Source organism: Dermochelys coriacea, chromosome 13 (genome assembly GCF_009764565.3).
Source record: "Dermochelys coriacea isolate rDerCor1 chromosome 13, rDerCor1.pri.v4, whole genome shotgun sequence".
Taxonomy (NCBI): Eukaryota; Metazoa; Chordata; order Testudines; family Dermochelyidae; genus Dermochelys; species Dermochelys coriacea.
In genome coordinates this window covers 32,172,222-32,417,585 of record NC_050080.1, presented here as the reverse complement: position 1 = coordinate 32,417,585, position 245,364 = coordinate 32,172,222, and the positions used below count along the sequence as shown (strand labels likewise).

The window sequence follows — 245,364 nt, the reverse complement described above, 5'->3', positions numbered from 1 at the left end:
TTTGAATATATGGAGTCCACAGGACCCTTACCTTAGCCCTTCCCACCATAGGAATGGAGAGTCTTCAGAGACCATGGTGCCTCTCAGGCCACAGGTATGGGAGTGCCACAGATTCATTTGGGAGCATATATGTGTGTACCTTCCAAGGATATGGGAACTGGAAGATCGGCGGCCATGACAGCTTCCCTGGTTCCAGAAATGCCCCCATATGTTCTGCCACTGCAGAGTGAGCCAGCAGTGAGGATGTATAGGTGAGGAAAGGTGTAGATGGAGCAGATTAGATTAGGCAGATAGGACAGATACATACTCATATAAATTACGAGCACTATCAGAACTAAGGAGAATGCACAAGGGCTGGAACTGGGCAGGGGAGGAACTTGTCTTTCCAGCCCTGAATTCTCTGCGGATAAAGGATGTGGAGTGGCTTTTCCTTTGAGCATAGGAGATCCCTTAACCTCCCTTACTCTCAGATGTATAAGCTCCACTAGGACACACACACACCATATTTGCAATATATCTTTGCATCCAGGCTCACCAGAAAGAGCGTTGTTATGATGGAAGATGCCACCTCCATTATGAGCATAGATTGACAAGTGCATGGAACAGTTCCTCAAAAAAAATAAAACCTCTGTCTCTTCTATTAAAGGACTTGGCTCTCATAGGTCTGACAAGCATGCAGAGCAAAAAAGCTCCATGCACTCATGAGCTTGCTGTGACCTTCTACTTAGTTCCCCAAAGGTTCTGCTGCTTCAGCCTGGGCCAGGACCATTTTCAGGGTGTAGTTTTCCCTTTTGGGTTCTCATCAGCACCCAGAGTTTTCCCTGAGCTCATGCTCAGGGTGATCACAACCTTCAGGAAGGAAGGAGTCTGAAGACCTGCACAGCAAGGCCCCTTATTCTTGTTCACTTAAGCTGTAACTGTCCTCAAAGTGCATAGTTTCATTCCAAGTGGAAGAGTAAGCTCTCTTGTTCTTTCCTGGGACCTAATCCACTTGAGACCATAATTCTGAACCAGCCAGAGGCTAGTTGTCCTTCCTGCAGACATACTGCCTTGTTGTGAGGAGCCCTTGAGAATCCTCATATTTCCACTGGTTGGCTCTGCATCTGGTGAACATTGTGGCCGTGATGAGCAGCAGCCAGTGAACTGTCCTGCCACTGAGATTGCTCCAGCTCCTCCAGAGTCCAGGTATGTTAGCACTGCAAAGCGCATCTTTTCTCCCCGTTCTCCAAGGCTGTTGGGGAGGGGCAGGCTAGGATGTCTATATTTATGGGCAATCCTTCCTTTATGTTCTCATTTTAAATTTGAGACAGGCACCTAGAGCACTGAATGGGTGCCTGTTGTTGTGTATTAACTTTTGAGTAACTAACTCGGCTGCTTTTTCGAATGCATGCTCATGTCGATTCCATTGTAGGTGTGTGCACGCCCACGTGCGCAGTTGTCAGAGATTTTTGCCTTCGTGGTTTCTGGAGGGCTGGCTGTGGTGCCCCCTGGAGTGCTGCACTCATGATGCGGTATATCAGGCGCTGCCCGCCCTATGCCCTCTCGGTGTCTTCTTACCGCCCGTGGCGGCCAGCGGTTCCTATTTCTGTCTCAGCCTTGTGCTTCCAGTCGTAAATAGTTCTATTGTTTTGTTAGGTAGTAGTTAAGTAACTGTAAAATGTTCAGTTAGTTAGGGTCCCAGCGGGGACTTTGCCCGGGCAGGGCATGCCCCGTTTTTCGGGTTTTAAGCCCTGCTCCATGTGTAACAGGCCCGCTCACTACAGCCCACATGTGTCTGTGACTGTTGAGCCACATGGCCGTGTGCATGTACGAGGTCAGCCATGCCCAACTTTATCTGAGGCCTCTGCAAACATGGCTGGCCTCTGTTTACATTTCCAGCAGGTACCCCCTAGACTGAGCGGTCACAGTGCCGAGCCATGTCGTACTGTCACTGGACTGGTGTCAGGATCCCAAGTCAGTGCTCCGGGGAGTTCCCTTTGTATCCCTGTCTCCATCGCTCACCCTGGTCTCAGTCGCTTCAGATCAGGGCTGAGGAGCCCACCTGGTGTAGGATCTGGGCAGGTGTAGCCCACGCTGGCTACACCTTGACTCGGCCCGCCACATCAATGTCAGGGAGATCAGGGCGGTTCTCCTGGCCTGCCAGGCTTTTTTACCCCACTTGCAGGGCAAGGTGGTGCAGGTCTTGATGGACAATACCACCGCAATATATTACATCAACAGATGGGGGGGGGAAGGGGAGGTCTTCGTCCCTTTGTCGAGAAGCACTCGGCCTCTGGGACTTTTGCGTGAGGAACGCCATTCACCTGGAGGCTGCCCACCTGCCAGGGACCAAGAACGTCTTGGCGGATCACCTCAGCAGGACCCTTCTCGTCTCGCCACGAATGGTTGCTCCATCCAGAGGTAGTCAGCCTGGTCTTCTGCAAGTGGGGGAATCCCCAGGTGGACCTGTTCACGTCCAGGCAGAACAGGAAATGCCATGTGTTCTGCTCTCTGCAGGGCAGGAACCAGGGCTCCCTGTTGGACGCCTTCCTGATTTCATGGTCGGGAGTGCTGATTTACGCCTTCCTGCTTGTGCCCTTGATCCACAGGGTCCTCCTGAAGGTGAAGGAAGACAAGGCCATGGTCATCCTTGTGGCCCCAGCGTGACCTTGTCAACACTGGTTCTGCATCCTGCTGAGTCAGTTGGCAGCCTCCTCCCTGCAGCTGCCTCTTCGGCTGGATCTGGTGTCTCAGAACCACGGCAATCTGCTGCACCCGAACCTGGCACCGCTGCACTTGACAGCCTGGGTGCTGTGTGGAGAGGAACAACGGTGTTCCGACAGTGTCCGGCAAGTCCTGCTGGGCAGCTGGAAGCCTTCTACCCAAGCTACCTATGTGGCAAAGTGGAAGCGATTTACATGTTGGGCCTCGGATCATCACATTCAGGCAGAAGAGGCCCCACTGCAAGACATTCTGGACTATTTGCTGCACCTTAAGCTCCAGGGCCTGTCGCTGTCCTCAGTCAAGGTGCATCTGGCAGCCATTTTGGCGTTCCATCCTCCATTTCAAGGCAGGTCGGTCTTTGCCCACTCTATTACGGCATGGTTTCTGAAAGGCCTGGAGCACCTTTACCCATATGTCCAGGATCTGGTATCCCCTTGGGACCTGAATCTTATGTTGTCAGAGCTCATGAGTCCCCCCTTCAAACCCCTAGCTTCCTGCTCCCTCCTGCTTTTCTCCTGGAAGGTCTCCCTCCTAGTCGCCATACCTTCGGCCTGTGGAGTGTCCGAAATCAGAGTGCTAGCATCTGAACCACCTTACATGGCCTTCTATAAGGACAAGGTTCAGCTGCATCCGCACCTGGCCTTTCAGTCCAAGGTCATCTCCCAGTTCCATACTGGTCAAGACGTATACTTGCCGGTCCTTTGTCCTAAGCCCCACATGACAGATGAGGAATGCAGGTTGCATGTCCTGGACATCAGATTGGCCCTGGCCTTCTACATAGACAGAACAAACCATTCTATACATTGACACAGTTGTTCACTGCGGGTCGCAGACAGGATGATAGGTTGCCCTGTCTCTGCCCAAAGAATATTATTGTGGATCACAGCCTGTATCCGCTACTGTTACGAGCTAGCAAAGGTGCCCCCGCTGCCAATAGTGAGGGCTCACTCAACTAGGGCGCAGGTGTCCTCAGCAGCCTTCCTTAAATATAGTTCAGAGATATTTATTGAACACTTCTGCCTTTTCTGCTTTATTATTGATAATTATACCATTTCCATCTAGTAGTGGACCAATACCATTGTCAGGATTTTTTTTTTCCTAATGTATTAAAAAAATTCCTCCTTACTGTCCCTACCTCTGCTGGCCGCAGATTTCTTTTTGTGTCCCTTTGATTCTCTTATCAATTTTCTATAATTTTTAACTTCTCATTTATATTAATTACTATCAACTGACCCTTTCTTCCCAGCATCCTGTGATAGAAGGGTTGCCCGAAGCGGAAGAGTGTGCGATGTGCATATTGTCATCTGCAACAAGTATGAGTACCAAGTATGTCTGGGCCAAGTGGGGGTTACCAAGATGACTTTGCCCTTGTCAGTTCTTATTTTGTGTATAAACCTTGATAACAGGGGGATCAGAGGAAACACATTTAGCAGAGGTGCATCCCATTTGAGAAGGAAGGCATCTCTCAGGGACTGGAGCTCCAGCCCTGCTCTCAAACAGAATTGCCAGCATTTGCCGTTCTGGGATGTTGTGAAGAGGTCAATGGATGGGTGATTCCAGTGTTTGAATACGTTCTGTAGGACTGTGTTGTTTAGTTCCCACTCGTGATTCTGAGAAAATTCTCTGCTCAGCATATTGTAGTGTTTTGACAACCTGGGAGGTACGAGGCTGATATGCTGACACTGTGCCGGATACACCAGTTCCATAGTTTCATGGGTTTGGTGCATAGGGAGTATGACCTGGCCCCTCCCGGCCAGTTTATATAAAACATGCAGGCAATGTTGTCCGTCCTTACCCATAGAGTTTCGTCCCTGATCAAGGGCAGGAAGAGCAAGAACTGGTTGTGAACTGCGCACAGTTCCAGGAGATTTATGTGTAACAGTGTCTTGGAGGGAGACCACCTGCCGTGAATTGAGTGGTGCTGTACATGGGCTCCGCAGCCTATCAAGGAGGCATCAGTTGTAAGAATCATTGAAGGTAGAGTCTGTGTGAAAGGGACTCCCATACACACACATTGTTGGGTTGTATCCATCGGTGTAGGGAATCTTTGACTGTGTGGCATTGCAAAGTGTCTGTTTAGGCTGTGTTTGTGTGGTATGTAGGTCATATGGCCTAATAGTTGGAGGTAGGTGTCACCTGGCGTGCCTGGGGCAGCCCTCCCTGAAAACGCCATGGTCAGGGCAGGCTGCCAAAAGGAGAGCAGATACTCCCAGGACTGGTGGGTAACACTGAAGTTAAACTTCCCAACCAGTCACAAAGGCAGCGATGATGACGGGAGAGTCACCACTGGGAACAGGCACACCGGCTGGCAGAGCTAATCCCTGGGACAACCAGCAGGAGGTGCCACCTGTAGTGAGGGAACCTCATGAGAGCCAGATACTGGGAGACTTGTGTCACCACAGCCTTTTCCATGGTCTGAGCCTGCACTGGAAGGCTAGAACACTGCTGGCATCAAGCCAGAGCTTTCTGAGCAATGGCCATGCAACATCTTTGTCATAAATATAAAGGGAAGGGTAAACAGCTTTAAAATCCCTCCAGGCCAGAGGAAAAACCCTTTCACCTGTAAAGGGTTAAGAAGCTAGGATAACCTCGCTGGCACCTGACCAAAATGACCAATGAGGAGACAAGATGCTTTCAAAAGCTGGGGAGAGGGAGAAACAAAGCCTCTCTCTTGGTCTGTGTGATGCTTTTGCCGGGGACAGAACAGGAATGGAGTCTTAGAACTTAGTAAGTAATCTAGCTAGAGATGTGTTAGATTCTGTTTTGTTTAAATGGCTGAGAAAATAGGCTGTGCTGAATAGAATGTAGATTCCTGTTTTTGTGTCTTTTTGTAAATTAAGGTTTTTGCCTAGAGGGATTCTCTGTGTTTTGAATCTAATTACCCTGTAAGGTATTTACCATCCTGATTTTACAGAGGTGATTCTTTTACTTTTTTCTTCAATTAAAATTCTTCTTTTAAGAACCTGATTGCTTTTTCATTGTTCTTAAGATCCAAGGGTTTGCGTCTGTGTTCACCTATGCAAATTGGTGAGGATTTTTATCAAGCCTTCTCCAGGAAAGAGGGTGTAGGGTTTGGGGAGGATTTTTGGGGGGGAAAGACGTTCCCAAGAGGGCTCTTTCCCGGTTATATATCTGTTAGTCGCTTGGTGGTGGCAGCAATACAATCCAAGGGAAAAAGGAAAATAGTTTGTACCTTGGGGAAGTTTTAACCTAAACTGGTAAAAATAAGCTTAGGGGGTTTTCATGCAGGTCCCCACATCTGTACCCTAGAGTTCAGAGTGGGGAAGGAACCTTGACAATCTTCATTAACAGCAACCATGCACAACCCCACCCTGAAAGCAAATCCCTTGGAAGTAAAATAATTTTCTATGATAATGACTGGGAGGAGAATCATAGTTCTCAGCACTCCAGAACCTGTGCACCTGCCACCCATCAGTGAGTACAATCCAGCCTCATGACTCATCTTAAAAGTGTATTTATATTAAAACTTGCCTAAAATGACATGGCCTGATTCTCAGGAGTGCTGACCCCGTCAGTCCCTAGTGACCGTGATGGCCATTGAGTTTGGAAATGTTGGCCTTTGCCACCCTCGGTCTCAGGTTCCTTTTCTGGGAAATGGGACAATAATACTGCTGTCACCCTTGACATCTATGGATGAAAAATGTTACACACGGTCTGTGCTACCAGCTGCTGTTATGATGATGATGACCCAATGTGCATGTGCAAACACTCAGCTGTTTGCATTCAGTTCTGGTAGAGCAGATGCAAAGCAATTGTGCAATCGAACATGCACCTACTTGCTGAAAATCAGCTCCCCTGTGTAGAGCTTTTCTTCCTGAACATCAGGCAGACCAGTAACACATACCATTCAGCACCGGAGAAGGGGTGCAAAGTACAAAGTGACAGCTCCTGATGAGTTGCCCCTGTATTAAAGGCTCCCTAATAGCACAGGCAGACTGGGCTCAACACAGCACTGAAAATACCCATAACATGCATAGTGTTGCTGTTCTAGCACTGCATGAGAAATGGACATTCTCAGACATCTTGGCTTCTGTGCCCCCAAGATGTGTATTTGGGGAGATACAAAAAAACACATCTGTTGTGAATTATTGCTTCTACGGGGCTGATGGCAGAAAAGGCTGTTCTGAGACTGTGGTGCTTCAGACAGGCAACGTGATCGTGAGCAAGTGGCTGTCTCCTCTGTGTTTGCTGCCTGGCTGGCTATCATTAATTGCTTGTGATATTTGCATTTGTTTTATAATTACCACTGAGAAACATGTTTGGTTTGGAACAAGATTCAATATCTGCATTCCACTCTGAGCACAAGACCTGACCCGGCAGGTTGCACCCTGGCTGGCAGACAAGCTCAGGTGAGAGCAGAAACCCGCCTGGGTGTCAGTACGTGAGGAAGTATATCTGCAATCGGTTACTGGCAGGGAGAAGGAAGGGCCTATTAATTCTTGAATCTGTCTGAAAGGGACAAGCCAGACACTGAGAATCACGACTGCAGCCAACAAAACTGAGAGCAAGAATTGCTAAAAACTACCTCTTTTTCCCCGGAGTGGAGGGATGTTCAGCAGTAACTGACAACTAACGCAGACTCAAGTAGGGTTGCCAACACTATATTTCAAAAATAAGAGGCTGTTCTCTTAGCACCCCTCCCGATATTATAATTAATAAGCAGGACTCACCTACATTCGCCTGGGGTATTTCTTGCTGCTTTTTTCAGCACTCAGCAACTCCCAATCTTGTTGTGCAGAGATGAAGAAATAAGGGACGTCCCTTCTCCTATGGAACTGTTGGCAGCCCTAGAGAGGAAGCGACAAGGTGCACTGAGCTCTCAAGTCCCACAGCCCCAGGTGAACCCATTGTGAAGGAGCTGAGGAAAATCAGAGAGCGACAGAGTGTTGCGACAGAGGGCCAGAGACAGCTGCTGAAGAACACAACAGATAGAACCTCTGGAGGGTTAGCAGCAGCAGCTCTCATCATGTTCAGCCACCATGTTCAGGCCAGGTCCTGGCTCCAGAGGGGCTCTGGAGACAGTCCTGGGGAGTCTGGACCGCTACGGAGTCGGTTGGAGGAGCTGAAGAAGCTGTGGTGGAAGAAGCCCATCCCCCTGGTGCTGCAGCGCAGTGAGACAGCCAGGCTGGCTATGGATGCCTTTCTGGAGGAGGGGAAGCCTGGCTATCTGCAAGCCATTGCTGAGGAACAGGAGCTGCCATTTCTCTCCCCCCTAGACATGGACTACATGAGCCAGCATAGAAGCCAGAGTATCCCGGAGCCTAATGCAAGGAAGGGGCATGAGACCGAGCGCAAAGTGGGAGACACTGAGGACAGGGCCTCCCTTCTTTCTGAACTAAGCTCTGGTACCTACTTCCCACTCATGTCTGACATGCAGCCTCCAGAGCTGGAACTGGGCTGGCCAGTGATGCCACTTGGCAGATGGTGTGGCCAAACTCAAGCCAGTGTGTATTTCCAGAGAAACAAGGCCAACAGCATCAAGGATTTACTCCGGTGCCTGATCAGCAGGGCAAAAACGGTATGTACAGAACTCACCCCATTTAGATAGAGCGTCTTGCACAATGGGATGAATGCAGGCACACAGGATGGGGCACAGCTGTAGGGGACTCTGAGTCCTGGCTGCTGTCATCACAAGCCTGGCAATGTCTGGGCAGCTGGAGTGCCGTGACTGCTGGATATGCTACCCAACTCTATAGCCACCTGTGCCTCTCACCTAGCCCAGTTTAGATTCCTTCCTGCTTTCTCCAGCCATATTCTTAGACTCTGAGTCTTTTAGGGTAGAAACTGTCTATGTATTGTGTGTGTGCATAGTGCCTAGCACCATGGGGTCCGATCCATGGGTGCAGGGTCAGGGCTTGTCCATCCGGTGGGGGTGGGGGTTGGGCCAGGGCTTGTCCATCCCATGGGCAGGAGGGCACAAGAATGAGGGCCTATACCTGGGCTAGGATCATCTAGGTAACCATGGCTGAAATCCCTAATCAGCCAGATTGCCCAGTTGGCTGAGAGGCATTTCCAGAACTACTAGTAAGCCCAGCAGTAGCACTTGGCCAGTGGCTGCTCAACGCTTATACCCACAGCTGTGATTGTTCCTGTGTCTCTTTGTTCCCAGCCTTGCTCCAGCCCTGTTTCTGCCCAGCTCCAGCCCACTCCAGCTCTGTTCCCCTGCTCAGTTTCTGACTCCTGGGTCCTTACCCTGGCCCTGACTCTCAGCTCTGGCTCCTGTAGCTTGACTCTGGCTCCAACCACTAGGCCTGACTGTCCCATGTCCCAGTCTGTGACACTGAGCAGCCCAACCAAAAAGAGGATAAAGAAGGGAAGTGGGAGTGGGTCAGTTACTGGAGTGGATCCCACTAAGGCCAGCATCTCTCTATCAGAGAAAGTGGGTGTCATACAAAACCTACAGCGGCAGGTAGACACCTTGCAGGCGCAGAATGCTACACTGCAGGCACATTGCATCGGCTGTAACTGCCCCCTTACGAACCTAAAATTCCCCTGACAGACAAGTTTGATGGTTAGCTCAGCCAGTTCCATAGTTTTATGGACCAGTGCCGGCTCCTATTCCTGCTGCACCTGCCATCCTGCCTCACCTTCTCCACTGACCAGTCTCAGGTGGGACGTATCACTAGCCTGCTTACTGCAGAGGTGTTGGCTTGGGCCTCCTCTCTCCTGGAAAAATTTAGCCCTTTACTGAACCAATCTGAGGACTTTGTTCAAGCCCCGGCAGTAATTTTTGCTGACCTGAGCCATAGGCATGCGGCCACACTCCAAACCCTGTGGCAGGGACACCAGTCAATTGCTACTTATGCCCTGGAGTTATGGTGTCTGATAGCTGGAGCCGGTTCGCACTGATTTGCTAGAACCGGTTGTTAAATTTAGAAGCCCTTTTAGAACCGGTTGTCCCTTGCGGGACAACCGGTTCTAAAAGGGCTTCTAAATTTAACAACTGGCCAAAAGTGGCGCCTTAGACACCGACTCCATGGGTGCTCCAGGGCTGGAGCACCCACGGAGAAAATTTGGTCGGTGCAGAGCACCCACCAGCATCTCCCTGCCCCACGCCTGGCCCCAGCTCACCTCCGCTCTGCCTCTGCCTCCTCCCCTGAACGCACCGCCCCGCTCTGCTTCTCTGCCCCCCGGGTTTCCCATGAATCAGCTATTCACGCAGGAAGCCTGGGAGGGCAGAGAAGCAGGCGGCGGCTTCGTGCTCAGGCCCAGAGAGGCAGAGCGGAGGTAAGCTGGGGCGGGGGGGGGCATGAGGAGGGCCACCCACACCACAGCAGGTAACCCGAGAGGTGCAGGGGAACCGCTCTCCACCCCAGCTCACCTTCCCCTCTGCCTCCCTGGGCCTGAGGGCGAAGGTGCCACTTGCTTTTCAGCCCTCCCAGGCTTCCCATGCGAACAGCTGATTCACGGGAAGAGAGGGGCAGAGAAGGGCGGCGCGTTCAGGGGAGGAGGCGGAGCGGAGGTGAGGTGAGCTGGGGCCAGGCGAGGAGCTGCTGGTGGGTGCTCTGCACCCACCAAATTTTCCCTGTGGGTGCTCCAGCCCTGGAGCACCCATGGAGTTGGTGCCTAAGGCGCCACTTTTGATGTGATCAGTGCGGGGAGTGACCGCTCCCTCCCAGCTACGCTACCCCACCCCTACGAGCCAGAGGGACCTGCCGGATGCTTCCTGGGAGCTGCTCCAGGGAAGCACCGCCGGGACTCTCCACTTCGCCCCCCGGCAGGTCCCTCTGGCTCTTAGGGGCAGGGTGGGCACCCAGTATGCAAGTATGCACAAGACCCTCCTGCCCAGTTCTGGGGGCAGTCAGGGGACAGTAGAGGGGATGGATGGGGCAGCGGTCTCAGGGGGAGGGGCGTCAACGAACACAGGGGGTTGGATAAGGCAGGAGTCCTGGGGGGCAGGGGTGGGCCATGACCCCCTTGTGGGGTGAGGAGGGAACCGGTTGTTAAGATTTTGGCAGCTCATCACTGGGGCTGGCCAGAAAGCAAGAATTCTGGTCTGTGAAAAGTGTGAAGATGTCCGCCACAATGTGGAATGAAACCAAGGCCTTTAGAAATGTTCATGAAAAATCAGCCTATGAGCCCAGAGTAGACAATAGCATGGCAGTCAGGGCACTCGTGTAATATGTAAGAGATCCAGGTTCAAGTCCTGCTCCAAATCAGGCAGAGCAGGGGTTTGAACATTGGTTCCCCATCTCCCACATGAGTGTTACCTGACTATTCTGTGCTTTGTCAGACAGTTATGCACCAACATGTCCATGGGGGAAGCTGACCCTGTCAGTCAGTGGTTGGGTTTGTTTTGCTCTGAAGCCAGAGGGTTTATATACTTTTATCCTATATAATGTACCTGCATAAATCTTTATTACCTAGATCAGCAGTTAAACTTTAGCAACCCGAGGACACCCATTTTGATTTAAAAATTTTCAGGGACCCCTCAAGGCCCCCAGCTCAGCCCCTGCCCCGCCCTCTTCCCTGAGGTCATGCCCCCACTCACTCAATCTCCCCTCCTTCTGTCGTTCGCTCTCCCCGACCCTCACTCACTTTCACCAGGCTGGGGCAGAGGTTTGGGGTGCAGGAGGGGGTGAGTGGGTTGGGCTCTGGGCTAGGAGTTTGGGTGTGGGAGGAGCTGTGGGCTCTGGGAGGGACTTTGGGTGCTGGATGGAATTCAGGGCTGGGGCAGGGGGTTGGGGGGCAGGAGAGGATGAGGGGGGCGGTGCTTACCTTGGGCAGCTCCCAAAATCGACCAGCAAATCCTTCTGGGCAGTGGCTCCTAGGAGTGGGGGGCCAGAGGGTCTCCTCACGCTGCTCCTGCCCGCAGGCACTGCCCCCACAACTCCCATTGGCCGCAGTTCCCAGCCAATGGAAGCTGCAGAGTCGGCACTTGGGCTGGGAGCAACACGCAGAGACCCCCTGCTTCCCGGCTGCAGGGACATGCTGGCCGCATCTGGGAGCGGTGCGGAGCCAAGATCCCTGCTCCGCCCCCTCCTTCGTGCCGGGCAACAGCTGTTCCCTAGTGTGAAGGAGGCACTGGGAGGGAGGAAGGGAGGGGGAAGGAGTTGATCAGTGGGGTCCGTGGACCCCCCTGGAGTACCCGCGGGGACTCCAGGTCAGTTTGAGAAACGCTGACTAGACAAATGTCCAGTCCTTTTCTGAATCTTGCTAAGCTCTTGGCCTTGTGATATCTTGTGGCAATGAGTTTCACAGGCTAGTTCTGCATTGTGTAAAAAGTATTTCCTTTTATCAGTATTAAATGTTGTGCTTTTCAATTTCATTGAGTATCCCCTTTCTCTGTGTTACAAGACAGGGTAAATAGCAGTGCCCAATTCACCTTCTCCAAGTGTTCATTATTTTATAACTCTCTAACATTCCCTCTTATTTGTCTGCTTCCTAATCTAAACATTCCCAGTCTTTTCAATCTTTCTCTCTTTCCCAAACCTTGAATCATTCTTTGCTCACCTCTGAACCGCTCTTGCCTGCTACATAGTTTCTGAGATGGGGTAACCAGAACTACACACACTAACACAGGGATGGGTATGCCATTCATTTATAGAATGGCATGATATTTCCCATATTATTTTTTATCCAATTCCTTATGCACCCTAATATTTTCTTTCTTTTTTGGCTGCCAAGGCATATTGAGTTGAGCTCTTCATGGAATGGTGCCCCGGTCTTTTTCTGGTGGGTTACAGTTAATTTAGAACCCTACAATATGTCGGAGCAATACAAATTGTTCTTTCTATTGTCATTACTGTATACTTATCCACAGTATTTTCATCTGCTGCCATGCTATCCATTCCCCTACCTTGGTTATGTCCCTCTGAATTTTCTCAGTTTTTCTAGCCAAACTATGCTGCAGTCCTAAGTATACTGTGGGGATGAGCATGGTAATGCTGCCACCTTGCTGCTCCCTCTCCCTGATACCAAGTCCAGGTTCCTTATTATGAATTGAAAGATGGTCAAGGCTTGGCAACAGCCTGAAGCCCTGTGTGAGGCCCTCAACATCCTGCCTCCAGGTGGATAGAGAGAGGTGCTAGGACCTGTCCCCTGGCACTCCACTATTAGTGCTCCAAAGATACCTCTATCCTAGAAACATTAGCATGGCACAGCTGCACTGCTGTAGTGTAGATGCTTACTACAGCAATGGAAGGAGTTCTTCCATCATTGTAATAAATCCATCTCTCCAAGAGGTGGTAGCTAGATCTATGGAAGAATTCTTCTGTCAACCTAGTGCTGTTTACACTAGGACTTACATGGTTTAATTACCTGAGTGATGTAGCTAGGTCAAAGTAACTTTCCAGTGTACATCAGCCCTGAGTCCTTACACTTTATGGCATTTGGGTCTCTGAGGTGTTGCTTCCTCCCCTTTTCGGCTGAGAAGCTACCTACCACAACCGTGTCCATCAAAGAAAGCTCCTTCAGTTGGGCCTTCTTGTTTGTTTTCTGGCTAGGTGATAGCAGTCGTCATGGATCTCTTCACAGACATGGAGATACTCTGTGACCTGATGGAAGCTTCAAGCAGGCGACGTGTCTCTGTTTACCTGATCCTTGATGAGAAGTACTTAAAGTATTTTATAGAGATGTGCAGTAAAATGGCTCTTAACAAGGACCATTTCCCAGTAAGTTTGCAGCATTTCTTTTGGTGGTGTACAAAGTTAATGCAATTGATATGTATGACAAAATATACCCCTGTGTTCACACAGCCTATTGTAATAATGTTTGTACAAGGTATGCCTTGTGAGGTGTCATTTAAAAACTCATAATATGTTGATCAATAATATCAAGGCAAAATGCACATAGCAACATTATACGTGGAGTTATAATCATAAGCTGACTAAAAATATGTTTTCCAGATAAGTCTGGGGAGTGGATAAACCAGTTCCTCAGAGACAGAGGGCAAGCTGATACCTCAGGCAGGTGTAAACAAGACGGATGGACCATTATCTGCTAAGAGCTTGTCTTCACATACAGTGCTGCAGCAGCACCACTTTAGTAAAGATGCTACTACACCGAAAAGGTTCAGAGAAGGGCAACTAAAATGATTAGGGGTTTGGAACAGGTCCAATATGAGGAGAGGTTAAAGAGGCTGGGACTTTTCAGCTTGGAAAAGAGGAGACGAAGGAGGGATATGATAGAGGTCTATAAAATCATGAGTGGTGTGGAGAAAGTGAATAAGGAAAAGTTATTTACTTGTTCCATTAATGTAAGAACTAGGGGCCACCAAATGAATTAATGGGCAGCAGGTTTAAAACAAATAAAAGGAAGTTCTTCTTCACACAGTGCACAGTCAAACTGTGGAACTCCTTGCCTGAGGAGGTTGTGAAGGCTAGGACTATAACTGGGTTTAAAAGAGAACTGGATAAATTCATGGAGGTTAAGTCCATTAATGGCTATTAGCCAGGATGGGCAAGGAAGGGTGTCCCTAGCCTCTGTTTGTTAGAGGCTGGTGAAGGATGGCAGGAGAGAGATCACTTGATCATTGCCTGTTAGGTTCACTCCCTCTGGGGCACCTGGCATTGGCCAGTCAGTAGACAGGATACGGGGCTGGATGGACCTTTGGTCTGACCCAGTATGGCCATTCTTATGTTCTTATGACTGGAGAGCTTCTCCTGTCGGTGTAGTTAATCCACCTCCGCAAGAGGCAGTAGCTATGTCAACGGGAGAAGCCCTCCCCCACAGTGCAGTCTACACAAGGGGTGAGGTTGAGGGGGGGTGGATTTTTCACACCACGGAGCGACATAGTTCTATACATCTGTGGTGTAGACCTGGCCTCAGTGGTCATTTTTTGGCAGGGGCAAAAATCTACATCTTAGCAAAGAAACAGCATGGAGTTTCTTTCCACACAGACTGCCTGTTGACTTGCTCCCAGATGGAAATGCTTCTCAAAGCGGGGACAGGACTATAAAAAGAAGTGGCAGAGATCCCAAGGCACCACGCTCTCTCTCCCTGCACATCATGTTAACGGCACCTGAGGAGACAAAGAAAGCAGCCCTTTATCTCTGGGGGAGGGGCCTTCACCTAAAAAGTTTGGTCGGTAGGACTGCTTGAAAACATGTAGTGAGAAAACTTTGCTTTGAATCTAATATAGTTTGTTAAATTAGGCACTAGTAAGTATTTTATCTTTATTTTCTTAGAACAATTTCTGATTTATGCCTCATTACCTGTATTCACTTAAAATCAATCTCTTTGTAGTTAATAAACTTGTTTTATTGTTTTATCTAATCCAGTATGTTTCAGCTGAAGTGTCTGGACAACTATTTAAAATAACAAATTGGCATATTATTCCCCTAAAGGAATAACTGACTTAATCATAGAACCACAGGGCTAGAAGGGACTGCAGGGGTCATCTAGTCTAACCCCTGCCAAGATGCAGGATTTGTTGAATCTAAACCATCCAAGATAGATGCTCTACAGCCTTCTTTGGAAAACCTCCTGTGAAGGAGATTCCAGGACCGCCCAAGGCTTCTCTTCCATTGTCCTCCCGTTCTTACAGTTAGGAGGTTTTTACCCGAGATTTAATCTAAATCTGCTCTGCTGTAGTTTGAAACTGTTGCCTCTTGGCCTGCCCTCTGTGGCAAGAGAGAACAACTTTTCTTCATCTTTTTTATGGCAGCTTTTCTAGTATTTGAAGACCGCTATCGTATCCCCCCCTTAATCTCCTTGTTTCCAAACTAAACATGCCCAGTTCCTTCAGCCTTTGCTCATATGGCTGTATTCCATCCCTTTGATCATCTCTGTCACTCGCTTCTGGATTCTTTCCAGTTTCTCGTCCTCCTTTTTATACATTAGTGACAAAACTGGACATGATGCTCCAGCTGAGGCCTAATCAGCACTGAGTAAAGCGGAACTATCACCTCCCATGATTTGCATGCTATGCCTCTGTTAATGGAGCCCAAAACTGCATTTGCACACTGAGGTTGTGAGCCACCATAACTTCCCGACCCTTCTCAGCAGTGCTGCTGCCAAGCCCGTTTCCCCTCATTCTGTATTTGTGCATTTGGTTTTTCTTCCCTAAGTGTAGCACCTTACATTTATCTTTTTTGAATTTCATTTTGTTGTCTATAGCCCAGTTCTCCAATTTATCAAGAACCCTCTGAATTTTAGATGTTAAATAACACCAGACCCAGAACAGATCCCTCTGGAACCCCACTTGAGGCCTTCCTCCTATCTGACATAATTCCATTAACAGTTACTTTATGTTTGTGGTTATTTAAACCAATTATGTATCCATGCATTATGTATGTAGTTCCGCTGAGCCTGCATTTCTCCAGCTTACTTATGAGACTGTCATATGGGACTGTGTCAAAAGCCTTGCTGAAGTCCACGTATATTATGACCACCACAATCCTCCTGTCCACCAAGCCAGTTACCCTGTCAAAAAGGGAAATCAAGCTGGTCTGGCATGGTTTGTTCTTAGTAAAACTGGCTTTGGGTTTTAGATAGCTGGAAAGCTCCTTGTGCAGCCACACTGGCCTCCTGCAGATCTTATCATCTTTCCTCTGCGTTGGAACCACATGATGTTCAGCCACCAGTATTACATCTTTTAAGAACTACCAGCCCCCTTTGACTCCTTTTCTTCCTAACTGATCTTTCCATGGGGCCTTGCCAACCATTTCTGAGTTGGTTGAAATCTGCCTTTCTGAAGTCCAGTGTCCTTGTTTTGCTGTTCTCATGCCCTCCTTTCCACAGGATCTTGAATTCTATCAGATGATGATCAGTTCCTTCCAAGTTTCTGACCACCTTCACATTCACAACTAATTCATCCCGGTTGGTCAAAACCAGATCCAAAATGAATGACCCCTTGGTTGTTTCCCCAACTTTGATTCAGAAAGTTATCTTCTTACACATGCTAAGAATGTGCAGGACATATTATGTTTTGCTGTAATAATCTTCCAACAGATATCAGGGAAGTTAAAATCCTCCATTATTACTAGCTCACAATATATTTGTACTGTCCAGGAGAAGGCAGGGTCATACAGGACATACATTTCTGGGGGAAGATCTGGGTGTGTGCTGGGGTCACTCTATAGCATAACCAAGGCTGGTAAGAGGGTAACAAGCCTTGTGGATAGGGGGGAAGCGGTAGATGTGGTATATCTTGACTTTAGTAAGGCTTTTGATACTGTCTAGCATGACCGTCTCATAAACAAACAAGGGAAATGCAACCTAGATCAAGCTACTATAAGGTGGGTACATAACTGGTTGGAAAACCATTCCCAGAGAGTAGTTGCCAGTGGTTCACAGTCATGCTGGAAGGGCATAACAAGTGGGTTCCCGCAGGGATCAGTTCTGTTCAATATCTTCATCAGTGTTTTAGATAATGGCATAGAGAGTACACTTATAAAGTTTGCAGATGATACCAAGCTGGGAGGGGTTGCAAGTGCTTTGGAGAATAGGATTAAAATTCAAAATGATCTGGAGAAATGGTCTGAAGTAAATAGGATGAAATTCAATAAGGACAAATGCAAAGTACTCCACTTAGAAAGGAACAATCAATAGAATGTATACAAAATGGGAAATGACTGCCTAAGAAGGAGTACTGCAGAAAGGGATGTGGGGGTTATAATAGATCACAAGCTAAATATGAGTCTCCAGTGTAACATTGGAGCAAAACAAGAGAACATCATTCTGGGATGTATTAGCAGGAGTCTTATAAGCAAGACCCAACAAGTAATTCTTCTGCTCTACTCCGCACTGATAAGGCCTCAACTGGAGTATTGTGTCCAGTTCTGGATGCCACATTTCAGGAAAGATGTAACAAATTGGAGAAAGTCCAGAGAAGAGCAACAAAAATTAAAATTCTAGAAAACATGATCTGTGAGGGAAGATTGAAAAAATTGGGTTTGTTTAGTTTGGAGAAGAGAAGCCTGAGAGGGGACATAACAGTTTTCAGGTACATAAAAGTTTGTTTACAAGGAAGAGGGTGAAAAATTGTTGTGTTTAACCTCTGAGGACAGGACAAGAAGCAATGCGCTTAAATTGCAGCAAGGGCGGTTTAGGTTGGACATTTGGAAAAACTTCCTAATTGTCAGGGTGGTTAAGCACTGGAATAAATTGCCCAGGGAGGTTGTGGAATCTCTGTCATTGAAGGTTTTTAAGAGCAGGTTAGACAAACACCTGTCAGGGATGGTCCAGTTATTACTTAGTCCCGCCTTGAATGCAGGGGAATGGACTATTTGACCTCTCTAAGTCCTTCCAGTCCTACACTTCTTTGATTTTATGAAGGATCACCAAAGTACCCTGTGCAAGCTAGAAATGTGGCTAGGCTCAGGTCAGTTTCACTCTGGTGAGGCAGCTAATAACCCTAATAATGTTGTCTGACAAGATTACAAGTCATGCTGATAAAGGTAAATGTGAAATAATACAGTTAGAATTATTTAAGGCATTTGTACTGCATGACTAACAAAACCCTAACACTACCCAGAATCTGTATGGTATATATTAAATGGATTAAAAAGCTGACTAACGGAGAGATCTCAAAATGTAGCTGTGAATGAGGAATCATCAACTAATGGTGCCTTTCTGGTAGGTTCTGCAGGGGTGGATTCTTAGGCCAGTGCTATTCGATAATTGTATAAATGATGTGGTAGAAACTGTATCAATTTATAAATTCTATAAATGATCTAGAAGGACAAGTTCTTCATGCCAAGATCTTGTATAACCTGTGGTGTAAGGTGCTAACAACAACACATTAATTTTTGGTATTTTTATTTCATTAAATGATCCCCAAGCAGCAGGCAGTTTGACAGAAAACTCTGTTACTATGGGGAACGCAGTAGCCAGAAAACACTCGATGCCTTGCTGCTTACCTCCTTTCAGGACTGGGGGTCACTGTCAGACAGCCCATTGCTCAGGTTATCATTCGTAAAGAAATCTGTTAAGAAAGAAAAGATGTAGCTTGCTCTATTCAATCTGGCTCAATCCATATTTCATCCTCTGATTTCAGAACATGCAAGTGCGGTGTCTGAGTGGAGACACATATTACAGTAAAACAGGCAAGAAATTTGCAGGTCAAGTTCTGGAGAAGTTTGTACTGATAGATCATGACCACGTTCTTGCTGGTACATACAGGTGAGACATCACAGTTTGTGCCTCTAAAACCCAGAGACATTGGGCCAAACATTCATTGTCACAGAGAAATCAACTTCATAATCTCACCCATATCCCTCACACCCTCTTCCTGACTCATTTCAACACATGGCTCTCCCTCTTCATCATATTGTCAATTACTTCAATTTTCATGCTGATCGCTCACCCAACCTCTAGCCTCTGCCCTTACCTTTCTGTTTGACCTGCAGACTGCATTAACTCTCCCACTGCACACACACTCCACCAGTGCCACTCCCTGGACTTGGTTGCCTTCACACGGCAGTGATCTTTTCCACTTTTGATCACCACCTTATTTCCTTGAATAGTGCCCACTCCCACCCTGCTTTCTGCCTCCCAGCTGGCCCTTTCTTGACCTTCAATCGAGCAACATCTAATTTTGTTGCTGCTCATAACTGCACCCTTGCCCATGGCTCCCTGCTTCCTCAGCTCTGACTGGACTTGACACCCTCTGTTCCACACTCTCCTCCAAGCCACTCTTTTGCTCTTCCTCCCCACTGACCCTCTGCCTTGGTTTACATCCAGCATTTGTTTTCCACATTCTTGCTCCTGAGCTGCTGAGCAGCCCCGAAGAGTCTCCACGGGTCACTGGGGCTTCCTTCACCACAAACTCATCTTCTCCGCCTTAAGGGATAGCTCCATGGTATGAGCATTGGCCTGCTAAACCCAGGGTTGTGAGTTCAATCCTTGAGGGGGCCATTTACGGATCTGGGGCAAAAATTGGGGATTGGTCCTGCTTTGAGTAGGGGGTTGGACTAGATGACCTCCTGAGGTCCCTTCCAATTCTGATATTCTATGATTCTGCTGACTTCCTCACAAAGAAGCCCTACTTCCCCCTTATTGAGTCCCAGGTTACACCCCCATTGCCTCATAACCACTATCAACTCCCTCCTGAAGCCCTCTCCACTTCCTGCACCCTCGTCCTTCTGCCCAGGATCTTGCTGACTTGGCTGAATTTCAATCAGTATTCCATCCTGCTCAGACTTTCTGCTGCTTCTGAGGCTATCACTCCCTCCTCCTTGGAATGCTGTCCTCCAGCCTCCAGGAATGCTCCTTCAGTGTCTCCTGCTGCTGCCCCTTTCCCTGCTCTGTCAGGATCCTTCAGACTCTGTCCTTGGCCCTTTCTGCCCTTTAGCAGTTTAGCCTACATGGCCGTACTTGCTCACGTTAACTTAACTGTCTTCTCCAAGCTGACAAGTCACAAACCTGCTTCCCTGTGTGCAGCCCTGCGTCCCAAGCTCTCTCTCCTGAATGGTTACCAACAGCTCCAGCTTAATATGGCTTAAAGCCAACTCTTCCTCTCCTAACACCTCTCCTTCCAGACTAGTGTTATTGCTGACATCCCAGTCCAGAGTTCATGTCTGACTCCTCCCCTTCACATCTAAGCCATTCCCAAATCTTCCGAGTTTCTTTACAACATACCAAAATATGAGATCCTTTTTTTCTGTGCCAATGGCTAACTGCTTGTCCCCACCCTGGACACATCCCACCTGGATCTGTGCACCGTCCTCACTCCCCTGCCAGTCTGACCATGTCACCTCAAGCTGTCTACTGGCAACAAGTTTACACTTCTAGTTCCCTCCTCCAAGGCCTTGCCCAGGCCTACATCTTAGATCTCCCCTCTTGCCATGCTCCTCAGTCTGCCAACAAACCCAGCCACGTCCTCCCCCCATGGTCAGACTGGGAGCTCTCCAAGAAGGCACGCTATTTCCCTAGTGCCCATAATGACACAATGGATGTAATCAAACTGAACTTATTGTTTTGAATTATTCTTTCCTCTGGATTCCCAGCAGGTCCTGTGTTCTCCGGCCATAGTTTAGAATGAACCCAGTAAGGGTAGAAGGGAAACAACCGAATATCCAGTCAGTTAGGCTTAAAAGGCAAAGGCAGGAAGCCTAAATCTCATCTTGCCAAGCAATGCAAACCAGGAGCAACTCGACCAGTCACTGGGTTGGCACCAGAATAAAACCGGTGTGAGCCCAGCGTTACAGCAAGGGGCCACATGAGAGCTCAATGCATTCATCTTGCCCCGAAGGTTGTGAGGATTAACAAGTGCTTTCACAGGCATATCCAGGGAGGCCGCACATTACAGAGGCTGAGAAGACAAGCATCTGCACTATGAGCAGTGAGGGTGAGAAGCTGGACCAATCAGAGAGATCCAGTGACAATAACCACAGGTCAAAGAACACCTGGGAAATGGCAGCAGCTTCTAGCCAGCTGGTGCCACTAAGAGGCAATGTGGACAAACCAGCCCGCGTGCTGCAGCATTGGCAGGTGCCAGGGACAGCTAGGCTCAGTCCTTTCCCCTCCCTCCGCATTGCCACCACTGTCTTGCAGGGAAAGTCCTGTCCAGCTCCTGGGCACCTCCACAGGCTCCCTGCAGAGCTCAGGGTGTCTCCCCTGATTCTCAGAGCAACGGCCAAAGGACTCCTCCTTCCCCCCGGCTCCCTGTGTTCATCAGTGCTACCCCACCAAGCTTCCTGCCCGACTGCCCCATGCACCCACCTGTGTCCCCCTACCCTGCTCACCTGTGTCCCCACCCTCCACTGCCCACACTCCCCCTGCCCTTCCCACCTGTGCCCCAACTCTCTGCTGTCCATGCTCCCCCTGCCCCCCCATGGTGCCTCCCCCAGCCCTTGCCTCCTGCATTACTGAAGCGCTGAGCAGAGAGTTGCTGGCAAAGAGCAATGTAGTGTTTGTGAAGCACTCCTGCTTGGTGCTGCATGCTCTGCCCCCATAGCACCCTCCTCCCAGCACCACATACTGTGCCACCCGCTAATGCTGTACCACCACTGGCAATGTAACGCACCCTGCACCTTCATGCAATTAATATTACCTGTTGTACTATGTAGATGAAATATGTGGACCCAAAGAATCATAGGTGCTAATGTGACCTGGTCACTGTCCAAAATTAAACAGTTTAACCCAGGTTTGGGGGTTGGTATCCTGAGACTTCAGCGGGCTCAGTACCTGGCAAACACAGCATTAAAAATCCCTTTTACCTTGTACTAAAGATTCAGAAAATACAGCGAGCTGATCCCAGAGGCTCTGGTAGCCTCTGCCTTGCCTCCCCCTGTGCCCTGTATCCACCAGAACACCCACCCCCCAGAGCCTGGGATCCCCCCACTCCAGGGGGATACTCTCTCTACAGCCTGGGATCCCACTGCCCCAGAGAATACATCCTCTACAGACTGGGATCTCCTGGACACATCCAGTCCCCAATCCCGGATCCCCCCCTGCCCCTTGGGGACACACCCAGAGCCCCCCATTCGCCTGGCCCTCCTCCCTGTTGCGGTTTAAATTGCCTACAAGAAGCCAAGTATGTCTGCACCCCTCCCCATGCACATCCAGAGCCCAGGGCATGACATCCTTCTCCCTCCGGTGAAACAGACACCTTCCCCTCAGACCGTGGAGGGCAGGCTCCAATATATTACAATGCATGTCAGTGTGAGGATATAAATGATGTAATATCTATGGTAAATCATTCAAAGGTTAGAATTACCCGCTAATTATCTCTTTCCAGTTTTACTTGGCTGTGCAGTCAAGTTCACACCTGCTTGGTGACACACTTCAGAGGCAAAATCATTGAAGACTTTGACAGAGAATTCCGAAGCTTGTACTTAGAATCCAAACCTGTGCCTGGTTTCTGTATCCTTGAGGCTGGAACAAGCCCTACTTCACCTCACAGCTCAGCATGGAACTTCCAGTCTCTTTTAAAATCTGCCCAAACGAATGAAGCTGAAACCGCAAGCCAGGCAAGTAGTCTCTCAAATTCAAGCATTGAGAGCATAAAGATGTCTCCTTTTCTGAAGAACTCCACCTACAATGTACTCCATGAGAAGCAAGACTTGGGTCCTGGTTTCACCAGTGAAAAGAGAAAGGAAGCAATCAGCTCCATGAAGCCAAGTGACTCCAAGCAGCACTGGGAAATGTCAAACTCTAGCCACAACATTTCAGCTAAATTCAAGTCTGCCTTATATGACCAGCCTAATCATAAGTCACACCAGGCATCCTTGCAGCCGATGTCTTTCCCCATACTAAGCTGCAGTGAACCTAATCATCTAGAAAATAAGGCACTGGCTAAAACTAAGAATGACCAATTGCTCCATCACTCTGCCATAAGACAAGGACCAAACTTACGATCCCCCTCTGAGAACACTAGTACAAATGGGGCAAATACCAAGCAGAGAGCGCCCAGGGATGTTTCAAGTGGAAAATCAATAGAAAGCAGCAGCAAAATATGTAGGAATGAGAGAACGCTGACTCTTGGACATAGTAAACTGGACCTGATTATCCAATACAACCAGTTAAAAAGTGAGTGGACAGCTGCAGTCCCAAGCTCTGCTAGACTCAGTGTCAGTGTTAGTGAAGTGCCAAAGAAAAATAGCTGCAATATACACAGGGATGAGAAAACACTGACTCTTGGACACAGTAAACTGGATCTGATCACAAGTTATAACAAATCAAAATCTAAGCAAATATCTAGTCGATTTGGGCCCTAACCTGTTCTCTCTTGTCCTATGGTGTGTCTACACTAGCCCAGCTGTGCCGCTGTTGCACTTAGTGAAGACGCTACCTACTCAGATGGGAGAGCGTCTCCTGGCGGCACAGGTACTCCACCTCTATGAGAGGTGACAGTGTGTCAACAGGAGAAGCCCTCCCATTGACATAGTGTTATCTACACTGGGGGTTGGGTCAGTGTAACTACATCACTCAGGGGTATGGATTTTCCACACCCCTGAGCGACTTAGTTACACTGATGTAAGTTTGTAGTGTAGACCAGGGCCTAGTTACATTCTCCAATCTCATTCCCAGAGTTACCATAATTTTTTTGCAAAAAGAAAAGGAGTACTTGTGGCACCTTAGAGACTAACAAATTTATTTGAGCATAAGCTTTCGTGAGCTACAGCTCACTTCATCGGATGCATTCAGTGGAAAATACAGAGAGAACATGAAACAATGGGTGTTACCATACACACTGTAATGAGAGTGATCACTTAAAATGAGCTATTGCCAGGGTGGGGGGGGACCTTTTGTAGTGATAATCAAGGTGGGCCATTTCCAGCAATTGACAAGAACCTCTGAGGAACAGTGAGGGGTGGGAGGGGAAAATAAACATGGGGAAATAGTTTTTATGATAGTTTTATCTTGTGTCAGTTTGAAAACAAACACAAAATACAGAGTAACATGATGAAATAGTCCAGGCTTCTACCTTTAGCCTGTATTAAAAAAGACCATTTTACTACAAGCTTTATTTTAAAAATAATCATTTGACATAGAATCATAGAATATCAGGGTTGGAAGGGACCTCAGGAGGTCATCTAGTCCAACCCCTGCTCAAAGCAGGGCCAATCACCAATTTTTGCCCCAGATCCCTAAATGGCCCCCTCAAGGATTGAACTCACAACCCTGGGTCAATGCTCAAACCACTGAGCTACGATTTTATCACAGAAGTCACCGAATCCATGACTTCCAGAGACCTCTGTGACTTCAGTCCTGCAGGCGGTATGGGACCCCCCACAGCTGAACTCCCCGTTTTGTCACGGATATATTTAGTAAAAGTCACGGACAGGTCACGGCTTCTGTGAATTTTTCTTTATTGCCCATGACCTCTCTGTGCCTTTTACTAAAAATACCTATTCCAAAATCTTAGCCTTACTTACGACCTACGATCCTATCTCATGTCTCCTGGGTGATTTTATGCTTGCTAGAGGTAAAGTGATGTAATAGGAGTATAAAATTGTATGTATGTGGGTGTATGGCTTGTTAGCATGGAACATGCATGGGGGCAAATAGGTGAACGTAAGTATATGGCTTATTAAGTTTGCTAAAATTTAAGGCCCTATCATATTAGGTTAAGACTTTGTGAAAGTAATTATATTAGAGACTGAAGCGTAGCTGAAATGAGAGAGACCTAAGAAGATAATCCCGGATCAAATATTTTTTACTTTCATTCTGAAACAAAATCAAATAACCCCAAACAGGTCCAGTACTCCACAGAACTCCACAGGAGGGGAGTTTGGGGGACTTTAGCACTTAGGTTGCTATGCAGTATCTAAGCAGTTAGACTGCTTGTACATATAGGAATTATAAAGAAATAAATAATGTAAGAGAGGAATATCAATGCTTGATGCTTAATTAAGGACACCCCAAAGGCCACGTATGATTAGGGACAGCTATTGACCTTATTATAATCAGGATAGAGCATGAAATGGTATATATCTGTACTATCACCATAAGAAAGGGTATAAAATACCACACCCAGTTCCCATTTCTTGGGGTGCATCAGGTCCCCAAAACTGTGTAAACTGAATCAGGATCCCCTTTCTGATGAGCTCCACTTATGTTCCCTTCCATCTTTGTTTCCAATGGTCTCCATATGTTGTAAATGAGCACAATGTAAGACTGTAAGTAGGAGCGATGCAGGAAACCACTTTACTGTACTTCCCTTATTCTAATCTTAGTGTATATTGATCCTTTCCTATAATTTCAATTATAGTTGTCTGTACTAAATAAAGTTTGTGTGTTTCACCAAATTCCATCTTCTTAATTAACTTTAATTAGCTGCCTAGGAAAATAACCTGTTACCTATGACAAGTGCATGTTGCACCCCAATACATAATCTTATAAGTGCGATAACTGTTCAGGGTACAACTTGCTGACAACAATGGTAAGAGAGATGGTGCAAACTACATTAAAAAAGTAAAGAAAACTTACAACTAAAAATATCAGTGTCCAGTCATGTGATTGTGCATGCATGTGTGTGTTGGGGTGAGGATGTAGAAGAATAAATGTGAGAGCATGCATGTTGCTGAGCAAGGCATTGCCATTCCTGGAACAAAGACTGTAGTCAACAACTATGTCCTCTGGCTCATTGGAACTCTCAACAATAAGCATAAAGCTTGTCTGTGAGAGAGCCAGAACTTTCTCTGGGGATGGTCCAAGACTATGGAATGAGCTCCTAAGGACCATCACAAACCTCACTACCTTCCACCCCATATGCAAAGTGCATTTCTTTGACTTTGCTTCTCTTCTATAAACATATAGCTACAGGTATATATATATAAAAAATACAAAAAGAAAATAAAAAAAACCCCACCAAAACAAGCCTCCACTGCACACGCTTCTCCCTCTGGGGAGAGGATAAGGGAACAAACTACATCACAGGTATCCTAGAGCAGGGGTGGGCAAACTACGGCCTGCGGGCCAGATCCAGCCCATCAGGGCTTTGGATCTGGCCCAAGGATGCCATAGGCCCCGCGCTGCTCTCAGAAGCAGCCAGCACCACGTCCCTGCAGCCCTGGGGGGGCAGGGGCATGGCAGAGGGCTCCATGCATTGCTCTTGCCTCCAGGCCCCAACCCCTGCAGCTCCCATTGGCTGGGAACGGGGAACCACAGCCAATGGGAGCTTTGGGGGAGGTACCTAGAGGTGTGGCATGAGCAGTGTGCGGAGCCCTGTGCAACCCCTGCCCTGGGGCCGCGCAGGGTCGTGCTTCTGGCCGCTTCCCGGAGCGGTGTGGCATGAGGCCAGGGCAAGCAGCAGGCAGGAAGCCTGCCCTGGCCCTGGTGCGTGCCACTGCCACTCCGGAGCCGCTCTAGGTAAGTGGCGTCGGACCGGAGCCTGCACTCTGAACCCCTCCTGCACCGTCCCCCAACTCCCTGCCCTAAGCCCCCTGCCTGCACATCGCACCCCTCCTCCACTCCAACTCCCTTCCCTGCTGCACCTTGCACCCCAACCCCCTGCTCTGAGTTCCCTCCTGCACCCCAAATCCCTTCCCTGAGCCCCCTCATACACCCCGCACCCCTCCTCTGCCCTAATCCCTTGCCCTGAGCCCATTCCTGCATACCACACCCCCTCCCACACCCCAATTCCTTACCCCAGCCCTACATACAATTTCCCCACTCAGATATGGCCCTTGGCCCCAAAAGTTTGCCCACCTCTGTCCTAGAGTCATAGAATTTAAGGCCAGAAGGGACCACCATACCATCTAGTTTGACTTCCTATACCACAAGCCTCCATCGTCACCCAGTACCTGCATATTAAACCTAAAAACCAAAATGAGACCAAAGAAAATGAGAACCACAGAAGACTAGACTGTGTGCCGAAGGCAGAGGATAGGAGGGACCAAGATGCACCAGTACTCGAGGGCCCTGCAATGATAGAACTGGAAGATACTGAGATACTACAGCAGGGGCAGGCAAACTTTTTTGGCCTGAGGCCCACATCGGGTTTCTGAAATTGTATGGAGGACTGGTTGGGGAGGATGTGCCTCCCCAAACAGCCAGGCATGGCCTGGCCACACCCCCTATCCAACCCACCCTGCTCCCTACCCTCTTACCACGCTGCCTGGAGCACAGGTGGCTGGCGGCACTACAGCTGCATCGCCCAGAGCACCAGGACAGGCAGATGTGCGCCTGGCTGGAGCCAGCCATGCTACCGCACAGCACAGAGCACTGGGTCAGGCTGTGGCTCTGCAGCTGTGCTGCCCGGCAGGAGCTCGCAGCCCCGCCACTCAGAGCATTGCGCTGGCGGCACAGTGAGCTGAGCTATGGAGGAGGGGAGACAGCGGGGGAGGGGCAGGAGGCTAGCCTCCCAGGCCAGGAGCTCCGGGGCCAGACAGGAGTGTCCCACGGGCTGTAGTTTGCCCACCTCTGTACTACAGAGATAAGAATGGCATAAAAACCTATAGAGATAGAATACCAGAGCAGACAGGTTGTCTCTGTTCTGCTAGCTTGCTTCCTGCCTTTACTTTTGTGACAGTCTGTAGTTATGTTAACCCTTTTTACAAAACTATGATACATTTTGTACAAAGTATGCCTTGTGAGGTATCATTCGAAAACTCATAATCTGCTGATCATTGTTACCCTGGTAAAATGTGTGTACCAACATTATATGTAAAGTTATAAGATGCTACTGTATGACATTGCTGAGACATGCTCCAAATTTAGAAAAGCAGGCACAGACTAGTTCCTCAGAGACAAAAGGCAAACTGATACCTCAGCCAGGTGTCAATAAAATCAAATGGACTATCATCTGGTTAAATGGCCATTCTTTGGCAGGAAGAAGGGTGTGAGCTAGAAATTTACATCTTGGCAATATAACAGCTGGGGGGTTCCCATGTGAACAGACTGGCTGTCGCCCAAACCCCAGCTGGAGATGATTCTGAAAAAGGAAGAAAAGATATAAAAATGAGGAACAAAGCCCGAAATCACCTCTCTTCCCTCATCTCTCCTTATGGCATCAACAGTATTTGAAAGACAAAGGAAGCATCACTGAACTGGGGGAGGGATCGTGGCTGAAGTAATCCAGCCAGACAGCTGCAAGCAAGTGGTAAGAAAAAAGCTTGTATTGTTTTAAATTCTCTTAGCTTGTTAAGTTAGGTATTAGTTTGTTTTACCTTGTATTTCTTTATAACCACTTCTGACTTTCATGCCTCATTACTTGTAATCACTTAAAATCTATCTTTCTGTAGTTAATAAACTTGTTTTATCTAAGCCAGTGTGTTTGGATTTAAGTGTTTGGGAACCGCCACTTGAGATAACAAGGTTAGTGTATATCATTTCCTATGAACAAAGTGACAGACTTTCTATTTGTTTTTGTCTAGGAGGGTCTTATTGGGCTCCGGGAAGTGGGCGGGCAAAGCCCGTCCACTGCTAAAGGATCCTCCTCAGCCTAAAAGGGGGATCCACAGGACCTAGATGCCCAAAAAATTCCGGGGGACAACTAATGAAATAACAGGGACAGGAGTGCGGTCAAAGGGTCAAACGAAGGGAACCGGACGGGGACACCGAGCAGAGAACCCCAGACAGTGCCCACTGCTCCTCAAAGGCGTCAAGGGAGTCAGAGGACGCCGCCCAGAGGAACTCTGCCCGGATACGTGAACGGACCGAGGATCGGAAATAGGCCCCACACTCACAGGAGACTCCATCGGCCAACCTCCTCACTCTGGTTTTATAGATGGCCATTTTAGCTAGGGCCAACAGGAGGTTGACCAAGAGATCCCATGACTTTGTGGGGCCACGGATAGGGAGCGCATAAATGAGAAGGTGAGGGGAGAAGTGTAACCAAAAACGTAATAAAATATTGGTGAGGAGCCAGAATAGGGGCTGCAGCCTGGCACACTCCAAGTATATATGTGCCAGGGTATCCCTCATGCCGCAAAAGGGGCAGGTGTCTGGGATTGAGGTGAACCGCGCCAAGTACACGCCCGTGCTCACGGCTCCATGAAGGAGCCGCCAACTGACATCCCTGGCAGGCCTCGGGACTAAGGTGGAATACAGGCTGGCCCACCGGGGCTCCTCACCCTCCAAAGGTGGCAGGAGATCCCGCCATTTTGTATTGGGGCGGGACACGAGGGTGTGGGCGTGAAGGGTGTGGAGCACGAGCGTGTAGAGATGTTTTCTTGGCACGGTTTGAAAGCAGACTGGCTGCATCTCATGCAGCTGGCTTCCAGTGAAGGGGTCGGTTGGGTCCACGGGGCAGGGGTCCAATTAAAAGGTCTGGCGGGCCTGGGGTAAGGGGTGGGCGGGGCGTGCCCTCGTGCAGGATGGCCGAGCAGCGGGCGGCAAAGCGGCCTTCACCTCCTGAAGTATGCACCGGGGAGTACAAGGTCTGGAAAGCCTCATGTGCTGAGCGAGCGTCAGGGGATCCAGCCAGTCTCCCCGGTCATAGTCCAGGAGGTCTCCGACTCTTGTGACCTCTGCCAGGACCTCTAGGAGGGTGCTGGGCAGTATAAGATGCACATTTCTGGGGACAAATCTGAGACTGAGAATTCTGGAATGGCTGGCTAGAAGCACTCATATAATTCAACTGGGAGTGATTTTGCATGCTAGAGGCTGTGTGTGAGCAAGCTAGGTGTGGTTGCTCTCACAGAGAAGCAGTGTAAAAGGCACCTCACGTAGGGAAGTGGAGGGAACTGTCCAGATTGTACCCTGGGTAACGTCACAACATGCCTCCAGCTCTTGAGAGGGAATCTCTCAGCAACGCTGTGCAAGAAAGAAGCCCTGTTGGTTACAGCACACACGCTCCAGGCACACGTACTGTTTCATACTGGTGTATTAGCAGAGGTCCAGCAACCTGCTGCACACTCCGTTACTCCAAAGCAGGGATGTCCAACCTGTGGCACAGAGGCTATGTCACGAAGCAACCCAGCAAGCTCAGCTGGACCCAATAAGCCCCCTCCAAATGCTTTTGTTTCCTGATTGGGCAGGGGAGCCAGCGGTTTGCTCCTGGAGCCTTGCAGCAGCATAGTGCTGCTCAATGTGTACCATGGCCATAGCTTGGTTCTGGTTCCTGACTCCAGTTTGCCCTTCAGCTTAGGCTTTGGCTTCTGACATAAAGTGAGCTGTAGCTCACGAAAGCTTATGCTCAAATAAATGTGTTAGTCTCTAAGGTGCCACAAGTCCTCCTTTTCTTATCTCTGGCTATGACTCCAATTTACCCTTTGGTTTAGGCTTTGGCTTCTGACTCTGGTTCTGACCTTCAGCTTGGCTCCTGGACCGACTCCAGCTTCACCCTCGGACCAGTGCCAGATTCCTGGCTCTAGGCTTGTCATTACCCTACTGCTACCGCCACCAGGCAAAGTCCTGCTCCATTCACCGGAAGGCAGCCCATGCCCCAGCAGCTTACAGGCCCCTGATAGCCCTCCGGGCTCTAAATGGTGACCTTTGCACAGCCAAGACTTCCTCACGCTGTAAGCAAGTCGTAGGGATTCATCCAACACCCCCCAGGTAACCCCCCAAAGCATCACTCTGAATCCCCGCCGCTTTTGTCTTCCCCTCACCCATCTCCAGACACTGAGGCCCGGTGGATCTCTGGGACCCGGGGGGGCAACAGACAGGCCGTGCTGCATTTGTGCCAGGGTGGGCCCCGGTACTTCTAGGCTTGGCAGCTCTGGGCTTGGCTGCATCATTTATGAATGTAAAAAAACGGCCTGAGCCCCAGCACCTCTCGCCTTCCACTCCAGGCAGGGTCAGGTCCCCGGTGCCAGTCTAGGGCCGGGGACTGGGGGCGCTTCCCCTCTCCTCGCCGCCTTCGCGAGAGCTCAGCGCCCGCGGCGCGTGGCCGGCCGAAGCGCAGCACGCGCCAGGGGTCGCCGTTACTGCAGGACGCACCGGACCCACGGGACGAGCCAGGCCGCGCGGCGGGGGGGGGGAGGGGAACCGCTCGCCGGGAGCCGCAGGCTCCCAGACCCCACCCAGGCCGGGGCGAGGACAGGGACATCTGCGACCGTCACCGGGCCGGGGCAGCCCAGGGAACGGCGGCCCCGGGGTGAAGGGCGGTCGCTGGCCAGGAACAGAGCCGGGCTGGGAGCCGCCCGCGCCGGGGGCACTCTCGGGCCGGGCCCCGGCCCCGACTCTCAGGGACCGGGCTGAGCCGGGCCGGGGCGGAACTGGGGACCCAGCGAGCGGCTCTCGGGCGACGGGGGCCGAGCTCCCGCGGCCTCGCCGGCAGCCGCAGCCGCAGCCGCCGCCGCCGGGCCCCGCCCCGGGCTGCCTCGGGACCACAGAGACGAGGGGCGGGGCCGCGGCCGCTCCGCCCGCGCGCTTCCGGGGGCTGCCCGTGACGGGGCGGGCTGAGCGCGCGTGTCGGCGGCGCTCGAGCCATGGCGGTCCGCGCCAGCTTCGAGAAGAATCACGAGATCGGCTGCTTCGCCAAGCTCACCAACTGCTACTGCCTGGTGGCCGTCGGCGGCTCGGAGAACTTCTACAGGTCAGAGCGCCCGGCCCCGGGGCCTCCCCGCCTCCGGGGCCTCGCCTCCCGCCCGCCCGCCCGCCTCGCCGGCCCTGGGGCCTCGCCTCCCGCCCGCCCGCCTCCCCGCCTCCGGGGCCTCGCCTCCCGCCCGCCCGCCCGCCTCGCCGGCCCTGGGGCCTCGCCGCCCGCCCGCCCGCCTCCCCGCCTCCGGGGCCTCGCCTCCCCGGCCCTGGGGCCTCGCCGCCCGCCCGCCCGCCCGCCTCCCCGGCCCTGGGGCCTCGCCGCCCGCCCGCCCGCCCGCCTCCCCGGCCCTGGGGCCTCGCCGCCCGCCCGCCCGCCCGCCTCGCCGGCCCTGGGGCCTCGCCGCCCGCCCGCCCGCCTCGCCGGCCCTGGGGCCTCGCCTCCCGCCCGCCCGCCTCCCGGCCCTGGGGCCTCGCCGCCCGCCCGCCCGCCTCCCCGCCTCCGGGGCCTCGCCTCCCGCCCGCCCGCCCGCCTCGCCGGCCCTGGGGCCTCGCCGCCCGCCCGCCTCCCCGCCTCCGGGGCCCTGGGGCCTCGCCTCCCGCCCGCCCGCCCGCCCGCCTCGCCGGCCCTGGGGCCTCGCCGCCCGCCCGCCTCCCCGCCTCCGGGGCCTCGCCTCCCGCCCGCCCGCCTCCCCGCCTCCGGGGCCTCGCCTCCCGCCCGCCCGCCTCCCCGGCCCTGGGGCCTCCCGCCCGCCCGCCTCCCCGGCCCTGGGGCCTCGCCGCCCGCCCGCCTCCCCGGCCCTGGGGCCTCGCCGCCCGCCTCCCCTCCCCAGGGCTCGGCCTCCCACCTTCCCAGGGCCCAACACCCCGCCCCCCTGCGGAAGAAGAGGCTGGTGTTTTCTAATCCGCGGAGGGCTGGGATACAGACCGTCCCTTACCCAGCTCCGGCCTCCCATGGGCCGGCTGCATCTCCGTAGAAAGGGGACTAGAAATGAAGGCGGCAGGCCAGGCCAGGGCGCACCATTAACTCATAGCCCTGCCTCTCGACCCTCCCAGGCTACTGGGCCCCTCTCAGGGGGCGGATTTGTCTTGCGCACCCCAACTTTCACCTCCCCTAAAAACGACCTGCTTAGGGACATAGAAACCGGGAAGTGTCCCAGCGCGCTGGTACCGGGAAACGGCTGCCTTTCTCCTTTTTACCGTATAGTTATAAAAGAAATCAAGTGGAATATAAATAGTGTACGTACATTTCTGCATATAGCGCAGTATGAACAAGTCATTGTCTGCAGGACGTTTTAGTTTGTACTGACTTTGCAAGTGCTTTTTATGTAGCCGGTTGTAAAACTAGGCAGCTATCTAGAGGAGTTGATGTACCCCCTGGAAGACCCATGTGTACCCCTGGTTGAGAACCACTGGCTTATGTAACAGCATTGTATTTCCAGTATTAGTGAGCTGTAGCTCACGAAAGCTTATGCTCTAATAAATTGGTTAGTCTCTAAGGTGCCACAAGTCCTCCTTTTCTTTTTGCGAATACAGACTAACACGGCTGCTACTCTGAAATCCATTCCTTCTGTTTCCTACCCTCTTCTTTGCTTTTTTGACCACTGGTGGCCGTGAGCAGAGGTTTCAGTTGAGCTGCCCACCTGGATACCCAGGGCTTTTTGCATTTAACTTACCAGTAAGATGTATGAGTAGTTCAGACCGGTCCCTCCAGCCTGTGTTACCTTGCATTTGTCAATACTGAATTTCATTTGCCATCATGTTACCCATTCACCCAGCTTGATTATGTCCCTCTGAAGGTCCTCACTGTCCCCTTCAGTCTTGATTAACTTAGGGCATGTCTACATGTACAGCACTGCAGCAGTACAGCTGCGCCCCTGCGGCGCATCTGGTGAAGACGCTCTATGCGGATGGGAGAGAGCTCTCCTGTCAGCATAATAAAACCACCTCCAGGAGCGGCAGAAGCTCTCCCACATACACAGTGCTGTGCACACATGTGCTTATGGCAGTGTAACTTACATTGCTGACAAAACTGTGTAGTGTAGACAAGGCCATAACCTCAAATAATGGTGTCACAGTTTTAGCTACCTCACAGTTCTCCCCTTTATCCAGATCATTGATAAATAAATTAAACAGCAGGTGTCCTAGTACAGGCCCTAGAGGTGTCATTCTTTGTTTTCTAAGCCTTGACTGTACTTCACCTTTCATTCCACGAGTACTTTAGTTTCCTTATTAGCTTCCTATGAGGGTCTTTGTCAAAGGCTGTTTGAATTTATTTGGACTTCAACCAGCCTGTTCTTTATTCACTGTGTAGCTGGCATATTCAAAGAATTCTAGTTCTCATTTTAACAGGAAATTAATTCATTTTAGTTGGGAAGACCGTGTGGGTCTAGTGGACAGGGCACACTGCATTGGGGTTCAGGAAGCCTGAGTTTTATTCTTGACTCTGCCATTAACCTGCTGTGAAGATTTGGGCAAGTCAGTGAACTTCTCTGCCCCTCAGTCTCCCCATCTGTAAAGTGGAGATACTCATCTTTATAAAACAGGTCAGGAACATCAGATCTCCTTCTTAGGTGTATTGACTTGATTTACCTTGGGGTCTGAGTCCCTCTGGATTGAATGGGATTCTCTGTATATGTCACTCTTTGCTTTGCAGCATCATTTCACTGTCTTTCTTATTGCAGTATCTTTGAGGGGGAGCTTTCTGAGACCATCCCTGTTGTTCACGCTTCCATAGCTGGATGCCGGATCATTGGGAGAATGTGTGTTGGTAAGTCACATCCTTCAAGCTGATACCTTTGTGGTGTGCTCTTAATGGGGATTGGGCCAGAACATGTCATTTCACAAGATTCTAGACTCTCATTCTGCAGTATAAGGAAGACTCTGGGTCAAGACATTCTGGATCTGGATCTGCCTAGGAGCCACCCATTCCCATATTGAACAGGGATTAGAGTTTGAGGTTCCAGATGTGACAAATAGGGGATAGTAGGAGGGTTGCAGATATAGCCCCATGGACCCGAAGGGACTTCTTTTCTGACCTCTGGCCAGCAGAGGTTGTTGAGCGGAGCCAGGCCTGAGGGTGGGACAAAGGGGTGGAACTGGGAAGACTTCTTTCCAAAATCAAAAATGTATCAATTTGAGAGTAAAGAAAAGCCCATGTGTGGAGGGAGGGACGGGGGGTAGAGCCTATGCCACATAGGGTTTGGCTTCTGTTGGGGGGGGGTGGGAGAGAAATCACATAACCATTCCTCTGCAGCATTGGGGGAAGTGTTTCACATGCTTCTACTTGTGGGGATGGGGAGTTGCATGTCATGTGTAAGTTTCTCTTACTGATAAATCTGCAGGGAATACCTTGTTTTGATGGGCATTAATGGTTCAGCATCTAGCCATTACAAATACATGTCGCAAAAGCAATATTCCTCCTTTCGCTTGCATGTTGCCAGGGACACAGCAGGACGCAGCTCTTGTTTTTACAATCCATTCCGGTGAGAGGAAAGAGAATGTTTGTCCTTTATCAGTTTCTCTGGAGAACCTTTTGACAGATCTTGATTATTACTGCATGGCACATTAGAGTAATGAAATGAGCATATTTGGGAACACCAGTTAGATTATTAACAGTCTAGCATCTGCAGAAGGGATTTAATGTCTGATTAAAGGGGAAAAAATTGAGGTTTCTGCCCTTTTCAGTTTGTTTGGTAGGGTTTTTGTAAGGAATCTATGCCTTCTCCCCCCTCCCCCCCCCCCCCGTTTATGTTTTATGTTAGAAATTCGGATCCCATTTGCTCTCTGAGACTGCAGTCACTGGGGGACTTGTGAAATCCTGAATTAACAGGCCAAGAAGGGAAAATGAATTTTAATCAACTGTTTTAAAACTGTTTTTAATAACACCTAGTTAACATTTTGAGGAAAGGACACTTTTGTTAAAGGTTCTATCTACACGCTCTGCATAATTAACGAGGCCTGAGACCCAGAAGGCCCTCAGGTAAAACCAGGATAGACCATCTAGACATTCCTGATGGCTAAGGCTGTTTTTAAAATTTTTTTTTAAAGGCAAAAGACTATCTTAAGAAAACAAAGCAACACCTCAAATCATTCCTCTCAGGGACTTTCTCCTTCATAAAGAAGCAACAACAACCAAGGGTACATCTGCACAATGATGATAAACCCACAGCTGGCCTGGGTCAGCTCGTTCGGATTCAGGGTCTGGTGGTCGCAAGGTCCTTCCTAGTGGCCGACTTGGACTTGGCACATTTGGCCACTCGCACGATGGCTACCGCCATAGCCATGCGACGCAGCTCCTGGATTCAGGTCTCGGGGCTCCCGCCTGAGGTCCAGAATACTATCCGTTGACTGTTCTGGATTCTCTTCAGAGCAGACAGACTTTAGATTCCATAGTCTAAAAGACTCACGGGCAACCCTTAAATCCCTGGGGATTCCCATTCCGGCCCCCCCCAAAGGAAGCTGTTCAAAGTTCAGCCCACCCCATGCTTCTACTCTGCTCCTCCCAGGACTATAATAGGAAACAGGGCAGGAGTAACAGGAGGCGCCCATCTCCGTCCTCCTCAGGCCTCAAAACCGAACTTTTGAAATTGCACCTGAGGGTGGTGCACCAATTCAAATTCCGGATGCTTCCCCTCGTTTTGAGAACTGTCTGTCCCATTTCTACTCTGCCTGGTCTCAAATAACCTCAGACTGATGGGTCTTGAGCACTGTACAATTGGGATTTCTCTCCAATTCTGTTCCCTCCTGCCTTCCCACCCACCGTCCCTGTCCCTCTTCAGGGACCCTTCTCACGAGCAACTTCTAGTGCAGAAGGTGCAAATGCTCTTACAACTTGGGGCAGTAGAGGAGGTCCCTCTGGAGTTCAGGGGCAGGGGGTTCTACTCCCAATATTTCCTAATCCCCAAGACCAAGAGTGGGCTCAGGCCTATTTTAGGCCTGCAAAACCTCAACAGATTCATGAAGAAGTTGAAGTTCTGCATTGTTTCCCTGGCTTCCATCATTCCCTCTGGGGGACTGGTACCCTGCCCTCAACTTGAAGGATGCGTACTTTCACGTGTCCATAATCCCATCCCACAGATGGTTCCTATGATTCATGGTCAACAACATTCACGGTCAGCTCACGGTTCTTCCCTTCAGCCTCTCGGTGACCCCTTGGGTGTTCACCAAGTGCATGGCGGGTGTGGGAGCCTTCCTCCAGAATTGGCAAGTGCAAGTATTCCCGTGCCTAGCCTACTGACTAATCTAGGGCCGCTCCCAGACCCAAGTGGAGGACCATGTGAGCCTGGAGCGGACAACGTTCCTCCGGCTCTGCCTCATCCTGAATGTGGCAAAGTCGACCATAACTCCCACTCAAAGAATAGAGTTCATCCGTGCCCTCTTGGACTCCATTCAGGCTACAATCTCATTTCCTTGCCATGAGTGTCGTCATAGAGGATCTCAAAAGGTTCCCCACCACGACGGCTAGAAATTGCCTAAAACTGCTTGGGCACATGGCGTCTTGCACGTACATAGTACAGCATGCCAGGTTTCAGCTCTGTCCCCTTCAGGCATGGCTATCCTGAGTGTATAGGCCAAACTGAGATCACTTAGACAGACTGGTCATGATCGCTCCTCAAGTCCCTTCAGTGGTGGCTCAATCCACAGACAGTCTGCACGGGCATACCGTTCTTCAGCCCGCACTGTCACTAGTCACACGTGCGTCAGCGATGGGATGGGGAGTGCACCTAGGAAGACTCAGGACTCAAGGTCTATGATGTACAGCGAAAGTTCTGCCTGGGACCAATGTCAGGGAGCTGCGTGCTGTGCGCCTCGCTTGCCAGACGTTTCAAACCCATCTATAGGGCAGAGGTGTATCAGTATTGACAGACGATACCACAGCAATGTTCTATATAAACAGACAGGGTGGTGCTCGCTCCTCTCCCCTGTGTCAGGAAGCCCTCAGGCTGTGGGACTTTTGCATTGCCCATTCGATAGACTTGGAGGCCTCAAACCTTTCGGGCTCACCGATCACCTCAGCAGGTTTTTTTGCGGCCACGAGTGGTCTCTCCGCCAGGATGTCACAATCAGCATTTTCCAAAGGTGGGGCTCTCCCCAGATCAACCTGTTTACAACACAAAGCAACAGGAAGTGTCAGCAATTCTGCTCCTTCCTGAATCACAGCCTGGGCTTGCTCGCGGATCCGTTTCTCCTCTCGTGGAAAGGGGACCTACTGTACGCTTTTCCGCCAATCCCGCTCATCCTCAAGGTCCAACAGGAGAAAGCATCCTTGATCCTCATAGCACTGGCATGGCCCTATCAGAACTGGTTCACCACACTGCTAGACCTGTTGGTGGACATGCCTATAGCCCTGCCCATGCTTTTGGACTTGATCACGCAGGGCCACGGCCAACTCCAGCACCTCAACCTGGAGTTGCTCCACCTCACGGCATGGAAACTCCATGGTTAAACCCGTTAGAGCTTGTGTGCTCCGACTCGATTAGGGAGGTCCTCCGTGGCAATAGGAAGCCCTCTACTCATGCCACTTACCTGACTGAGTGGAAGAAATTTTCTATATGGTCTCTACAGAAGAGCACTCCTCCGTTGGAGTCATTGAGTCCCTTCATCCTGGACTATTTACTTCGCCACACCCTGCTGTTTTAGGTGGTGTCATCAATCAAGGTGTACTTGGCTGTGATTTCAGCTTTCTATCCTGGTTCAGCTGGATGATCATTATTTGCTAACCCCATGGTTGGCCACTTCTTCAGGGGTTGGACAGGCTGTACCCTCAGTACCCTCAATGGCAGTTGATTACCCTATGAGATCTTAATCTGGTGCTCTCAAGGGTGATGGGCCCTCCCTTGGAACCCATAGCAATGTGCTCTCTACTTTACCTTTCTTGGAAGGTGGCGTTCTTGGTGGCTATAACGTCAGCCAGGAGGGTGTCTGAGCTCAAGGCCCTGACGTCTGAGCCCTCTTATACCGTGCTTTATAAGGACAAGGCGCAAATGTGACTGCACCCAGCGTTCCTCCTGAAGGTTAGAGACAATGCCGCGTTTGGTAGAGCCATGCCACAGTCTGTAACTCGGTGACCTTTGACTCCTCCTCCGGGGGACTTCTTGGGAGTCACCTACTTGGAATTGACATGAACAAACACTCGTAGAAAAAATGGTTACCTACATTTCGTAACTGTTGTTCTTTGAGATGTTTTGCTCACATTCATTCCAAGACCCACCCACCTCCCCTCTGTCGGAGTAGCCAGCAAGAAGGGACTGACGAGGCAGCAGGTTGGCAGGGACCTATATTCATTGCCATGAAGGCACCACTCCAGGGGGCTCCATGGCCGACCCGACAGATACCGCTCTAAAGGAAAAACCTTCCAATGACTGTGCACACGGCACGCACACACCTACTTGGAATGGACGTGAGCAACACATCTCGAAGAACAACAATTACAAAAGGTAGGTAACAATTTTTTCTGACTCTGATCCCTAGGTGCTGTCTTGTTTTTTTTTTAATGGGAACTTTGTCTCAGTCATGCTGAAGACTGTATGTTGGGGGAGGTGCTGGGTGAGCCTGAGGAACCCCAAGGCCAGCTTGTTTGAAGGCTAAGAAGTGGACAAGCCAGGCAGGTGAACACCTTTGACTTGGTCTGAAGCAGAACTCTTTTTTTTTTTTTTTTTTTTTTTCTTTTAGGGAACCGGCATGGTCTGTTGGTCCCAAGCAGTACAACAGACCAGGAGCTTCAGCACATCCGCAACAGCCTGCCAGACTCGGTCCGAATCCAAAGGGTGGAGGAGCGGCTCTCAGCTTTGGGCAATGTCACCACATGCAATGATTACGTAGCACTTGTCCATCCAGACCTTGACAGGGTAAATGGCTTTTATTCTTTTACAAGTTCAGTGGAGACCTTTAAAGTGAACCCTGCCCTAGAGCTAGACCTCATAGTTATTGGGGTTCACTAGGAACATTTCCAGTTCATGCCAAGTAACACAAGGCTGCATGCTAATAGCGCTTGACAGCATGGGAGCCTGCTTTACTTAGCTTTTCATTCTTCTCAGCAGAGGAATGGCAGAGTTGGCTTGTGCTCTAAAAGGTTGCCCCAAGATTCAGCTTTGACTGCCCCTCATTCTCCCTTTCACTAATCCTTATTTATAGGGCAGATAAAAACACAAGCTCTGCCCTGAAGAGTTTACAATCTAGTGTTCAACATACAGACAGTCCTCGGACTTACGACACAATTGGTTCCTGAAAATTGTGTCGTAAGTCATAACTCAGAACCGCAGTCCACCCCCTTGCAGGACTGAGCATCGTGAAGTCAAAACCAATTGTCATAAATCAAATCAGGGTGTCAGTTCAAAGCGTCGTAAGTCAAATGTCATAAAGTCAAGGACTGCCAGTACTGGGACTAACGGCGAGGTAATATAATGAAGGAGAGCAATGATGACCGTATCAGGTGGTTCTTGAGGCACATGTGCATCTGGATGGCTAAACTGCAACTGATTGCCCACAGTGCTTCCAGTGAAAAAATGTGGATGAGTTGGATTTTAGGGGGCTTTGAGTGAGGGAAGGGGTGATGTGCTTGTATCCTGATGTAGAGCTTGGAAGAAAGCAGAGAAATGGAAGTCAGGGACCAAGAAGCACAAAGGCGGTTGAGGGGGCAGAGTAAGAGATTAAGTTACAGGCATAGGCAGGAACAGAGCTGTACACAGCTTTGAAACGAATAGGAGAATGTGATGCAGTTGAGAACAGGCAGTCAAAAGAGAGATGCAAGGAATGGGTAATAAGGTGAGATTTGGCAGGGCAGATCATTGGAGGCAGTGTTTTGATTGGATTGGGGGCACAGTGTGGGTGCCAGGGAGTTCAGGCAGAGGAAGGTTGTGAAATGTAGAAATGGGAGAAATTACAGAGTTTTAGCAGTTGGGCTTGAGGAAAAGCTGCTAAAACCTGAATTCTTTGTTTCCTTGCTAGCAGAGTGCAGCCAGTGTTGTGTTGGTTTGTTCCTGCCAAGTGAATTTCCACCCTGCCTGGGAGCCCACCGTCTGCAGGTTTAGCCTTTCCAGCACTTCTGTTCTCATTAAACAAGTTCATTACTGCAAATTGATTTGGTTCTTGATCTATCAAATTCCTCTCCTGGGGCCATTTGTCTCCTTCACTGCCTCACTTAGGCCGTTTCTCTCCTTAGGCAAGATTCATATTTTTCCTCCCCAGGTCATGTAGAGGTCCACCAGGGTCTCCAGTGGGACCTGTGTCCCTAGGTGAAGGTGTCTAGGAGAAGTGAAGTGCAGGGCCATAGGAGCCCCTTGAAGGAATTGCTCCTTGTTTCGTGTGCTGCTGGGCATCTTCCACTCTGCCCACAAAAAGCTGGTTAGCAAACTGCCCACGAAAGCGTGTTCTCTGTCATACTCGGTCTGGGATGATCTTGTGGCTGAAGCCCAGTTCTGCAAGTCAGGAGACTTGATTCTGTTCTTAGCTCTGCCTAAGACTCCCTGTGTGATGTTGGGCTAGTCATTGAGCTTTCTGTATTCCAGTTTCTTCTTTGGGAGATAATACGCCACAGGTGTCTTAATCATTCAACAGATCAGTCAGGATCAGGGCTACATTGTGCTTGGGGCTGTACAAACGCAAATGAGGACATGGCTCCCTGCCCCAGAAAACTTACAGTAGATGAAGAATCTAATGCTCTAACTTGAAAAATGCTTTGAGATCCTTGGATAACAGATGATGTACAAGTTCAGAGTATTGGTGGAGGCAGTATTTGTTGCTGTGTTCTGGTGTCCGAGTGTCTTTCCTTGCTAGGCTGTTGCACAACCGATGTTCCCCTCCCTCCGCTTACACAAGGTTATGAATTGGACAAGTAATCAGAATAATCAAAAAATAATCAGATTTGTCAGTGAGACCTGTCAGACTAGTGCTCACTATTGGATTTGGTATCCATGCTTGAAACAAGAGACAATGTAATTCTTCCACCTGTTCCCATTGAGCAAGTACATGTTCCATTCAGCACCTGAACTAGGGGGAAAGGTTCTCTGTCCATGCTGGTGATCTCACCTCTAGAACTGTTGTTATTGCTTGTTTTACAGTAGCACCTCAGAGACCCCATTGCGCTAGGTGCTGTATAAACATAGAACAGAGACAGTCCCTGCCCCAAAGAGCTTCCAATCTGAGTATAAGGCAAAAGACAGTTGTATACAACAAACAGGTTGGGGGTAGAAGGAAACAATGAGCCAGTATTGGTCAGCATGATGGGCAGTTGTCTTAGGCCACCCGCTGCCTAACTTCAGGTTTTGGAGACATCACAGCAGAAGGGAGTATGAAAGAGGACAGGGAGGAAGATGGCTTTGTGGTAGTTTAAAATTTCTCCCGTATGTAGGGCAGCATGGGTGATAGTAGGAGATGCTTGTTTGAAAGTTTAACAAGTGGGTGGTAGAGGCTGGCATTATTGGCAGAATGGAGTTGAGTCAACATCTCGGGAGCATGTCAGAGATGCTAGCTTGGGTGGGAATAGGCTGTGATGGGCCTTGAAAGTGAATGCAAATAGTTTGTGTTTGCTGTGATGGAGCAGGGGGAGCAAGTGAAGGGATGCAAAGAGGGGTAACAGTCAAAAGGAGGTGCCAAGAAAGCTTACCTTTGCAGCCATGTTTTGAACGGATGTAAGTGAGGTGAGGAGGGATTTGTCAAGGCTGGAGCAGAGCAGGTTGTAGTAATTGAGATGGTGAGAGGCTAGACAAGGGCTTTAGCTGTGTGGCTGGAGAAGAAGGGTGGTCTTAAGTCTTTTGCAGGAGAAAGCGGCAACATGCAGACACATGGGTGTGTCAGTCTAGAGGGAGGGCCATGTTGAAGATGATACCCAGGTGACAGGGAAGATGGTGGTGGTACTCACAAGGAGAGGGAGCATTTTTGATGAGAGATTAAGAGCTCTGTTTTGGTCATATTGAGTTTAAGCTGACAGCTGGTCACTCACCAGGAAATCTGAGACACCGGCTGAAGTTTTAGATGGAATAGAAGATGACAGGTCTGGAATGGAGAGGTGGGTCTGTGAGGAATCATAACATAAAGATGATAGTTGAAGATTCATAGATTCCAAGGGCTGAAGGAGCCACTGTGATCATCTAGACTGACCTAGAGACCTTGCACAAAATAATTCCTAGAGCAGGTCTTTTAGAAAAAACATCCAGTCTTGATTTAAACATTGTTAGTGATGAAGAATCACCACACCTTGGGTAAATTGTTCCAAGGATTAATTACTCTAATTAAAAATTTACACCATATTTCCAGTCTAACTTCAACTTCCAAAATGACCAAGTCATGGACGGGCGGGTAAGATTGAAGAGGAGGAGCATGGTTGAATGTGTTGAAGTCGACCGTCGGGTCAAGGAGGAGAATGATGGAGTGCTAATTGTTTTTTTTTTTTTTTTTTTTTTTTTTTTTTTGTTGTCGGACCTAACAGCAGGTGTAGTTAATATACCTACAAAATGAAAGTCTGAGCTCTTGAAATCAGAATAGGTTCTTCCAAAACACCCTGAGCAAGTTTTCTCCCAAGCATAGCTCTGCTCCCAGCTCAGCTCGCATGGGGTTTCTACATAATATTCTGAGATAACATTTGTGCCAAGGACACACACTTCTCATTTTATGTATTTACAGGAGACTGAAGAGATTTTGGCAGATGTGCTCAAAGTAGAAGTTTTCAGACAGACGGTTGCAGGCCAGGTTCTGGTAGGAAGTTACTGTGCTTTTAGTAACCAGGGAGGACTTGTGCACCCAAAGACTTCAACTGAAGACCAGGATGAGCTCTCCTCACTGCTGCAAGTCCCACTTGTGGTAAGGCATTTGTAGACTTGTGCCTTCTCTCGCCCTTCGCACCCCAGAGTCTTCTGACTGTTGGAGAGATTTGGATCTTCACAGCTGTACCCCTTTCCAGCCTCCATATTGTGTCCTGCCCCCAGGTGCATTGTCTGCCTCGTCTAGCTTTTATCAAGCAGCTGTAGCATGTGGACTTGTTAGTTTCACCGCTGCCCACCTGAAAAGAAGCTGTGCCCTCTCCCTGCTGCTAAAAGGCTCTCAGTAGTGTGTCTTTCCTCCTCCCACAAATAGCTTCTCAAGTCTTCCGGGTACCAAATGTCCCAACTGCCAAAATCTCCCACTCCGCTTCTAAAATGCAGCTGTATGTTTCAGTGCCAAAGTCTCTGGCAAACAAAGTTGGGGTAATAAAATAAATGTAATTATTATCAATGTGAACACTGCTGTGACCCTGTGCTGATGGCACTGAAGGGAGGAGATGGCCTGCAAGGCAGTACCACAAAGTTCTGGGTTCGCTGCCTGAGTGAAGTTGAATGGGCTGCATAGGACACATTGCCTGTTCACAAGGTGTTGCACTCTGATGGCAAACAAGAGAGATCTGCCCTATAGCATGTTGTCATCCTATTGGAGCGTGGGGAAGGAGTGATGTGATTTGGCCTTTACTGGCCTTTTAAAAATTCCAGTGATAGAATTGTGTTCCCTTTGAACCACGCAGTGGCAAGCTATTCCCCAGTCTGATTTGTGACTTTCAGCATAGCTGTAGAGTTTAGTTTCCCATCTGTTGTGTTCTGCTTGATTTCTGTGCAGTTAATTTCTCCTCTGAGTTTAAATACTTCTTTGCATTTGCTCTTGTTCTGCTTTTCTTTCTTTAAAGAGGTCAGCTGTCCTATTAACACCTTACACTTTAGAAAAACTAAATTGATTTTCCTCCAGCAAGAGAGAGCGAATAAGTTTGTCGCAGCGCTGCCTTCAAAAGCTGTCTGGTTTTATTTGTAGCTTAGCATTGCTAGTTCTCTAGTTCAGTAGTTGCTTTAATTGCTTTGGAATCAGAGGTCTCTGTAGTGTAAATCTGGGCTGAGAGGGGAAGTGACAGCTCCTGCTCTGGGACTACATAGGGAACCCACTGCTTCCCAGCCCAGTCACCAGGCCCTAGGAGCACTGGGCAGTGTTTAAGCCAAAGGTTAGAAACCTGAATCAGGAGCTGATCTAAAGTTTAGGAATTGAGCAGGGGGGACAAGAGGTTGGACCTGGGGAATAATGGCTGTACGTTGTTTCCTGTTCTTCAGGACCTTGGTCCACCTTTCATCAGAAGTCTTTAACCTAGAAGAAAAGCTGCTCCCAGTCACCACTGTCTCCTAAACAGAATTTTAAATAACCAAATATTACATTGTCCAATTATATAGATGCAAATAGTTGAACTAGCATTACCCATATAGGTCTGCTTATGGATGGAACCCACATGAAAAAAACTACCGTTCTTCAGCCCAAAAATGTGTCCTGTCAGAGGAGGTAACATTTTCAAACGAGATGGTCTCTCTCATCTTAAATCGTGGTAGCCATTGTGGTGACAGGAGTCTGTGGGATAGTTTGGGCTGGTGCCCTTCCCTGGTGACTAGCAATGCGATAAAGTATAATTGATTAACGGTTTCTGTTGCTGTCACTGTGGTCTTGTGCTGACCCCTTTCTCTCCCTGTTTGTTTTTGCCAGGCTGGAACAGTAAATCGTGGCAGTGAGGTTATTGCTGCAGGGATGGTTGTGAACGATTGGTGTGCCTTCTGTGGGTTGGACACAACCAGCACAGAGCTATCGGTTATCGAGAGCATCTTCAAACTGAATGAAGCTCAGCCAAGTACGCTTGCTACCAGCATGAGAGATTCCTTGATTGACAGGTAGGTGGGATCGCATTCTGTGCATGTGCATCTTCAAAACCTGCAAAAATGTTAGCAAAGACAAGCTGGCCAGGATTCATTTCTTGCCATCGGCTTTTCTTTAGATTCTACGTTTTGCCAAAAATTAAAAAGATACAAGCTCTCTTTTCTTTAATTCTTCCTTGTACCTTTTTCTGTTAGTCACTTTCATAAGCATGCGTAGGGCTCTTATTACCTCTATGATGATATAATGGGAACCTACTAATTCTCACTATAATTAGTTTCCAAGCCCTGTCCTCAATTTTCACATGCTCATCTTCTAGAAAATGTAGTGTATGGGCTGAAATTTTCCAAGCTAGTTTCCCCCTGAAGATTAATTTTATTTTTGAGCAAAAGCCCTTCAGCTGTTTTTGAGTACAGTGAGTGAAAAGTACAGTCATTACAAGCATTTTGACCATACTGTTTTAGACATAGTAAAACAAAAATGACTGAAGCTTGAACTTTGGCCTGGATATAGTCTTTAAGGACTAGCACCTTTGCTTGGTTTGCAAGGGGAAAAATTGGTTATGATTAACCAGAAGTTCTAAGCATTTGAAAACAATGTGCTGAAGATATGTGCTAGATTTTTTTTCCCATTAAACCTGTATGTATGCATGTGGATGCGTAGCTAAATAGTGCTGTTCTCTGTGCATTGTGACATACAACATTCATAGCTTTTAAAATGACTGAATTGGTTTCCTTCAAACTGGGCTGGAATTCTGGAGCTGTGAGATCTGCAAAACTGTCAAAGTTTGACCAATCCAAGACTCTAACAGGGTTCAAAAAAGAACTAGATAAATTCAAGGAGGATAGGCCCATCAATGGCTATTGGCCAGGATGGGCAGGGATGGTGTCCATAGCCTCTGTTTGCCAAAAGCTATCAATGGGTGACAGGGGATGAATCACTTGATGATACCTGTTCTGTTCATTCTCTCTGAAGCACCTGGCATTGGCCACTGTCAGAAGATAGGATACTGGGCTAGATGCACCTTTGGTCTGACCTAGTATGGCCATTCTTGTATTCTTCTTGCGTTCTTATGAATAAAATTTGATAGTTTAAAAATTCTTCATGTTTAAATTTAGCACATTCATCTTTCCCAAGGCCATCCTGGCTGGTACCCTCCAGCCCCTTTATTTCCCCAGTTTGTGTGTTTTTCAAGGCTTTTATCCAAGTTAAACTAATCTAAGACCTTAACCATTTACACAGCTGTGACTCTCCCACCAGTTCTAGTGATGACTGTCGTTGTCACCACTTGTTACTGTTGATGGATGAGCACCCACTGTGGGACATTGGTGGGAGGTTTTTGCAATGCAGATGCAGCTGTATAGCTTGGGCCCGACTTTCACCAACTGGGCCTGTCACTATTTGAGGACTGATGGGGACTTCACCGACGTGCTAGTAGAGACTGCTGAAGATCTTGGATTTCTCAAAAGTTCCCAATTAAAAAAACGCTTTTGGGCCCAGCAATGGGTCAGATGTATTTCTGCTGCCTTAAACAATGTACTTCCTAGGTGTAAGTGTGCTGTCCCTTGTCCTGACCTGAGTGGTGTGGGGCATCATGTTCCTCCCCAGTGGTGGCTATATAGGGGTCCTTGTATATGAAGTTTATAAGGGGTTTTGGAATCCTTTGAGATGAAAGACCCTATGAAAATAAATTTTCTGAATGAGCTGGAAATTTACAAAGGCTAGGAACCAAGTCTCTTTACCTGCCCTTATAGTTATGATTGTACCCCCTTTATAACATGACTAATGTAATGCCCCTCTGCCATGTACATTGGCCAAACTGGACAGTCTCTACGTAAAAGAATGAATGGACACAAATCAGACGTCAAGAATTATAACATTCAAAAACCAGTTGGAGAACACTTCAATCTCTCTGGTCACTCGATCACAGACCTAAGAGTGGCTATACTTCAACAAAAAAGCTTCAAAAACAGACTCCAACGAGAGACTGCTGAATTGGAATTAATTTGCAAACTGGATACAATTAACTTAGGCTTGAATAGAGACTGGGAATGGATGAGTCATTACACAAAGTAAAACTATTTCCCCATGGTATTTCTCCCTCCCACCCCACCCCCCACTGTTCCTCTGATATTCTTGTTAACTGCTGGAATTAGCCTACCTGCTTGTCACCATGAAAGGTTTTCCTCCTTCCCCCCCCTGCTGTTGGTGATGGCTTATCTTAAGTGATCACTCTCCTTACAGTGTGTATGATAAACCCATTGTTTCATGTTCTCTGTGTGTGTGTATATAAATCTCTCCTCTGTTTTTTCCACCAAATGCATCCGATGAAGTGAGCTGTAGCTCACGAAAGCTTATGCTCTAATAAATTTGTTAGTCTCTAAGGTGCCACAAGTACTCCTTTTCTTTTTATGACTAATGTGGTACCAGAGGTGTGTGGACAAGCTACATAGACACGTCCCTGCCTGAGTGCTCACAGTTTAATGGCTGGGTCCTCTGGTTCCATTGTGGTTTGTCTGTCACTCCAGTTGAAAGGTCCCCTTTTATGCCAGCCCACAGGAATGGTCCTTAGGGATATCCAGTGAAACAGTTCTATGCTGCCACCCCACAGCCCCTGGTTTAATGGGTGGCTGTAACTGAGCATAAGTTAGAGCAATCCTGAGGGTGCTTGAGCTTTCTCTGGGAGCTATGCAGGTCCCCAGGCACGGCTGCGAATGCTGGAGATGTTCTTGCTGGCCTGGTGAATCTGGCTGCGAGCTGTCGTTCAGTCCAGTGCACTGGTTCAGTATTACTCTTGATTTATGTGCCTTCACGTTCTAAGACTGCTAACCCTCAGGAACTATAGGGCAGAAAGCTGGTAAGTGAAGAGATGGATGTGCCTGCAGCTGGAGATGCTGACTGCCCTTACCTGCTCTCCGTTTGTTAAACCTGATTTCTGTTTTCTTTCTAGTTTGACATGAGAAGTGCTGCTCTGACTAAGGAGCAGAGTGCCAGGCTCCTGTTTCATCTGCTTTCTGGATTACAGACACCAGACCCCTCTACTGTCATTTCTGTGGGCCCTGCTGGGAGGATGCCACATAACCAACATTTTTAATGTTCTGTTTACTACATCCTACTATTAAAAACTGGCAAACAGCATGAATGAGTTATAAATATGAAGTGTTCTGTGACCCCGGCTGCCAATTTCCAGTCTTTGCAGTGGTCTCAGCACTGCAGGAATCTGTAACATTAGAGCTTCCCTATTGGTGAAGCTGACTTGGGCTCTTACAGCAGCTAAAGATGCTTCTGTTCACACTGCAATTCTGGTTTGCCTCTCTTTGCATTGGGCTGTTTACTGACCACCCCACCCCGAGGGATTTTTCTCATAGAAAACCATTTCTGTTTATATCACACAACTATATATTTTAAAACACACATAAAATGGCTTAATGAAAGAGCATAATGCTTCCTCTCTCCTGTTGCTAGACAGTTCTTTCCAGACCTGTTGGCCATAGGCTGCTTTGCCCTGGCGCTAGCTTTACAGAAAAGGTCTGAGGTTGCAGGCACCAAAGATTGTGGCTGTGTCTGGTGTCTTTCTGAATTCAGTTGTTCTCTGTCCCTGGCTGACATCCTGAAGCTGTCCCTATGGTGTGGGGAAACAAGCGTATCAAAGGGCAAGTAGGTGTCAGTTCTGCTTACAAACTCAAACCTGACTCATAAGGGACAATCCAGGAGTGATAAGGAACCAGTTGGGTAGCCAGGGCTCTGAAAGCAAAGGGTGCCTCTGGGATTCATGTTGGAGAGAAAAGACCAAGTGTCATCCCCGTCCCCCCCCAGCTGTTCAGTTCATGTAGCCTTCTAACATGGGAGCAAATTGGCCCCTTGCCCACATAGACAGCGCAATAAAGCCTTGGGAGAGCTGCTCCTTCTTAGCTGTCAGATATATGTGCTCCCAACACCCTCCCAGGCTGCTTCTCATTGTCTCCTATGTCACATTGCAGAGGAACTTCTGTTACAAACCTGCTAAAGACATGTCTGTGATCCCCATCAGGGCAGCTCCTGCGAAAGGAACTGCAGTTAGAGCAAATGGCTGAGAGTCTTTGCCTCTGGAACTGGGCTCTGCCCTTCTTCCAAGGTGCTTAGAGGGCTCTCTCCCTGGTCTCCTTGCACCTTCGACATGCTGCTTTGGTGGGAGGAGGAGGTTGGTCCATGGTCTCCTCACAGCGTGTTTGTGTGATTTCTTGGGAGTCTCCAACTATCTGGCACGTAAGTGGGGGGTTGCCCTATAGTTAGAATTTCCTTTCCAAGCTGTCCTGGTGCTCCTGCAAGAAAGGCACGGAGGCAGGTTGGCAACACTGCTGAATAAGTTCATTGGGGAAGAAAATCAGGAAGTTGCACCCTGCTGAGCAGGAGCAGGCTTCAGAAGAACCCAGGCCTGTCCCTCAAAACCCACAAGGCGATTGGTGCAAAAGGAGGTAATGGGGTGGATAGGGGCACTGCGTGTGGGACACAGCCAGCATCCGCTCTCACTGCAACATGGTCCTGGCTCCATGCTGCTCTGACACCAGCCCAGCTGTTCTCTGCTCCTGGCAGCCCCAGTTCACAGGGAGGATGGGCCACCGGGCTTGTGACTGCCTCATTGGCCTGCATGCCCTGTCAATCTAGCTGACTTGGAACACTGGCTTCTCCTCACTGGCCCTGGGGATTGTCAGTATCACGATCCTGATGCCTCTTTGGCCCGCCCTTTTTCTCCTGGTACTGGGAGAGGGCCAAACAATCCCTCCTCCCCCTGCTAAGTTTCAGTATGGAGCCAACAGCCCCTTTACACAGAGATGAAGGGGTATAGGGGGAGGCTGTGACATGGGGATGGGAAGGTGATAAGGGCAGTGTACAGATGCCTCTGCAATGCGGAGATGGAGCTGTGACCCAGGTGGAAAAGTGAAAGGGAAAGCAGGGAGGAGGGGGCTGTGACCCAGTGCTGGGAGTGGGAAGGGGGGCAGGGCTGTGAATGGGGAAGGAAGGAAGTAGAGTGGAGGCTTGTGTTTGTTGGGAGTTACAGAACGGACTTATTGGGGGCAGAATTTATTTCCTGGGGGAGAGGTACAAGTGCAACATCCATTCAGGGGCGGGGGGGGGGGTTGGGAGATTGCAGTGGTGTTCCTCCCAGCAGGGGACACTGTTGTGGGGATGTTTTCAGCAGGGGGCACTACTGCAGGAAAGCCCAGGAAGTTTGGAGGGGTGCCCTATTGAGGGGTGGTGGGGAGAAGGTGGCTCTGTGGGGGAGGGTCCAGGACCCTGTTGGGAGGGGCACTGCACAGAGGGGACTCTGGGGACAGGTGGAGTTGAAGAGCAATGGCTGTAGGGGGAAGGGGAAGGCCAGAGAGGCCAATGTGATTTCTCGACAGAAAATGCCTTTTCCACAAAGGAATTTGCTGAGACTTTTCAACTGACCCCAAATATTTCATTTGGAGTCAGGTTGACATGAATAGAACTATTTCAGTTTGGGTCAGTTCAACATAAATCCAAAGTGCTGGGTGCCTGTCTCTACAGGCAGGATTCCCCGGTTGGACCACATCTCCCACTATGCACTGGGGCCTTCCCGCTGGTTGAGCTGCTGTGGTGCATCATGGGAGAGGTGATCTTGCAGCAGTGCACAGCCCACAGAGAGGACCTGGGGGGGTGGGTCCCATGAGGCTCTGGGCCAGCTCAGACAGAGGCAAGTCAAGATTGAACTGACCTTCCTGTTCTGTGAAAAATGGTGCTATTTTGGCTTTGTCTCAGTTTGCAGCAAAGCACATAGTGAAATGTCAAAATTGCCCAGGGCCGGAAAGCCTGAGTTTTGATCAGCTCTACGTGTGAGAATGTTTGCTGAAAGCCAGCAAGGGGGGGCTGCAGGCTGGGAAACAAGCCCCTGATCCTGCATTGCAGCCACCCAGTAACTGCTGCCACAAGCTAAGTTGGGGCCATGCAGAGGAGTGTAACCAAATGTCTCATTAGCACCATGAGTATGTGCTTACATTTGGGTTTCCACTGACACCAATTCTAGAGTCCTGTATGGATACAAAAATGTGGAACCACAGCCAATCTGCAAAGACGGTAAACAAGACAACCGCATGTGTGGCTGCAGATATCCACGGATAGAAAGTAGGTGGCTGCGGCTTTGCAGGGCTCGACTCCTACCCTGTCTGTCTCAGCTTGTGCTCTCGCGAGTAAGGGAGCACAGATGCAAGACTAACAGTGACTGCAGAGCGATGCAAGCGTTTACATGCATGAGATTGGGATGGTCGCTTACGCAGATCATCCCAAGCAAATGCCATTAAACCCTCCATCCAGATACTACACCACACAATCATGTGTTTTTAGATATCAGATAGTTTACAGAAACTCTAGTTTACATATGCCTTAAAAACTCTGGGAAACATTTACTGGCACTATATTTCATATCGATAGCCAGCTGGCCATAGCAACATGAATGCAATTGTATGGATCAGAGGGGAGAGGGAAATAGTTGATGTATTTTAAAAACAATAGCTTTTCCATTCATATTAAGGTCAGAGATCTTGTGATCTACCAGGGCTAGAACAAAATGTTGCATTTCAGCCTGACCGTTTCCAAGCTCCCATTTTAGCAAATGCAGATGTGTAAATGTAAAACGTTGCACACAGTTTTGCGAGCACTTGTAGTCCCAAAATATAGGTGTCAACTGTGTGAGTCCCAAAGTGTACCCACAAATGAGGGACAGTGGCAGAAGTGACCTAAACTGTGCCTGAAAAAAACTTAAAAGCAGAAATTGTGGCTATTATTCTTTATACCAGTATAAAATCATAGGACTGGAAGGGCCCTCAAGAGGTCATCAAGTCCAGTCCCCTGCACTCATGGCAGGACTAAGTATTATGTAGACCAGGGGTCTCAAACATGCAGCCCGCAGAGTTATTTCCTGCAGTTCCGCTATAGGTGCCAGCTCCACGGGCAGCCAAGCTCCCCTCCCTCAAGTGCACCACGTCCCCACTCCTCCACCTACCTCCCAGCGCTTCCCGCTGCCAAACAGCTGTTTGGCGGCGCTTAGGACTTTCCAGGAGGGATGGGGGAAGAGGGGGGGATGTGGCATGCTCATGGGAGGAGGCGGGGTTGGGATTTGGGGAAGGGAGTTGGAATAGGGGCAGGGAGTGGGCGGAGTTGGGGGGACTTTGGGGAAGGAATGGGGGCGGGGACGTGGTGGGAAGAGGCGGGGCATGGGGCAGGGCCTCATGGATGGGGTGGAGAGGGGGTGGCGCTTTAACCAAAATAATTCTAAAAGTAAAGGCATGTTTTGTCGTTTGAGTGAGGTGCATTACTGCGTGGTTATATTTTGTTAAAACCCCTCTTCATATTACAGTTTTTAAAAAGTTAATACATTGACTTTTAATAGCATACTATATTACGCTTCATTTTTTACCATATTTTTATATGAAAAGGTTTCAGTGATACGGCCCTCGGGCCAATGTTCTAGTCCTCATGTGCCCCTCGTGGTGATTTGTGTTTGAGATCCCTGATCTAGACCATCCCTGACAGGTGTTTGTCTAACCTGTTCTTAAACATCTCCAATGATGGAGATTCCACAACCTCCCTTGGCAATTTATTCCAGTGCTTAACCACCCTGATAGTTAGGAAGGTTTTCCTAATGTCCAACCCAAACCTCCCTTGCTGCAATTTAAGCCCATTGCTTCTTGTCCTGGCCTCAGAGGTTAACGAGAACAATTTTTCTCCCTCTAACAACATTTTATGGACTTGAAAACTGTTATCATATTCCCCTCTGTCTTCTTCAAACTAAACAAACCCAATTTTTTCAAAAAAAAAAGGAGGACTTTTGGCACCTTAGAGACTAACAAATTTATTTGAGCATAAGCTTTCGTGAACTACAGCTCACTTCATTGGATGCATTCAGTACACTTGTTATTCCCTTCCAGAATGACTGTGACCCACTAATAATTACAGTCGGTGGACTGAATGCAGCCGATGAAGTGAGCTGTAGCTCACAAAAGCTTATGCTCAAATAAATTTGTTAGTCTCTAAGGTGCCACAAGTCCTCCTGTTCTTCTTGTGGATACAGACTAACACGGCTGCTACTCTGAAACTAATTTTTTCAATCTTCCCTCACAGGTCATGTTTTCTAGACCTTAAATTATTTTTGTTGCTCTTATCTGGACTTTCTCCAATTTTTCCCAATCCTTCCTGAAATGTGGCAACCAGACCTGGACTCAATACTCCAGTTTAGGCCTAATCAATGCGCAGTAGAGCGGACGAATTACTTCTTGTGTCTTGCTTACAAGACTCCTGCTAATACATCCCAGAATGAGGTTTGCTTTTTTTGCCACAGTGCTACACTGTTGACTCATATTTAGTTTGTGGTCTGCTATGACCCTCAGATCCCTTTCCACAGTACTTCTTCCTAGGCAGTCGTTCCCCATTTCGTATGTGGGCAACTGATTGTTCCTTCCTAAATGGAGTACTTTGCATTTGTCCCTATTGAAATTCATCCTATTTACTTCAGACCATTTTTTCAGTTTGTCCAGACCATTTTGAATTTTAATCCTATCCTCCAAAGCACTTGCAACCCCTCCCAGCTTGATATCGTCTGCAAACTTTATAAGTGTACTCTCTATGCCATTATCTAAATTATTGATGAAGATATTTAACAGAACCAGACCCAAACTGATCCCTGCATGACCCCACTCATTATGCCCTGCCTGCATGACTGTGAACCACTGATAACTACAGTCAGGTAACGGTTTTCCAACCAGTTATGCACCACCTTATAGTAGCTCCATCTAGGTTGCATGCCCCTAGTTCGTGAGAAGGTCATGTGAGACAGTATCAAAAGCTTTACTAAAGTCAAAATATACCACATCTACCACTTCCCCCTACCCCCATCCACAAGGCTTGTTAGCTTTCTTTGACAGGGTATCAGGTTGGTTTGACATGATTTATTCTTGACAAATCCATGCTGACAGTTGCTTATCACCTTATTATCTTCTAGATGTTTGCAAATTGCTTATTTGCTCCATTATCTTTCCAGGTACAGAAGTTAAGCTGACTGGTCTGTAATTCCCCAGGTTATTCTTATTGCCCTTTTCACAGATGGGCACTATATTTGCCCTTTTACAGTCTTCTGGAGTCTCTCCTGTCTTCCAAGATAATTGCTAATGGCTCAGGTATCTCCTCAGTCAGCTCCTTTAGTATTCTAGGATGCATTTCATCAGGCCCTGGTGACTTGAAGACATCTAATTTGTCTAAGTAATTTTTAATTTGTTCTTCTCCTATTTTATCCTCGGATCCTACCTCATTTTCACTGGCATTCACTATGTTAGACGTCCAATCACCACCAACCTTCTTGGTGAAAACCAAAACAAAGAAGTCATTAAGCATCTCTGCCATTTCCACATTTTCTGTTATTGTTTTTCCCCCCTCATTGAGTTATGGGCCTACCATGTCCTTGGTCTTCCTCTTGCTTCTAATGTATTTGTAGAATGTTTTCTTGTTACCCTTTATGTCTCTAGCTAGTTTGATCTCGTTTTGCATCTTGGCCTTTCTAATTTTGTTCCTACATACATGTGCTATTTGTTTATATTCATCCTTTGTAATTTGACCTAGTGTCCACTTTTTGTAGGACTCTTTTTTGATTTTTAGATCACTGAAGATCTCCTGGTTAAGCCAGGGTGGTCTCTTGCCATACTTCCTATCTTTCCTATGCAGTGGGATAGTTTGCTCTTGTGTCCTCAATAATGTCTCTTTGAAAAACTATCAACTGTCTCCAACTGTTTTTTCCCCTTAGCCTTGCTTCCGATGGGATCTTACCTACCAATTCCCTGAGTTTGCTGAAGTCTGCCTTCTTGAAATCCATTGTCTTTATTTTGCTGTTCTCCCTCCTACCATTCCTTAGAACCATGAACTCTACCATTTCATGACCACTTTCACTCCAGCTGCCTTCCACTTTCAGATTCTCAACCAGTTCCTCCCTATGTGTCAAAATCAAATCAAGAACAGCCTCTCCCCCAGTAGCTTTCTCCACCTTCTGAAATGAAAAATGGTCTCCAATACATTCCAAGAACTTGTTGGATAATCTGTGCCCTGCTGTGTTATTTTCCCAACAGATGTCTGGGTAGTTGAAGTCCCCCATCACCACCAAGTCCTGTGCTGTGGATGATTTTGTTAGTTGTTTAAAAGAAAGCTCATCCACCTCTTCTTCCTAGTTGGGTGGTCTGTAGTAGACCCCTACCCTGACATCACCCTTATTTTTTACCCCTTTTATCCTTACCCAGTGATTTTTGACAAGTCTGTCTTTTATTTCATTAAAAAGAAAAGGAGTACTTGTGGCACCTTAGAGACTAACAAATTTATTAGAGCATAAGCTTTCGTGAGCTACAGCTCACTTCATCGGATGCATCCGATGAAGTGAGCTGTAGCTCACGAAAGCTTATGCTCTAATAAATTTGTTAGTCTCTAAGGTGCCACAAGTACTCCTTTTCTTTTTGCGAATACAGACTAACACGGCTGCTACTCTGAAACCTTTTATTTCATTCTCAATCTAAGTCCAAATGTATACATTTTTAATATATAAGGCAACACCACTTCTCTTTTTTCCCCGGCCTGTCCTTCCTGAGCAAGCTGTACCCTTCTATTCCAATATTCCAGCATAAATGAAGGCCAGTCTAAAAATATGTCCCAGAAGCCTTACTTCCTTGGCAAGGGGGATTTCTGGCTTTCTAATGAGATAAAGCAACCATTTCCAGCTCTGCTGGCTCAGGAGATAGCCAGCCTTATACCTGTTGTTGGCCCAAGACAGCTGCAATATTCCCTAGAGGCCAATGTAATTTGTGGGGAGAACTCCAGTTTTGGGCAGAAGGAAAATGAGAGAAATATTTTCCACTGGTGTCTGTTTGGAGCTGCTCCGAGGAAGAGTAAAGTGCATGGTAAATGCAATGTGGCACATGGTGCTGGAACTTACAATGTGCATGTCACCACCACATATGTACATACTGAGTTGGGGAGAGGTGTTTAATGATTAAGTCTGGCCTTATTTGGTTTTTTGTTTGCAGTCCTTCAGCCATCTGGAGATTCCATCACATCTTTCACTAAAATTCAAATGTGTTACATCTACTGCATTCTCTTCTTCCACTGATTTTATAATTCTGTTGAAGACACACTCAACGTTTCTTTGTTACTGAAGTGCATTATAAAGTGTAAAATATAAAATAGTCTGAGACCACACAATGTGCAATTCAAATCAGTCACTGAAAGTTATACCGTCCCCTTCACGGTAGTATCCAAGTCCGAGCCAGGCATGTAAAAGTCCACAAACACTAGCAATCTCTCTCTTTTTCCTGCCCTGCTCCTGTCATCATCTATATTTATAACCGGAATCATGTGCTAAAAGGAACAAGTGAAACAAACTTTGAGGTCCTCATTGATTTTTGACTCATGTTGTACATTGTTGGATGTTAATCAGCTGTTCAATGCTTCTTGCTTTATCAGCTACACTGTGGCGAAATTCAGCCCAAGGCAGAAGGCCCACTCTAGGACCAGGGCCCCACTCACATCCCAGTTAAGCTCTCAAAACAGGACACAAGTGATGTGTAAACATTGCCTAGGGCTGGTATGGGCTTCTCTGCACAGGGCTGAATGTCATCTGGAATGTTAACAGAAGTGCTGCATTCATTTTCTTTCATAGTCATTTAACATTGTTTGGATACCAGCATGGAAAACCAGATTAAGGAAGTCTTGAGCTAGGACATGACACCCCCAAGCATTCACATTTACAAGAAGGAAGAACAGACAACTGCTGTCTGAGAAAGTGATTTGTCAAAGATAAGTACCCAAAATTCAGATATTTATCCAGCTCTTATCTGAGTCTCACACATCTTCAGAACTGTGCTAGTCATCCTGTGAAAACAAGCTTTCTCACGGTACTTTGGCATTCCACCTTTTGGCCAAATACTTGAGTGTGAAGAGGTGAATGAAAATGAAAAATAATTTTCAAAGTTATATAATGTTTTCAAGTTTTAGGCACAGACATAGTTCTTACTTTATCCAGACCATTTTGCCTAACTATAATGAAAATCTCCCTCCAAACAAGCATTTTCATTCTCTTGAAACCTGAGATGCAAATTTCAGAATCTGATTATACATACCACTATGACAACATTTCATCTTTTCCCAGAATTTTCAGATAAAATACAGCAGAGTTCTTATATAAATTGTTCGTTGTTTTGGTAACAATTTAATGTTTGTGACTGATGGGAATTTCAAATAGTGGTAATATGACATTTAAATATTCATTACATGAGAGGTTCCTAAAACAAAAGCATTTAGTGTTAACAGTAGGGAGTGTTTTGGTCTTTGTCTTGTGGACTAACTCAGCTGAGGAGTTGCTGTTACTATATCTGGTTAAGAGTTCCTTGAACTCCTGGCCTACACAGAATTACCTCCTCCTTGTGCACTGTGCTAAGTGACAGCATCAATTATTATGAATGTACAAAACATCTGACCAGCAGGTATTGGAAAACTGCATCCAGGTAATTCCCTGGTTCTTGTAATAAACTAAGAAGATCTTTTAGAATGATTCAGTATCATCATGTCTTCTCCTTAAGATACTGAATTGCTCCCGTTTCATAGATTTAATTATCTTAATTCATATATGAGACAACTGTAAAAAACCTGGTCCATTTAGAGGTGGTTAGCTACACTGGAGAATGCTGGGTTTAACAGAGACCACTGGGGCAGGGCACTGAAGAAGGTTTCCCAAGTCAGCTGAAAAACATTTCAAGAAAATTCCTCTTGCAGTCTCTGACACGCACAAGGGGCCTGTGGAGAATGGCACAGCAAGACAGACACATGACTGAGGCAGTAAGAAGGAAAGAGGCTCCACGCTGCAAGGCCACCTCTGTAATTCCTGCTTCTTTCAGTCCCAGAACTCCCATGATTCATAAGTCACTTGAACAGTTTTGTTTGGTGGATTTCGGAACTCATTTGAGCAGCTCTGAGCTGAAATGTGCAGGTGAACGTGTCATACCCATTCCTGGACAGGTCGTTTGTAATAGGTAACGTTTTGCTGCACTTCTTTGTTTTTAAACTGGAAGATGGTATATACCAAGACAAGGATACACAGAGATAAGATGCAAGGGATCACTACTGCAATTGCATTTACAGTGCTAGGCACATCATTGATTGTCACCATAATATCCACATCATCGTGGGGGAAGCGTCTCTCTTTGCTTTGTTCAACTTCCTTTTGGTTGCAGCCCATCCAGTCTTTGAGGATTGACCTTGGGTAGCCTGGCTCCACACTCAGCCTCTGGTTATCGAACTTCCAGTACTCCTTCCCTTTATAGAAGTAGGTATAAACTAGGGGACAAAAGAGAGATCACTTCATATCATAACATTCAAAGACTTGAAACCGAATGGGCGCAAAGAGGTACTGAAAGGAGTTTCGCTTACAGTCATTATTTTTCTGCCTAATGGTAGGAGGCTGTGGGGGCAAGAAAAACATACATAAGGAACCTCCCATGGCAAATTTGAAGGCAACTTCTTGATTTTAGAGGCATGTAGAGCAAATGTTTAGAGGAAAAACCAAGCAGCTGATTTGCTGTTTATTTGAAATTCTAATCTAAGCGTTCAGGGGCAAATTATGGTCAACTAAAGCACCAACAAGCATGCCGTGATGCACTCGGGGACCTCCTCAACCTTACCAAAACATTCCAATATTTTGCGGGGACCAACATCTGCACTGATTTGGATATTGCTTTGTTGATATTTTTAGAATATTTTTGTTTCATATATATGGCTCTGAGGGGGAAGTGAGGGAGAGGACCCTGGATAGGAGCAGCTCTTTGAAGCACATCTGTTTGAAGATTTGGCCTTGATTATTAACCAGTTGGACAGTGGCTTTAAAAGCTCCCCTTCTGTTGCTGAAAGGCTGGTGCCTTCAGCTGCTCCTTGGCTGAAGTAATCTTCACTCTCCAGATGCTTCCCACATCCTCTTTTCTTAGACTTTCTCTCCCCACCCTGTGGGGAAAGGGTAGGGAAGATTCCAGCTCCCCGTCTTCTGGGCTCCTGCCTAGTTGGCTCCCACTCCACTTCTCTGTAGGGGCTCGGGGATCTCTCCTGAGAACTCAAGAGAAATCCACTGCAACAAGGGTGCCTGTATCCTCTGCAGAGGACAGACTCCATTCCAGCCAGCTGCTTCTCTTTCCCAGTTGGCTGGAGAAGAGTTGGAGGATGAAGGAGAAAATGAATGGAGAGAGAAAAACAGTCTGATAGATGCAGACAGGGATGGAGAAGTAAATATTGCTCATAGTCCCATGGGGCTGGGCACTGGGCAAACACAGAGGGAGATAGAGTCCCTGCTCCAAAGAGCTTGCAATACAATAATGTGACTTAGTCATGGAAAAGAGGGTGTGTATTTGTTTGAATGGGGCAGGGAAGTGGGTCACAGGTTACTGGGGCTAGATTCACAAGAGGACTTAGGTGCCTATCTGCCATGTGAGGTGCCTAAATCCCAGAATCAGGCCCCATTCGGAGTCACAAAACCCTTGCTCAGCTGTAGCCAAACCTGTAGGTGCCTAAACTCACTCAGCACCTACATTTTTGCAGTAAAAGTTCCTTAGGCGCTTATGTTTCTCTCTCTGAGTATAAACACTGCAGTTATCAGGTCGCCTACATCCCAGAGCGCTCCACCAAGTGGGGGAAGAAAGGAGTTCCTCAGCCTAACTTGTCTGTGGGGCCCAATCTAATATGCAGGTTCAAAGCTCACCTACCAAATCTGGTCCCTCCAGGCAAACTTACACAAGACCCCCATAGGAGAGGGGTCCCTTGTAACTGGGACTCAATCAGCTGGTAACTCAGCTGGGATGTGAAGATCTCCATTCCACCCTGCAGGGGAGAAGGGATTTGAGCAGAGATCTGCCCCCACTCAGGCCAGTGGCCTAGCCACTGGACTTTGGGCTAGTCTGAGGGGGGCTCCCTCCATCTCGCCTGTTGAAGCTGTTCCACTGTGAATACATAATTTAAAAACGTCATTAGAGCAGGGTGCGGGATCCTGGCTATTCCCCCTCCCCCGTGAGTGCTCTCCCCACCAGACTACAGTCCTTCTCATGCCTGGGCTCTCTTTCTGGCCCAACCATTCTTTCATTAGTGGAAGAGCTTCAACAAGAGAGACTGAGGGCGTCCCCACATCGGAATATCCCAGAGCCCAGCCCCCACCTGAGGGGTAGCAGATTTCTGTTCCAATCCCCTCTCCCCCACAGGCAGAGGGGGCACTTGCACCATGGGTCTCCCGCACCCTACGTGAATACCCTAACTTGTGGAGCACTGCCTCCTTCTGCCCCGCTTGCTATAACAGCATGGGCACCACGCCCCAAAAGAGGGTTTACAGCTGAGACCCCCAAGCAGAGGAAGGCCCCTCCCTGGAGCCTGGACTTAGACATCTATCTCTGAGGGGGTGGAGCTTAGCACCTGTTTGGACTTGGCACCTCCCAGTGGCTACTTTAGGCGAGTAGCTGCCTCATAAGCTGGCCGTTATGAATCCCATTCTGAGGTGCCCGTCTCTCCCCACTCAGTGCACAGGGGCTCAGGCGCCTTGTTGAATCCAGCAGTTTTCTAGGCGCCTAGACGTTAGGTGTGGTGTGTGTAGGTATGGCCCAGCCTACGTTTCTTTGTGAACCCAGCCCTTAGTGACCTCTGTGGCCACTGATGTCAGAGCAGCATTGTGAGGGCTGGGGCCTGATTCCAGCTCAGTAAAACCATCTGAAACAAACCAACCCCAAGCTAGGGAACCTGGTATTAGTCTGACAAATACTTGCAATAATGGGGTCTACGTACAGCCTTCTTTGCTGATAAAAGCTCCTTGTGGGGCCTGTGGGATTCCCCTCCACACAGTGATGGGCTTTGGGTATCCTGGGTCAGTCGCTCTCTTGTCCTCGTTATAGCGCCAGTACTTGTCTCCTTTGAAGAAATAGGTTTTGCCTACTGGCTCCCATCGCAAAGCTGTGTCGATGCCTTCCCGGGGGAGACAGCTTCCCAGCTCCACCAGGCCGTGTGGGTATCCTGGCTCTGCTGTCACTTCCTTAAAAACCCAGTATTTATCTCCTAGGGATGGGGGGGAAAAACAAACAATAAATTTACTGAGATCCAGCCAACCATTTGAATCTGAAATGTTCTCACGGCCTGTAACTGAACTTCAGGTTAGGCACACAACAGGGGAGTGCTTACGAAAAATCACTTGCCAGGCTGATTACAGCAGCGTCCCCAAACTGTGGTCTGTGGTGGCCCAAGAACATTTGTTGGTGGGCTGCAGAGAGCTGGCTGGTCACTTGGTGTCCTCTCTCTCCTCCTTGTTTCCAGCTGAGAGAAACCGAGGGGAGGAGAAAGAGGGCTGGATGAAGAGCAAAAGGAGACAAAAGTGATTCACTCTGAATAAATGACCAGGAGGACGCTGAAAGGCAGACCTCACAAGAGAGCCTACAAACACAGCAGCATATTCCTGAGACGCGTTATGTACCAAGAGTCACCAGCGGGGTGTTGGAGGGGCGTGACTGGAGGAGAAGGTATCTATGGGCTCACTTCTCCACTAAGATGTGATCCACTATTTGGGATCACTACATGCAACGTATTCTCAGCAGTGGTCAGCAAATACATGCTAAATACCATACTCAGTACCATGACAAATGATTCATTTAATCAATTACTTTCTGAAAACTGGTAACACTCAACTAAAGTTGCAGGTGCTGAATAGTATTCAACTCTGCCTGCTTCCTGGGAAGGGGTTTTGTGTGTATCCATGTTTGTCTTAGTCATTACTACGTTCACTCCCAGACAGCTATCTGGCCCCTGCTGTGTTACCCTAAGTACAGTACACCCTTCCTCTAACAAACCCCTCGGGATCCAAGCCAGAGGCCAGAGGAGCTCTGAGCACTCGCCGTTGCCCCGGGCCGGAGGGAGCTCTGAGCCCCCACCACAGACCCAGGGCCGGAGGATATGTCAGCCCTTGCTGCAGCCCCAGGGCTGGAGGTGGGATCCAGGGACCAGGTTCATTATATTATCGTTTTTATGAAGGGCATTATAGCGAGAGTGTCCTGTAGTTTCCAACTCTCCCTACTGGTAGCACATTGGTGCACACACCATGGAAAACAGGTAATCATAGTGCCAGCATAAGGAAGAAGGTGGCTGCATCCTAAAAGACATGTTGGGTCACATGCAGAAGTCAGGGGCCATTCCTAAAGTGAAACCCCAAGACTAGCATCATCCACCTCACAAGAAAGTACTGTGACAAGTGGCAAACTGCTGTGATGAGAACAATATGTGAATTCCATTCCCCCTCCTGCTTTAGCTTTCCTTGCTTTCTAGTCACCTGAGACTCTTCCCCCTTACATGATATTGAAAAAAAGAGGGATAAATGAATGATATAACACGATATGGTCAGGCTTCCAGGAGCCACTAGGGGGCTGGGGCTGCATAGCTCTGCAGCTCCCTTCCCTACCTCCTAACTTTCACAACCAGTAGCTACTGAATTGCTTTTTTTCCATCGAATTTGGATGAGATATTATTCTACCCCACTTTGCTTTTAATGTAATGCCGTTAGGGATGCTGCGCCGTCGCCAGACTTTCTACACTATCCTAAAAAGCAGAACCCGTTGCACAGCCATCTTGTAGCCAGGACAGCTGACCAGGGAGATGTGCCCCTCTGAGACTAGGTGAGATTATGGACTGGCTAAAACAAGTCTCCAGTGGACAGATTATCTGAAGCTATAACCTGAGATCATAAATCTTACTAGTACACTTCAAGCTGACTTGCAAGGCTTGGCAGCAAGACTAGAGAAAGCTGAGAACAGACTCTCCTCACTAGATGACACAGTGAGGACTATGAACATGACTGCACAGCCACAGAAAGACCTATTAAAGCACTGCGGGAGACAGGTATTGATCGCGAGAGGGAAGCGCCAGGAGAAACAGTCTGAAAATTGTGGGGATCTCAGAGGGGCTGGAAAAAGGGAGGTCTGGGGTATTTTTATCCACCATGCTGCCAGGGCCTTTGTCTCTCCCCTGATCAGAACTCAAGATATTAAGAGAGCCGACCACCCCCTTGTACCAAAACTGCCTCCAAATGCAAAACCCTGGGCCATAATTGTAAGGGTTCTAAAGTACAACAGAAAAGAATGCATTCTCAAAAACAGCCTGGGACCTTAAAAATCTAACATGGCAAGTACACAGGCTGGTGATTTTCCAGGATTACACCAAGGACGTGGAGAAAAGAGGGCGAAATTCAAGATCCAAAGCTCTAGCCCAAGGGCTGGAGAACTTCATTTCCCGCCCTGCTACTCCGCGTTAAAAGGAAGGCCAGGTGCTTAGTTTTACAGCAGCAGAAGAGGATGAAAGGATCTGATCTCACTACAGCACAAGACACCACGGCAGATACAGTCAGGATGCGTTAGAACAACTTTGTCAGCTCAGTCACTGCTGCGTTGAGCTTCAGCTCCCAGCTCAGCGCCAAACTGTGCAAGGCAAATGCACCACCAGCTTTTCCCTTCCCCATCCCTCTGCTTGATTTCTTTGTCCTCCCCTGGTTTCACCAGCCCAGAGAGCTGGGGGTGGGGGTCAGGGATCGGGAGAAGACTCATCTCTGATTGAACTTTGACCCTTCTGCCCTCCCTTCCCCCCAGACTCCAGAGGCAGTTCTGTGCTCAAGCTGCTGCAGGCAGGAGTGTTACAATGTGGAAACCCTTGCTTGGTCTGCATCTACCTGCCCCCCATGATTCCAGTGCACTGGGAGAAACAGTCCACCCTCCCCCATGATTCCAGTGCATTGGGAGTGACACCCCCGCCCCCCATGATTCCAGTCCACCAGGAGCAACAGCTCCACCCCCCAATTCCAGTGTACTGGGAGCAACCTTCCCCCCCCATGACTCCAGCGCACTGAGAGCATCTGCCCCTCTCACAATTCCAGTGCACTGGGAGCATCTGCCTCTTCCACAATTCCAGTGCACCGGGAGCACATCCCCCTTCGAGATCCTGACTCCAAGCAAAGTGCTGCACTGGGCCTGGGGATGCCTTACACCTGTGGATCAGCAGCAGGGCTCAACAGAGCAGTGTGAGTTTGTTTTCTGTCTGAGGCCGCTCTCTCCTGCTACCTTTTCCAACCCCCTCCTCTTCCCCCCAGTGATTTTACTTTCCTTCATCCCCAGCTAATCTCCTAGATTCTGGGTTTATAGTAAATCTGAAACTATTCAACCCATTTGCCTTAAATGTACGTGTGTGAGAGCTACCAGAGCTAAGCAACGTTTGGGCTGTATAAGTAGGAGCATTGCCAGCAGATCGAGGGATGTGATCATTCTCCTCTATTCGGCATTGGTGAGGCCTCATCTGGTGTACTGTGTCCAGTTTTGGGCCCCACACTACAAGAAGGACGTGGAAAAATTGGAAAGAGTCCAGCGGAGGGCAACAAAAATGATTAGGGGGCTGGAGCATGTGATTTACAAGGAGAGGCTGAGGGAACTGGGATTATTTAGTCTGCAAAAGAGAAGAATGAGGGGGGATTTGATAGCTGCTTTCAACTACCTAAAAGGGGGTTCCAAAGAGGATGGATCTAGACTGTTTTCAGTGGTAGCAGATGACAGAACAAGAAGTAATGGTCTCAAGTTGCAGTATGGGGAATTGGATATTAGAAAAAACTTTTTCACTAGGAGGGTGGTGAAGCACTGGAATGGGTTACCTTGGGAGGTGGTTGAATCTCCTTCCTTAGAGGTTTTTAAGATCAGGCTTGGCAAAGCCCTGGCTGGGATGATTTAGTTGGGGATTGGTCCTGCTTTGAGCAGGGAGTTAGACTAGATGAACTCCTGAGATCCCTTCCAATCCTGATATTCTATGATTCTAATGAAGCTTTTGGTTTCATGACAAATCGTTTCCATTCCCAACTGTAAAGAAATCTGAGCTCCTAAAATCATATCCAGGAATAATGATGCTTGTTGGTTCTGATTCAGCAGATTGCTGAGAACATGTTATTGTGAGACTGGCAATAACATTAATGCAGGGGCTTGTCTTTCATTTTTATTTTTGTTAAATGAGTTGTAAGAAATGCTGTGTTGATTTCTATTGCTGATAGAACTTTTGAGCAATGGCATTCGCACTGTAATCCAGCATGGACAAGGCTCTAGGGGGCAAAGTGTTGGCAGAACAGGTCTGCTAATGAACTCTTATCTGCAAATGATCCAGTTACGTTAGCATAAGGTTATTTAAACAATTTGCATTACTTTCTTAAATATCCACTATAGACTTGTTCCCCCTTTTGTTGTTGTGAACAGTGCAGAAACCATGTCTTCTTCTGATATCAGACTATTTCTCCTTTATAAAGCTAAAAGGATTCCAGTTATACTCCAACTGGGTGTTTTGAGGGTGGTGGGAGGAGTGAGTAATGAGGTCACCCCCTTGTAAAACTCATGGATTTAGGTCCTATTTTTGTTTGGATAAGAATTACATATTTTTCAAGTGATCTTTGGTCACTTTTGATCACTTCATTTCTTTTTTTCTGTTTCTCACTGTAACAGGGTATAGCAGGGTCCCCTTTGCTCCTGCCTCTGCTGCGTTCACAAACCACTCAGAGTCCCTGGGGTTCAGCATGCGTGCCCACCACCATCTCACCATATACAGATTGGGGTTTCAGCCTTCGGGACTTCTCAGGTTCTGCACCAAGGAGAGAAGAGCTTCCACTCTCTGGCTCTCCCCTGGCTTCCTTCCTCTAGGCCTGTTTGTAGCTCCTGGCTAATTAGTCTGGCAGCTGTTTCCCATTTGCCAATCTGGTGCAGGTTTCTCTAGCCAGCTCCAATTTACCTCCCTTAGTTGGAGCTGGCATGACAGAGGGTTGCCTCAGGAGTTCCTGCCTAGCGCCCTGTCACACCCACATTATCTTTTACCTTTCCTGATCTGCCTAACTCTCTCCGTTTCCCCCTCCCTGTTCACATCTCCGGGGTGGTGAGGGGGAACCCAGATATACCTTTCCTAGATCTGAAACTAACTGTGGCTCAAGCAGTGACGCTACTCAGGCACCCAATAAAGAAATATTTGATGTAAGCACTCCTTATGCTTAATATTATAAATTGTATTTCCAGGAACATCAAAGGGGTGAATCACCAGATAAAAAGAAAAAGAATAATCACTCCTCTAGAACCGTTGAAAGCAGATATTATCTTCCTACAGGAAACCCACCTTCATGACTTGGAGGCAGAGAAATTTAGAAGGGGCTGGATGGGGGAAGGGGTGTTTAGCAGACAAAGGTGTAGGGATGTTGTTTTGCAAAAGACTGAATTTACAAGTTCTAGATGTAAATAAAGATGAGGAAGGTAGATTTTTGCTGGTGAAGCCTAAGATCTCTGACTCTCTATATCCCTTAATTTATATATATGGACCTAATAAAGATGAGCCAAGTTTTGTTTTTTTAAGTTTTTTTTCCAAATTAATTACTATCCCACTGGAATCAATCATCACAGTAGGAGATTTTAGGATCCTTTTTTAGACAAGTCAGACCAGCCCCAGTGTACACAGTAACATGCTAGAACCATTAGAAAGAGTACATGGAAGACTTGGGGTTAAAAGATGTGTGGCAGTTGCAGAGCCCTACAATGAAGGGTTTTACGTTTTTTTCCTCCACACTTTCCACATGTTCACAAATAGATTTCTTCCTGATTTCTATGGACTCCATACTAATAACAAAATAAAGACTATCAAGATCTCTGATCATGCACCAGTGATACTACAATTTCCCCTCCTGAGACAAACTGGATTTGTAAGAGATGGAGACTGAACGCCTCTCTTTTTAAAGATAACAGTTTTCAGAACTAGATCACAGCAGAAATTTGTTTTTCTTTGAAACGAATGATACGCCAGAGATACCCCATTCGACCCTAACTAACAGGAGGCACTAACAGCTTTTATTAGGGGCAGGATCATTTTCTGCTCAGGAAAGAGGGGTTAGCCAAGCTCAGCTCCTGAAATTAACCAAACAATGTAAAGTGAAGAGAAGCCCTAGTTACTGTACTACTTAAACTGGGTAACGATGTGCCAAAGTGTAACAGCCATAGACCCATCTCTTTAATCAATGCTGATATAAAAATACTTTCAAAAATATTGGCGAAGACGCTTGAAAAAGTAGAATGGGATAGTTCACTCCAAGCAGGTGGGATTTATTTAAAAAAGGCGTGGTTTTGATGACACATGTCAATTGATTAAAGTTGTGGCATTCCATCAACCTTCTAGAAATTCCCATAAAATCATTTCACTCCATTAAAAGAATGGACACTCTGCCTTTGACAGAGTGAACTGGTGATATTTGTTTCGTATCCTGAGTAAATTTGGGTTGGGGAAATCCTTTATTTCATGGATGAAGTTGTTATATTCCAATCCCAACTCCCACATCCTAACAAATAGCACAATGTCCCCCCACTTTGATCTGCTTCAGGGAACTAGAGAGGCATGCTCATCCTGTTCATCCTGTTCAATCTAACATTAGAACTGCTTGCAATACTAATTAGGGAATATCATTCAAGGGATCAAATCAGGCACTCAGAAGACAAAAATCCTTCTATATGCAGACCACATCCTCCTATTTATAAATTAAAAATCCAGATCAATCGATTCCAAATATCCTACAAGCAATAGATAATTTGGATAAATTCTCTGGTGATAAGATAAATTGGGAAAAGTCGGAAGCAATGAACATTTCGTTGGATCTAGCTGGAACTGACTCTCCTGTAGGTACATTTAGATGGCAACAGACAAACCTCAGATATAAAACATAGTAACCTGCCGCATTACTGATGCAGTTAGTAGCAATTTCAATAGATAGCAGGCACTGCCTCTCAGCTCTCAGCCTTTGGGGAAAAACACACACAGTTACAACGAATGCCCTTCCCAGGATCCTTTTCATCCTGAATTCCAGGGTTGGCTTTAGGCCAAGGGCAAACAGGGCGAAAGCCTGGGGCACTGGTATAAATGGGGCACCTATGGAGCAGGCATGCGGCTCCCCCTGCTACTCTGCTGCCATCTGCAGCTGTGTTGCACCTGCCCCCTGCCTTGGAGCTGCACCTGGCTAGCTGCTCCCGGGAGCCTCCTGTTTTCTGTGCAGAACCGGGGGACGGGAGGAGAGGAAGGGGACGCTCATGTCAGGGTGTCCCCCTCCCCCGTCTCACCTCCGCCCATGTACCCTATCTCCACTGAGCTGGGTTGGGGGGCCAGGGGTCAGGACAGAGACTGAGGAGCTGCTGGCGGCTGCTGTTGTCAACGAGCCTTCAGACTGCTGAGTGTCGCTCCTCCAGCACACACACTCTGTCTGTCTGTCCGTCTCTCTCTCTCTCACACACACACACACACTCTGTCTGTCTGTCTCTCTCTCTCACACACACACACATTCTGTCTGTCTGTCTCTCACACACACACTCTGTCTCTCTCTCTCAGACGTGCACACACACACTGTCTCTCACACACACTGTCTCTGTCTCTCTCTCATACACACACACACACACTGTCTCTGTCTCTCTCTCTTTCTCATATGCACACACACATACACTGTGTCTCACACACACTGTCTCTGTCTCTCTCTCTCTCATACACACACTGTCTCTGTCTGTCTGTCTCTCTCTCTCACACACACTGTCTCTGTCTCTCTCTCTCTCACACACACACACACTGTCTCTCTCTCTCACACACAAACTCTGTCTCTTTCACACTCACCTCCCAACACATACTTGCATTATTGTTGTTGTTACTTCTTGGTACATCCTGTAATGCACATATATTCTCTGTAATTTTATTCTTTCAAAGTGCTGTTATTTTAGTTTTTTGACTGGTCTGTGCATTTCATAATTTTATTTCTCTCTTATGCTTAAATTTAATTCTTTGACAAGTGAGTTCTAAAATGCCTAATCCTGTCCTGACCGGAGTAATTAGCATTATTACTTTTATTACCATATTGTGCTTTGTCATTAATTATTTAAAGTGATACAATCAAAAAATTGTATCCTTCTAGAATGTAACTTTAGCTTGTACTAACCTTAGCAGTGCCAGTTTAAAAAACATTAACTACACACATAATTTTAGACACTGTGGAGATGAAGGTCGCTTATTTTCAAATTGTATTTTTAGTTATATCTGTAAAATATCTTAAAATGTGCATGAAAATAAATGCAGTTCCAACTATGATGCCAATAGAAACGATGCATTCAAATGTTAGTGACTCACGTACATGATTGTGATTGGTAAACACAAATGCCAAAATAATTAGAAAAATAAAGGAGAAAAAAAACCTTAATCACATATGTTAAAATTAAGTATGTTTTTAGTGGAGTGAAAAACAATTGACTAAAATAGAGTAGATAATGGTAGTAACACGGAGTGTGTCTGCTAGAGAAAGTCAGCAGATTTTATTTTCATTTATCTCTATTACAGATAGTGTACAAAGTATCAAACGTGTGTTTCTCATATCTTTGTTAAACAGGAGTGAAAGTAACTTAAGGGTCCTGAGCGGGGGGGAAGGGGTGAGGCCTCAGGCGGAAGGGGCAGGGGACTTTAAATCCCCAAGCCCTTTAAATTACTTCAGCTACCCTGGGGCTCCAGCAGCGGGGCTTTGGCAGCAATTTAAAGGGCCCAGGGCTCTGGCTGCTGCCAGGAGCCCAGGGCCTTTTTAAATTGCCCACCTGGAAAAGCTCCTTCCTGCTGGTACGGTCAGCTGTGTACCGGCTCTTGCTGGACCATACTGGCTTACTTTCACCTCTGGTGTTAAAGCTCCAGAATTGATACCTCAAGGTTTAAGATTGGGAATATCTTTCTGTATTATCTCCTGATTGTTCTAAATTTACATATAAACTTTAAATGTAGCTTTAAGTGGAGTTCGTATATATTTTTTCTTTCTTTATATAACAGTTAGATACAGTGCTCTGTCAGCTAATTCCTAAGTTATTATCTGCAAAAACCCTAGCGTTTTCGTGCCTGAGTAGTCCTTGGAATCATGGTTAAAGTTTCCTCCCACCCCCCAAAATCTGAAATGGTGCCCCAATAAGCCAGGAGTGGCCAGAGGGCTGCATGAGGGCCGTGGGCTCTGGTAAAATGCAGCCCTCATGTGACAGCATGAAGCCCATCTTGAGCTACATGCTGAGCACCAGGCACTACAAGCCACAGCTGCAGTGCGGAAGTGAGGGCGGCAATACACCATATACCATGCTACCCCTACTTCTACGCTGCTGCTGGCGGTGGCGTTGCCTTCAGAGCCTCTAGGGCGTCTGGTCAGCACCAGCCGGTATCAGGCCACTCTGTCAATGCTTAATTTGTGCCAGGGCTGAGCTCTGGAATCTCTTTCAATACAAATTAAACACTGGGGGAGGCAGCAGGGCCCAGAGGAGATGGGGGGAAGCCCAGGGAGCCCATGGGGGCCAGGAGTGATGGGGGGCCACCAAAATACGAGTTTGCCCTGGGTGCCATGTTCCCTAAGGCCGGCCCTCCCTCTCTAGCCATATTCCTCCCTTTTATTTTTACCAAATCAATAACACGTTCAAGTCCTTGTGGGATCCTGGTAACGAGCCCAGAATCTCCTTACGCAGATTACAGTTCCCCATCAAAACAGGGGGTTTAGCAGCGCAGTGGCTCATCCCTCGTGCTGTACAGCCCCGGATTGGTTCCAGCTGGAAGCAGAATTGGTTGTTCCTTTGCTCCTTTTGAATGCACTGCACTTGGATTACTCCCGATTCCCTACAAAACTATTACCAACTGTGGGGGCAGCCAGGAATCCTTGGTGTATGATGTCTATTAAATTTAGAAATCGCCGCCTTCTATATACCAAGGTCTCTAGCTGGGGTAACTTGAAACTCTGAATAGCAGGCAACTTCATCAGCTGGCCAGAATGAATTAGGAAAGGGATTCTGACCATCAGTCAGTTTATTGGCTTCCCCCCTTTTACAATACTAAATGAAAGGTTCAAGGTGGAGACTCAGGAGGAGTGGTAATACATTCAATTTAAACATGCCATCTCCTGTCTGCTTGGCCCTGATGCCTGTGCTACCCCAGCCCACCGGCACTGCTTCCATCTTTCCAAATATGACCCAGATTGCCAAGACTGATGGCAATACTATGTGCACACCTGGCCAGCAAATCTGAACTAAACACTGATCCCCTAAAAAACGAATGGGAGGAGGAATTAGGCCAGTTGTTCTCTGCTAACCAATGCAAACAAATTTTAGCCAGGTTTGTTTCTTACAATTCCATTTAAGATTACACTAGCAGAAAATGACATGGAGGGTGTATTAGATCCCTAGAATGCATCCGATGAAGTGAGCTGTAGCTCACGAAAGCTTATGCTCAAATAAATTTGTTAGTCTCTAAGGTGCCACAAGTACTCCTTTTCTTTTTTGCGAATACAGACTAACAGGACGGCTACTCTGAAACCTGTTAGATCCCTCTCTGACTGTTCAAAACAGCTGCTGCTGAGTCAGACAAATGTTGGCTGTGTGATTCAGCAAGTGCTAACGTTAACTCATATGCTCTGAGAATGCTCCTGTGCCTGTAGGATTTGGACAGAACTGAAGTGCAGTGTTAACTTTTCCTATCAAATAAAATTGTTACAAGCTAACCATGCAATTTTAAACCTAGTGAATATTAGCTGGATGCAGAGTAAATCTGAAAAACTTTGGCTCAGTAGAGCATGAATAATTGTTAAAAGACTACTCCTACAGAAATGGAAATCCTAAAACCGAGCAGCAATTGAAGACTGGCACAGACATCATAAGCTTGATCATTGTGGAAACATTTATATCCCATAACAGAAATACCTGAGAAAAAGTCACAGCAATACAGGATGCTCTCCTGAAAGTATTTGAGTGATACTATTAAATGCATGGTGCTCCTTCCCTCCCCCCTGCCTTCTCCACCTGCATCCTTCCCTTTCAGTCCCTATCCCCCTCCTCTGAATTTGACTTCTAGTCTTTATCTTATTTTAATAATTTTTCTTTAACTGGTTGGAGTTTTATGAGCACAATTTGATTGTTTGTAAATTGCGCAATACAAATAATTGATTCATATGTTAACAATTCATATTACATATAATTAAATGTTTCAAGAATAGCTAAGGTTATATAGCAAGTGGTTAATATATTATGAATTTATGTATTATCAGAGGTTTATGTATAGTTTGTGATGTTATATATATATTTTTTTAAAATTAAGAAAAATTTATTAGAAAAAAATATGGTCAATAGACAATATGTTGCTTAATATTGTTAATTCTGTAAAAAGATATGTACCTACACATGTCAAGGCAATGTAAGTGTCATGTCTTATTGTAAATGACCAATAAATAATATAATCAATAAATAATTTAAAAAAAAATCCCTGCTGCAAAGACCCAGCCACACTCACTTTGGACCAGTGGTTCTCAATCTGCGACACAAGGGCCACTTGCGGCCCAATCAGTACACAGCTGCAGCCCATGTGACACCCTCCGGGCCATACCGGTAGTATTGGATTCACATCACACATTGTAATGGTAAAAAGGTTGAGAACCACCGCTTTGGACAAAGTGGCTGGGAGTGAGAGGAGGCAGGGCTTGGGGCCACATTTCAGTACAGAGCATGTTATACAGGCTTGTCCAGGCAGAGGAGGTAAATGAGCAGGATTTAAACTCATGTTACTCAGGGCTGGTCTACACTACATAACGCAGCTTATATTGATCTAATTATGTCAGTGTCTACACTACAGCCCTGTGCCACTGATGTAAGTGCCCTAGTACACTGACAGCTGCTTGACTCCCTGCAGGGAACAGGCCGGGGGAGCGAGAAGCCCTGGGCAGCTTCCCCCCACTCCTGGTGGGAAACGGGGAGCAGACAGAGAGGGCAGCCCACTGAGAACCTGGGAGCCTGTGGGGCAGCCAGGCTCCCAGCAAGGAGCTGCCAGTGGAGTTAAGAGACTAGGATCTCAGCTGCCCCTCTTAGGTCGGTCAGGGGGAGTGCTCCTGGTGGTGAAACGCACAACTGACCCAAGGAGGGTAGTGTGGACATGCACCACTGCAGTAATTACTGCGGTGGCTGTAAGTCAACCTACTATAGGTCAGCTTAGGTTTGTAGTGTAGACATGCCCTCACTATCTGCACAGGTGGCACTTCCGGGGAGGAATATTCACCAGGACCCACCTCTCAAAGTGAGAGGGAAGGAGGAGGATGAAGCTAACACATGCCAAGGAATCCCATGCAGCAGGAGGAATAAGGTGGTTTCCTTGTGCAGTAGGGTCCCCTAGTGCAGATGGTCTGAGCGGGTGGGTAGAGGCAGTTCTCCATGGTAGGCTGCTGGCATACTTCAACAATGCTGCCAAAGAAGGTGCATCGTCCACAGGGGGCCTGACTGCAGAAGTTCTGCGCGTTCCCAGCAGCTGCAGTTAATGGGAGCTATGAAGGCTCAGCCCCTCTGTCGGCAAGGGATGAGCTCAGGGCTGGAAGTCTGGAGGCCCTGAATTTGAACTGTAGCGTTGCCAGATTCCATGGCCTTGGGAATGTCACTTGGTTCTGTGTTAGTCCTAACAAGCATGAATTAATTTATATTCAAAACACCCCTGTGAGATAGGGTGGGGAAATGGCATAAAAATGTCCTGCCTTACCTCCCAGCATGTGCAGTGGGGTCAGTTAGCTAGGGCTAGATTCAGAAAGGGACTTTGGCACCTAACTGCCACGTTAGACCCCTACAATCCCAAATTTAGGTTCCAGTGGTAGTCACAAAATCCACACTCAGCTGCTGCTGCCGAACTCAGCAAGTACCTACAATCACTCAGCCCCTATATTTCTATTGGTCTCCTAGGCACCTATGTTCCTGGCTCTGGGTATGCACACCCTGGCTCCCTCTAGGCACCCTGATGCCTAAGCTCCAGTGTGATGCACAAAGTGGGGGAAGATAAGTGTTCCTCCACCTAACTCACCTGTGGGGCCAATCCACTCTGCAGGCTCAAGTTTCCCCTCTGTCTGAGGGATAGAAGAGATTTGAAGAGGGAATTGCTACCTCTGAGATGCAGGCTTTAACCACTGAGCTGTGAGATATTCTGATGTGCAGTATCCTCAGTCTCTCTTCTTGAAGCTGTTCCACTTTGGATTAAATAAAGATACCTTAGAGCAGGGGGGCTAGACCTGAGTCTCCCACTTCTTGGGGAGTGCTCTAACCATCAGGCTGTAGAATCATTCTCCTGCTTGCTCACTCATTATATAACTTGAGCATCTAAAATTACTGGAGACTTGAAAATTTTGGCCATAATCTCCCAATGCCTCAGTTCCTGGTCTGTGAAGCCCTCCCTATATAATAGGGTTGCTGCAAAGATAACTCTTTAATATTTGTCAGGCTCAGATATGACAGCAATGAGTGCTATAGAAAAGGCCGCAAGATTTCTTTCTTGTTCCCCCAGTTAGGAAGGAAGCCAATTATTTTTACATCTGGGGTCCACATAAGGAGCCAAATATAATGCTCTTGATTGTGCAGAATGGGACAGGAAAAATTAAATGTCCTAGAATTCCTTAGGTCTGTTTATCTCCTGCTCCCTCTCCTTCCTGACCTGTTGAGAACCAAAGATTCCTTTATAAACTCTAGTTTATAAAGCCTCAGTCATCCAGTTAGGAAACAGAAACAATACCATGTGACTTGGGTGACCAATCATATGTAATATATAGGGATAACAAATAAGTGTAAAAAGAAAAGGAGTACTTGTGGCACTTTAGAGACTAACAAATTTATTAGAGCATAAGCTTTCGTGAGCTACAGCTCACTTCATCGGATGCATTTGGTGGAAAAAACAGAGGAGAGATTTATATACACACACAGAGAACATGAAACAATGGGTTTATCATACACACTGTAAGGAGAGTGATCACTTAAGATAAGCCATCACCAGCAGCAGGGGGGGGAAAGGAGGAAAACCTTTCATGGTGACAAGCAAGGTAGGCTAATTCCAGCAGTTAACAAGAATATCAGAGGAACAGTGAGGGGTGGGGTGGGGGGGAGAAATACCATGGGGAAATAGTTTTACTTTGTGTAATGACTCATCCATTCCCAGTCTCTATTCAAGCCTAAGTTAATTGTATCCAGTTTGCAAATTAATTCCAATTCAGCAGTCTCTCGTTGTAGTCTGTTTTTGAAGCTTTTTTGTTGAAGGATAGCCACTCTTAGGTCTGTGATCGAGTGACCAGAGAGATTGAAGTGTTCTCCAACTGGTTTTTGAATGTTATAATTCTTGACGTCTGATTTGTGTCCATTCATTCTTTTACGTAGAGACTGTCCAGTTTGGCCAATGTACATGGCAGAGGGGCATTGCTGGCACATGATGGCATATATCACATTGGTAGATGCGCAGGTGAACGAGCCTCTGATAGCGTGGCTGATGTGATTAGGCCCTATGATGGTATCCCCTGAATAGATATGTGGACAGAGTTGGCAACGGGCTTTGTTGCAAGGATAGGTTCCTGGGTTAGTGGTTCTGTTGTGTGGTGTGTGGTTGCTGGAGAGTATTTGCTTCAGATTGGGGGGCTGTCTGTAAGCAAGGACTGGCCTGTCTCCCAAGATCTGTGAGAGTGATGGGTCGTCCTTCAGGATAGGTTGTAGATCCTTGATGATGCGCTGGAGAGGTTTTAGTTGGGGGCTGAAGGTGATGGCTAGTGGCGTTCTGTTATTTTCTTTGTTGGGCCTGTCCTGTAGTAGGTGGGTACTCTTCTGGGTACTCTTCTGGCTCTGTCAATCTGTTTCTTCACTTCAGCAGGTGGGTATTGTAGTTGTAGGAATGCATGATAGAGATCTTGTAGGTGTTTGTCTCTGTCTGAGGGGTTGGAGCAAATGCGGTTATATCGTAGCGCTTGGCTGTAGACAATGGATTGAGTGGTATGATCTGGATGAAAGCTAGAGGCATGTAGGTAGGAATAGGGGTCAGTAGGTTTCCGATATAGGGTGGTGTTTATGTGACCATCACTTATTAGCACTGTAGTGTCCAGGAAGTGGATCTCTTGTGTGGACTGGTCCAGGCTGAGGTTGATGGTGGGATGGAAATTGTTGAAATCATGGTGGAATTCCTCAAGAGCTTCTTTTCCATGGGTCCAGATGATGAAGATGTCATCAATGTAGCGCAAGTAGAGTAGGGGCATTAGGGGACGAGAGCTGAGGAAGCGTTGTTCTAAGTCAGCCATAAAAATGTTGGCATACTGTGGGGCCATGCGGGTACCCATCGCAGTGCTGCTGATTTGAAGGTATACATTGTCACCAAATGTGAAATACTTATGGGTGAGGACAAAGTCACAAAGTTCAGCCACCAGGTTAGCCGTGACAGTATCGGGGATACTGTTCCTGACGGCTTGTAGTCCATCTTTGTGTGGAATGTTGGTGTAGAGGGCTTCTACATCCATAGTGGCCAGGATGGTGTTTTTAGGAAGATCACCAATGGACTGTAGTTTCCTCAGGAAGTCAGTGGTGTCTCGAAGATAGCTGGGAGTGCTGGTAACAAAGGGCCTGAGGAGGGAGTCTACATAGCCAGACAATCCTGCTGTCAGGGTGCCAATGCCTGAGATGATGGGGCGTCCAGGATTTCCAGGTTTATGGATCTTGGGTAGCAGATAGAATACCCCAGGTCGGGGCTCCAGGGGTGTGTCTGTACGGAATTGTTCTTGTGCTTTTTCAGGGAGTTTCTTGAGCAAATGCTGTAGTTTCTTTTGGTAACTCTCAGTGGGATCAGAGGGTAATGGCTTGTAGAAAGTGGTGCTGGAGAGCTGCCTAGTAGCCTCTTGTTCATACTCCGACCTATTCATGATGACGACAGCACCTCCTTTGTCAGCCTTTTTGATTATGATGTCAGAGTTGTTTCTGAGGCTGTGGATGGCATTGTGTTCTGCATGGCTGAGGTTATGGGGTAAGTGATGCTGCTGTCCTATCTCGGGGCCTCTCTTTTTGCCCCTCCACCCCCACAAACATGATACAGTTCTGTGGTGACCTAGAATCCTATTTTCGACGTCTCAGACTCAAGGAATATTTCCAACACACCTCTGATCAACATATTAATCCACAGAGACCTTCCTGCCAACACTACAAAAAGAAGGATTCTGGGTGGACTCCTCCTGAAGGTCGAAATAGCAGTCTGGATTTCTACATAGAGTGCTTCCGCCGACGTGCACGAGCTGAAATTGTGGAAAAGCAGCATCGCTTACCCCATAACCTCAGCCATGCAGAACACAGTGCCATCCACAGCCTCAGAAACAACTCTGACATCATAATCAAAAAGGCTGACAAAGGAGGTGCTGTCATCATCATGAATAGGTCGGAGTATGAACAAGAGGCTACTAGGCAGCTCTCCAACACCACTTTCTACAAGCCATTACCCTCTGATCCCACTGAGAGTTACCAAAAGAAACTACAGCATTTGCTCAAGAAACTCCCTGAAAAAGCATAAGAACAAATCCGCACAGACACACCCCTAGAAACCCGACCTGGGGTATTCTATCTGCTACCCAAGATCCATAAACCTGGAAATCCTGGACGCCCCATCATCTCAGGCATTGGCATCCTGACAGCAGGATTGTCTGGCTATGTAGACTCCCTCCTCAGGCCCTTCGTTACCAGCACTCTCAGCTATCTTCGAGACACCACTGACTTCCTGAGGAAACTACAGTCCATTGGTGATCTTCCTAAAAACACCATCCTGGCCACTATGGATGTAGAAGCCTCTACACCAACATTCCACACAAAGATGGACTACAAGCCATCAGGAACAGTATCCCCGATACTGTCACGGCTAACCTGGTGGCTGAACTTTGTGACTTTGTCCTCACCCATAACTATTTCACATTTGGTGACAATGTATACCTTCAAATCAGCAGCACTGCGATGGGTACCCGCATGGCCCCACAGTATGCCAACATTTTTATGGCTGACTTAGAACAACGCTTCCTCAGCTCTCGTCCCCAATGCCCCTACTCTACTTGCGCTACATTGATGACATCTTCATCATCTGGACCCATGGAAAAGAAGCTCTTGAGGAATTCCACCATAATTTCAACAATTTCCATCCCACCATCAACCTCAGCCTGGACCAGTCCACACAAGAGATCCACTTCCTGGACACTACGGTGCTAATAAGCGATGGTCACATAAACACCACCCTATATCGGAAACCTACTAACCGCTATTCCTATCTACATGCCTCTAGCTTTCATCCAGATCATACCACTCGATCCATTGTCTACAGCCAAGCGCTACGATATAACCGCATTTGCTCCAACCCCTCAGACAGAGACAAACACCTACAAGATCTCTATCATGCATTCCTACAACTACAATACCCACCTGCTGAAGTGAAGAAACAGATTGACAGAGCCAGAAGAGTACCCAGAAGTCACCTACTACAGGACAGGCCCAACAAAGAAAATAACAGAACGCCACTAGCCATAACCTTCAGCCCCCAACTAAAACCTCTCCAACGCATCATCAAGGATCTACAACCTATCCTGAAGGACGACCCATCACTCTCACAGATCTTGGGAGACAGGCCAGTCCTTGCTTACAGACAGCCCCCCAATCTGAAGCAAATACTCTCCAGCAACCACACACCACACAACAGAACCACTAACCCACAACAGAACCACGAACCTATCCTTGCAACAAAGCCCGTTGCCAACTCTGTCCACATATCTATTCAGGGGATACCATCATAGGGCCTAATCACATCAGCCACACTATCAGAGGCTCGTTCACCTGCGCATCTACCAATGTGATATATGCCATCATGTGCCAGCAATGCCCCTCTGCCATGTACATTGGCCAAACTGGACAGTCTCTACGAAAAAGAATGAATTGTCACAAATCAGACGTCAAGAATTATAACATTCAAAAACCAGTTGGAGAACACTTCAATCTCTTTGGTCACTCGATCACAGACCTAAGAGTGGCTATCCTTCAACAAAAAACTTCAAAAACAGACTCCAACGAGAGACTGCTGAATTGGAATTAATTTGCAAACTGGATACAATTAACTTAGGCTTGAATAGAGACTGGGAATGGATGAGTCATTACACAAAGTAAAACTATTTCCCCATGAAGAAAAGGAGTACTTGTGGCACCTTAGAGACTAACAAATTTATTAGAGCATAAGCTTTCGTGAGCTACAGCTCACTTCATCGGATGCATTTGGTGGAAAAAACAGAGGAGAGATTTATATACACACACACAGACAACATGAAACAATGGGTTTATCATACACACTGTAAGGAGAGTGATCACTTAAGATAAGCCATCACCAACAGCAGGGTGGGGGAAGGAGGAAAACCTTTCATGGTGACAAGCAGGTAGGCTAATTCCAGCAGTTAACAAGAACACCATACAAAGCAAAGCTGCAGCGATTAGCAAAAGATCTTCTAAAGCAGTTCCAAGTAAAGAATATCAGAGGAACAGTGGGGGGTGGGGTGGGAGGGAGAAATACCATGGGGAAATAGTTTTACTTTGTGTAATGACTCATCCATTCCCAGTCTCTATTCAACGAAAGCTTACGCTCTAATAAATTTGTTAGTCTCTAAGGTGCCACAAGTACTCCTTTTCTTTTTGCGAATACAGACTAACACGGCTGCTACTCTGAAACCTGTGATTATGCAAGGCACTGAATTTAGCCGTATAGAGTGGAAATCTGTCAACTTCATGAAAAAACTCGCACAGATACAGACAGACATCATCTTCCTCTCCAAATGCAAACAGATGGACATCATACCGAAAGGACTGAAGGTAAAAAATCCATTACAATCTACATACCACACAGACTATGCTGACAGCTTGTGCCACACACTCTCAAGGAAACTGCGGAACCACCTGATCAACAACCTCTACAGCAAACAGGGAAAGATTAAGAATGAGCTCTCAAAACTGGATACTCTCATAAAGAACCAACCTTCCACACAAACTTCCTCGTGGCTGGACTTTACAAAAACTAGACAAGCCATTTACAAAACACACTTTGATTCTCTACAAAAGAAAAAGGACACTAAGCTATCTAAACTACTATATGCCACAAGGGGCCACAACAAGGGTTCCCGTAACCCACCCAGCAATATTGTTAATCTATCCAACTATACTCTTAGCCCAGCGGAAGAATCTGTCCTATCTCGTGGCCTCTCCTTTTGCCCCTCCACCCCCACGAACATGATACAGTTCTGTGGTGACCTAGAATCCTATTTTCGACATCTCAGACTCAAGGAATATTTCCAACACACCTCTGACCAACATATTAACCCAGAGAGACCTTCCTGCCAACACTACAAAAAGAAGGATTCTGGGTGGACTCCTCCTGAAGGTCGAAACAGCAGCCTGGATTTCTACATAGACTGCTTCCGCCGACGTGCACGAGCTGAAATTGTGGAAAAGCAGCATCGCTTACCCCATAACCTCAGCCATGGAGAACACAGTGCCATCCACAGCCTCAGAAACAACTCTGACATCATAATCAAAAAGGCTGACAAAGGAGGTGCTGTCGTCATCATGAATAGGTCGGAGTATGAACAAGAGGCTACTAGGCAGCTCTCCAACACCACTTTCTACAAGCCATTACCCTCTGATCCCACTGAGAGTTACCAAAAGAAACTACAGCATTTGCTCAAGAAACTCCCTGAAAAAGCACAAGAACAAATCCGCACAGACACACCCCTGGAGCCACGACCTGGGATATTCTATCTGCTACCCAAGATCCATAAACCTGGAAATCCTGGATGCCCCATCATCTCAGGCATTGGCATCCTGACAGCAGGATTGTCTGGCTATGTAGACTCCCTCCTCAGGCCCTTCGTTACCAGCACTCCCAGCTATCTTCGAGACACCACCGATTTCCTGAGGAAACTACAGTCCATTGGTGATCTTCCTAAAAACACCATCCTAGCCACTATGGATGTAGAAGCCCTCTACACCAACATTCCACACAAAGATGGACTACAAGCCGTCAGGAACAGTATCCCCGATACTGTCACGGCTAACCTGGTGGCAGAACTTTGTGACTTTGTCCTGACCCATAACTATTTCACATTTGGTGACAATGTATACCTTCAAATCAGCGGCACTGCGATGGGTACCCGCATGGCCCCACAGTATGCCAACATTTTTATGGCTGACTTAGAACAACGCTTCCTCAGCTCTCGTCCCCTAATGCCCCTACTCTACTTGCGCTACATTGATGACATCTTCATCATCTGGACCCATGGAAAAGAAGCTCTTGAGGAATTCCACCATGATTTCAACAATTTCCATCCCACCATCAACCTCAGCCTGGACCGGTCCACACAAGAGATCCACTTCCTGGACACTACGGTGCTAATAAGCGATGGTCACATAAACACCACCCTATATCGGAAACCTACTGACCGCTATTCCTACCTACATGCCTCTAGCTTTCATCCAGATCATACCACTCGATCCATTGTCTACAGCCAAGCGCTACGATATAACCGCATTTGCTCCAACCCCTCAGACAGAGACAAACACCTACAAGATCTCTATCATGCATTCCTACAACTACAGTACCCACCTGCTGAAGTGAAGAAACAGATTGACAGAGCCAGAAGAGTACCCAGAAGTCACCTACTACAGGACAGGCCCAACAAAGAAAACAACAGAACGCCACTAGCCATCACCTTCAGCCCCCAACTAAAACCCCTCCAACGCATCATCAAGGATCTACAACCTATCCTGAAGGACGAGCCATCGCTCTCTCAGATCTTGGGAGACAGACCAGTCCTTGCTTACAGACAGCCCCCCAATCTGAAGCAAATACTCACCAGCAACCACACACCACACAACAGAACCACTAACCCAGGAACCTATCCTTGCAACAAAGCCCGTTGCCAACTCTGTCCACATATCTATTCAGGGGATACCATCATAGGGCCTAATCACATCAGCCACGCTATCAGAGGCTCGTTCACCTGCGCATCTACCAATGTGATATATGCCATCATGTGCCAGCAATGCCCCTCTGCCATGTACATTGGCCAAACTGGACAGTCTCTACGTAAAAGAATGAATGGACACAAATCAGACGTCAAGAATTATAACATTCAAAAACCAGTTGGAGAACACTTCAATCTCTCTGGTCACTCGATCACAGACCTAAGAGTGGCTATCCTTCAACAAAAAAGCTTCAAAAACAGACTCCAACGAGAGACTGCTGAATTGGAATTAATTTGCAAACTGGATACAATTAACTTAGGCTTGAATAGAGACTGGGAATGGATGAGTCATTACACAAAGTAAAACTATTTCCCCATGGTATTTCTCCCTCCCACCCCACCCCCCACTGTTCCTCTGATATTCTTTACTTGGAACTGCTTTAGAAGATCTTTTGCTAATCGCTGCAGCTTTGCTTTGTATGGTGTTCTTGTTAACTGCTGGAATTAGCCTACCTGCTTGTCACCATGAAAGGTTTTCCTCCTTCCCCCCCCCTGCTGTTGGTGATGGCTTATCTTAAGTGATCACTCTCCTTACAGTGTGTATGATAAACCCATTGTTTCATGTTCTCTGTGTGTGTGTATATAAATCTCTCCTCTGTTTTTTCCACCAAATGCATCCGATGAAGTGAGCTGTAGCTCACGAAAGCTTATGCTCTAATAAATTTGTTAGTCTCTAAAGTGCCACAAGTACTCCTTTTCTTTTTGCGAATACAGACTAACACGGCTGCTACTCTGAAACCTGGCAAATAAGTGTAGTGGCTCAATTTATGGACAGTCCATAAACTGTGATTAATACACACACATGATTTGACACACATTTACAAATAAAGAGTCCTAAAAATTCTGTTTTGTTCACAGAACATTTGTGGGAATAAATGGGTTGGATAAATAATTCACTATGAACAGTTTGACCAACTGTATTGACAAACAATTCTAATCATTGGTTTACATTGTGGAGACTCTTCATGACAAAAACCGCTGGTGATTTTTTTTTTTTTTTTTACATGAAGACTTCGATTAGGTAGAATTTGAAGTAGATTTAAGGTTTCTTAGAGTCATTGTAATCTCTGCTGGGCACCTGCTGGCCCTCCCAACAGTAAAGAATATGACTCTGAGTAACTTTAAAAGCTTTAAGCCATTATTCACAAGAGGGGTCTCTCTGTTAAAATTCCCACTAAGACCCAGTTGGTAAAACTTGAGTTTTATAGAAAAAATATGTTTTTGACTTTTGAATGAAAAAGGGATTGTGGGACCAATTTTTGTCAAGTGAGAAATACTAGTCTTTTTCTAAATCCAATAATTTATAAATGCATCATCAGGTTTCCATCAAGAATTCAAAGACATTCTCCCCTATCTTCAGGCTAAAAAGAGCTTGTAACAACGTGTCAAAAATTACATTTGTAATGGAATACTGCAGTGAACAAGATGTGATTGAATGGACTTGTCAATCTCATGTTCCTCGGACTCTGTACAATCATCAATTATGTTGTTCCCACCTGTTCCTGCATACTGTCCAGAATAACTTTCTTCGCCATTTATGACAAGATCCACTCCAGACTACACAAGCATAAAGCATGGTGAAGCATGTCTACTGTACTGGTGACACTGCTGTATATTTGGTTTTACAATGAATTCCATTCAGCAAACATTCTTCATCTAGACATGGTCACCTGTGGGCCAAATCCTCCCCTCATTTCCCTGAGATCAGGAGTGAAGTGGGTGAGGCCAGATTTTTAAAGGGAGGTAGTTACCTAAACATACAGAAAGGTGCCTAGTTGGATTTTAAAAAGCACTTAATTGCCCAGTTCCATTGATTTCATGATTTCAGTGGGAGTCAGCACCAAGGAGTTAGATCCACAAAGAGGACTAAGCCCAGACCGCAGGCATTGTATGGGGAAGTTAGGGGCCTAAGAAAGGGATTCGGAGAAGCCAGCACGCTGAGCGGTGGGACATGCTGTGGAGGGGCGAGGCCTAAGCTCTGCCCATCTGTGACCAATGTGGGAATTTTGATAGTATTTTTATGATTCCTGCGTGTACCTCAGTTTTCCTCTAGGCTTTGCACTTCAGTGTACTGTGTGTAAAGAGAAGGAACAGTGTGTTTGACTTGTAGCCACCTCAGTCATTAACAAACTGAATAGAATCTACGCATGTGAATGGTGGATCCCGCCAAGACAATGAACACCCTAATGGCCGGGGCATTCACACCTAGTGACCAACAGCCAAGAGGAGGAGATTTTCCCCCCCACCTCTCTGCCAGGAAGCAGAGCAAAGGCCCCCTAGCTGGAGAACAAAGAGGAAAGGGTCAGGCACTGTGAGCTCATGCAGACACAGGGGCTCGCTCCTGGGACTGACAGACAAAGGGATGGACAGAGTCTACACTGCAACATGTCCTTCAGGGGTGAGAAAAATCCACACCCCTGAGCAGCACAGTTAAGCCCGCCTAAGTCCCTGTGTAGACAGTGCTAAGGTCAACGGAAGAATTCCTAACTATTGGCTCTTGGGGAGGTGGATTGCCTGCACTGATGTGAGACCTCCCTCCCTTTGATGTAAGTAGTGTCAACAATGAAGTGCTGCAGTGGTGCAGCTATGCTGCTGTGGTGTTTTAAGTGTAGAAAAGCCCAGAGAGGAAGGAAAATTGGTTCTATGGTTGCACAGCCCAAGGGCCCTGGTGTTGGCCAGTCTGAACTCTGTCTTAACCTTTGGTTCTCTGTAGTAACATAATGACTTTCAGATTCTGTAGGCCAGGACACTAACAAATTATTATCTTGTTTGAAAAGGCTGCCTGGCATTGAAAAGGGTAAGAACCAGCCTCTCACAGTGTCTGGCTTGGCTGGACTCACTGCAGGAGGCCACAGAGATTTCTGGCACCTGAAGGCCCAGTTTTGGAGGCCACGGGCCTGGCCTGTGGAACTGCGTGGGCCAGCACACTAAAGGGGTCACTCCTAAGGGACTGGCTATGGGCTGAGGCATAGACCAGACCCTGTGAAGCCATGATACCCTCAAAGGTAGTTAGGCACCTCTCTCTGGTCAGGATTCTCAGCCATCAGGCACTTAAGCCAGGTCAGCCATTTAGGTAGCCTGTGTCCTAGCAGCTGTGAGAGAGAGACAACTCCACCCCCTTATAGCAAATAACTAGAGCACACTCTCAGAATGAGGGAGTCCCAGGTCCAAACTGCTGCTCTGCCTGATTTGAACCTCGGGCTCCCACATTTAAGGCAAGGTGCTATAACCCTTAGCCTAGAGTGTCTTGTGTGGGGATCTCTCAAGCAGTCCTGTTGAAGCTGCTCCACTTTGTATAACTTATGAAATATTCACTGGGCAAGTGTGACTGAATCCATAGCCTTGAGCACAGAGCACTCACCTACATTTGGAAGGGTCACATGACAGTGGGTTCAAGTCCCTGTGCCAATAAGTCTTTATACAAAGTGCAACGGCTTCAACAAGAGATTGAGAGAAGTCCCCCAATGGACCCAATAGCCTGGTGCTTAGGACATTCATGTAAGAGCCGTGGGTTCAAATCCCTGTTCCAATTCAGGGAGAGTGGGGATACAAACCCAGGTCTCCCACCTCCCATGGGGAAGCTGTAGCCACTGAGCTTTTGGGGACACTGAACACCTCTCCTCTCCACTAACTCAAACATCTGCCTACTAGATCAGGCTCTGTACAAAAGGCAGCTAGGAGAATGCCTATTTTGAGAATCCCACCAGGGCTTAGGCATGAGTTAGCGCACCAAGCAACTCAGGAGCATCAGGACTTAGGCAATTTTGCATATTCCCACTAGCAGAGACTTAGGCACCTCTGAGGATTTAGACACCGACAGGGTTAGGCAGCAGCTGAGCAGGGTTTTGAGGATCTGATGCCTACAGCAGCAGTTAGGCACCCAAGTGCCTTTATGGATCTAGCCCACAATGCTTGTGAAAATCCTACTAGATACCTAGCTGCATCTTTAAGTGTCCAAATACCTTTAAACATCTGGCTCTGAGCAATTAGAAGTGAGAGTTTCTGAGGAGTTCAGTTACCTTTCTTTGTGGATTTGCACAAATGGTTCCAACATGAGATACAGTTCCAACCAATACAACGCTAGAACAGACAAGCAAAAATCCCATTTGTCAAAGCTTGCAGCAGGAAGAGTGATTAGAACAGTGATGCAAAATTGTATTGTAAACATACTCTACCTTTAAAGAAAACGAATTTCCCATCAGATCTCTCATAGGCAGCATCAATCTTTGCAGGGAGGCCTTTCCAGAACTGTTCAATCTGCATGGGATACCCCTCCTGAACTCGGTTGTTGCGCAGACGCCAAAACCAGCGATCCTAGGAAGAGAAAAAGGGTGTCTGAACTTTTATAACCTGCATTCAACCACTAATTAGAGCACGAAATGCCCCCAGATGCCATAATGAAAAACATGAGCTCTGTGTAGTTGCACTGATCTTGAGCAATGAGTGCACTCCAACCAGTTTTGGCTAAGTTTATAGGAGGATGCTTTCTCTTAGCACTATAACAGGTTAGGAACTGGTACTAATCATTACTATCCTTTAATGAGTGTTCTTGTGTTCGTGCGTGTGTGTGTGTGTGGGTGGGTCCACTTGGCAGAAGATAAGATACCAGTACATGCAGGGCCTCTTTTGCATATTTTTCCAGAATTTACAATTAACAATCATACAGTTTATCAAGATCATCAGTGCTGAAGGGGGTCATTTAGTCCACTGTCCTGCACCATGGCTGGGGTTACTTTATGACGTGTTACTACAGGTCGTTACAAATTTCTTGTAGGGAATGTGTTCTCTTAATTTGGGGGGTTCATTTACAAAGCTTCTGTATGAAGAAAGGTTAAAAGAATATTAATATATTTAAGTAGTTAGTTTAAAAATTAAATCAGTGCTGAAATTCTGTATCCAGATCTGATGTCTTTACAATGGATGCTGAGAAACTGCAGAGAGTTTAGCAGAGAGCCACAAAAAAGAGTTGAGCAGTGGGCAACCCACCTTACAGTGAGAACTCAATTGATTTAATTTGTTAAAGAAAAGGTTAAGAGATGATTTGATCAGAGTTTAAAAGGAGAAGATTTCTGTTAATATAGGGCTCATTAATCTATCAGATTAGATTTATTATTAATTATCCTCATAATGATCACATCTGGCCTTAACAATGTATGAATCTGAACCTATGAAGATCATTGCCAATGTGTAGGTCACTGAGTAAAGTAGAAAGTGTTTCATCCATCACTGAAATGTCTGGACTTTACCAGCAGGAATCACTTACTGTTGAAAAGTTCATTGAATTACCAGACTGTAATGCTTCAAAAACAAAAGATGGTTTTGTACACAGCTGGCTGTCCTTGTTAAAGAGGTGGGTATTGTAGTGCTTTTAGGTTGGGTTCTAGTTTATTCAAAGAAGGGATTCAATCTGTTATTTAGTTTATGAGTGGAATTTAATCAACAATGAGAACTCTATGGATAATTCCCACCCTGCCCCATCTCACCTTTGCTTGAATCTGTTTTGCTAAAAAATGTCTGGTTAATCATTCGCCCTGTACATATAAATGAAACTCTTTGCCAGATAGTGATGAATGTAAGTTTGACAAAATGAGATTACAATTAAATGAAGTTATTAACCATAGGACAAAACTATCTTTCCTATTGTACCTTCAATTTCCCCTTGTTCAAAAGGCCACCATGTCCCATAACTGACAATGGGAATGAACCTACACTATGGGCCTGCAGCTACACCTGTCTTCAGTAGAGATGACCACTATGTCAGGGAGGAGATGTGTGTATGTGAGGTATCCCCAGGGAAGCAGACTGCTTTCTCCAATTGTTTCCAATAGGACTGAAGCAACAGATGGCCCTGAGGGAATATGGTCAGCGGGGTGGGATCAATGAAGGGACTTAGGAGTTGCAACACTGAGCATTACAGTGCCAAATTTTAGGAACCTAGAAAATCACAGGAACAACACTGTGATCCACAAAAGTGAGTTTGGCACCTAGGCTCCGTGGGTGAGATAGGCACCTTGAGCTGTGATCCACAAAAGCCAGCATGCTAGGCAGAGCAGTGGCTTAAACTAACCAATGGAAGATGCTGACCACAGGGATGTGTGCTAAGCTCCTCCCCTCTCTTGGAGATAGGTGCTTCAGTCCAGGCTGCAGGGAGACACCTAGCTCTGCTATTGATTCACAGCCAGGAAGTCTCTCCTGGCTCAGGCTACATAGGCACCTAAGCTGCTTTGTGTGGGAATGCTTGGCACCTGCCTTGTGCCAGAGGAGGCGCCAGTGCTGTTGGTGCCCCCTTAAAAGTGGTTAGTGCTCCGACCTAGGACGTGGGAGATCCAGGTTCAATTCCCCCCTCCCTCTGCCTTATGGTGGGAAAGGATTTGAAACCACCACTTAGGCGAGTGCTCTCATCACCGAGTTATGGGATGTGCTGATGGTGGGGCTCCCTCAGTCTCTCCTGTTGAAGCTGTTCCACTGGATAAAAAATGAAGGTGTGATTAGGACAGGGGGCCTGGACTCAGAGTATCCTACCTGCCAGGTGGGTGCCCTAATCACTGGACTACAGGGTCTCTCTCTCTCCTCTCTCCCCCCAAAGGCTGCTCCCTGTGGATAAATACTTAGTTATTGGGCCAGAGGGAGAGACCATGAGTCATGGATTCCACCCACCTCACTCAAACCTTGTCATTTCAAAGTGGGACTGCCCCTAGTTAAGATGGCTGCCATTCCCCATTCTTTCTGTTGGAACTCAGGGAAGATGGCTGCCTTTTCACTGAACCCATTGTACCTCTCAAAGCTGCCAACACGTGGTACTACTGGCACAAGGAATCAGAAGGTGGGACAAGTGTCCTGTGGCAGGCTGCAACTCCTACCAGCCACACATGCCTACTGAGCCCCTTTTAAAACAAACAACACAGCATCACGCTAGAGTGGGTCTTCTCCTTCGAAGAGTCCAGCCTCTTCCCAGGGGTCTGGCAGCAAAGCCCAAACTAACAACAAGTCTTGTAGTAAAGTTCCAATGAACAACGTGTCCTCTCCCCAGGTACTTCCTCCCCAGCTGTCCATGCTGGGCTCCTGACTCTCCTCAGACAAGCTCATCAACAGATAGGTAGAGTTCACCTTGCCTCTATGAGAGACTGGTCACCACTCCCACTCCTCTAAGTTCCTTGCTCTGTGGGAATGAGGCAGTTTGGCTCCAGGATTCATTCTGGCTGAGACACCCTGGGCTCAGTACCTGAGCCCTATACAGAATTGGCAGCCTGTATTCTTCTTAAACCACCAACTGCTACTCCAGAGCCACTTCCTTTTCTCTAACTACTGGAACAAGCCTAACATGGATTATCTTGGCCGCTGAGACTTCCATCTGCAGCCTTTAGGTATATCTGCACTATAGTCAGAGGTGTGAGGGCAGAATGTGGAGACATATCCCAGCTGGATTTGAGTGAGCAAGTCTGAATAACAATAGCAGTGAAGCTGCAGCAGCATGAGCTCTACACGCCTGCTAGGGACCCTGAGTTATGTTCTCAGGTGGCTAGGCCATGCTGTGGTGGCTTCACTGCTCTTGTTGTTCCAGCTAGCTAGCTCAAAGCTAGGTTGGGTGTGTCTACAGGATCTGGAGTCACACCTCCAACTGCAGTGTTCACATCCCAGAGGCCAATATAACCTGCTACTTTGATGGCGATAGAGACCACCTGGGAAAGAATTCTCTGTAGTAACTCACAGTGCTCCCCATCTAGTGTCCCATCACCGGTCATTGGAGATATCTGCTGCTTGCAGTTGCAGATCGGCGACATGCCGTTGTAGGCAGTCCCATCATCCCCCTCCCCCCCAACCCATAAACTTATCAAGCTCAGTCTTGAAGCCAGTTATATTTTTTGCCCCCACTTCTCCCCTTGCAATGCTGTTCCAGAACTTCACTCTTCTGATGGTTAGAAACCATGGTCTAATTTCAAGCCTAAACTTGTTGATGGCCAGTTTATATCCATTTGTTCTAGTGTCCACATTGGTGCTTAACTTAAATAACTCCTCCCCCCCGGTATTTATTCCTTTGATGTATTTATATATCTCCCTCAGCCTTCTTTTGGTTAGGCTGAACTAGCCGAGCTGAGTCTCATCTCATTAGGTAGGTTTTCCATTCCTCGGATCATCCTAGTAGCTCTTCTCTGCATCTGTTCCAGTTTGAATTCATCTTTCTTAAACATGGGAGAGCAGAATTGCACCCGCTATTCCAGAGGAGAGCTCACCAGTGCCTTGTATAACAGTACTAACACCTCCCAGCCTCTACTGGGAACAGCTCGCCTGACACATCCTGGGACTGCATTACCCTTTTTTTCACAGCTGCTTCACATTGGTGGCTCACAGTCATCCTCTGATCAGCCAATATACCCAGCCCTTTCTCTTCCTCTGTCATGTCCCACTGATACATCCCCAGTGTATAGCAAAAATTCTTGTTGTTAGTCCCTAAATGCCTTATCTTGCTCTTTGCACTATTAAATTTCATCCCATTTCTATTACTCCAGTTTTCAAGGTCCTCCAAATCTTCTTGTATGATATTCTGATCCTCCTCCATAATGGCAATACCCCCCAACTTTATGTCATCCGCAAATTTTATTAGCGCACTCTCACTGTTTGTGCCACGGTTAGTACTAAAAATGTTAAATAAGATTGGTTCCAAGACTGATCCCTGAGGAACTCCATTAGTGACTTCCCTTGAGCCTGACAGTTCACCTTTCAGCATGACCCGTTGTAGACTCCCCTTCAACCAGTTCCTTATCCACCTTTCAATTCTCATATTAATCCCATCTTCTCCAATTTAACTAATAATAACTAATAATTAATGGATGTATAATACTTGTAAATTCTCAGAAAATTCATTCTGTTCTCCCAGATGACTTGTCATATTTTTCATATAAAACAAAAAGGCTGAATCCCTTCTTTAAGTATAAAAAGGAACTCAACTTTAACAATGGCACTGAGACTGGCACCTCAATAACAAATATTTGAGCTTTAGGATCTAACCTAACTCTAAAAGCTAGATCCACAAAGGAGATTACGTTACTAGTTGCCACTTTAAGCATCTATATCCAAAATTTAGATTCCCAAAACCACTGCGTAACCCTGAATTCCTGCTGGTAAAGTCCCCATGGTGCCTACATTTGCAGCAGTGGGCATGCATTTCCCCACTTCAATACTGACACTGTTGAGCTTCTTGGTGCCTGACTCACATCTAGGCCCCATCAGGATCCTCAAATTAGGCATTCTCCCCCATGTCTCCCCTGCCGGGTCTGATCTGGTCACTGTTCTCAGAATATGCTTATGCCCACAGAGACCAGTAGGTTATATACCCACTCTTGACAGAAAATTGCAGTTTTTGTAGAGAGGCCCCTTCCCTGCTTTATTGGTCCCTCCAGCCTTCTCTGAGCAGCGCTAGGTAATATGCTCAGGGAGGCAATGTGGTCTAGTCAATACAGTACTGGACTGGGACTCAGGAGATCTGTGTTGTATTCCTGGTTCTGCCACTGGTCTGCTGGGTGATCTTGGGCAAGTCATGGAGCTTCTCTATGCCTCAGTTTCCCCATGTATAAAACGGGTATAACGAAACTGACCTCCTTTCTAAAGTACTTTCAGTTCTACTTATGAAAAGAGAGCTAAGTAGTAGTAAAGTAAGATGTCATCAAAATGCTGATGTATTCTAGATACAGATTTGTTAATATAGCTTTATGATTACATCTGCTATGTAGGAAGAATCCCATTGAACAATGAGTTAGTGCAAGAAGGGTGCTTCTCAACTGTAGGTTGCATGGTTGTTTAGAAGAGTCTCCTAGCTGATATTTTTGCTTTAAAAACATTAAACAGAACCTGGTTTATTTTTTGTCAAAAATGCAGGTAATTTTGAAGGAAAAACAAGATTATGAACATCACAAAGAACACTTTTTTCGTTTATGCCCTCTTCTTAGGCACCATGTCAAGTGTTAGTAAAATATTTTCGGATCTGCTAAAACTTTCCTTTCAAAATTCTCATGCTCATTCATTCTGTCAGTTAAACATAATAGAGCTGTTTTCAGTAGAGCAAAGTGGTACCATAAAATGGCTGATAATGTGTAATTATTTACACATATTATTCTTTTCCAGGATATAATGCTTAAAGAAAATGTCATTGCTAAAACAGATTTAGTACCTTGAAAACAAACATTTCTCCTCTAAACAGAGCCACAGTGTTAAAGTTGCCATCACAGATGTTGGGTTTCATGCCTGGAGTTGATGGCCTATCAACTAAAGGTGGTCTGGGGGGTCTTGGCTGTCGTTCATGTTTCCTTTCCGAAGGAGAATGAATCCTGCGCACAGGAAGAGTCGGTAAAGGTCTGGTGGGCTCCAGTGGCTCAGCAGGTGGACCTAAAAAAGAAAAGAAAACTGATTAGAAAGGTGAACAGCTGGAATGTCTGTCTTTAGTCCTAGGACACTTGAAAGCCAACACATTGATCAAATATTCCTGCCCCGGGAATCACCAGCAATCTCTCCCTCATTCCTTAGGACAGGTCTATGCTAGAAGCGCTGCATCGGCACAGCTGCGCTGCTGTAGCGTGTCTGGTGAAGAGGCTCTATGCCAACGGGAGAGCGCTATCCCGGAGGCAGAATTACTCCACCTCCGCAAGAGGTGGAAGCTATGTCAGTGGGAGAGTGTCTCCTGCTGACATAGCCGCTGGTCCGGACAGTGCTTAGGTTGCTGTAACTTGTGTCACTTGAGGGCGTGTGTGGGGGGGTGTCTTTTTCAATTTAAGTCCTTACACATTGCACAGACATAAGCAGCAGTTGCCAGACACAGGAGAGCTGGGGGAGGGGACTGTAGGGACCTAACTTGAACTGTAGGACTGGTGCTTCCAGGATGAGTAACAGGAGAAAAGTCAGAGCTATTCTGAAACAATAAGAATTTAACATGAGTTAATGTATTGAAGTGTCTGTTCACAGATGCAAGGAGTATGGGAGATAAGCAAGACCGAATCTGAAGTAACAACACCAACTGCAACTCCTGCTCGTTTCCAGTCTGAGCACTTCTGTGATCTGACCGAATGACGGCAGAAACATTACATGCTGTAAAGATACACAATAAGCTCATTGCTGTGTGGAGACCTATACCCTCAACTGTACAAGACAATAAACAGCTGTCTGAGCCCGTTATATAGAAATGTTGTTAAAAACGAGAGGAAAAACTGCTACCAGCTGGATGAAGGGAAAAGGACTGTGATAAAGGATCTGCCATGCTCCTGGCAAGGTCTCCAGTTGGCATGACAACAAGCTAAAAGCTCCTAGACATTGGGGGGGGATGGATTCTATAAATGCTTATAGTTGGAAACTCCCAAATGTGTTTTGCCTGGTTAATTTTAATAGGCTGAGGCTGCCACCCCCCAGCTAGACAGTGCTTATGCAGGGGTCACTTAAAGAGCCAGTGGAGTGGGCAGACTGGGAGTGAACTTCATCATCATGGTTGCTGCTGCCCCTAGCAGACTGTCTTCTGGGAGGGACCCCAGCATCTACCGTGACGCCAATGGGTCTGTATTGCCCTGATCTGGAAAGACGTCCTGACCAGGCCAGAGAGGGAATCAGATGGCATCACCCCCTCCACAGATTAACTCCTGAACAACACCTGGGGCATGTGCCTGAGGTTCCTGCTCTCATCCCCTCCCTTGTGTATCATTTCCCCCGCTCACCTTATTTCTCCTGGGTACTGAGATTATCTTTTGGACAGCTATCTAATAAGCAATAGGCTTAGGCACCAAGCTGACCCCACCTTTTGCAATACTCCTGTAAGCATAGAACCAGAAAAGCAGCTAAAAGCAATGCTTTAAACACCCTGATGCTGGTGAATGTTTGTCAGATCTTGGAGTGGCTAATAAAACCAAGTGCTAGGCCTGCAATTTCCCAGCAGAAAGGCTAGAAGTGAAGGACAGCACCAGAGGCAGAAGTTGCATTCATCTTTTCTGTATTTTTCTGTCCCATTTTGTGTGATTTTTGTCTTGTTTTGTTTTAAAGAAAAGAACTAGATTCATGATCAAATGATGAATACGGGGGTTACAGGGTGCTCCCCCGAGGTATAAAGTGTCACATTCAGGCCTGATGGGAGTTGCTGTCACAAAACAGGGAATTCTTTGACAGTTGGCATTGGATTCTTAGTGCTCACCAATAAAACCTCTCTGCAAACCCACAGCCCTAACTCACTCCCAGCACCCACCCCTACTCCCTTGCTGCTGACAGCTCTGAGGGGAGTCCCATGACCTTGCAGGCCTTCTCCACTAGAGGTCTGTTTTCTCCTTCAATTCTGCCGTTTCTGTGGCCAACCAACAATACAATACTTCCACATTTTTTTTCGTGGGGAGAGTTACTTCCGAGGGGATCAGATAAATGGAAAGAGAAGGGAGGTGAGGGGGATGGGGCAGAAGAGTGTAAGAAGGGAAGCTGTGGAGTGAATCTGAGGTGAAGAGACTGAGGAGAGATGCGGAGGATTGGAGCAAACAACTTATCAGCACAGGGCAGAGTCAGAACTTTCTACAGTTTTGATGGAATGTCCAAAGGTGAAAAAGGTCCCTGCTTTGGCTGCTTCTGTTCCTACTGTCTGGAGTCTCTGGCTAGCTCCTCTTTGCAGTGTTGCTCCAAAGCCACATAGGGTCTGTCTACACTGCAATTAGACACCCGCAGCTCGCCGGTGCCAGCTGACTTAGGCTAAGGGGCTGTTTAATTGCGATTCAGGCTCGGTCTGCAGTACAAGCTCTGCAAGCCTCTCACCTCGCAGGGACCTAGAGTCTGGGCTTCAGCCCAAGCCCCAGTGTCTACACTGCAATTAAACAGCCCCTTAGCCTGAGCCCTGCGAGTCCAAGTCAGCTGGCATACGCCAGCTGCGGGTGTCTAATTGCAGTGTAGACATACCCATCGTTGTGGGGAAGAGAAGCACTATGCGGATATGCTAAAGCATGTCTTCCAGAAAGGCATCTGGTCTGGATTTGAAGACATCAAGAAATGGAGAATCCACCACTTCATTGGCAGTTTTTTCCAATGGACAATCACCTTCACTGTTAAAAATGTGTGCCTTGTTTCTAAGTTCATTTTGTGTGGCTTCATCTTCCAGCCACAGGTTCTTTTTATATTGTTATCCTCTAGATTAAAGAGAACTTTAGTACTGAGTATTATCTCCCCATGAACATACTTAGATTCTATAATCAAATAAACTTATTTTTCTTTTTGATAAGCTAAACAAATTGAGCTCTTTAAAACTCTCTCACTGTGAAGCATTTTCTCCAGCCCTTGAATCATTTTTGTGACTCTTTTCTTCACAAGAAGCTCATGTTGAGTTGTTTGTCCACTGTGGCCCCTAAACCCTTTTCAGAGTCACTGCTTTCCAGGACACAGTCCCCACATCTGGAAGATATGGCCTGCATTCATTGTTCCTAGATGTGTAACTTTGCACTTGGCTGTATTAAAACATTTTGTTTGAAGTGGTCCAGTTTACAAAGAGAACCCAATTATTCTGAATGACTGCCCTGTCCTTATTATTATTTATGTCTCTGCCAATCTTTGTTTCATCTGTAAATTTTATTAGCAGTGATTTTATATTTACTTCAAAACATTGATGAAAATATTGAATTTCATTGTTCCTAGAAGTGGTCCCTGAGGAAGCCCACTGGAAACACTCCCATTCAATGATGATTCCTCATTGACTGTTACTTTTCTGAGATTTGTCAATTAGCCAGTTCATAATCCATTTAGCATGTACTTTATTAATATTGTATAGAGCTAATTTTTAATCAGAGTGTTGTGTGATACAAAGTCAAATGCTTTACAAAAGTCTAAATATATTACATCTATGCAGTTATTGTAATCTTCTCAAAGAATGAAATCATATGTTTAACAAGACCTATTTTCCATAAAGCCATGTTAACTGTAATTAATTATATTCCCATCCATTGAATTATTTATCAATTGAATCTTATATCAATTTTTTTCATTTTTTTTGCTTGGGACTGATGTCAGGCTAATTGGCCTAGTTACTCTGGTCATCTCATTTGCCTATTTTGAATATTGGAACTGTGACAGAATGTACCCCTGTATTCACACACTACACACTATTGTAACAATCATTTGAAAACTCATAATTTGCCGATCAGTATCATCCTAATAAAATATGTGTAGCAATATTGTTTGTGAAGTTATAAGATTCCACTAAATGGTGTTATTAACACATGTTCCAAACAGAGGTTGGCAAATAGGTCTGTCTCAAAGAGAGGAATGTGTGCTCTGCTTAATTTGCATTTAAGCAGTAAATGGAACCATCAAGAGGAAAAAAAACAAAGAATGCTCAAACCAGTGAGAAAAAAAGCAGCAGGGAACATTCTTCCACATAGACAGTTTGTCTCCTGGTACCCAACTGGAAATGTTTTTCAAGAGGGGTACAGAAACTATAAAAAGGAGAGACAAACACCCCAGGACAACCCCCCCCCACTCCCCCGGCCCATCGATTCATGGCACATGAAGTGACAAAGGAAGCATTCATTAGACTCTGGGAGAAGTGGTCCTGACCTAAGAAAAAATGGTTACATATCCTTGGTAACTGTTCTTCAAGATGTTTTGCTCATGTCCATTCCATTCTAGGTGTGCGCATGCCCACGTGCATGACCGTTGGAGATGTTTGCCTTAGCAGTATCCATAGGGCCGTCTGTGGTGCCCCATGGATTGTCGTGCTCATGCCACGGTATATCAGGGGCTACCAGCCCTGCGCCCTCTCAGTTCCTTCTTGCCGACAACTCTGACAAAGGGGCAGGAGGGCGAGTAATGGAATGGACATGAGCAATACATCTCAAAGAACAACAGTTACCAAAGATATATAACCGTTTTTTCTCAGTTATGAAAGGTAGGTAACTGTTTTTTCTTCTTCGAGTGCTTGCTCATGTCAATTCCATTCTAGGTGACTCAAACAGGATCAATGGAGGTGGGCTCGGAGTTCACCGTCATGCAGTTTGTAGCACAGGTCTGTCGAAGCCAGTGTCATCCCAAGCTTGCCGGGTCAGCGCATAGTGTGAAGCAAATTTGTGGACAGATGACCAGGTCACAGCCTGACAGATCTCTTGGATAGACACCTGTGCAAGGAAGGCTGCCGAAAACGCCTGTGCCCTAGTCAAGTGAGCCGCTACTATTGGCGGCAGGAACACCTTTGCTAGCTCATAGCAGTAGCGGATACAGGCCGTGATCAATGAAGATATTCTTTGGACAGAGATAGGGCAACCTTTCATCCTCTCTGCGATTGCCATGAACAACTGCTTTGACTTACAGAATGGCTTCATTCTGTCTATGTAGAAGGCCGAAGCCTGTCGGACATCCAGGGTACGCAAACTGCGTTCATCATCCATTGAGTGTGGCTTGGGACAAAGGATCAGCAAATATATGTCTTGACCAGTATGGAACTGGGAGACGACCTTGGTTAGAAAGGCCGGGTGCGGATGCAGCTGAATCTTGTCCTTATAGAAGACCCTGTAAGGTGGTTCAGACGTTAGAGCTCTGATTTTGGACACTCGACAGGGCCGAAGTTATGGCGACAAGGAAGGAGACCATCCAGGAGAGAAGCAGGAGGGAGCAGGAAACTAGGGGGGGACCCATGAGCCGTGACAGCACAAGATTCAGGTCCCAAGTGGGTACCGGATCCCGGATATGCAGGTAAAGGCGCTCCATGCCCTTCAGAAACCATGCCATAATAGGGTGGGTGAAGACTGACTTGCCTTGAAATGGAGTATGGAACACCAAAACGGCCGTCAGGTGCAACTTGACTGAAGAGCGACAAGCTCTGGAGCTTAAGGTGCACCAAATAGTCCAGGATGTCCTGCAATGGGGCCTCTCCATATGGCTGCGATGATCAGAGGCCCAACACATAATTTGCTTCCACTTTGCCACATAGGTAGTTCAGGTGGAAGGCTTCCTGCTGCCCAGCAGAACTTGCTAGACACCAGGGAAACATTGTTGTTCCTCTCCACTCAGCCACGCAGCAGCCAAGCTACCAAGTGCAGCGCCGCCTGGTTCGGGTGCAGCAGATTGCCGTGGTTCTGGGACAGCAGATCCAGCCGAAGAAGCAGCTGCAGCTGAACCAGTGTTGACGAGGCCACGATGACCTTGGCCTTGTTTTGCTTCACCTTCAGGAATATCCTATGGATCAAGGGCACCGGTGGGAAAGGCGTACATCAGCACTCCCGACCATGAATTCAGGAAGGCGTCCAACAGGGATCCCTTGTCCCTGCCCTGCAGAGTGCAGAACACATGGAACTTCCTGTTCTGCCTGGATGCGAACAGGTCCACCCAGGGATTCCCCCTCTCGCGGAAGATCAGTCTGACTACCTCTGGATGGAGTGACCATTCGTGGCGAGATGAGAAGGTCCTGCTGAGGTGATCCGCCAAAATGTTCTTGGTCCCTGGCAGGTGGGCGGCCACCAGGTGAATGGAGTTCCTCACGCAAAAGTCCCAGAGGCTGAGTGTTTCTCAGCAAAGGGCCAAAGACCTGGCCCCCCCGTCTGTCGATGTAATACATCGCAGCGGTATTGTCCATCAGGACCTGCACCACTTTGCCCCTCAGGTGGGGCAAGAAAGCCTGACAGGCCAGTCGAACTGCCCTGAGCTCCCTTACATTGATATGGAGGGCCAGGTAGGGTTGTAGCCAACAACCCTGGGTGTTGAGCTCACCCCGGTGGGCTCCCCAGCCCAGATCAGAAGCATCCGAGACCAGGGAGAGCAATGGGGTCGGGGACACAAAGGGAACTCCTTGGAGCACAGACTTGGGATCCAGCCACCAGTCCAACGACAGTGGGACATGGCTCGGCACTGTGACTACTTGGTCTAGGGGTGCCTGCTGGGAATGTAAACTGAGGCCAGCCACATTTGCAGAAGCCTCATATGAAGACGGGTATGACTGACAACATACGTGCACACAGCCATGCAGCCCAACAGTCACAGACAAGTGTGGGCCGTGGTGAGTGGATGGGCTTTTATGTGGGAGACTAAGCCCGCCATGGCCTGAAAACGCGCTTCGGGAAGGAAGGCCCTGGCCTGCATGGAGTCTAGGTCCGCTCCGATACACTCTGTGCATTGGACTGGTGTTAATGTGGACTTTTCTGCGTTTATCAACAGGCCCAGGTGGAATGCACCAGATCAAGGCTCCTTTGTACCTGTTCCGGAGACCTGCCCTTGATGAGCCAGTTGTTGAGATACAGAAAGATCTGGACTCCTTGACATCTGAGGTAAGCTGCCATGCATTTCATGAACACCCTGGGGGCCAAGGACAGGGCAAAAAGTAGCGCCGTGAACTAAAAGTGTTGCCCAACTACTATGAAGCACAGGAACCGTCTGTGTCCTGGGAATACAGAGACATGGAAGTAAGCATCCTTTAAATCGACAGCGGCGTACCAGTCCCCTGGATCCAGAGAAGGGATGATGGAGGCCAGGGAGACCATGTGGTATTTCAACTTCTTGAGAAACACGTTGACGCCGTGCAGGTCCAGAATAGGTCTGAGGCCCCCTTTCGCCTTCGGGATTAGGAAGTAGCAGGAATAGAATCCTCTTCCTTCCATAGCCTGAGGAACCTCCTCTTCAGCTCCCAAGTCCAGGAGTTTCCCAACCTCCTGAATTAGAAGATGGTCGTGAGAAGGGTCCCTGAAGAAGGATGGGGAAGGGGTGGGTGGGTGGAAGGGGTGACCAAGAATTGCAGGGTATAGCCCCGAGCGCCTATGTCCAGGACCCAGCGGTCCAATGTAACCCTGGACCAGGCCGAACAATAAAGGGAGAGGCAGTTGAGGAAAGGGCGGGAAGGATCCAGGCAGATGGCTGGTGTGTCGCTCCCAGGCGCACCCTCAAAATGAGTGCTTCTGGTCCCCTTGGTGCTTTGCCGGGCCAGGCTGTGCAGGGGAGCAGGACGACGATGGGCATTGGTGACTAAATCCGGTGTCCTGTTTCCTTGTAGGCCCTTGACGGGGCTGCCACTGTCGCAGGCGGAGGAGGCCGGAATGGCTGCATCGATGTCTGGAGGAGTGTGCATCCCCAGAGAGCGGAGAGTCGCCCGTGTGTCCTTAAGGCCATGCAGCCGCATGTCTGTCTGGTCGGAGAAAAGATCAACACCATCAAATGGGAGGTACTGGATAAAGACCCGCATCTCCTGGGACAGGTCTGCGGCCTGGAGTCAGAAACTGCACCTCATATCCACTGCTGAGGCAACCACCAAGGCAGCTGAATCAACCGCATCCCAGGCCATTTGGAGGGAGCACTGAATCGACGTGGTGCCTTCCTCCACCAGAGCTGCAAACTCCTGGGCCACCTACCGGGGCATGGACTCTTTGAACTTGAGGAAGGAATCCCACAAGTTAAAATTATAGCGGCCCAAGAGGGCCTGGTGGTTCGCCACCCAAAACTGGAGGCTGGGTGTAGAATAAATCTTGTGACCAAACAAGTCCAACCTCTTAGCATCTTTATTTTTAGGAGCGGAACTGGCAGGACCCTGCTTATCCCTCTCGTTGGCCACAGACATGACCAACGATCACGGCAGCAGGTGTGTGTACAAGTACTCAAACCCTTTCGCAGGGACGAAGTACTTTTTCTTCACTCTCTTGGACGTGGGCGGAATAGAGGACGGGGTTTGCCAGAAGGACTTGGCAATGTTCAGGGCCCCCTCATGCACCGGGGTGGCTGCCGAGAGCACAATGAACAATGTGTCCATCTGCTCCTTCATCTCTTCTGCCTTGAGGGCCATGTTTAAAGCCACCCTATGGAGCAGTGCCTTGAAATCATCCGGTGGGCTATCTCTGGAGGGGCCTGCCACCACCTTGTCCGGGGAGGAGGAGGATGATTGGACCATGGGGGAGGCCCACCAGTGTCTTCCCCCAATGGGGAGGGTGGCTTTCGTGTGGGCACCGGTTCCTCACCTGCCACGGTCACCGGAGTGTCCTGCACTGAATTCAGTGCCGACGATGCTATGGGTGCTGACTACGGCCTGTCTGATGGCAACCAAGGGCTGTTGGGAGTGGGGAAATGGCATGACAGGAACCCCCCAGGCATTGCTAGAAGGCCATAGGGTCAGCCATTGGCAGATGCACCCTCCAGAGTCCAGTCCTGTTGCTGCCTGGACAAGGGGCTGAACTGCGCCTCCGATGCAGAGAAGTTGTCATCCTCCAGTGACCACGGCAGGACCGTCGAGGCCTGGGTCTGGCAGCTAACCGTCGACGCTGATGACCGGTGCCCAGAGTGTTTCGACTGGTGCTGGGAGTAGGGAGAGCGTTGTCGTGTCAGGGAGCGGCCTCGAGGCCTCAGCTTCGGCGATCAATGATGTGATGAAGACTGGTGCCGGGGAGATCCTCTACACTTGGGAGATCTTCGGTGCAAAGAAGGGGACCGGGAACATGGTACCAATGCCTGGTAACAATGGGCCAGAGACCTGGGCCACGGAAATCAAGAGCATGGCAACCTAGGGCTCTGTCTTGGCTCCAGAGACCGGTGGCACTCACTCGTCTTGTGCGAGGCCTTACTGGCGGCCTTGCTCTTGAGGGGAGCCTTTGCCAGTTCCATTGCTGAAAGTGGTTCTGGCTGTGGTGGGAGCTCTCTTGGCTGTGCAGGCAAGAAGAGCTGAGCGGGCATCGACTGCACCATCGGCTTGGACCCTGTACTGCTCCCCAGAGTTGATGGTGGGTCTTTTCAAGGGAAGGAACTCCCCAGACTGGAGCCCTTGTGCAGGTCCAGAGTGGGTACAAGGCCCAAACAGGGTCCTTTGCCCAGAGCGCCTTTATTGGACTTGCCTCGTTCCATCTTCTTCTGCTTCTTTTTCGGCACTGGGGACAGGGAACGGTGCTGGGTGGAGCCCGGTGACCGGGGTGTGCTACGCACCGATGCCAAAGCACTGGGTTCCATTTCAGGCCGAGCTGGTTCCAAGGCTGAGCACAGGGCTGCCTGCATCAGGAGGGCCCTGAGTCATACATCACATTGCATTCTCTCTGTGTCCAAGGACGAAAGTTCTTACAGATGCAACAACACTCCTTCACGTGGGACTCCCTGAGGCACTGCAGCCAACAATTGTGAAGGACACTAACAGGCATAGGCCTGTTACACATGGAGCAGGGCTTAAAACCGGAGAATGGGGCATGCCCCACCTGCGGCAAAATCCCTGCTGGGACCCTAACTAACTGAACACTATATGTGAAAGAAAGCATAGAATCAAATGAAGTAAAAATCTTAAATGAACCAAACTGTACCATAGAATCACTATGGACAGTAATTCCATGCTCAAATAATAATATAGTAGTAGGGATATGTTACTGACAACCTGACCAGGATGGAGATAGTGACTGTGAAATGCTCAGGGAGATTAGAGAGGCTATTAAAATAAAAAACTCAATAGTAATAGGGGATTTCAATTATCCCCATATTGACGGGGTACACGTCACCTCAGGACGGGATGCAGAGATAAAGTTTCTTGACACCATATATGACTACTTCTTGGAGAAGCTAGTTCTGGAACCCACAAGGGGAGAGGCAATTCTTGATTTAGTCCTAAGTGGAGCACAGGATCTGGTCCAAGAGTTGAATACAGATGGAGCACTTGGTAATAAATTAAATATAATTAAATTTAACATTTCTGTGGCGAGGAAAACACCACAGCAGCCCAACACTGTAGGATTTAATTTCAGAAAGGGGGATTACACAAAAATGAGGAAGTTAGTTAAACAGAAATTAAAAGGTACAGTGCAAAAAATGAAAAGGAGTACCCGTGGCACCTTAGAGACTAACAAATTTATTAGAGCATAAGCTTTCGTGAGCTACAGCTCACTTCATCGGATGCATTTGGTGGAAAAAGCAGAGGAGAGATTTATACACACACACACACACACACACACACAGAGAACATGAAACAATGGGTTTATCATACACACTGTAAGGAGAGGTTTCAGAGTAGCAGCCGTGTTAGTCTGTATTCGCAAAAAGAAAAGGAGTACTTGTGGCACCTTAGAGACTAACAAATTTATTAGAGCATAAGCTTTCGTGAGCTACAGCTCACTTCATCGGATGCATCCGATGAAGTGAGCTGTAGCTCACGAAAGCTTATGCTCTAATAAATTTGTTAGTCTCTAAGGTGCCACAAGTACTCCTTTTCTTTTTACTGTAAGGAGAGTGATCACTTAAGATAAGCCATCACCAGCGGGGGGGGGGGGGGGAGGAGGAAAACCTTTCATGGTGACAAGCAAGGTAGGCTAATTCCAGCAGTTAACAAGAATATCAGAGGAACAGTGGGGGGTGGGGTGGGAGGGAGAAATACCTTGGGGAAATAGTTTTACTTTGTGTAATGACTCACCCATTCCCAGTCTCTATTCAAGCCTAAGTTAATTGTATCCAGTTTGCAAATTAATTCCAATTCAGCAGTCTCTCGTTGGAGTCTATTTTTGAAGCATTTTTGTTGAAGTATAGCCACTCTTAGGTCTGTGATCTCACGAAAGCTTATGCTCTAATAAATTTGTTAGTAAAAGGTGATGGCTTATCTTAAGTGATCACTCTCCTTACAGTGTGTATGATAAACCCATTGTTTCATGTTCTGTGTGTGTGTGTGTGTGTGTGTGTGTGTGTGTGTGTGTGTGTGTGTGTGTGTATAAATCTCTCCTCTGCTTTTTCCACCAAATGCATCCGATGAAGTGAGCTGTAGCTCATGAAAGCTTATGCTCTAATAAATTTGTTAGTAAAGATCACAGACCTAAGAGTGGCTATACTTCAACAAAAAAGCTTCAAAAACAGACTCCAACGAGAGACTGCTGAATTGGAATTAATTTGCAAACTGGATACAATTAACTTAGGCTTGAATAGAGACTGGGAATGGATGAGTCATTACACAAAGTAAAACTATTTCCCCATGGTATTTCTCCCTCCCACCCCACCCCCCACTGTTCCTCTGATATTCTTGTTAACTGCTGGAATTAGCCTACCTTGCTTGTCACCATGAAAGGTTTTCCTCCTCTCCCCCCCCCTGCTGCTGGTGATGGCTTATCTTAAGTGATCACTCTCCTTACAGTGTGTATGATAAACCCATTGTTTCATGTTCTCTGTGTGTGTGTGTGTGTATATAAATCTCTCCTCTGCTTTTTCCACCAAATGCATCCGATGAAGTGAGCTGTAGCTCACGAAAGCTTATGCTCTAATAAATTTGTTAGTCTCTAAGGTGCCACGGGTACTCCTTTTCTTTTTGCGAATACAGACTAACACGGCTGCTACTCTGAAACCAGTGCAAAAAATGAAATCCCTGCAAGCTACATGGAAACTTTTTAACGATACCATAATAGAGGCTCAACTTAAATGTATAACCCAAATTAAAAACATAGTAAGAAAACCAAAAAAGTGCCATCGTGGCTAAACAACAAAGTAAATGAAACAGTGTGAGGCAAAAAGGCATCCTTTAAAAAGTGGAAGTTAAATCCTAGTGAGGAGAACAGAAAGGAGCATAACTCCTGCAAGTGAAGTGTAAAAATATAATTACAAAGGCCAAAAAAGAATTAGAAGAACAGCTAGCCAAAGACTCAAAAAGTAACTGTGAAAAACATTTTTAAGTATATCAGAAGCAGGAAGCCTGCTAAACAACCAGTGGGGCCACTGGATGATTGAGATGCTAAAGGAGCACTCAAGGACGATAAGGCCATTGTGGAGAAACTAAATAAATTCTTTGCATCGGTCTTCATGGTTCAGGATGTGAGGGAGATTCCCAAACCTGAGCCATTATTTTTAGGTGACAAATCTGAGGTACTGTCCCAGATTGAGGTGTCATTAGAGGAGGTTTTGGAACAAACTGATAAATTAAACAGTAAGAAGTCACCAGGACCAGATAGTATTCACCCAAGAGTTCTGAAGGAACTCAAATGTGAAACTGCAGAGCTACGAACTATGGTTTAAATCAGCTTCTGTACCAAATGACTGGATAGCCAATGTGATGCCAATTTTTAAAAAGGGCTCCAGAGTTGATCCAGGCAATTATAGGCTGGTTAGCCTAACTTCAGTACCAGGCAAACTGGTTGAAATGATAGTAAAAAACAAAATTGTCAGGCACATAGATGAACATAATTTGTTGGGGAAGAGTGAACATGGCTTTTGTAAAGGGAAAGTATGCCTCAACAATCTACTAGAATTTTTTGAGGGGGTCAACAAACATGTGTACAAGGGAATCCAGTGGATATAGTGTACTTAGATTTTCAGAAAGCCTTTGACAAGGTCCCTCACCAAAAGCTCTTAAGTAAAGTACACTGTCATGGGATAAGAGGGAAGGTCCTCTCATGGATCGGTAACTGGTTAAAAGATAGGAAACAAAAAGCAGGAATGAATGGTCAGTTTTCAGAATGGAGAGAGATAAATAGTGGTGTCCGCCAGGGGTCTGCACTGGGACCAGTCCTATTCAACATATTCATAAATTATCTGGAAAAGGGGATAAACAGTGAGGTAGCAGATGATAAAAAATTTCTCAATATAGTTAAGTCCAAAGAAGACTGCGAAGAGCTACAAAGGGATCTCATAAAACTGGGTGACTGGGCAAAAAAATGGCAGATGAAATTCAATGTTGATAAATGCAAAGTAATACACATTGGAAAACATATAAAATAATGGGGTCTAAATTAGCTGTTATCTTGGATCTTGGAGCCCTTGTGGATAGTTCTCTGAAAACATCCACTCAATCTGCAGCGACAGTCAAAAAAACGAAAAAAATGTTGGGAATCATTAAGAAAGGGATAGATAAGAAGACAGAAGTTATCATATTAAAAATGAACTTCGGTAAGCCAGAGATCTCCGCAGCAAATTCTTTTAAGACTCTTGGGGGAAGTTATCTGGGCCTTCTAATTTAAAAATGCATATGCCTACTAGATGCTGTTTAGTATCCTCCTCAGTTATTAATGGACTGGTAAGTACATCATCTCATATGATACAAGTACATAATCCTCTTTTCCAAATACAGAACAGAAATTTTTATTGATCACAACTGGTTTTTCTGCATCATTAACAATTTTACCATCTCCATCTAGTACTGGGCATATACCATTCCTAGGATTTTTGTTCCTAATAAACTTTGAAAACTCCTTCTTATTGTCCTTAGCTGTGCCAGCCTTGGATTTTTCCTTGACATCCTTAGTTCCCTATACATTTTCTGAACTTCATAACTTTGAATTCATATCAGTTAATGTTTATTTCCCCTTGTTCCATTTATGTCATGTCGTTTTTTTATTTCTCATTGCTGCCTTCATTTTGTCATCAAATCAGGATGGGCTTTTAGCCAAAGTTGTTCTTGTTCTGGTCAGGAAGGTGAAGAAAACCGTGCTACATTCCACATGAGATAATCCTTAGGGCAGAAGAGCACTCATACAACACACAACCCCTGGGTCCTTTCTTAGAGAACATTACTACTCACATGCAGCTCTCTTTTGCTCTATAGTCAGGGGTATCAAAAGCAACTGAAAGATCTAAAGAAGCTTCTTAGATTTTGGCCAAAAAAATCCCTACCACCTCTTAGCAACAGACCATAAGACCAGGACTGTCTTTGTACCATAGCCTGGTCTAAATCCAGAGTGAAAGGGGCCCATGCAATCTTGGGATCCTCAGTACTGCCAGAATCGCTTCCCTGTAACTGTCCCCAAGAAGGAAGGCTGGAGGCAGGCTGAAGATTGACCAGTTTGAGTTTGGCACGCTGAGCTTTGGGTATGATTCCCAGCTCCAGGAGGTATGCTTGTGGTGGGTCTCATTGAGCTAATGCTAAAAATAGAATGTGGTCATAGCAGTGCACGCAGTAGGAGGGGGGAGCTGTCCTGAGTTCGTGCCCACCTGAGAAACTAGATATGTACTCGGGACAGCTGGCTCCTACTGCCACTTGCGGTGCCAGGGCTGTCCTCTATTTTCAGTATACTATTGAAATGACAGCATGTTTCTTCAAGTGGAGAATGAGCCCCTCAGCTCCGAAGCGTAGACAGACCACTTATCAGCAACAGCATCAGAGATAATGGCTTTGTGACCAAAATGCTTATTTAAGAGATTCTGCCACCATAACCTCTATTACAGGCACTGACTATACCAATTGTGAACCAGTGCCCGACAGAGCCAACCAGGAGGTATCAAAGCCAAACCACAGATTGTAGCTCTAAGTTCACCAAGCACTTTCAGAATGTCAATGAGCAAAACTGGCTGAATCTGAACGAGAGAAAAACATTGCATTTGTTTGCATGACATGGATCTGCTACCACAGAAGTAGCTTATCTGGTCTGAACCTAATCAGTGAAGTAGATAGAAAAGTCCTCACAGCAAGACATGCTAAACCCTGTGTATGCGATTAGGCAGCCTGGATTGAGACTTCCTGTGTGGTGAAGAAGAAAACTTTCTTCATCTCCATCACAACCGTGGCATAAAACTTCAAAAAGTCTGTGTGTCATGACTGATCACCTTGAGAGTGACTTCCATCACTGGCACTTTAGCCTCCTCCCTTCATGCTTCATGTGTTGCTGACCATCTGAATATCAAGGTGACCTGTGAAGATAACACAGAGAGAGGAGGCATTTAGGAGCCACTGTGTCGATAGTTGGGGACAAAATTAATCATAGTGTCCTACCAGGTTATCGACAGAGTGGTCCACTATCTATACAATATTTTCCCTCAAAGAGCTCAGAAAAATCTCTGGATCCATTAATCTCTAGCAGTGGACCAATACTGTAGGTCTTCTACCCAATCAGGGGCAAAGGTGATCCTCGGCCTCATATCAGAGAAGGTAAGAACATAAGAATGGCCAGACTGAGTCAGACCAATGGTCCATCTAGCCCAGTATCCTGTCTTCCAACAGTGGCCAGTGTCAGCTGCTTCATTCAGAGGGAATGAACAGAACAGGCAATCAAGTGATCCGTCTCATCATCCACTCCCAGCTTCTGGCCAACAGAGGCTAGGGACACTCAGAGTATGTTGTTCCATCCCTGTCCATCTTAGCTAATAGCCATTAATAGAACTTTCCTCCATGAACTTATTTAATCCTTTTTTTAACCCAGTTATACTTTTGACCTTCACAACACCCCCTGGCAATGAATTCCACAGGTTGGCTCTGCATTGTGTGAAGAAGTACTTCCTTTTGTTTGTTTTAAACCTGCTATTAATTTCATTGGGTGACCCTTGGTTCTTGTGTTACGAGAAGGAGTAAATAACACGTCCTTATTCACTTTCTCCGCACCAGTCAAGACTTTACAGACCTCTGTCATAGCCCCTCCTGGTTGTCTCTTTTCCAAGATGAACAGTCCCAGTCTCTTTAATCTCTCCTCATATGGAAGCTGTTCCATACGTCTTAAAATTTTTTTTCGCCCTTCTCTGTATTTCTCCCAATCCCAATATATCTTTTCTTAGATTAATTCTTTTTGATAATTAGATCTGCTCGCAGTATTCAAAACGTGGGCGTACCATGGATTTACATATATTTCCATAATATAGAGGCATTATGGCATTTTCTGTCTTATTATCTATCCCTTTCCTAATGGTTCCTAACATTCTATTCACGTTTCTGACAGCCGCTGCCCATTGAGTGGATGTTGTCAGAGAACTATCCACAACGACTCCAAGACCCCTTTGTTCAGTGGTAAAAACTAATTTAGATCCCATCATTGTGTATATGTATAGTTGGGATTATGCCTTCCAATGTGCATTACTTTGCATTTATCAACACCGTATTTCATCTGCCATTTTGTTACCCAGTCACCCAGTTTTATGAGATCCCTTTGTAACCCTTCACAGTCTGTTTTGAACTTAACTATCTTGAGTAATTTTGTATCATCTGAAAATTTTGCCACCCTACTGTTTACCCCCATTTTCCAGATCATTTATGAATATGTTGAATAGGACTGGTTCCAGTGCAGACCCCTGGGGGACACCACTATTTATCTCTCTCCATTCTGAAAACTGACCATTTATTCCTACCCTTTGTTTCCTATCTTTTACCAGCTACTGATCCATGACTGCTTACTTTGCTTAAGAGCTTGTCAAAGGCTTTCTGAAAATCTAAGTACACTACATCCATTGGAAAAAGAAAAGGAGTACTTGAGGCACCTTAGACACTAACAAATTTATTAGCGCATAAGCTTTCGTGAATTACAGCTCACTTCATCAGATGCATACAGTGGAAAATATAGTGGGGAGATTTTATATACACAGAGAACATGAAACAATGGGTGTTACCATACAGACTGTAACAAGAGTGATCAGGAAAGGTGAGCTATGCTGATAATAGCTCTAATAAATTTGTTAGTCTCTAAAGTGCCTCAAGTACTCCTTTTCTTTTTATGGATGTAAACTAACACGGCTACTACTCTGAAACCGTACATCCATTGGATCACTCTAGTCCATATGTTTGTTGACCCCCACAAAGAATTCTAATAGATTGGTGAGGCATGACTTAACTTTACAAAAGCGATGTTGACTCTTCCGCAGCAAATCCTGTTCATCTATATGTCTGATCATTCTGTTCTTTACTATAGTTTCAACCAATTTCCCTGGTACTGAAGTTAGACTGTAATTGCTGGGATCATCTCTGGAGCCTTTTAAAAAAATTGACATCACTATCCTCCAGTGATCTGGTACAAAAACTGATTTAAATGTTGGGGTACATACCACAGTTAGTAGTTCTGCAATTTCATATTTGAGTTCCTTCAGAACTCTTTGATGAATACCATCTGGTCTTGGTGACTTATTACTATTTGTTCCAAAACTTCCTCTATCAGTTCCTCAGATTTGTTATCTCAAAAGAATGGCTCAGGTGTGGGAATCTCCCTCACATCCTCTGCAGTGAAGACTGATGCAAATAATTCATTTAGTTTCTCTGCAATGGCCTTGTCTTCTTTGAGTGCACCATTAGCACCTCTCTTCTCCAGTGGCCCCATTGATTGTTTAGCACGCTTCTGATGTACTTAAAAAAAATTTTTGCTGTTAGTTTTTGGGTCTTTGGCTAGCTACTCTTCAAATTCCTTTTTGGCCGGCCTCATTATACTTTTATACTTGACTGGCCAGAGTTTATGCTCCTTTCTATTTTCCACAGTAGGATTTGCCTTCCAAATTTTTAAAGGATACCTTTTTTGCTCTAACCACTTCTTTAATTTTGTTTTTTAGCCACTTTTTGGTCCTCTGACTATATTTTTTAATTTGGGGGCATACATTTAACATACACCACACTGCAATTAGCCCTACAGATTGAAGTGCTCTCTTCAGCCACACAACACACAGCACACAGGCTGGGGAAGCTTCCGCTACACTCCAGCCCAGCAACATGCCTCAGTGCTGGCCTGAAGGGACCTCACATAGGGAGGATAGAAGAGTTCAGTCTTCAGGATCCATTAATTTCCTGGCTTCCTAGCAGAGTCTACTGCTCACATTCCCCTGGAAGCCCCATCTTTGACCTGTTCAAGGCCTAGTCTTGCCACTTAGTATCGGTATGATCAGAAATTACAAAATCCTGGAGATATGCGTCTCTGATCTGAACAGTGGTACTGTCCAATTGCTGTAGCCCCTCCCTCAAGCCCCCCTAGTGCTTATCCCCATCTCTCAGCAAGTTTGGTCCCAGCTGAGGCCACATGCTCTTTGGAGAAAGGACATGGTCTTTTGTCTATCAAGAACTATGCAGATTAGCCCTGCCATATATGTGACCTCAAAGCACGTGACACTGTTTTAGGTTTCGTATGAAGAGTTTAGGACGTGCAGCTAAATAATCCAATTGACAAAGGGGGGGGGCAGTTAGTGCCAGCTGTGGTGGCAGTTAGTGATGGAACTGCAAACGACCCTGAGGAATGAGAGCCCAAAAATTTGTTTCTCATAGACTATGTGTCATCCATGGTCTTGGATTTAACCCTGCCAAGCCTTCTGGGATGCAGCTTGTACAGAATATGAGGAGGCATAGTTTTGATCATCCCCCCTAGTTTAAGGGGCATTGAATTCACTCACAAATTAAATACAACAGAGGGATTATAACAAAATGTCTCCTCCCTCAATCTGTCAAAGCAAGACAAGAGGATCACTCCAAGGAAGCGAACTCCCCTGCCAGGGTGTCCCAACTGCTCCATGGCAGGCGAGTCGCAGCCTAAAATTTCATTCACCCAGTTAATTGTGAGAATCAAACTGTGCACCCTAGTCACTCTTTGCTGGCCAGGGAACACAGCAGCCTTGAGATCTCCAAGCCAGCTCTGTTCTCCAATCCCAACCCCACCAGAACTCACTCATGTCCAGCCATTACCCCCTCCATATTTAATCCCAGAATAACAATGAGATCTAAAATGTGTTGAACAACAGATCACTTAGAATAGTCCCACTGATGTCTGGTCATGATGGCTCTAGTCAGTTAACCTAGAAAATTCATCGTCTGAGTGGGCACTGATGTCGCCTAAGAAAATAAGCCTCACTGACTCCAACAGACCAAGAACTTAGTCAGCTCAGGTATTCTTACAACCCCTCTGCAGACTCAGGAAGACTACATTGCTTCAGTTATACTTGGTCTGGAAAGTTTTCTTTGCAACCATAAGAGATAGATATGTTATTTTAAATTAAAATGTTGTATCTGTAGCAGAATTCTGCGTTAAGGGCTGAATTCTGTGAGGGATTCATGGAGCCCCCAGGGCCCTCTTAGTAACAAACTCCTCTTTATCCACTCTTCAGTCAGGACTAACAATTTTTATCATCATCTTTAATCCATTTCCACCTTGCTCAACCTAGTCTGCTTTTGAAGGTCTGGGAGAACAGCTAAGCCATGCTCAGGCTGCGTCAGACCAATGGGGGAGTTCCAGAGGCAAGGGCTCCACACAGACTGTACCCTGCCACCAGCCCTGTCATGTTTAAATTGGAGGGCTGTTAAAAGCATAACAATAAAAGTTCATAGATTCACAGATTTCAAGGCCAGAAGGGACCAGTGGGATCATCTAGTTTGGTCTCTTGTATAGTACAGGCCAGAGAACATCTCCAAAGTAATTAAGAGGAAATACTCAGTGTCCCTTGGTAAATCAGAGTCAAATGGTCTAACAGCCTGGTCAGTATCCGAGCCCAGTACTCCCTAAGACATTATCATCTCCAGGGGATCCCAACAAGCATATATACTCCAACATCCTGCTCTTACACAAAACCTTAACAGCAACCTCCTGCTCTCTTGTATCACCAGACCAGCCCATCTTACCGACACTTGGTTCATACATGTAGCATTATCCTCCCTGAACACAGCAGAGGTCATGGCTTAGGTTGTGTGGGCATGAGTTGGATGAAGTTGTTTTGTGCATACCTTTCCAGTACCTGTTGGTGATACTAATAAATGCTGCATCCTGTTGCGGACAGTATTATAAGCATGTGAAGGTGACAAGGAATGCTGGGTTCTTTCCCCTTAGCTTGATATTGTCCTGCTTTTGGGTGGGGCACATCAACTGTCACTAAATGCAGGGTATTGCTGTTAGTTTCCTTCTTATTTTTATACAGGGTTAGTTACCTCACTGAGTGTAAGCTGGATTGCGGGGTTGCGGGGGGGGGGGGCTATTTTGTTTCCCCCAAAATGACTACCACTGACCTGTGGGTCCAAAGATAGCTTGGTGCACTGTGTGATCCCTGCTCTTGATGGGATTTCCTTGCCCAGTGTGTGCTGGAGGCTCAACAGTCTCCTTGGCTTGCGGGGCTAATGTTGGGGTAAAGAGGCATTCCAGTTCCCCACATCTTGAAGGCAGCGTGCCAGGATAGTGCATTGCACACCAGCAGGGTGGTGTGGGGAGTGACAGGCTGTGGTGGGGTTGCTGGGAGGAGGAGGAGGAGGACTGTCGGTGGTGGTGAGGCTAGAGGGTGTCCTTTCCCCTCCGGCCCCCCAGCTGCTTCCATTCACACACATTTGTGCTGCGATTTTGGAAACAGTTAGAAATTAGCTCTGATTGTTCTTTTTTCAAACCGGACTTAAATATTCAAGCACATTAAAAAGTACAAGGAGTATTTTAAATTAACCTTAAGGTTCCAAACAGACAGTGTAGGGAACATTTAACATCATTCCTTAAGCAAATCTGTGGTGAGGCCTGAACTCTGGTGTCACTACTGCCCACTGGGAATGAACATTGCAGAGTTCGCTGTTATAGCAACATACAGTGAGCTTGGGAACACAGCACTAACCCAGTTTTGTACCCCAACATTGTCCTAGAACTCTCATTACACTGTGCTATGTGAAGGCCTCTACCTCAAACACTGCCTCGTCTTATCTCCTATGGAGAAAACCCTCTGATTTTGTATTGTCTTAACTCTTATGACTATTACATTGTATTATCTTCACTATTGTTGTTGTTCAAGGCAGTAACTTACTTTGATTCAGGAAGGAGTCAAACAGAACCAGCAGAAACTTTTAATGAACATTGATCTGAACAACAGACTGAAAAACACAATGTCAATTTCATATCTCATGCTGCTTTTTTGTTTTTAAAGGGGTTCTGAAAAAAAGGTGAGCCACTGATACCATTTCTGATCATGCTTTTTTTTGGCTGTGATAACTCACCTAAACTAAGCAAAAAGCCAAGTCTGCTGCTAAGGGAACTTCTTTTCACTAATGACAGTGCTTGTCGCACACAGTGATGAGGGGCTTCAGCAACTTTGCAATAGCTCTGCTCCAGCATGTGATGAATTTGAACTAACCGTAAGTGTAAAGACGACAATGATTGTGGCACAAGGTGTGTTGATCGCATCAGAGGGTTCAATAGTTAACACTGTGCTAGAAGTTATACGCAAGTTCTGCTATTAGGATCAACTTACCTCTCGATGACGAGCTTAATTCTCACACTGGAAAGGCAACTACCACATTCAGCCAACTGACCAAGAGCATGTGGGATATCAGGAAACTAACACTGAACACCAAGATAAGGGTCTACCAGACACTCCTGCATGGTGGTGAGACCTGGACCACCTACAGCAGGTATGAGAGAAGGCTACACGCCTGCTGCACCCCCATCTTCACTGTAATCTAAATACCAAATGGGAAACTAATGTTTCTGATACCAAGGTAACTGAGAAAACAAACTTGCCAAGTCTAATCGCAGTTCTCAAACACAAAAGTCTCCACTGGCTTCATCATCAGCACTGGATGGATCCTGGCATACTGCCAGGTTCTGTGTGATGCTTTTCCCTCCATTCCACCAGTCCAAAGAGTAATCAACTAGATCAACCAGGATTGAGCCAGAGTGAATATAAGAACATAAGGACAGCCATAGTGGGTCAGACCAATGGTCCATCTAGCACAGTATGCTGTCTTCTGACTGTGGTCAATGTCAGATGCTTCAGAGGAAATGAATAGAACAGGGTAATTATCGAGTGATCCATCCCCTGTCGTCTACTCCCAGCTTCTGGCAGTTAGAGGTTCAGGACACCCAGAGCCTCCCTGATCATCTTAGCCATTGATGGATCTATCCTCCATGAATTTATCTAATTCTTGTTTGAACCCAGTTATAGTTTTGGCCTTCACAACATCTCCTGGCAATAAGTTCCACAGGTTGATAAATATTTATTACCTATCAATTTCCTACTGGTTCCTAACACTCTGTTAGCTTTTTTGACACTGAGCCAATGTTTTCACAGAACTATCCACAATGACGGTGTGGTAACAGCTAATTTAGACCCTGTCATTTTGTACATATAGTTGGGATTATGTTTTCCAATCTGCATTATTTTGCATTTGTCAACATTGAATTTCATCTGCCATTTTGTTGCCCAGTCACCTAGTTCTGTGGTTTCAATAGCCCCAGTTTGGGACAGACATCTTTGGTTCCTGGATATGCTGCATTTGTCTGGGAGGGAATAGTTCAACATCTGCCTTTGGACCCAAACCTACTGACTCAGCAAGAGGGATGAGTACTTCCTTCCAACATGAGCTCACTAAATTCGACGATGTGAGTGATTGCATCTTGAGATCTGTTGAACATTTGTGTTCTGCTGATGTGCAAAACATTATACTGAATTCTGGAAAAGATTTCACCTGTAAACACTATTTTAGACAATGCAAAAGTGTTTTAATTATGATCAGAAAGTACCAATATGGTTCCCTTGAATGCTTAGGTTCCAGAAGTTCTAAAGTATCAATTATTCCTTGAATGTTATGGTCCATCATTACTGTTTGTAAGGGTTCATTTATCAGCAATGCCAGCATTTCATCAGTGGATTAACGGTAAATCTTGGTCCAATCACAAACTAGTAAAGAAATTTCTTAAAGGATGAGCGAATGTCTATTCCCCAGTTAAATCTCCCATACCTGTTGGGACCTTACCCTGGTATTGTCCCACCTCATGCAGCCACTCTTTGAACCTCTGCCCAAGTGTTCACTGTTTCACTTCTCACTTGTCCATCAGACATTCACCTCTGTTCATTTCCCTGCTCAGTCCCCTTCCTCTGACCACACTTCCCTACCCTCCCTGGCCATGGAGTCATATTATCTTCCCACCCTGCAGTTTTCTCCAACAACATCTTCTCCTCACCCAGATCCCTATTTTGTGCCAGCCCCCACCTGCTCAAGTTTCCTTTCCCCACTGAAGATACAGAATCATTTGCTATAAAAAAAGGTTACTCACCTTCTCGTAACTGTTGTTCTTCAAGATGTGTTGTTCATGTCCATTCCAATTAGGTGTGTGTGCACCATGTCCACGGCAGCTGGAAGATTTTTCCCCTTGCAGTATCGGTAGGGTTGACCTGGGCTCCCTTGAGGTCGCGCCTTCCTGGCGCTTGATATAGAGCCCTGCCGACCCGCCAACCCTTCAGTTCCTTCTTGCCGGCTACTTCGACAGAGGGGAAGGAGGATGAGAAATGGAATGGATGTGAGGAACACATCTCAAAGAACAACAGTTACGAGAAGGTGAGTAACCATTTTTTCTTCTTCGAGTGATTGCTTATGTCAGTTCCAATTAGGTGATTCCCAAGCCTAAATTTTGGAGGCGAGGTCAGAGCGTAAATGTTCGCTGACTGAAGTACTACTCTACCAAAGGCTGCATCGTCTCTGGCCTGCTGGATAATGGCATAGTGCGATGTGAATGTATGAATGGAAGACCATGTCACCACTCTGCGTATTTCCTGGGTTGGCATGTGTGCCAGGAATGCCACTGACGAAGCTTGTGTCCTGCTGGTGTGTGCTGTGAGCGGAGGGGCAGGCACCTCCGCCAGGTTGTAGCAGGTTGTCCTGGATGCAGGACATGATCCATTATGAAATCCTTTGGGAGGAGACTGAGACCCCTTTCATTCTGTCCGCTACCACGATGAATGGCTGAATGGACTTCCAGAATGGTTTGGTTTGTTCGATGTAAAGGCTAATGCCCAGCGAACGTCCAGCAAGTGAAGCCTTTGTTCCCTGCTGCTTGTGTGCGGCTTAGGATAGAAAACTGGGAGAAAGATGTCCTGGTTCCTTAGGGAGGAAAGCTGGCTGCGGCCTGAGCTGAACCTTGTCCTTGTAGAACACAGTGTAGGGAGGCTCTGATGTTAGGGCCTTGAGCTCAGACACCCTCCTGGCTGAGGTTATAGCTACCACAAACACCACCTTGTACGAGAGATAGAGCAAAAGCATGTCACCAGTGGTTCAAAGCGTGGCCCCATCAGTCTGGAAAGGATCAGATTCTGGTCCCAAGCCGGGGCTGGCTGTCAGACATGCAAATATAGCCTGTTCAGGAAATGGCTGACCATAGGGTTGGCAAAGACCAACCGTCCCCCTGCGCCTGGATGGAAGACAGAGATGGCAGCCAAGTGAACCTTTATTGATGACATGGACAGCCCTTGCTGCTTAAGATCAAGAAGGTAGTCCAGTATAAGGGGTAAGGACACAAGTGTCGGAGATGGATGGTGTTGCGCCGACCAGATCAAAAACCTCTTCCATTTGGCCAGGTAGGTAGCCTGGTGGAGGGTTTCCTAAGGAGTTGTTTGACCGGGTCCAAACAGGAGAGCTCCACTGGGTTCAGCCATGGAGCTTCCATTCCGTGAGGTGCCACGACTCGAGGTTCAGGTGCTGGAGATGGCAGTGATCCTGAATTAACAAGTCCAGGAAGAGTGGCAATTTGACCAGGGCTTCCACCGGCATTTCAAGGAGAGATGTGTACCAGTGTTGGCAGGACCAGACTGGAGCTACTAATATCACTGAAGCTTCTTCCCTCTGTACTTTGAGAAGCACCTTGTGAACGAGAGGGATGGGAGGGAACGTGTATGGGAGCTGGTCCCCCCATGGGAGGTGGAACGTGACCGAGATGGAGCCTGGGCTGTGATTCAGAAAAGAGCAAAACTGCTGGCACTTCCTGTTGTGTCACATGGCAAACAGGTCTATCTTCCCCACCATTGGAAGATGGAGTTTGCAATGTCCGGGCGCAGGGACCACTTATGGCTGTGGAACGACCTGCTGAGGTAGTCCGCCAACACGTTCTGTACTCCAGGGAGGTACAATGCTTGCATGGATATGTAATGAGTTAGACAAAAGTCCCACAGCATGAGGGCTTCCTGGCATAGGGGAGAGGAGCGTGCAACCCCCTGTTTGTTGATATAAAACATTGCCATGGTATAGTCTGTCGTAACTGATACACATCTCCCTGCCAAGTGGGCTCGCAAAGTCTGGCATGCTTGGTGCACCATTCTCAGCTCTCTGACATTGATGTGGAGACTGAGCTTCGCCTGAGACCAGAGGTCTTGTGTCCTGAAGTCTCCCAGATGTATGCCCCAATCCAAGGCTGACGTGTCTGTCACCAGCGAGAGGGATGACTGATGACAGAGACCCCTGCACACACCACCTGTGTGTCGAGCCACCACAGGAGGGAGTCAAGGACTGGGCAGGGCAGAGTCATGACTCTGTCCAAACTGTCCCGAACCGGCCGATACACCGAGGCTAGCCACGATTGGAGCAGCCAGAGTCTGAGCCTGGTGTGTTGCACCACATGGGTACAAGTGGCCATGTACCCTAGGAGTTTCAGGCAATTCCTTGCTGTGGTGGTGGGGAACTGCCTGAGGCTTCAAATGATATTGCCCAGGGTCCGGAACCTTGATTCTGGAGGTATGCCCTGGCCTAGAGTCCAGTACTGCACCTATAAACTCTATCCACTGAACCAGGGACAGTGTAGATTTTCCCATGTTCAGGAGAGGGCCCAGTTTGTCAAACATCGTTCTTATGAAGTCAACTTGTGCCTCCACTTCAGCCTTGGAGCAGCCCTTGGTCAGCCATTCATTGAGGTACGGGAACACCTGTATCTGTCGCCTGCGCAGAACGCGGCCACGACTGCCATGCACTTGGAAAACACTCGAGGCGCCACTGACAGGCTGAACGGGAGAACTGTGAATTGGTAGTGGTTGTTGCTCACCACAAACCTGAGGTATTTTCTGTGGGATGGAGTTATTGCTATGTGAAAGTACACGTCCTTTAAGTCGAGGGTGGTATACCAGTCCCCTGGATCTAAGACAGGGATGATGGAGGCCAAAGAGACCATGCGAAACTTCAGTTTCTTCATGAACCTGTTGAGATTTCGCAGATCTAGGATGGGCCTGAGACTGCCTTCGGCTTTAGGTATTAGGAAATACTGGGAATAGAAGCCCTTGCCTTTCAGCTCCTGAGGAACCTCTTCCACTGCCCCCAGCAATAGGAGTGAATGCACTTCCTGTATGAGGAGTCGCTCATGAGAAGGGTCCTTGAAGAGGGATGGGGAAGGAGGATGGAAGTGCGGGAGGGCAGAAAATAGGAGCGAATATCCCTTCTATGCCATGCGGAGCACCCAACGATCCGATGTGATATGGGCCCATGCAGGGTAGAAAGGGGATAGTCTGGCCAAAAAGGTAAGGAGGGATGGATCCAGTCGTGGTACTGATGCATCATACTCAAGCGCACCTTCAAAAGGCCTGCTTCTGGGCCAAAGACAGCTTGGATTGGCCAGAGTCCTGGAATGAGGACAGGTGTGGTCTTTTCCTGCCAATTCTGTTCCTCCTCCGAGGACCATCCTGCCAGTTTTGCAGTTGGTAGAACCGCAGGGGAGGCTGTGGCTGGAAATGCTTCTGCTGAGTCGCAGGGGTATGGAGACCCAAGGATCTGAGGATGGCCCTTGAGTCCTTTAAACTCTGGAGTCTTTTATCAGTTTTCTCTGAAAAGAGAGCCAAACCCTCGAAGGGGAGGTCCTGAATACTCTGCTGGACCTCATAGGGGAGACCAGAGACCTGCAACCAGGAACTCTTCCTCATTGCCACTACTGTAGCCATTGCATGGGTGGCTGCATCTGCCCTGTCCAACGCTGCATGTAGGGAGGCCCGTGCTATCAGCTTCCCTTCCTCCACCAGCGCAGAGAATTCTGCAGAGGAGTCCTGCAGCAGCAATTCCGCAAATTTGGCCATCGTGCCGCAGGTGTTATACAAGTATCTGCTCACGATGGCCTGCTGGTTAGATATGCGGCGTTGCAACCTCCCCATCGAACAGACCTTCCTCCCAAATAGGTCTAGTTTTTTAGCCTCCTGATTTTTAGGGGAGGGTCCCTGGTAGCCCTGGCGCTCATGCTGATTGGCTGCGTCAACAACCAGGGAATCGGTGGGTGGGTAGGTATATAGGTGTTCATACCCCCTTGAAGTACCACCTTTCTTTCCTCTTGGCCATAGGGAGCAAAGAGGCCGGGGTCTGCCAGAAGATCTTTGTGGTCTCATTGATGGTCTTAACCAGTGGCAGGGCAATGCAGGCTGGCCCGGAGTGGGCGAGGATGTCCACCATGGGGTCGGCGTTCTCTACCACCTCCTCTGCCTGGATCCCTAGGTTCTGGGCCACCTGCCACAGCAGCTCCTGTAAGACCCTGCTGTCCTCCAAGGCCTGGGACGTCAATGTCCCCACCATGGCCTTATCAGGGGAGGACGAGGATGAAAGCCCTGGTAATGAGCCTTGCTCACTCCCCTAGGCGCCGAGGGGGTCATGTGGCATCCAGTGTTGCCATGTCGCTGCCTCCACATTTGCTGGTGCTGAGGTCGCCAGTGCCAAGATTGCTGCTGCCGCAGCTATCAACAGTGCTGGTGTTGATGCCGGTGCTGGAGCTCCAGCCAAAGGCAGGCGCGTCGGTGCCGCTGATGGTGCTGGTGTCAACGCCACCCGTGGAGGGACAAAGGATGCCGATGCCACCAACACCGATGTGAATCTCGATCCCTGGCTCTGATGGTAAGCCCAGGGCATCCCGAAGGGCCTCTGTGCCAGGGGTTGCCACTGGGCAGTCCACAGTGCTGGATAGGGCTGGCGGTCACGCCAGGACCTGGACCTTCTGCTCCTGCTCCTATCAGAGTTGTAGGATTCCGCTTCTGAGGTCTCCGAGAAGGAGGACCACAGAGGAGCAATGTTCCGCGGTGCCAGAGAGCGGTGCTGGGGACAGGGAACCGGTGTGGCTGCTGCACGTAGGTGGCCCATGATGGGGAGAGGAGTGCCGGATATGGAGATTGGTGCACCATCATCGCCGGCTTGCCCCTTGACAGAATTGGGGGTCAGGCAGTCACGGGCAACTTGTCCCTTCTCTGTGGGGAGGACTGCGCCGTGAGGTGTATAAGGTTCTGAGCCACCTCAAACACCTCCGGCGTAGAGGGGAGCTGAAGCTCTCTGCCATGCTGGTCCAGAGAGTGGTGAGGACCTGGACTCAACTGTACCCCTGGCATGGCAGGAGTCGACGAGACCCTGGGAGGCAGTGGCGACAAGGTAATGTGGCCTGGTTTGGGTCTCCCTCCTGCATGCTCCTTGGGCTTGGATGGAGGAGAATGACCCCTTTCTGGCCTCCTCTTCTTTTGGGGCACCAGGGACTAAGACTGCCTTTGGGTGGAGCCGTGGCGGTGCTGAGACTCACAGAAGGCTGCCTATGGGTGGAGCCGTGGCGGTGCTGAGACTCACAGAAGGCTGCCTATGGGTGGAGCCGTGGCAGGGCTGAGTCTCCTTGGAGTCCTTCCTCCACACTGGCTCATGCAGCATCAGTGCCAGCCCACTCCGCATGGATGAGGAGGTGCTGGGCATGGGCTCTGCCAACCCTAGGGTGGATTGAGGCCAGAGTGCAGCCTCCATGAGGAGGATCTTGAGCCTTTGCTCCCGGTATTTTAAGGTCCTAGGGAGAAACCCTTCACAGATCTTGCACTTCTCCTTTTGGTAGCTCTCCCCGAGACACTTTAGACAGGAAGTGTGCGGATCACTCCTGGGCATAGATTTGCCACAGTCCTCACAGAGTTCAAATCCCGGGGACCGAGGCATGCCCGGTGCCGGGGCTCAGCACTGGTGGGCGGGGGGAGGAGAACCTTCCCCCAAAGGAAACTTATGAACTAACTACTAATACTACAACTACTAAAATACTACTAACTAAGTAGAACTATATACACCAAAAAGTGGACACTGCTAAAAAAGCGCTTGCCTTGGCCAGCTAGCCTTCACTGGCAGTAAGAAGGAACTGAGAGCATGGTGGGTCAGCAGGGCCCTATATTGAGCACCACGAAGGCGTGACCCCAGGGGGTGCCCAGGCCGACACTATGGATACTGCAAAAGGAAAAAATCTTCCGGCTACCGTGCATGCAGTGCACACACACCTAATTGGAATTCACATGAGCAATCACTCGAAGAACTTTAGTTCTTTAAAATGTTAAAGAAATGAGCCCAAATTCCACAAGCAGATCCAGAAACCACAAATTCTTGCCAGCTAACCCTTTCCCTACTCCCACCTGCACCCCTCATATAGCTTTTTGTCCTTGTATCTAATCTTATGGCCAGGTTCTCTGGGCTGCTCCACTCTTTTGAACCACCTGAGTGACAAGAAGGGAGCATAACCCCAGTACGGTGGGAGTTCCCAGCAGGCATACAGCTGGTGTAGTTGGCTCCTACATTTCACTTGCCCAGCCCTTGGTGTAGGGGGAATATAGAGGTAGGAAGGAGTGGCCAGATTATGATGCTTTGGCTATCCCAGCTGGTGAGCAGCTCCTTAGTGACAGCTGTCAGCTGATGAATATTAGAGCAGTTCCCTGGGGCTGGAGCCAGGATGAGAACCAGGGAGCTGTAACCAGCTTCCTGATGGCCCCTTACCCTCCCTGCCACAGGAGAGAATCTGGCTCATAGACTGCAAACTCTATGGGGGAGGAAAAGTAATATATCCAGCAGCACACTTGGGCCCAGTATAAATAAACATATGGATAATGCTCACCATAGATTTTCTGAATTCCTTGGAGATCATCCTGTGGGAGTTTAAAGTTGTGTGTTTCCATGTACTGGTAGAAAGGAGCCATGATAGCACTGGGGTCATTGGAATGTTCCAGGCCCAGGGCATGACCCAGCTCATGGACAGCAACCAGAAAGAGATCATTCCCTACAGAAAAAACACATGTGCCAATTAACTTCCTAGCCATTAGGTTAATAACTCTGCAACCCATAGCTGAAACTCTAGACATTCTCAATACAAGAATCAACCTTGGATATTGTGCAGCCAGTAGCAACACCACCAGCTACTGAAAAGGGATTCTACTGCATAGCACGTACAATGTGTGGCAATATAAAAATCAATTTACAATTATGTATAGTAATTCCAGGGTTATCTACAGCAGTGGTTCCTAAAATTTATTGGTTCACCATATTAAAAAAATTTGTTTGAAGAACCACATGCACATTTCTCCTTTCTGTGCACATTTATTTTAGGCCTTAAGTTTTGACGTACTCATAGTAAATTATGTTTCAAATGTGGCTGATGGAAGTAAAAAGAGAAGGGTGTTTGACTGGTGAATCTGGGCGGAAGCATTAGAGGTCACAAAGTTAAGAGCAGCTCAGGAATTTTTCAACTAAATGTTTTTTTCCATTGGAAAATGCTGATTTGTCAAAACTGAAGCTTTTGGAGGGAGATATACCAATTTCGATGACATGTTTGCTGGGATACGCTATCCCTTAATCCCATGGACCAGTGTTTCTTGGCCTTTCTAGCTCAAGGGTAGCCTTTGGGAACTCCCCGTCATCCTCCCTCTTTTACATGGACTTTGGCCAGGTGCTGGGAACCGCACTGAGCACCGAGCCCCCAGTGGTTCATGATAGCCTGATCAGCCAGAATGGTGACCTTCTGACCCATGTCTAAAATAGCACTGCAGGGAGCCAGAAGCTGCCAGATCAAGCTAGTGAAGAGACTTTTGTGCTCTCGTCAGTCCCCAGGAGGCTTCACTGCTAAAGCAGCTACAGCACATCCTGTGTCCATACTCAGAGGGGCTGTTTGACGATGTGCTGAAGGAGTACCCCGCCATGGAACTGGAGGAAGAAACAGACAAGACGGAAGTAGTCCTGAAGGCTGGTAAGTTTCTGGCTCCCTGTTTGTTGTTATTAATATACAACTGGGGAGGATTTCCAGTTTATGATCCAGTGCAATTACAAGCTTGGGTAGCAATGTGTATCTGCTTACAGTGGAATGCAAGCCAGCATTTTGGCATCTCCCCCACAATGTGGAATTCAAAATGGATTTCAGGAAGGGCAAACAACAGTTAAACTAGCAGTTATAAAGACACTTTTACTAGATACTCGCACATAGTTACAAAGATATGCTGGGGTATTAAAAATAGGAGCCTTTCATTGTCTTCCCTTTTAGTGTGCCACACTGTACAAATTGGCCAGGCCACACCATAACGAGCCGCCTGTAAACTGTACTCGGGTCGAAGGGGAATGGAATGCCCGGGTAACGAATTAACTGTCTGAAATACACCAGGGGTTGTGTGCATTCCAGAAATGTGCCAGGAAGAGGGGGGATGCTATTCAGTTCTTTATTACTGAAGTATGCTTTGGAGGTGGGGGGGGGGGAATAATTTTGGCGATGGAGTCCTTATTATGAGCCCCAGCAGTCCCTGTGGTATGTGTCTAGTTCATGTGTGCAGTATCAAGAGTCTGTTTTGTCTGGGGTATTTGCTTGTAGTCCATAGATAGATGTAGTGCAAGCAGGCTGCATTGTAGGCTGTAGCTGTACTGGGGTAATTGCAAGAATGCAGAAAACTTTCAGTAGCTTACAGGAAGACAGTAATCCACATGGAAGCTAGCGCAGCATCCTGTTGATTCCCCCATTAATTTTGATCCAGTCCTGGGTGCTGATAGCTGCAAATTTCTCCCATAGCAGGAACTCAGATGGGTAGTTACATTTCAGGTGGGGCTGGGGGGTGGGGAGCATACTTTCCGGGCCCTCCTCTGTAGGTCATCACCTTACTTCACTCATAGATGTGTTGCTTGGTCATCATAAACTTGAAAACGTCTTTAGCATACATGGCTGGCTTGCCCCTGGTAGCTTAGAATACAGTATTTCTTTGCAACTCAGGAATCTCCAGAATTATGTCCTTTAAAATGTTGAATGCCTGAAAGGGTTGTGCACCATAAGTAGTAAACCACGGCAAGTGTACCATCCTCTTCTCTCCCCCACACAAGGCTGAAATGCTCTGCAATTTTTAAAAGTATCTCATTTCTAAATTCCACCTTACCATTATGTGTGAAGGCTTCACACTCTGCTTAACTCTCGGTTGTACCCACGGAACATCTGGGAACTGAACTATTGTTCTCAGAATATACTGAAGCAGAATTTTACATGTTTTTGCCTTGAGATTCCAAAGGCCCTTCTGCTGATGATATACTAAATGATCTACGCCAGTGGCTGGCCCATGCCATCTGACTCAGGCTTTCAGGGCTTGGGCTGAGGGGCTGTTTAATTGCAGTGTAAATTTCTGGGCTTGGGCTGTGGCCCAGGCTCTAGGACACAGCAAGGTGGGAGGGACCCAGAGCTCAGGCTACAGACTGAGCCTGAATATCTACACCATAATTAAACAGCCCGCAGCCCGAGCCCTGTGAGCCCAAGTCAGATGGCATCGGCCAGCTGTGGATTTTTATTTGCAGCCTAGACATACCCCATGCAATCAAAGTGGAAGTTTGTCTGCCACAACTGTATGGTGGACAGTCTGGACAGGGCCAATCAGCAGCTTCAGTACTGAAAGGAGAAGGATTTACAGCAAGTTGAAAGGCAAAGAGAAACTGCAGGGCACATGGAGTGATTTGCAGCTCAGTTTCTTGAGCAGGAACGTCGCTTGAGGGAGGAAGAGACAGTGCAGCAGAAAGATGTGGTGGAGAGGCTGCTTCTGCCAATGGCTGTGAGAGAGCAGGCTCCTGCTCCGCCTGCATGTCCTGTGCCAACACCACCTCCTGAGTCCCCTGTATGGTGCCATGTCCTGTACACCAGGAACCCATTGGCAAGTTCTGTGGTGGGATGGCTTAGGCAACCAGGACTTAATCTAGTTGAACTGGGCAAATGTATCCCATACGGGCCTCCACTGCCCATGCAGCAGCACCAAATGCATGCAAAAAGCACTAGAAAGGAAAGAACAGGGGGCTGGGGACACGAAGAAGGAGGGGAGCTTCAATTTTTTTGTACTGGTTTCATTGCTTTTAACTTATACACTTTATTTTACTACTGTTTTGGTCTTTTTGTGGCACCTGGCCTGCCTGTGAGTTCTCTAATATTGTCCTTTTCTAATATAGTGATGTTAACAAATAAAAGCTTTGAATTCATTAAGAAAGTTTATCACCATTACTGCATCACACCATATAGCATGTGCATTTCAAACAATAAAGACATGATAAGGCGCATCTGGGAGTCATATCCAAACAAAAAGTCTTGATGTATCTTTTCAGATCCATAATTAAAATCTACAGTTCATCTTCTGTCCCTTTGCTTACCTTATCTATTTTCTACAATTCCTAACTTCCAATTTATATTCATTACTATTAACGTCCCCTTTTTCCCATTTGTTATTTATTATTATCTCTGCCTTCACTTCCCCACTAAACCAGGTCAGTTTTTTAACTAATACAACCTTCTTCCTTGTTTATGGGATTGTAGCTTTTGGGGCATCTAGTAAGGTGTTCTTGAACAATTCCCAATCATCGAGCACATTTTTCTGATTAAATTCTTCCTCCCAGCTGATTTGGCCCATAAGTGTTTTCAGCTTTGTGAAATTGGCCCTTTTAAAGCACTAATTATATATATATATATCTGGTGTAGACTTTATTCTCTTTGCACATTATAAATGTGATCAAGTCATGAACATGTAACTGAGTTATCATTAATTTTTAGATCTGTGATGAATTCCTCTTTATCTGTCAAGATGAGGTCTAACATAGTGCAACACATTTGAGTTAGGAAATTGTCATTGATAATATTTAGAATTTCCAACGATGCTTTAGTACTGTCAGCATGAGACCTCCAGCATATGTCTTTCAAATTGAGTCCCCCATGATCTTGAATGTTTTTTACCTACATATTATAGATAGGTGTTTAAGGAGTTGGTCATCCCGTTCCCTAATGTAATTTTGTGGTCTGTATCAGATACCAACTAGTATCCCATCTTGCGCTTCATCTATTAGGACATTAAGAGCATACATAAGAACATAAGAACGACCATACTAGGTTAGACCAAAGGTCCATCTATCCCAGTATCCTGTCTTCTGACAGTGGACAATGCCAGGTGCCCCGGAGGGAATGAACAGAACAGGTAATCATCAAGTGATCCATCCCCTGTCACCCATTCCCAGCTTCTGGCAAACAGAGGCTAGGGACACCATCCCCGCCCATCCTGACTAATAGCCATTGGTGGACCTATCCTCCATTTATTTATGTAGTTCTTTTTTGAACCCTGTTATAGTCTTGACCTTCACAACATCCTCTGACAAAGAATTCCACAGGTTGACTGCATTGTGTGAAGAAATACTTCCTATTCTTTGTTTTAAACCTGCTCCCTGTTCATTTCATTTGGTGACCCCTATTTCTTGTGTTATGAGGAGTAAATAACATTTCCTTATTTACTTTCTCCACATCAGTCATGATATTATAGATCCTCCCTGAGTCGTTCCTTTTCACAGCTGAAAAGGCCCAATCTTATTAAACTCTCCTCAAATGGAAGCTTTTCCGTATCGCTAATAATTGTTGTTGCCCTTTTCTGAACCTTTTCCAATTTCAATATATCTTTTTTGAGATGGGACAACCACATCTGCGTGCAGCATTCAAGATGTGTCTTTACTATAGATTTATATAGAGGCAATGTGATATTTTCTGTCTTATTTTCTATCCCTTTCTTAATGAGTCCCAAAATGCTGTTAGCTTTTTTGACTGCCGCTGCACATTGAGTGGATGTTTTCAGAGAACTATCCACAATGACTCCAAGATCTCTTTCTTAAGCGGTAACAAGTAATTTAGATCCCATCATTTTAGATGTATAGTTGGGATTATGTTTTCCAATGTGCATTACTTTGCATTTATCAACATTGAATTTCATCTGCCATTTTGTTGCCCAGTTACCCAGTTTTGTGAGATCCCTTTATAGCTCTTTGCAATCTGCTTTGGACTTAGCTATCTTGAGTAGTTTTGTATCATCTGCAAATTTTGCCACCTCACTGTTTACCCCCTTTTCCAGATCATTTATGAATATGTTGAATAGGACTGGTCCCAGTGTAGACCCCTGGGGGACACTACTATTTGCCTCTCTCCATTCTGAAAACTGACCATTTATTCCTACTCTTTGTTTCCTATCTTTTCACCAGTTACCGATCCACAAGAGGACTTTCCTTCTTATCCCATGACAGCTTACTTTACTTAAGAGCCTTTGGTGAATACACTATATTCACTGCATCCCCCCTGTCCACATGCTTGTTGACCCCCCCTCAAAAATTCTAGTAGATTGGTGAGGCATGATTTCCCATTACAAAAACCATGTTGACTCTTCCCCAACAAATTATGTTCATTTATGTGCCTGACAATTGTTCTATATTATAGTTCCATCAATTTGCCTGTTATTGAAGTCAGGCTTACTGGCCTGTAATTGCCAGGATCACCTCTGGAGCCCTTTTTAAAAATTGGAAGCACATTAGCTATTCTCCAGTCATTTGGTACAGAAGCTGATTTAAAAGATAGGTTACAAACCACAGTTAGTAGTTCTGCAATTTCAGATTTGAGTTCCTTCAGAACTCTTTGGTGAATCCCATCTGGCCCTGGTGACTTCTTACTGTTTAATTTATCAACTTGTTCTAAAACCTCCTCTAACGACACCTCAGTCTGGGACAGTTCTTCAGATTTGTCATGTAAAAAGAATGGCTCAGGTTTAGGAATCTCCCTCACATCCTCATCTGTGAATACCAATGCAAACAATTCATTTAGTTTCTCTGCAATGACCTTATTTGTCCTTGAGTGCTCCTTTAGCATCTTGATCATCCAGTGGCCCCATAGGTTGTTAGCAGGCTTGCTGCTTCTGATGTACTTAAAAATGTTTTTTGCTGTTACTTTTTGAATCTTTGGCTAGCTGTTCTTCAAATCCTTTTTTGACCTTCCTAACTCTATTTTTTACACTTCACTTGCCAGAAGTCATGCTCCCTTTTATTTTCCTCACTAGGATTTAACTTCCACTTTTAAAAGGATGTCTTTTTGCCTCCCATTGCTTCTTTTACTTGGTTGTTTAGCCACGGTGGCATTTTTCTGGTTCTCTTACTATGTTTTTTAATTTGGAGTATACATTTAAGTTGAGTCTCTACTATGGTGTCTTTAAAAAGTTTCCATGCAGCTTGCAGGGATTTCACTTTTGGCACTGTACCTTTTAATTTCTGTTTAAGTAACTTCCTCCTTTTTGTGTAATCCCCCTTTCTGAAATTAAATCCAACAGTGTTGGGCTGCTGTGGTGTTTTCTCTACCACAGAGATGTTAAATTTAATTATATTATGGTAACTATTACCAAGCGCTCCAGCTATATTCACCTCTTGGACCAGATCCTGTGCTCCACTTAGGACTAAATCAAGAATTGCCTCTCCTCTTGTGAGTTCCAGGATTAGCAGTCATTTAAGGTGTCTCTGCATACCGTCCTGAGGTGACATGTACTCCATCAATATGGGGATGGTTAAAATCCCCCATTATTATTGAGTTTTTATTTTTATAGTCTTTCTAATCTCCCTGAGCATTTCACAGTCACTATCACCATCCTGGTCAGACAGTCAATAGTATATCCCGACTGTTATATTCTTATTATTCGAGCATGGAATTACTATTCATAGAGATTCTATGGTATAGTTTGATTCATTTAAGATTTTTACTTCATTTGACTCTATATTTTCTTCCACATATAGTGCCACTCCCCTACAGCACAACCTGTTCTGTCCTTCAGATATATTTTGTACCCTGGTATTAGTGTGTCCCATTGATTATCCTCATTCCACCAAGTTTCTGTGATGCCTATTATATCAATATCCTCATTTAATACAAGGCACTCTAGTTCACCCATCTTATTATTTAGACTTCTAGCATTGGTATATAAGCGCTTAAAAAGCTGTCACTTTTTTAGCTGTCTGCCAATTGAATGGGACTCTTTTTCATTTGACTGTTTCTCACCAGATCCTACTGGTATTTTATCATCTTCCATCCTCTCCTCCTTACCAGGACATAGAGAATCTCCATGAATAGATCCTCCCCTAAGAGATGTCTCTGTCCGAACCACATGCGCCTCTTCACCTGTCAGCTTTCCCCCAGCCTTTAGTTTAAAAACTGCTCTAGACCTTTTTAATTTTAAGTACCAGCAATCTGGTTCCATTTGGTTTAGGTGGAGCCCATCCTTCCTGTATTGGCTCCTGCTTTCCCCCAGTTCCTAATAAATAGAAACCCCTCCTCCCTACACCATCATCTCATCCACGCATTGAGCCCTGCAGTTCTGCCTGTCTAACTGGCCCTGTGTGTCAAACTGGAAGCATTTCAGAGAATGCTACCATGGAGGTCCTGGACTTCAATCTCTTATCTAGCAGCCTAAATTTGGCCTCCGGAACCTCTCTTCTATTTTTTCCTATGGCTTGTCAGTGACTTGGAATCAGGAACTTCTATTTTTGACATACACTGCTATGCCCTACCCCACTTGATCCTTCCTAAATTAGGTTATAACCATTTATTTTAACATTCAACTGATATGAGTTATCCCATCACTAATACCAACTAGATAAAATTTAAATGAGCAATTCCAATTCCTCTTCCTTGTTACCCAGGCTCCTAGCATTGTTGTATAGGAAATTCAAGAATTTTGTCTCTTCTTGTCCTTCGGATTCTAGTCCAAGGCTTCTGTGTTTTTCTGTCATAGGTCAGGCAGCACCAATGCAAATATCAACCCAGCAGTGCCTATCCAACTCACCTGGAAGAACTGATTGTTGGATAGTGTCAAACATGTTGTGTCCCTCTGGCACATACTGTCAGCGGAAAGTGAAAGAGGTAGTCCTCTTGCATAGCTCCTTCCCACTCAGATTAGACAACAAGACATAGAAGACATATCTGTAGTGTCCTCCTATTGTACTGAGAAGTACTGGCTTTCCTGAACTCTTCTGCACAGCTGTTTCTGAACATCTGCCACATCACAAACTTCTTGTCTGACTGCATCTTTGGAGAGGGGAACGGCTGTGACGTTTATTGCTAGCAGCAAGTCCCAACATAACACTGATGACATCTGAGGCACAGGACACAATCAGTATTCTCTCAATTCTCTGAGTCTTGGCAGCTTTCACAATTTACCGTGACACTAACTCTAATGTTTACAGCACTGACATCAACAAAATAGTCTTTTCTGATTCTGTAAGCCTGTATATTTTCACTTGAAGACTTCAGTGTTTATTTTTTAAAGTTAGTCTTCAAATGGCTCAGCGTGCCCCCTTTAAAGGCCATGTGAATATCTCAGAATTTCTTGACTACTACTGTGAAAACCCCTTTACAGTATTACGGTAACTGAGACTCATGCTAGGATATTGTAATAGGGCTTCTGGGGTACTGCCCCCTTGTGGCCCTTCTGTGCACAACTCACCCAGCTGTGGATCTCCACTGGTATGTCTCTGTTCCAATAAGGTACAGGAGAATGGTGCTTTAGTTCACTAGCCAAAGCAACCTTCAGTCTGGCATTAGTGGGTTTAAACACCCTTTTGGGGGTGTTTAAGATTCTAAGGTAATGAGGAACAAAATCAGGGTCATTCCACAAACCTTTAGTGGAGCCCCACCCTTCAATTCAGGGATGGTCTCCCAATCTGTTCTTCAGCCAATTCCCTTCCCAGGATCTACTCATCCCTTCCAGGAGAGTTGATCCAGCCAGCACGCACGCTCCATCCCCGGGCTGCAACCAGGCTTCAATCCCACCAAGAGAAGATTTTTGTCCTTCCTGTTCAGTCCTGAACTGGGCTAGACTCCCTTCTTTTCTCTCTCTTTCTATGCCTGATATTGGCTGGAGGTGTAGCAGGGCGGCCCAACTGGATCTTCAGACTTTCCCCAATTCCTTCATTGCCAGTGGAGAGCCTGACAGCCTCCTAAACTCCCTCATTGCTGGTGTGGGGCATCTCTGCCCCATCACAGATGTATTTTGTTTTCAGTCTCCCAAAGAGTAAAATCAGGCTTCAAGTGGCGGATCATAGAAGAGTGATGAAAAGGTCACAAAAGGAGAAAGAATGTGACCCTCCTCTGCTGCCTGGTGTCACAGAACACTTTGGGGAGCATGCACTGGAATCCAGTTAATGTGTGTGTGTGTGTCTGTGTGTGTGTGTGTGTAAGTGTGTAAGCTGGAGAGCAAAAGGTAGTTGCACGTCCTAGCAGGTCAGGGTGACAAAAGAAAATGCGGGGTGCCTAGCTGCAGCAAAACAGTAAATTCCATGGCAATAATCTTGAATTCTGTGGTGTAATGTAAATGTTAAATTCCAGCTGGCAGAGTCCACAGATTTTGACTGAGATGGATGCTGCCTCTCAAAAGATCTCTGAGGATTCAGGCAAGCATTACTGCATCAGTTTGTGTTCATTTCACATTTTCAAATTTATCTCCACAAGTATAAGCTTTAAAAACATAATTTTATTTGAGGAAAAGGAAAGAATGAACTGGGGCAGGGGGTTGGGGTGTGGGAGAGGGCTTGGGGTGCAGGTTCATGGCAGTGCTTACCGCAGCTCCCAGGAAGTGGCCACCAGGTCCCTGCAGCCCCTATGGGCAAGGATGGCCAGGGAGGCTCTGCACGCTGCCCAGGCGCCCACAGATGCTGCCCCCCCAGCTTCCATTGGTTGTAGTTCCCGGCCAATGGGAGCTGTGGAGCTGACCCTCAGGGCAGGGGCAATGTGCGGAGCCGCCCACGTGTCTAGGGGCTGCAGGGACTTGGTGGCCACTTCTGGGAGCCATGTGGAACTAGGGCAGGCAGGGAGCCTACCTTAGCCCTGGGCCCCCACTGCACCGTTGACCAGACTTTTAATGTCCCAGTCGGCAGTGCCGACCAGAGCCTCCAGGGTCCCTTTTGAACTAGGTGTTCCGGTCAAAAACCAAACACCTGGCAACCCTAAGTTAAGCACAGGTTACCACCCAAAACAAAGGGATAAGTGAGACAGCTCAGGAATGTATTGTCTAAATACTAAAGTGGATTTACTCCTGCTGGGAGAGGCTGTATCTGTGCTCTGTGAACAAGGCCAGGATCTTTAAATACAGTAGTCTATATCCATATTCAGGTACTTGTCTAAGCCCTGGTCTACACTACGGGGTTAGGTCGAATGTAGCTGTGTTAGGTTGATTTTAAAATGAATGCGTCTACACAACCAAACCTGTTCTGTCGACCTAAAGGGCTCTTAAAATCGACTGCTGTACTCCTCCCCAGTGAGGGGAATAGCGCTAAAATCGACCTTGCTAGGTCGAATTTGGGGTAGTGCAGATGCAATTCGATGGTATTGGCCTCTGGGAGCTATCCCAGAGTGCTCCAATGTGATCGCTCTGGCCAGCACTTTGAACTCCGATGCACTAGCCAGGTACACAGTAAAAGTCCCAGGAAATTTTGAGTTTCATTCCCTGTTCGGTCAGTGGGGCGAGCTCAGCAGCACAGGTGACCATGCAGTCCCCCCAGAACTGCAAACGAGCTCCAGCATGGACCAAACGGGAGATACTGGATCTCATCGCTGTATGGGGAGAAGAATCTGTGCAGGCTGAACTCCGATCAAAAAGAAGAAATGCTAATATATGTGCCAAAATCACACAGGGCATGGTGGAGAGAGGCTACAAAAGGGACACACAGCAGTGCCGTGTGAAAGTTAAGGAGCTCACGCAAGCCTACCAAAAGACAAAGGAGGCAAATGGTTGCTCCAGGTCAAAGCCCCATGCATGCCGCTTCTATGATCAGATGCATGGCATTCTAGGGGGGGACCCTACCACTACCCCACCACTGTCCCTGGACACCTGCAAGGGGGGAGTCTCACTCAACAGAGAGGAGGATTTTGTGGATGTGGAAGAGAGGGAGGAGGAGGAGGAGAATGCGCGGCAGGCAAGCGGTGAATCCATTCTCCCTGGCAGCCAGGATCTTTTCATCACTCTGGAGCCAATACCCTCCCAAGGCACGATCCCCAACCCTGAAGGTGGAGAAGGCGCCTCTGGTGAGTGCACATTTGTAACTACAGTACAGGGTTTAAAAGCAATAGTGTTTAATGTTTGATTTGCCCTGAAGAATTGGGATTCATTCGCGGCCAGTACAGCTACTGGAAAAGTCTGTTAATGTGTCTGGGGATGGAGCAGGAATGCTCCAGGGACATCTCCATGAAGCTCTTCTGGAGGTACTCTGAAAGCCTTTGCAGACGGTTTTTGGGGAGGGCTGCCTTATTTCATCCTCCACAGTAGGATACTTTACCACGGCAAGCCAGTAGGAAGCAGTCTGGAATCACTGCAGCACAAAGCATGGCAGTGAATGGTCCTGGGTTTTGGTTGCATTCAAGAAACATTCAGTCTTTATCTTTCTGTGTTAGCCTCAGGAGAGTGATATCATTCATGGTTGCCTGGTTGAAATAGGAGAATTTTTGTAAGGGAACAGTAAAAGGACCCTGCTCATGCTGGGTTGTTTGCGCTTGGCTAAAAGGGATCATCCCAGAGAATAGCCACGCAGTGGGATGGGGGGAGGTGTGTGCTGCACATCCACCCAAAAATGACAGCCCCTCTTTTTAAATGTGAAACCCAACCAGCATTGCTTGCTATGGGAAAGGATGGCGTTCCAGTTTGAAACCATTCCCACATGTTATGAAGGCAGAAGAAGCCAACCCCGCGTACCAAAAGCTTACCATGGCTGCCTGGAAACTGAGTTCTGTTGCCCAGCCATGTGTGATGTGTCACCATACTAGCAGGTGCGCAATATAAAAGGCAAAATGTGACCTTATACCTAAAGCACATGTGGTGTCTGCTGTGAATTGCTTGATTTACTGTGAAAGAGTCTTCCTTTTGTTCTCAGAAATGTATCATCTTGAGTTTTACTCTCCCTTTTTATCCCCCCCCAGGTGCAAATGTTTCTATGCTCCCCCATCATCTCTGTCCCTGAGGTTAGCGCAGATTAGAAGGTGAAAAAAATGCACTCGCGATGACATGTTTTCTGAGCTCATGCAGGCCTCCTGCACTGATAGGGCACAGCTTGATGCATGGAGGCATTCAGTGGCAGAGGCCAGGAAAGCATTAAGTGAGCACGAAGAGCAAAGGCAGGAGGCGATGCTGAGACTACTGGGAGAGCAAACGGACATGATGAAGCGTCTGTTGGAGCTTCAGGAAAGCCAACAGGAGCAAAAACCCCTGCTGCATCCATTGTATAACCGCCTGCCCTCCTCCCCAAGTTCCATATCCTCCTCACCCAAATGCCCAAGAACGTGGGAGAGGAGGCTCCAGGCACCCAGCCACTCCACTCCAGAGGATGGCCCAAACAACAGAAGGCTGTCATTCAAACAATTTTGATTTGTAGTGTGGCTACAATAAGCAATAAAGAAAAGGAGTACTTGTGGCACCTTAGAGACTAACAAATTTATTTGAGCATAAGCTTTTATGAGCTACAGCTCACAAAAGCTTATGCTCAAATAAATTCATTAGTCTCCAAGGTGCCACAAGAACTCCTTTTCTTTTTTGTGAATACAGACTAACACGGCTGCTACTCTGAAACCTACAATAAGCAATGTGGCCTTGTCCTTCCCTCTTCCCACACCCCACCCCACCTGGGCTACCTTGTCAGTTATCTCACTTTTTTTAAAATTAATATAGAAAGAACGCATGGTTTCAAAACAATAGTTACTTTATTTCCTTTGCCAGCTGTGATCGAAGGGGGGAAGGTAGTTGGCTTACAGGGAATTAAAATCAACAAAGGGGGCGGGTTTGCAGCAAGGAGAAACACACACAGCTGTCACACATAGCCTGGCCAGTCATGAAACTGGTTTTCAAAGCCTCTCTGATGCGCAGCACACCTAGCTGTGCTCTTCTAATTGCTCTGGTATCTGGCTGTTCAAAATCAGCTGCTAGGAGATTTGCCTCAACCTCCCACCCTGCCATAAACGTCTCCCCCTTATTCTCACAGATATTATGGAGCACATAGCAAGCAGCAATAACAACAGGAATGTTGGTTGCGCTGAGGTCTAACCTAGTCAGCAAACAGCGCCAGCAAGCTTTTAAATGTCCAAAGGCACATTCTACCACTATTCTGCACTTGCTCAGCCTATAGTTAAACTGCTCCTTACTACTGTCCAGGGTGCCTGTGTATGGTTTCATGAGCCATGGGAGCAAGAGGTAGGTCCCCAAGGATAACTATTGGCATTTCAACATCCCCAACAGTAATTTTCTGGTCTGGGAAGTAAGTCCCTTCTTGCAACCGCTCAAACAGCCCTGAGTTCCTAAAGATGCAAGTGTCATGCACCTTTCCCAGCCATCCCATGTTAATGTTGGTGAAACGTCCCTTGTGATCCACCAGTGCTTGCAGCACCATTTCTCAATGGTGTACCCCTTGCGGTTTACATACTGATTGGCAAGGTGGTCCAGTGCCAACATAGGGATCTGCATTCCGTCTATCGCCCCACCACAGTTAGGGAACCCCGTTGCAGCAAAGCCATCCACATTTCCCAGAGTCACTACCCTTGATAACAGAATGTCAGTGATTGCATTGGCTACTTGGATCACAGCAGTCCCCACAGTAGACTTGCCCACTCCAAATTGATTCCCGACTGACTGGTAGCAGTCAGGCGTTGCAAGCTTCCACAGGGCTATCGCCACTCGCTTCTCAACTGTTAGGGCAGCTCTCATCTTGGTATTCCTGCGCTTCAGAGCGGGGGAAAGCAACTCACAAAGTTCAAGGAAAGTGGCCTTACACATGCAAAAGTTTCACAGCCACTGTGTATCATCCCATACCTGCAACACTATGCTGTCCCACCAGTCTGTGCTTGTTTGCCGGGCCCAGAATTAGTGTTCCACTGTATCAGCCAGCCCCACTGCTGCCATGATGTCCCAATTGCCACAGCCCGTGCTTTCAGGAACATCTGTGTCCATGTCCTCATCACAATCGTCCTCGTGCTGGTGTCTCTTAGTCCGGTTCTGCACATACTCCAGGATAATGTGCGAGGTGTTTACAATGCTCAAAACAGCAGCTGTGAGCTGAGTGGGCTCCATGCTTGCCGTGCTATGGCATCTGCACAGGTAACCCAGGAAAAAAGGCATGAAATGATTGTCTGCCGATGCTTTCATGGAGGGAGGGAGGAAGAGAGGGGCGAATGATGACATGTACCCAAAACCACCCTTGACAATGTTTTTACCCCATCAGGCATTGCGCACTTAACCCATAATTCCAATGGGCAGCGGAGACTGCAGAAACTGTGGGATAGCTACCCACAGTGCACCACTCCGTAAGTCAATGCTAGCCATGGTATTGAGGACACACTCCGCCGACTTAATGTGCTTAATGGGGACATACACAATCAACTGTATAAAATCAATTTCTAAAAATAGACTTCTATAAAATTGACCTAATTTCGTAATGTAGACATACCCTAAGTGGCTTGATTATACAAAGTGCTGGACAGACAAAGGTATGACATAATCCAATGGCTGGAAGTTGAAGCTAGACAAGTTCAGCCTGGAAATAAGGTGTAAATGTTTAACAGTGAGAGTAATTCACCATTGTAACAATTTACCAAGGATTGTGGTGGATTCTCCATCACTGGAAATTTTGATATCAAGATTGAATGTTTTGCTAAAAGATATGTGCTTGGAGTTATTTTTGGGACGCTCTCTGGCCTGTGTTATATTGGAGGTCAGACTAGATGATCACAGTGGTCCATTCTGGCCTAGGAATGTATGAATCTATGAGTTAGCTTGGTATTGTTTTGGCTAAGGGTATGTGTGAGAGAGGCAGAGTGTGAAGCAGAACAGAGACAGAGAGGGACACACACACACAGGCACAGCCACAGCCTGGAACCAGCCCTGGGAGAAGCCTACAAAGGTTTTGAGTCAGGGGTGCTGTCTGATAGAGGCTTGGAACCTGTGAGCAAGAACATGGTCCTCTGCTGTTGATTCCTTCTGTGTTCAGGGAAATAGGACTTTTTACATTCTTTGTAAACAAACAAGATGTCGTCAAAGAAATATCTATCTCATCAATTTCTCTTCCTAGTGGAAACAACCTGCAGGGCCTGAACTTTGACTAGCTGCTTGGATGGAAAGGGGTAATAGTTCTTCTGCAGGGAGAAAATATCTGAGAGACTGTCAGTGAGAAAAGTTGCCTCAACCTTCTCTTTGGTAAACTAAATAGATTCAGGCTGGGATTTTCCAAGGAGCGTGAGGGAGTCTCTAGCTGCAAGGCAGGTTTTCCAGACCTCAGGTCATTCTTAGAGATTAACACATTTATTTGAGCATAAGCTTTCGTGAGCTACAGCTCTGAATAATCCCTGAAATTCACAAGGGATGTTTTTATCAGGGGTCCCGGAACTCACTCACATCCCCATATTATGCTAACTACAAGTTACTGGACTTGATGCAAGAATCTATGGGTGAAATTCCCTAGCCTGTATCATGAAGGAGATCAGGCGAGATGATCATAATGGTCCCTTCCGGCTTTTAAATTTTTGTAATGATAATAATATAAACAAAAGTAAAATTTTCAGACTTGATTGCTGAAGTGGAACCACTAATCTCTGTCTTTCAGAAGTCAGAAGCTAGATCTCTACCAATTCAAGCTGAGAATCCCCACCATGTAAGAGATGTCCTCTATGCTGCCATGCTTAACTTACATGAGCAATCGACAGGGGATTTTTAATTGAATTATTTGCCTTACTATCAATGTATTACAAGGGCAAGTATCACACTAAGTTCTGGTTTGAACATAAACTTTATTACAAAAACTTTAGAGCAAAACAGCACAACACAGAGAAGGTTGTGAAACCATGGAACTGTACAGAACTTTTCAGAAGTCATCCACTTAAACTCTTTTAAACTCACATAATCAAACAGTGCAGTGCTACCAGTGTACTCCAAATGCATTAGCTTATAGAACAACTTAGTATAAACACTGGATATCCCCTCAATTATAAATGCATTCTTTTTCACCCATAAGGAACATCAGATTCTTTAAAGGTAATGGAAATTCATCTCAGTTGCATGGTGTTTTTTCCCCCTTTCCTCTGCACAGAAGTGTAGTATATAGGGTAACAGTTGCTTCTTTCTCTCCCCAAGCAGTAGAGTTCTCCAAATTCTGGAGTATGTGGTAGTGTAGACATGACTGAGCAGGCACAGCTTGCACAGGACATAGACTGGGACAGCAGACTTGCTTGAGAATCTCTCTCCAGTCACCTCAAAAAATCTCTCAAACATTTATCTCTGGAATTCCCTGCCTTCCTTTTCCATCTTTTTGTCATGTTGCAGATAACTCAGCACTAGTCTCATAGTCATAGTGTTGGTCTTCCTCTTCCTGTGTAGACTGAAATCTGAACGAGTGGACAGATCTCTGGCTAGTGTCAATCTGTAGGTCCTGATACGTGTCCTCCCTTATCTTCCCTTCTTTGAGTCAGAGTTGTGTGGCCTCTCCATTGCTGTCATGGGTCTTCTAGCCCAGCAGTGGTGAAAGTGGAAGGGCCTGTAAGAGGATAAAAAATTAAGTGTTCCGTTAGTATCCATGGCTATAAATTATGGGAACCTTTGCACACAGATCCACAGTCCAAATTCCTCCCATATGCAGCAAGAAAAGCATCATACACCATGGTAACTCTTTCTCTCATAAAAGACTAATAATACTTGAAAGCTGAACTTTTTGAAAGTGATACTTCACATTCAGATATTATTAATCATCAAAAAGGGCCAAGAGAATAATGTTGTCACTTGTGCAGACAGGATCTAAGGTACTGATAATTCCTATTAGGGCTGTCGATTAATCGCAGTTACCTCACTTGATTAACTCAAAAAAATTAATCGCAATTAATCACAGTTTTAATCGCTGTTAAACAATAGAATACCAATTGAAATGTATTAAATATTTTTGGATTTTTTTCTACATTTTCAAATATATTGATTTCATTTACAACACAGAATACAAAGTGTACAGTGCTCACTTTATATTACTATTTTTACTACAAATATTTACACGGTAAAAATGATAAACAAAAGAAATAGTATTTATCAATTCACCTCATACAAGCAGTGTAGTGCAATCTTTTTATCGTGAAAGTGAAACTTACAGACTACACTCAGAAACAAAACAATATAAAACTTTAGAGCCTACAAGTCCACTCAGTCCTACTTCTTGTTCAGCCAATCGCTAAGACAAACAAGTTTGTTTACATTTACAGGAGATAATGATGCCGGCTTTTTATTTACAATGTCACCTGAAAGTAAGAACAGGCAATTTTGTAGCTGGCGTTGCAAGGTATGCTAAACATTCGTATGCCTCTTCATGCTTTGGCCACCATTCCAGAAGACATGCTTCCAGGCTGATGACGCTTGTTAAAAAATAATTCATTAAATAAATTTTGAATTAACTCCTTGGGGGAGAATAGTATGTCTCCTGCTCTGTTTTACTGGCATTCTGCCATATATTTTATATTATAGCAGTCTTAAATGATGACCCAAGACAATGTTGTTTGTTTTAAGAACACTTTCACTGCATATTTGACAAAACACAAAAAAGGTACCAATGTGAGATTTCTAAAGATAGCTACAGCACTCGACTCAGGGTTTAAGAATCTGAAGTGCCTTCCAAAATCCGAGAGGGACGAGGTTGTGGAGCATGCTTTCAGAAGTCTTAAAAGAGCAACAATCCGATTCGGAAACTACAGAACCCAAAACACCAAAAAAGAAAATCAACCTTCTGCTGATGGCATCTGACTCAGATGATGAAAATGAACATGCATTGGTCTGCTCTGCTTTGGATCATTATCAGGCAGAACCCGTCATCAGCGTGGATGCATGTTCTCTGGAATGGTGGTTGAAGATGAAGGGACATATGAATCTTTAACGCATCTGGCATGTAAAATTCTTGCGACGCCGGCTACAACAGTGCCATGCGAATGCCTGTTCTCTCTTTCAGGTGATATTGTAAACAAGAAGTGGGCAGCATTATCGCCTGCAATTGTAAACAAACTTTTTTGTCTGAGTGACTGGCTGAACAAGAAGTAGGACTGAGTGGACTTGCAGGCTCTAATGTTTTACATTGTTTTGTTTTTGAATGCAGTTATTTTTTGTACACAATTCTACATTTGTAAGTTCAACCTTAATGATAAATAGATTGCATTACAGTATTTGTATGACATGAATTGAAAAATACTATTTATTTTGTTTTTTAGAGTAAAAATATTTGTAATCAAAAATAAATATAAAGTGAACACTGTTCACTTTGTATTCTGTGTTGTAATTGAAATCAATATATTTGAAAATGTAGAAAACATCCAAAAATATTTAAATGGTATTCTATTATTAACAGAGTGATTAATCGTGATGAATATTTTAAATCGCTTGACAGCCCTAATTCCTATAAATTTCAGGAAGTCATAATTCTGGATAATATTGCCTTGCTGCAGACACTAGAACCAAAAGCCCACTGACTATGCAGCAGAACTGGAGTACAGGCGAGTTGACTGATATGTGGAGAGGGCATTTCTGCTATCAGGTAAAGGCTGAAAATTATTAAAAACTGATTAGAATATTGGCTGCATTAAACACCCTCAGATATTGACCCATAAGAATGAGTAAAAAATTAGCTCTAAAATCAACAGCTTATTATAGTTGAATATTTTTGATATTTTCCACGGCCAATATTAGTGTATCCACCTTAGCCTGAATGAAGGGCTGCTTGTGTAACTGCATGCTCTGTTATGTGCAAATGAATTGGTTTAGCTACAGGCCATTTTTAAACTCTTTTGAAACCACAAGTTTTCATTTACTTCTTACCCAAGATGCATATGATACAAGTGCACTGTCATGCATTATCAGTTTAGCAGTGTGTAAGGTGAAAATTACTTTTACTGACTACTTCCATGAAATTGCGTGCTTTTATTTGCTGCTTTTACAAGTCTGAAAAAGGCTAGGCTGTCTGCTGCTCGTGTGACAGTACCCATACATCTGGTGTTGTTAGCTGCTCATCTTACAGCAATAAAGTCTTCTTCTGGTTAAACCTTGGTAACTTGCACGTATGCAGTTAACTTCTCAATTCCCCTTGCCCCCAGCTTTCCAAGACAGAGGAAAAAGGGACATTTGGAAGAGCTGGGTACTTCCTACATGTACAGGCCTGTCAACAACAGCAATGGCAGCCTCCGTAACACCACAAAGGTTTTTACCCACAGACCAAGTAAATAAAAAAAAAACAATCCCTTACCCGGCTGCAATGGCATCTCCTCTAGTGTCATCTCCTTGATCTCTGTAATCTGGTGTGGGTTGGCCTTTGTTTCTCCAGACAGGTCATGAGATTCAGGAAGGAGTTATTCAGATGTCAGGACATCAGACTAGATGTTCAAAATGACCCCTTCTGACCTTGGAATCTACGAATCGTAGGTCTCTTGGAGTTCAGAGGGCTGGGTTTGAATCTCCCTGGAATCAGAGGGCTGGGTCTGCAGATAAGCCATCTCCTCTCTTCTCAGAGCCCTGCCAGGTGCCCCTCCCTGTATCCACCACACAGTCTGGGTTTGTCATAATTCTCTCCAATTTCTCAGAAAAGAAATGTGTCTATGTGCCCACCTAGACCTTTTGCTACTGTCCTTGACCTTCCGGGAGGCCACCTTCATAGCCATAATTTTTCATGGCTCTGGTCCCCTATCCATTGAATTACCAGCTGTGTGAGTTGCCCCAAAATCCTATTGTAGACCTGATAATTCCTGTCGTGAGTTATGGGGGTCCCATATTGCATATGCCTTGGTCTCAAGCTAACCAGAGCACTGCCATCTTAAGCTGGGCAGGAGGAAGCGTGCTGGCAGCGCCTCAGTTGGGGTCTCTAGGTATAAATATCAAGAAGCATGAATGGGTTCACTAAAGAAAGATGTTCACCATTAGAAGTTGGTCACAAACAGGGGCCATGCATTTGCACTGGGAATTTTAAACAGTTAGATGACTTCTGACCAGGTTGACCCTGCGGCAGTAGAGTTTAATTACCTAGCCAGAGAGGGCAGCATGGAACAGCCAGCAAAGGACTGATCGCGCTTGTTTAGTATAGTCTATGCCTACAGTGACAGCTGAGTTGAAGTCTAGTGGGGGCCTTGGGTTCAAAGCAAGATTTGAAGCACATCCTCTAGTCCTTTTGGAGTTTTTTATGTACTAGAGGGCACAACTGAGTTACAACATGACAACAATCTCTAATCAAGGTAGGGCCTTAGTGAGAAGAATCACAGAATCATAGGACTGGAAGGGACCTTGAGAGGTCATCTAGTCAAGTTCCCTGCACTCATGGCAGGACTAAGACCATCCCTGACAGGTGTTTGTCTAACCTGCTCTTAAAAATCTCAAATGATGGAGATTCCACAACCTACCTAGACAATTTATTCCAGTACTTAACCACCCTGACAGGAAGTTTTTCCTAATGTCCAACCTAAATCTCCATTGCTGCAATTTAAGCCCATTGCTTCTTGTCCTGTCCTCAGTGGTTAAGAATCATTTTTTTCTCTATTCTTCTTGTAACAACTTTTATGTACTTGAAAACTGTTATTGTGTCCTAAGTTCCCTCTAAGCTGCGCGGCCATGCAGCAGGCTATCAAGGGCTGCGCAGCTGGGCAGAGGCACTCCTTCCCCAGCCCAGTCCAGCCCTGCCAGAACTGCCAGGGAGAGGAGCCCCTCCCCTGGCCCAGCCCCACCTGAACTTCTGCAGCTCGAGAGAAGCGCACCTCCCCTGGCCTGGCCGGACCCAGCCCAGCCCAGCCCAGCTGGAGCTGCCATGGAAGGGACACTTCTCATGTGTTGCTTACAACACTTCTGCTAATACATCCCCTGGGGCAGCCTGCACCCAAAACCCCTCATCCCTGGTCCCACCCCAGAGCCCGCACCCCAAGCTGGAGCCCTCACCCCCCACACCCAACCCACTGCCCCAGTCCTGAGTCACCTCACACACCCCAAACCCCTCATCCCCAGCTCCACCTGAGCCCACACCCCCAGCAAAAGCCCTCATCCGCCCACAACCAAATCCTCTTCTCTATCCTTGAGCCCCCTCCCCCACCCCAATCCCCTCATCTCCAGCCCCACCTAAGCAAGCACCGCCAGCCAGAGCCCTCACCCCCCGACACCCCAATCCTCTGCCCCAGCCCTGAGCCCGCTCCCACACTCAGAACCCCTCAGCCCCACCCCGTCAAACATCACCTCCATATTGGTGCACATAACAAAATTCATTCCGCACATGGATGCAAAAAAATTAGAGGGAACACCGATCATGTCCCCTCTCAGACTTCTCTTTTCCAGACTAAACAAACCCAATTTTTTCAATCTTCCCTCACAGGTCATGTTTTCAAGAACTTTAATCATTCTTGTTGCTCCTCTCTGGACTTTCTCCCATTTGTCCACATCTTTCCTGAAATGTGGCACCCAGAACTGGACACAATACTCCATCTGAGGCCTAATCAGCGTGGAGTAGAGCAGAAGAATTACTTCTCATGTCTTGCTTACAACACTCCTGCTAATACATCCCAGAATGATATTCACTTTTTTGCAACAGTGTTACACTGTTGATTCATATGTAGCCTGTGGTCCACTATGACCCTCAGATCCCTTTTCGCAGTACTCCTTCCTAGGCAGTCATTTCCCATTTTGTATGTGTGCAATTGATTGTTCCTTCCTAAGTGGAATACTTTGCATTTGTCCTTATAGAATTTCATCCTATTTACTTCAGACCATTTCTCCAGTTTGTCCAGATCATTTTGAATTTTAATCATATCCTCCAAAGCACTTGCAACCTCTCCCAGCTTGGTATGATCGCAAACTTTATAAGTGTATGCTCTATGCCATTATCTAAATCACTGATGAAGATATTGAACAGAACTGATCCCTGCGGGAACCCACTTGTTATCCCTTCCAGCATGACTGTGAACCATTGATAACTACTCTCTGGGAATGGTTTTCCAACAAGTTATGCACCCATCTGATACTAGCTCCCATCTGATACTAGGTTGCATTTCTCTAGTTTGTTTATGAGAAGGTCATGCGAGACACTATCAAAAGCTTTACTAAAGTCAAGATATACCACGTTTACCACTTCCCCCATCCACAAAGCTTGTTACCCTCTCAAAGAAAGCTATCAGATTGGTTTGACACTATTTGTTCTTGACAAATCCATGCTGTTACTTATCACCTTATTATCTTCTAGATGTTTGCAAACTGATTGCTTAAGTATTTGCTCCATTATGTTTCAAGAAACAGTGTCCTGGACTATTTCACAAGGGAGGACATGACTGTTTGGGAAATCCTGAACAGAAAAGGAAGGCAAATTTAAAAAGTACCTGTGACTCCCTGTACCTCATGTTCACCATTTTTATATGGCTATGATATATTTTATATAAAGTATGCCTTGTGAGGTATCGTTTGAAAACTCAATCAACTAAATATTATTATCCTGTTGAAATGTGTGTAACAACACTGTGCGTAAAACAATGGGATTTTACTGTTTGACTGTTACTGAAATATGCTATTATTCTGGGTTACACCCATAAACCAATTTCTCAGCCAGCTAGGTGCTAAAACGCCATCATCTGTTTAATCGAAGATTCACTACACTGACATATTGTCTGTTAGTACTGCTCATCCAACTGATGATCCACACTGACACATATTCAAAGAAGAATAGTGTGATTTAAAACAAACAAACAAAAAACCCATCCTTTTTGGGATATGTAATATTTTTCTTGGTTTAGCGAGTCCAGAAAGTATTCCCTCTATTTGACCACATCTGAATATAGATTTTTTGTTTCCTTAAAATCAGATCAATTATGATTTATTCAAACATTTATCAGCAAAAAATCTTAACTAAAGGTACTGAAAATTTAGCAATGCAGTCCTTAAAATTCCCAATAATTTCCTTTGGCTCACAATTTGCCTTCAACAAAGAGCTACAGCATAATAGAGAAACTCCCCTCCTGCACTCCATCTCCATTACTTGAGTTTAAGGGGCTAGAGCGACGAAAAGGGGCTCTCCAAACCAAGGGAGGATTCTTTTGGCAAAGGTACAGTGCAAGGTAGCTGTGTGGCTGCCTCCCAAGGACCCCCTCACAAATCCCAGCATTGGGGCTGGTCTGGGGGCTACGCAGGCATGTCAGGGTAGGAATGCACTATGGATTTTCTGGGAAGTGCAGTGGCCCATAAAATGGCATAGGGTGGCTCCTGAAACTTACAAACGCCCATAGTGCTGTCTAAGAGTGTGTCTACACTGCAGACTTAAGGTGGCTCTGACCTTTGTTTTAGCCCCAACAGCCCAACCATCCTCATACAAAACCCTTATGCCTGTGTTTAGAACCTTTGCTCATTTGCACAGCTGGGGGTATGGGTTAAAGCACAGGTTTTGCTATAAGGCAGGCTCTGACCAGTTCACTTTGCAGTTAGGATGCAGAAGAAGACTGGATTGCTGAACTCAAGTTTTGATCCAGTTCCTCAATACCATCCCACAATTACCTGTGTCTGTATGTTCCAGCCCTTCTAACTTACTCACTTCCCACTTGCCTCCTATGCACTAGTAGCTAGGTTTATATACATGTGTTCATTCCATGTAGCCTATTCCAAGTTCTGTATAGCTCAGATCAGCCAAACAGTCTTAAAAGATGCTGTCCCACCATGCTGCTAGCAGACCAGAGGAGCCCATCAGGGTTCTGGTTAACCTCTAGTGTGAATACAGCAAACAGCATGATTTTGGGAGAAGCATGTGAAACCTGCACTGGTATGAAAACCTGCCATAGAATCATAGAAGATTAGAGTTGGAAGAGACCTCAGGAGGTCATCTAACCTGCTCAACCAACCCCCTGCTCAAATATACCAAACCCAACTAAATCATCCTAGCCAGGGCTTTGTCAAGCTGCGCCTTAAAAACTTCTAAGGATGGAGATTCCACCACTTCCATAAGTAACCCATTCCAGTGCTTCACCACCCTCCTAATGAAATAGTTTTTCCTAATATCCAACCTAGACCTCCCCCACTGCAACTTGAGACCATTGCTCCTTGTCCTGTCATCTGCCACCACTGAAAACAGCCTAGCTCCATCCTCTTTGGAACCCCCCTTCAGGTAGTTGAAGGCTGCTATCAAATCCCCCCCTCACTCTTCTTTTCTGCAGACTAAATAAACCCAGTTCCGTCAGTCTCTCCTTATAAGTCATGTGCCCCAGCCCCCTAATAATTTTCGTTGCCCTCCGCTGGACTCTCTCCAATTTGTCCACATCCTTTCTGTAGTGGTGGGGCCAAAACAGGACACAATACTCCAGATGTGGCCTCACCAATGCCGAATAGAGGGAATAATCACTTCCCTCGATCTGTTGGCAATGGTCCTACTAATGCAGCCCAATATGCCATTAGCCTTTTTGGCAATAAGGGCACACTGTTGACTCATATCCAGCTTCTCGTCCACTGTAATCCTCAGGTCCTTTTCTACAGAACTGCCACTTAGCCGGTCGGTCCCCAGTCTGTAGCAGTGCATTGGATTCTTCCGTCCTATGTGCAGGACTCTGCACTTGTCCTTGTTGAACCTCATCAGATTTCTTTTAGCCCAATCTTCCAATATGTCTAGGTCACTCTGGACCTTATCTCTACCCTCCAGTGTATCTAACTCTCCCCCCAGCTTCGTGTCATCCGCGGATTTGCTGAAGGTGCAATCCATCCCAGATCATTAATGAAGATGTTGAACAAAACCGGCCCCAGGACCAATCCCTGGGGCACTCCGCTTGATACTGGCTGCCAACTGGACATCGAGCCACTGATCACTACCAGTTGAGCCCAATGATCTAGCCAGCTTTCTATCCACCTTATAGTCCATTCATCCAATCCAATCCAATGTGTGTGTGTGTGTGTGAGACAGAGTGTGTGTGTGCTGGCTGCTGGGGAAGTCTATGAGAGACTGTACGCTGTCTCTTTAAGGCACTCACCAGACAGCTCCTTGTTCAGACCTCAGCAGCTGCCAGCAGCTCTCCTGCTCCTGAGCCTTGTCCCCCCACCCCTGCTCTGCGCAGCTTAGAAGGAACACAGGCTGTGGGGAAAGATTTACTATACCTCTGAGGAATCTTTTAATGGTCAGGTCTGATAGCATCAAGTATCTCTCTACTGGCTGATAGAAGGCTGCTGTAGCCACCAGATAGACTCTGAGAGAGCTGAGAGATAGTCCTTATCTTTTTAGGGTCAGTATATAGTCTAAGTTCTTTGGAAGGGCTGCGGATGTCAGGGAGATTTGTTGGGAAGTACAACAAATGCAAAACCTGGACTTAAGTATAGCATGTCATGGACTTTCTGCTATGTAGTAAATACATCTTGTACCTAGTTTGAACAGGAGTTCTCTAGGTTTGGAACCCTGAAGGAGCCATGCCTTGAGGTGAAGAATCCCAGGTTGGGATGTAGGGTATGCCTTTGTTCTGCAAGAAGAGGATTGGATTGGAGAGAGATTGGTGGGCATGTCACAAGCTGTGACAGGGAAGGGTACTAGGTCTGTCTTGGCCAAGTGGCAAGATGTGTGCTCCTTCTCTTTTTATTTTCAGTAAGACCATCAAAGTAGGAGAAAGGGAGGAAAGGCATAGAGAAGGTCCCTGTCCCAGGAAAGCGCCGCCCAGGGAATGTTGTCCTATCCCTGCTCTGGAGCAGTAGCATGAGCATTTCTTGTTCAGGTGACTGGCTAACAGGTCTGTGGTCAGTGTCCCCCATTGCCTGAATAGGTCGTGAAGTACTGCCGGGTCTATCTTTCACTCGTGATTGTGTGTGAATTTGTGACTGAGACTGTCCGTTATCAAATTTTGTGTGCCTGGGAGGTAACCCACAGACAGTGTGACATCATGGGAGATACACCAGTTCCACAATCTCATCACCTCTGCACAGAGGGAGGGCGACCTGGCTCCCCCGTTGTCGACTGATGTAGTACATACAGGCTGTTGTCTCTTAGGATCTCATGTGTGAGCCTTTGATCAGCAGGAGAAAATGGGCACAGGCTTTCCTGACCACCCTTAGCTTGAGGAGGTTGATGTAAAGGGATATCTCCATGGATGACCACCTGCCTTGTGTCATGAGACTGTTAAGATGTGTGCCCCACCCTATGAGTGATGAGTCGGTGGTGAGAAGCAATGACGGGGGGAGGGTGCGAGAAGGGGATCCCTTTGCAAACATTGTCTGGGTGCTTCCACCAGTCTAAGGAGTTTTTTACCCTGGTGGATAGTGACAGGGGTTTGTCCAATCTGTCTCTGGTCTGTAAACATCTCAAGGCTTCACATGTGAAGTCTGGCATGTGGTCTCACAGCTGTGCCAGCTGATAAGAAAGGAGCCAAAACTACAACTAAGTACAAGGAGACTAACTATAGAAATGCAAAAAACGAAAACGACGGTCTTAACCGACTGTGACTAGCTCTGTCTCTAGCCAGGGGCGGTTGAGAAGTAACTGAGCGGGGTTAGCCCGCACACACTAGCTAGCCGAGCCTCATGGACACTGCTAGCGAAGTTCTCTGATCAGCAGCATAAGGACGCAAGCACACCTACCGTGGTGCATCCACAGGGACACTACTTGAAGAAAATCGTGAGATTCCACCTCAAGACTTGAACTGCATTAACTCAAGAGTAATCAGAAAGGGGACAGAGGGCAGTAGTCCTATAACTGCAACACTAACACTAATAATACGGAAACAATCAATAATAAAAATGTAAGCTAAATATGATTAAACAACTATATTTTGGTTTGAGCGCAATGCACCCTGGTTGTAGTATGTTGCCATCAAAATAAGGAAAAACAGCAGCCCATAAAACAGCTTAACACTGGAAAATGCTAACCCACCCTGGTGTTAGGGATTTTCTACTGTGTGCCTCTTCACTTCAGTCTTTTTAACTTGCCAAATACAATTCTTAATTATATTGTCACTTTTCAGTGTGAATGGGAAGGGCTGACACCAAGTTAAACACATGATAAAATAACAATATGAACAATGTATATTTCCCTCCAGTTTTGTAACTCTAAAGTCTCATGTTACACAATATGAAATGGTGACTATGAAGGAAAATATTCAGTCACTTTTGATGGCCTAGGTTGGCTCATACTACTGAGAAGAAGGCTTGACTGTCATGTCAGAGGGTAAAGAATATACAGGGCACCCAATATTCACAGTCATGGTCTGAGAAAACATGGAGCACTTCTATGTGGATTTTTACTGGCTCTTTTGAGGGACTCATGTTCTGAATGGACATAAATGCTTAGCCATAGTGGCCAGAACCTGGAATCTGTCTGACAGCCCCTACACCTAGCATATGAATTATCCAGCAACTGCATTAAACATTTAGCTAGCTAATTAATTCAAATGGACCAACAGTTCTTGTGTCCTGTGAGAAAAACCAAAGAAGTCTTGTGTTCTTCACATGGAATGTCATCTATTCAGAAATGATTAATTCTTTCTTTATTGAATTTGAAACACAGTTTGCACTCTTACTGAAGAGTCCCCCACATTTCTTCTGGTTGGACAACAATTGCATGTTACTGTCAACTTGTTAAAACTGTTGAGGGTGAGACAGGTGAAAAGCAAAAAAGCTACAGGTATGCCAGCCAAAAACAATTGTTAAACCAGGCTCATGGGCACTAGCTTAACAATACTGCATGGACTAAATGGGTTCCTTCTGTAGTCAGTATTAAGAAAAAATCAATATCATGTACAGGTTTCAGAGTGGTAACTGTGTTAGTCTGTATCAGCAAAAATAAAGAGGAGTACTTGTGGCACCTTAGAGACTAACAAATTTATTTGAGCATAAGCTTTCATGGGCTAAAACCCACTTCATTGGATGCATGCAGTGGAAAATACAGTAGGAAGATATAGATAGATAGATAGATAGATACTGTGACAAAGTTCCTGCTCTACCTTGCTGGGTCTTGCGCTTATTGGCGGATTTGCTCGCCTTGGAGCTTCACGCAGCCCTCAGCTTGGCTGTTTTTCTCCTCCTGTGTCTGACCAGGAGTTGGGAGGATTTGGGGGGAACCCAGGCCCACCCTCTACTCTGGGTTCCAGCCCAGGGCCCTGTGGAATGCAGCTGTCTAGGGTGCCTCCTGGAACAGCTATGTGACAGCTACAACTCCCTGGGCTACTTCCCCATGGCCTCCTCCCAACACCTTCTTTATCTTCACCACAGGACCTTCCTCCTGGTGTCTGATAATGCTTGTACACCTCAGTCCTCCAACAGTCCGTGTTCTCACTCTAAGCTCCTCGTGCCTCCTGCTCTCAGTTCCACACACACACACCACAAACTGAAGTGAGCTCCTTTTTAAAACCCAGGTGCCCTGATTAGCCTGCCTTAATTGATTCTAGCAGCTTCTTGATTGGCTGCAGGTGTTCTAATCAGCCTGTCTGTCTTAATTGTCTCCAAAAGGTTCCTGATTGTTCTGGAACCTTCCCTGTTACCTTACGCAGAGAAAAGGGACCTACTTAGCCTGGGGCTAATGTATCTACCTTCTATTACTCTTCTATAGCCATCTGGCCCGACCCTGTCACAATACACAGAGAACACGAAAAAATGGGTGTTGCCATATACACTATAACCAGAGTGATCAATTAAGGTGTGCTATTATCAGCAGGATAAGATTTTTTTCTCCTGCTGATAATAGCTCACCTTAATTGATCACTCTCATTATAGTGTGTATGGCAACACCCATTTTTTCATGTTCTCTGTGTATATTTATATCTTCCTATTGTATTTTCCACAGAATGCATCCGATGAATGATGATCAATGAATCAATGATCAATGAATAAAACCCGATGTGGGTTTTAGCCCACAAAAGCTTATACTCAAATAAATTTGTTATTCTCTAAGGTGCCACAAGTACTCCTCGTTCTTTTTGCTAATATCATATACAGAGAATTGTCTCACATGCCAGAAATATTTTGGGGAGTATTTAAGCAGGACCTAACAATGCCAATTTCAGTGCCCTGCACTGCTGATGTCATTCAGTGAATAACAGTTTTGCAAACACCAGTGCTTCACAGTAAGTTTTAGATAGTTTGCCTGAGTTTTCTATATAGTTGTGTTAAAAAACATTCCCATCGGGGTAGAATGTCTTAGATATTAATAGTCTATGTAGCCCTGCTTTTTATTGAGTAGCCCACTTTATCTGTCTGTCTTAAGAGTTTCAAAAATTATAAAATTGGCAGCAGCTATTCTAAAATCTTTCATTTTTTATGTAGAAAAGAACAATATAGAAAGAGAGCTTTGTTACTGACCTACTGCTGGTGGGGTTTTATTTTTTTGGTAAGTCTATTTCAGTTCCAAAATGAACAGCCAACCCTGCCATCAGGATGGAGACAACACTAATTACAAAGAACATGCTTTAGGAAACAAATCTAGAAGCAAAGGGTAGTAATACCCAGCTGAAGGACATCATGTATAATGAATGTTCCATTCTATGCATCTGATGAAGTGGATTGTAGCCCACAAAAGCTTATGCTCTAATAAATTTGTTAGTCTCTAAGGTGCCACAAGTACTCCTGTTCTTTTAATGAAAGGGATAACATTCAGCCACATGGGGAGAAAGCCCCTACCAAGGTGAAACTGCTCCAAACTCTGGCAACAGCACTTATGAAGAAAACATACCGAAAGAGAGAGCCTACAGTGAGGGGGAATACCAACTGAGTGACACAATAAGGGAGGAACAGACTACCCTTTAAAAGTGAACAGAGCCTGCACTGAGGGGACATTACATCTTAACTCAGGCACTTTGATACCATGGCGATGACCCTTCACAGAACTCCACATTTCTGGTATTAAACATGTTTCTTTTAAGCTACAATGCTCTAATAGTGTTTAAAATTAACTAATCTTTATTTACAAGCATAACTTTATCTTGACAATGCATTTTTTTCTAGGAATTGTTCTGAATCCATGATCTTCTCCATGCACATGGATCTGTAATTGGAGTCTTATGTATCATTTAGTGTTCAGTTAAAATAGCTTAACACTCTTTTTCAACTTGTGAAAGACCCATGCTCCCACTGAAGAAAAGGTCTGAAAATAAAAAAGCAAGTGTTTGGGGTTATTGGAAGGGAAGATAAAACCCAAAAGCACACAAAATCTCTTCACTGTTTAATACTCAAAAGGCAGTTTTCCTTATTCCCAACAAGCATCTTTAAACTAGCCAACAAACCCTCTCTTCTGGCCTGAAACTCAATATGGGAAATTTCAGGCCAAAATAATATTTGGGAAATTAGAAATTAAGTAAAAAATTATGAAACTTACAACTGAAACCTTTTTCTACTTTCTTACCTCTGCACTCCCTGCTGAGCAACTGCATCACTGTCTTTGCTGAGCACACTCAGCATCTCAGTCGGCTTGGGATAGGGATGCCAACTTTGCCTCTCTTTCTTCAGCACTCATACCACCTTTCTCCCCTAAGGGACAATCATCTCTGCAGAGATAGTGGCCCAAATCTTCAAAGACCTGCACAGCTAAGTATACACACATTTTTGCTCACTCCTAAATACATTCATTCATGTGCATATAGGTGAGAAGGTGCATAAACCTCTAATATGTGCCCACACATCAGGGACTTGTGCATTTAAGAGGGAATGCATTTCTTTTTAACGGGGGCCAATCTCTGGAAGAAGAAGGCTCCACTAAACTGCCATTTCCCCCACTAAAAGCCTATTGTTGAATTTACATTCAGCTTGTTCTTGTTTTAAACATTTGACCTGCAATCTTACCATCATGATTAGAATTTCCCAAAGTCCATGGCTCATCTGAATCGAAGTGAGTATCTCCTCCTATTCCTGGTCCAGGAAAGTAAGCATGGGCTAGGAATCCACCTTCTCCATCAAATGGAGAACTGTCTCCATGGAAACCAGAAGCAAAAAATATCATAATATCTGCTTCCTTCCTGTCACTTTTAACTTCATGATAAGGGACCTCTTCAAAGGTTAGTGGCGTCACTCTCTGCCAAACATCAAATGCCTGACGAATGGCTCTCCTTGTATCAAGCTCTCCAACCTTGGGGGTGTGGTTGTGTACACTGTGTAAATGAGAAGAGAAGGATTGATTAAAGGCACACGTCCTTGTCAAGTCTTCCTATTACAACAGCTAGCAACTCTTGCACATAGGCAAAACTGAATAGGGTCTCCATTTCTGCAGGCACATAATTGTGCCTGCAACTATTTGCACCTGCAATTTAGGTCAGTTTTAGCCCTCATCCAAAGCCCACTGAAGCTAACGGGAATCCTTCCTTGACTTCACTGGATGTTGCGTCACGCCCTGAATGCCTGATTACATTCACAAATTAGGGACTTGGATGTCTAATTTGAAAGTGCAAATTATTGCAGGTAAATTTGTGTGTCTGCTATTATCCTGCAAAAATGTAGGCAAGTGTATAAGAAACTGGCCCTTAAATTCGTTCTAAGCAGCATACCCATCATTAAATTACTGAGCCTGACTGATCTCCTTTACTCATAGTAGTTCAAATGAAACCCATGAGACTACTTGAGTGAGCAAAAAGTCACCAGTGTGACACAGCTGCCAAATTTTGTGCAATTCCATGTGTGACATTTTATGAAAAATATTTCATGAACTAATTTGTTTATTTACAAATAACTTGTATATAACCCCAAACTTCATTTTTAAAAATGCTCCGGATTTAGTGCTGGCAAAGGTGCCAGCTTGTGAACCCTGGAAAATGTAGTCCTCAGTTTGCGCGCAGGGCAACAACAGTGCAAGCTTTCCAGATACTGTACTGCCAGGCCTGCATCTCAGAAGCACAGGGGCAATTAAGTCTCCATGCCTTCTCTGCTGAGTCTGCCAACTAGCACCAAGTGCAGTGGTGAACAACTCCCCTGGGAGAGGCTGGATTCAAAATGGTGACCTACATATGAAAGGCTCTTTAGCTCAATGTCTTGAGGCATCTACCCCTTAAATAAATGCTAATTTAAGATGGGGGTCATATAAATGTATAATATACAAAAAATTCTTAAGATACTATCAAGGCTGTCAAATAAAGCTTTGATTACTCTGAAAATGCCAGTATTATGGGCACTTGTATAACCTGTTCAGTCCCTTGGCATGTGGATTAAGTTGCAGTCTTTACTGACATGATCATATACTATGTTTTCTTCCCCCATGGGACAGCAGCAAAGTCTGAACCCAAGACTTTCAGAGTTATAGAAAAGGACTCAGCCACTCAAGCTATAGGAATAACGAGAAGCAGATGCACACTGTTATCCTTTATATGAGCAAGTCCCTAAAGGGGGCATAATATACAGTTTCTCAATGAGTTCTATTCCTGACTCTGGGAGCAGGCTGTGCTCTAATGGTTAGAACAATGGATCCAGACATTACAGCTTTCCACATGATTTTTCACTCTCATTCTGCAAGGCAGCGGGACAAATCTGATAAGGTAATTTTAGAGACTCGTACTCTGGTCCCAACTCAGCTTGAGCTGTGCAGCTTTTGAGTTAGCTTATCTATGAAATAAATGCATACTAATTGACTCCCCTAAGGTTGGGTTATGAAGTCTGGGGTGGGTGGAAGACAGTGGCTGATGGTTTAGCTGAGGCCCCTGAGGCTGACGTGAGCCCTTATGAGAGGGCTGTGGGAACCCCCATGGGTATCAGGGGGCCAGCCAATGGCCCTGGGGCATGATGCAATGAGTGGTGCCGCCTTTAGAGTGGGTATCCCCAGTGCACGGCCATGGCTTGCTGGTGTGGACTCCTGTACGGTACTGGAGTCCGAAGAAGAGGGATCGTGTCTGGGAGACCAGGATGGTGCCGATCGTTTGTCCTGGTTGCGACGGTGCTGATCCCGGGGCTGCAACAGGGATCTGTCCAAGTGTGATGAGTCCCTGTGCCTTCAGTGATGCCAGCCCACTGAGCAGGAGCAGGAGCGAGTTGGTCATCAAGGTGGGAAGTGACCAATAACAAGGCTCTTGGGACCATTGGCTTGTGTCCCTGGAGCGGTGCCACACACTCGAGGAGTGGCTAGGTCAGTCCCGGTATTGGGGCTACAGGGATGGGCACACCTCCATGGGCCTGCGCCAAGTCACCAGCAATCTGCGTCTCAAGCCCTGCGAGCGGTGCCCCAAGTCCGAAGACCAGTGAAGGCTCCTTCAGCCCAGCCTTCCTATGTCTGAGGCCTGGCAGTTCTGCGCGGGCGAGCACTGGCAGGACACTCACTGAGGACGAGAGCGGTGCCACACAGATGGCGACTGCTGGAAAGGTCCGATGGCACATTAAGATATCCTGTGTTGCCTGCAGGGTCTCGGACGTCGATGGCATGTCCAGGTGCTGGAGGACCGCGTTGCTCTCTGGAGTGGCAGGCACGTCTCAGGATGGGCTAACCCACTCGACCTGAGCTGGGGCTCGACTCCCGCACGGAGGTGAGGAGCTGCCCTTCATGGGTCCTTGCTCCCCTCTGGCCCCCTCCTTCCCTTTAAAGGATGTTGGAGATTGTCCCCTCCCGGCCTTTCTTTGCTTCCTGGCCGGTGCTGGGGAGAGGGAATCAGCGTCGGTCCGAAGATGGCACCGGCAGAGTGCTCCAGACCAATGCCACGATACTAGGAGCAGAGTCCAACCCGGATGGCTCCGGTGTTGGTACTAGCGCAGATTCCATAAGGAGCACTCGGAGACGTATGTCTCGCTCCTTCTTTGTCCGAGGTTTCAACCCCTTGCAGATCTGACACTTGTCACTGATATGGGTCTCGCCCAGGCACCTCAGACAGCTACTATGAGGATTGCCGATAGGCATCAGTTTTTTCAGCAATCACAGGGTTTGAAGCCTGGGGATCAGGGCATGCCTCAGCCCTAGGCTGAGTCCTGTCCGAGACTAACTAACTGACTAAGTACACTAAGGGAAACTACTAACAACTTTTAACTATTTACAAAGAAAAGTTCATCTCAACGGATTCAAAACAAGAAGGCTTGCCAAGCCAAGAGATGTTCTAGCACCATCACTGGTGGTAGGAAGGAACTGAGGGTGGGGGGAGCCAGCGGCGCCCCTTATATTGCACAATATGGGTGCCACATCAGAGGCACAAGAGCCAGTCTCCTACAGATACCACTGAAGGAAAAATTTCTGGCACTGGTGCATGTGGCAATCACACACACCTACAATGGAAAGGACACGAGCAAGTACTCGAAGAAGAACCACTCTTGCCAAAGTCTCTAATGACCTCTTCCTCGCCAAAACTCAAAACGAGTGCTAAATCCTCATTCTACTTGACCTGTCAGCTGTCTTTCATACAGTTGCCCATGCTTTTCTTTTGGAAATCTTGTCCTCCCTTGGCTTCTATGACTCCACCCTCTACTGTTCTCCTCTTACCTCTCTAATCACTCCTTCAGTGCATCCTTCAGGAGATCCTCCTCATCCTCTCTCCAGCTTTCTGTGAAGTCTCTTCATGGCTCTTTCCTTGGTCCTCTTCTCTTCTCCTACTACACCTTATCTCTGGGTAATCTCCTCAGTAAATACAAATTCAACAAGCATGTCTATGATCAGGGATTAAAAATCTACATCTTTATTCTTCCTTCGGTTCAAAAATTAAAATCTCAGCCTGTCTCTCCAACATCTCCTCGTGGATGTCTAGCCATCAGCTCAAACTCAATATGACTAGCTCTTAATCTTCATTCCAAATCCTGGATACAACTGGACACTGTATTCCAGGAACGCTCTCACTAATGCTGCATACAATAGCAATATGACCTCCCTACTACTACTTGACACTCCCGGGCTTACACATCCAAGAATCCCGTTAGCTCTCTTAAGGCATGTCTATACTTACCTCTGGAGCGATCAATCCAGCGGGGGTCGATTTATCACGTCTAGTGAAGACCGCCAAGCGCTCTCCCGTCGACTCCAGTACTTCACCGGAACGAGAATCGCAGGCGGAGTCGACGGGGGAGCATCAGCAATCGACCTACCACAGTGAAGACACTGAAGTAGATACACGTAGCTGAAGTTGCGTAACTTAGATCGATCCCCCCCAGTGTAGACCAGGCCTTAGCTACAGCATTTCACTGGGACCTCATGTTCAATTGGTTTCACCTTTTCCAAGTCACTGCTTTCCAGAATATAGTCCCCCATCCTTAAGAGTTGGTATGGGAACCCCCATTTTTTCATGTTCTCTGTATATATATATATATATATATATATATATATACATATATCTATCTTCCTACTGTATTTTCCACTGCATGCATCTGATGAAGTGGGCTTTAGTCCATGAAAGGTTATGCTCAAATACATTTGTTAGTCTCTAAAGTGCCACAAGTACTCCTCGTTCTTTCTGCTGATACAGACTAACACGGTTACCACTCTGCATCCTGTAAGTGTGACTTATAGTCTTTGTTCCTAGATAGAGGACCTTGCATCTGACTGTATTAAAATACTCTGTCTGATCTGTCTTTATCATTATTTACCATTCCACCAATTTTTCTGCCATCTGCAAACTTAACCAGCAACAAGTTTCATGCCAAGAACAGATGCCTGCAGGACTTGATTAGAAGCATCTCCTTTGGATGATAATTCACCATTAACAATTACTAGATATTTTTCTATAGTTCCATTATCATGAAGTTACCCAATATAGATAATTTTAGAAATGTTTTCACTAAGTTTGTGTAGCCTGTAAAACGTAAAAGTTAGACTGAAACTCCTTTCAGCTAAATCCAATGATTTTAATATTTCACTTAGTTTTAATACCAATGTCATAAAACGTTTGCAGAAAATTCCTGGCAGAGTCCATTGTGACTCTGGACTTGATACATACTCGGAATATTAGATATATAAAAATAAGAAATTTGTTTATTATTTTATAGTGGCAAAACATTTTTGAGTGCTTTACAGAACAAAAAGAAAAGACATCCATTTGTAATATTCAGTATGACCTCTGGAAAACTGTCACTAAAACGCATTCAGGGTTTAAATGACATAATCAAAAAGCAGATAGGGAACAAATAATTGTTAGGTGGTATTTCTGATTATGTCATTTAAGACAAGGGCCAGATTTACAAAGGCACCTAAAGATTCTGATAGGCACTTACTGAGATGTCCAAAAGAATTTAAGCAGGTTTGGCACCTAACTAATGGGACCTAAATACCTTTGAAAATCTGGTCCTAAATGCCTAGAATTTTGAAAATGGGATTTAGACTCCTAAGTCACTTAGGCACTTTTGAAAAAAATTACCTTCCATGTTTTTCTAAAGTTCAGCAGGCATATGTATTTTCACAGTTCAATATAAAATCTATGTCAAACTAATCTTCACCTTAAAAAATTAGAATATACCTGTATGTTATATGCTTCTGCCTCCATTTTTGTCCAGTTAACGCATATCGCTTATTCCTTCGGCTATGGCTTATATGGGGATGATCAGGAACCCCACATCGAGGCTTCTTCATCCATCTAAAAAAAAGTCCAAAATAACCCACAGGTGAAAAGGTGTTAAATCTGGGAAACAGGTTAAATGTGATTTTTACTGTTCGTTAAAATTGGTTTGGCTCTCGGTTTAGTCTGAACCAGGGTTTACAAGAAAAAGGAAAATGGCCTTGTCCTGCAAAATATAAGGAGTGTACTGAACAGAATGTTTTAAGATAAATCAAGGCCATTTGCACCTTTCCCCAAAAGACAAAAAAGTCTCGTTAAAAACTTTTACCTACACTAAGTAAAACAGTGTATTGCGGGAAAGTGGAAAAGAGATAAGGGTTAGTTCTGGGAAATCAGATGGCAAATGGATTTTGAGAAGAGACAGGAAAAGATTCCTAGAAGCAGAAGGAGGCAGAAGGGGGAAAAAAGAAGGGAAATAGGATGTGAGTGAGAGGATGAGGCTGAAAGTTACTGATGTAAGTCCACCAATGGGAGTAGTCAAGAATGTTCAGGGTGAAAAGCCTACGCTGGAAGTTATTCCCATTGGACCTCTTTCAGTAGAAGCTGAGGACTGATAGTTCAGTATTTTAGTCACAAACACACTCTCTTTCTTTCTTTCTTTCTTTCTTTCTTTCTTTCTTTCTTTCTTTCTTTCTTTCCCCCTCCCCAGCCACAGAAAGGCATACCTATATCCTTGAAGGTATGTCTGCACTGCATCTGTGACCAAGCCTCTCAGCCTCGGTCCACAGATTTTCTTAGTGGGACTTTCACTAGCATGCTAAAAATAGCAGTGTAGACATCGCTTTGAGGCTGCGGCTTGAGTTGGAACTTGGTTTCTCAAGAATCCGCAACATCTACACAACTATTTTTCGCACAGTAGCATGATCCCTATACATGAGTCTGTCCACACAGTCGGGAAGGCTTGCTCCCAGAGGAAGCATAGACATACCCTCAGATAGTTGTTTAGAACAGCTGAGGGTATCCACCAGTTCTTGCAAAGTCCACGGACTGAATCACAGATTCATAGATTCAAGGACCAAAAGAGACCATTGTGATCATCTAGTCTGACCTCCCGAATAACACAGGCCATAGAACGTCCACAAAATAATTCATAGAGCACAGCTTTTAGTGTAATGTCCAGTCTTGATTTAAAAATGGTCAGTGACAGAGAATCCACATGACCCTTAGTAAATTGGTTAACTATTCTCATTGTTAAAAATGTATGCCTTATTTCCAGTCTGAATTTGTCTAGCTATAGATTCCAGGTATGCGATAGTATTATACCTGTGTTAGATTGAAGAGCAGATTATTAAATATTTGTTTCCCATGTAGGTATGTATAGACTGTAATCAAGTCACTCCTTAACCTTCTCTTTGTTAAGCTAAATAGATTGAGTCTATCCTATAAAGGCAAGTTTTCTAATTCTTCAATCATTCTTGTGGTTCTTCTCTGAACTCTCTCCAACTTTTCAACATCCCTCTTGAATTGCGGATCCCAGAACTGGACACAGTATTCCAGCAGCAGTTGCACCAGTGCCAAATACAGAGTTAAAATAACTTCTCTACTCATCCTTGAGATTCCCATTTATGCATCCAAAGATTGCATTAGTCCGTTTGGCACAGCATGGAACTAGGAACTCATGTTCAGCTGATTATTCACCACAACACCCAAATCTTTTTCAGAGTCCCCCATCCTATAAATATGGCCTACATTTTTTATTCCTACATGTATACATTAATATTTAGCTGTATTAAAATATATACTGTTTGCTTGCTCCCAGTTTACTAAGTGACCCAGATTCCTTTCTATTAATGATCTGTCCACTTCATTATTTACCACTCCCCCAGTTTTTGTGACAACCGCAAACTTTATCCGTGATGATTTTATGCTTTCTTCCATGTCATTGTCAAAATGTTAAATATGAAAGGACAAGATTAGATCCCTGAAGGACCTCATTGGGAACACATCCGTTCCATGATTTACAATTTACAGTTACATTCTGAGATCATCAGTTAGCCAGATTTGAATCAGTTTAATATATGCCATATTAATTTTATATCATTCTAGTTTTTTAATCAAAACATTGCGTTGTACGAAGTCAAACTTACAGAAAGTCACTTACATTTTGAGATCATCAGTTAGCCAGATTTGAATCAGTTTAATATGTGCCATGTTAATTTTATATCATTCTAGTTTTTTAATCAAAACATTGCGTGATACAAAGTCACTGGTGATGGCTCATCTTAAGTGATCACTCTTCTTACAGCGTGTATGATAAAACCCATTGTTTCATGTTCTCCATGTGTGTATATAAATCTCCCCACTGTATTTTCCACCAAATGCATCCGATGAAGCGAACTGTAGCTCACGAAAGCTTATGCTCAAATAAATTTGTTAGTCTCTAAGGTGCCACAAGTACTCCTTTTCTTTTTGCAAAGTCAGACTTAGACTTACAGAAGTCTAAGTATTTTACGTCAACATTGTTACCTTTATCAAACACACTTGTAATCTCATCAAAAAAAGATAGCAAGTTTGTTTGACAGGATCCATTTTCCATAAGCCCTTTTGAATTGTCATTAATTATATTAGCCTCCTTTAATGCTTTATAAATGAAGTCTCATGAGGAAAGCTGTATACCTTGTCCCTGAGATCAGTCCATAGGAAAATAACTGATGCAAGCCATATATAGATGTGAGGTATTCTGTCCTACATTTCCAGCCAGCTGCCTCGTCTTGTACCTGGGGCACACCTGGACAAACACTAAGGCCTGGTCTATACTACAGAGTTAGTGCTATGGTGCAAAGCAGGTTACATCAACCTAGTTTAGCATGTGTCTACAATTAAATTGGTCTCCCACTGCTTGTAAGCCCACCTCTTATGTAGATATAGTAACATCACCTCCACCAGCAGCATAGAGCCACAGTTGATGTACTTAAGAGAGTGAGTGTGAGTGCTGACACCGCCTTACTTATGTTGACCCAAAGTTGATATATTTTAAAAAAGAAAAGATTGCACATTTACTCATACTGATTGCTTAGTTTATAAAAAACACTTTCAGAGAAGAAATGAATTAACTGAATAAACTGCATTGCTGTTGCATAAGCAGCCTATTGCTGAATCAACATGCAATTACCATTGACAACATACATTCAATTCCTCAAGGGTTCAGCCACCTAAATTCTACTATCCTGTCAATTATTAACAGCATGGAAAAGAATTATGTTTCACTGACAGCTGAATGTGGCCTATGGGAATAAAGTAATTGAAATCATCAAGCAAAGCTTATTACAATTAAAATTACAAGGTTGGCCACAAATACTGGACCACAAAGCCATTTTAAAACAAATACAGGAGCAAGGAGTGAATAATTTTGCGCCAGTGTTTTTACAATTTGCTAAATTTGATAAGGTTTCAAGTTTGGATCATAACAACAGTAAAAGCGTTCACATCATTAATGGCCATCCCAAGGTGAATGCAAAATCCAGTCAGAGTGTACTATACCAACAGTGTGGAAACTTCGGTAAATGATGCTTATGTACAGCACTATCCCACTGTGCGCCTAGTAACTAAAACTGGCTTAAAAATTAATCAGGCTTGTTGTACAAAAAGTAATGGATGGTGGCTGTGTAAATGCTATGCTACAATTAATAGCAACAACATAATAAGAGGCTGGGCCCGATGGGTACAAAATGAGTTAGTCAATAAGGTGGTAAAAATACAAAATGTGGTATGTGCTCTGAAATTTTTCTATACATGAAAACATTTGTTCTGAAATCAATACAGAATTTTGTGTGCAAGTCACTAGCACAATCCAAATAGGAACCCATGCCTTTTGGCCAACTGGTCAGCTCTGCCATTAAAATTATTATTCCTCCTGGCAACCTACAATATTTATTAATTAAATTGTTTCCCCCAGTAAAGCAACTACAATTAAACATACATAATTTAATGGCAAAAAACAAAAATAGCTCATCTTATCCAACAACAAATAAAAGAAGTAGAAAGTGTGCAAAAAACAGTGAAAACACCTTGGTAAGCAATCCCAAAAAATGTTACTCTACACCCAATAGTCCAAACACTTAGTGTAATACTAATAAAAATACAAGCCATAACAGTAATTGCACAATACAAATGTGTTGCTACATGTAACATCAAACCAAAAAAAGCTAAATTACACCAACTTAAAAAAAAAAACTAGCTATCAACACTGCCATAGTAATAAATAATCATTACAAAAATAATCAAGTGCTTATCAATATTTTAAATGTAATTGTTTGTACTAAAATAGCTTGTAAGGGCTATTAAATACTTGTATACCTAAATACTCTGAAGTATGTTACACCAAATGTGTCCTATAAAAATATTTAAGGTACAAACATATACACATATGCATATTATTATATATGCATTTACATCTATGAATGCATACCAACTATCAACATTATTCATATATCACTATTTATCACAAATTATATAGGGCATATATTTGGTATTTAACTATTTAAGGAAATAATTATATAATCCCTCATACATATTAGTATATATACCTATACTATGCTATAAGGTACAAACTCGATACATTTATAATCCTAACCAAAGCCCATCTCATCAATCACCAACTAAATAAAAAAGCCTCCTTATGCCACACAAAAGTTATCACAGCACAACTCTACACCCCACACCTCAGTCATGGTCCCGGGCCTAACATTCCCAGGTCCACTATAAAAAACGAGTAACAATTAAAAAATAAAATCTGTCCATCAGTCGTACAAAAATGTGCAAACTAAAAAACAAATGGGGCATAAATGTATAATTAAAAAAGTAAGGTGGCCAAATAACAAAGTTTAAACCCACTGGGTCATCTTTAGTCCATGCATTATGCTTTTCCGAAACAATGGGTAAACATCCTCCCCATAAAAAGACAAAAAGTTGGGGGATGTAATAGGAAGAGAGCCTGAAATATGAGCCCTTGTGTCAGAGGCCTGGTATAAGGCCTGAGCTAAAGTAGTGGGCAAGCTTCGCTGATATAAAGCAAAGTTAGCAAGTCAGGCGGTGAGCAGTATTCAGGCTCTGCCTGCTTGTAAGTTCACAGAATCTGGCAAGAACAGGGCTGATATTGCAGAAACACACATTCCTAAGAAGTACTAGACACAAAGTATTCACGCAAACACATTCCAGAAGAGTGGTACCAGAATATCCCGATATCAGGGATGGTACAAAAACATTCCCCAAGAATAACAGGAACATACTGACCCCTTGTGACAGGGCGTGCATGCCCCACACTGGGACTGCAGGGGTTAATTCCTCTCTTTGGGCCAAAGAGGCCATGCTCGCTCGACCTTGCTGGGCATGCTCCAGCTGGAGGCCAGGTATAAAAGGGAGCAGCTCAGTTCATTTGTGGCTGACTGCCGGAGGGGAAGGAGGTGTGTTGCAGACTCCTGCTAAAGGACCGCCAAAACTTCACAACACGGAGGCCAGACAGATGGTAGTGACCTACGACCCCAAGGCTCCAGATGCCAAAGAAGGAGGAGAGACCGGGGGCACCATGAGACCACAAGCTGCAGAGAAGCGAGTAGGAAGTAACCCAGGGAGGCTTTGCAGGGAGGTGGTTGGAGACCCGGAGACTAGCTCTGCGTGTTGGAGCCAGATCCCTGAAGAGCTGGTGGCAGGCAACCCCTCCAACGACAGGGCCCTGGGTTGGGACCCAGTGGAGAGGGAGGGTCCAGGTTCCCCTATCCTGGTCGCCGCCCACCCTGGGGTGACAGCCCGCCTCACCGCTCTACCGCTAGGCCGCATAGCCCTGATTGTGAGGGCTGCTCTACTCACTCTGGCTGCTAGGCCACACAGCCCTGATGGAGAGAACAGGTAGACTGACTTTGGCTGTTATGCCACATTACTCCAAGACCCAGAGGGGTCGCACAGACTTGCCCACGGGCCTCTAATGACCTGTGCTCCACCCCAAAAGGGTCAGGGGGACAGAGAGTGCATGACCCGCCATACCCCTCCTAAAAGATAAGGTCAGGATGACAGTGTAATTAATTTTTTTTTAGTCAAATCAACATCTACAAGGAGATGGGTAATAACTAGCCACGTCAAGGGGCAGTAGCTTGTTTGTATCAGGGTATAAAGAGGTATCTCTGAGAGAGTGTCTTGGTCCAGCAAAGGGGGGCGGGGGGGAGAATGAAAAGTCCCGCCATTCACTGAGCTGCATCCATTGTCATGGGCATACATGTCTTAATATCCTCGTAAAGTCTGCCAGGTGCTGTTACCGTGCTTTGTTCACAATAAAGCTGGCCTGGTGCCTTCATACCTTAACAGATCTTAATAGAGGTCTACTGTGCTGGCTGTCAGCGCAGAGCAGGGGTAGCACACAGGGAGAACACAAACATGCAGCCAAACATCTAACAGGCAGATTTGGTTTTCTGCAAGTAGAACCCTAAGGTGCGTCTGATGTGCAGGAGAGCAGCCCTGCATGCCAGGCAGACCCAGTAGATTGATGTGCAGTCTGGCCTCACATGGGGTCCAGGTACCCTGTACAGTGTGATTGTTCAGGTGAGTACCCCAACCCACAAGGGATTCATCTGTTACAATGGTGGCACTCGGGGAAGAAGTGACGAAGGGGATGTGATGCGGGTTCAACCACCAGCTTAGAGAGGTGATGACCCTGGTGGGAATAGTATCACTGGTGTTGATGTGATCCTTGTCTGATGAGTAGACCGACTACAGCCAGGCCTGTAGGCAGCGCAGATGAAGACTGTGAATGGGGTCACATAAGTGCATACAGCCATGTGACCTAGAAGGGTAAAGGCATATCCTGACCATAGTCCTTGTTCTGTGAGTAATCTGAAATCTTTCCATGGGGAAGAACACTTGCTGCACTGGAGTCCAGTGTCGCTCTGGTAAAGTTTACTGTCTGTGTGGGTGGATGTTAAAAAAGACTCTTCTTTTTTTGTGCAGATACCCAGGTCTGCTAGAAGATGGAGCAGAAAAAAAGTTGTTGACCTGACCTCTTGGCTGTAGCAACCTACTAGGAACCAATCATCAAGATATGGGAAAACTGTGCAACCCTGACATCTCATTTGGGCTGCCACCACCGAGACGACCTTTGTGAATACTCTGGGTGATGTTGCTAGTCCAAAGGGAAGGACTCTGAACTGGAAATGTCCCTGATCCACTGGAAACCAAAGGAACTTTCTGTGGTATGGATGAATATCTATATGGAAATAAGAATCCTTCATGTCAAGAGACACAAACCACATCCCCTCCTATAGGGAGGGAATTACTAATGTTAGTGCAACCATCCTGAATTTTGAATTTCGAATAAAGATTTTTAGTTATCAAAGATCCAGAATGGCTCTCCACCCTACCTCTTTTTGGGGGGCTAAGAAATAAGGGAAATAGAACTTTATCTCCCTTGCTACTGAATTGTCACTCATTCTATTGCCTCTCGTAGGAGGAGGGAGTCTGCTTCCTGTTGAAGAATCACCTCCTGAGAGTGGTCCCTGAAGGGGGACCGGGAAGAGGATTTGTGGCGAGGGAGGGAGAAAAACGCTATGGATTATCCTTGATGCATAATTTCTAAGACCCAACTGTCTGTCATGATAGAGTCCAAATTGTAGGCAAAAAGTGAGAGGAAGCCCCCAAAGATATGGGAGGTTAGAGGTGGGTGGCATCAATACTTGTGGGCTGATCTCGACCAAAGCGTCAAAAGTCCCTTCATGGGTGGCTGGGAATGGGCAGAGGTCATGGAAGCAGAGGGTCCTGAAAATCAAGACCTCTGAATGCTCTGTCATTTACATGGGGGCTCGGCTGGATAAAGATAAAGGGGGGTGGCCTTAGCTTACACACCTGCCTCTGGTGCTTTCTCCTCAGGGTCAGGGTGTAAATTTCCAGGGAGCATAGATTTGACCTTGAGTCTTTCAACAGTGTAGGGATTCATTTTTTATCTTATTGAACAAATTTACCTACAGTTATCCAGCAGAGATGGTGAGGATGGAGCCCATGATCAGTGGGGACTCCAGTTAAGTCCATCAAGTACCTGCAGTTAAGTCCTCAAGTACCTACATTCTTGAGGTACTGAAGGAGTATGGTTATTGATGTGATGGTCACTCTGGAAGCAGACGGTACTGATGGTTTAGATCACTCCTCCAGGGGCACTGATGGAGGTAGACACTTCAATTTATGTGATACTGAGGAACCTATCAAGGGGGCACCGGAGGTAGGGTTGTGTCCAATGCTATGGGTCTCAAGGAATATCTCTCCTTGCTCTCTTTGACCTACCCAGACAGTAGCAAGTTTCCTTGCTCTAAGAGCTATGGGGTTTCCTGGCTCCACCAGTACCTGAGGAACCTGTAGCCTGTATGATACTGGGCAGACAAGTCAATAATTTTAAGACCATCAACCCAGTGGGGGATGAATGTCTTTTAACAGCAGACACATAAGAACACACGAATGGCCATACTGGGTCAGACCAAGGGGCGGTCTACCTCTCTCTTCTGGAAGTGGCCAGTGCCATATATTTCAGAGGGAACAAAGGCCAACAAGGAAATTATTGAGTGAGCCATCTCTGTTGTCCAGTCCAAGCTTCTGGTAGTCAGATATTTAGGGTCACCCAGAGCATGGGGCTGTGTCCCTGACCATCTTGGCTAACAGCCAAGATGTGCCTCTTCTCCATGAACTTGCCTAACTCTTTTTAAAAGTCAGTTATAGGTTTGACACTGAAAACATCCCTGTCATGAAAATAAAAGGAAGGGTAATCACCTTTCTGTATACAGTGCTATAAAATCCCTCCTGGCCAGAGAAAAACCCTTTCACCTGTAATGGGTTAAGAAGCTAAAATAATCTCACTGGCACCAATGAGGGAACAAGACACTTTCAAATCTGGAGTGGGGGGGATCAAAGGGTTCATCTGTCTGTGTGATGCTTTTGCTGGGAACAAATCAGGAATGCAGCTTTACAACTCCTGTTAAGTTAGTAAGTAATCTAGCTAGAACATGCGTTAGGTTTCCTTTTGTTTAATGGCTGGTAAAATAAGCTTTGCTGGATGGAATGTATATTCCTGTTTTGTGTCTTTTTGTAACTTAAGGTTTTGAGTAGAGGGATTCTCTATGTTTTGAATCTGATTACCCTGTAAGGTATTTACCATCCTGATTTTACAGAGGTGATTCTTTTACCTTTTCTTTAATTAAAATTCTTCTTTTAAGAACATGATTGATTTTTCATTGTTCTTAAGATCCAAGGGTTTGGGTCTGTGTTCACCTGTACAAACTGGTGAGGATTCTTATCAAGCCTTGCCCAGGAAAGGGGGCTTGGGGGGATATTTGGGGGGAAGACGTCTCCAAGTGGGCTCTTTCCCTGTTCTTTGTTTAAAATGCTTGGTGGTGGCAGCATACGGTTCAAGGACAAGGCAAAGTTTGTACCTTGGGGAAGTTTTTAACCTAAACTGGTAAGAATAAGCTTAGGGGGTCTTTCATGCAGGTCCCCAGATCTGTACCCTAGAGTTCAGAGAGGGGAAGGAACCTTGACAATCCCCTTGCAACAAGTTCCACAAGTTGACTGTGTGTTCTGTGAAGAAGTACTCTAATCTTTGTTTTAAACAGCTGCCTATTAAACTCATTGGGAACCCCCGGTTTTGTGTCATGTGAAGGGATAAATAATACTTTCCTATTCACTTTCTCCACACAAGTCATGATTTTAGACCTCTCTCATATTGTCCCTTAGCTGTCTCTTTTATAAGATGAATAGTCCCAGTCTTTTTAATCTCTCCTCACATGGAAGCTGTTCCAGACCCCAAACATTTTTGTTGCCCTTCTCTGGACCTTTTCCAATTCCAATATATCTTTTTTCAGATAGGGTGACCAGAAGTGCACCCAATATTCAAGGTTTGGGTGTACCACAGATTTATATAGTAGCATTATAATACTTTGTCTTTTTATCTATCCCTTTCCTAATGTTTCCTAACATTCTGTTGGCTTTTTTGTCTGCTGCTGCACATTGAGCAGATGTTTTCAGAGAACGATGCACGACGACTCTAAGATCTCCACCTTGAGTGGAAACAGCTTATTTATAACCCATAATTATATATGAGTAGTTGGGATTATTTTTTCCAATGTGAGTTAGTTAGCACTTATCAACAGTGACTTTCATCTGCCGTTTTGTTGCCAAGTAATTTAGTTTTGTGAGTTCCCACAGTAACTCTTTGCAGTCAGCTTTGGACTTAACTATCTTGAGTAATTTTGTATCATTTGCACCTTTGCCACCTCACTGTTTACCCCTTTTTCCAAATCATTATGTATATGTTGAACAGTACAGATCCTTGGAGGTTCTCGCTATTTACCTCTTTCTATTGTGAAAACTGACCATTTACTCCTACCCTTTGTTTCCTGTCTCTTAACCAGTTATTGATCCATGAGAGGACCTTCCCTCTTATCCCATGGCAGCTTACTTTGCTTAAGAGCCTTTGGTGTGGGACCTTGTCAAGGGCTTTCTGAAAGTCCAAGTACACCATATCAGCTGGATCACACCTTCAAAGAATACTAATGGACTGATTAGGCATGAATGCCCCTTACAAAAGCTGTGTTGATTCTTCCCCAACATATTGTGTTCATCTACATGTCCGATAATTCTGTTCGTTACTACAGTTTCAACCAATTTGCATGATACTGAAGTTAAGCTACCAGCCTGTAACTGCCAGCATCACCTGTGGAGCCTTTTTAAAAAAAACTTGGCATTATGCTAGTGTACCAGGGTAGCCACCCCGCTCTGGCCCTGAACGGGTTAAAGCCTGCTCTGGGAGAGGGCTGGAGCTGCGAGAAAAGGCTAGACTGATTGGGAAGGCAGCTACAGCTGGCCTTGAAAAAGGCCAGTGAGCCAGGACCTGGGAGGAGTCTCTCTCTAGCTGTAGAGAGAGAAGGACCTGGCTGGCTGGGATCTGAGCAGGGTAGCTAGAGTGGAGCAGGGCTGGGGGAAGGCCAGAGGAGCTAGGGAGCTCCAGCCAGGAAAACCCCCAGGCTGCAGACCTTGCTAAAGGCCAGGAAAGGTACTGGGGCTACAGAGGAGTAGCCTGGGAATTGGCAGAGGTAGCTGGTCCAACCCCCCTTGCCGATGATGAGTGGTTTACAGACTGCAATCTGCCCCAGTGAGCGGGGCCTGGATGGTGACTGGTAGTAGCCACTGAAGCAAGGGGGGATAGAGGATTGGGGGTTCCCCCTGGGTGGGGAGACTGAGACTGTAGGTTACTGCTGGGGCAGAACCCCAGGGTAAAGGGCACCAGGGTCCGGGAGGGACACCGGGCCAGCGGCAGGAGAGACACTGGCCTGCAGAGGGCGCTCTGAAGGCTGAAAAGAGCTAATTCTCAAGACTACCAGCAGGAGGCACCACACTGGTGAGTCATTGCCTTGCTACAGCTAGCTATCGTCCAGTCATCTGGTACAGAGCTTGATTTAAGTAACAGGTTACATACCATAGTTAGTAGTTCCGCAATTGCATATCTGAGCTCCTTCAGAACTCTTAGGAGAATACCATTTGGTCCTGGTAATTTACCATTTGTTCCAAAAGCTCCTCTATTTAAACACCTCAATCTGGGAAAGTGTCTTAGATTTGTCACCAAAAAGGAATGGTTCAGGTGTGGGAATCTCCATCACACTGTTCACAGTGAAGGCTAATGAAAAAAATTTATGCAGCTTCTCTTCAACAGCCTTGTCTTTGTTGAGTGCTCCTTTAGCACCTTCATTGTCCAGCGACCTCACTGATTTTTTGGCAGGCTTCCTGATTCTGATGTACTTTAAAAAATTGTTGTTAATTTTTGTGTCTTTTGCTATTTGCTGTTCAAATTCTTTTTTGGGCTGCTTAATTATACTTTTACACTTGACTTGCCAGAGTTTATGCTCCTTCCCATTTTTCTCAGTAGGATTTGACTTTCAAGAACCACTCGGCACCCAATAAAATTAATAGGCAGCAGGTTTAAAACACACAAAAGAAAGTACTTCTCCACACAACAAACACTCAACCTGTGGAACTCAATGTGCATGGGGATGTTGTAACGGCCAAAAGTGTAACTGGGTTCAAAAACTAATTAGATTAGTTAATAGAGGATAGGTCCATTAATGGCTATTAGCCAAGATGGTCAGGGATACAAAGCCATGCTCTGGGTGTCCGTAAACCTCAGGCTATCACAGGGTGGGACTGGATTACAGGGGATGGACTACTTGATAAATGTCCTGTTTTGTTCATTCCCTCTGAAGCATCTGGCATTGGCCACTGTCAGAAGACAGGATACTGGGATAGATGGACCACTGGTTTGACTCAGTATGGCCATTCGTATGTTCTTAGTATTTACAGGATGCCTTTTTGCCTCTAACATTGACATTGTTCCAAATATTAGCTTTCAACTTTTTATGAATTAGTATAACAACACCCCCTGACTTCAGAATTAAAGCAACTAGAAACTGGGAGGCCTACCCAATCTCTATTCAGTTTACAAGCTTCAAGTTCTGTCAAATTAGCTTAGTCTTAGCACTTGGAGGAGAGGAAGGTGATCAGAAACAGTCAACATGGATTCATCAATGGCAAGCCATGCCTGACCAACCTGATTGCTTTCTATGATGAGATAACTGGCTCTGTGGATATCGAGAAAGCAGTGGATGTGATATATCTTGACTTTAGCAAAGCTTTTATATGGTCTCCCACAGTATTATTGCCAGCAAGTTAAAAAAGTATGGATTAGATGAATGGACTATAAGGTGGATCGATAGTCGGGCTCAACAGGTAATGATCAATGGCTCCATGTCTAGTTGGCAGCCGGTACCAAGTGGAGTGCCTCAGGGGTCGGTCCCGGGGCCGTTTTTGTTCAACACCTTCATTAATTATCTAGATGATGCGATGGATTGCACCCTCAGCAAGTTCACAGATGACACTAAGCTGGGGGGAGAGGTAGATAAGCTGGAGGGTAGGGATAGGGTCCAGAGTGACCTAGACAAATTGGAGGATTGGGCCAAAAGAAATCTGATGAGGTTCAACAAGGACAAGTGCAGAGTCCTGCACTTTAGGACGGAAGAATCCCATGCAGTGCTACAGGTTGGGGACCAACTGGCTAAGCGGCAGTTCTGCAGAAAAGGACCTGGGGATTACTGTAGACGAGAAGCTGGCTGAGTCAACAGCGTGCCCTCGTGCAACGGGCTTGCCAACTCTGTCCACATATCTATTCAGGGGATACCATCATAGGGCCTAATGACATCAGCCACACTATCAGAGGCTCGTTTACCTGCACATCTACCAATGTGATATATGCCATCATGTGCCAGCAATGCCCCTCTGCCATGTACATTGGCCAAACTGGACAGTCTCTACGTAAAAGAATGAATGGACACAAATCAGACGTCAAGAATTATAACATTCAAAAACCAGTTGGAGAACACTTCAATCTCTCTGGTCACTCGATTACAGACCTAAGAGTGGCTATACTTCAACAAAAAAGCTTCAAAAACAGACTCCAACGAGAGACTGCTGAATTGGAATTAATTTGCAAACTGGATACAATTAACTTAGGCTTGAATAGAGACTGGGAATGGATGAGTCATTACACAAAGTAAAACTACTTCCCCATGGTATTTCTCCCTCCCACCCCACCCCCCACTGTTCCTCTGATATTCTTGTTAACTGCTGGAATTAGCCTACCTTGCTTGTCACCATGAAAGGTTTTCCTCCTTTCCCCCCCCTGCTGCTGGTGATGGCTTATCTTAAGTGATCACTCTCCTTACAGTGTGTATGATAAACCCATTGTTTCATGTTCTCTGTGTGTGTGTATATAAATCTCTCCTCTGTTTTTTCCACCAAATGCATCCGATGAAGTGAGCTGTAGCTCACGAAAGCTTATGCTCAATAAATTTGTTAGTCTCTAAGGTGCCACAGGTACTCCTTTTCTTTTTGCGAATACAGACTAACACGGCTGCTACTCTGAAATGTGAGATTTGTAAAACAGCTATAGCACTCGACCCAAGGTTTAAGAAACTGAAGTAATGTCCAAAATCTGAGGGGGACGAAGTGTTGGGCATACTTTCAGAAGTTTTAAAAGAGCAACTCTCAGATGCGGAAACTACAGAACCCAAACCGCCAAAAAAAGAAAACCCATCATCAGCATGGACATATGTCCCCTGGAATGGTGGTTGAAGCATGAAGGCACATATGAATCTTTAGCGCATCTGGCACATAAATATCTGCGACGCTGGCTACAACAGTGCCATGCAAATGCCCGTTCTCACTTTCAGGTGACACTGTAAACAAGAAGCAGGCAGCATTATCTCCTGCAAATTGGAACCAAACTTGTATGTCTGAGCGATTCACTGAAGTAGGACTGAGTGGACTTGTAGGCTCTAAAGTTTTCCATTGTTTTATTTTTGAATGCAGTTATTTTTTGTACATAATTCTACATTTGTAAGTTCAACTTTCATGATAAAGAGATTGCACAACTCTACTTGTATTTTTCAATTCACCTAATACTATTTCTTTTGTTTTTTACAGTGCAAATATTTGTAATCAAAAATAAATATAAAGTGAGCACTGTATCCTCACAAGATTGACTGGAAAAGCAAGAGAAGTATTTAATGAAATGGAGTTACATGATGCTTTGAATTACGTAAATTTAAAGAAACTATATTGCAAAGATTTAAAGTTACTCCTGGGTCTTATAGGCTGATGTTTAGAAATGCTAAGCTATCTGATGTTACCTATGTTGAGATTTCTCATATACTGCTTGGATATATGAAAAAGAGGATTAAGGGGACAAAGCCTTATGATAGTTTTGATAAAATGATTGATTTATTTGCTATGGAACAGCTAGTTGAAATAGCTCCTGATCATATCAGAGCAGCATGTGATAAAAACCCGATACCATTTTGAAAGCTGCAGAAATTGCTGATGCTTTTGTAGAGAATAGAAACCATGAAAGGCATAAGCCTCAAGGAAAAAACAATTCCTATTCATCACAGTTTAAGAGGGAGGATGGGTTCAAGAATAAGACTAGCCCCAAGTTTTCTAGGAAATCTTATACAAACCCAGAATTTAAAACCTCTCACCCTAGAGGAAAACCAGTTAAATGCCACCTGTGTGGAACTGTTGGCCATATAAAGCCACTGTCCAAACCATAGGGACAAAAACATCCCAAAACCAGCAATGCCCCAACCCACAGTCAATTTGAATGCAGTTAAAGTATAGAGAGTAACCATATAAATGTTAGGTTTCTGAGTAGCAGCCGTGTTAGTCTGTATTTGCAAAAAGAAAAGGAGTACTTGTGGCACCTTAGAGACTAACACATTTATTAGAGCATAAGCTTTCGTGAGCTACAGCTCAAGCTCACTGCCACCTTGAGTCCAAATATGAACACTGCAGGTGTTAATGCTACCACTTTAGTAATCCATGATGGGAGGGATGAATATACCTTCACTAATTATATTAGGGCTGAGACATGGAGGGGTAATGAAGAATTCATAAAGAGTGCCAGGGTCAACAGGATTGTGTGTACTACATGGAGAGATTCCAGCTTGGACATTACCTTGGTTAAAAAGGAATTAGTCCGGGAAGAGGACTATTTGCCAGATCGAAGCATGAGTCAGGTGGCACTTTCTGAGTACCGTAAAAAGAAAAGGAGTACTTGTGGCACCTTAGAGACTAACAAATTTATTTGAGCATAAGCTTTCGTGAGCTACAGCTCACTTCATTGGATGCATTTGGTGGAAAATACAGTGGGGAGATTTATATACTCACACAGAGAACATGAAACAATGGGTTTTATCATACACGCTGTAAGGAGAGTGATCACTTAAGATGAGCTATTACCAGCAGGAAGGGGGGGAGGAGGAAAACCTTTTATGGTGATAATCAAGGTGGGCCATTTCCAGCAGTTAACAAGAACATCTGAGGAACAGTGGGGGGTGGGGGGGGGAAAATAACATGGGGAAATAGTTTTACTTTGTGTAATGACCCATCCACTCCCAGTCTCTATTCAAGCCTAAGTTAATTGTATCCAGTTTGCAAATTAATTCCATTTCAGCATCCGATGAAGTGAGCTGTAGCTCACGAAAGCTTATGCTCAAATAAATTTGTTCGTCTCTAAGGTGCCACAAGTACTCCTTTTCTTTTTGCGAATACAGACTAACACGGCTGCTACTCTGAAACCTGAGTACCGTAGAACCTCAAAGATACAAACATCAGAGTTGCGGACTGACCGGTTACATGGGGAACCGGAAGTAACCAATCACGAGCAGCAGAGATCCTCCCCGCACAAAAAAGCAAATACCGTACTGTGCCTGTATAGCATCTTAAAGGTAGGCACATCTAGGCTGCCTGTCCCCACCCCCACCAGTGGGGCAGCCACTTACAGCTAGGAGGTGAAGATGCTGGCGCTGCTGGTCCAAGGCAGCCAGAGCAGCGCTGGGGTCTGCACAACTTTCACCCTTCCCCGCCGCCCCCCAGGCGGGAGGTGGACACGCTGTTTTCACACATACCCCGACCAGGAGGGGGAAGCGCAGTTTTCACCACCACCACCCTGGCTGGGATGGGGACAAACCTGGAAAAGAAGCTGCCTGCAAGGAAGCTGCCAGTGCTGAGGAGAGAGCTGCTGCTGGAGCCTGGCCTGGAGAGTCAGCTGCTGGAGCCCAAACTGCGCTTTGTTCAGAGTTACGAACATTTCAGAGTTACAGACAACCTCCATTCCTGAGGATGGGCAAAGGTGCTCTCAACAAACATCCACTTAGATTGGAAAGATTTTAGGGGTAACATGATAGTGGAAGTAAGGGAACTTCTCCCTGCAGATGTTTTGATCGGAAATTACATCACCAGGTAGTTGTGACTAGTAATGTCAATGTCCTAACCAGGCCACAAAGAAAATATGGCTCTGATATGGATAACCTAACTAATAATAGTCTAGGAATTTGTGAACAGAAAGGATATCTTTCAGCTGGTGCAGGTTGAGACTGTGTCTGATATGGCTCTGAATTTAGGTGAAACTCATAAGAAGTTTATTTGGGTCCAACAAGATGATGCCTCATTAGAGAGGGCCAGAACTGATGCTCAGAACCAAGCCCCAGCAGGGGAAGGAACGGGCAGGTTTTTCATGAAAGATGACTTGCTATACACAGAACCTCCTACAGGGAAAAACAGCTTCATTGTTTGATCTGCAAACAGCTTGTGGTACCTGAAGGGTATAGAAGTGATTTATTAAAGTTGGCTCATGATGGTCTCTTTGCAGGACATCTGGGCATAGAAAAATCTTGTGACAGGCTGAAGCAAAATTTCTATTGGCCTTACATATTTGAAACAGTGAGGGAGTATCGCAGAAGTATTGCCCATTGTGATTTGTGTCAGAAACGCAAGAGCTATTACCCATACAGCTATTACCTATTATTGGGGAGGCATTTGTCAGTGTCTGTGGATATTGTGGGACCATTCCCTGAACCTTCCAGGAATGGGAAGAAATATATTCTGGTGTTGGTGGATTTTGCCCCCAGATACCCTGAGGCTGTAGCTTTGTCTAATGTTGAGGCAGAGACGGTGGCCACAGGTTTGTTTACTATTTTTAGCAGAGTGGGTTTTCCCACGAAAATTTTGTCAGACCGTAGTGCCAATTTTATGTTGATTGTCTTTAAGCAGCTATGGGAGCTGTGTGGAGTAAAGCACCTAAAAACTGCCCTTTACCATCCAGAGACCAATGGTTTGGTAGAAAGGTTTAATGGAATGTTGAAGGCTATGCTAACAATGTATGTGGACAGGTATCAGAATGACTGGGACATCTTATTGCCATATTTGTTGTGTGTGTACAGAAGTATACCCCAAGAATCTACAGGGTTTGTTCCCTTTGAGCTCCTTTATGGGAGGCAGATCAGGGGACACCTAGATCTCATTCATGATTCTTGGGAGGGCAATATTGAGGTGACAAAACTGTCAGTGGTAGACTGTCAGTTTAAAGAAAGCTTGCAAGGCATGATGGCAGAATCTTAAGAGAAGTCAGGAAGCTCAGAAGGCTTGGTATGACAAGCATACTGAGGAAAGAGCACGTGAAATCAGAGATATGTTGCTTATGCAAAATATTTGGAATGGACCCTATAAGGTAGTGGAGAGAATTAAATGAAGTTACATACAATGTGAAGAGGCCCAAAAAGCCACAATTCCTTAGCCAGGAAAAAAAAAAGCTATTTCAGTGTATAAAATAAATCTGCTTAAGCAGATGTGCAAGGTATACTAAAGAACAATAAATCATTATATAACAGACAGGGGGAAGAGGAGGAAGGGAGACAGCTCAGTGGTTTGAGTACTGGCCTGCTAAACCCAGGATTGAGAGTTCAATCCATGAGGGGGCCATTTAGGGATCTGGGGCAAAAATTGGGGATTGGTCCTGCTTTGAGCAGGGGGTTGGACTAGATGACCTCCCTTCCAACCCTGATATTCTATGATCTGAATCTCAAATTTGTCCTTTTTTCAGAGTAGCAGCCATGTTAGTCTGTATTCGCAAAAAAGAAAAGGAGTACTTGTGGCACCTTAGAGACTAACAAATTTATTTGAGCATAAGCTTTCGTGAGCTACAGCTCACTTCATCGAATGCATCCGATGAAGTGAGCTGTAGCTCACAAAAGCTTATGCTCAAATAAATTTGTTAGTCTCTAAGGTGCCACAAGTACTCCTTTTTCTTTTTTTCAAATTTGTCCTGTATATCTGGGTGGCACCCCCAGACAGATTAGTATCAGCACTATCCAGCCTGCTTGACGGCCCATCAGCTATATAATGAACCAATTGAGAGAAGCTGGGGGCTATGTTTGTGAGTCAGCAGGACATGTAGGGACATGCCTGTGGACAGGGCACTCCAAATACTTTTCCATGTCCATGTGCTATGAGCTTGTGTTTGGGACAAAGGATGCACAAGCCACATGGCAAAGAATATTAAAGGCAGCTGCATCACCTCCATTTCATCTTCAATCCTGCTTCTCACCTTGGAGTAACTTTTCTAAAAACTGAAGCTTTGAACAAAGGACTGATAGACCCATCCAAGGTTTGGATGTGTTCAAGAGGGACTTTACAAGCTAGCAAGCTCACATTGCTGCTAAGAACCTGATATATGGACTCTAAAGTCATATGTACATATCTAATTGCTTTGACCATTTAACAACTCTCTGCACTTTCTTTTCTTTTATAATAAAACCTTTAGTTTTAGATACTAAAGGATTGGCCGGCAGTGTGGTATTTTGCGGGAATGCGGAATCGGTCAGCGCTATGCTCGGCTGATGCGGCAACTCATGGTATCAGACACCATCAGGTGATCAAGGGACATCTATTTAGAACACATCACCAGACACTGGTGATATCAGGAGAGATGAGCTGGAGTGCCATTGAGAAGCAAAGTCATGAAAGTAATTTAAATAATTCTCTGATGGATTGTATTTACTGGGAGACAACCTATCCTAAATTCCCAATTACTTAGGGACAATCTACACTCATTGCTATATTTGCTTTCCACAAGCTATTCGTAATATAACCTTTTGAGTCATGTACCCAAATATTTGGATGCTAATATCTAAATTGTATCATTACATTTATTAATCTTAATTTGGAATATTGCATATTATGTATTATATGTATTTTATGACTTTTAAACCAAACTTTATACTTTTGGATAATTTAAACATTATACCCAGATGTATACACACTCTTTCCTTAACCTGTGTATTAGATAATTTTAACATTAGCTTTAATAAAAAAATTTGATCTGGTAATGTTGCAGGTCCTTTAAGGATCAGAAGAACATTTTGTAAAGCGAATAGAGTTTTAAGTAACTTCTCAGTTTACTGGATCTATTCACTGACTGGAAGCCAGAGACTGGAATGCAATAAAGGGGGCTGTGTGAATTCTTTTTTCTAGCTTCTTGATAACCAGTGTGGGGGATCAGGAGCACAGTTTTGTGACTGGTTGGTGAATCTAACAATTGTGTTAACCACCAATTTTGGGAGAATCTGCTCTCCTTTTTGCAGCCTGCCCTGACCTTGGCATTTTCAGTGGGGTCTGCCGTAGGCGCCTTCAGTCACTCTACCCTAGTCAGACAAATGCTGATTTATAGTTTCAGAGAAAGCAATTGTTTCCTAGTTGTCTGCGTGCTTGGTGCATGCACATTCCCTGGCATGGGAGCTCCATAGGGCTGACTGGTGAGAGGAAAATTCTCAATTAGTAATCCAATAACTGATGCAGGTCTGACCCCATTTGAGTGCCTGGTAGTACTAACATATGCCTTCAAGTGAGAGCTTTCACCTGTCTGTGGATGCAGGATAGGTCTCAATTCACTCCTCAGCCCTTTCCTAGCTATCTATTTGCAGTATAGACAGAACTTACAGCTGTGCCCTCCTACTGTAAGGCAAGCAGATAAATCACACTCTAGATGAAGCAGGAACCTGGCTACCCCTGATTTCCAGTGCAAGACAGGCGTAGCAGGTGAGACTGGCAGTCAAGCCTCTCCCTCTGGATAGTGGAATCTGGTGCTCTTTCTCTCTGTTCAGACTTGGGCAGGCAGGCTCTCTTCTCTGCCTGCTGGTTGCAGCTGCTGACAGCTAAGGTGGAAGGACTGCCTAATGCCATGGGCAGCTGGGACTTTTGGGGACAGCTGAGGTGGAACATTCCCTACAAAGATGGGATTCATAGGTTCATGGATTCCAAGGATAGAAGGGGCCATTATGATAATCTAGACTGGCCTCCTGAATAATCCAGGACATGCAACTTCCCCAAAATAATTCCGACAGCATATCATTTAGGAAAAAAATGGTTACCTACCTTTCGTAACTATTGTTCTTTGAGATATGTTGCTCATGTCCATTCCATGCTAAGTGTATGTACACCCACATGCACGGCTACCAGAAACTTTCTACTTTAGTGGTATGCATAGGGCCAGCTCTGGCATCCTCTGGAGTTCCGCACTCATGTGCCGGTATATGAGATGCCACCAGCCCTGCACCCTCTCAGTTCCTTCTCACCATCAACTCCAACAGCAGGGATGGAGGGTGGGTCATGGAATGGACATGAGCAACACATCTCAAAGAACAACATTTACGAAAGGTAGGTGACTCTGGAGATGAGCTCAGAGTTCACGGTCGTGTAGGTTGCAACACTGCTCTACCGAAGCTGGCATCATCCCGGGCCTGCTGGGTAATGGCATACTGGGACTCAAAAGTGTAGACTGAAGACCAAGTCATGGCTCTGCTGATGTCCTGTATCGGTACCTGCATGAGGAAAGCTGCTGATGAAGCTTGTGTTCTGGTGGAATGGGTGGTCATGATAGCTGGTGGTGACACCCCTGCTTGCTCATAAGAAAACTTAATGCGTATGAAAAGGAGTACTTGTGGCACCTTAGAGACTAACAAATTTATTTGCACATAAGCTTTCGTGAGCTACAGCTCACTTCACCGGATGCATTTTTTGTGAATACAGACTAACACGGCTGCTACTCTGAAACCTGTCTTAATGCATATGGTTATCCAAGAGGAGATTCTCTGGGAGGAAACCGGTAGGCCTTTCATCCTGTCTGCTATGGTAACGAAGAGCTGCATCGACTTACAGAAGGACTTGGTTCTCTTGAGGTGGATGGCCAGCGCCCTTCTAACATGCAGGGTATGCAATATGCATTCCTCGCTGGATTTGGGAGGCTTTGGAGAAAACACTGGCAGGAATATATCCTGATTATTGTGGAACTGTGATACCATCTTCAGCAAGACGGCTGGGTGGGTCCGCAGCTGGACCTTATCCTTGTAGAATACCATATAGGGTGATTCTGATATGAGCACTCTAATCTCGGAGACTGCGGGCTGAAGAGATTGCAACCAGGAAGAAGACCTTACACGAGAGAAGCAGCAGAGAACACAAAGCTTACTGCTCAAAGGGGGGCCCGTGAGATTTAAAAGTACCAAATTCAGGTCCCAAGGTGGGATAGGCTCACAAACTTGAGAATAAAACCTTTCAGAAATCTGATTGTCATATCATGGGAAAAGACGGATCTGCCCTGAACCAGAGGATGGAAGGCCGAGATGGCCGCCAAGTGGACCTTGACTGACAAGAGTGCCAGACCTTGGTGTTTGAGATGCAACAGTTAGTCTAGGATGGATTGTAGTGAGGGCTGGTCAGGAGAAAGATTCTGGTCCAAGGCTCAACATGAAAAAAGTTTCCATTTGGCCAGGTAGATCGCCCTGGTGGAGGGCTTTCTGCTACCCATCAGGACCTGCTGAACTTGATCTGAGCATGCTTACTTCTCCGCATTCAGCCATGCAGCAGCCACACTGTCAGGTGCAGAGATGCTAGACTTGGGTGTAGCAGACGGCCATGGTTCAGGACAGCAAATCCGGTTGGAGCGGGCGCTCTAGCGGCGCTGTTATCGAAAGCTCTAACAGTGTGACGAATCAGTCATGGCATGGCCACACCAGTGTTATCAGGATAACCTTCGCCCTGTCCCACTTGATCTTCAAGAGGGTTCTGTGCACCAGTGGTATCGGAGGGAAGGCGTACATCAGTGTTCCTGACCATGGAAACAAGAAGGCATCGGACAGGGGGGCCCCCATCTCTGGAAGATCCAGCTGAGCTCCTCTGGGTGGAGAGACCACTCGTGGCAAGATGAGAAAGACCAGCTGAGATCTGCTAACACGTTTTTGGTCCCCAGGAGATGTGAGCCACTAGATGAACGGCATGCTGGACGTAGAGTCCCACAATCGGAGAGCCTTTTGGCACAGGTCTGACGAGCGGGCTCCGCCCTACTTGTTGATATAGAACATTCACAGAAACAGAGAATCATAGAATATCAGGGTTGGAAGGGACCTCAGGAGGTCAATCCAGTCCAACCCCCTGCTCAAAGCAGGACCAATCCCCAACTAAATCATCCCAGCCAAGGCTTTGTCAAGCCTGATCTTAAAAACTTCAAAGGAAGAAGATTCCACCACCTCCCTAGGTAACCCATTCCAGTGCTTCACCACCCTCCTAGTGAAAAAGTTTTTCCTAATATCCAAGCTAATACAACATTGCCGTGGTACTGTCTGTCAGGATTTGGATAACCTTGCCTTCCAGAAACAGAAGAAAAGTTTGGCAGCCCAGATGTATCGCCTTGAACTCCCTGATGTTTATATGCATGGAGTGATCTTCCTGCAACCAGAGACCTTGCCTGCTGATGTCGCCGAGGTGGGCTCTCCACCCTAGAGCCGATGCGTCGAAGACCAATGTCACTGGAGGACATGGGGCCACAAAGGAAATTCACTCCAACACCGATCGGGGCTCCATTCACCATATTAGGGATGACAAGATGTGTGATGGAACCGTGACCACCAGGTCCAAATCATGTCTGTCTGAGGCATAGATCGAAGCCAGCCACAACTGCAAGAGTCTGAGATGCAGGGCGCATATGTGGGATCATGTAAGTACATGCTGCCATATGGCCAAGCAGCTTGAGGCACACCCAGGCAGTTGTGAGCAGATAGGCTCTCACGTGGATGATGCAGTCCGACATGGCTCGGAACCAGGATACTGGCACGAAGGCCCTGGCTTGAGTAGAATCGAGCACTGCTCCTATAAACTCTATCCAGTAAACTGGGATCAGAGTTTACTTCTACTCATTTATAAGCATGCCCAGATCCTGACAGGTGGACCTCACCAAGTCGAGGCTGCGCTGCACCTGGGCTTGTGACCAGTCAGTCATCGAGGTATGGTTAAATCTGCACCCCTCAACATCTCAGCTAAGCAGCCACTACAGCCATGAACTTTGTGAAGAACCTCGGAGCAGCTGAGAGGCCGAAGGGTAGAGCTATGAACTGGTAGTGGCATTGGCCTTCTACAAATCAGAGAAATTTTCTGTGCCCATGGAAAATGTAAATATGGAAATTAGCATCCTTTAAATCGAGGATGGCATACCAGTCTCCTGGATCCAGAGAGAGAATGATGGAGGCCAGGAAGACCATGTGGAACTTCAACTTCTTGAGATATTTGTTGAGGTGACGCAGGTCTAGAATGGATCTAAGGCCCCCTTTGGCCTTTGGGATTAGGAAAACTGCAGGGTGTACCCAGATGTTATGGGGTTGAGCATCCAATGGTCCGAGGTGATTTGGGCCCATGCAGCAAGGCACAGGGACAATCAGTTTAAAAATAAAGGGGGGGCTGGATCCAGGTGTGAGTCCACTACATCGCCCTCAGGTGCCCCCTCAAAATGTCTGCCACAGAGTGCCTGAGTGTCACACAGGCCCTGACTGGGTGATCGAGGAGAATGGTGTGGGGGGACGTTGTTTGTCTCTGTCCCTTCTCCTGAAGGAGATCTGCCTCAGGGGACCTGAGAACGTCGGTGGTATAGGAGGCCAGAAAGGCTTTCTGGAGGCTGTCAGCATGTACCGCCCCAACGAACAGAGCATGGCATGGGAATCTTTTAGACCGTGCAGCCTGGCATCCATTTGCTCAGAAAACAGCATTACCCTCAAATGAGAGGTCCTGGATTGACTGCTGTACTTCCAGAGACATCCAGAGGACTGCAGCCACAAGCTCAATCTCATCGAGACAACGGAAGCCATGGACCTGGCCACAGAGTCCGCCGTATCCAATGCTGTCTGGAGAGAGGCCCTGGCTACTGTTCTGCCCTCCTCCAGAATAGACCCGAACTCCTGTCCGAGGTCTTGTGGCAGGCAGTCCCTAAATTTCCCTGAGTCCCAGATGTAATTATATTTACCCAGCACTGCTACCGGTTAGATATTCTATGTTGGAGGTTGGCAGTCGAATAAATTTTCCTCCCAGAGAGGTCCAGTTTCTTAGCATCCTTGTTTTTAGGCATGGTGCTCACCTGTCCCTGTCTGTCCCGCTCGTTCATGGAGGACACGAAGAGAGAGCTCGGGGGCGGTGGAAATATAAGTATTCACAACCCTTGGCAAGTACATAATACTTCTTTTCCACCCTCTTTGAAGTTGGTGGCAAAGAGGACAGGGTCTGCCACAGGGCTTTGACCACCTTACGCACCCCTTCATGTACTGGTACTGCCATGCTGGCAGGTGTTTCAGCTGTTTGGATGTCAAAAAGGCTGTTCGCCTGCTCTGCGAGCTCCTCAGCCTCCAAGCCCAAATTCGAGGTCACCCTTTTAAGAAGTTCTTGGTGGGGCTGAAAGTCATCAGGAGGGAGCGGGTGAGAGGGGCCCGCGTCTGCGTTATCAGGGGGCAAGGAGGAGAATGGCATAACTGGGGGAGGGGCTGGGACACTCTGCCTCTGGAGAAGCCTCCTTTGTAACCAACTTCTGCCGCTCAGTACCAGCATCAGAGTCCGAATCTGGGTCCCATCCTGGTGCCTGACAGTACTGCAGACCGCTTCTTGGAGGGGCCCAGAGAAGAGCTTTGAGAGAATGGCCCCGGAATCACGGGGAGAGCCCAGAGGTTCCAATATGGCCAGTGGACTGGTCACTGACCTTGTGACCAGGCACCCACTGCAGCCCCCCAGTGCAATATCTGGCACCCCCGATGAGTGGTGCTACCAGGGCTGGGGGATGGGTTCTCACTTGCTGGAGACCGGGGCATAAGTGACCTTCGAGACAGTGACCTGTGCAGAGGCATGAACGACTGATGTCTAGATTACAGTGGTGAGTGCCAAGGGGACCAGAGCCTCGCAGTCAGCAACTCACACCGCAAAGCCGGGGAATGCAAGCGTAGATCTGGCAATCTGGGCTGCAGGGTCGGACACCATGGAAGTGTAGCGGGGGAACGGGGCTGTAAAGTGATGGATTGGTTCTATGCCTCCATGGGTCGGTGGCACCCGAGCACCTACTGTGGTGGGCCCATAGCAGGCTTCCTTTTGGAAAGAGAAGCTTTTGCTGTCTCTGCTGACTGTAGGCGGTACCAGCAGGGCCATAAAGTCCCTAAGCACCTGGAACAGCTCTGGCGTTGAAGGTACCACTAGGTGCATGGGCCCCCTACTGCTCCCCAGAGTTGGAGGGGGATCCCTGGTTGAACTAGAAGCTCTTGAGGCAGCAGCTACCCTTTGCCACTCCAGAATGGACAGGTGGCCTGGCATGGATCCTTTGCCTGCCATCCCCATCTTGTCCTTACTTGGAGCTGGGAAGTGCCCCTATTGTTTCTTATGGCACTTCCTCAGAATCGGTGAGAGTGAGTGCCGCAGTGGTGAGCTCAGTGCCGCTGGAGCACTGTGTACCGACATAGATGTGCTCGGTGCCCAATCTGAGCAGGAAGGCTCTGAAGACAGTCTAAGAGCCACCTCCATTAGTAGGGCGTTTAGACAGATTTCCTTGTCCTTTTGAGTTCTTGGTTTAAAGTTTTTGCAAATTCTATACTTGTCCTTTGTATGTGCTTCTCCAAACACTTGAGGCAGCTTGTGGTGGGAGTTGCTGACCAGCATCAGCTTACAGCAAGTGAAACATGGTTTGAAGCCCAGGGCATGCCCTATCCCTGGGACAACGTCCCTAAGGAGACTAACTTATGACATGATAGGGTTCAGGAGTGGGACGGAGGGAGCTTGCTGGTGGCTGCAGCTGTGTCTGAACAAGCAAGCTGCAGGCTGGTGAGTGCTGATCTACTTAACACATCTCTCTTTCACACACACACATTGTCTTTCACACACACACTGTGAGAGACACACACACACACACACACACAGTCTTTCATACTCACCTCCCAACATATTTGTATTAGTGTTATTACTTTTTTCAAAGTGTGTTGTTTAATTTTTTGACTATGCATTTTGGTCTATGCATTTTATAATGTTTATTTCTTATGCTTAAATTTAATTCAAGTAGTGAGTTCTAAAATGCGTAACCTGTCCGGGCTAGAGTAATTATCCCTATGGTAACTTCTTATAAATATATACCTAGGTTTTTTTGTTTCTACTGGTGGTGCACAGCCAAACATTACCTCGATATGGTGCACATAACAAAACTCATTCTGCACATGGATAAAAAAAAATTAGAGGGAACACTGACCACAACCCTTGATAAATTGTTCCAATTACCCTCACTGTTAAAAAATTATGATTTGCATTCTGAATGTGTCTAGCTTCAACTTCCACTGGAGCGTGTTATACTTTCACCTGCTAGCTTGAAGAGCCCATTGTCATTATTAAATATTTGTTCCGCATGCAGTTACTCAGACTGGGATTGCATAACATCTTAACCTTCTCTCTTTTTAAGATAAACAAATTGAGCTCCTTGAGTCTATCACTATAAGGCATGCTTTCTAATCCTTTATTCATCCTCACTGCTCTTCCCTAAACTCTCTTCAATTTATCAACATCCTTCTTCAATTGTAGATCCCATAACAGGACACCGTATTCTAGCAGCAGTCACACCAGTGCCAAATACAGAGGTGAAAAAACCTCTCTACTCCTTCTTGAGAGTCCCTTGTTTATGCATCACAGTGGCCATCACAACCCCCAAATCCTTCTGAGTCACTGCTTCTCAGGATAGAGATCTCATCCTGTAAGTGTGGCCTACATTCTTTGTTTCTAGATGTATACCTTTACATTAGGCTGTATTCAAATGCATATTGTTTGTTTGCACCCAGCTTATCAGATGATTCAGATCACTCTGTATTAGTGACCTATCCCCTTCATTATTTGCCATGTCACCACTCTTTTTTTTTAAATGTCATCTGCAAACTGTCAGTGGTGGTTTTGTTTTCTTCCAGGTCACCGATAAAAATGTTAAATAGCGTAGGGTCAAGAACCGAACTCTGCGGGACCCCACTAGAAACACACCTGTTCAATGATGACTTCCAGTTTACAATTACATTTTGAGACTTGACAGATTTTAATCCATTTAATGTGTGCTGTATTAATATTGTATCATTCTGGTTTTTTAATCAAGATGTCATGCGGTACCAAATCAAATGCCTTACAGAAGTCTAACTGTATTACAACACTTATTTTTATCAACCAAATTTGTAATTCACCAAAAAAATAAAATCTAGTTCAACAGGATCTATTTTCCATTTGTTGATCTGCATTAATATCATCCTCCTTTAATTATTAATCAAGTCCCATATCAACCTTTCCATTATCTTTCCTGGCATCAATGCCAGACTGGCAGGTGTACAATTACCGGGATCATCCTATTTACCCTTTTTTAATTACTGGCCTAACATTAGCTTTCTTCCAATCTTCTGGAACTTCCCCGGTGTCCCAAGACTTATTGAAGACGAGCATTAACAATCCAGTGAGCTCCTCAGTCAGGTCTTTTAAAACTCTTGGACACAAGTGATCCAGACCTGCTGATTTTAAGAGATCTGACTTCAGTAGCTACTGTTTAACATCCTCTCAAGATACTACTGGAACGGAAAGTGTGTCACCATCATATTATATGACCACATCCTTTGTTTTTTTTCTCCATATTCAAAACCAATACCCTTTGAATAAGTTTCTTTCCTACATTATTATTTCTGATAATTCTACTATTTCCATAATGGACCAACCCCATCATTAGGATTCCTTTTGTTCCTAACAGACTTCAAAAACTTACTATTGTCCTCAACTCTGCTAGCCACAGATTTCTCCATGTGTCCCTTGGATTCCGTTATCTATTTTCTACAATTCCAAGCTTCTGGTTTACATTCATTATCAACAACTTTCCCTTTCTTCCATTGTATTTTTTCATGGCTGACTTGACTTCGCCTGTAAACCAAGGTAGTTTTTTTAACCAGTATAGCCCTCTTCCTTGATTACAGCTTTTTGGGTCTCTTAAACAGTTCTCAATTACCATTCACATTTTTCTGATTAAATTCTTCCTCCCAGCTGATTTTGCCCAGAATTCTTTTGAGCTTTGTGAAACTGGCCCTCTTAAAGCACCAAGTACATGCATTACTGGTTAGGAATTTATTCTGTTTGCACATATAAATGTGATCAAGTCATGACCACCTGTACCCAAATCACCATCAATTTACAGTTCTGTAATCAATTCCTCTCTGTCTGATAAGGTCAACTCCAATACTGAATTTCCCCATGTTGTATATAACACTTTTTGAATTAGGAAACACTCATCTATAATATTTAAAAACTCTAAGGATGTTTTAGTACTGGCAGCATGAGACCTCCAGCACACGTCCCCCCACCTTAAAGACCCACATGATCACAGATTTTTTTCATACACATTATAGACAGATGCATAAGGAGCTGGTTATCCTAATCCCTAATGTGATTTGGTGGTCTGTAGCAGACACCAACTAATATCCCCATCGGTGCTTTATCTGTTATGACATTGATCCATGAGTATTCAGGATCATTTTCTTCTGAGCTGTCTGTGACTCGGAAATAGGTATTGCCATCTTTCACACAGAGTGTCACCTTTTTGCCCATTCAATGCTTCCTAAATAAGATATAACCATTGATTTTCATCATGTGACTCAGCCCATCACATTTCAGTAATATCTGGCTGAAAGACAAAATAGTCTTCTTTTATTCTCTGTATGAGGTAACTACAGGTATGTCTACATTGCTATATAAGCCCAGCATTAGAGGTACTCAAGTTAGCTGATCCTGGGTTACAGAACCCAGGGCTTGAGCATCTACTGATTGTCAACCCTACATCAGAATTTTTTAAACCATGCTTGAACCTGGGGCTCTGGCATCCACACTGCAGCACACAGACCCAAGTCAAACCAGCCATATCCCAGACACCCTAGTGTCCTCCCGAAACATGGCCACTGACCCTTTAACCATGGTGCACTGTGGAAAAAACTTGCCCACTATGCATGTTAAGAGGAAGTTTGAACAGCCTGCCAACACAGCCCGCTGAGTAGTCATTTTTGGTCTGTGCATTCCCAGCTACCAGAGCCAGCAACATGGAGGAGGTGCCTTTTGAAAAACGTCTCTTGCTTGCGCTTTCACTCCTGTGTCAGGAAATGGAGATAGCTTCCAGAGGTGCTGGTGGACATTTCAATGGCATTTGCTGACCAACCTGACCTGGCACCTGACAGAGTTTATGATGAAGTAGGAGTACCCAGGCATGGCAGACTTGAACAAGCTGACACTGCTCACAACACTCAGTATAGCCACTGGAGCCCCCTACATAGACTGGTGCTTTTGGCATAGGGCCACAAGTACAGACTGGTGGGGATAACATCATCATGCAGACTTAGCACAACCAGCAGTGGGTCCAGAACTGTCACATGAAAAAAAATTTCTGGTGTTTTTTGAGCAGCTTGCCTCCACCCTCCAGTGTAAAGACACATGCATGAGGGTATTCTTGCTGGACCAGAAGCAGGTTGCTATAACCATCTGGCAGCTGGCTACCCCAGAAAATTATAGGTAACTTGCCAACCAATTGGATGTTGGGACATTGACTGTGGGTAAAGTGGTGGAGGAAGCTTCTGATGTACCTAACTGTATAGAGGAATAGTGCTTACTAATTCCTAATTGTCCCAGGTCATGCGTTTACCTTTATTATTTTAAATATACATTTTATGATGTGATGCAGTTATAGTAATAACCTTTCTTGATTACATAAGATGCTTTATTTATACATATTATAAAAGTACAACATTCACCCCTTACCAGGCAGGCCAGCTGCCATTACCACACCAACACCAGTAACAGAATCATTTAATAATAAAAAAAAAGTATATGAACAAGTATAAACAGTGAAACCATGTACAATACAGAATCCCCCCACTGTTGCAAGTCTCCTGGCCCCCCATTCTCCTTTCCCCATATGCCACACACTTGATACCAAGGGAGAGGGTGGAGACATCCACAGGGTAGATGGTCAAGACAGAGGACTGCATGAGGCTAAGATGACCAGCCCAGCTGTTCATGCGGCCCAACTGCATGGGCCAACCAGCCATGGAGTTTTCCAGGCTGTTTCTGGGGACTCAGGTTGTGGTGTGGGTGATACAGCAGGAGCTGGTACTCCTGCAGCCATCATCAATATCAGCAGCTCAAACAATTCTCTCTGCTGACTTGTCTTCCTTCCTTAGCCTCCGTTCCTGTTCCAGGAATTGCAAACCTAGTGCCTATTCCTACACCGAAACCCTGTCCTCAATCTGTGCAGCCAGCCTCAGCCTTTCCTCTCGGCATGCCTCTTCTTTAGCCATATGTCTCTCTGGTTTTGACAATGGACCTGTTTGTTGGCCCTGTCCAGAAATCCAACTAAGTTCATCACAGAAACGTATCTTGGAACAGCGTGGGAAGGTACATTAGGCCAGCTTCTACTGAACTGTGGGCAAGCTGTGGAGGTACTGCACCCAGTAGAGGTTGAAGAGTCTGGAACAGGATAAGAAAGAGAGGGTAATTGTCTCAAATAGCTCACTGCAGGAGCACAGAAAAAATCCTTATGGAATTTCAAGGACATAAAATGTTGCTTTTCCAAACTGAACTTCAATACATTGTGAAAGGGATGCTTCATTGCACAGATACTCCCTGGACACAGCCTGGTCAATCTCAGTGAAAGAAATGTAGAGACAATAAATTAAAAATTCAAAGCATTTTTTCTAAAAACACAAGAACTACTTGGGTGGGGGAGGAGGAGGAAAAGGGGCAGGGAGGCTGAGAGTGGCCTTGCTAAGAAAAAAAATTTTTTTTTTAAATCATTTCCGGCCTTCCACATTTTGGAGAACATAACCATTCTTGTGGTGCCCGATTGGCAAAGGGAGATGTTATTTCAAGCTGCCAGTGGGAAACGTGCATTGTATGCAGCCAAAGTATTCAAACGTATAGTGACTAAACAGCATAGCTCTGAATGGAGACTGGCCTGGTCAACTACCAAGGTGGTCCTGGAAAACTATGTCCTTCCACAAAAGGTGACTACCTGGAGTTCCTGCTTCAGGAAAAGTGTGCATCTATCAGCACCCAGGAATGGGTCAGAATTCATGAGGGAAACAGGATGCTGTGTTATCTTGCACCTGGCTTAGCCAGTTAAGATTGCATGCAAACACACAGAACTCAGCGGGCATCCCCCTTACACTTCCTCCCCCTACCCCAGCACATTCCTAGACACATTTTCATACCTCACTCGAATTTGGGACAAATGCTTTTGTCATCTATGGACTAGATTTGTGAATGGAGTACATTTCTGCCCTGCCCCCTCCCACCGTTCACTGTTCCCAGGCAGTTCATTACACAACTGTTTACAGAGCAACCTACTTACAGGTGTGGCAGTGTAAGGTTATTTTAAAGACACAGGAACGCCCAAGCAAAAATCTGTACCTTTCCAGTAAAAATTCACTTTCAACTCATTTTTACTGTTTGCATTTCCCAGTCACCATTTTGAATTCCATGTGGTTGTGCACGCAGGAGGAGGGGAGGTGGAGAGAGTCATGCCATTGAGAGAATTCGCCATTAGAGGATACCCGTTGCTAGCCAATTGGTTCATGTAACGGAAATCCCTCTTTTCCTATATTAACAAACACTATAATGGAGTCAGAAACTTACCAGACTCCAGGCCGGCTTCTGTCCATCTGTATCTGCTACAGGCTCTGCGGTGGGCTGATCCTTGGTGGAAGGAAGGAGACATCAAACAGCTTCACTAAGTATGGCCCCACGATGTCCTGCAGAGTCACTTTGCCGGCCTCACTCTGTACCCGCTGCTGGCTCCTATCACTCCCCATGCTGGATTCTGGGGCCAGCAACATGTCATCTCAGTTGATTAGGTCTCATACACCACCACTGGCTGCACGCGCAGTGCAGAGCCCAGCACTTGGTCAAATGCCTCAGAAAACAGGCAAAACGTTGGCGACTTGCCCAAGGTGCAGTTCTGGTCCCTGGTTTTCCTGTATTCACTCTTAAGATGGTTAATGCACGCCTTGCACTAGTCTGGTACATTTGCCATGCTGCCAGCTTCTTCAGTATTTGCTGGTGTGAGAGATCATTTCTGGTACTCTTATTGAAGTCCATTGTTCTTCTGGCCTCACACCAGAGATTTACCAAAATCTGGCTTTGCTCCTGTGACCAACAAGCAGCACACTTTGCAAAAGGCTTGTTCTGCTCAGTCTCCATTGCAAACACGGAAGGCTCTCCCATGGTGTGTTTGCCACTCAGTGGTCAGAAGACAATGAAAGGCTAAATGCTGACTCACTGTGCTGCTGCAGTACACTTAGGGGGCTTGCTTCTGTTTTCAGTGGAGTCAATTGAGATTCTTGGGATTAAAAAGACAAAGGAAATTGGCCCATGGGATTGAGAGAAATTTATAGCAGACACCCTGCTCCCGAGTGGGGGGGGGGAGGTGTGGGGAGCTGTATCTACCCTGCAAAGCTCTAGGATGTGACGCTACAACAGGCTCCCATTGTGCTAAGTGCTACACATGTTCCTGCCCTAAAGTGTTTACATCTTCTTAGCATAGAATAAAAGACAACACAAACCTGCAGCAAACAAATAGGGAGAGTAAGGACAAGGTAACAGAGAAACCATCATGTTTATTCAAACAACTAGTGGATGAGTCAGATTTGGGGTTGATTGGACAGACCTTGCAATGCAGGAGAGGGTTAAAATAGTCAATGACAGACAATGGAGGAGACAGAAGAAAGGGCAAGGAGGAAGGAACTTGCAGCAGAAGAGAAGTCACAGAAATGTAAGACTGAAAGGGACCTTGAGAAGTCATCATGTCCAACCCACTGTGCTATGGCAGGAACAAGTAAAACTAGAACATCCCTGACAGGTGTATGTCCACCTTGTTTTTAAAAACTTCCAACAATAGGGACTCCACAACCTCCCTTGGAAGTCTATTCCAGAGACTAATTACCTTTATAGTTAGAAAGTTTTCCTAATATCTAACCTAAATCTCCCTTGCTGTGTAATGTTAATTACACCTTGGAAAGTGAGGCTGCTTTCTGGAAAAGCAAGTCTTTAAAATCAAGTTCTGGCCAATTTGGAGCACTCACAGGCTGGGTCTCTCCTCTGCACATGCAAGCAGTCTCCCATAAGTTCCTCTAAGTCTCAAATACACTCTACAATAAGGTGCCCCATCCTTTCTTAAAGCGGGCAGCATCAAAATACAAATACTAAAAATGGAATAGTAAAACCAATCTTAACACATCCAAATTCACTTCTAAATAAGTCTTGTAATAAAAATAATTTCAGCAGTTACTCCAGAGTCTTTACACTAATTTTACATATGGACTGTTAACCACTAAATGAGTCATCAGCAGTAGTCCTAGAAATCCAACTGCATTTGCTCCAACCCTCAGACAGAGACAAACATCTACAAGATCTCTATCAAGCATTCTTACAACTACAATACCCACCTGCTGAAGTGAAGAAACAGACTGACAGAGCCAGAAGAGTACCCAGAAGTTACCTACTACACGTCAGGCCCAACAAAGAAAACAACAGAACGCCACTAGCCATCACCTTCAGCCCCCAACTAAAACCTCTCTAATGCATCATCAAGGATCTATAACCTATCCTGAAGGACGACCCATCACTCTCTAAGATCTTGGGAGACAGGCCAATCCTTGCTTACAGACAGCCCCCCCAACCTGAAGAAAATATTCACCAACAACCACACACCACACAACAGAACCACTAACCCAGGAACCTATCCTTGCAACAAAGCCCGTTGCCAACTCTGTCCACATATCTATTCAGGGGATACCATCATAGGGCCTAATCACATCAGCCACACTATCAGAGGCTCGTTCTACCAATGTGATATATGCCATCATGTGCCAGCAATGCCCCTCTGCCATGTACATTGGCCAAACTGGACAGTCTCTACGTAAAAGAATAAATGGACACAAATCAGACATCTATAATTATAACATTCAAAAACCAGTCGGAGAACACTTCAATCTCTTTGGTCACTCGACTACAGACCTAAAAGTGGCAATTCTTCAACAAAAAAAACTTCAAAAACAGACTCCAACGAGAAACTGCTGAATTGGAATTAATTTGCAAACTGGATACAATTAACTTAGGCTTGAATAGAGACTGGGAGCGGATGGGTCATTACACAAAGTAAAACTATTTCCCCTTGTTTATTTCCCCCCCAACTGTTCTTGTCAACTGCTGGAAATGGCCCACCTTGATTATCACTACAAAAGGTCCCCCTTTTGGTTCTGTTAAAAGCTATGTTCTATTCTTAACTATGTTTAAGATGAACATATACAAGCTCTCTATCTTATATTTAACATGGGATAATGACAGCTACCCCTATAGATAGCAAAGTGTTCAGAATTCAGACTGAAAATATGGCACACTTTTTTTTTTTTTTAAACAATGAGGGTAATTAACCATTGGAACAATTTACCAAAGTGGTGGAGTCTCCATCACTGGTCATTTTTAAATCAAGACTGGAACTTCCTCCATTTCAAACAGGAATTATTTTGGGGAAGTTTTCTGGCCTGTGTTATAGGGGAGGTCAGACTAGATGATCACAATGGTCCCTTCTGGCCTTGGAATCTATTCATCTATAAAAGAGTGAAATGTGCACATACAACAACATAGGAACTCCCTTGCAAAGTCAGGGACTTTTCAGACAGACTGCAGTCAGAGTCACACGGTGACTATAGCCGCTGAATCTGAGCAACACAGGTACTGTGAATTTGAGTCCTACCCTTGTTAGCTGTCAGAGAATGCGTGTTGTGTCTGTTACTGACTCTCTACCGGCAATCAGCAAGGGTTCCTTTAGGAAATTATGCCCGAAGATCAAAATTTGTAGCTGAAGAGTTGATATTCCAAGCTCTCTAAGATTCACATGCAGACTCCAATTTTACTTTACAAGTATTGTCAAGGAACACAGCACTAATTAAATAATAGAAGATGAAAGACTAGTACAAGCAGTTAGCATCATGTAATCATGATTCATGCTCCTTGCCCCTTTCCTGAAAAAACAAAGAGCAATCAAATAAATGCAACTTTGTGGGTCATTTGTTCAAGGGGTTTCCGATACACAATCCTGCCTAAAATAAGCAGTTCACACTATTTTCAGACTCATGACTTTTTTGGTGCTTTGATGGACGGTTAAATTTATAGCATTGACTGCCCCCCCCCATCAGCTGTTAGATCAGACCAAGGTCAACTTCAGTCATGTTTCAGGAGTTAGTGCACTACAAAAGTGTCATTGTCAATACGATTACTTAAACAAGGGAGGGAGGGTGAGGACACAAGGGACATGGCAACTATTTTTATTAAAAAAAACCCTCTATTGAACTGCCTCTTTTCTACCTTTATAAAACCTCTAATAGCATGTTCAGAATCGGGGGAGCTCTAGCCCCAGGCAGTACCCTGGGGACTGGATGCTGTTTCCAGGAAAGGCTTATGAAGGCTGTGTGTTAAGAGCTGATGGAGAGCTACACAAAGGTAGGCATTTGTACTACACACCACAAAGTTTTATTGATCCTTAAAAACCCAGGAACTATGGTTACATATTCTTGAGTTCCATTTAATGGTACCTTATCTACAAACTATTACATACACAAGATATACTAAAAGAACATTAATGCTGCAGAGTCAATCTCTCAGATTATAAAGTGTCAGAATTAAGAACACACAGACTATAAATTGACATCCTTATATATATTTTGATAGCCTAAATACATGATCCCCTACTTCTTTTTCCCCCCAGCACCCTTTTCTCATTCAGTGCACAGAATGGACAACACTCACTGAATGGGAAGCATCTCAGGAAAAACTTAACTGTAAGAACAGTAGGACAGGTTTCAGAGTAGCAGCCGTGTTAGTCTGTATCCGCAAAAAGAAGAGTACTTGTGGCACCTGAGAGACTAAACAAATTTATTTGAGCATAAGCTTTCGTGAGCTACAGCTCACTTCATCGGATGCTTTCAGTGGAAAATACAGTGGGGAGATTTATATACACAGAGAACATGAAACAATGGGTGTTACCATACACACTGCAAGGAGAGTGATCGGGTAAGGTGAGCTATTACCAGCAGGAGAGCGGGGGGGGGGGGGGGGGGGAGCGGGGCGGGGGAGGGAACCTTTTGTAGTGATAATTAAGGTGGCCCATTTCCAGGAGTTGACAAGAATGTCTGAGGAACAGCGGGGGCGGGGGTGTGTGAGATATATGCCATCATCTGCCAGCAATGCCTCTCTGCCATATACATTGGCCAAACTGGACAGTCTCTACGTAAAAGAATAAATGGACACAAATCAGATGTCAAGAATTATAACATTCAAAAACCAGCCAGAGAACACTTCAATCTCTTTGGTCACTCAATTATAGACCTGAAAGTTGCAATTCTTCAACAAAAAAACTTCACAAACAAACTCCAACGAGAGACTGTTGAATTGGAATTAATTTGCAAACTGTATACAATTAACTTAGGCTTGAATAAAGACTGGGAGTGGATGGGTCATTACACAAAGTAAAACTATTTCCCCATGTTTATTCCCCTCCTCCACCTCCCACTGTTCCTCAGACATTCTTGTCAACTGCTGGAAATGGCCCACCTTGATTATCATTACAAAAGGTCCCCCCCCCAACTCCTGGCTCTCCTGCTGGTAATAGCTCACCTTAAGTGATCACTCTCGTTACAGTGTGTATGGTAACATCCATTGTTTCATGTTCTCTGTGTATATATATCTCCCCGTTGTATTTTCCACTGAATGCATCCGATGAAGTGAGCTGTAGCTCACGAAAGCTTATGCTCAAATAAATTTGTTAGTCTCTAAGGTGCCACAAGTACTCCTTTTCTTTTTGCGGATACAGACGAACGTAGCTACTTCTCTGAAACCTGACAATAAATCCTGTGTCTTGGCAAGGGGCTAGACTAGATGACCCTTGTGGTCCCTTCTAACCCTATGGTTCTAGTCAATATTTAGCTTCATCATTCAAATTCTTGTTTACCACATGCCATTCAAACCCTGATTTGAATAATACCACCTAACACTTTTCACCAGTAGATCTCAAACAACTCTACAAAGGTCAGTACCATTATCCACACTTTATAGATCTGAAATAGAATTTTTAATATTCTCAAGGTCCTTTCTACAGCACTAATCACTGTAGCATCTAAGTGTTTCACAAACATTAAGGAATTTATCTTCACAATGATCCTGCGAGCTCAGATGGTATTATCCTCATTTTACAGATGAGGAACTGAGGCACAGACATGTCAAGTGTCTGCTAAATCTAGGTGCCCAATTTGAGATGCCCATGGCCCGATTATTTTTCCAGAGATCTTAGCATTTCATAGCACTTTCAATATTCAGCACACCAGTCTTCGACTTCAGTTACAGTTGTGAGTGCTCAGCATTTCTGCAAATCAGACCCCAGGTATCTCAAATTGGACATGCAAAAGAAGTGAAACATATGATTAGTGTCACCAGTCAGAAGTTTGGCTGAAGTGCCTTACCCAGCATATCACAAACTTTGTGGCAGGGGCAGACTCCATTTCTCCAGGGTGGCATGCAACTGCCCTAACTATGACACCATCCTTCCTTTCTGTCCTGAAAAACACTGCTTCATTTGTTGTATACCTTTAATTTCTGCAACAACTGAGGCAAGGGCCTTACAGACAACAGCCCCCTTATCTACACAACTGACTCCCAATACCATTCACCATCCTGTACACTTCCACAATGCACAGTCTAATCCACGTAGCAATAGGAAGCTCTGCACCCTTGGCATTTCAGCTGGAAGGATATAAAAACAGGGAACGATCTTTTGGGAACCATGGAAGGAAGAGTTCACTTTTGGGATAAATGATTCTGGAGTTATGAGCACCACCTTGTCCTCATGAAACAAGCAGTAAGGCTCCTGTATACAAAGTGCTGCCAGCTCCAACACTCACCTGGTGGACATGATGGCATCAGGAAGCAAGATGTGATGGACAAAAAATGCTGACACTGACATCAGAGGTAGAAGGGTTTGGTCAGGGCTCTCATTACCAGGGGCAGGTACCATGTTAGGAAAAAAAAGGCCTGATAACTGGCTTGGCTAAATCAGACTGTGCTAAGAAATCCGTCTACCTGGGTGTTCTCTGCCAGAGAACATCATGCTACTAAGAGCAGACACCTGACATGCCATGGTGCTGGGTTAGAGACCTTCGCCAAAACCTTCTTGGAGAAAATCCAAGATATACAGGAATTCAGGTTATCTTGGATTTGTTTTGTGTTCCTGGCACCATCCCCAGAATTTGGTCCAGAAAAAGTATACTTTCTAAGTTGATGCTTTTCTTGAAGAAAGAATCTCCTTATGACTCTGGAGGAAAGGCCCAACTATACTAGTGCTTCCCTTTCAATAACCAGGCTAGTAGGAGTAACTTGATCAGGTCTGGACGAAAGAGAGGACCCTGGCAGAGGAAGTCTTGTCTCTCTGGGAGCTGTAGTGGCGGCCACAATCTCAGCTCTGTTAGATCTGAAAACCAGGATCTCCATGGCCAATGTGGGGTTACTAGTATAACTGTCGCCTCGTTTTATCATCTGGAATGCCCTCCCTAATAATGGGTAGGGAGGAAAAGCAGAGGAGGCCCTGCAGCCATCGGTGCAATAGGGCATCTGTTCTCATGGACCTGGATACGCGCTCATGCGGTTTGCAAATAGGTCGGTTGAGAGCAGGACAAACAATCAGACAGGCAATTATCTCAAAGTCTTCCTGATTCAGGCACACTCAGTTGTTCACCTTGATCCTGCTGAGCCGGGCCATCTTCTAGTTCAGGTCTCCCTTTATTTGAACTGCCCTGAGGGAAAGGGGAGAATGCTCTGCCCATTGCATAATTTCTATTGCTTCAAGATGCAGTGCTTGGCTTCTTGATCCCCCCTTGGTTGTTCACTTATGCGATCATGGTTGTGTTGTCTGACTGAATCAGGATGTGGCTTTCCTCTAGGCTGGACCGAAATCATCATAGCGCCAGCTTGACAGCTTTTATTTCCGAGAGATTTATGCTATGTGTCCTTTCTTCCAGATTCTGCCCCAGGTGTGCTCCGCAGCCCTCCAGGGCTGGCATCGGTTGTGAGGACCAAGGGATCTGGAAGGCATATGACCACACATTTGCCATTTCAGGAGTTAGTCACCTGTGACAGAACCTTTACTTGATCTTTCCTGCATACTTCTAGAACGTAGCTTTGAAAGCACCCAATGTGTGATTGCATCCATGGAGCGATCTGTCTGCAAGTTACTAGGAGGCTTAATAGTTGAAGGCTCAGTACTACGATGGGCCTCTTGCAGCTCCGAAACAGAAAGAGGAGATTCTGAATCTTCTGGAACCTTCCTAGAGATTGATAAATCCTTGCTAATGAGGTATCTATGTCCATCCCCAAGTGGACATTTTGGTGGAAGAAATCAAAGAGCTTTTCTTGATATTGACAATAAAGCCATATACCCGTAAGAGTCCAAAATCAGAGACTAGTTCTATGTGGTGTTGCAAGGGATAGCGCTCTGATTAAGGTGTCATCCACAAAGGTGCACAGGTGGATCCAGTTACCTGAGTCTGGCTATGATTACCACCACCATTTTTGTGAAAACCCAGGGGACTGAGAACAAGGCAAATGGAAGCACCAATATTGATGCTGCTTCCTGCCTAGACAATCCTTAAGAACCTGTGACGACAGTCTGACCGGAACATGGAGGTGTGCATCTGCCAGATCCACTAAAGTCAGAAAATCCCCCGGGGAAAAGGATGACACTATAGAAGTTATGGTCTCCATATGGAATTTCATGTTCTTCATCCACTTGTTGAGCCTTCTGAGATCTAGAACGTTATGGTTTCTCTTTGTATACTTCTGAGAAATAAAGGAGATTAAGTATAACCCTAAAAATCTGAGGGAATGCTCCATATTACTCCCATAACCAGGAGGTGAGAAATCTTGTTCTAGATTAGTATGTGCTTTATGCAGTCATTCGACAAGAGACAATGGATGAAAAACAGAGAAGGTGGAGCCTGTAACTCACGGGACTCACTATGTCCCTGATGCACTGGTCTGTGGTTGAAACAACCCAGTCCTCCAGGAAATAGAAAATCCTGCAGAAACCTATGTGGTCATTGTCATAAAGAGACTGAGAGCCCTAGGGTTCCTTTGTCGGCTTTCATAGAATATCAGGGTTGGAAGGGACCTCAGGAGGTCATCTAGTCCAACCCCCTGCTCAAAGCAGGACCAATCCCCAACTAAATCATCCCAGCCAAGGCTCTGTCAAGCCTGACTTTAAAAACCTCAAAGGAAGGAGATTCCACCACCTCCCTAGGCAATGCATTCCTGTGCTTCACCACCCTCTTAGTGAAAAAGTTTTTCCTAATATCCAACCTAACTTCCCCCACTGCAACTTGAGACCATTACTCCTTGTTCTGTCAGTTTCCTCCCAAGCCAAGGTTCCACAGCTTTCCTTTGGAGAGCCTGCTGTCTCTTCTCTGTTTTTTCTGCCAGAATGACGGCCAAAAGGAACATTTTTGTCTAAAGGTTGGTCTGTACCCTCTCTTGAAGGTACGGTGTGGTGGTGGAAGGGAACATTTAGACTTTGCAGCACTGTCTACTACTACCTTGTCCAGCTTCTCTCTGAAAAGCAGAGCTCCTGTGAATTTGGCAGAGCACAGCACCTGTTTAAGGTCACCTTCCAGGGACATGGCCATAGATGGCACCTCGTCATTCATTTGGAGGCCATGGCATTGGCTGAGAATCTAATGTCCACTGAGGTGTCAGCAACGAATGCTTCCACCAGCAAGACTCTCTAAAACACAGCCAAAGTCAGGGTGATCTCGATCCTTGAGAGCTCGGAGCTCTTCTAGCCAGGAGAGAGAGGCCCTCGCAAAGCAAGTAGCTGCTAGGGATGCCCTGAGGGAATCTCAGGGCTCCCCACAGGAGGCGGCTCTGCTTCCTGTGGGTCTCTTTCTCCTGTTGCAGGGCTTAACTCAAGACTCCCCCCCACAGGAGCCTACCTTGCTCCCTGTGCATACCTCTGCCTGACGTCCCCAGGCTCTTTCCAGAGGGGAACTCCCATTGTTCCTCTTTCCAGCGTTTTCTTTTGTCTACTGAGTTTCCAGCTCTACTGTAGTGCTCTCCCTGCTTCACCACCACAGCTGGGATCAGTCTAATTAAGCCCCACTACACCCAGCTGGGGTCACTAGCCAGCCCGTAATGTTGCTAGCCTTCCATCAAGTTTATGAATAGCTGTTAAATAATGGGCAAGGCTGAGGCCAGCTTGTCACAAGCTGCTTGTACATTTGAGGCAATGAGTTACTCTTTAAACACCTGTTGTGTGGGAGGGAGAGATGGGGAATTGTGTTATGAGGGACTTCACTTTGGGAGAAAATATGCTGGAGGTCTCATGCAGCCAGAATTATTATTCTAGATTATTATTATAGATAATTTACTAATAAAAGGTACTGTACCCAGTAAGCGGTAACTGATTTAGACCTCATTATGATTGATAAAGATAATTGATAACTGGACTGGAAACTAGTGGTTGCATAGGGACCTCGTTATCATGATCTGATTACATTCAATATGGGCAAAAGGAAGAGAAAGTCCCACCCAATAATATACACACTTGATGCTTCCAAAGGGCTAGTTTCCCAAAGTGGAAGAAAATTATGAGCAAAAATAATGGAAGAAAAAGCAGACCGCAAAATGTGAATGAAAACAGAGTTCTAAAGAGTTTTATTAGATGATCAAAAAGGCATAATTCCACAATGAAGAACGAACAAGTGTGGCTAAAAGACCTTCCTCATGAAGTGGTGAAGCAAAGGCAGCAATTAGAAACAAAAAAGGAATACATAACAAATGGAAAAAGGGTAAACAGTATACAATATAAATGAGAAGTTATGAAGTGCCAAAAATTGACATGGGAAACTAAAGACATCAGGGGAAAAAATCCATGGCTGGAAGAGCTAAGGACAAAAAGGAAGGAGATTAACTACAACAGGAAAAAAATAAATGCTTGCTATGATATATAGGCCCATTACTAGATGGAGATGGTAAAATTGTTAGTAGTGGTACAGAAAAGGGAGAAGCGTTAAAAAAAAATGCTTCTGTTCTGTATTTGGGAAAAAGGATGGTGTGCTTGTATCATGCGAAGGCCCCTAGTAACAAAGGATGTTAGGCCACATCTAGTAGTTATTAAAAAAAACAATTAAAATCAGCAGGTCCAAATAATTTGCACCTACGAGTCTTAAATGTTGTCTGAGGAGATCACTGGCCCACTGGCATTAATTTATAATAAATCTTGGAATACACAGGGGAATTCCAGAAGACCAGAAAAGTGCTAATATTGTGCCATGTTCAAAAGGACAAATAGGATGACTTAGGTAACTACAGACTAGTTAGCCTGACGTCAACACCAGGAAAAATAATGGAAAAGCTGATATGAGATTCAATTTTAAATTATATTCCTATCATTTAATTCATGGCAGTCAACATGGTTTTATAGAAAAACAGACCTTGTCAAACAGAAGAGGAAGTTACGGACCTTGTGCAGTAACATTGGTTCTTCGAGATGCATGTCCCTATGGGTGCTTCACTGTAGGGGTGAGGACAGAAAAACCACACAAAAAACAGGAAGATGGCTCTGTTGATTTCATATAGAAAGCGGAGGCAACTTTAGGGAAAAACTTGGGATACGGCCTCAGTTACTTTGTCTTTAGAAAAGACTGTGTATGGTAGGTGTGCCATTAGGGCCACTATTTCTCCTATGCGCCTAGCTGAGGTGATGGCAATTAGCAATGCTGTCTTCATGGACAGGTGTATGACAGAATAAATTGCCATTGGCTCACAGGGAGACCTAGTCAAGGCTCTGAGAACTGGGTTAAGATCCCAGGGTGGAGCAGGTAGTCTCACATGTGGGAAGAGATTTCCCGTGTCCTTAAGGAATCTACACATCAGCCGGTGAGCGAACACAAAGTATCCGTCTACTTGATGGTGGAAAGTCATTATGGCGATGAGATATACCTTAAGGGAGCTTAGAGTTTTGACCTCTTGAGGTCTGAAATGTAGTGTAAAAACAGAGAGTGGGAAGGAGGATGAGGCCAGGTCTACGTGCTTAGAATGATACCAAACTTGGAATATTTTCCATTTTTGTGGGTAAGTATGTCAAGCAGCAGACTTTCAGCTGTGGAGCAACATGTCTTAAAGGTAGAATGCTCTTGTGAGGTGAAAGTCTTGGAACCAAAGAGTGGGGGTGGAGGACCTGCAGGTTGGGGTGAAGGATCAGCCTGTCGTTTGAGAGAGCAGCTGAGGAATGGGCCGAAGACGAACCAAAGGACATATTGCCATCTGTGTCAGGAAAGGGAACCAGACTTGTCATGGCCAAGAGGGGGCAATCAGAATAACTCGTCTCTTCAAATTTTCAACAGGACCTTGGATATAAAAGGAAACGGGAAAGGCATACAAGAGGTCCCAATCCCATGGGAGGATGAGGGTGTCTCCCAGCGACTGTTTCCCCAGGTCAGCCTTGGAGCACTAACAAGGACATTTCTTGTTCCAGTAAGTAGCAGAGTGGTCGGGGTTCCCCAAAGGGCGAATATGTCTCGAAGAACCTTGAAGTTCAGTTCCCACTCCTGATCATGAGAAAAATTCCAACAGACTGTGGGCTGTCATGTTCTGCATCCCTGATAAACAGATAGCTGAGATGAGCATGTTGCGACGGATGTACCAATTCCAAAGTTTGAGTGCTTCCCGCAGAGGGAGGAAGATCTGGCCCCGTCCCCAGAGATTTATGTAAACATACAAGTCTTATTGTCCATCGTGACCTTTGTGTGGGTGTTTTTGATGAATGGCAGAAAGTGTGGACAGGCATTCCTGACTGCCCTTAGCTCCAAAAGTCTGATACGGAGAGTTGCTTCTGTGGAAGACCACTTGCCTTGAACCTGACAGTGGTGTAGGTGAGCTCACCAGCCTATTAGGGAGGCATCTGTCATTAGAATCATTATCAGTGACAGTTGCACAAATGGAATGAGCCACATCTGAAGACACCTTATGAACATCTGAGCATTTGGGGTGATGAAGATGCATGCTGCCATATAACCTAGCAGCTGCAGGCAGTTCCTGGCCAATGTTTGAGGGCTGGCCTGGAATGTCTCTCTGAGACTCGGAAGTGTGGTGAGTCTGCGCAGTGGGAGGAACGATCTGGCTTCTACTGCGTCGAAGTCAGTGCCGATAAACGCCAATTGCTGTATTGACATCAGTGTTGATTTCTGTAAGTTGAGCTGTAGGCCCAGCTGTGCAAATGTGCGCATGGCAGTCTGGATGGCTCATACGGCCTCCTTGAACGAGGGAGCCCTGAGGAAGCAATTGTCTCTGTAGATAATTCCTGATGTTCACAGGTGCACTGCTAAAACAGAGAGAACCTTGAAGGATATGCCGGGTGCAGATGAGAGGCCAAATGGGAGTACCCTGGACTGATAAATGTCCTGCTTGAAAGAATTTCCTATGAAACAGTCATATCAATATGTGGAAGTAGGCAACTTCTAGGTCAAGGACTTAAAACCAATCTCCTTGCTCTAGAGCTTGAATAATGGCTGCTAGCATGATCATCTTGACCTTCTGCGCCTCATGTATTTGTTTAATGGCCTTAGATCAAGAATGGGCATCCAACCTCTCTTCGCCATAGGGATCAGGAAATAATAGAAGTAAAACTCGTTGCCTCCGAGTTGTGCCGGTACAGGTTCTCTGGCCCCTAGACATAACAGATTATCTACTTCCTGGTGAAGTAGGTTCTTGTGAGAAGGGTCCCTGAATAGAAAAGGGGAAGAAGGGTGGGAATGGGGAAGGGACACGAACTGAATGCTATAACCCTTTGAAATAATCTCCAAGACCCATCTGTCAGCGGTGATATTCTCCCAACTGCTGTGAAAGAGGGCCAGATGACTTCCGAAGGGGCACGACAGGTGTATAGATGGCAGCCGATGTTGCAAGGTATAGTTGTTTGGGCCCTCGACCAATTTGTCAAAAGTTCTTAAAAGAGGCGGTCTGAGAGATCACGGATTGAGAAGCTGACTGCTTCCACTTTTGAACCCTGGGCCTCTTATTCTGCGGCTCATAATAGCACTGAGACAGTGGGTATTGAGGAGGTCGTGACCTGTGCTGTGGCTAAGAGCTGTATCTTCTCTTTTGTCCTGCAGTGTAGATTCCCAGGAAGCGTAATGTGGCCTTCAAGGTGTGGAGAGAAGAGTGCGTCTTCTCCACAAAGAGCTTGGGCTCTTCAAACAGTAGATCTTCCACCGTCATCTGCAGCTCTTTGGGCAACCCGGAAAGGTGTAAGCAAGAAGCCGGCCGCATGACCACAGCTGTGGAGACTGAGCAGGCCGTTGTATCAGCTGCATCCAATGCAGTCTGTAGTGCCATTCTGGCTACTAACTGACCCTCTCTGGCAATGGCCTGAAACTGCTCCTTTTGTGTTTCTGGTAAATGTTCCACAAATGCATGGAGTTTCCCATAATCAATTAAATCATATTTGGCCATGACAGCTTGGTTAGTTTGAGACTAACTTCAATGTCATCGAACCAATATGCCTCTCTCCCAAAGAGATCTAGCCTTCAAGGTTAGATCCACATTTACACTTAACTCGGGGGAGTGGGGGAGGGGGGATTTTTGGCTATGTCTACACTAGCACTTTTGTCAGTCAGGGGTGTGAAAAAATACACCCTGACCAACGAAAGTTTCACCAACAAAAGCACTGGTGTCAACAGGAGACGCTCTCTCGCCAATATAGCTACAGCCTCTCGTTGGGGGTGGTTTAATTATGCCAGCAGGAGAGCTCACTCCTGCCAGCATAGAGCGGCTACACAGGAGACCATACAGCAGCACAGCTGCAGCAATACAGCTGTGCCACTGTAAGGTCTGTAGTGTAAACATAGCCTTAGCTGATAATCTGAAGTATCTTGTTCAAAGCCTCAACCTTAAGGTGTTCTTCAAGAGAGGAGTATTGCAGTAGATTTTAAGACTTCAAGAGGAGCTTTGAAGGCAATAGAATAGTTTGATTTTACAAGAGAACTAAGATTTGTACTACCTCTGTCTATAATTCTCCTTTACCTATCACTGAGGTGGAGGACTATGGGATGGGGCAAGACCTTATGAGGGCTGGAACAGTTTTGCTAACCTCAAGTGTTTAAAAATGAGTGATGCCCCAAAAATCATGAGGTTGGCTTAACAAGAAGTTTGAGGTTCTTCTTTGCTTTCTGGTTTCTGAGCCTTAAGGTGGCACTTGCTTTATGTTCCCTAGCTTTTCTCCACAATTATAAAGACCAGATAATTATTTTAAATTAAAGCTGAGATTCTCAGGCAATATCTTGATTCTAGCAGCTTGAACTTTAAGAAATATGCCAAAAGTTGCAAGATTCTCAATAAAATCATGAGAACTGGCAACATCATGGGAGCATTACCAGAGAGACTGAAAGGACAGACTTGTACCCTGCATATAAAGAAAAGAGCAGCCATTTTATAGCCTTCTGTGGGCCTCTTGGAAGCCAGAAAAGGAAAATGAAGCCTTCCTTGCGGAAGGGGATGTGAATCACTCTGAATCTTCTCCCTGCTGCATGGAGACTGATTGCACAGAATGAGGAGGGGCCCAGGGCTGTTGCTATTGGAAACAAATGATGCACTACTTTCCGAAGACCTGCAGGATGACCTGGCACTGAAACAACTTAAGAACATAATGGCCATATTGGGTCAGACCAAAGATTCATCTAGCCCAGTATCCTGTCTATCAACAGTGCCCAATGCCAGGTGCTTCGGAGGGGCCCAGTATCCTGTCTACCAACAGTGCCCAATGCCAGGTGCTTCGGAGGGAATGAACAGAAGAGGTAATCATCAGGTGATCCATCCCCCGTTGCCCATTCCCAGCTTCTGGCAAATAGACGCTAGGGACTCCATTCCCGCTCATCCTGGCTAATAACATGTCTCTGCATGGCCCTTGCCTACTTGCTGGCTGGGAGCAGGGATTTCTTTCTCCAAAGCTGCTTTTGGGGAGGGGTGTGTATGATCCTTGCCTTCCTCCATGATTCAGGGGGACTGACTACATTAAACACAAACTAAGTAACTTTCAATTCACACTAGCAGGGACTACATTGGGCAATTACAACACAACACTTTAGTGGGCCCTGCAATTCACATCCTTATAGTCGGCAATGCAGGCAGGTCCAGGGAGATATTTAGTTTAAAATATTTTTCAAATCTTGTGAAAAGTTCTGCTCCAAAGGGAGCCCTTAGAGACTGCGGTCTGAGAGAGTCTAGAGGCAGACAATTCTGGAGAGTTCTTCCTGGAGGGTGGCCCTAAACTCCCGCATAGAGCAAAGATCTGGTCTGTCTCCAGTTGCTATGGAGACAGGGAATGCCTCATGGTGAAGTCTGACGTAAATGTGACAGAAGATGTAAGTTGCTTAGCTGTCTGTACAACATGCAACACAACAGGGCCTTGAACTTTTACTGGAATTTCTAGACATCATAGTTATACTTCAGCTCTGTGGCACCCCAATCCCATTTTTGCTTCCTGTGTTACTCTTATACCTCCTCCTGAAATCCTATGTAAAGAGAACAAGTTCTGTTTCTTAAGGCTTCCTATATATTGTTACACACTGGACAGCTCAAAATTTAAAATTGTATCTGCACGAAGTTATGAATTATACAATTTTCCTTGTTTACTGTTATAGGCCTTTTGATAGCATAGAAACTCTATTTTAGTCCCTAGATTGGTAAAAATTCTGTGCGTTAACACAGTCAGTCACTGTTGAGTTGAGAGACTTACAAGGAGAAGAGCAGGGGACCCCCCCCAAAAATAGTCCTGATTCTTGTTTGCCAAACAACATCTCAACAAAGCAGTACAGATCTACACACAGTACTGTTTCAGAGTAGCAGCCGTGTTAGTCTGTATTCGCAAAAAGAAAAGGAGTACTTGTGGCACCTTAGAGACTAACAAATTTATTAGAGCATAAGCTTTCGTGAGCTACAGCTCACTTCATCGGATGCATTTGGTACTGTGATACACAATTTTGTTACTATTTGTTTCCCTCTGTGATAGAGGGCTTTTCCATCTGTCACAGTCATCGTTATGTCACAAAATCTATGACTGGGGTGGGGGGGGCTGACTCTTCCCCATATACTCCTAATACTTCAGTGGTGTGCACACTCCGTATCCAACCATAGATCTTTGGGGAGGTGCAAAAGATCTGGCAACACCCTTTGTAAAAATTCAGTGGGTTTTTCATGCTGAACCTCCTCCAGGAAGCCACTATCCTCAAACTGGACAGTCTCTACGTAAAAGAATAAATGGACACAAATCAGACGTCAAGAATTATAACATTCAAAAACCAGTCGGAGAACACTTCAGTCTCTTTGGTCACTCAATTATAGACCTAAAGTGGCAATTCTTCAACAAAAAAACTTCAAAAACAGACTCCAACGAGAGACTGTTGAATTGGATTTAATTTGCAAACTGTATACAATTAACTTAGGCTTGAATAAAGACTGGGAGTGGATGGGTCATTACACAAAGTAAAACCATTTCCCCATGTTTATTCCGCTCCTCCACCTCCTACTGTTCCTCAGACATTCTTGTCAACTGCTGGAAATGACCCACCTTGATTATCACTACAAAAGGTCATCCCCCCAGCTCTCCTGCTGATAATAGCTCACCTTAAGTGATCACTCTCCTTACAGTGTGTATGGTAACATCCATTGTTTCATGTTCTCTGTGTATATAAAAATCTCCCCACTGTATTTTCCACTGAATGCTTCCGATGAAATGAGCTGTAGCTCACGAAAGCTTATGCTCAAATAAATTTGTTAGTCTCTAAGGTGCCAGAAGTAGTACTTTTCTTTTTGCGAATACAGAGTAACAGGGCTGCTACTCTGAAACTTATCCTCAGGTTATCTACACTTTAGTTTGCAAGGGTTTGTTTTCTCCTGTTTAGGAGATTCTGTTTTCTCCCACTCATGCTGTGAGCCCTTCTAGAGTAGTTTGCATAGGTCTATATGCCAGTCATGGAGGAAGGACTCTCAGCTAGACTGGAGCTTGGCAGTGAACAATAATAAAAAAGGAGGTAGTTGTAAGATGGCTGCCTCCCACTGAGATAGAGAGTGGTTTCCAAAGCCTGCCTGAAAGGGGCAGGTTTATTTTTGTCAGACAGTGTTCATTACATGTGAGCTATGGCATAGATTAAGTGCAGTGAAGGGGGGGGAGCAGAAGACACTCAGGATTCTGTTACAAGTCTAGAAAAATATATTTTTTACATTAAATCCCACAGAAAGTTAGGGAAATTACACGACTTCCCATAACAGATTCACAGGAAATACCCCTTTGTAAACTCTCCTAAAAGGACAGAAAAGCACCTGATTCTGGCCCTCAGTCTTCCAACTCTGCAAACTGGAATAAGCTCCTTTAACTTGAGCTAAATTAGAACTCAGAGTGAGTGAGAGGTCATGAGGCTGGAGCAGGCTTTTGCATAGATTCAACTCCCAAACTGAGGCAAATCTCAATGCAGACCATAAGTGAATCAGAACACTCCACCTGACTCAAAACTGGAGTCTCAAAGCAGCTAACACTGACTTCTCTGAGCTGCAAGAGAACTCCAACAATACATTTCCCTAAAGTAAAAACCTATTAATTCAGGACAAAGGCGTCTAACAAGAGAAAAAGCATAACCCTGCAAAACATACCCTGCAGTTGGTTTCTACCTTCCCTTTCCTCCTTGGGACTTAAAGGATTTTACTACAGGGGATAGATATTTTCTCTACTTGCAAACAGAACTGTTTGCAACAGAAAAATTCTAGATTCCCCTGGGAATCCTATTTCAAGAAAACATCTGTCATGTATAACTATTTAATCACAGAGGATTTTGGCACTGAGAATCTTATATTAAGATGTGTCTAGAATATAAACACAAAATAACCTTTGTAAATCTTACTCAATAGTTGTCTGATCCAACACTCCTGTTACTGGGATCCCATAAAATTGTTGCATAGTGGCAACGGCAGACTGCATAGCTTTTCCTGAGTGCAGGGCAGACATTCGGCTTTCAGAGGAAAGCAAATAGCCGTATGCTTTTAGCCAACTCTGAAAAACATGAGAAGTAGAAAGCATTAATTATAATGTATTCAGTTCTGAACTTTATATCTCAAAAATTGTTCCTTTAAACATTTTAAACTGGAAACATTTTTGTGTGACCACTGAAACGTAGAAATGTATTGCCTCTTTTCCTCTTCATTTTTTTTTGTTTTGACTGAAGGTAGTGAATTTGTGTGATGAGAGTAATGGGTTAATTGCACTGGTTAAAATCAACTATTTTGAGGGTAAGCACTATGCAAACTTTCCATTAGTGATGGTGAATTATTCATTATGAATAATATTTGTTGCAAATTTAGCCAGGTAGCACACAAATGACTTGTTAGCATGTCTTGCTTACTATGGAGACATTGGTAGCAACTCCTTAGCTAAAGATGCATTGTGATTTGCACTTAAAGCAGGAGTAACATCCCACTTGACACTTCAATGACTAGATTTAACGTAAAATTTTCTAGAGCATTTAAGTGACTGTACTTTACATGGACCAGTTTCTCAAAACTAAAAGTAGTTAACAAAATTGACAGAGAAAAAAATTAAATAGAAAAAGTGTGACCAAAAATGGGGAGTTGTTTAAGAACACTTTACATGTTCTTAGAGTCAGTTTCTCCATCTTGCATCCGATGAAGTGAGCTGTAGCTCACGAAAGCTTATGCTCTAATAAATTTGTTAGTCTCTAAGGTGCCACAAGTACTCCTTTTCTTTTTGCGAATACAGACTAACACGGCTGCTACTCTGAAAAGTTTCTCCATCATGATATTTTTTTTTTTTTTTTTACACTTCAGTTAAAAACCATCTTGGGCTAAGAAAGAATATGAAAGCTTCAGACAGATAACAAATGGAAAAAAGGGGAGGCAAATATGAATATAAAATACAAGTTAAGAAATGTAGGAAATTGATAAGACCTGTTAAAGATTTAAATGAAGGGTCCATGGCCAATAGGATAAAGGAGAATTTTGTTTTAAATACATCAGGAACAAAAGGAGTCCTGACAATGGTCTAGATGGCAAAGCGGACAATGACACAGAAAAGACAAGCATTAAATAAATATTTCTGTTCCGTCTTTGGAATAAATTGATAAATCTCCTAATGACAACATATTTTCTATTCCAACTAAAACTAAGGAGGATATTAAGCTTTTAAAGGCCCCCCACTCTCACTTATATTAAGGATCTGTCATGCAACAGAAACATTCTCTGTTCTGAGAATATTCTATGTACAGTGGACTTTCCAGTTGGTGTAGAGAAGGGATAAGGGCTCTCCGCCCTGCCCTGCTCCTAGTCCCAGTGTTGGGGCATGGCTGCAGTACACTACAGTACGGCTATTCACTGCTTCCTAGAGGCCATAAAAAGCAGAGTGCAATTTTGTCCAACCTATCAGCAAGTAGACACCTCACCTGTCTCCTGTAAGAAAGGCACTTCCCTACTATCTTTACCCCACATACTGAATTGCTGAAACAGTCACCAGGATAGGTGCCAACTCCACAGGTACTCCAGGAATCAAGCACCCATGGAAAAAAAAAAGGGGGGGCGGGTGCTCAGCACCCACCAGCCACAACTGTTTAGCGGCCCCGCCAAACAGCTGTTCAGCAACTGGTGGGAGGCACTCAGGGGAGAGCAGAGCAACAAGCAGTGGGCCTCAGGGGAAGGGGTGGAGTGGGGACAGGACTTCGGGTGGAGCACTCATGGGGAACAATAAGTCAGCGCCTGTGGTCTCCCATCTCTTCATCCTGTCTCTCTCTGAAATAAAGCTCACCAACCCAACCCCATTACTTCAAGGCCTCCAGCTTACCCTACCCCGCAGTGACCTTACCCTGATGATGCAAGAACACCCTTGCCCCAATCTCCTCTGCAGAGATCCAGACCTTCCTGAACCACCCCAGTAAGGAGTCCCTAAATATTCCCCACACTATACAGCTCCCACATGCCACCAGCTCACATTGTGCCAACCTACATAATATTATATTCCCCCAACCCAAGTCAGACAAGCAACTTCATCCTGAACTCTCTATCCACCCTGATATAACACTCCCCAAGCTTCCCTAAAGCCTTGAACTACTGGCAACCATGTCCCAAGAATTCCCTTCAACTTTTCACAATGCAGGGAATCACACCTTGCTGTACCATCTATGACATGGTCTATGGTCTCGCACTCTCCCAGCCTTAAAAAAAAAAAAAACAAAAAAAAAAACACACCAATCACACACACTCTGTCGCGGCATCTCTCGTCTCCTCCAGCCTGTGCCAACCAGGAATCCTCATTTCCCATATCCTGTGCTCAATATCCAGCAGACCTCTCGCATTCCACACCAACCCCTTTCAACAGTGTAGGAGCATGTAGTTCTCCCATCCTATACTGTCTCATTCTCCCCATACAAATACAGAGGCATATGCACCATTCCACCTCCCTCAACGGGTGTCATTTTATAACCCTACAACCTACCCCAACATCAGTCCCCATCTCAACGCAGGAGACCCTGCTCTACTCCCTGCTGCTGCAGGCTCCAGCCCCATATACGCAGTTCCCCTCCCCCCCCCCCCCCAACAAACAGCACAGTGTGGGGATATCCATCTTCTCCACATCACAGAATGACCAAGCCCCGAAATACAGGAAACGTTCTTGCCCAATTCCCATCACATTACATTCAGTTCTATATAAGTTTACAGCATCATTTCAAAAAGCACACAGGGCACAGATTTCTACTTCAGCACCCGTCTCTGTACACTGACCTGCAATGCTATTACAAGTACACCAAACCTGTATGGTCCCATTAAAAGTCAAAGAGATCTGCTGTGATGCAAGTACTTTCCAAGTCTCCCCCAAACCATGAAGAGTGCCCACAGACTACAGCAAACACTGGTAGATAAAGACGAGGTAGGAGACAATCAGGGAGAATGCCCTCACAGACCATAACGGGGGCAGGGAAGAAAAAGCTCCTAGTCTGTAACTGAGGGAAAAACCTAATGGCTTCAATGAAAACAGAGAGGAGAAACATCAAATAATTGACAGAAAGGGACATGCCTGTAAATCAATGGAGTAGTGAGAGATTAGGGTGGGTTTATTATTATTATTATTATTATTATTAACTACTTATGTTGTGGTAACACTAGAGATCCTGTATTTATTATACTGGGCACTGCACAAACAGCTAACTGAAGAGATAGTCCCTACCCCAGAGAGCTACATAAAATGAATATAAGATGAACGATCACAGGTCGATACAAACAAAGGAAGCATATACAAGAAAATAAGACAAGTACGATCAACATGATAAGCAGCTGTTTGAGCACAGCAGTTTTTTCTTGACTTTTCTGTAATTTTCCTAGCAAAGATGAGCTTTAAGAACAGAATTAAAGGAGGATAATAGGTGACCTTGTGGATATTTTATGAAGAAGTTCTTCCTCACACCAGAATGGGAGAAAGTGCAAAAAAGCTCATCTTCCACTTAGTCCCCTAAATAAGCAATCAGACATTCAAAAGAGCGCAAAGTAAGCGTCAGGAGCTCCGAACTTCAACTATGAGTGAGGGGCCTCTCATTAGCAAAATGTTTTGAAAAAAAAACGTATCCTCTGTTCTATGCAATGTTGCTGCAACAAAAGATTACTTCACCCACCTTGCCTCTCTAGCTATTCTCTGAAACAGTGGCTCTCAAGCTTTCCAGACACTGTACCCCTTTCACAAGTCGGATTTGTCTTGCATACCTCCAAGTTTCACCTCACTAAGAAACTACTTGCTTACAAAATCAGATAAAAATATAAAAAAGTGTCACCGCACACTGTTACTGAAAAGTGATTACTTTCTCCTTTTTACCGTATAATTATAAAATAAATCAACTGGAATATAAATAGTGTACTTACATTTCAGTGTATAGTATAGAGCAGTATGAACAAGTCATTGTCTGCATGACATTTTAGTTTGTACTGAGTTTGCTAGTGCTTTTCATGTAGCCTGTTGTAAAACTAGGCAACTATCTAGAGGAGTTGATGTACCTCCTGGAAGGCTTCTGTGTACCCCCAGCAATACACATACCCCTCCCTGGTCGAGAGCCACTGCTGTAAAATAGGTTTCAGAGTAGCAGCCGTGTTAGTCTGTATTCGCAAAAAGAAAAGGAGTACTTGTGGCACCTTAGAGACTAACAAATTTATTAGAGCATAAGCTTTCGTGAGCTACAGCTCACTTCATATACATTCTCCTATATTTGCATACGTACAAAAACAGAGAAATAGACTTTTTTTAATGATCAAAGCAGTAATGTCCTGTAGCACTTAACTAGCTGAGAAATTACCCGCAATTCCTCACATCCTGGGCTAAAATACCTTCAAGCAACTACCTGCATAACGTAAATCACACCGGGGGGGAGGGGGGGAGGGGATCATCCTTTTTCCATTAATTCTTTCTCAATTTCTTCCCATGAAGGAAACACCAACTTTTCCAGGGCAGATTCAAAAATACTGAGAGAGCCCATTGGCCACCCCAGTTCCCGGACCCCCGGGAACAGAACCACCCAGCCAGTCCCCCGGGATCGGCCCCCACCACCTACCGCCTACCGGCATCATCGCAACACCCTCATCCTGCGCCCCCACTCGGGCGAGGGAGGGGGCGCGACGGGCGCCAGCGCCCCCACGCCCCGCAGGAGCTAAATCCCCTCACCGCCGAGCGCCGGGGGGCGCCGGTGCCCCTCGGGCTCACTCTCCCCTGACCGGCGAGGGGGAGCCCCGGACCCCGCTCGATGGCCTCAGGCCCGCTCGGTCAGCACCTACCCGGCCGCTGCTGGCGTCGGCCCAGCGCAGGGCGCAGAAGGCGGCCAGCAGGGAGCAGCAGGCCCTGGCTAGGCCCCAGCGGAGCCTCCGCTCCATGGCAGCTCCGGGCAGCAGCGGCCGTCACGGCTCGGGCCGCGCCGAGGGGCCACCGCACCTGCCGGGCCCGCCGGCCGCGCTGCTCTGCTCTGCGCCTGCGCCTGCGCCTGCGCGCGGGCTCCGGGGGGGCGGGGCGGGACCGGGACGCCACGCCCCCTGCGGGGCAGCGCGAGGATGACGGAAGGGGGCGTGTGCGCGGGGCCAGCGCCGGGCGGGGACACGGACAAAGCGAGTCGCTCACCCCGCCCCCGCCCCGCCCCGCCCCCTGTCCTGCCGCCCCGCCCGTAACACCCGCCCCCACCCCGCTCTCCGACCCCCCCGCCCGTAACACCCGCCCCGCCCCCCTCCCCAATATCCGACCCCCCCGCCCGTAACACCCGCCCCGCCCCCCTCCCCCACCCCGCTCTCCGACCCCCCCGCCCGTAACACCCGCCCCGCCCCCCTCCCCGCTCTCCGACCCCCCCGCCCGTAACACCCGCCCCGCCCCCCTCCCCGCTCTCCGACCCCCCGCCCGTAACACCCGCCCCGCCCCCTCCCCGCTCTCCGACCCCCCCGCCCGTAACACCCGCCCCGCCCCCCTCCCCCACCCCGCTCTCCGACCCCCCCGCCCGTAACACCCGCCCCGCCCCCTCCCCGCTCTCCGACCCCCCCGCCCGTAACACCCGCCCCGCCCCCCTCCCCGCTCTCCGACCCCCCGCCCGTAACACCCGCCCCCCCCCTCTCCCCAATATCCGACCCCCCCGCCCGTAACACCCGCCCCGCCCCCCTCCCCCACCCCGCTCTCCGACCCCCCCGCCCGTAACACCCGCCCCGCCCCCTCCCCAATATCCGACCCCCCCGCCCGTAACACCCGCCCCCACCCCTCCCCCACCCCGCTCTCCGACCCCCCCGCCCGTAACACCCGCCCCCACCCCTCCCCCACCCCGCTCTCCGACCCCCCGCCCGTAACACCCGCCCCGCCCCCCTCCCCCACCCCGCTCTCCGACCCCCCCGCCTGTAACACCCGCCCCGCCCCCCTCCCCAATATCCGACCCCCCCGCCCGTAACACCCGCCCCGCCCCCCTCCCCAATATCCGACCCCCCCGCCCGTAACACCCGCCCCGCCCCCCTCCCCCACCCCGCTCTCCGACCCCCCCGCCCGTAACACCCGCCCCGCCCCCCTCCCCCACCCCGCTCTCCGACCCCCCCGCCCGTAACACCCGCCCCGCCCCCCTCCCCAATATCCTACCCCCCCGCCCGTAACACCCGCCCCCACCCCTCCCCCACCCCGCTCTCCGACCCCCCCGCCCGTAACACCCGCCCCGCCCCCCTCCCCCACCCCGCTCTCCGACCCCCCCGCCCGTACACCCGCCCCCGCCCCCCTCCCCAATATCCGACCCCCCCGCCCGTAACACCCGCCCCGCCCCCCCTCCCGAATATCCGACCCCCCGCCCGTAACACCCGCCCCGCCCCCCTCCCCGCTCTCCGACCCCCCCCGCCCGTAACACCCGCCCCGCCCCCTCCCCAATATCCGACCCCCCGCCCGTAACACCCGCCCCGCCCCCCTCCCCGCTATCCGACCCCCCCCGCCCGTAACACCCGCCCCGCCCCCCTCCCCAATATCCGACCCCCCCGCCCGTAACACCCGCCCCGCCCCCCTCCCCGCTATCCGACCCCCCCGCCCGTAACACCCGCCCCGCCCCCCTCCCCAATATCCGACCCCCCCGCCCGTAACACCCGCCCCGCCCCCCTCCTCGCTATCCGACCCCCCCGCCCGTAACACCCGCCCCGCCCCCCTCCCCCACCCCGCTCTCCGACCCCCCCGCCCGTAACACCCGCCCCGCCCCCCCTCCCCAATATCCGACCCCCCCGCCCGTAACACCCGCCCCGCCCCCCTCCCCCACCCCGCTCTCCGACCCCCCCCGCCCGTAACACCCGCCCCGCCCCCCTCCCCAATATCCGACCCCCCCCGCCCGTAACACCCGACCCGCCCCCCTCCCCCGCTATCCGACCCCCCCCGCCCCGTAACACCCCGCCCCGCCCCCCTCCCCAATATCCGACACCCCCGCCCGTAACACCCGCCCCCACCCCTCCCCCACCCCGCTCTCCGACCCCCCCGCCCGTAACACCCGCCCCGCCCCCTCCCCCACCCCGCTCTCCGACCCCCCCGCCCGTAACACCCGCCCCGCCCCCCTCCCCAATATCCGACCCCCCGCCCGTAACACCCGCCCCTCCCCCTCCCCGCTCTCCGACCCCCCGCCCGTAACACCCGCCCCCTCCTCGCTCTCCGACTCCCCCACCCGTAACACCCGCCCCGCCCCCCTCCCCGCTATCCAACCCCCCTGCCCGTAACACCCGCCCCCTCCCCACCCTCCGACTCCGCCGCCCATAACGTCCGCCCCGCCTCCACCACCCTCTGCCCGTAACACCCGCCCCCTCCCCCCCACTATCCGACCCCCCCCGCCCGTAACTCCCGCCCCGCCTCCACCACCCCACCCCACCCCACTGCCCGTAACACCCACCCCCTCCCCACTATCCGACCCCCCCGCCCGTAGCACCCGCCCCCTCCTCCACCACCCCACCCCACTGCCCATAACACCTGCCCCTCCCCACTATCTGACCCCCCCGCCCGTAACACCCACCCCGCCTCCACCACCCCACCCCACTGCCCATAACACCCGCTCCCGCCTCCACCACCCCACTGCCAGTTAGCCCCGCCCCCTCCCCACACCTCACTGCCCGTAGCACCTGCCCCGCCCCCACCACCTCACCCAACCCCTCATTTCTGGCCCCAGCCCAGTGCTCATACCCCCTCCCACACTGCAACCCCCTGCCTCAGCCCGGAGCCCCCTCGCATACTCCAAACCCATCCGCTCCACTCCGCAGACCGGAGCCCCCTCCCGTATCCTAAACCCCTCATCCCTGGCCCCATCCCAGACCCCTCCCTCCCCTATCCCAACTCACCGCCTCAGCCTGGGGCCCCCGCCCTCCAACCCCCTGAGAATGAGCGAGGGTGGGGAGAGGGGGCGACGGGGGGGGAAGGGCGTGAGTGGGGCGGGGCCTGGCCGAGGGGGCGGAGCACGGGTGCTCCATGTCGTGGGAGTAGAAAGTTGGTAACTCTGGGTGCAAGCTCCCCGCTGGGGGGCTGTGTGTGCTTTTCACTGCAGTGGGGCTCCCTGTACGCTACACGCGCTGCGCCGTGGAGACGTATCCTCGGAGATGTCAGACAGGTGGGCTGATCAGAGCTGCAAGGCTGAGCGCCAAGCGGCCTTACTCAGGGGCCACGGCCCAGCTATGCCCCCAGTATGCAGAGAACAAGCAAATAGTTTCCCCAAACAACCCCCAGGCGAACTGCACACAGCGCTCCCCCGTCCTGCTCCCTCCAAGCACAGGCTGCAGCTATGCCCTTTGAAATGCCCGTTAGCTGCCACTGTTTGCAGCAAGCACTCAACTCCCAGCTAGGGGTTGGGAGCACCCCTCTCCCCAGCCCCAGCCATCCCTGGGGCCTGGCCTTTGTACAGTGCCAAGCACTTCCCAGGACACGGACAGCTTTAGTTCCCCCTGCACCATCAGGCATTGGTCCCTTCTGACTGCTCCCCAGCTGGCATTAAGGGCTCGTGTCAGCAGCTACTGAGGAAGTTACCCCGGCCCACCGCTAAGGCAAAGCTAGGGTTGGGTGGGTACTCTGCATCCTCCCACCCCCCATGGCTGGGGTCAGGCTGCAAGGGAGAGAGCTAGATGAGGAGCTCTGGGCACCCCCCAGGCCTGGTACAGGGCAGCCCAAGGTAGAGGCTGCGCTGGTCAGCTCAGGGATGTTGGCTCAGCCATATGGGTGGGCTCAGAGCTGGCTTGGCTTGTTAACCCCTTGCGCAGATGGAGTCCCAAGTGTTCCAAGCCATGCGGTGCACGAGTCAAGGTGAGATTGACCCTGCTAGCCTCTATAGCCCGATGACCCTGTTAGCCTGGTGGTCCTTGCCACCCCCCTCACCTTCATTAAAAAAGGTACTAGAGCCACAGGTCTGAGAGCTAAGGAGAGTTTATTTTGTAACAGCTTGGCGAGCTGGGAGCCAGTTGCCCAGTGCTGCCAGGCCCAAGGGCCATGAGTTAGGCCTGGAGCCTGCTATTCCCACACACCTGCAAGGAAAGAGACAGATCAAAAGTGAGGCCAGCCCTGTGGCTGCAGGGCCTGCGTGGGAGGAAGCAGCACAGTGATGGGCACTGCCAGGCTGGTGGGGGCCATGGGACCCACTCTCAGGGCTCTGCCACCTGCACCCTGCAGCGGGATACTGAGCACCTGCTGGAGGTCAGGCCGTGACATGGGACTAGCTTTGTGACTGCACCTTGGAGCCCGGAGTGGCAGACTTAGCACCCCCGCCTGGCAGACCTGTGCCCCAGAGGATGCTGGGAGCCCAGCCAATAGGTGTCACTCCTGACTCCTTGCAGTCAGGGAGCTGATAGGCATGGCTCGCGGTGACAGGGCGGAGCACGTGAAGAGTTCCAGTGCAGGGAGAAGGAAGTGGCCCGCTCTAGGGCAGGGCTAGTCGACCTGCTCACACCTTGTCTGGCCTCCCCTGCTAGGCTTCATCTGCTCTTCTCCTGAAGCTTACAAGGCAAACACCAGGGCATGGATCAGTGCGAACCTCTGTGCGCCTAACTCTCCAGGAGTCCTGCCTGAACAGGGCAGAGCTCCAGGGCGGCTCTGGAGGTATCTACACGGCACCTGGGAGCGAGCTGCCCAGCCTGAGCAGAGATTTGCGCTAGATCCACTCACACTAGTGTGCTAAAAATAGCCCTGTGGCCATTGCAGCTCGGACAAGAGCTCCGCTCTCACGTCACCTGACCCACTGGCTCTGAGCTCGGGGCTAGTCTCCGCCGGAGCCGCAATGGCCACACGGCACGCTAGCTTGCTCCCAGCTGCAGTGTAGCAGAGGCAGACATACCCTGCTCCAGGTATCTCCGGCTCTCTGAGCTGGGAGCCACCTTCCCAGGCCACGGAGGGGTGCAGGCACTGAGGAAGGCCTGCCCATTGGGTGGATGGATCCAAGCAAGTGCCTGGGCCGTGTCACTTACCTCAACCCACAGGTCGGTGGGGCACTGATGCCACATCCTGCCCCAGTTGCCGCCAGGCCGAGACCCAGAGCGTCTCTGTCAGGGGATAGCGGCAGCGCAGAGTCAGCCTGCAGAGGGATACACTGGCTTAGCCAGGTGGATGGGAACTTTGGAGCTCTCAAGCCAGTTGCCATCAGCTGCAGGAACACCCAGCCCCAGAGCTGGCCCTCACCTGTACTTTGAGTCCCGGGTGATGATGGGGAATGTGGCTGGGACCCCCTCAGGCATAAAGGTCACCTCATTCTCATACACCAGGTAGCCTCCTTCGAACTGTGCAGGAGAGACTGAGAGTCAGAGGGCAGACACAGCAGCAAGGAAGGCTGGGATTCCTTGGGCTTCCCCCAGCCCCGGGAACTCAGCACCCAAATCCTAGTAAAAATCCAGTCCACTAGAAATGCCAGCCCCATGGAGTCACAGCTTCTGGTGCGCTCCCAGGTCTACCCGCCCCCTTTGCATTAAGAGCACACGTATCTCCCTGGGCAAGGGGCTTGGCTCAGCTAAGACACAGGGACTGAGGAGAGCGAATCCAGCCATCTTGGTTGGCCTCTGGCTTTGGTGTGGCTGGAGGGGAGGCCCTGCACCCCACATCACTCTGCACTCCAGATGGCTTGCTTTACAGACACCAGCCTGCACCACCACTCTGCTGCCCCCCCATAGCAAAGCCCTGCCACCATCCCAGCAAGCCCAGCATGAGACCATGGCTAAGCAAGAGCTGCAGGGCTCTACAGCATCAGACCCACCCTCCTGTCACCAGATGCTCCTCCCCAGTCTCAGCCACCAGCTGCTAGACCTCCCCAACCCCAAGGGGAAAGTATGTCCCGTGGGGGGCTCACCCGCCGTGTGGTCCCACAGGAGGACAGAGAGAAGGAGAAGAGGGCCCGCGAGGAATCAGAGGCCACTGGCCCACAGCCTGGGTCCCTCAGGTGGGTCCGGCGCGGGTCAAGGGCAGGCTTGGTGTCCAGGCTCAGCACCGTAGCCACCAAGGTGCCATTGGGCAGGCACACTGTGCCCAGGAAGGGGGGAAAGAGAGTCAGGATCAGGCCTAGAGACCCCACCATCACCCCTTATTCTCCCAGCAGGAACTACTGGGTGAGCTTGAGGCTCTCAGACCCCTCTGCTGCCCCCCAAATCCCATGCATGGGGTGATCGGTGCAGGAGGGGTCTGGGCCCTGTGGCCAGTGTGGATCTCCAATCCCAGATGGGGCAGCCATTCCCCACGGGGTGGGGCTGGGGGCAAGGCTGGGGTCAGGATGTGTGGCCGATGGCTGTGGTGGAGGTGGGTTAAGGAATCTCAGCCAGGCCCCACTGGCTGAGCCAGATCTAGAGGAGAAGGGATGCTGATCACTTCACCCCAGTGGAATCTAAGGCCCAGAGGCACCCCCTACCCACAGGGAACATCCCATGCTTCTGGCAGGGGGTCTCCACCCAGGCACTCACCCAGCAACTGCCCAGTGGGGAAGGTGCAGACAAAGGCAAAGGAAGCCAGGACTGAGCGAGTCTTGTTGTCCCGCAAGGAGAAATCCAGCCGAGCCGTCAGCTCTTGGAGAGAGATGCTCTGGGGGTATGATAGTGTGTGAGAGTGACCTGGGGACCGAGCACCAGTCAGGAACCCTCCTCACCAGGTCCTAGCAGAGCCCAGGGGTTGGGAGAGGTCAGGCATCACTAGTGCTTGAGCTGGCTCCTGCCCCCATGCGTCCTTAGAGCAGGAGGGCAGGAGCTACCCACCTGGCTTTGCTGAGGAAGACACGAGGTAGGCTGGGACCAAGCAGGCAGCCAGCCAGCCAGAAGTCCAGCGAGAGCTGGATGAGCAGGTTAGCCCAGTCCCCCTTCCTATTCTATGGGGCATCAGCCCCTTCACCCCTATTCTCGGAGGAGCCATGCTGTAGGCAGAGACTGGCTGCTTTGTGGGACTTGGAGTCACTCCCCATTCAGAGGCAATGAGTTTGCATGTTGGATTTTGCCCATCTCCATGGCACGGTGGGGCAGGGGCAGATGTCACTTCATGCAGCCCTCGATGCAGGGAGCAGAAGGGTTCAAAGGCAGGTGCTAAGTGACCAAGGAGAGCTGGCGAACAGGGGAGTTTCAGAGGGAGAAAGAATACAGCTATGGTTCGGAAAGGCCGCATCATCGGTGCCAACATTGCTCCTATCTCCTCCACCTTTACCTGTGTCCAGACAGAGAACCCAGCCATGGTTGCCACTACCCAGGCCTTGGTGTGGATTTGCAGAGACTGTGGCCTGTCATAGAAAGCCAAGCTTGGGAGAGATGCCTCTCAAGATACAGGTTGGAGGGCTACAGGAGGAGGTGGCTAGGTTAAGAAGCATCTGTGCACACAAGGAATTCCTTGAAAAACATGAATATGGAAACCTCCAAGTCTGATGAAGAAATCAGCTGGAGAGGACTGCAGTAACACCACCAGGGCAGGAGGAAACAGCTCCTTCACAGGGAGAAATCTGGCTGCTAGTTACTTCTGGCAGCAGGCAGTGCTCCACTCTGGCTCCCAATCCTGCAGCCTTAGAGATGACAAACCAGTATTCTGCCCTGGCAATAAAGGATGAGTAATCCCCCGCAAAGGTGAAGGAGGCCAAGGCTGCAAGGATCGCAGCCACCACTCCCAAGAGGAATCGAAGGGTGGTGATGGTCGGTGATTGCCTTTTAAGTGGGACAGAGGCATTCATCTGCTGACCTGACTTGGCATCCCAGGAAGTGTGTTGCCTGCCAGGGGCCCGTACCTGAGGCGTTATGGAGGAATTGCCAAGGCCCTCTGACTACTAACCCCGGCTGCTCATCCATGTGGGCACTAACATTACTGCCAGGTATGACCCAGAGCAGATCCAGAGTGATTACAGGGCTCTGGGAGGGAGAGTGAAGGATTTTGGGGTGCAGGTGGGGGTTCTCATCTATCTTTCTGGGCAAGGGCAGGGGCCTGGGCAGAGAGACACATTCTGGAGGGCAATACATGGCTGAGCGAATGGTGTCACCAGGAAGGCTTCAGCTTCCTCAAGCATGGGATCCCGATCTGAGAAGGACTGCTGACCACAGATGGACTCCTCCTATCCAGGAAGGGGAAGAGTATCTTCAGATACAGACTGGCTAACCTGGTAGGTGGGCTTTAAACTAGATTCGACAAGGGCAGGAGACGAAAGCCCATGGGTAAGTCCAGAACATGGAGCTGTGTGTGAAGGGTTGGAATCTGGGAGAAACATGGACAATTGTAGAGGGGCAAAGGACAGACAAGAAGGGATATTGAGGGGAAATCTAATGAACACCTGAGATGTCTGTATCCAAATGCAAGAAGTAGGGAGAATAAACTGGAAGAACTAGAATTACTAGTGAATACTCACAATTACGACATAACTGGCATCAGAGACTTGATGGGATAATTCCCCAAGACTGGAATGCTGGTATAGAAGGGTACAGCTTGTTCAGGAAGGACAGGCAGAGAAAAGGGGGAGGAGGTGTTGCCTTGTATATCCAAGATGTTTATGTTTGCACTGAGGTTGAGATAGAAGTGGGAGGCAGACCAGGTAAGCATCTGGGTAAGGATCAAAGTGGTGAAAAACAAGGGTGATGGTCATGGTAGGGTTCTACAACAGACCACCCAACCAGGAAGAAGAGGTGGCTGAGGCTTTTTTAAAAAATAACTAACAAAATCACCCAAAACACCGGACTTGGTGGTGATGGAGGACTTCAGCTACCCAGACAGCTGTTGGGAAAATAACACAGCAAGGCAGAGATTATCCAAGTTTTTGGAATGCAAGGGATACAACTTTTTATTAAAGAAAGTGGAGGAAGCAACTAGGGGAGAGGCTATTCTAGATTTGATTCTGACAAGGCTGAAAATTTGAAGGTGGAAGGCAGCTTGGGTGAAAGTTGTCATGAAATGACAGAGTTCATGATTCTAAGGAATGGTAGGAGAGAAAACAGCAGAATAAAGACAATGGACTTCAAGAAGCCAGACTTCAGCAAACTCAGGGAAGTGGTAGGTAAGATTCCATGGGAAGCAAGTCTACGTCTAAGAGTTCAGGAGAGTTGGCAGGTTTTTAAAGAGACATTATTAAGGCCACAAGAGCAAAACTATACCAGAACATGGGAAAGATAGGAAGTATGGTAAGAAGCCACCCTGGCTTAACCAGGAGATCTTCAAAAGAGAGTCACACATTAAGTGGATACTAGGTCAAATCACAAAGGATGAATATAAAGAACATTACAGGTATGTAGGGACAAAATTAGAAAGGTCAAGGCAAAATTTGAGATTAAACTAACTCATGATATAAATGGTAACAAGAAAGCATTTTACAAATACATGGGAAGCCAGAGGAAGACCAAGGACAGGGTAGGCCCATTACTCAATGAGGAGGGAAAGACAATGACAGAAAAATGCAGCAGTGTCTAAAATTTTCACCAAAAAAGTTAGCAGTGACCAGACAACTAACATAATGAACATCGGTGTAAATGGGGTAGGATCTGAGGCTAAAAGAGGAATAGAACAAGTGAAAATGTCTTCAAGTCAGGAGGGCCTGATGAAACACCTCCTAAAATACTTAAGGAACTGGCTGAAGAGATCTCTGAGCAATTATCGATTATCTTGAGAACGGGAGAGATAGCTGAGGGCTGGAAAAGAGTAAATATAGTACCTAGTGTGACAAAGTTCCTGCTCTACCTTGGTGGGTCTTGCGCTTATTGGCGGATTTGCTCACCTTGGAGCTTCACGGCAGCCCTCAGCTTGGCCGTTTTTCTGAATTCACAGTCCAGGTTGATTCCTCCTGTGTCTGATCAGGAGTTAGGAGGATTTGGGGGGAACCTGGGCCCGCCCTCTACTCCAGGTTCCACCCAGGGCCCTGTGGAATGCAGCTGTCTACAGTGGCTCCTGGAACAGCTGGGCAACAGGTCCAATTCCCTGGGCTTCTTCCCCATGACCTCCTCCCAACACCTTCTTTATCCTCACCACAGGACCTTCCTCCTGTGTCTGATAATGCTTGTACACCTCCATCCGCGTTCTCACTCTCAGCTCCTAGTGCCTCTTGCTCCCAACTCCTCACACGCACACCACAAACTGAAGTGAGCTCCTTTTTAAAACCCAGGTGCCCTGATTAGCCTGCCTTAATTGAGTCTAGCAGCTTCTTGATTGGCTGCAGGTGTTCTAATCAGCCTGTCTTGTCTCCAGAAGGTTCCCGATTGTTCTGGAACCTTCCCTGTTACCTTACCCAGGAAAAAGGGACCTACTTAGCCTGGGGCTAATATATCTGCCTTCTATTACTCTCCTATAGCCATCTGGCCTGACCCTGTCAAACTAGCTATAATAAGGGGAACAAGGACAACCCAGGCATTACAGATCAGTCAGCTGAATTTCTGCACTCGGAAAGATAATAGAGCAAATAATCAAACATTCTATTTGTAAGCACCTAGAAGATAGGAACAGTCAACATGGAATTGCCAAGAACAAATCATGTTGAATCAACCTAATGTCCTTCTTTGACAGGGTTACAAGCCTTGTGGACAGGGGGAAGCACTAGCAAGGTGTTGGATACTATCTCACATGACCTTCTCATAAACAAACAAGGGAAGTATAGCCTAGACGAATCTACTGTAAGGTGGGTGCATAACTGGTTGGAAAACCATTCCTAGAGAGTAGTTATCAGTGGTTCACAGTAATGCTGGAAGGGCATAATGAGTGAGGTCCTGCAGGGATCAGTTCTGGGTCCGGTTCTGTTCAATATCTTCATCAATGATTTAGATAATGGCATAGAGAGTACACTTATAAAGTTTGCGGACAATACCAAGCTGGGAGGGGTTGCAAGGGCTTTGGAGGATAGGATTAAAATTCAAAATGATCTGGACAAACTGGAGATATGGTCTGAAGTAAACAGGATGAAATTCAATAAGGACAAATGCAAAATACTCTATTTAGGTAGGAACAATCGGTTGCACACATACAAAATGGTGAATGACTGCCTAGGAAGGAGTACTGTACTGCGGAAAGGGATCTGGGGGTTGTACTAGATCACAAATTAAAATGGGTCAACAATGTAATATGGTTACAAAAAAAGCAAACATCATTTTGGGATGTATTAGCAGGAGTGTTGTAAGCAAGACACGACAAGTAATTCTTCTGCTTTACTCCGCACTGACACAGTCTCAACTGGAATATTGTGTCCTGTTCTGGGCGCCACACTTAGGAAAGATGGGGGCAAATTGGAGAGAGTCCAGAGAAGAGCAACAAAAATGATTAAAGATCTCGAAAACATGACTTATGAGGGAAGATTGAAAAAATTGGGTGTGTTTAGTCTGGAAAAGAGAAGACTGATGGGGACATAAGTGTCTTCAAGTACATAAAAGATTGTTACAAGGAGGAGGGTGAAAAATTGTTCTCCCTGACCACTGAGGCCAGGACAAGAAGCAATGGGCTTAAATTGCAGCAAAGGAGGTTTAGGTTGGACATTAGGAAAAACTTCCTGTCAGGGTGGTTAAGCACTGGAATAAATTACCCAGGGAGGTTGTGAAACTGGAAATTTTTAAATGCAGGTTAGACAAACACCTGTCAAGGATGGTCTCAATAATACTTGGTTCTGTCTCAGTGCAGGGGACTGGTCTAGTGACCTATCGACATCCCTTCTAGTCCTACATTTCTATGATTCTGTGATGGCACATCAGGACACCCAAATCCCCCAGAGATAAGCCAGGGAATCTCTTTGTTGCTACAGCGAAGCTCTTGAGAGACAGCGGCTGCTCTGGGTGGCATGAACTGCAACAGTCACCCTTTGCTCATTGGTTCAATATTGTGCCTATTGAAGCGAGTTCCCTCTCCCCCAGCTACAAATGGGACTGGGGATAGTTTGTCAGAAGTGACAGTTTGTGGGAAAATCTGGGAGGACTCGTCCCAAACATTAAAAAAATTTAAATGTTCCTGAACCAGCCTAAGTGTTTTGGTCTTTGTGATTGGTCTGGGTTAGAAATGAGGGGGCTTCACCCATTTTCTTACTGCTTCTCCAAGACAGCAAGCGTTGGGGCTGAGAAAGTCTTTGCCCAGGTTTTGCCCTGGGTTTGTGGCTGAAAGACTGTGTCCGGAGGAGACAGGCTGGAGCTGGGGTGTCCAGGCCACAGGAAAGTTCAACAGTTTGAAAATTTCTCACAAAATAAAAGTTCCAAAAAAGCCAGGAAAAAAATGGGTCATTTTGAATTCTAGAAAATGCTGCTGTTCCATACCCAGGATGGAGAAGTCAGGAGGAAATGACTGGCTTTGACTTTTCCCGGACAAATTCTTGAGGAACGGCTCCATCCCAGGGCAGCTGAGTTTGCTGACTGAAAGCTCGTCCATTGCAGTCTGAGCAGCTCGTGTGTTTGGAGAGCGATGGGAACACGTGGCTGTCCCCGGTTGAGAGTAGGTGTGAGGCAGCCTTTTTTCTTGCTCCCTCCCAGGAGAACTGCAACCCCCACCAGAACATTTTCCATCCTCCTTCCCCACTGCTCTTGCCCCTCCCCACCCCCCCCACCTACCTCATACGCCAGCCCAGCCGCCAGAAGGGGGACAGTCAGGTGGAAATGGCGACCATCATCAGAGACTCTGTAGCTGTGGGGAGCAGCCAGCTGGCTCAGGGGCCGCTCCCCGACATAGGGAATCCAGAACCGGTCCAGTGTCCCATGGGTCATCAGCAGGGCCAGTGCCCCAGCCTCACAGGAGCCCTGGAAGCTGGGGGGCACTAGCAGGAGCAGAAGGGGTTAAATATGGGTCCAGTCTCTCTGAGCAGCCCAGAGCCAAGGGCTCAGCCAGGCCCTGCACTGGGATGTGGGAAGCTGCAGACCATGCTCAGGAGGAATAGGGACACTGAGCCACTGACCCCAAGAGCCACAGGACCCCCGCCCCACACCTGCCACGCATGCCAACCCCACCCATCCCCCGACCTCCATATTTCCCCCCACTCACACCAACACCAGGCCCTGCTTGTCCATGCGACCTCGCTGCACTCACAGCACCCCAGCCCATGCCCGCACAGCTACCTACTGTCCCCCACATCACCCCCAGCCTCTGCCCACACTGCTACCCACATCACCCCAGCCCCCGGACCAGGCCTTCCCCCAACTCACCCACGTCTGGGACATCACAGGTGATGAGCCCTGCCTGGGTGAAGGCTTCACCTGTGGGCAGTAGCCTCAGGGTGTAGTTGAGGTGCAGAGTGTAACGCCTGAGGGGGCCATGCAGGTACTGCCAGGAGGACAGACTGGGTCAGAGTGGGGCTGAGGATCTAGACAACCGCCCCTCCCCCCCCCCCCCCCCGCAGCTCTCCCATAGGCAGGCTAGTGCAGCCGCCACACCATGGGGCACTGAGTGAAGTGGGCCTCCCCAGGGCACCTCTGCGCTATACATCCTGATGACTGGGACCCTCCTCTTCCACCCCCCTCCATGCCAGCCTCCACCCCCAAGCCAGCTGCTGCATGGGCAGGGCAGCCCCCGAGCATCAGGCTGGAGGAGAGCCCTGGGGCTCTGACAGCAGCTTATCCTTCCATGTGCACAGGAGCTCACTGCCCTGGCCCCACATGCCATCTCCTCACCACCCCATGCCCCACCACCATTACCTGCTGCTGCACCAGGGGGTCAGCAAAGGGCACCCTCAGCCCAAAGGCCCTGGTGCCATTGGGGTTGGGGACCTCGTGGGGGTCAAAGCCACGGTCCTCGGCCTCAGGACGGCTGAAGGGACGTCCGCCCACCGAGACAGAGACCAGCTCCACATCAGGCAGGAAGTGCCCCAGGCGCACCTTGAAGAAGCCCTGTGCTGCCACGGTGTCTGGGGGAGGAGACGGGGTTGCACCAGGTTGTGGGGTTCACTGGAACACTCCCCCAGGCAGCCAGTGCCCCAGCCCAAGCAGCCATGACCCCCAGGCTGGCAACCCCATGCCCAGGGCGATGAGCCCGGCTGAGACCAGCAGTGGCTCATCCTGCCATTGCCTGGTGAGCATGTGGGAATTACTGTAATAGTTTTATGAAAACTCTGCATGCCTCAGTTTCCCCATTTACTCTGCATTGCTGCCCCTCTGGGCCAGGTGCTGGAGTCACATGGGCAGCAGGTAGGCCTGGTCAGGTTGTCATGGAGAGCCATTAGCCCAGGACTGCGTGGAGCTAAGGGACCCGCAGCGTAAAGAACTCAGCTGCCCCCAGCTCGTCAGATGGACAGAACGAGGGGTCTGGGCAAAGCAGGGCAGGGAGTGCTGGCCACGTGGGCTTCACTTTCCCACACTAAGCCAGGCTCTCTCAGCGCTGCATTCCAGGGGCCCAAGAAACGCTGCCTGTCAAAGGCTGCGTGTGTCCCTGCATCTGTCCGGCTCTGAACGGCAGTTTGGACTCACTGGAGAGCAAGGGCATGGAACAGCAGCACTGCAGCCAGACGGCCTTGTGCAGAGTAGCGTAAGCAGAGTCAGGATGAGCTCCACCCTGACCTCTGGTGGCGAGTCATGGTGGGTTGTGGAAAAGAACTTCAGGGGCTGATCTCATTTGCATAGGCCCACCCACCCTGCCTAGATGGTCACTTTGGCTGCTGTAGGAGCCCCAGTTTCTCTTTTATTGGGGCAGGAATAAACTGTTATTATCCTGATTATGTGAATCAAGGACAGTGGAACTATACTCGGCCTTTTGTTATGATGGAGGGACTCACCATCAACTAAGCAGCACTTTCGAGGCAAGGGTCATGGGTTCCAAAACCTAGTGAGGGGAGACAGGCTGGGGACAGGTATTAATACGTGGTGGTATGGGTCCCCTGGTGAGGGCCTTACGTGCTAATTGTACTTCCTCTTTTCTCCCCTGTGGAATATCAGAGCTAATTTTGATTCTATTAGGAGTCTAGTTACAGGCTGCTGAGCTGAATTCACTTTGGGCTAGTGGTGCGCCAGCACTGAAGCTGAAATCACTGAGTGTTGTGTGGTGGGGGAGCCTGAAGATATATGGTGGAGCAGTTTGCGGGACAGTGAGCAGAGCCATTTGCAGGATGGCTGGCAGAGTAGAGCATAGCAGTTTGCAGGACGGCGAGCAGAGCAGAGTGGCTGGTGGAGCAGAGCAGTTTGTCAGATGCCTGGATCAGCTCATGGGGGCGGCTGGCAGAGCGGATCCCCATGGAGAGGTGGGGCAATCAGCTTTGGACCACATAAGGTGCCCCTTAACCCCTTCCCCCCCCCCATCTCCACCCAGGTTGGGAAGTAAAACTCTGCAGATAAACTTTCAAACTCTGGGGCTGCCCTAACCAGGGACAGAGACTTTTGGGTCGTTGGACTTTTGGGACTTTGGGTGATTTTGGGTTGCTGGACTCAAGAACCAAAGGGAAATGACACACCCCAATTTGCTTGGGGTGGGTTTTTTTTGCTCGTGGATTGTGTTATGAATCTTGGTGGTGGTGTTTCCCCAACATAATGCCACATTGTTTCTCTCTGTTATTAAAAGACTTTCTGCTACGCTCAGATTATGTGCTTGCGAGAGGGGAAGTATTGTCTCTTGGAGGCGGCCAGCCGGGGTGGTATATATTTGTCTCAGGTCACTGGGTCGGGGCTCAAGCCGGTTTTGCATTGTGTTATTGGAATGGAACCCCTAGATACTGAACCCGGCCCTTGTTGCTGCCAACTCTGACGGGCAGAAGGGTTACAGTAGCAAAACCAGGGGCTCACTCAGCCTACGGCCCAACATGGTCAAGGGGCCATGCATAAAGGCTGTAATTCTGTGTACAAAGATGGGGCTTTTCCCCCGCTCTGACAAAGCCCCCTTGGTGGCCAGGGTGTGATGCGGGGGCAGGTGGGGAGAGGAGGCCAAGACAGGGACTCTGGAGCCAAGCTCTCCCCCCGTGGGAAGTGACAGGGTCCCACAAGGGACATTTAACCCCCCATTTTAGACTAAAGTCAACCTCTAGGGCTCCTTCTCCCACCGCCCTCTAGACTAAGAAGGAGTCATCTCCATCGCTTCCTCCCTCCCCACCCCATCCCTCCAGCTCAGATGCCAGCAGCACGGGGCGTGGGGGGCAGGGAGCAAACCCCAATGGGGGATTTTGACCTTTGGGTTGTTAGAGGAGCTGAATCCAAACGATTCAAAACCGAGTGGGGGCGGGGCGGTTTCCTCTGCCCAGAGAAGTGACAAGCATTCCCCCACCCATCCCACACCAAATCAGCCCATAGACCCAGTTCCCGTGTGGCAGCTCTGTCTGCTGGAGCAGGTGCTGGGATGGGCAGTGGGGCAAAGGATGGTCGAGGCTCTTGTGGAAGGGGACTTCCTTTAAAGCTGGCAGCTCGCAGGGGCCTGGGAGCTCTCGCCAGGTGGGCTGAGGGGTCCCCCCATGCTAGGAGCTAGGGGGCTCTTCTGCTGCAGAGGGGGGACAGTGATCTGGGCATGGGGACAGACCCAGGCCATCAGAGAGGCAGAGCTCTCCTGGGAACCCGATCTCCAGCTCTCCCTCGCATGGCCTGAGCACCCCTTTTCCCGCGGAGCGGGGACGTGTGCAGCAGGGCTCGGCCAGGCCACAGGGATCCCAGGAGCTGCACCTACCGTCGATGATCCGGGGCATCTGTGGGGAGAAGGGGGTGCGGATGGGACGGTAGCTGCGGTGACGGGTCCGGTCACTTTCATCCCCTTGCCAGTGCCGGTCCAGCAGCAGGTGGATGCCGTACCTGGTGCCATAGCGATTATCCACCAGGGCGCTCTGTGGGGAGGAGGGGGAGCAGTGACACCCCCATGGGGAGGCCCCTGACTCCCTCCTGGGAGGAGAGAGCTCGGCCATGGGACAACCAGGACCAACTCTTTCATTGACCCTCCCCTGCGCGCGCGCACACACACACACACACTCTCTCTCTCTCTCTCTCTCTCTCTCCCCGGCTCCGGGTCCAGAGCTCAGTTGCTCCAAGTTCTCAGGAGTTTTGGGGAGCCAGGGGTGCTGGGAGAAGCTGCTGCAGGGAGGGGGAGGCTGACAGCATATCTCACCCTGGGCACAGACTGGGCGGCAACAGCAGTTAATGGGAACCGGTCTCGGACTGGAGATCCAGGCCAGCATCCCACCCCAGGCCATGCTGTGACTCCTGGCGTCTATCCTGGCTAAGGGAGTGGGGTGGGGTCTAGTGGGTCAAAGCTGGGGGGCTGGGGGCCAGGACTCTTGGGTTCTCTCCTGGCTCAGGGACGGGGGTGGAGTCTAGAGGGTCATAGCAGGGGGGCTGGGAGCCAGGACTCCTGAGTTTTCTGCCACTGCCCTGCTGAGTGACCGAGGGGCCTCACTTTCCCTCTTTGTCTAGGCAGGCTGTGAGCTCTTTGGAACAGGGACCCTTGCGCCAGGGGAGTGGGAAGCATCAGTCACAGGGGTCTCGGTGCAGGACCAAGCCTGGACACTGTGCTGCCACATGCCTGGGCACCTGCGCACTGACCTGCAGCAGCCCCCCGGGAGCACCAATGGGCACCACAATGTGGATGAGCTTGGAGTCTGTCAGGAAGGTGTAGCCGTTGCGTGCGACAGTGCCCGCGTCGATCACAAGACCATCCAGGCCCATCTGGACCTCGTCTTGGTACTGCTCTGGCCACAGCACCAGGGATGGCAGGATCCGCGGCGTCACCCAGCTCAGGCTCGTGGCATTGACCATGGGGGAATCTAGGGACAGGGTGCCATGAGCCCCACCTACTGGTCCCCTGAGCCCCCCCCACAGCTCTCCCAGTGCCCCTCACTCCCGACCCACAGCCCCTGCTGGCCCAGCCCTAGGCTCCCTCCAGGACTTACTGACGGGGCAGGCCACAGCTGTGTCCACCATGAGGATCATCCAGGCCTGTTTGTAGAACACTGTTGCCCTGGCCACTTCCACCTCCAGCCCCTCCACCTGTGGAGAGTGGGTCAGTGGAGGGGCAGAGAGGGGTCCTATGGCTCCATCAGGGACCCCCCCATTCTCCCTCCCCAGGAGTCTGACCCCTGGTATGACCGGATTTGACTGGTCCCTGGCAGTGACCCAGGGGCACCTTGGCATGGACCAGTGCTGAGTCAGCACCTGACTGCTCCTTCTTCCCCACCAGGGGCTGGGCATGAGCCTACCATGTAGCCAGAGGCCACCTGGTGCCAGCAAGAGCCAGGCTCCCAGAGACTCCTGATAGCAGCCTTGTGCCCCCAGCCAGCCTCCCCACTGTGCACCTAGCTCCCACGCACCCCACTGGGCCCACAGTGCCCCCCAGCCTCCCCCCACTCTGCACCTAGCTCCCACACACCCCACTGGGCCCACGGTGTCCCTCCCATCCCCCCCACTCTGGACCTAGCTCCCATGCATCCCACTGGACCCACATTGCCACCCAGCCTCACCCCCACTCTGCACCTAGCTCCCACACACCCCACTGGGCCCACGCTGTCCCTCCCATCCCCCCCACTCTGCACCTAGCTCCCACGCATCCCACTGGGCCCACAGTGCCCCCCCAACCACCCCACTCTGCACCTAGCTCCCACACCCCCCACTGGGCCCCATGGTGCCCCCAAGCCCGCCCCCCAGCCACACCTCACTGTGGCCACTGTGCCCTGCCCTCCCCACCAGGCCCCCTCACTAAGGCGATCTCGCTCTGAGCTGTGCCGTATGGCGTGCGGAAGAGGACACGGGTGGCCGTGGTGTTGACCCCATAGCCCAGGCTGTGGGCCTGCGTGGCGGGCATGCTGAGCAGGGAGCCATTCTGGAAGTGGAAGACAACCTGCCACACCTGGTTCAGCGCCCCCTGGGCCTGCGAAGGGGAGAGACATATGCTGGGGAGGGAGCAGGGGTCCCGGCACTGTTAGGTTACCTGCCTCCACAGATCATGGCTCTGAATTCAGCTTAAGGGCTTCAGCCCCTGTCATGATCAGCCCAGCTCACCATACCCATGGCACCAGGTTACATGGCTGGGGCAATCCGGCCGGACCCACTGGGCACTTAGATTCCGCTGTGCCCTGGGGAATCTGCCCCTGCTGGGCAGCTGATGGGCTGATACCTGGCACAGTCCATGGCCATGGGGCAGCAGGACAGCCAAGTTGTCCTGGCTTGATGCTGCTTTGTGGGCAGGGTGTGCCAGAGACAACGCTGCTCCCTGGGCACCCATGCCAAACTCGGGGTACCGTCCAGGGCTGCTAGAGGGACCATGATGCCACAGCTGCACCAAGCCCACTCACCACTGGCCAGGCAGCGATCCAGTCCTCGTTCAGCACTTCCCTGGCGATGCCGGGCACAGCCCGCCGGACCGACACCTGCAACAGGACAGGGTCAGCTCAGGCTGGGGAAGGAAACCTTGCTATGGTACCCTCTGGCAGCATCACATCACACAGGGGCCTGTGGGGAACCCTGCCCCCAGCATTGCCCCCCCCCAGCAGCTCTAGGGCCTGCCCCTAGGGACTCCTACCAGGAGACAAGTCCTCCCCACCACCCCATCCCCCACCATGGCCCCCCCTCACCTCCATGTAGTTCTCCTCGCAGACAATTTCCCGGGGGCTCCAGGGGGCTCCCAAGGGGCAGCTGATGGTCATGTCATAGGGGACGGTGGGCCCCACAGCGCCTGTCACATCCACCCGCAGCTGCAGGCTGAAATCCTGGTCAAACTGGGGTCCCCCAGGAAAAAGAGACTATAGGTTAGAGCCTGCCTAGCCTCGGGGCTGCTCCAGCACTGGAGATTGGGGGCAGGGGGTACAACGCTGGCACCCAGACTTCAAGTACCAGGGGGAGCAGAACTGGCTGCCCAGTTCGGGCAGGACTCCTGGGTTCTCTCCCCAGCGCTGGCAGGGGAGCAGGGTCTAGTGAGTTACAGGGATGGGGCCTGGGAGTCACACATGGGCCACCCCAGCTCCTGGAGGGCAGGCCTGGGCACCGGGGGCACTCACTGTGTTGAGGACGGAACAAGCCAGGAAGGAGACGCGGATCTGGGGGTTCCCACGGAGGTCAGTGCCTGCCATGAATCCACACTGCGAAGCCAGCTGCCGTGTCACCTCAATGTACTGCCCCGACTCAGCTGGGGGGAGAGAGAGCACCTGGGACCCCACCAGTACCTGCCCCACCCCTGGCACCTTGCGCCCAGGCACCCCCCCGCCACATGACCCCTCCCCGACCACCCCCACCCATGGGCCTGCACCTTGCCCCAGCCTCTGCTCCAAAGAGCCAGGAAGCCCCCCGTGACCCCTCCCCACTCACTGTAGACCCCATAGCGCCAGTGGCTCTGCCCCACGAATGCCTTGTCCAGCCAGATCCAGAAGTAACGGCCCCGGCACTCAGTGCGAGCGGCTCCTGGGGGGATTGGCAGTGTTACTGGGGCAGCACCCAACCCCCCTCAGCACCATGCCTGGCCAGGGGACTCCAGAGCACCAGAGGCCTAGTCCCCTAAGTGTGTCAGGTGGGGGACCACGGCTCCCCTCTTGGGGCTACTGCTCCAGGTCAGGGGCCAACTGTGGTCACAGCAGGGGCTGCCCCATCCTGCCAGCCCCAGCCTCCCACCTCCGCCACCAGCCCCACCCGTGTTGTACCACCCACGCCGTCTCCTATCCCGCCCCCAGTCACAGCTGTCTTCAGGGGCTCCCCAGTTCTCTCTCCACCCCCGGGCCCTGGGGTAGTCATCAGAGTCTCTGTCCCTGCACCCCAAACAGGGCTTAATCATTCTAAGCCCCCCGAGTCCCAGGATTCCCTCCCTCTGCCCCCCAGCAGGCACCATCCCCCCAGAAGACTCACCATCGGGAAAGGACACGGAGTCCACGTGCCAGGGCACCACCACCCAGAGCAGTCCCAGCCTGCAAAGAGGAATGGGGCAGGTCACACAATACAGGGGCTGCCCTCCTCTGGGTCCCTCCCGAGTGCTAGCCCCAGTTCCGAGCAGGGAGGAGGTCTTGTGGGTTAGTGCAGGAGGCCTGGGGCAAAAGGCAGCCTCCCCCATATGGCAGGCACCCCGACATGCACACAGACCCTTCCCCGCAGAGGCTATTTGGGCACAGATGGATTTTGCCCTCCACCGCAAGATGCTCAGACAGGACAAGAGCTTCCCTCTAGAGACTGGAGGGGATAGGTCATGCACCAGCCTGGGGCACAGGGTCAAACCTAGCTGACACAGGTGCCCCATGTGACCATGACCAAGTCCCTTAGCCTGTGCCTCATTCCCCCCCGGTACCAGAAGGATCGATGCTCTCTGGGAAGGACTATTCCAGCTGGCCAGGGGATGGGATGGGGCAGCACCCAACACAGACTGGGGCCTGTGTGTTTGTAACTTAGGGGTGCTTTGGGCCCCAACTCACTGGTGCAGGTTTGGGGCTGGGGGATTCCAGGCTGGACACCCACAGTCCAGATGGACAAATGGCCATGCCCCAGGAGAGGCAGTTATGGGAGCTTGCTTTGTGCCCTGGTCATTCTCTATCTCACCTGCCCTGGCTCTGGGGCTGCGGGATGGTAGGTCAGATCCCCGCTGAGATCAGAACCCAGTCCTGCCATGCACCAAACTCGCCCTGACCAATCCCAGCCCTGCCCCACCCCGGGCCTTGACCGATCCCAGCCCTTCCCCATCCTGCCATGCACCATGTACCAACTTTCCCCAGGCCCTGACCAGTCACAGCCCTATCTCGCCCCCTGCCCCGACACACTCCACAGTGCCAGGTGCTACACAGACTAGTTCCTAGCACAGCAGCTAAGACAGGGCTTGGACACCCACCCCCTTGCTCTCAATGGACCCTTTGACCTGGGCTGCAGGAGACTCACCACCAGCAGTGCAGGGACTATGACACTGTGATGAGCCAGACATTCTCCCCTCACCCAACTGTGCGGGGGGGGTGGCACCTCCCCCTGGCTCTGCTCCTTCCGTGCCCATGCAGGGCTGCCAGCACTGGGAATCCCTGGGTTGCTGGTAGAACTGAGAGAGGAGCTGCCTTGACAGCAGCGCTGTCCCAACCCGGCCTTCCAGCCAAGAGACACCCCCCCGCCCCGAGCACAAAACCCAAACACCAGCCACATGCCCTTGGCACGGTGGGGACCCCAACATGCTCCCACACCAGAGATATTGGCCAGCCTGCTGACAGATACCCGCCTGCCGCTCCCCTCTACAGCCCAGAGGCAGGCGGCCCAGCGTACTCACAGATACTGCCCCCCACAACCCAGAGACGGGGGGCAGCGTACTCACAGATACTGCCCCCCACAGCCCAGACACGGGGGGGCCAGTATACTCACAGATACCACCCCCCACAGCCCAGAGACGGGGGGGCCCAGCATACTCACAGATACTGCCCCCACAGCCCAGAGATGGGGGACCCAGTGTACTCAAAGATACTGACCCCCTCACAGCCCAGAGACAGGGGGCCCAGCATACTCACAGATACCACCCCCCATAGCCCAGAGACGGGGGGGCCCAGCATACTCACAGACACCGCCCCCCCACAGCCCAGAGATGGGGGACCCAGTGTACTCAAAGATACTGACCCCCTCAAAGCCCAGAGACAGGGGGCCCAGCATACTCACAGATATTGCCCCCCACAGCCCAGAGATGGGGGGCATTGTACTCACAGATACTGCCCCCCACAGCCCAGAGACGGGGGGCCCAATGTCCTTACAGATACTGTTCCCCCAACCACAGCCCAGAGACAGGGGGGCCCAGCATACTTACAGATACTGACCCCCCCAGCCCAGAGATGGGGGGCCCAGCATACTCACAGATATTGCCCCCCACAGCCCAGAGACGGGGGGCCCAGTGTCCTTACAGATACTGTTCCCCCAACCACAGCCCAGAGACGGGGGGGCCCAGCGTACTTACAGATACTGTTCCCCCAACCACAGCCCAGAGACGGGGGGGCCCAGCGTACTTACAGATACTGACCCCCCCCCCAACCACAGCAGAACAGAGACGGGGGGGGCCCAGCGTACTTACAGACACCCAACTCTCCATCTCCAGTCCCCCCAGCTTTACCACCAGCCAGGATTTCCCGCCCCAGCCCTGCACCCACCACGCCATTGCTGGGGCAGGCCCAGGAGAGGCCCCCCACTCACCTCATGAGGAGCATGGTGGGCATGCCAGGTCCTGGGGCACTGGGCAGCTCAGTGCCCCACGGCACAACCTTGCACACAGTGCAGCAGGTGCTGCCGAGGGAGGCAGGCGATACAGCCCTGGCAGCTGATTTGCTGGGCTGGGTGGAGACAGGCTGGGAACGGGGCGAGAGTGCAGTTCTGCGGCCTTGGAGAAGAGATAAGGCAGGGGGCTGAGCTGCCCTGGGGTGGGGGAGTCGGGACTCCTGGATTCTGTCCCTGGCTCGGGGGCTAATCGCTTAGAGCAGAGGGTCTGGGAGGCAGAGCGCCTAGGGGCTAGTGCCAGCTATGCCCCTGCCCTGCTGGCCTGGCCTTGGGAGTCCCTTCCCCTGCTGTAGCACTGTGGTGGTGGGCAGGAGGTGCGGGGGGGAGCACGGGGGGTGCCAAACAGCTGATTGGTGGGTGGCTGGTGGGTGTTGAGCACCCACAATTTTTTTCCATGGGTGCTCCAGTCCCAGAGCATCCATGGAGTCGGCGCCTATGCCGCAGACCCTTAGGGGTCCACCAATATAATTGGAGGGGGGTAATCCGTGAACTTCCTAGCAACCAGAGCCAACACCTGGGGGGCACACAGGGTCACATGCCCCCCCCAGATTTCTGCCTTCCATTTAGCACAGAGGCTTTCCAACTACAGGTGTCCCCCTAGGGAGCACAGAGGAATGTTCTGGGCAGCCAGCCCAGTGTGGTGGGGCTTGGGAAGGCAGCACCACCTCCACCCCCCCTCAGCTCAGCCGATCTGTGGGGGCTCTACCCAAAAAGTTCAAACTGGCATTGCCACTCACCCCCCTTCTGAATGTTCCTCCATGCCCCCAGAGGGGAGCATGCCCCCCAGTTTGAAAACCTCTGTTAGATCAAGAGGGGACACGTGGGGAGTCACATGTCCCCCAGAACCTTTAAATTGTGCCCTCCCCCATTCGTGGCACTTCTGCTAGTGATCTGTTCAGCTGCAAGTGTGAACTATAATTACTCCGTTTAATTTCTGTAATGGCTACGTTTGTTATTTGTAAACTGACTCCCTCTGCTTCAACTGTTCACCAAGCAGAAACCGTCTCAAAGCAGAGAGAAGAGAAAGAAAGAAGCGAAATGGAACCCTCTTCAAAAAAACAAAACCTGAGGGAATATGACTACAGCTACATTGAACTTGGCTTTATGTGTGTATGTGTGGGTGGAGAATCAAAACCCCAGGGTGTAATTTGTGGAGAAGTACTTTCTGAGGAAGCACTTAAGCCGAAAAAATTAAAATACATCTCAGGTCGTGCATGTGGAAAGCGTTGACAAGCCAACGGAGAATTTTGAAATGAAGCGGAATTGCTTATAACACAAAAAAGACTGTACAAACTGTATGAATCTTGCAAGAGAAGGCTTTCAAAGCATCCTACATGGTGACAATTAGAATTGCTAAAAACGGAAAGCCACATACAATTGCTGAAATTACTGATGCCAGCTGCAATGGAAGTGTGCCGTGAAATGCTAGGGGACGAAGCTGCTAATTAACTGAAGAATATGCCAGTGTCAAACAACACCCTTAAAAGGATTTTACAGAGGTTGTAGCTGATGTGAAAGACCAGGATTCAAGCAAGTGGGACATACAGCTTACAACTAGACGACCCTTTGGATGTGTCAGGTGAGGTTCAGCTGTTGGTTTCTGTGCAATACATCTGTGATGGGAAAATAGAAGCATTGATGTTTTGCAGATCACTGCCGACAAAAACAAACAAGTGATGGGATTTTTAAGTGTCTGGAGAATTTCATGATGAGCAACAACCTAGACTGGGGGCAGTGTGTGTGCACAGACGGTGCTGCTGCAATGACGGGGAGGCATAAGGGAGTTGCAAAAAAAAAAAAAAAAAAATTACAGATGTTGCACCATTGGCAAAAGTAAGGTACTGCATGGTTCACAGGGAGAACCTGACCATGAGAAAGAGGCTGGATGACTTGAAAGATGGTCTTTACGAAAGCTTATGCTCAAATAAATTTGTTAGTCTCTAAGGTGCCACAAGTACTCCTTTTCTTTTTGCAAATACAGACTAACACGGCTGCTACTCTGAAACTCGACAAGACAATAAAAGCAGTTAACTTTATCAAAACACACCAAGCGAATGCACATATTTTGGGGGCAGTGTGTGCAGAAATGGGTGAATTGCATCACAACCTTCTCCTGCACACTGAGGTCTGACGGCTTTCCAAGAGAAAGGGTTTGAATCACATTTTTGAGCTTCGTGAATCTCTGATGGGGTTTTTGGAAGAGCAAATGCACAGATCAGGTAAGTTCTCAGAGACCTGGCTTGCTCAGTTTGCTTATCTTGCTTATATCTTTCATCACCTGAATCAACTTAAGATTAGCATGCAAGGGCGCCAGTCAAACAACGTGACTGCGTTCATTGAGAAGCTGGGACTATGGCAGAAGCGAGTGCACAAAGGGACCAGGAGCATACCTCCGCGCCTGCAGGAGTTTTTGAACGCCTGACTTCTGCTGCTTTGATGGCAGACCGCATGGATTCCCTTCTTACCAGTTCAGAATGTAAATCAGGCACACGGTAACAATACTGAAATGATGTGGATCACAAATCCCTTTTTATCTCCTGATGGGGCATTGCTTGAAATGATTCCTAAAGAGGAGGAGGAATTTACTGAGCGGAGAAACAACACCGATGTGAAACGTGCCCACAAGCCCATGCCTGGTGCTGAATTCTGGTTGCACGCATCTAGTGAATTCCCTGACTGGGTAACCATGCTCTGCGAGTCCGCCTTCCGTTTGCTCCCACTTCCCTTCGTGAAAACGGATTCTCAGCCCTCACCCGCAAGAACAAACAGCGTTCAAGAGCCAATGTTCAGGCGACCTTCGCACTTGCCTAATTGAAATGACTCCTCAGCTGGACACGCTGTGTGCTGCCAAACAAGCCCAGGGAGCACCTTAGTATCAGGTAAGCTGTCAATATTCCCATTTTCTGTGTTTTTGTCAATCTGTTCAAATAATTTCTCTACAATGATGTTTGTGATAACTATTACAGTACTGTGAAAGATACAATTTATGAGCAACAAAATAATAAGGGACAGTTGGGGCTCTGCAGATTTGTCTGGGTAAGTTTAGGGGGCCCTGGGGGAAAAAAGGTTGAGAACCACTGATCTAGAGGATGCCCCACAGCACTAATCCTAGTCTGGGGATCCCACCCTTAAAAACCTGAACCCTAGCCCAGGGAGCCCTAAGGACCCCAGGTAAAGCCCTAGCCTGAAGAGGCCCACCCTTAGTAACCCTAACCCTAGACTGAGATCCCCAGTGGCCTCACATAGCCTGGAGTCCTACTCTTAGTAATCTGAACCTTAGCCTGGGAGCCCCACCTGTTGTACCTTTATATGGGAGGGTTGCCAACCCTACAAGATTGTCCTGGACTCCCCAGGAATTAAAGATTAATCTTTAATTAAAGATTATGTCATGTGATGAAACCTCCAGAAATATGTTCAACCAAAACCCTAGCCCGGGAATCCCTACCCCTGAGTAACCCTAACCCTAGCCCGGGAATCCCTACCCCTTACTAACCCTAACCCTAGCCCGGGAATCCTAACCCTAACCCAGGAATCCCTACACTTTACTAATCCTAACCTTAGCCTGGGAATCCCTACCCCGACTAACCCTAACCCTAGCCTAGGGAGACCTACCTTAAGCATCCCTAGCTGGGGGACCCCAACAGGCCTCAGGCCTATCTCTAGCCTGGGAGTCCCTTCCCTCAGTATTCCTAACTCTGGCCAGGGGAGCCCTACCTTTAATAACCCAAACCCTAGCACAGGGAAGCCCAGCTTTAGTAACCATAGCTGGGGAATCCCAAAGGGGCCTCAGGCCTAACCCTACCCCACAGCTGCACCACTTATAGCCCCTCTGATGGAGCAAGCTGCTGAACCTTTATGACTGTTGGCACCCCATCCCAATGCTCCCCTTGCAGTCATGGGAGTAGAGCCGGTATCAGAATAGGTACAGGGGCCCTGATACCAGGAACTCCCTCAGCACTGCCGCAGTCACTGCTGCATGTGCTTCCCTGGCGGCTTGCACCACCTTCAACATCTGTGCAGTCGGGTGCTCATGTCGGGACCAACAGTGCCCTTGGCACCGGTATGTTCAGTACCAATGGGACTGCCTCCATCTGAAGCACTGCTTCCCACCTCATTCTGGGCGATGGATGCATCAGATCGCCTTCTTGCTCCCTCTGGGCTCGCTCCACTCTTGTCCCCGGTTCCCAAAACTCTTCTGCATCGGAGTCCAGGTCGTTGTCATCCTCCTCCCGCTCTGTGTCACCCAATGAACACTGAGGACTGCTAATTGACCATTATGGTACCCAAGATGGGCTTGTGTCCCTTGGTTGGGATGGAGATCCTTGGCCACCCATGCCCTATCCATATCAGGGACCCCCTTAGAATCAGTGGGATGCTCCTTGTTCACGGAGGTCCCACTCTTTGTCTTGGTCAAAGGCAAAATCACCCACCAGATATGCAGTAGTATCCTCAGATCAGCCACAGGCTCAGCCATCAGCCATCTTACTCCCCATGGATCCTCCAGAGGAGTGGTTCTCAACCTGTAGCCTGCAGGCTATGTCTAAGGTGTCGATGAAAACTTACTGAACAGAATTCAACTCTATACACAGACAAAAGAGTCCGTGCCACCACTGGAAAGTTTTAGGGGTCCACAATTGAAAAAAAGGTTCAAATCCACTGCTCCAGAGCCCGCTTGTCCGATGTGTCATCCCTGGGGCAAAATCCAGCCGTGGCTCGATTGAGCAGCTGGATATTATGGGTAGGAAAGTCTAGATGTCCTCATAGCTACAGCTGCAAATTGCTAACAAACAGGCCTTGCTGTCCAAATATGACTTCCTTAATCAGACAGCTATGTCCAAGTTCGCAGAGCAGCTGTCCATGGCTTCATAGGAGGAGTATTCTGCTCTTGGGGGCCTCAGTCCAGGCTCCCTCTCTGTCGTCTTTCACTGCAGCTAGCACTCAACTCTTCTGTATGCCTTTCCCTCAATCGTAATCCTTCCTCAGGTTACCCTCAAGCTCAAGGCAGATCAGGCCAAGCTCATCCTCATAGCCCCAGTGTGGCTAAGACCATGCTGGTTCACCAATCTTCTCGTGCTGACGATTCAGCCTCCCATACCGTTTCCTTCCCAGCCCAACCTGCTCACTCAGAGCTATGACTGCACTCGCCATCCAACACTCAACTCCCTGCACCTCACGGCCTGGCGGCTGCATGGTTGAATGAAGAAGAAGAGCAGTGCTTGATGGCTGTCCAACAAGTCCTACTCAACGGTAGGAAGTTCTCTACCAGCATGGCCTACTTAGCAAAGTGGAAAAGGTTTTCAATGTGGTCCTTGGCCCATGGGATCCAACTGACACGGACTTCCATTCTGGCCATCTTGCAGTACCTGCTACACCTTCAGGAATCAGGCCTTGAAATCAGTTCACTGAGGGTGCATCTGGCCACAATAGTGTTTCATTCCCCTATTCAATGAAAATCAGTCTTTGCCAATGCTGTGGTGATGAGAATCTAAAAGGGCTTCTCTGTTTATACCCTCTGGTATGCGAATCGGTCTCCTTGTGGGACCTAAACATGGTTTTGGTGGCTGGGCCCTCCATTTGGTACTGGGCCCTCCATTTGAGCCCCTAGTGTCCTGTTCACTGCTCCTTTGGTGTCAGAAAACCATATTCCTGGTAACCATGTTCTGCAAGGTGGGTGTGGGAGTTGCAGGCTCCGATGATAGAGTCTCCTTATTCTCAGGTCTCCAAGGACAAGGCAACGTTGTGACCACATCCAAAATTTTTATCCAAAGTGGGCTCTCAGTTTCATCTGAATTAGGTGGTGCAGTTACCCATGGTTTTTCCTTAGCCGCACTCTTCCCCAGAAGAACAGCACCTCCATACTCTGGATGTCAGGCAATGTCAAACCTTTTATCTAGACAGGACTAAACTGTTTTGTGTTTCGCCTTGTTAGGATATAGCTATTCAGGCCTGTCTGTAAAGGCCTATACTCTTAAGAATTTAGGTGTATTCTTATCACTTAGCTAGTTCTAGAGGTATAAAAGAAAGAATCAAAATCACTGTCTGCCGGTGTAAGGGCCTTCTCTTACTGTGACAGTCTGAGGCTCTGTTCTTAGGCCAATGGCTTTGGCTAAGCAGCAGAGGCAGCCATAAGCTGGGAAGCGACCGGGTCACATCCTCACATCCCAAACTAGTCACATTGAAATAAGGTGGGTGGGTGAGATTCTGTGGCCTGCGCTGTGCAGGAGGTCGGATTAGATGATCAGAATGGTCCCTTCTGACCTTAGTATCTATGAATCTATAAGGTGCTATTGGGCTGTTAGGAATACAATCCTGTCCTGATAAAGCCTATCGCCTCCAGAGGAAGGGAAGTGCCTAGAAGATGTAAAAGGAAACTTAGTTTGATAGCATCCTGTCTGGCAAGAATTCACTTATCAATAGCTGGGATGTGAAATCCTCATTTCTTTTCAGAGTAGCAGCCGTATTAGTCTGTATTCGCAAAAAGAAAAGGAATACTTGTTAGAAAATTTGTTAGTCTCTAAGGTGCCACAAGTACTCCTTTTCTTTTTCCTCATTTCTTTGTTGTTCTATCACTGTAGTCCCCATTTCCCTATTGTTTGTTTGTATAATCTCTGTCTGGTTCTGTGATTGTTTCTGTCTGCTGTATAATTAATTTTGCTGAGTGCAAGCTAATTAAGGTGGTGGGATATAATTGGTTACATAATCATGTTACAATATGTTAGGATTGGTTAGTTAAATTTCAGTAAAATGATTGTTAAGGTATAGCTAAGCTGAATTCAAGTTTTACTATATAGTCTGCAATCAATCAGGAAGTGTGTGTGGGGGGGGAATGGGAACAGGGAATGGGGATGGGGAAATTGGAATCATGTTTTGCTAAAGGGGAAAATGGGAACAGGGAATGGGGGTGGGCAAATTGGAATCATGTCCTGCTAAGGGCAGGAATGGGAACAGGGCCACAGGTAAAGCTCTGTGGTGTCAGAGCTGGGAAGGGGGACACTAAGGAAGGAAACTGGAATCATGCTTGCTGAAAGTTCACCCCAATAAACATCGAATTGTTTGCACCTTTGGACTTCGGGTATTGTTGCTCTCTGTTCATGCGAGAAGGACCAGGGAAATAAGTGGGTGAAGGAATAAGCCCTCTAACATGCCTCGCCTGTTCATGTCATATGTGGAATGCATGAAGAGGCAAGTGGTCACTGCATAGACCATCTCTAGATGGATAATATCCTGTATCAGGGCTGTGTATGAGATAGCTCTGGCTATGTCTCCTCAGAGGATATGGGCTCACTACACAAGAGCGCAGGTGACATCAATAGCAATCCTTAGTGACGTTTCCTTACTGGACATTTGCAGGGCGGCCTTGTGGTCATCCATAAGTACATATACGGACCATTATGCTATTACCGCATCTTGCAGAGCAGACGCAGGCCTCAGAAGGGCAGTCATGTGATCCTTATACTGCTTAAAGAAAAGGAGTACTTGTGGCACAGTCATCCAAGTGGAACACACATCTGCATCTACTCGAAGAAGAGGAAATGGTTACTTATTGTAACTGGTTCTTCAAGATGTGATGCAGACGTGTTTTCCACAACCCAACCTCCACCCCCTCTGCACTGGAGTCTCCTC

General features: G+C 47.3%; 4 protein-coding genes across 7 annotated transcripts; 2 read left to right on the top strand and 2 right to left on the bottom strand.

The window, feature by feature from the left end:
* The first annotated feature begins 7,495 nt into the window (after positions 1-7,495).
* On the top strand, positions 7,496-23,763 carry FAM83C (family with sequence similarity 83 member C). The gene is made up of 4 exons (XM_038369901.2): positions 7,496-8,242; positions 13,170-13,337; positions 18,665-18,789; positions 22,349-23,763. The coding sequence occupies exons 1-4, from the start codon at positions 7,691-7,693 to the stop codon at positions 23,325-23,327; spliced, it is 1,824 nt and encodes a 607-aa protein (XP_038225829.1). The 5' UTR covers positions 7,496-7,690; the 3' UTR covers positions 23,328-23,763.
* Positions 23,764-31,356: 7,593 nt separating this feature from the next.
* Positions 31,357-48,425, top strand: EIF6 (eukaryotic translation initiation factor 6). The gene is made up of 7 exons (XM_043495749.1): positions 31,357-31,375; positions 31,417-31,537; positions 34,164-34,249; positions 39,154-39,329; positions 43,102-43,278; positions 44,965-45,146; positions 48,080-48,425. The coding sequence occupies exons 2-7, from the start codon at positions 31,431-31,433 to the stop codon at positions 48,087-48,089; spliced, it is 738 nt and encodes a 245-aa protein (XP_043351684.1). The 5' UTR covers positions 31,357-31,375; positions 31,417-31,430; the 3' UTR covers positions 48,090-48,425.
* Positions 48,426-57,337: 8,912 nt separating this feature from the next.
* Positions 57,338-214,764, bottom strand: MMP24 (matrix metallopeptidase 24). Of its 4 annotated transcripts, none has more exons than XM_038369512.2 (9): positions 214,519-214,764; positions 209,604-209,752; positions 158,773-158,889; positions 153,215-153,519; positions 122,260-122,421; positions 92,265-92,479; positions 86,275-86,413; positions 60,964-61,230; positions 57,338-58,488 (listed from the first exon to the last, which is right to left on the bottom strand). In XM_038369512.2, exons 1-9 carry the CDS (start codon positions 214,612-214,614, stop codon positions 58,151-58,153), a joined length of 1,788 nt encoding a protein of 595 aa, XP_038225440.1. In that variant the 5' UTR covers positions 214,615-214,764; the 3' UTR covers positions 57,338-58,150. The 4 variants fall into 4 exon arrangements, with proteins under 4 accessions (XP_038225440.1, XP_043351577.1, XP_043351579.1 ...); XM_043495644.1 differs by lacking the exon at positions 57,338-58,488 and adding an exon at positions 58,584-58,612 and having other exon boundaries at positions 214,519-214,732; XM_043495643.1 differs by lacking the exon at positions 57,338-58,488 and adding an exon at positions 60,073-60,134 and having other exon boundaries at positions 214,519-214,732.
* A 3,849-nt stretch (positions 214,765-218,613) lies between these two features.
* Positions 218,614-237,797, bottom strand: LOC119842344. The gene is made up of 18 exons (XM_038370340.2): positions 237,661-237,797; positions 235,369-235,427; positions 234,838-234,930; positions 234,531-234,658; positions 234,108-234,251; positions 233,829-233,903; positions 233,234-233,404; positions 232,431-232,527; positions 232,084-232,304; positions 231,218-231,371; positions 228,277-228,485; positions 227,788-227,905; positions 227,200-227,402; positions 221,140-221,257; positions 220,536-220,705; positions 219,875-219,972; positions 219,664-219,770; positions 218,614-218,727 (listed from the first exon to the last, which is right to left on the bottom strand). Exons 1-17 carry the CDS (start codon positions 237,681-237,683, stop codon positions 219,665-219,667), a joined length of 2,187 nt encoding a protein of 728 aa, XP_038226268.1. The 5' UTR covers positions 237,684-237,797; the 3' UTR covers positions 218,614-218,727; position 219,664.
* Between the last annotated feature and the right edge of the window lie 7,567 nt (positions 237,798-245,364).

Bases quoted from the DNA above. Each gene is read 5' to 3' on its own strand.
- MMP24 (XM_038369512.2), bottom strand. From the start codon at position 214,614: ATGGAGCGGAGGCTCCGCTGGGGCCTAGCCAGGGCCTGCTGCTCCCTG. The intron at 209,753-214,518 runs GTAGGTGCTGAC...CATGTTTTTCAG, and splicing joins CCGACGCCAGCAGCGGCCGG to AGTTGGCTAAAAGCATACGG. The intron at 86,414-92,264 runs GTACTAAATCTG...TTCTCTTCCTAG, and splicing joins GAGAAATGTTTGTTTTCAAG to GATCGCTGGTTTTGGCGTCT.
- LOC119842344 (XM_038370340.2), bottom strand. From the start codon at position 237,683: ATGCCCACCATGCTCCTCATGAG. The intron at 227,403-227,787 runs GTGAGTTGGGGG...TGCTCCTGCTAG, and splicing joins CTGTGATGTCCCAGACGTGG to TGCCCCCCAGCTTCCAGGGC. The intron at 221,258-227,199 runs GTAGGTGGGGGG...TCATACCCCCAG, and splicing joins CGGCTGGGCTGGCGTATGAG to AGCATCTCTCTCCAAGAGCT.
- EIF6 (XM_043495749.1), top strand. From the start codon at position 31,431: ATGGCGGTCCGCGCCAGCTTCGAGAAGAATCACGAGATCGGCTGCTTC. The intron at 39,330-43,101 runs GTAAATGGCTTT...ATGTATTTACAG, and splicing joins TCCATCCAGACCTTGACAGG to GAGACTGAAGAGATTTTGGC. The intron at 43,279-44,964 runs GTAAGGCATTTG...TGTTTTTGCCAG, and splicing joins TGCTGCAAGTCCCACTTGTG to GCTGGAACAGTAAATCGTGG.
- FAM83C (XM_038369901.2), top strand. From the start codon at position 7,691: ATGTTCAGCCACCATGTTCAGGCCAGGTCCTGGCTCCAGAGGGGCTCT. The intron at 13,338-18,664 runs GTAAGTTTGCAG...CTCTGATTTCAG, and splicing joins TTAACAAGGACCATTTCCCA to AACATGCAAGTGCGGTGTCT. The intron at 18,790-22,348 runs GTGAGACATCAC...ATCTCTTTCCAG, and splicing joins GTTCTTGCTGGTACATACAG to TTTTACTTGGCTGTGCAGTC.